The 280,180-nt window shown below is 38.1% G+C and overlaps 9 protein-coding genes across 21 annotated transcripts; 4 read left to right on the plus strand and 5 right to left on the minus strand.

Moving 5' to 3' along the window:
* Positions 1–4,131: 4,131 nt before the first annotated feature.
* wnt9b (wingless-type MMTV integration site family, member 9B) lies at positions 4,132–9,197 on the minus strand. Its single transcript, XM_038278255.1, has 4 exons — positions 8,979–9,197; positions 8,344–8,597; positions 6,869–7,134; positions 4,132–4,807 (listed from the first exon to the last, which is right to left on the minus strand). Exons 1-4 carry the CDS (start codon positions 9,062–9,064, stop codon positions 4,346–4,348), a joined length of 1,068 nt encoding a protein of 355 aa, XP_038134183.1. The 5' UTR covers positions 9,065–9,197; the 3' UTR covers positions 4,132–4,345.
* Positions 9,198–11,226: 2,029 nt separating this feature from the next.
* arf2a (ADP-ribosylation factor 2a) lies at positions 11,227–25,482 on the plus strand. Its single transcript, XM_038278256.1, has 5 exons — positions 11,227–11,335; positions 20,588–20,742; positions 20,835–20,945; positions 21,059–21,183; positions 23,485–25,482. The coding sequence occupies exons 2-5, from the start codon at positions 20,598–20,600 to the stop codon at positions 23,644–23,646; spliced, it is 543 nt and encodes a 180-aa protein (XP_038134184.1). The 5' UTR covers positions 11,227–11,335; positions 20,588–20,597; the 3' UTR covers positions 23,647–25,482.
* A 12,932-nt stretch (positions 25,483–38,414) lies between these two features.
* Positions 38,415–156,622, plus strand: si:ch211-278a6.1 (SRC kinase signaling inhibitor 1). 13 transcript variants are annotated; one of them, XM_038278264.1, is made up of 23 exons: positions 38,415–38,813; positions 105,328–105,357; positions 106,205–106,566; positions 114,307–114,333; positions 123,303–123,498; positions 124,119–124,130; positions 125,432–125,727; positions 128,164–128,939; positions 129,089–129,190; positions 129,601–129,728; positions 131,414–131,434; positions 132,059–132,222; positions 138,425–138,600; positions 139,429–139,559; positions 139,868–140,015; positions 140,553–140,859; positions 141,885–142,146; positions 142,256–142,395; positions 142,543–142,695; positions 143,129–143,254; positions 144,293–145,120; positions 147,711–147,845; positions 155,353–156,622. In XM_038278264.1, exons 1-23 carry the CDS (start codon positions 38,792–38,794, stop codon positions 155,815–155,817), a joined length of 5,007 nt encoding a protein of 1,668 aa, XP_038134192.1. In that variant the 5' UTR covers positions 38,415–38,791; the 3' UTR covers positions 155,818–156,622. The 13 variants fall into 13 exon arrangements, with proteins under 13 accessions (XP_038134192.1, XP_038134193.1, XP_038134185.1 ...); XM_038278257.1 differs by lacking the exon at positions 38,415–38,813 and adding an exon at positions 38,826–40,010; XM_038278258.1 differs by lacking the exon at positions 38,415–38,813 and adding an exon at positions 38,826–40,010 and having other exon boundaries at positions 132,062–132,222.
* Positions 156,623–160,565: 3,943 nt separating this feature from the next.
* Positions 160,566–179,534, minus strand: fmnl1a (formin-like 1a). Its single transcript, XM_038278271.1, has 25 exons — positions 178,957–179,534; positions 173,079–173,162; positions 172,169–172,255; positions 171,998–172,071; positions 170,316–170,399; positions 170,093–170,236; positions 169,735–169,843; positions 169,514–169,590; positions 169,341–169,434; positions 168,921–168,995; positions 168,683–168,793; positions 168,178–168,327; positions 167,959–168,060; positions 166,740–167,325; positions 166,531–166,655; positions 166,237–166,439; positions 165,904–166,138; positions 165,751–165,819; positions 165,591–165,671; positions 165,371–165,500; positions 165,122–165,285; positions 164,943–165,044; positions 164,625–164,723; positions 161,708–161,813; positions 160,566–161,612 (listed from the first exon to the last, which is right to left on the minus strand). Exons 1-25 carry the CDS (start codon positions 179,140–179,142, stop codon positions 161,548–161,550), a joined length of 3,342 nt encoding a protein of 1,113 aa, XP_038134199.1. The 5' UTR covers positions 179,143–179,534; the 3' UTR covers positions 160,566–161,547.
* A 2,697-nt stretch (positions 179,535–182,231) lies between these two features.
* On the plus strand, positions 182,232–190,426 carry mlx (MAX dimerization protein MLX). The gene is made up of 8 exons (XM_038278274.1): positions 182,232–182,347; positions 185,877–185,913; positions 186,057–186,146; positions 186,485–186,594; positions 186,691–186,793; positions 188,631–188,730; positions 188,890–189,091; positions 189,187–190,426. The coding sequence occupies exons 1-8, from the start codon at positions 182,309–182,311 to the stop codon at positions 189,241–189,243; spliced, it is 738 nt and encodes a 245-aa protein (XP_038134202.1). The 5' UTR covers positions 182,232–182,308; the 3' UTR covers positions 189,244–190,426.
* Positions 190,427–191,933: 1,507 nt separating this feature from the next.
* Positions 191,934–195,228, minus strand: LOC119778864 (PSMC3 interacting protein). The gene is made up of 8 exons (XM_038278276.1): positions 195,097–195,228; positions 194,679–194,779; positions 193,159–193,248; positions 192,952–193,063; positions 192,700–192,845; positions 192,554–192,607; positions 192,419–192,478; positions 191,934–192,336 (listed from the first exon to the last, which is right to left on the minus strand). The coding sequence occupies exons 1-8, from the start codon at positions 195,113–195,115 to the stop codon at positions 192,280–192,282; spliced, it is 639 nt and encodes a 212-aa protein (XP_038134204.1). The 5' UTR covers positions 195,116–195,228; the 3' UTR covers positions 191,934–192,279.
* A 508-nt stretch (positions 195,229–195,736) lies between these two features.
* Positions 195,737–211,755, minus strand: retreg3 (reticulophagy regulator family member 3). The gene is made up of 10 exons (XM_038278272.1): positions 211,616–211,755; positions 211,108–211,384; positions 204,246–204,352; positions 203,990–204,020; positions 203,772–203,898; positions 203,522–203,606; positions 202,877–203,014; positions 198,074–198,153; positions 197,644–197,776; positions 195,737–197,566 (listed from the first exon to the last, which is right to left on the minus strand). The coding sequence occupies exons 2-10, from the start codon at positions 211,353–211,355 to the stop codon at positions 197,022–197,024; spliced, it is 1,494 nt and encodes a 497-aa protein (XP_038134200.1). The 5' UTR covers positions 211,356–211,384; positions 211,616–211,755; the 3' UTR covers positions 195,737–197,021.
* An 878-nt stretch (positions 211,756–212,633) lies between these two features.
* tubg1 (tubulin, gamma 1) lies at positions 212,634–222,001 on the plus strand. Its single transcript, XM_038278273.1, has 11 exons — positions 212,634–212,827; positions 213,147–213,259; positions 216,895–217,062; positions 217,183–217,251; positions 218,230–218,309; positions 218,404–218,530; positions 219,404–219,490; positions 220,178–220,327; positions 220,421–220,573; positions 220,664–220,825; positions 221,289–222,001. The coding sequence occupies exons 1-11, from the start codon at positions 212,779–212,781 to the stop codon at positions 221,484–221,486; spliced, it is 1,356 nt and encodes a 451-aa protein (XP_038134201.1). The 5' UTR covers positions 212,634–212,778; the 3' UTR covers positions 221,487–222,001.
* Positions 222,002–223,010: 1,009 nt separating this feature from the next.
* On the minus strand, positions 223,011–266,056 carry plekhh3 (pleckstrin homology, MyTH4 and FERM domain containing H3). The gene is made up of 13 exons (XM_038278277.1): positions 265,471–266,056; positions 256,960–257,015; positions 242,282–242,376; positions 235,342–235,524; positions 233,642–233,799; positions 231,954–232,077; positions 231,568–231,865; positions 228,740–228,947; positions 228,468–228,595; positions 227,954–228,074; positions 227,099–227,587; positions 226,827–227,018; positions 223,011–224,813 (listed from the first exon to the last, which is right to left on the minus strand). Exons 1-13 carry the CDS (start codon positions 265,603–265,605, stop codon positions 224,646–224,648), a joined length of 2,355 nt encoding a protein of 784 aa, XP_038134205.1. The 5' UTR covers positions 265,606–266,056; the 3' UTR covers positions 223,011–224,645.
* Between the last annotated feature and the right edge of the window lie 14,124 nt (positions 266,057–280,180).

Genomic DNA, 280,180 nt, shown 5'->3' on the forward strand with positions numbered 1-280,180 from the left:
CTTAACATACCTGAGATATTAAATTCATTTTTAAGCAAAAAGTCAAAAGGTTCATGCAAAATATAGATGCTATCCTGGGTTGCTGTATAACCCGAATCATACATGAAGTTCAATATGAAGAAGACGATCTACTCTTTCAAAGAATCCTTGGGAAGAATCTGGTAATTGCAATGTGAGGGATTTAAAATGAAAATAGTGGTGCAACAGTAAAGCCTCTGGTTCGTTGGAGCATTTTTTTCTGTGGTGTTTTAAAAATGCTCATTTTAACAGGGCTAACAACTGATATTTTCTTAAGTATTTGGCCCAAACCTCCATTAGAGTCTAAGCAAGCCTCCATTTTCAGGCCTTCTATTTATGCTAATAATATTGATTATCTGATGATCAAATCATTTTAAAACCTTTATAATATCCTATGTTTAAGCGTCATCTAGTGCTACTAAAAGTAATAAAATAAACTAGAATTCAGTTTATCTAAATTCAAAGTGTCATGTGGTTCATAATATTTTTTTGGTTCCAACTGAAACAGCAATGCAAAAAAAAATAATAACCTGCAGGGCAAGCAAACAAAATAACTTATATAAATATTAGATTAGACTGTACAAAAACAGACATTTGATAAAGTAAACATTAAGAATAGAATAGAATTCAACTTTATTGTCATTACACTGTCATAAATGCAAACCAATGAAATGTAGTTTGCATCTGTCTAGAAGTGCTACACAGGATTTAAATATTTATCTAAAATATCAAAAAAGTTTTTAATTAAGGGAAATAAATACTAACCTAAAACCAAGTTGAAAACTACATTTTATTTTTATTTTTAGCTCTTGCAAATATGTTTTCTAAAAACAAGTTACTTTTAACCACTCACATGACTTCTGTCGCTGATGACACCACTGTAGGAAATCTTATAGCCAACGTCGTTACTAATAATAATCACTGACAGCTCAGTGATGGTTCTTCTACCATAGAAGATCTCGAGTAGTTTGAGTTTGGAAAAAGTGCCGCTCTGCTGGTGCAACAGGCACGGGGAGAGAGCAGGTCATCCAAAGAGCTACCGTAACATTTGAGTAAAACCTCGATCTGATTTTCAGAAGTAAGTCAGTAAATGAGGTCATCTGAGCTTTAGGATGTCTGAAAGGTTTTTCATGTCTGAAGTCGTTGTGCTTTCATCATTATCAGACAGTTCTTCAAAGATAAATTAGTCTTATTGTTTCCTCATTGGTTTCATATCTGGCTCCCAGAAGAACTTTTTCTATCTATAAGTAATGATTTTTACATTATAAAAGAAATTATGTAGAAATAAGCAAGACTTTAGTATGAAATAATGTATTTTTGGTTCATATATTTATATAGAAATCATAATACATGTAAAAAAAAATTCTTGGGGGAACGTTTAGTAGACCTGGGACACTAAGCAGGTGCCTTTTTCCCTTATGACTTGGGTTGGCCCTGTTTGGCAGACCCTTGAAGTTTGTGCTCGGGGCTCAGAGTTGCTCCACTGTGCAGCACATCGTTTAAATTGTAAAAATTAAGGGAAACCCATCCACTGACCCCAACCCCCTCACCAAAAAAAAAAAAAAAAAAAGACAATTAACATTTCAAATCACATAACCCATGAATAATATAATGGTAATATAATGGCAATAATGGTAAAACTCTATAAAGTTTACTGCTGAAATTTTTCAATTTGACTGTTTCCTGTGTAAACTCACCATGTAAAATAATAAATGCTTTTTATGACACTAAGTGATTATTGAACCAACCGATGCAAATCTTCTTTATTTATATGACATTATCAACATGGCATAACTTCTGTCTTTTGAATAATGATGTAATGGGATGTCTTTTTTCTTATTTTTCCCATCTAATGTTGATGTAAGGATATAAGTTGAACTGCAGATCTATGCATAAGATAGATAAGATAAGATAAAATAAGATAAGCGATTCTTTTTATATTCCCCATTTATGTGTTATCACAATAGGCTAAATCTCGTTTCTGAATGCAAAAGGTACATAATAGTTATAAACACCTTTAAAGGAAACAGAATAAAGTGAGTTTAATGTTAACAGAAATGTTTGATAAGTAGCTTTAAAGACTATAATACGGAAGTTGTCATTTTTTAAAAACCTTTTTGTAAAATGGCTAAAATGAGCGGCATCCTGTTATTTAAGATTTGTAATATTATCAGAAACGGAAAAAATGTAAAATATCAAAATATAGTTGTCACATGAGGAGAAGTTTACAGTAAAGATAACGTGTTTTACATCTATAGTAAGTTTTTAAAGGAAAAAAAAGTGAACATGTTTTCTAATTCAATTTACAAGTGGTCTCAAATTGATGTTTTAATAAAGACTAATGTGTGTAATCATCATGATTAGAGAGGAACAATCAAAAACACAAGCGCTTGCTATAAATACGCCAAACAATGGGGCCCTATGTACAGATGCACTCATAAAAACGGGTGGAAAGTTATGATTCAGGGATAATAAGATGTAAACTGTTCATGTTGTGTTTGTGGGGCGGTCTATTGTGTGTAATCTGGGGGTCAAAGGGTCATATTCCTTGTCATCGTCGTCATTAAGATTGTCATCGTAGTTGGTTTGCTGGCCAGAGGCAGAACACCTGTATGCATGTCCCCCATCCACCCACTCAACCCTTTGCTGTTTACTTTGTGGTTGAGGGTGATGCAGAGAGGCCGCAGTATTTTCAGATGAAAAGGAGGGCAGAGTGTCATTAGCAGGAAATGGTTTTGATGATGCAGAGCACCAAGTTTCAGGCAGGTGGATCAGACTGATTTCTTCTCTGCGTGTGTGAGAGTGTATGTCGCTTCCTGCTGCAACGAAGCAAAACATTACAAGTGCACAAGTCTTACAAATGTTTCTTTTTATTAATCTTGTTTTAAATAAAATGTGTAAAGCAACAAAGTTTCAAAACAAAAATAAGAAAAATGATTACACATAATTCCACATTCAGAAAAAAACAAAAAAAAACTTGCCCAGACATCTAGTATATGAAATTTCAACTAAATGCAGAGGGAAAGACGTGTATCTACAGAGAAGAAAACTCTGCATAGCTCATAAATCTTATTGATATTTGCCAAAAGTTGAAGTGAGGTAGAAAAATTACGATTCCGCATTGTCAGACGCCTGGAGCGCCGATGTGAGTTATATTCATAGCTCATCTGCAGTTCAGAGGCAAACCAATGAAGCATGAAATGGCCCAATAAAAGGAGACGCTTTGGGGTCCGGCGTGCACTTTCGACCTGCACACATGGACGTAGAGTTGGATGCAAAGAGAAAGGAGGGGGTAAACATGGTCATTTTCTTTAATTAGCAATTAGGGAAAATAGAGAGCATGACTGATTCACTTCAAAGGCATGCAGAACAATGATGGGGCTAATTTGGACTTTAAAGAGCAGATATTCTTTTGAGCTGATTTTACACTTGAAAGTATAGAAAAATTTAGATTTCTGCAAATACCAACAATAAAAAAAAAACTGGCATACTCCCAAATTAGGCAGGATTTCAAAGAGAGTGGTCAGCGTTCGTATCGGTGTGCTAATCTCCCTTTGTTCTGCACAGCACATGTAGAGATTTCCATAGACATTTCCATAAGAGCAACTGAAAACACCAAGCTTCTTTCTTTACACGATAACCTTGTTAACGCACTTAATAAGGTATATCGGCGGTTTTAGCCACTAGTAAAGCTTCCAGTAACTCCATCTGAGCATATTAGACCCAGGCATTAACAATTAATTGAAGCAAGAGCAGCTTAAGTGCTTTTACTCAGAACAGAACTTTTAAAGTTCTCTACAGCAGTCAGAGAGACAGGCAGGTAGATTCATCTCAACTCCTTTACAGCCTTACTGGCAACACTTGATTATAAGATTTAATGCAAAAAGCAGCAGTATACGAGGCAAAGAAAGTGGCACAATAAATAGTCAAATATGGGAGGACAAACACCACATGGAACAGACAGTGTCGGAGATCAGAGTTCATACTGCTGGGAAGATCCAGTCTGGGTCCCGTTTTTAAGGAGCTTGATTCCCTCTTTTGTAGAAAAGAGAGATTGCAGTGCATCCAGCTAAGGCGAAGTAGATTAGTTTGGGAATATCATCATCTACATCAAGCTGATGATTACGACAGAACCAGCAGTATCATTGTGGTACTTTAGTGTTTTTTTTTTATTCTCCCAAAATATCATGCATGTCCTAAATGATATTTGCATCATTTCTTTTTTGATGTGACATTCTGCAGCAGACTATGCCTGAAAGATCTAGGTTCAGTCCCTTTCAAGTTTTCTGCTGCTTTATCGAATCATTTTCTTTCCTTTTTTTCATATTTATGCGTTTTTGCATGTGTACACCTCCTCTTCCCTCACACACGTTTGACACTCCACATGGCAGCACCAGCGTACCTGGCAGTGGCATGAAAGGCTAGTGAGCCGCATGGCTGTGTTATAACCACGTCCGCAGCACAGACTCTGACAGCTGGTGTCTTTGGTGCACGACCGGCCTCCTGTGCCTGGAGAGTAGCGGGAGGGCCTGCAAAAGCTGGGGGAGTCCTCCAAGTAGACCAGGTCGGTGTTGCGGGGGCTCTGGCCGTGGCGTTTAGGGCCAGCCAGCTCAGTCTCTCCCGTGGCTGCGTTGGTGACACTCAGTACTCTCACAGCATTGTCATATCTGTACTTCAGCAGCCGCCCAGTGTCATGGAAAGGGGACAGCTGCTTCCAGCAAGTCCTTACTGCACACGAGCCGGAGACCCCGTGGCATTTGCAGGTTGTTTTCAGCCCACTCTTCACTGCCTGAGATAGGAGGAACACAAAGAAAAAAAAATCAGCTCTTTCAGCTTGATTCATTACCTGCCCTCTTATCTGTGGGGTCTATCTGACCAGAGAGAGACAGTTTCCTGCAGGGTGAGTAAAGGTTTTGTGGAGATGTGCCTGTCGGTTACCTTTAAAATTTTTTTGACATAATGGATTGAGGGGGACTGTTTAGCTTGTCGTATTTCATTCACTCCACATTTCTCATTTAGACAGCTCTTGAAATTTCTTTTCTCAATGTGTTGAAACTGGCTCTTTCTGTCTGCCTTCTGTCTCCTTTGCCCTGGGAAGCCTGAGGCAGAGGCGACAAGAAGAACAGACTGGAGAATCTCTCCGCCCAGTTTCTAGTACATGCATGCTCATTGAAAAAAATAAATTAAAATAGATCAGATATTTCTGTATAACAAAACAACAGAAAAGAGCCATTTATGAATGCTTTTGTTCCTTTAAACACTTCATTTTTTTTCTATGTGATAGACCAACGCAAAGCAGTGATCATGAAGTGGAAGAAAATTGATTCAAGGTTTTCGAAACATAAATCTGAAGAGTCTTCGTGTGTGCTTTTATCCAGCCTAACTGAGGCAATACTTTGTCAATTTTTACAGTTAAGCCCTTTGAGGTTTGCCTCTGAGAAGGTTCTGACAGCCTACACATCCACAGATGAGATGTTTGCTAACCCCTCTTTGTAAAATAGCTCAACCAAAGCCAGAATGGATGTAAATCATCAGGGGAAAAAAATCAGTTTCAAGCCTTGCCAAAAAAATTCCAGATTAGATCTGGTTTTCCTGCAACACAGCTTTCCATTGTGGTTAGGGGATGCTGTGGGACGCATGTAGTCCCCCAAAAATCCATTTTTAGTTTAATCAGAGCAGAGAACCTTCACTACATGTTTGCTATACCTTTCATGATGGGTGGCAGACTACAAATGGGGTTTCTGGTGGCTTTCTTTTAACAATAGCTTTCTTTTTTGGTTGTCTTCTCAACGGATTCTCCCACCTGAGCTGAGGCCGTCTGCAGCTCCTCCATAGTAACCTTGGGACTCTTTGGCTGGTTCTTTGTCAGCAATTTATAAATACGTCCTCATATTCATTTGCACATAACTTTAAGAAACATATAAAATGCTTCTTTCATTTCCCAATAATGCAGCTCTCGGTATTGGTAGATCACATTAAATTCCTAAAATAAACATTTTGTCACATTAGAACAAATAGGACAAAGACTTTGCTGTGCTTGATGGTCAGTGATGGGAGCATGATCAGTCAGGCTGAGAGGTGCTGTTGTTAAGAGGGGCCAGACACAGGTCATACTAAAAGAGCCAGAGGGCTCCACTGTTTGAAAACTTCTACTCAGGTCCTCCCTCTCTGCACAGGTATGAACCCCCGCAGGGGCCTTCAGAGCACCATTAATGTGAGCTAAGCAGAGCCACTTGTGTTTTTTTGTAAACGTGACTGCTGGTCTCTTTTAGCCTCATTGGTGTAAAACTTTTAACTCACTCAAGATGAGATAAGATAGAGTTCTTCCTGTTTTGCTTTTTGCTCTCCCAAAAGGCCTATCTTTTTTTTTTTTTTTTTTTGCGAGCCACAGGAGATGCACCCTGAGGCTCTCTATTTTCAGAGCTTCAGAGCGGTGGTTATGAACATTAGCTGGATTTATGAAGAGCACAGTGATCTCGAAAGAGGAAAAAAAAAAAAGTTGCTCGTATATTAAAAAGAGGCCACGGTGATAATCGCTCTCTCCGACATGAGACCTTTAATTTTCTGTTGGCCTGCACAGCATGCTTTATCATGCCTGAGAACACCTGGCTCCAATGATCCCACAGCCATGTTGTCTCCTTGCTGCACTGCCTCACCCACCGAGGCCAAAACATGGAGGCAAATCCAAGGAAAAAATAGAGGAAAGGGCGAAAAGAGTATTGTCTGGTTGGAATTTTGGAAACTGAATTTTTAATTGCATGTTTAATTGGCAAGTGATATTTCTGCCCAGCTTGTAAAAAACACTAAATAAAGGAATCATCTTTTGAAATCTTTTGATTTAAACACATACCCGCATCCCGACGTTGATGTTGTGGGCATCAACCTGCGCCCTCAGGTCTTTGCTGACCCTCTTTTGGCCAAGGAACTTCTTAAGGAACTTGGTGCTGTATTTCAGGTTGTCTCCGCAGACCCCCCACTGCCATGCTTCTCTGTGCTGGATCCCAGGGGAGTCATCACAAGTGCACCTCTCCATCCGGCCTGAGCTGCAAGCCTTGGCGAGCGCATGGGTCAAAGCAGCAGAGGACACCGCCAGCAGGAAGGCTGTCTCCTTAAATGCTGGATATGAAGGAAAAAAGTACATAAAAGTTAAATAACTCTATGCCAGTAGTATATAAAAAAATTGGCAGAGTTATTTCATGTCTGGGGTAGTTATCTAATCCAAAAACTGTATTTTCATTTCAGTAATTAAGCCATTAACCCAGTTTGTTTACAAAAATGTCCCTACGTTGTCATGGTTTGTAACTATCCCTGGAATCCTGCAAGTTTTTATGTGTCAAATCTCCTCTTCTGACCTCTTCTTGCGGCTCTGCACTGTTATTTTGCTTCCCTCAAAGTCGTCACCAGCGTATATTTTCATCCAATTAATTGTTATTTTGACTAGGAAGGATTTTCCCAGATGAAAGTGGGTAATCACACCACCCTTTTCCTCTGGGAATGAGATAAAAATAACCACAGGGCTCAAGCACTCTCTACGTCGTTTGCCACATTTCTTGGAGCTGTACTCCCTCATTACCTCAGTGCTGACCTGTTCATGTTCTCCCACACAGTGATAATCATATACATAAAGCCTGGACCATGCAGGATTTTGCTTGTGCAGCAAATCTACAACCCTTTTTTCAATTTAATCGATAAAGCTAAATGTTTGTCTCATTAATAGTTCCATTAAACCATGCAGAACGGACTTTCAAGAAAGTAAATTTAATATATTTTTCTGTGAGTCTGTAAGAAAAATGCCGTTTTTTGTTACCTGTATCTAAAAGTACAAATTTCTTGTCAATATGAAAAAAAACTTTGCAAATAAAAGCAATCTTACTTTTAACTAAGAATCAATAAAAGAGGAAACAAATGTGTTAACGCTGCTTTTAAGATGGATCACACTAAACTTCACAAGAATTCATGTTATATGCTTGTAAAAAGACTTCACATGGGGCTTGTGAGCACATGCATTGATAAAAACCATCAATTTAGATTTTATTAGAGTTGCCAGACATGCAAGTTTGATTATATGTTTTTGCATTGGTGCAGCAGGTGGTTAAAAAACATTGCTCATAGTATTTTTGAACACCTAATTCTGCAGACTAACTTTTTTTTTATGATCACAGTGATCCCCCTTATTTTTTATATTAATATTTACCTAAATTCACCTGCTTGAAATTGTAAAAATTGTAAAAAATACAATTGTTTATTGGTCAGATTCCAACAGTCTTTGCACACTTATCTTTTGGGTTAGTAAACCCAACAGGATTCACCAAAATGTGCGCTTACCTCTTTTCAGGAGGCTCCCCCGGCCATCCAAGGTGCAGTTCCAGCGCTCATTCCTGAACTGATAGCGACACTCCAGCTGACCCAGACGCACCGATTCCCGGAGTGTCTCGGCCAAACCGGGCTCCCTGCGGCACATCCTTTTCTGCCGCCGGGTCAGACTCATTTGCTCGCACTGTTTCAGATGGGCCTTCCCCGCTGGAGCGTCATTGGAAAATGGACCTGGTAAAAGCACCAATGGCTCCCGGCCTGTTAGGCTGTAGAAGTAAAAGAAAAAAAAATGAAAGAAAAGTATATAAGAGTCTAGCTAAATGTGGTTTTATTAAAATCTTAATAAAATAACCTCCCTATATAAATTTTATATGATTATTAAGTGATATTCTCCAAATGTTTGTAAATTACAATGTTGTTTTTTTTTTGTTCTGTTTTAAAAAGTCAAAAACTCCACAACAAAACATAATTAAGTTGAATAATAAATTCATTAATAAACTTCAGATAATTTAGACGTCAGTCATCATTTACGCATGCGTAATTTACTTGAAACGTTCAAATACAAAGCTATGATCCCGTCCAGTGACTCGGCATTGACACTAATTCACCATATGCAAAATTTCTAAATAAAAAATTCACCGTCTGACCCAAAGTAAGCCGCAGTGTTCGAGAGAAGGATGCAGAGTCCAACTGTTCGCAATAGGCAGGCGGTCCCTGGGAGCCTGGAGCGCATTGTGCCGGGTTGGCGCTGTTCCTCATTTCGGTGACTCTTCAATAGGGAAAGTTTGTGCCGTCTGCTCGGCGCTTCTCTTTACGGGGCCCAACATGCAGAACACTGACTGTCAAAGCGATGCGCATGGCACAGTGGGTCCGCTGGGAGGCAGGGCTGGAGGAGGAAGCATCATCCTGCCGCACCCTCCATAGAGTCCCACAGCATTGTTACTCAATGTTCCTCCCACACCAACACTAAACAGATGCGCACATTTTAATGCAAGACACACTTTTAAGAATAAAAACTATTTCTTATACTTCTTTTTCTTATTTCTCTTAGTTAAAAAAAAAAAACTTTATCTGTGCCGACTCAATTTCTTGGTCTAAATGTTGGCATGAAAATGCAAGTTTATTCTTGAATGATGTGAAAGATTTCATGTTATTATTACATAGCAAAACAGGGGGGAAATATAGAATTACTATTGGAATGTAATTATATCAAGATCAACTTTGTAACTTGAGATAAGAAAAAACGTAAATCATGATTAAGTGCACCAAACACTGCAAGGATTAAAACGATCCATGAAGAGTAATTACAGGAGTGCGTAAGGAAACTCCAACTTTTCAGCTGTGGATGTAGCCTCATCTAGTGGGCAAAATAAAGAAAACCTATCATCATTTTGATTTACTTTGAAACTATGGAAACCTTCTAAAAAGAGACTATGGATGGATGGTGATGTCTTAGATATTGTACAATCCTGCAAATTAAATTGTTTTCAACAATTAAAAAACATAGCTTTTTCAAATGTACCCGGTATATCTTTTTTATAAGGTGACATGAAAGGTGTGACAGTTACTATGACTAAACCAATATCTACTGGTTGAACAGTTGCTTCACATTGGGGGAAGATCACTTTATCTTAGATATGAAAAAGACAGCAAAGATAAGTACCCTATTAAGTAGACATAAAGAGACATACTTGGAGAAATGGGTTTAGTCTGATCACAATGGATTTTCACCTACTTTTGGAATCTAACTCCAAGACTTTTATGGAGGCTTTTTATGGAGACCACCTTTGATGTCCCTTATATACAGTACTTGAGTTCAGGGGGGGATGGCATCCCCCTTCTTAAAAAAAATCAGAAAAATCATCCCCTTTCTTAAATGACCATCCCCCATGACATTTTATTACTGAATGGGTTAAATTTCTAAACAGTAACGGCAATAATATTGCCCATTTAACATTTGGGGGGATTTTGGGCTTATGAGTAGCCTGAGCTAAATAAATAAAAATCAAAGAAGTGGCCTACCATGCTGATCCAAGTTGGAAATGTGTCCTCTGTATTTGTCCCTAACTATGTAGTGGCAGTGATAGCCATGCCATCCCAGGGACGGACTGCTGTTCTACTGTTAAGTGCCTTGGTCAAGGTCAATGACTGGGTTACCTGACATGTAACAACCATACCATGCATATTGCTTTAGGTTAATATACTATATTGATTAGGCTGTGTGTGCTTCCAAAAAAAAATAAAAAATCCACCATCCCCCTTCTTTTTTACAACTAGACTACTGCTTATATATAATATACAAAACTACAATTTACAGTAAGTAAGTGGGTAACGGTATACACGCTATATAGGTCATCAGTGCATTAACAGACCATGCAAGCTCAATGCAGAAAGGCTGGGTTTTATTTGAACCAAGGAACAAGCAACTCAGCTGACTTGCAACCTATAGCTGCAGGTTAACAGTATATTGCATTACTGAAGTTCAATAGTAGATAAATACATTATAAGTAAGCAGTTATTAGGGAATACTCCATAAATGCAATGTTGCTTTGATGTTATACAGTGTTTTCTTTGGTATATTTTTACTGACATTTAGACAGATTTGTTTGAGACATGATGGTAATCTGCTCAGAAATTAACTGAACACCAGAAGCCTATTTGCCTTTTATAAACAGGCGAGTACTAATATCTCCCACAATAAATATTTTTAATAAGCTGAAACAAATTGTAAGAAAATAATCAATAAAACGCGCTAAAATTAACTTAATAACAGAACTACTTTTCTCTGTACTATGACGACTGTAATGATTCTAACACTAAACGAAAGAGGTCGGCATGACTTCCGATAGACGCCTCTTGGTGGCGCTACAATAACAAATCAGATTTGCGTTTCCTGTTAAATATCACCAAAGAAGAAGAAGAAGCGGGGGAGGGTGACGAGGACCGGAAATCGCCATTTTCCCGTTCAGCAGTAACAGAGGAAAGATCGAGAAACGTCTACGAGGTAAAACCGTCTTCAAATATAGAAAATCTTAAGAAAACTGAACGATATTTAATCATTTTAAATTAAAGACACGTGACTTTGAACGTTTCTTTTTTTTTTTTTGCTAAACAGTTGTTTTTAAGATAGCGTATGCGGGCGCTTTGAGTTCGTTAGCTGTTTATTTAACTTCAGCAGAAGTAAATGGTTTGGTGTGTTTTCATTGGTGCATTTAATAATTCAATACAGACAGTTTTTTTCTAGTTTTCTTCGGTGTTGTAGCTTTTGGTAGTTTTTTTTTTAACCGTTTAGTCTTTAATTAGTTACCAGTTACTTATTAAGGTGAATTATTGTAGGCTAGCAAGCTAACTGGCGTTAGCTAACATATTAACCTAATTTGTCTTTGTTTTTGTGCAGCGTAACCATTAAAATATATTTCTTCAAAACGATTTTCCGCTGAATTAGAGTTTTAACTAGAGTTGCAAGTGGCTTACAACAGTACAAGGGTGTAATAACTGTAAAACAACTCAGCATTGTTCTGTTAAGCTAAGCTTGGGGCTCCGTGGCAGTTTTAGTCAGCTGATGAGGCTTTGCTAATAAATACGGGAAGGCAAATTGCTAGATGTTAATTTTCAATTACTGATATTATAATGAGGCTAGAAATCTAGGTCCTCCTATGTTTGAGTTTATGGTTTAAGCGATTTTGCTCTTACAGTTTAATCAGTGTAAAGTCTTTTTAAAGTCGTTTTAGATCGAGTAAAACTAAGGTGCTCAGAAAATAAAGCACAGAAATGCAGACAGGAATCAGGGATCATATATATATATATATATATATATATATATATATATATATATATATATATATATATATATATATATATATATATACACACACATATATATATATATATATATATATATATATGTGTATATATATATATATATATATGTGTGTATATATATATATATACACTATATTGCCAAAAGTATTTGCTCACCTGCCTTGACTCACATATGAGCTTAAGTGACATCCCGTTCCTAATCCATAGGGTTCAATATGACGTCGGTCCACCCTTTGCAGCTAGAACAGCTTCAACTCTTCTGGGAAGGCTGTCCACAAGGTTTAGGAGTGTGTTTATGGGAATTTTTGACCATTCTTCCAGAAGCGCATTTGTGAGGTCGCACACTGATGTTGGACGAGAAGGCCTGGCTCTCAGTCTCCGCTCTAATTCATCCCAAAGGTGTTCTATCGGGTTGAGGTCAGGACTCTGTGCAGGCCAGTCAAGTTCATCCACACCAGACTCTGTCATCCATGTCTTTATGGACCTTGCTTTGTGCACTGGTGCACAGTCATGTTGGAAGAGGAAGGGGCCAGCTCCAAACTGTTCCCACAAAGTTGGGAGCATGGAATTGTCCAAAATGTCTTGGTATGCTGAAGCATTCAGAGTTCCTTTCACTGGAACTAAGGGGCCAAGCCCAGCTCCTGAAAAACAACCCCACACCATAATCCCCCCTCCACCAAACTTTACACTTGGCACAATGCAGTCAGACAAGTACCGTTCTCCTGGCAACCGCCAAACCCAGACCCGTCCATCAGATTGCCAGATGGAGAAGCGCGATTCGTCACTCCAGAGAACGCGTCTCCACTGCTCTAGAGTCCAGTGGCGGCGTGCTTTACACCACCGCATCCGACGCTTTGCATTGCACTTGGTGATGTATGGCTTGGATGCAGCTGCTCGACCATGAAACCCATTCCATGAAGCTCTCTGCGCACTGTTATTGAGCTAATCTGAAGGCCACATGAAGTTTGGAGGTCTGTAGTGATTGACTCTGCAGAAAGTTGGCGACCTCTTCGCACTATGCGCTTCAGCATCCGCTGACCCCGCTCCGTCAGTTTACGTGGCCTACCACTTCGTGGCTGAGTTGCTGTCGTTCCCAAACACTTCCATTTTCTTATAATACAGCTGACAGTTGACTGTGGAATATTTAGGAGCGAGGAAATTTCACGACTGGATTTGTTGCACAGGTGGCATCCTATCACAGTTCCACGCTGGAATTCACTGAGCTCCTGAGAGCGACCCATTCTTTCACAAATGTTTGTAAAAACAGTCTGCATGCCTAGGTGCTTGAATTTATACACCTGTGGCCATGGAAGTGATTGGAACACCTGATTCCAATAATTTGGATGGGTGAGCAAATACTTTTGGCAATATAGTGTATGTGTGTATATATATATATATATATATATATATATATATATATGTGTGTGTATATATATATATATATGTGTGTGTATATATATATATATATATGTGTGTATATATATATATATATGTGTGTATATATATATATATATATATGTGTGTATATATATATATATATATATATATATATACATATGTGTGTGTGTGTATATATATATATATATGTGTGTAATTTTTTTTAAGCGGCTCTAATAATTTTCTATCTACAGAAAAGATATGTATGAATGCTAGCCTGTATATCCCTATGGGTAACTTGACCAGGAAAGCAGTAAATTATGTTAATCAAATATTTAATCCCATCTTGAAAGCAAAAATGCACCTTAACCTCAGCCCCACTACATCTTATCATATAAAAGGAAGGAAAGAAAGATGAGAAACCATGTCAAACATAGATTTTTTTTTTTCTTTTTAGCATTTTTGTTCATTCAGCCTACCTGTTTATTTCCCCCATCTTTTCTATTTTCAATCTCCCCTTTGATATTGGAAATGGGGGGTTCAACCTTTCTGTGTTTTACAGTGTAGAAAATAAATCCTCTGACCATGAACCTGTCCGGTTCAGCTTGAAGGACCAGCCTGTCTGGGAATCCTAAACCTCCTGGCTCCTATCTGGCTGCTGGCACGATTTGCGATTCTGTTGGTGGCACGCGTTAGGCACATGGGGCTGGTGGGTGGGCTCGCTGCCTGGAGGCATGCCCCCTTTGGATAATGATAGAGGAAACACTGTACCTAGATATGCACACCTTGACAAGCACACATACCTAAAATTGACAAAATATCACGTTTTCAAAATGCTGACTCGAGGTCAGGCTGTTTTTTAATGTAAATATCCAAAGTGGGAGGTAATCTTGTTTAAAATCACATAGGGCTGCAACTAACGATTATTTTAAAAATCGATGAATCGGACGATTATTTTTTCGATTAATCGATGAATCGGACAAAAATATTTTTTATATTAACCTCTTTATTCCAAAATAAACATTTTAGACAGAACAAACAAGCACACAAGTACAGGTTGCTCCTTAACTGTACTGGTGCAATATGAAAAATAAATGTTTGTGTTAAAACTACGCAAACTTACATGAGAAATGTGGCTGTACATCCACAAAATATAGGGTACTTTGTTTCATAAAGTGCAAAAAAAGACATTTTTGTTTTTAAAAGCCCCTAAGGGGTTCAAACAATAGCCCCCCCCCACCCCCCCCACCCCATTTCAACAAATGAGGTTTTTTTTATACTAGAAGAGTTCTGCCTTTTTAAGACAGGAAAGTATAGCAGTTAAAGTTGCTACTTGAGAAAATACTGAACCATAGAGATAAAAATAGCCCTGTGGTTCAATTGCGCCGTCAATCCCGGTGCATGCGCGCTTCATTTGCAGTCTGGACGCTGAGGCTCTGACTGCAGCGCTGAGAGGGACTCCTGCGGGAAAACGCGGTTGGGGTGGGGGAGGCGCCCCACGGCAGAGTAGGAATGATACATGCTTTCACTAAGAGTCTTCAAAAGCCGCCAGTGACACCGAAAAAAGTCGCCAGATTTGTCGCTAGTCGCCTTTTTGAAAAATAGTCGCTGGAGGGGTCTGAAAAGTCGCTGAGTAGGCAACACTGCACCTGCGGCGCTGACTCGCTCTGCCATATTTTTTTTTCTTCCTCTTTCAGTCATGACGGCGCGGCGGATGACGCATTAATCGCGCGACACAACTAATCGATGATGAAATTAGTTGCCAACGCTTTTAAAAGTCGATTTTTATCGATTCGTTGTTGCAGCCCTAAAATCACAGTTTCCAAGGCTGTCGCACACATTAATTTTCAGCCTCATCTCAGTGTAATATTGATAACTTTTAGCTTAACATCCCATTATGTGCCAGCGAGAGCTTTACAGTTATGTGATTAATTGTATAGGCCCTACTCCTGGTTAATTCGAGTGTTGCTGTGACTTTATCTGTGTTGTTTCAAGGCTTTCTAATTTTTGTCCTGAGTGCTAACTCATTTCATTGTCACCTACAGGTGCTGGTCATAAAATTAGAATATCATGAAAAAGTAGATTGATTTCAGTAATTCCATTTAAAAAGTGAAACTTGTATATTATATTCATACATTACATACAAACTCATATATTTCAGATGTTTATTTTGTTTAATTTTGATGATTACAAATGACAACAAATGAAAATCTCAAATTCATCATATCAGAAAATTAGAATATTACTGAAGATCAATAAAAACAAAGGATTTATAGAAATGTTGGCCAACTGAAAAGTATGAACATGAAAAGTATGAGCATGTACAGCACTCAGTATTTAGTTGGGCCTCCTTTGGCCTGTATTACTGCAGCAATGCGGCGTGGCATGGAGTCGATCAGTCTGTGGCACTGCTCAGGTGTTATGATAGCCCAGGTTGCTCTAATAGTGGCTTTTAGCTCTTCTGAATTGTTGGGTCTGGTGTATTGCATCTTCTTCTTCACAATACCCCATAGATTTTCTATGGGGTTAAGGTCAGGAGAGTTTGCTGGCCAATTAAGAACAGGGATACCATGGTCCTTCAACCAGGTACTGGTAGCTTTGGCACTGTGTGCAGGTGCCAAGTCCTGTTGGAAAATGAAATCTGCATCTCCAAAAAGTTGGTCAGCTGCAGGAAGCATGAAGTGCTCTAAAACTTCCTGGTATGTGGCTGCGTTGACCCTGGACCTCAGAAAACACAATGGACCAACACCAGCAGATGACATGGCACCCCAAACCATCACTGACTGTGGAAACTTTACACTGGACTTCAAGCAACGTGGATGAAGTGCCTCTCTTCTTTTCCTCCAGACTCTGGGACCTTGATTTCCAAAGGAAATGCAAAATTTACTTTCATCAGAGAACATGACTTTGGACCACTCACCAGCAGTCCAGTCCTGTTTCTCTTTAGACGCTTCTGACGCTGTCTGTGGTTCAAGAGTGGCTTGACACAAGGAATGCGACAGCAGAAACCCATGTCTTTCATACGTCTGTGTGTGGTGGTTCTTGAAGCACTCACTCCAGCTGCAGTCCACTCTTTGTGAATCTCCCCCACATTTTTGAAGGGGTTTTGTTTCACAATCCTCTCCAGGGTGCGGTTATCTCTCTTGCTTGTACACTTTTTTCGACCACATCTTTTCCTTCCCTTCGCCTCTCTATTAATGTGCTTGGACACTGAGCTCTGTGAACAGCCAGCCTCTTTAGCGATGACCTTTTGTGTCTTGCCCTCCTTGTGCAAGGTGTCGATGGTCGTCTTTTGGACAACTGTCAAGTCAGCAGTCTTCCCCATGATTGTGTAGCCTATAGAACTAGACTGAAAGACCATTTAAAGGCTTTTGCAGGTGGTTTGAGTTAATTAGCTGATGGCAGGGGCCATCAATTTTGAACCTTTTCACAATATTCTAATTTTCTGATATGATGAATTTGAGATTTTCATTTGTTGTCATTTGTAATCATCAAAATTAAACAAAATAAACATCTGAAATATATGAGTTTGTATGTAATGTATGAATATAATATACAAGTTTCACTTTTTAAATGGAATTACTGAAATCAATCTACTTTTTCATGATATTCTAATTTTATGACCAGCACCTGTAAAATTGAGCAAACCTCAGGGCACTCCCATTTTGATTATAGCGTTTTTTAAGTTAAGATGACTCTGGCCTTATCTTGTTTGCCTGTTGCTTCATAGAGCTTTCATTATTAGCAACTCGTTTGAAAACAGTGTCAGACTACTGTCAATAGACAACCGTTAGTCCTCTTGCTTTTGGTATGTAATCTACATTTGACCGCCAAATGAAACTCATAGTTCAGTGATTTACGTATATTGCTGAGGCTGACAGCCAACATCCTGACAAAAATTGCCACACCACTAACAAGGGTTCTTAGCTTCAGTTTTAAAACCATTAGTTTATTTTTCTGTTAAACATAAATTTTAACTAACGAGACAGTTTAAGCTATTGTTAATGGTCTCCTCGTTCCTCTGAAGCTGGAAGCTCACTGCTCACTCGAGGCTGTCTACATGTAACACTTGACATTTCTAAGGAATGTGCTTCCTTTTATCACGTGGTGCTCCTTTTTCGCTGTTGCTTCACCTGTACAGGCAGTGTAGCATGCAGGTGCACAAAACAGGCTTACACACGTTTTGCCTTAGTTGTCCTCAAAATTCATGTACATAACCTTCAAGTCATGGCAACACATTTGGCTGCAGAAAGGGGACAAAAATGTAAAAAAAAAAAGAGATCTTGCTGTTGTTGATGTAAATTAGCGCTTATTTAAAGCTTGAGTAAAAAGCTGAAACAAAACTGTTTATGAGTAAATATGCGATGATATGATCTGGGTTTTTGCTCTAAGTGTGGATAAGCTAATTATGTGAGAATTCAGTTCAAATCAATTCAAACAATACTTAATTGATCCCAAAGGGACATTAAATGATCCTAGAACAGACCGGACCTTCTTTGGGCCATTTAATGTCATTAATTTACCCTCAATGATGGCCTGGGAGATATGAAATTTCTAACAATAATCTTAAAGACCCTTAACTTCAATGGAATGTACCCACATTCCATTCTTTTATCCAGTCCATGTTGATAGATAAACTGTACTTGTATGCTGGTCTAGCTGTCAAATATGGATTGGCATTACCAATGATATATTTTTTTATTACATTTTTACATTTTGCTTTTAATTTTTGGACAGTATTTCAACTTTTGTTTTTGTAATTTGAGGTCAATTTCTTTTCTTTCTGCATTTTTCAAATTATGCACAAAACAGCAATTTTTTAATTAGCATTTTATTTATTGTTGCTTCTTTTTACTTTGTTTTCTGTTTTCTTGCTGAAATCCTGTTAAAGGTCTAATACGGACATCAAAATACATACTGTGGCTGTATTATTTTTATAAAGCTTTGAGCTAGTTAAAAAAAATGTTTTAAATTTGAAACCAAAATATTGTCATGTTAGTTTGAAGGAGTATATCATTGCAAACTATTGTTTTTGAAGGTAATTTAAACATGTTGTATATCGCGATTTTAGTTGTAATATATTGTGATATTAGATTGTCTTCATATCGCCCAGCCCTACTCAAGGGTATTATTTTTGATTGTTGGGCTGTGATGGCTGTGGTAAACAGTCACAGCCATACATCTAGCTAAGCAACCCTGTGAAGAAGTAATGGGTTCAATTTGCATGTTTTCTAAGCCATAACATGGTTGCTTGGGTTACTCTATAAAGGAACTCAATACTAATCCCTAGAAGCTAATCTGATAAACCAGACAAAATGGGAGATGAAATGTGTAATTTAGTCTGGCTCCAATTGAATGAGACATTGGAAGATTGTTGATGAGTATGGGCGCAACTGATGTGACGTAGTAAGCGCGACAGAAAGCTGGTGGGGAAGTGTAAACAAACAGCCTGTCAGTAAAACGGCGAATATGTCCTTCTTAAAATGAATGAACTCAGAGCCTCTTCCTGCTCACGTTTAAACGAAAACCCCAAGTATAATCCTTCCAAAACTGATTCCAAAGCTGAGTCAAATGAGAACTGTTAATTTGTTGTTGCCATCTTTCTTGTTGTGCTTTTTTCAGCGTCATGCAAAACCCCGCCTGCTTTGCATCTAGAAATTCAAAACACATCTCTGGGTTGTGATTGGCCAGCCAGTTCTAGGGCCTGGGACATTGATCGAGGCTAGATCAAACTCGCAGGCAAAAATGATTTTGGCCGCTGGCGGGTGGGGCTAGGGAGGAGCATGACAGAAAATGGATGGAGTATAGAGACTCTGAAACATGTCTTTAGCTGACAGAGCAACCCACTTAGAGAAGTAATTATACAAAAATTGTAAAACAAGAAATGTAAGCATTTTGTATTTCAAAAAAAAAAAAAAAAAAACTTTTTAAATGAAAAAAAAACATTTTCTTCTGTCATCCAGAACTTATCAAGTGGAAAAATGTTAATTTCACCTGGTTAAATTTAGAAAAAAAAAAGAATATTTTGCTATCCGATTATTAATCGATTAATTGAAAAAATTATTGACAGATTAATCAATTTGCAAAATAATTATTAGCTGCAGCCCTAATCACAACAAAATCCCCTGATATCATGCTAAGATTTTAAGCACATATTGACAAAACCCTATTAATATTTACTTCCATCTCCTTGCAGCTTGAGTTGAGGACTGGCTCTTTGGTTTTTGACAGCACTAGTGATGCAGCGTAGAACTTGGCGAAGCAGAGAACCGTTGTCAGCAATTTTGTCTTAGTAATGTATATATATTTGGTAAAAATCTTCTATTGTTCACAAGCACAATATTAATGTTGGTCATCTGCCCCATTTTTTATATCTGTGCATCCCTAAGGAAGCTTTAAAAGATGGTAACAGTAAAATGTCTTTGTACTCTGTGCTGAAGCGGCTTGTAAGTCATAACTGATGGATCTCTTATGTCACATTTTATTTTAATCTCAGACAAATGAAGCCCAAGTTAAATTTCCACTAGGTTTAAAGGGAAAATCTATTAAGGGTTTTTTCAGAGATGTATGTTTTCCTTTTTTGTGGGATTAGTGATCTTTATAATAAAGTAGACAGACAGACGGGCGGGGGGTTGGGAGAGACATGGAAGACACGCAGAAAAGGTCAGGATTTGAAACCTGGGGCATGTGGAGGACTGAGGCCTCCATATATGGGTCGCACATTCTACCCCTGCAGCACGGCCAAACCCTATAACTGTGTCTTTGTAGCTTTTTCAAGAAATGCTTTTAGAGTTAACATATTTTTGCTGCTATATTCAAAATGGTCTTTAAGGAAGTCAAGCAATGACCATGTGTTATACGTTTTCATTGCCGTGCAAAATAAAAACGGGAAACAAAACTTCTTTAAAAGTAAAACAGACGAATTTGGGTTACAGGAAGTGGTAAATAAGTTTGAACACTTAAAAATACAAAAGCTGTAGGTTTTAGTGGAGCCTCTGTTTTCTGTTCAGCACCAGCCTTTCGGGACTTTAACACCATTTCTTCTGCTTCCTTGCAGGTAAGCCAAGATGGGGAATTTTTCAAGCCTCTTTAAGGGACTGTTCGGGAAAAAAGAGATGCGGATTCTGATGGTAGGACTGGATGCTGCTGGTAAAACTACCATACTGTACAAGCTCAAACTGGGAGAAATTGTTACCACTATTCCTACCATTGGTGAGTCATCTCCTGCTTCATTATTATGTTTTTGTAACTTGATGCCTACACATGGCATTGGATTTGAACATAATTTTTTGTTTTGTTTGAAGGATTTAATGTGGAGACTGTAGAGTTTAAGAACATCAGTTTTACGGTTTGGGATGTTGGTGGTCAGGACAAGATCAGACCTCTTTGGAGGCATTATTTCCAGAACACACAGGGTAAGTGACACAATGTTTCCAATCTGTCAATCATGTCTTAATCCTCTAAATCTTCCTAACGTTCAGATGTCTTTATTTATCGGTCCTTTTGTTGTTGTTTTTTTTTTTTTCAGGTCTGATCTTCGTAGTGGACAGCAATGACAGGGAGCGAGTGGGGGAAGCAAAGGAAGAGCTAATGCGAATGCTGGCTGAAGATGAGCTGAGGGATGCAGTGCTGCTTGTGTTTGCTAATAAACAGGTACGTCTTTACAGTAATAGGGGTGTAAATCACATCCATCATGGCGTTTCGATTCAGTATCGATTTCCTGACCCAACGATTCGATTATTTTCGATACTTAAGAATACACCACGATTCGATTAATCGATTAATCGGTTAATTTTTTTTAAATTATTATTATTTTATTTTTTTACACCTTACAGGCTAAACAAAGTTTCAAGTTTGAAATAAATCAATGAAAGCTGTAATATCATTATGCATTTTCTTTAGAAACAACAGCAAATAACAGAAGTAGAAAAGTTGCATCAAAAAATACTGCAAAAATACTGCACAATATCAGTGTAATGAGTTCAATGCAATACCTCGGCTCCAGAGAAACTGTCCAACATATTTTTTTAGAATGTAATAAATATATTCAGGAAAGAGAGATGTTGTGTAGAGAGTTAGACAGGAATAAAAATAAACTAGATATAAGGGAATTGTTTCAAAGGTCATCTGGGGATGTAGTTTTTGGTAGTATTTTTAATTTTCTAAGAAGAACGGGTATTTTAGGGAGAATATAATAGTTTGTCTGGTCCATACTCCATTCTGGAAGGTGGCGGTAATGCACCTATAAGTTGTTTGCCAACCGCCATTAAAAAAAGAAGAAGAAGAAGGCTCCAGGGTGTTGACGTCACCGCCCCTTGAGAGACGCTCCGCTGCTCCTCTCCCAGATTGTAGCTGACCGCAAACAGTGCACCAGACAGGAGGCCGGCTTGTTTTGTTTTTATGACCGAAATTGCGGAAAACAGCTCGTGAAGTTTGACCCGCTAGAAGAGCGTGGTGCGCGAGAACGCTGGGAGCCTTTTTCCAGCTGAATCTCCGCTCTTTTTTCCCTCCGTCGTCGGACTAAACTCGCCCCCACTTCCTCATCGCCTCGGCCGTATCTAGACCCACAGCGTGTAGCACAGACCACGCTTCAATACTGAGCATAATTTAAAAATGTCTGTGTGAAGCTTGCTGCAACAAACTGCTGTAAGAGTATAACCAGGAAGCGCGGTAGGAGGGCAAAATAGGTTTAGCGGCACCGCAGCACGGGAGGGAGAATTACGCCCAGGAGCAAATGGATAAAAATAGACCGGAGGGAAAAAAAAACATTAATCGATTATCTTGCGGACGTGTCGATGCATCGGATCGTCGGCTTTTGGATCGATGCATCGATACAAAACGATTATTATTTACACCCCTAGTCTTTAACATGATCGTCCTTAAGGGGAAAATGGAACAGACGTGTTACAGCGAAGTTACATGTGCATTCTGCATTGTGTTTTAAACAGCGATATTATTCACGCTAGATGTGTAAAACACATGTTCAACAGCTGTATTACACGTGTTCATAGGCTACGCATTGCCTGATTTAGGTTGAGGTTCTACTTTCAGGCATGTATATCCTCTTGGTGGTAAGGAAACAACAGGAAAACGATATCCGATGTTAAAATTCCTCTTCCAAATACCTCATCATCCAGCAGAAGGGAAGCCAAGGTGCACATTCTAATTGGTGTTCTTTCCACAAAATACTGTAGTAAACATAAAGTTGTTAATTTCTCTATATTCAATCAGACGTTTTTTGTAGTTGTGACAAAATAGAATATGCGATGCAGGCAGCGAAGCGTCTGTGGAGGGGGGTGGGGACGTCTGGAGCCGAGGTATTGCATTGCACTTATTTCTGTGATTTTGAGCAGTATTTTTTGATGCAAGGCCTTTCAGAATCTATAATGCAGGGGTATTATTATTTTTCAGTGAATGAGGTTTTAATAGGAATAGGTGGAGTGCAACTTCTCTACTTCTGTTATTTGCTGTTGTTTCTAAAAATAAATGCATATCGATAATTCAGCTTTCATTGATTTATTTCAAATTTGAAACATTATCTAGCCTGTAAGGTGTGTAAAAAAAAATAAAAAATACTGAATCGAATCGCCATGATGGATGTGATTTACACCCCTATTGGTAATATGTACATAAGCAGGGCCGTTTATGGTCACATGCTGTAAACCCGTCTGGTGTATTTACGTCTTCAGAAGTTTGTTTTGATCACAGTTCATATCTGTATGAAGATACTCTTTGTTACAGAGTATTTATTTTTTGGTATTTATTGGTTTTACTGAAAACAGTAAAACTTATTATGCAGACCTTGGTTTAAATCCCCTTTGACTTTCAGGTAGTCACATGCTTCCAGTTCTGGCTGTTCATTTCAGGTTGCAGTGAATCTAATCCAGTGATGGAAGATTTGTCCCTGAACTCCTGTGAGAATCTGAATCTTTGTACATGTCATCCTTTTTCTAGGACCTGCCCAACGCCATGAATGCAGCTGAGATCACTGACAAGCTGAGCCTTCACTCCCTCCGTCATCGTAACTGGTACATCCAGGCCACATGCGCTACCAGTGGCGATGGGCTCTATGAGGGTCTGGACTGGCTTTCAAGCCAGCTAAGAAACGCAAAGTGATCAATTGCTCCACGTTCTCCATCCGTCGGCTCTATCTGCAGTGTTTATGGGAGGCTGCACTGGGCATGTACTTGTTAACTCTCATTTTTCTTCTGTTTCCTGACGTTTTTATTTTTGTTTTGGAGCTTTGGCCAGTGTGCCCCAACATCAGTGTACTGTATGTGTGTGTTTGTATAAATATTTTGGAATGAACGGATGTGTATGTGTGAGCTACGTGGGAGCAGTCCTGCTGTGCCTTGAACACAGTTGACTCTCAATCACCTTTCATTCCTCCAGTGCCAGCACACCCAAAGGCTGCGGGTACTTGCAAAGCGAAAAGCAATGCACGATGCTTAGTGCTCCGTCCTCGTAAAAGAATGTCTAAGAAAAAAAAAAACGGTAACAAATACATTTATTACACATCTGGCACACTAGAGCCTCTTAGTTTATGTACCTCACTAAGGTGCACTGTTTTGTCATCAGACAACCTGGATGATAAATGTGGTCTGCACAGTTTGAAGATTTAAAAGATCAATCTTAAAAAAGCAGCTTTGGTTTTATTTTAACTCAATATTTTGCAGGTTCCTAGTGACCAGAATGTAACTGGATCTAATGCCAATTTATGTGGGAAAGTCTGAATGGAGGAAATATTACATATAGCTTTGAACCTCATTTGTCTTTCAATTGGATCATACTTGTTGTCTCATGTGAAAGATCAAAAGGTCCGCTGTGCCTGGATCTGGTAACGGCAATAAATGTTGCAGCGCATGTTTACATATATAGAGGAGTGTTAACTATTGCATGGTTTGTATCCTTGAGGCCTGTGCGGCTTTGAGCTCCACAGAGCCAACTGCTATGTCAGCTTTCTCCCACTCTGGCTTTTTATTTAGAAGTAGGCTTAATTTGCTCTTGTAAGTACGGTAGTCTATTGGCTAGTGTCTGTTGTTTTTAACTATGCTATTATTATTATTATTATTACGTATGGCCTGTTTAATCTTAGTCGGAGCTGCTGGTTTCTGTCCTTTTGAGTAAAATCTTTTTGGACCAAATTGTTTGCAAATTGGATTTGTCTGCAAGTTGTTTGCAAGTTCCTTTTTTCATTATTGATGTGTTTGATGGTACATGTTGAATCGGAAGTGTATGAATCAGCCTTACAAATACATATTTAGCGCTTCTTGCTTCAGGGCAGAGTACTTCCTCTGTTTATTTACAAGAAATAGTTCACCCCATATTTTACAACCCCACCAGCTTGCACAATACAGACTTGTGTGATGACAGCTGTTTATCTCTCAGCCATGGCAGTGAACTCACATGCAGTAACACTCTCCATCGCTCTACACCAGCATATAGTCGAATGTGAAGGTTAGGAAGCCAGATTAGTCACATGTATTTGCCCCTCATGTATTCAGCTATGGGAAATAAAACCAACCTTGAACAGTACACACTGAGTGAGGATGACTGCACAGTTTTGTTACACTGACCTCAGAAGGGAGCTTTGGGTTCCCGTTTTTTGTTTTTCTATAACTGGACATTTAGATGTTTTGAGTTTTTTTTAGTTGTAATGAATTAAAAAAAAAAATCTTTGTACCTATGTCACAGGATATCTTACAATTCTTTAGTTCAAGTTGGAAAAATAGAAGGTAAGAAATTGAAATTATAATGAACTCTAATGAAAGTGTTTGAACTTGATGTATTTTGTCATCCTATTGGTCTTATGTGAAGCTTTAATTTGCAGTATCATTTATGTACATAAGACTCGTGTTCATATATTTCTTTCTCTCATTTTTATGCTTTTTTTAAAACAAACTTGTCCTGTAACACCGGATAAATGCACTATAATAAAGAGAATCTATTGTACACCTTGTTATGGTTTCCTTATTGATATTATAGAGTAATAGATGGGGAAAGATGTTCTTCTTACAAATATATAAAAATAAATGTAGGTTTTCTTCTGGTACCATTTGAATTAAAAACTTGTGCAGTTCCTCACTATTGCAGCTAGAGGGCAGGCTAATATTTACCCTGTGATGGGTATGTTTACACAGGTAATTCTATAACACTAAGAAGGTTTTTTTCAATCATACACAACATATTATCTGGAAATTAGAACCTTGTTAGGATACATTTCATATTTAATGATCCTATTTAGTAATCCTATCAATGGTTTGGACAGTTGAAGATCAGAAATCCAGCCACTTAGAATCATGTTTTCTGAGCCACTCTGCAGATCAGTCTATGCAGTGGTCTAAAATCAGAGGTTAAAGTGAGACTGGATCTCATCCAGTACACCTCACTTCACCCTCCGTTTCCGCATCCTCTGAAATTCAGGTGGCCCACTCTCCGTAGAGTTGTTACCTTGGCAACAGCACCCTATGTATTTATAGGGAGTAAGTGAGCAGATGTTAAGAGTATAAGGGAGCACTCATGGATCATGATGTGACGTTTTGTTTAGTTTAAAGTGCAAAGAGTGGAAACTGATGGAGATCATAAACTTTTAATTTGACATGGCTCCTTAATTAGACTAGTATGATCCCAACAGAAATAATTTCTTACCTCACATTAGCAGCTGGTGCCCTTCTAACTCCTGGTATCACAGGATATTTAATGACCTAATCCGTTTTTTTTTTTTTAAACTTGCTTGGTAATTGAAGCTGAGCTGAGGTGATTTTCCTCTGTCTCCTCAATGTGTCAGAGTATTTCATTTCTCTCTTACATTTGCCATTATCCCATTTTTTTCTGAGCCATTCTTCTCCTTTCTTTCTCTTTTACTCTTATCAAATGGGGTTGAAATGAGGTAAAATTATTAGAATAAGATGTATAGTCAAACAGCATTGCAATTGACCTTTACCGGGCGCTCTCCGCTTTCAATAAATCACATTCAAAAGTGAGACATCGTGCTCTTTAGCTGCACAGAATATTAACCCTTTGCTTGTGTATCAACTTCCTTTTCAGGATCTCTCTGTTATACATCTTCACCTCTCTGTGACCTCTGCATCTGATGTAATATTTAATTATGCAGGTCAAGAAATTAAAGTATACAGGGAAAAATGCATTTTTTTCGTTGTTGAAATCAATGAATTGCATTTAAAGAACAATTAAAAACATAAAATCTTGAGTTTTTATTTCTATTTTCTATATTTTACGATTACGATACAAATGATAAAAATCCTTATTTCAGGTTTTGTTGACAATTTGAAAATTACACCAGGCTAAAAACAGCTACAAGAAAGAGCTAAATAGGAGAATCTGGATGCAAATGTGTCACCTTGAGCTGTAGTCTATAGGCCCTCAGTGCTCAGATGAGGCTCATTTTGCAGGGATTTCTGCATCAGTGCAGCGTCGCTGTGATCAGCCTGCAGCTCTGCTGAGGTGTTAAAGAATCCCACTTCACTATTCTAGTGCTTATCTGCATTACTGGTGCTGATGTCTTCTATAATACTAAAGCTATTTATTTCATTTATTTATGAGTTAATATCTTTTTTTAGGACAAGCGTACCAACATTTAATAAATACTATTTCCAGATGGGTTTACGATTATATACAAAACACAATAAATAAAAATTAAGAATTGGTCATTTATGCCTGTATGACTGGTTCTTTATAATCCAAGGAGCTTAAATTATTTCCCTCTGGATTCATCAAGAGTTAGTGAAGCAGTAGTTTTAAAGGTCACTGAGCACCGCAGGAGCCTCACTATGGAAACCTTTCATTTATAGGTTTTAAAGAGTATTGAAATTGTAAAAAGTCACCATAATCAGTTCTTAAGAACATCATAGAAATCCATTAGGCTTCCTTAGATCTTAATTGTCTAATTATGCTGTATATCATCATTAGTGTCTTGTTTATCGGTTGTAATGACCTAGCTTTTTATTATTAATAATATGTTCAAACACAGTGCTGTGTGAATAGCCTGTTCCTTTAGCTGGACCTTTTGGGGCTTAACTCTCTACTTATCAGATGTTGGTGTCACAAATACATGTCTGGAGTATATTACTTTGTTTAATAAATTAACATAAAATTAGTTTTAACTTTTTTTAATGGGATGACTGAATTAAATGAACTGTTTGATGAAACAGTAATGAGACGCTTGACTCAATTATTAGATTTTACTTGTTATCAAGACATGAAATCTATATCTTTAGACCTTTTATGATGCCAGGAATTACATTTGTGTGATGCTTATAAGACGCAAACTGTTGTTTGACCATGTTAAAAATTATTAATGATTTTTTTTCTTTTTACTTCTTCTGAGATTTATTTTATTCTGGAATATTTCATAAAAAAAATATTTTCTTTTCCTTTTTGTTCATATCTGTGATCTAGAACCCTTTGATCTTCTGTACCTTATTTGGGGTTTTAATATTTTATATAAACCTGACAGATTCCAAAAACAAAACAGAAACCTGTAAAGCAGTAAATGTACCTCACAATTGATTATTGTAGTTAAAGTGGTGTAATTGACAGCAAACGATTCAGTCAGATTATCTTTTTTAAGACTCAGTCTATATGCATATTTTACTTTAATTTAAAATTGACAACTTTTACGAACAAATAATTTTTTGCATAATTTTAACAGCCTTTTTACTGACCTGAAAAAAAATCTATAAACTTCTTCCATCACCAGCCACCTCATCCCAAGGGAAACCTGCTCTGCAGCATTATTTTGCATTGATCCGATTTGATAAAAGGACACTGAAAACCATTTATAAAGGTCAGGAAAATAGTACATTTGTTTTAAACTGCATATATCTTTTCAACCTATGTTTTGATATTAAAGCTAAATCATTATTTTCACTATGGCTGCATGTACAACAGCATTGGTCACTCTTATTATTTTGGCACTAAGAAGTCACAGAAGGTGCACAGCAGTGAGCTTGCAGATCAGCCGGTATTTGAAATCCTCACTGTACAACCCACACACACATACAGTATATTAAGTAAACAGAGATGACCAATGACATAACTGCACGATTTAAAATACTGGTCATTTCTGGATTTTCACATTGCCATGGAGACACAACCTCACCAGTTTCATCAGCTTTGGATTAAAACTGAAGCTAATAGCCTCAGTTTCATGCAAGTAAACAAAAAAAGTTCGAAGAATTTACTTTAAAAAAAAGATTTGTTCGTCTTTGCTGACACAGCTGCTTCCATTTAATTTAATTTAAGGGCGAGTGTTTCTGCTTCTCATCAGACATAAAAAAACTTAAGTACATTTTAAATCTATTTGCTTCAATAAAAGCACTACTCTACTGATTATTTTGTCTTGATGAATTTATAAAGCTTCACATTTATTGTAGAAGTCTAAAATATTTAGAATTTATAATCTCACACATTGAAGTTTGCTGTTAATCTAGAGCACGCTTGTAATGCTTTTATTTATTACATACAAGGTGGTTATGTTTGTGTGTGTTTTTTCTTTTTGTCTGTGTGCTGGATAAATTGAAAAGTTAAGGATGGATTTTAATGAAATTTTTATCAGAGGTGTCCCTTATTTCAAGGAACATTCCATTAAATGTTGGTGATGATCTAGAATATAATCTGGATACAGGATAAAAAAAAAAAAGATTTACTAAAATTGTGTCATAGGGATATTTGCCGGAACAAGAGGTTCCCCACTAAACCAGAGGGTGGCAGAAGTGAATACTGACAGCCTCAGCATCGGACTCAAAAAGTCTCAAGAAAAAGGAGAAAAGCAGTTGGTTTGTTATCATAATCAATTGAAAACTTATGAATGGATTTTATGTTTTTTTTTTTCAGGGGTGTGCATATTGCCAAGAAACAGATCCTTTAATTTTGATGATGATCCAGATCATTTATGAGTTTTAGCTATAGGTGTAAGTCACAGTCAATGGTAAAATGTGCTGCTTGGACGAGGTTTGCGATCTCCAAGTGCTTTTCTTCTTCTGTTACTTTTTTCTGCCCCTACCATCCTCTTCAGTCTGCATATGGGTAAGATAATCTAGTTCCAGTTATCTTAATGTTTTATTCTATGGACAATTTTAAATGAACAGTTGTGATCTTGGTTACATTTCCTGATGTTTTAGGAAAAATCCCAGTTTGTTTCACCTAATTGGTGCATTTCCTCATCTGTCCCATTTTCAAGAGTAGGTAATGGATTTGGAAGCAAGAATCCATGGATTACAAATGAAAGATTTCAACAAAAAAATTAAATAAACACATAATACAGTTTGCTTTAATAGCAGAAAGTGCAATTTAATAATTTTTCACACTATTAAGCTGAATATATATTACAGGTTTTTTTCTCCAAAATATTATACAGTATCTGCTTAAAATAGAGGTGGTATTAAGAGGCAGTCTGTATGAGATCATGTTTCTGCAATAAAAGAAAAAAACCTTTCACTTTTTTTTATATCTCACCTTTCAGTCTGAATTGTTTAGGCAGCTGTGTTTGTATATATAAAAGCTCAAATGCACACCCAAAGCACTGGATTCCAGTTTTCTTACTTCCATAGGAAGGAAATAAGGAAAAGTAATAAAATGTGATTAAATAATTAAAAGTAAGTAAAACAATTTAATTGAATAGAAAGCTGTAAACATATTCTTATTATTTTATGAAGCTATGAAAATACAAATCCTTCCATTTTAGCTTCCCAAATTAGGAAAGTAATAAAGATGTAATTTTTTTTAATGACCAAAGTAAAATTCCTTGTTTTTCTACGTAAACTTGGCCTAAAGCTGATTCTGACTCTGATTCTTTATGTTTTTTCATTAGGCAGTTTCGTTAAAATGCTGTGCGTTTGTTTTTTTTGTTTCTATTTTTGCCCACAAAAAAAAAAGAAAATACGCTGTTTATGTTCATAAAGTACAGTATTCTGTATCTTGGGAGCTGGGACAAGCTGGGAGAGGAGACCAACGTGCATTTGAGACATTTTACAAAACTTTACGTTGTTAACTTAAAGAAATTTAGATTTCATATTTGTTTCATGTCATTCTTAAACCGCTTTTTAAATCTAATGTTGGGGTATTTCCGTATTCATGTTAATATTTATTTATTTATTTATTTATTTATTTTTTGTCATAGACCACAACTGGTTATTAACTGGTAAATGGCTGTGTAGCAAAGGGACAGGGAGACAACCTACCTAGTTAAATCAAAAACAAAATCTTGACAACAAAGGTGAGTTATATTGCATAATAATTAACAAAACCATATTTAATCATTGTACAGTTTTTGTAAACGTTACATCTCCAGTTCACTCTAAACTGTCTAAAAATGACTAAAAGTTTATTGACATTTGCAAAACAATCAAAACAAAAAAAGTTGCTAGAAATGTTTTTGGGACACATTACCCCTAATTTAATTTGGACTAACGATCTGTATTTATTTTGTTTTTTCGCCTATAGGCTGACACACACACTTCAAATGTATCTCTGTTCAATTTTTGGCTTTTGAAATTCACATCAACTTTGTTTTGTTCCAGTGGTGAACAGCCACATAGTAATACCTGCCTGGACCACACACTGCATAGCTGCTTTTAATTGCTCTGCCTCCAAAGCAGTTTTTAGTTTACTTTGAATTTAGCTTAGTGACTTTGAATTAATCAGTAACTTTTTCTTCAATGGAATGGGTGGTGAAAGTGAAAAGAACAGAAGACATGGCACTAAAGGTAACAAAATTGTTGAATGCATTAAATATTTTTGTAGTAATATGTAAACCTTCAGCAAACGATAATAAAATAGAAAAATTATTAAAACATTTTCACCAAACCAGCCTCTCATCCATACGAAGCCGGCGTTTCGGGGGTCTGTAAACGATCTTTTTTTTATTAAGCCTTCAGAGTGGGAAGATTTTGAAACGCCGTTTTCGCGTTTCCATCTTTAAGCTCCAACCGCATTTTTTTTCTTACACGCATGCGTCATAGCGTCGCCTCTAAACACGCATGCGCAACACAGTATCACAACAACAATGGCGCCGTACTGTGTTGAATGGTTGCTGGTTATGCTACTCACCCTGCTGTCGGGCTTAAAACAGAATCTTCTTCTTCTGGAATATCTCCAGGAAGAACAGAGCAATATTTACGACATAGTTCATCACCTCAGTTTGACTGAACCACGAAAATGGACCCGCAGGGCCATTTTCCGGTTTGGTTGTTGTTTAAATATTACTGCGCATGTCCAACATTTCGTTGCCTGTTTTCGCCTATTTTTGCTTTGGCACCATGGCGCCAGTTACAGGCCTGGCATACATTTTGCAGCGTTTTCATGCATTCGTGTGGTGGATCACATTTATTTTACGTCTCCGTCTTTACGACAAACGTTCTGGAAAATATTAGCGTTTCGTGTTCGTTTTGACTTCGTGTGGACGGGGCCTAAATTCTCCTTAGGTGTGAGTGTGTGCGTGAATGGTTGTTTGTCCTGTTGGTCTCAATTTTGCCCTGTGATAGACTGGTGATCTTTCCAGGGAGAACCTAGCTTGCCACCATATAGTTGACCTATGGGTTGCTATATGTCACTGTTCTTTGAAGGCTTCTGAGGTTTGCTAGACACAACCAGGCAGGCGTGTAACCTATCATCCTGAATGGAAAGGGTGTGGCACAATTACAAAGCAACATAAGAAAAGCGCTGCATACAAGAATCAGCCAAGACAGCTATTTCTCATGCCTTCCTTACATCCCTTATCAACATCCATTATCAAAAGAAACCCAGTTTTAAGTTTAGATCTTGGCATTCAGGAAACACATGGAGGATGATGCTATCTGGAGCTACAAGAAATTGAGTGAAATGTAATATATTTTTGATTTAGTACAGTCTATTCAGACTCTAGACTAAGACTTAGGGGTAAATCTGGGGTAAAACCTTGAAATGTATTTTCAAAGACACCCACTTTCCAATTTAATAGAACTTGAATTAATATGTATAGAATATTGGTTTTAATCCAAATAAATTCTGATTTATTGACAATTATGTGTTGGTATCTCTGTTAAAATCTTAATAAAATAAATCAAAGTTTGTGGTTACAAGATGTGCTGCTGTTTTTGATCGCCACCTGAATTGAAGGTTACCTTGACACACATGCAACTCTGCATTTTTGCCTGTCATTTCAGATGCAGCGTCTACATGATTGATCTGTTATGAGAGTCACCTTTGCTGTTTTTTATACAGCTTATGTTAAGATCACCTCTTAATGCTGGAAACCCTTCTTTCTATTAATATAGCCGCGACACACCGTCATTGCCAAACACACTAAACCCTTTTCATAACCTTAGACAGCCAAACTCCACTGAAGCGAGAGCGGATCTTTTGTGCCAGAGAAAGTGCTAAAAGATTTCTAGGTCAATGAGCTCGCGCTGCTGAGATGTGGAAGAGGAAGGAGGACAAGCAGGGCGAACTAGGTTTCTTCTTCTCTGTAGGGACAACCAAGAATTCCTTTCAGGAAAAAGAGACGCTGACAAAAAAAAGTGCTAGCTTATAATGAAAAATACATTTAATTTTAGACTGCATCCGTATAACTCCCCTTGCAATATGCTCCATTCTGGAGCCTAAAATAAAACTGCAGATTTTACTTTATGAGAAAACTGTTGCAAAGTAGGCTCATCAACTCACTAAAACTACTTACTCAGCAAGATGCATTTTAGCAATGAGCAACTTCCCACTGAGTAAAATACACAACCCTGCAAAGCACCAGCCTTACCAGGCACTGCTATTATATCTGTTGGTAATGAGGACAATAGGCTTTGTGTGAATTGAGGTGGCATATCATTTGTGATCCAGCAGCATGCTGTTTATTGCCAGAAATGGACAGCTGAAAATTTTATGTGAATCATCATTATTGTTTGAATGTGGGACACCCAGACAGGTATCTAAAAAATAAAACATGGACTGTGGATGTGGAGTAAATCTAACAAAGAAAAGTTGAAAATCACAGTGAGCACACATATGCCTATTATTATTAATTTGCTTTGCTTTTCCAGGTTTGTTGTCCTGTTTTCATATTTTTGGGAAAAGGTGAATGTGGAAGGTAGATAAGTTCTTGCTCTGAGCCATTGAACCATCTGAACTCTGTGTCACTATGTAAGTGACACAGAGTTTAATTATCTATTATTCATGGTTCTTCTCACAAAAGACACTTACAGGTCTTTGTCCATTTGTTTCCCCAACATTTGATCTTTTGAATTCTTGTGCCTCTTTTACCTCTTTATGCACCCGACAACATTTTCTGATTCCAAAATATTAGGAGATACAAGTTTATTTGTGTAGAATATTTGAGTGACAAGAAAATTTACAGGGTTCAACATGAGAGCACATTGCAAAGGTATAAGGTCAAGTCAAGAACGCCCACAGAGGACAATGTTCACCATGGAAGGGAATGTTAGAAGCCTCAGAACACAACTGTAACAACACAAAGGCCAGCCCGCCAAAGCTGGAGACTTAACAATACTGGAAAAATATCTGTGAGAAAGAAGCATCATATAACAATAAGATAGCAGGTTTGCACATTGGTTAATGACCTAAGAGCTGATCATACGACCATCCCTGAAAAATGTCCAGTGAACATCATAATGGCAGGTCTCCACCGATGACTCTCAATTAAGAACTGGTCGGCACCAGTCCCCGGCATGATCCACACCCTACAGGCTGAAGAAACTGATTTCTCTCCATGACCGTCTAGGGGGTAAATGACCTGGTAATGTCCTGATAATGGAAGACCCTCAGAAGGGCACAGTCCCAACCAGCTATTGGCCAATAACCTGTCTCCACTGGCATGGAAGCTCCTGTCAGGCATCATAATGGCAAAGATAAACTGGCAGCTGGATCAACACATGACAAAGCCACAGAAAGAGATTTGGAAAAACACCAACTACTGTTTGACAGAACTGTCATCTGTGACTGTAAAACCAGACAAACAAACCTGTCCACAGTCTGGGTTGATTACAGAAAGCCTGTGACTCAATGCCACACACATGGATCCTGGATTGCCTGAATCTGTACAAGTTCAACAGCACATGTCGCAAGCGTCCTCAGTGTTTGCGGAAGTAAACATGACTCGTAATACCGCAGCGTATATTGCGTTCTTTAAGTTCTTCTCCAACAGGAGCAGGCACATTACGAACGAAATCTTTTTAAGAAGATCAAAAAGAAAGAGAGCCAGGTTCCGGTAAGACCCTTCGAGTTTGATCTGAATCGAGCTATCTTTCCAAATATGAATTAGGTCAGCAACCTCACTTTCTCTCCATTGACTGCTCTCTGTGTTATCTTCCGCAATGGTTGTTAGTTTTTCCCGCCTCCGCTTAGTAGGACGCAGATTAGTAACGTTTAGTAACATTTGTCAAGTATCAATGACGTGTAGGTTGGATGAATGCGACCTGGCCGTACAGACACAGGTTGCATTTGAAAAGATCAGATACGTATCGGATTCAGGACCACATATCCAAGTGGCCTGGGTCGCATTTGAAAAAATCCGATCTGTGTCGTTCAGACTGTCATAAAAAGATCAGATACAGGTCACATATGGGCAAAAAAATCAGAATTGGGTCACTTCAGGCTGCAGTGTGAACATAGCCTAAGAGTTTTAAACTCATTGTAAACTCCATGGGGCTGTGAAAAAACACAATGGAGGCCAACTTTAAGCCACTTGCAAAAATCTCCATCAAATGTGGAATATACCAAGGAGATGCTCTATCCCCCCTGCTGTTCTGCATAGGCCTGAACCCCCTCTGCCCAAAAAAATCAACAAGACTGGGTATGGATATGACAGTCAAATAGCAACCACGAAGAAGCCTCAGCGAAATCAGCAACAGACAAATACCTGCAATGAATAAGGCAAGTTCTGAGGAGAAAGCTCAATGGTCAGAAAAAGGTCCAGGTAATCAACAGCTTTTCCTTTGCCAGTAACCAGAAACCCTGCAGGTGTAATAAGTTGGCCTAAGGAGGAAAATGCAGGTCACTGATGTTAAAAGATGAGAGCTACTCACCATGCATGGTAGAATTCCCCCCAAATATGTATCCACAGACTATACACTAAACCCCAAAAAAGGAGGCCTAGTGAGCATCGGAGCCAACAATGAAGAAACATCTAAGCTCCAAGAATACACTACGAAGATGGGCCCAAGGAATGAAGTGCTTTGTGAATTTCTTAGCAACTGGAAACTGGAAATTAAGGATCTGGAGGAACCATCAGGGGAGAAAAAACACTGCATGGGATGTACCACCGACAGATCTACATACCAGGCAAGATCCCAGGTGCAGGCTATGCAAATACATGGATACATGGAACATCATAACCAAGTGGCTGATATAGTGTACAGAAACATTTGCAGAATACAAACTGGAGACCCCAAGGTCAAAATAGGAACCACCTCCCAAGGTGGTGGAGAATGACAGAGATAAGATCCTGTGAAACTTCCAAGTACAAACAGACAAAATGGTTGATACCAACCAACTGATGTGATCATTAATTAGCAGCCAAGGACAGCCGATAGATGTGGTCATCCCAAATCATGGAAACATCAGGAAAAAAGAACATGAGAAACTGGAAAAATGCTAAGGTCTCAGAAAACAAATAGAAAGCAACTGAGAGGAGAAGGACACTCTAGTACCTGTGGTCATTAGGGCTGTTGTGTCATGTCTTTTGATTATGCTGATCATTTCATGTATTTACTGATGAGTAAAGACAAAGCTATCAGGTTGGACTGCTATGCTACAGTTATATGTTTTGAGCTGTTGTTGAAGCTTGGACAAGCTTTATTTCACTAAGGGGTTAAACACTGATAGAAATGCTCATTACATTTAATATACGGTAACAGTTATTCACAACATAAATATGGCATCCAACCTGGATTGGCATATAATATAAATCCACAACAGGGCACTGGAGCAGTCACCCCCAAACAAAAGAAGTGGGTCCAACAGAAACCTGGAGAAATATCAGATATCTCAGTCCAGAAATGTGCAGTTGTAGGGGCAGTGCTAGGAACCATTAAGCTCCCGTATGCATATATATATATATATATATATATATATATATATATATATATATATATATATATATATATATATATATATATATATATATATATATATATATATAGCAGCTTTTAGTTCTAATGCTCCAAAAATCTGGAATAAACTCCCTGAAAGCTGTAAAGGTTCTGAAACCCTCGGTTTTGACATCAAAAAAGCATTTGTTGACAATAGCCCTTTTCTGTCTAGTTATCTTTTATCTTTTCTTTTATTAATCATTTTTCTATCTTGACATCAATATAAATATTGTAATAATTGAACTTTATTGATCTCACATTAATTTACCTATACATTTAACCCATCCCGCTGGGTAGTAGTGGCCTGCCATCGTGGGGCGCCCGGGGAGCAGTGTGGAGCTTGCTCAGGGACCCAGAATGGCAGTCTGTGGGAGTGGGGCTTGAACTCAGAACCTCAGGATTACCCGGAGAGAACCCTCTCATATACGGGGAGATAATTTTTATATGCGGATCATTATTTTCTGTCATTTACAAATAAAAAATATTAAATGTCAACAAGAAAATTGGGATGAGTGTGATGCTGGTACTTGATTTATGCAAAAATGTAAAATTAAGGAATTCCCATTACTGACCAACGCAATATGGTTAAAAATCATCCAGCTGTCTCATAAAAGCTTTCCCAGTTAATAAATCTGCATAATTAAGCTTTTTTATTATTAGCTATAATTATCTTGTGATTGTAGGAAATAAAAAAGACTGCGTTGTCTTGAGGGTTTTAACACCATCTGGAAAAGTAAAGTGTTTGACTTACAAGTGCCTCAGATTTGCATTAGCATTACAAAGAAAACAATGCATGGAAAAATATTGGTATTTTCAGCCCTCTAGATCCAACATCTCTCCCCATCTGTCCGTCATCTGTCTAGCCAGCCAAATGATTTCTAGGCAGCATATTTAAAGCCTCACTGTTGTCGAAATAGCTGCTATGAAATTACCATGAATTATTGCTTTTGTATTGTTGATGTTAGCAATGGAAACTGGAAGCAAAGTGTTATGTAGAGACACCCTGTTGCTTGAGAAAAAAATCAGCTATTAATTGAAACAACATAGAAATGGGTTTAAAAAAAAACATTTTATTGTTAACTTTATTCAGAGTTTCGGTGCCTCTGGTTCCTTCTTAAATCAACCTGTTGAGTTTGTATGTTTTTAATCGTTTATATAATCATAAACCTATGCAGCACTGATGTTCCACCTCATCAAATAGCAGATAACTTCCTCTCCTTTATGACTGTGATTGTCGGTGGCATTTGGTGACGGTGAACACAGACTCTACCACAGTGATGCTGAGGCTACTCTCCTGTGGTGGATCTCTGGTTGCCATGACAATCAGCCTCAACCTCACCTTTGGGCCAGCAAAGCTTCATCATTAGCTGCTGTTATCACAACGGGAAATTTCTAATTTTCCTTTCCAATCCTTCTTCTCTCAGATCAGTAGCAGAGCACATGAAAGATTCAAACACTTCTCCCCACCATCACTATCCCTAGTTCTTCTACGGTGCGCCTTAAAGGACCTTTTTCCCCAAACTCCCCTATACCACTATATCATGAGATGTGCCTTAGGCGTGTAGCAATGCAGTGCAATGCCTGTGTCTTTAAGAGGAGAGAGAGAGTATTATGTCTAATAGGAGGAATGAAGAAAGGAAAATGCAAGTGAGAAAGAGTGGGCGAGGGAGAGTAAATCTATCATTGGGAACACATTTTTTTGGGTGTGTGTGCAGAGCATCCCTGGACCGGCATGCTCAGAGTACGCCCATCGCTTTCCTCACTCTCTCCATCTCCATCTCTCTCTCTCTCTCTCTCTCTCTCTCTCTCTCTCACACACACCGGCTCTCCCATCCTCACACACACACACACACACACAAACGTGTGCTCACAGTGACACACGCGCAGTGCTGTCAAAAGCGCTTCTGCTGGACCTTGGCCATCTCGTGAAGGAGGTTCCGGCGGAGGCAAGAGAAAGCCTAGAGTGAGACAAAGGAGAGGAGGACGGTAGAAGGCGAGGAACGAATAGGAGAGGAGAGGACCGGCTTGAGGAAGGAGAGACACAGCGCTTTGTGAAGAAGAGAAAGCGAGAAACGGGAGGAGGGAGGAGTGGAGAGGAGGAAAAAAAAAGAGGAGGGGGAACAGGAAACGCAATCACTTTCAGCTGCAGCCGTCCGTGTCGCAGCATGGGCAATGCACCATCCCAAGGCATGTTAAACCCTCTCTCTATGCATGTTTATGTTGCAGGTATTTTCTTTTGGGTTCCTGAATGGCATGCCATCAAACCAGCTGGCTCACCTCCTGCCTCACTCTGTGGAGGTTGGGGGCTGGGCTGAAGGAGCAGCATCCTAGAGGAGAGAGGATGCTGGTAGATGGCATCAGGTAGTAAGGTTTAGCAATAGGCTGGGAGGAATAAAGTGGCTCTATAAAGACCAGGTGGTCCAGAGAGAAAAAAAAGAAAAAGAAGAACACTGGGTGGGGGAACCATGTGTGAGAGCAGCAACAAATGGTGAAGAGCAGAAGTAGCACCATGAGAAGCAGGTGGTGTTTGTGGGCGTGATTGTGTGTAAGAAAGAAACAGGGACTAGTGACTGATTTTTTTTGTTTTTACGTGTAGAAAAGGGCAAAGTGTGTATGGTGGTGTGGTTTCAGCTGCTGCTGTCAAGCAAATGGAAAACCTCTGGGAATTTCAGTCATCCAATAGGCATGTGAAAACACAGAAAAGAAAGATAAAAAGTGTGAATTTCAAACAAGAGTTAGGTTTTCTCCCTTTATTAAAATGGAGTATAAATGGGTGATGATGATGGGAGGGCTATCCATCAGGCGATGCTCCAGCTTTTCCCTGGGGAATTGAATCTCACCTCTTATCTAAAACCCCATGTTTCTCTATTTATTCTCTTTGTAATCTGGAAACAGATTTTTTCTTGGAACTGCTTGCAGGAAGTTTTGCAACATTTAAAATCTGGTTGAAAATGAATTCCTGGAAAGAGTGAAGGAAAATCACTTAAACATGAATAAAATGACAATTATGGGGGAAGAGTAAATATGTTAAATTTAAGTAAGAATGTGGAACAGTAGGCTAAATTCATTGGAAAACACCTTCACCTAAGATATGATTAGAGGTAAAGTAAAGAGTTTTCCAGAGAGGGAGAGGCGGCATCACACGGCTCAGAGAATTCATCCACATTAATTTCCCTCTCTTACTTCTTGCCCTCCCCTTGCCTTTTTTCCTTCCTCCCCTCCGCTTTCATCCCTTACTTGTCTCTCACTAAGGGACAGTCTAGTAGCCGGTGGTGTTTAGAAGGGACGCGAGACACAAGAGAGAAGTCATGAAAGACGGGGAGAGAATGAAAGGAGGTTCAAAAGAACAGAAGATAAAAAAATGGTTTACTCGTAAATGGACGGGTAAGTTCTGATGCAGAGTCTCAGGTTAAGGCAGCACCTGATTATAGATTGATTGGGGCTCAGTAGTAGAAGAGTAATAACTTGTTTGCTTGTGGGATTTTTCTGTTTGCTATGAAATGAGCTTTTGTGGATATTTTTTTTTGTACCTGCAGCAGATGATCTGCTTCATAAATGACCTTTAGTCTCTCCCAGTTATGGAAGTTATTCTATCTGATTGTCCCATTTGTGAGTGAAAACTAAATTAGTTTGAGCCTCAGTTTAGCTGCAGACATGAAGCCTTTTGCAATATCCAGAGATATTTGGTGCGTGTGTTGGTCAGTTGTGGCTGTATATTTGAATCGTGTCACTAGTCATTGTCTGTCTCAGGAGGATTGACATGGATTAGTCTAAATATGCACCCGTTGCAGCCTTTTATTTTCCAACAATTTGGCTTCATGTTCTTCTCTGAAAAAACCACAGCTGCTCTGAATAATTTGCTGAAAAAAAAGAGATTTTTAAAATGGCTTTGACCTGCTATCATTACTGTTGCTGGCAATTCAAAGTACTAATTGAACATAATACTGCTAAGGACCAATCTAATTGCATTCAAGCCACCAACTAAGCAGTCATTTGTCAAACCACACTCGGCTTTCCCAAGATGGTGATTGAAGAAATGTTCTGTTTGCGTTTGTAAAACCTGACATTAACCACGTCCTGTAACTGAAGAAAGTAGCATCTAACAGAACCTTCTGTGTTTCAAATCTGAACCGTAGATAATTTGATTAAACAAAGTCGAGCTGTAAATGCAGAGCTGGCCTAGTGGAGAGTTAATCCTTATCAAAGCGCTCCCATTGTACAGAGACTTTAGATCCTGTTAGGTTCATGCATCCATGTTTTACCTAGCATGTTCAGCGGAGGTTTATGCCAGCACGCTTGTTTATCTATGTTCTGATCCTCTTAAGGAAGCAGAGCCAGATTCATGCCTTTCTAGTGGGTTTGCAGGGGTTACGATTCGGTCACCCTGCCTGCTAAAAAGATTCTACAGGGGTCCATAGAGAGGGGTGCATTGGCAATATTGCACATGGGTTACCTAAGACTTGCCTGACTTTACTGCAGACAACTTTTGCCACACTTGTTTGGCTGACTTTATAAAGGTGCGTTTTATCTTCCATGAAAATGTATATCAGTTTAACAGTTTTAGCCTGGATGAAAGGTAGGAACTAATGGAATATAATTGACCTGTGGTGTTTTGAAAGTAGCGACAGAGCTGCTCTGTTTGCAGTCTTTTCATTTCAGCTCAAAAAGCAAACACAGCTGGACCGCATTGTGTCATATAACCATCTCCCTTTCAGATATTTACCTTAGATACAAAGACGTGACCTTTATTGATTCATATCCTACTCTCGCCTTTGTTGAATTCTGTTTATGCTGGATCACACCCCATGCAATATGAGTTGAATTGTTTGTTCGTTACCAAACTGTTGGTTTAAGCATTTAAAGCAGCTTTTTTATTGACTGCAGCACAAATCCCATCTTGCTATGATGTTGAAGTCACAGATTTGTACACATCCACCTGCTTATTCCCCAGTACTGTGCCACACAAAGCCCCATGAATCCTGCCTGCCTGCGATTGGCTAATGATGATGCAATGTGTTACAGCTGAGGAGCTGCACGTTTTAAGGGCATTTCTGAAGTAATTGACCCTGCTGGGAATAGAGTGCGCACACTTCTTCTGATGTTAGAGTAAATAAGATACACATATGGTGAAAATGAAACACAGACAGTGTAGTTGTTATTTATTCTAAGCCTTTTCTAAAATAAAAAAGAGGAGTTATTAATGATGAGGAAATCTTAAAGCTTATATAGTTTTTTTCTTGGGCTCACCTCATTGAGCTCCATGCTACAGCCAGTTGTCATCGCTTCAGGGCATTGATCGAGGGACGTTTTCACCGCTTATAATTTTTTCATGCAGTATTGATTGGTATATCATTTTTAAAAAAAACTCTGTGTACTGTCTTGTACTCAGCAGGGAGACCCAACTAATTGAAACAAAGGATGCAAAAATCAAACATTAAAATCGTTATCAACGGTTTGTGCTTTCACTGGGGGGTGATGAGAGTCCTATGGCTGCAGTAGTAAGCAAAATCAGTCAGCTCTCTCAAGGTCATCAATGATTAAGTGGTTTTAATATAACATGCATTAACAAAATAATTTTCTCCAAACCAGAGCTTTGTTTATTGTAGTTTGATCATTTATGCATAACAATAACTCATCTACAGTTACAGCTTCATATTACGGTAAATTGGTGAGCTTTGAATTCTTTGAAGTCATTTTAATTCCAACAAATAATCAGTAAGTAAATGCAGTAGTTTATATATCTGTACATTTATTTGGATCTTTTCAGAGCAAAAGAATTGTGTGGTTGATAAAACTGGGAGTAATTAAACATCAGAGCTCATTGTTACACATGTTGACGTAGAGAAGGCAAAATGTTTTGAGATGTAAGCATTACTAGGGAAAAAAAAATATCTAAATTTGATTTTTTTTTCAAAGTGCTGCAGAAAATACCTAAAACAGACAAGGATTTAATTATTCTGCAATCTCTGTGTTTATTCAGTTTAAATGGGCAGAGTCACAACTGTCATGCTGCTATTTGAGAAAAGACATCCTCTGACATTTACATATTGGTCATCTGTAATTTGACATTTAATGAGTTCTTGTTTTTTTTATTAAAAGGGCATATATTTGAATATACAAAGAAAACAATAAAAAGAAAATATGCATGATATATATGGGGTTATTAAAAATAATATTTACGTTAACACATAGTGAAGCTTTATAGATTATTATAAGATTATTGTGTTAGAGGTGATTGTTGGAAAAATATTTGTAACTCAGAGATTATGTTTTCTAAAGTTGGAAAGAAAGAGCATTTCAGAAGTTTTAGGTGGACCTTTGCAAGTAAAGTATCCATATCCTTCCGTCAAACTGAGAGAAGTCCAGTTTTAGTGGACCTGAGATTCTCAAATTAGCTGTAGGGAAGAAGGAGGTCAAATGGACACGGAGGTGCAAGGCAATGACTGGGTCTGTAGGTGAGAAGTAGAATTTAGTAACCCAATCCGAGGTCCAACTGCAAGCCAGTGAAGCCGAATAACAGCCGGAGTGATGGGTTGCCAAGGTTTGGTGGGGGTGAGAAACCTGGCACCTGAGGTTTGGATCTACTGGAGCATTTCCAGAGATTTATTACGTAACCATAACAGACACTGCTGCAGTTTTCCAGATGAGAGGGCATGAAAAACGTTTTTTTTTTATATTTTTTTATTCTGAAAATTATGACTAAAGCCTTAAGAAGTATTTTTTCTAATGAAAAAAAAGTTTTTGATCCAATAACAACAACAATAATAATTAATAATAATAATAATAATTAATAATAATAAAAAAATTATTTTTCAAAAGTTGAAAGCGTATTAAAATTTATAGGTGGAAGCTTCGGGGATGTTTATGCATAACATTATTAAATATGGAAAACAAGTAAGAGAGAAAAGGCCTGTTGTTGACTCTAGGAAAGAAAGATTGAGGAATGGGAATGTTTTAACATTTTATCACAACACAAGATCTTAAAGAGTCTTGTCATTTAAAAGAACACACTGAATAACACTGGATGTAATTGTAAATAAGACTATAAATACTGACTTATCTCTGACTAATATATCAGCATTATTCTGTTTTACATGTCCCGTAACATCATCACCAGCTTTCAACTTCCTGAATATTTATCTACCAGATTTATTAGCCCGGATAAGCTTAATGTGTCTTGGGACATTTGCAGAACAGCTGATGCTACATTCTGTTCCTGCCAAAGCCAAGGAAGAAAAAAAAAAAGACTTTATATGACAGATTTCATCAAAACTTTTGGATTGGTATCTGTATATTAACATGAATAAAGGCACATTATTGTCCTCCAGCTGTTGTCCTCTGCAGGCATGGTGATGTCTGTAAACTAATCAGGTTAGATGGTTCTGCCCCATGTAGCTTTTTTTCTGTCACTGCCAATGTGGCTTTAACAGATTTATTATATTTTAAAATATATCATGTGCTTGTGGCATAGACAGTAGTGTAAGATTAAGACATATCAATACTTTATATGGGAATATTTAGTTTACTGCTCAAAGTTGCAGCAATCGGATGAAAAACATTTTTGTTTATAAAACTTAGCCTAAATTTTGAGGATGAACTGTTTTCTGTACCGAAGCTAAGTGGTTACTGAAATACTTTGTGGAGCAGTAAAAGAAAATCGACATGTTTTCAAGCAGAAATGTTTTTTTAATGATGAGAGAAGCTACTTTTGCATTTGTCATCTGTTTTAAACATTTAATGATAATGTATTCTACAAGTAATTAAAATATATTTAAGTGGTATTGCAATGCTGTGCCTGTGTTCTGCTCTGGGAAACTTGGCGCGGTGCAGATCAATCAGTTAAAATCGAGTCGATAACGAGTAGAATATTCAGATTTTGCTGGCAAAAAGTGATCATTTCATCTCATTGCTCAACTTTTCCACATCAATTTATGACCAGCTCTGTCCTCTTTGAGGTCTTTGAATAACTTCAGCTCTGCAGGAGCTAGAAGGAAAAAAACCATTGAGAATGACAGAAATCAGACGTAATAGTAAAATTCAGACTTTGCCACATGCAAGGCTGCATATTGTCTCCTCTCCTTCCATCATCCGCCCAGCCCGTGGCAATCAGCCCACTGATTGACAGCAACCACAGCATTCCTGTCATTATTCTAAAGCTGCCACTGACTTCTTACTCTTTTATTTTTCAGCCAGATTGCCGCAACTGAACGAAAATGTACATTCTCAATGCCACAATGTTGCAAAATAAGTCTTTTAAGTTTGTTTACAGGAAGTTTTTTTTCCCAAAAAGAAACGCTAGAGCCTTTTATCTTAGAAAAAGCAGGAACCAAACTAAACATAAAACCACAATCTCTAAGTGAGATACCAGTCTGTTAAGTAAAAGATGACTGTCCTTTGCCTCTTCCTTTGCTCTGTGTGTGAGTATGCACATTTAGTACAGATTTTTTCTGTAGGCATGCTTTTAACCTTTTAACTAATTGTGGGTTTTTGCAGCAGCTGGTTTGAGCCCGGAGATTTAATGCACATCTTCCCTTAGAGCGGGACAGTTTCTGAAGTCTTCTCTGCGTCATTTTGGTTCCTAACTATTTCTTTTTACACATGCAAACCCCACAAAAGACTAGAAAACTAAATGCAATCCCCAGTACAACATATAACAAATCTCATGCCATAATATTAAACACACTTGCAATTTAATGGATCTGCAGCAGCTTCTACATCTGTGTTTTGATTGGATTTGGAAGACATTTTTACGTGTATCTGCGGTACTCGGGATTGTTAATGTGATATATGATTATTGATTTTAGGCTTTTACTGTTTGATAGAACCTGTCGCTTTCATCTGTGGTACATTTTTCCATAAGTCAGCATAGGAACATTAGAAGCCGGTTTGAAAACGTGAAGCCAAACGATGAGGACATAAGTGGGCTGCAGCTAACCTTTGAATATATTCACTACCCTCTGACCTTTTCACATCTTGTCACATTGCAATCACAAGATGAACTGTATCTTATCAGGATTTTACATGATTGGTCAACAGAAACGAGTGCATAACTGCAACATTAACAATAAGGTTAAGATTATTTCATTATCGTCAGATAACATTTAAAGTCCTCTTTAGTTGATGCTTAATCTGACCCCCCTTTTGTTCTAATATAACCACATCTAGAGGCCTACATTCAGCCTGAACTCAACCAGATGGATTGATGGAGAGCATCTGTGAGCATTACTTTCCATTTTTCTCATTAGATTTTCTCTAATTAGTTATTGGTGAGGCTTTGATTGAGCCATTCTAGCACATGACTTATTTTATCTAGAACCTTTCCATTCATTCTGTTGTGTTTGCAGGGTGTTTGTTTTCTGGAAAGTGAACATCTGACCCAATCTCTTGTCTCAACAGCTTTTCCTCCAGTACTGCCCTGTTTTTAACTCTATCCAACTCCCCATCAACTATTGAATTCAGTTTTAAACATTATTGTTTGCACATCTTGGTTCTGAATGTTGCTGTGTGTTTACCAATGCCCTCTAACAACCTCTAAGGCTTTTTGGTGATGCTGCAGGCACTATTGAACATGTATGTATTTACACCTCCTTATCTGAGGCTTCTTTTCGGACGTTTCACGTAAGCCTAAGCTGGTGTTTTGTTGCACCTGAAATAGATCCCCTCATGGACTCTGTTCGTAGCATTCTGTGTAAATGGGGACATGTAGTGTCAGAATGGGATTGCAGATGTTTTACCCAAGAGCTTATGTTTTATTACAGCAGCAAATCTGTGTTTATTATTAAACATCCAAGATAAGTTGACGGGTTAAAAGTATTTAGGAAAGTTTAGCTGATTTTTTTCCAGATCTTTTTTGGATTTTGAAAGCAGGGAGAATTTAACTAAGCTTAAATTTCTCTTCCTCCAGGCTAAGCACTCATTTCTAGCATCTGTTATTTCACAGAGTGGGAGTGCTGGTGAACTGTGAAGCATTAAAAGCTTAAAAAAGGGAAAACAGCTTGAGCCAAAAAAAAAAAAAAAAAAAATCCCCAGAAGAAAAGGGGGGGAAAAAGTTGAACTTCTAAGATTGAGAGGAAATAAAGCAAAGTGTGAGCAGAAGTGGTAGAAGTCTTTGTTCCTCCCAGGGTGTTTCCTCCTACGTTGCTCTGCCTTTGCTTCTCATTTTCAATTTTAAAGATGCTCATGCAGGAATACAAAGCAGGGACTGCTGTGATGATTCTGGGCAGATTATCCTCCCTCTGCTTCTAAGTGAGTCCAAGAATCTCTCTCTTCATTCCGGTCCTGGTCTCGGCAGACCTCTTAACCATCTCCCTCATTGCTCTCCTTCTCTCCTTCCTGACTAAAAGATGATTTATCAAACTGTACCAAGAGGTTTGGTATCCCTTTGTTAACTGAAGGATGTAATATGCCTGTAAATCCATTGGGCTTGGCTCCATTTTGCCCTCATCAAAATTTAAGCGTTCATTATGCGTACTGTCAGCATCTCAATCTCTGAAGTCAGATGGCAGGTCACTATGTCCATATCGTTTTTTGCAAGTTCTCATGTAGATATGATTGCCCATATTTGCAGTGAGGCCATGGTCTACTGCAATTCTGTGGATCGCTTCTCATTTTCTTTCTCATTTTCCCACCAGGAGCTGCCTTATTCGCAAGAACACCAATTCCCACATTATCACTCGCTGATATACATGTAATAATGAGTTTAAACTGGCAGAGAGGCGGATGCACATTTAAACTATCCAGGAGTCGGGACAGGCTTTTAAAAGTGTGCATATTTAACTTTCTGTAGCTGTAATCATTACGGGTTTGAAGATTGCATGTGAGATTCATGCATGCAGCCAAACCTCACTGCCAGAAAGTATCAGAGCAGTGAAGATGAAAAGGTCAAACCTGTTTCACGGCAAAACAAACCTGTTACATTCTGCTTCACCTGATGCTACCGTACTGTGGTACGCTTGGTCTGAGAACAAATATATGCATTTATTCATACATAGATCAGCAACACAGAAAGTTGTTTTGAGGAAGGTGAAAGAAAATATCTACTTTTGAACCTAATGCTAGGGATTGCATGCAGCTTTGTTATTGTTGCTGATAATTGTAAGTCCCTTCCTGGTTATGATTCCAGTTGCAGAGATATGCCTTCAAATGTGTTGACCTTGTTCAATAACAGGCAGTCTATTGATGGAGGCACACAGAAGTAATCTCTGCAGGAGCTGGAGCTCATCCTGGATCATATAAGAAGGGTGGCTGAAGGTTGTCGGAGTTTCTGTCTTTTAAATATGTTTAATAGACATTCATTCTGGGGAAGTTTAATGCTGACTTTGTAACAACATAATTATAGAAAGATCTTAAATAATGTACTTTATACGTTCTGTATATTTGGTGCTGGTTTCTGCCTAGTTAAAAAAAATTCAGAGCATATTCACAGAGTCAGAAATTTGGTGTATTTCTAAAAGGTCTTCACTATTTTTGCTCAACATTCTGATAAATTTACATAATATAAACTGGCTAATACAATTAGATGTGGGAACGAAATCTACCTCATTTGCCAAAATAAGTTAAATTTATCTTGAATAGAAATGAAAATAAGCTACATGTACTTGATTCTAAGATACTGAAGTGGCTGATCTAATTGTTTAGTGATTACTGTCTAGTTAGATGTTGGTAAATATTTTAATTCTGTTACAATCTGTAGGATAGTTAAGGCAGTTTTGCTTTCTTTAATTATGCACGATTTATATCCCTCTGCTGCTTGCATGGCAATAATAAAAAGCATTATCATATGCATTCACCTCTGCTTATGAATATATTTACAAATCGACGTGTGCATGCCCCCAACTGTCAGGCACCTGATGAGAAGCTCCTCTGTTCTCGAAGCCCTTCATTCCTTCCCACAGTTACTAGGAAACCAGAGGCTAACTGAGTGTGCTGTTGAGGTGCAGAGAAACATCAGGACGAAAGCAAGAGGCAACAGGAATATAAGGAGTGAAGCTCTGGCATTAGATGTTAATAATTGTGTGATTTTGTATCAGAAATTTGCTGTACCTTTTGTTCTCATTACTTCGTTGAGGCCTGTGAACATTCTGCAGCTTTCCTTTTTATTACTTTCCTTAATTGATAGAATATTTGATTGCACATTAGTTCACTTCAACCACACTGATGACAGTCCGTTCTATTTGCTTTAATTCACCCCACAAACCCTCATAATGGTGTAATATCCGGCTCTTTGTTGTGATAAATGTGATACATCCACACCCCTAATGACCGCACTCACCATTTCTGATGTTCAGTTCTCTGCTTGCATGCATGCTAAATCACACAGCAATACATCAAACAACCGATCTTCTGTTTACTGGTTGCAGAAGTCCAGGCTGCTTATTCTGTGTTGCTGGAAATCAAGGTGTGTGTTTTATATACCGGGTATATATATATATATATATATATATAGAGGATGTATGTTTGGATTTGTTTTGTGCAGATTCTACAGCCTTCTCCTGTTTCTTTTGCTTCAACCAAAATCTCCAGCATCGTGGCTCTTTTTCAGAGCTCCTTTTGGTCTAGCAGATGAGCGCTTGCGTTGCCAGGAACTTGGAGCTGGCCGTGTGTCTAGTTATACAACTTTTTCTTCTGATCAAGATGCCAAGAGGCCATCATAGTTAAATATCAGCCCCACCTTCATGTTGGCTGTAGGAATTGTGCAAGAATGGCTGTTAGGGCTACAGAGAGAGAGAGAGAGAGAGAGAGAGAGAGAAGCTCCATGGTTTGTCATTGGGGCTCTTCCAATTTGGCCCACCTCTTCCTAGCGCCAAACAGATGCTCTAGAGATGGAGGAGTGAACACAGATGGGTTCCTGCTTGTCATTCAGACCAATCTGATGTTTGTTTATTGAGTTGAGTATTTTTCAAAATGTGATTTCTAAAATTCCCTGGAGGATTTTGCCGGATCGATGGTATCTGTAAGGTTTTTGAGGGCCTTTGTCTAAAGTATCTCTAAGGCATGTTTCTTCTACAGCATTTCTTACACACAATGTCTTTGCATGAGTCAGACATCTGCTTAATTGGTTCCTACAGTGAAACAACATAAATTATATTCATAACATGATAATGATTATTTTCCTCTTGGTTTTGTATTTCACAGATTACAGTAAAATATATTCTGTTTCTTGGTTGTGAAAAATGCAACACAACCCACTATTTAAAGTCCGGACGGACTTGGTTATTGTTTTGCATCTTTCATTTTGTCATTTCCAAATTGCACAAACACTTTCCTTTTCTCACCTTCTGTTAAATGTTAGGTGTGAAAAGAAGGAAAATAAACAGCATCTAAGCTGAAAAATAAGGACAGAAACACTCCTATATACAGCTGGGGTCATTGGCCTGTGAGCAGAGAATAAGTTACATCTATATGTTAGTTCACCGAACACAAGAAAACAACAATTGGTCTGTTTCTCACTTGAATGTAAACACATCTGACCAGGCAATGTGTTAGAGTGAACAGAGCCCCCCATTTCAGCACAGATTGACATGCTGCTGTAGCTCAGAGGGGTTTCTGTTCTGACGTATCATGGCTGTACTATTTCTGTTATAATGCAAACTTAGGGTGATGAAACATGCTTTTGCGGTTTTGCATCTTTATCAGCACTGACAAACAAACTGAGAGGTGGAGGAAGATGGAAAGGAGGATCTTGTTTTGAAGTTGATCCATTCTGCATTAGTATTCTGTTCTGGCTTGGTGTGTAAGCCTGTTAACCACAAACTGTAGTTGCAGAGCATGCAAATGGGGCTTTGTATGAGAAAGGTCTCACATTGTGCATGCAAACAAAGACTTTGTGTGAGATTTCTGTTTTTCTTTCCCTATTGGACTCTCTCAAGTTATTGTTTGCTAAAAGTGTAGATAATTAGTGTTGTATAATTCTGCTGGAGATGGGGCAATTAGACAATTCAATGACAAAATGTTTACCGCAGCCTGCACCATACATAGCCATTTATTGCTAAATCAATTATTAGGAAGGCTAGCTTAATTTTTTTTAAATAAATTTTCTCTACAAAAACTGAAATTAAATTCTTCTTTGAAAGCTTAAAAAGGTTTTTTCTGTTCGAGATCACCTAAAGTTTGTAGGATTTGCATAACTGCAATATATATATATATATATATATAAATATATATACAAGATCATAATTGCAAAGAGCTCCCTTGAGTTGATATTTAGCACACTACATAATGCTCTGACCTTGACTTTTAGAAAATGCATTACATTGAGCTTAATTATCATTAATTTCAAAGACTATACACTGAAATTTATCCAAAACTCATTTGTGTTATGATAAAATGTTTAAAATATTCAATAAAAACTTAATGCTCCCGAAAGTTCCCTGTTTTGCATTGCAAGCCTCAGACCTTTAGCACACTTCTTACACAGTGCTCTCTATTTCTAAATATTTAAAAATAGTCTGTCTATCTGAAACAGTAGACAAAGAGTGATAGAGACCTTTTGATAAGTTAAAAGTAATAATAAACTGTCTGTCATAAGATATTTACTATAAAACTGTTGGAAAGCCTGTTTATTTACCCTTCAATAGGGCCATCTTTGTAGGGAAATTGTATTTGTTGGTTGAACTGCAGAGTTGAATATATGGGTTGCACGCTTGAAAAACTTGCCAAAACCTTTCTTTCAATGCTAGATAGCTTTGGGTGGAGGCAGTGTGATGGTGTGGGGTGGAAAAAACAAGGGTTGCATTAATGGAGGGAAACCTAGTCCAGACATAATCAAGATGAGATTCTACATCTCTGTCATCAAAGATGGCAGGTAGGTGGGGTTTCCCAGAGATCACCTCTGGAATTATGATGTTGAATCAGTCCTGACCTCATTCTGGCTAAACGCTTGTGGGATAAACTTCAGTTTGCTGTTCCTTCCTTGTCGCCTGATTGGCAATGAATTCTGGTTGAGGAATGGGATGCCACCCCCCTGCAGTGTGTGACCAAACTGGTGACCAGCATGAAGAGGATGGTACTGATGTGGTTGTGTGCAATACTCTAATGCACTACTGACGCCTCTTAACAAGATTAATGTTCTTAGCGGTTGGAGAGAGGATTTGGCTTTTTCATGGGTGGAACCCACACAGCTTTGGTACCCAACCCACAAAAGCCCTTTTGTTACAAACGTTGCACAGTTTTTAGAGTGAATAAAAATGCTTCCCAACAGTAGAAGATTGATTGCCACAAAGCATAAGAGCCACACCTGACTGACCGCACTAAAAAAACAGGTGAAGCTGAGGAAGAGGGGTGGATATGCTATAATGATGGAAATGAAATAATAAATATGGGTTAATTGCAACTTACAGTAAAACATCATAACAGATTCAGCAAGGTGTGGTCAATAATTCAATATCAGTATATCAATATACTTTTATTCAATAGCAGTGATATGACATTTCTAATATTTCAATGTACTGTACATTACACTCTACAATAATAACATTTGTTACTGATTGAAATTTGGGGATTTATGTAGTTTTATCTAGCTTTATTTATTTTCAAACAAGTATTTCTAAAATAACAGTTTTCACAGGCATCTGTTTGGTTATTCTTGGCAGTATATGCTTTTTTTTGTTTATTTCAATATTGAAATTATATTGTATCAAATGAAATTGAGAATATTTGTGATATATATTTTGGTCATATTTTCCAGCCTTAGTTTTAGCAATGTTGCATTTCTTCCTTCCATGGTTTATCCTAAAGACAGAATCAAAAGTAGTTCCTAAACAGGCATCCTCTAAATGTGTGTCACATAGCACTATTACATTGAAGATGACATCCTTCATTTGAATCACTTATTTCTTGTAGTTTCCCCTTTAATAATGTTGCACATAAAAATCTACAAATCTCTAGTTTAAAATTTGGCTTTAAAAGTAAATAAATAAATAAGCGATTAATCCATTTCCCCTAATTCACTTGATTGATTTGACCTTTTTTCTTTTATTTGAGTTACTGTACATAAATACAGCAAAGTAGCAGTCACCAGAGACTGCCTGTTTGTACTTGACACTAGACCCTAATCACCAATCAATGCTATTGATCAGCCTGTTTGTCAATTGACTTGGAAATTCAGGATAAACACTTTAAACCAGGACAGACAGTAGACAGTTTCTTTACATTTCTTTTTTTTTTCTTTGGTCAGTGTGTGGTGTGGTTTAAAATCTCGCTCCCCCCTCTTTTGCTGTTTATGATAATGGCAGCCGGCTGTGTTTTGAATGATTCATGGCTGAATAATAATGAGACATGCTGCAGATGTCTCAGAGAAGCCAAGCTGAACCCTTTAGGTCTCACCGAGGGCTCAGGCATGCTGGTCACCTGTATTTACAGGTATCCATTTTTTCATTAAAAAAAGATGCATCAGCTCGTTAAGTCCCTGTTTGTGTCAGGGTTAGTTCAACCTTTACAGCATTATGGGTCGTCGTTATAACTAAATGCGTGCCAATGTGCTTAATTCAACACATACTGGAGAAAGAAAAAGTTAAAAGAACTTTATAATTGTAGAAGGTAGGAATACGAGACAACTAGTTATTACCACCAAGGAGCAGCACTGGCCTTCAGGACATGTCTTATTGGTCTCTTCATCTCATATCCTCCCTTGCTCTTTTTTTTCCTTGTTTCATCTTCACGGTTGGATATACCTGATGCTGCCTGGGCCTTGCATGAGTCAGTATCGATTTCTCTTCCCTTTGCTCTCTTGGTGGGTGTTTGAGACTCGGGTTCAGTGACATACGGAGCTTTGTTGTTGCCCTTTATTCTTTTGCACCATCCCCAGTCTGGTCCAGGCTATCATATCACAAAAATGTCCTTTCCTCTTCTTACCTGCATCATTATTAAACCCACAGCTCCTGTGAGACTTTCCACTCAGGCAGAACAACATAATTAGAAATAATTAGGTTATAAAGGTATTTAATTGATATCATGTTCAGAGCTGTTCATGTGCAATTTCTAGCTTTTAAGATGGAGACGTTTGCTGTCTAAAGTTTCTTCCACATCTTTTTCTATTTTAATGGGCATCATCCTTCTTTTATAAACATGCTTAAAATTTTAGGAATTAATTTTTGTAATTGTTATTTAGAGGTCCCAAAATTACTGCAGCTGCATTTATCAATGTTACACTGCAGATTACCAGTTAAATAACTGTAGAAGCCTTATCTGGAGATGGATAATCTGTGACACTAATGAAGCAATTTACATCATTTTTATAACAACCTCCTACCTTCTTTTTATAGCAGACTGAATCAAACATCTTTAACTTTTAAAAACTACAGCCTGACTTCTGAATTATCCAAGTCTGATTGCATGTATTGTCTGTTTGTGCTAAAAAGCTGCAAATAATCACAGCGCTGGAAAGCTAAAGGCCTTCTTTGAGGTAATTTGGTGGTAGTGTTGCCATGGCACCCTTTATCCACCAGGGAAAGTGTGATTGGTGTTTGCAGACTCTTATAGGCAAGTTGATTTCAAACTCACTGAGAGGGTCTGCTACTTACCATGCTCCTATTTTTTCTTGTGTTTTCCTTGAATTACAGCCACTGAGACCAAAATAATTTATTTTTGACTCTATAACTGAAGGTGGTTTTAAGTTTTTCCAGCATAAATTGAAAGGTAGATGTATTCCAAATACATTTTGGAATAGGCATTGCTTATTACATGAAGGGCTTTTATAATTCTTTCCTTGATTTGAATAGTAAAAAGTATATAACCTTACAGCATAGAATAAATAGAAATGAGCAAAAACATAGTTATTACCTAGTATTTCAGTATGTTTCATTTCATTATGAGCTCTCATTTGTATGCATAATAAAAAAAGGCAGATAAAAGCCACACAGTGCCTGTTTTTGCTTTGATTTATTTATTGCTGATTATTTTAGAGGTATAAGTCTCCATTTCTACCAAGACAAATGTGCAACAGAATCCCCTCTTTCACTATCTGCATCAAAGGATACTGGCTACCAGCAGAGCTAGGGTGTTCGTTTGGATAACATTTTCTGAGCGTTATGTAGCCTGTCAGAAACAAAACCAACATTTCTTACCTGCCAATGTAAAAGCTGTGTATAAAATTGTAGCTGTAGATAACCCATCATGTTTTCTAAGGGATGAAGAGCAGGAAAAGGGCAGCAAAGGTGTGGCTGTTTTAGGCTCTAAGCATTGTTAGTGGTTGTGTTGCCCAGATTTCATCAGTCCTCAGCTATTTAGCTCGGTGCCGCTTCAGCTAAGGGGCATGCTGCTTGTATAAAAGTTATAGCTCCTATTAGGAAAAGAAAAGCCTTAGCAAAACAGATTTTTTTGGGGAGAGGAATTTACTGGAGCAAACTTTTGAAATGCACTAATCCCCAGTATTAACAATAAAACAACTGACACAAATGACATGAAACATGCAGATGTCAGCTGAACATCTGGAGTTTCCCTCTTGGATCTATCAGCAGCTCTGCTGGTGATTTACACATGTATGGCTGCACCCTGCAGTATTTGGTGTTATCAGTATCACTACATGATCTCCATATAGATCATATTCTCAAAAACTGCTGCTATTGAACTCACAGCCTGGATTATAGTTCAAAATATGGTATTTGTTTCTCTGGGATTGTTCCTAAGCCAACATGATCAGTCCCTGGCAATATTTAGAGCATGTTTACCCTTCTCTGCATGTTTTTTAGTTGCATTTTTCAAACCCTAGTACTTTAGCGGTTCAACAAGTATCCAAATCATATGGTAAGGTCAAAAATACTGCACTCACTGTTTAGATGTAACACTGTGGCCACTGACAGGAGACTGTAACACCTGGTCACCATGCCAATTGTTTTTTAGGTGGGATATTTTAGGCAAGAGGTGACAAACTATCTCCTAAACATGTAAGTTAGAATCAGTGAAACTATCAAGCATGTGGATTACAATTAATTTGTTTAAGGATTCAGACGGTGACATTAAAATTTGCTGAAAATGGTGTTGATTCTAATAAATGTCAGATTATTATGTATGCAGTATAGTTCTTTGTTCATGTTGGTGCAAAGAAGCAGATAAGTGAGGTTGCCTTAGCTTAAACTCCACTGACGAAAACACCAACGCCTGAGGATTTTAAGTGGAAGTGAAATTAAGTTTTCTAGAAATGAAAGGCACTGTTCGCATACTTTTTCCTACCTGGGGATAAAAACACGACCTGCATGCAACAGGAAGTGCGAGAATTTGGGCAATGATGTGATGGGAAACCTTGGGATCGCACTGACACAAATGCCTCACCCTAGAGTTGTCGAGGATCATATCATATGGCACATTTTAAGGAGACATTAAGCACATCCAAGGACACCTCCAGACTGGACAAACTGGTAACGCGAGCCAGCTCTGTGATTGGCACAAAGCTGGACACTCTTGGGACGGTGGCAGAGACAAGGACACTTAAACTGCTGGAGCCTGATCAGTGGGAGATTGCTCCTTCCCAAATGCTGGTCTAACAGACTGCTGAACTCCTTTGCTCCTCAAGCCATCAAGCTGTACAACTCCTCCCTTGGAGGAAGGAGGAGGTGATAGGAAGAGGGACAAGGGTCAGCACCCCCCTTTTTGGACATCTTATGCAAAACTTTACCTGTTTTCACTCATGCAATATTCTTCTCTCTCACTGTGCAATAACACATGCCACCTACTGTGTAGCTTCTGTAATTTATTCTTATTTATATAGTCAGTATATCTCTGCAGTCTCTGCAAGTGCAATAATCCAAGTCAGCTACTTTGTATTCTTTCCTGTGCAGATACTTTTATATCTAAAATAAAAATATTCCAGGACATTACAACTTTTATGCTTTTTTGTACCATATACCCTCTTTTTATATTGTCTGTTGTATTTTTTTTTTATCTTTAATGGCATCTTGCTTTAATGCTTGTACTCTATATAAGCTACTGGAATCAGCATTTCCCTGAAGGACTAATCCAAAGGGACAAAAACAAGTTGAGTCTAAGTCCAGTATTTCCTTACTTTTGTGAACTCTTCCAGCACAATGATGCATCATGTCTTAGAGAAAAACTACTTCAGGAGAGGTTTGAAGAACTGAGCAATGAGTTAGAGGTGCTGACTGTCCCCCACCCTACATCTCGCAAGACCTAAAGGATCTGCCCCTACTCTGTTGGTGTCTGATCCTTCAGCACACCTTACAGTGCATGCCTTAAACAGTTTACAGCTGTTTTGGTAGCAAAACAGGGAGCATTAGATAATCAGGCCGGTGCTGATTATGTAAAGTGTAATCAGTGTAAGATGTTAGAGATGAAAGGTTGCATGATGTTGGTATCTTGGCCTTTATATAAGCATCTTTTTACTTTTTCCCTGGACAGTTATTTAGGCCATATCCCATTACATCTTCAAATTGAGAGTGAGTTGTCTTGGTTTACCTTTGCACCTTGAATTCGTTCAGAGTCATTTATCTGTATGTAACAATCATTATCCCAATCATCATATCACTTTTCCCTAAATGTCATATAATCACAGGAATTGTATGGAAAGCACAAAAGAGGCTATTTTGCTTTGAGGAGATGATGAAAATGCAGTTTGGTAGAACTGGACTCAAAATCCGGTTTAGGGGTTAAGTCTTTGTGTTATGTGTGTTTGCATATTATCCTCAGGGTTGAGAGGCATAATTGCCTGCCTTTCTGCAGATTTAATTTATGTGTAGTGTAAAATCACCACAGCCAGGAACGTTTCAGCACTTGTTCCTCCTTCGAGTTTATTGACTAGCTTGTGGAAATCTAATTTACCACCGACTAGTGCTCACGTTTCACGGCAGAGATGTGTTTGTTTTAAAACTGGCATGTTGGCCAATTCACTCTGGTCACATCTTATTTATTTTTAATCACTTCCACAAAGGCAAGTTTAAAGAATAAAAAGAGCAATTCAAACACCCTTAAGCTGGAGCAAAAGTAGGGTTATGGTTGCATTACAGCAGCATCACTCAGCTTTATCGATCTGCACGCAAACTTATTATAGCACAGGCAAGGATGTGCTATTATTATAAGCAATTCCTATCAAGGAGAAATTTGTTCTGCAGTGTATTTTCAACAGATATGATAGGTCTTTTCTTTTCAATGTGCTTCCATTTAAGATGTTGCCTTAGCAATGCAAGTAAAGCTCCTTAGCTGCATTGAGAGAAAACCCACTGCTATAGGTTTCTGCTGGTCAAAGACTAGTAAACTGCAAACTTTGTTTAATTGTGTGTACATGTAGGATGCAGTGACTCTGAGCCAGCAACTCAGTCTGCACCTTGGGCCGCCAGCACTGTCTGTGCAATCATGCTTCTATTGAAGCGCTCTTTCATCTTGGGCCTTTCAGAGAACCCTTTCAGACGCAGAAATAGAAAGATGGAAAGACGTCGATCAAGAGGGAGAAAAAGGAAGAGAGGAGAGCAGGAAAGTGCTTCTACAGCCTCGAGCGCCCGTCTCCAGTCGTCATTGTGAATAAGCCTGCTTGTGATGAGGAGCACAGATGCCGAAAGAATGTATAGCAGAAGACGTGAACAAGAGCGAGAGATGCTGTTATTTAGTGTCTTCGCCATGTTATCAGTCAGGCAGCATATTTAGGCCCTAACCGTATTCTATCTTCAGCCCCTCTTAAAAACATAATCACTGAGGCGTAAAGTTGCTGTGGGAGGAAAATAGTCTTGTCCTTTTTCAATTCAGTAGATAACATTTAAGTGTAGAGTACAGATGCATCATTCAGTTGGTCATTGGTTGTGCCGTGCAAAGCTGTGAGCAGAAGGCTGAGCGGACGGACACTGGAGTTCTATTGGGGTCTGAGGTGAAGAAATGTTTGGGCAGGACTGCCAGGTGTTCTTACCTGATGGGCGGCCAGTCGGCCAGGTGTGGGTGATGGGATGCAGAAATGGTGCTGCAGCAGGTAAGGCTGTTTAGCAGCAGGGATCTATTACACATGGATTTAGAGCCAGCAGTGAAAAGCTACACTTTAAAGTGTTCCTTAAAGGCTAAATGTGGAAGCTTTCTTCTCCCCGCTGGGTTGGAATTTTATTCGCTGTCAGAGTTAGAACGCGGAGCTCTAAAAAAGAAAACAATTTGTATTTGCTTTAAGCAAACCACCTTTTTCTAATTGGTATGAAGTTTGAACAATTTTTCCTGTTTAGTATTATGCTTTGCACAATGTTTATCTAAAGCAAACTATTTAAGAATTTTGTTTTCTGTCATAAATCATTTAGAGCTGTTTTGTATTCCAAGAAAAGCTTGAGAGAACATTCATCACAAATATGTAAAACACTTCTTTGTGTTTCCCCTGTAGATTTCTGGATCTGTTTGTGTTTTTTTATGAATGGATATTTGTTGTTCTTGTGTGTCTTTCAAACCTCATGCAGTTTTCTGTCTGAGATTTGGCTTTTATTTGATGTCAAATAGAAATAAATATGCCTAAGCTTTTGTAAAAATGGGAAATGCTGTAAATTATGAACATTATTAATCATTACAGAAGCAATGGGAATACATGTGTAACTTCCTATTTGCTTTCTCTGTCTTTTAAAATCACTGTCAGATTCAAACTAGAGTTGTCATTTAACTTTCTGACAAAAAAAAACAAACATTAAATTGTGTGTAAATAAAATGAGATGAATGATTTGCCTAATTTGTTATACATTATGCATTTCTGTATAATCTTTTGGAAATGTTCTGTTCACTGCACATGTTAAGTCAGGTTTTTTAAGACCAAAAGTATCACACTGATTATGCAGAGGTCTGAAAAACTCATGAATCAGAATTGATACACTTGGTTTTAAAGGGCTCTGAAATGGAGCAGTCTTTGAGGCCACAGTTGTTCCTCAGATCTTTTTTTGTTATATAATAAATAATAAATAATAATAAAATTACACTGAGTAACATTGAGAGATGAAGCTGATGCATTTATTTGTGCACTCTTAAAAATTGTATAGCTCATATTTTCGCCAGAAACAAAATTGTTGTCCATCTAGTTCTCCCTCCATCCATCCATCCATCCATCCATCCATCCATCCATCCATCCATCCATCCATCCATCCATCCATCCATCCATCCATCCATCCATCCATCCATCCATCCATCCATCCATCCATCCATCCGTAATTCCTGCTGACCCATGAATACTTAGGGGACTTTAACTCACAAAACATATTTTTTAAACCCGTTTGGTAATATTGGATACATGATTTCACACAGTTCTCAATTGGGCTGAAATGTCAATGTGATAAGATTTTATATCCAAAAGGTCAGCATTGTTGTAAAATCACATTGAACTGTGAAAAAACACTTTTTCTGACTTTCCTTTAACACAATTCTCCATCCCTCTGAGATTGATGAATACTTCAAGTTGACTGGTTGCAGGAGCAAATAATTCTGCACTCATGAATTTTTATGATGATGGGATACTGATGCAAGTTAAGATCAGCAGTTGTGCATCCACATCCAGTGAACATCTGTACGAATTGTTAAGGACAATACTCAGAATTTGCAGGAAAATATGATGGTAATGACTTTCACCTCAGTGACAATACAATCAAATATTGTTAATTACTGCTGGCACTGCATGCTTCCAATCAGGATAAATCCTCTGCAGCTAGAAGCTGTGATAGAGAAAATCCGAACGTGCATGAGTGCATATGTTTGTGTGTGCTCAACAGCTTTGCTTTTTTAATAGATGATGATCATGGCATTAATTATTAATAATGATTATGAATCCTAATGAGTGAATCTTTATGCAGAATATTGCCCTACTCCTCCAACAGCTTGTATGAGCAACCTAGGATGTTTTTGAACTAAATGAAGAATTCATTGTAACATAGATTTGTATTAGAGGATGCAGCTTGACGTTGAATTGCCCGTCACTTTGACAGCCTAGCATTCACAATGGGATAGAAAGAGATTTTGGAAGAATTAAGACAAATCAGTTATTATCTTGGTGGCAGCCTGAAAAACGTCCTTTTGTTTGGAAAATAAAGTGAAGAAGGGTGGCTCTAAATGGAAGTGTCCTAGCAAAGAAAGAGAATGGGAGACGGTAGGAGGATTGGCAGGGGTGTGCGTGTTTGAGATAAGCGACAGATAGATAGGAAGCCAGGCAGAAGTCCTCTCCCACACGTTGGAATCCCAGAGATGCCTCCCACAGAAACTGTGAAGCACGCTGCAGTTGCACTGTCACGCAAGGACATATGAAGGACGCAGGCAGAGGGAGACAAAGAGGATGGCTGTACCTGGCAAAACCCGTTCACACCTAGAGGAAGAAGAAAAGATAGATCTTTCTATTTATTGACTGAGGCTCTGGCTCGCCTTTTAAAAAAATACTGGCCATTTAAGGGAACAAATTAAACAGTAATACCTTCCTTTATTAAAAAGAATTAGGCAATATTACTTACACGAGCTTTTAAACGCTTTCTAGTTAACGCAATGAATGGGTACTGGGGCTGGTAATGATGTCGTTTTATGCGTCGCTGTATAAACAATATGGTGGAATTTAAGTGAACGAGAAAAGATCCAGAGAGCAGAATGGATCTGGGTTTATATGTTTGGCTTTTAACTGTTGTTGGGAATTAATAGGATCTTATCTGAATGATTCTCATATTAACAGGTAGAACTTTTTACAGCGTTTTATCAATATTCACGTTTGCAATGTACTCCTGTTTCTAATGCATGGTAAAGAGAAGGCATTCTGTGCCAAAATGTCATTTTATTTGATAAATACTGTAAGTGCATCATAAAGAAAAACATACATATTCATGGTTTTTCACATTTTGCAAATCATTTCCAAAGTCACTTCTACTTTTTTGGTTTCCATTGTTTTGGCATCAAGTTTAGTTTATGCCATTATGTTGTTACAATATTGCTATTATTTGAGAGTTTTACCTTTTTTCACACTGTATTTATTATGGGGAGTCCCACTTAACAGGGCAAAGTTTCTATTCCTCATCTTCTCCTTATTAGATGTCACATTGCTGACTTTAGAGGTTCAAGAGGTAAATCTAGACATCCCTTGTCTGAAAATCACCCTGAGATTCATTCTATTTATGAATGGCCACAGGGGACATATATTTCCTCCAACAGGTCTTGGTCTGCTGGATGTCCTCTCACTGGGACATGCTTGGAAAAGCTTCAAAGGGGGCCCTCCTAATGAGATGCTCCCGCTAACTCCGCTCAATAATTTCAAGGTAGAGGAGCTTTTGTTTTATTTACAGCTCCCCCCCAAAAGACCACTAGACTCAGCCATGTGCAAATCAGAATCCAGGCACCTTGTTGAGGATTTTTTTTGTAGTTTCTTCCGATTGGATTCTTTTTTTGTGTGCCAGGATCAGCTGGGCCAATTACTTATGGTCAAACATGAGCAATTAAAGCAACAATTTGCCCTCTATTGCATATCGCTGTCCATTCTGCCTTCAGTTTTAACCAAACATTAAGGCATCTCAATGCTGTCATTTTGAGAGAGACTAATTTTTGATTGGATGCAGAAGATAAGTAGCATCCCTGATTTGAAAATACATATAAAATGACATCATCTACTAAAATATTACATGGTAATAATTCATACAGACCTTTTGTTTTCTTCCATTGAAGGTTGGACTCTAAGAGTCTTGGGTTTTCATGGATTGAATCTTACTTTATTTAGAGAGGACCACTTTAGCTTAGGAACATTGGGGATGGAAGTATTATAAAAAGACTGTAATTTACAGAATAAATAGCAAGTAAAAATATACCTGTATGGGTACTGTAAATACAATATACAATGCCAAAAGTCTTAAAAGAGAAAGTCTAGTACATTTCTTTCAGTTTATTTCTTCAGAATCCCTTAAAAAATTGATTTTATGTGATAAGAATTAGAGAACTTGTCCAAAATAAAAAGATAGAAAAGTATTAGATACTGAATACTGGTGAATATTGGTGAGCAATCACCAATATTATTGAAGTAAGCAATGGATTGAAATTAAATTATATGAAGAAAGGGTTTTTTATAAAGGTTGTAGCATATTTAGCATAATTGGATAGAAAATAAATGCCTATAAATACTTTAAAAGAACAGAGAAATGTATCCTTGACACTATGTTGTCCTTTAAGCTTCAGTTTGGAGTTTCTTGCAGCTTGTTATTAAAATGCATTCCAGGCAAACCCTGCTTCTGTGTTAGACAGACATTTTTTATTGGTCAGATGGTCAGCCAAAGGAGAATCTAATAAGGTCAACATATGTACTGGGCTTGAGGTATTGTGAAGATAAAATGTTTTGGCCAAAAAGGAAAGAGTAAAAAAACAGGAAGAAATCTCTGTTCTTGTAGGGTTTATATGGGCCTTAAGTCTAATCTCAGGAGATTTCGAGATCCAAGGTAAAGTTTTATTCTGCAAGGCCGTTAAGAATATTAAACCTAAAAGCACCAAAAGCATATGCATCTTTTTTCTTTTATTTAAGAACTCTTTGTTTTAATAAGCAGTAGTATGCATCAGCTACAAAGTTAGACATGCAAGTCTAAAGGCAAAGAGTAACCTTTACATTTTACCATCTCAGATGTTGCTTGAGTCTTACTATCAGAAATTGCAGAAAAAAACACAAGTATTATTATAGAGTTATTGCTAAAAGCCTGCTGAAGACCCGGTGGTTATAGTGGTTAAGTAAAAGAAAGCTTTGTCTGTCATTATAGGTAATGTGGTGAGTCTTGTTTTTTCCTCTTCCATATCTGTGCTTTTTCTTCATCAGACCATCCTCCTTCCCCTACTGTGTTCCTGCTGAGCAGCTCTCCTTGCTCCTTCCTCCTTTCCTTGGTAACCGTATCTATGCAGCAAGGTGTGAGCGGGGCCATGGGGATTCTCTGATTGGCATTTTTGATCATGAATAGCGTTTGCCCGCAGTCTACAGAATCCTTTGGTTTCTGCTTGGCACATAGCAGCAAGCTAATACTCGGTGGCCTCTGTTCTGAGGGGATGTTCATGAATAAGTCTGCAACCAACCGCTGAGCTTGTTGCAGCTGGTTTACATTAAAGTCCATATTCTAGTATGTTATTTCTTTTTTTTTTATCCAGTACATCTGAAGATACTAGAGAATGATGGAAAAGATCAGTCATGTTGGTGAAGTGTTATTAGAGGGAGTATGTGGGTCAGGGCTTTGCGTGACCGATGGGTTGCCATTATCACCACCCAAATACACAAAAGACAGAGAGCTTGAAAGTGCTTGGAGGGTTAAAGGGAGGGGTTGGTTCTGAGGAAGAAGGGCAGAGTGCTTTTCTGCTGGTCTGTTCCTGACAAGGAGAGGAGACTGAACATTGATCCCATGGGTGTTCATTCCCTGATCCTTTGGACATACTTTAGAAGGACAGTGGTGAATGCTTACCCATGCAAAAAAAAAAACAATAACAAAATTAAAAGGCATTTTTGGATTTCATTGGCCCATGAGTATATACTGTATAAATATTTTTTTTTGTTATAATACTGCATTAACCTCACTTTACTCGTATTTTATAGTTCAGTGCACATGTGTCATATGATGTTAAGGTGACAGGGTCATATCCAGTTGTAGCCTTTCACGAGATGACAAGGGTCACAATCAAAGCTTGGACTGACATTTCTCATCGCTTAAAAAAAAAAAACTGATAGATCTCATATTTCCAATCTTTCTTTATCTTTTCTCTCTTTTTTCCACCTTATTAACATCATGGAGTTTTTTTTAACCTCATTTTCCCTTCGTATTGACAGTCGCCTCTATCTGCTGGCACCCACATTTGTTCTGCCAGTGACACTGATGTGTAATCAGGTAGAGAACAGACAAACAAAACAAATGCCTGGTCTTTCATCCGACCTACAAAAGTCAGAGCCGACCTGGTTTGGTGTTCCAGACTTATAAAAACAAGTATTAAAAAACCCCAGAAAATAGTGCATATATCATGTCACTGTGGGTAAAGTTGACCCAAAACTCTCATGCTATTGCTATGGTTTCTGCAGTAACCTGGGAATTTCATTTTCTTTTTATATTAAGTCATGTGAAGAAGTCTCGAGGTCAGCAGAATCCCACTGAGACCTGGAGCATTTATGAAGAAGGATGACGGATGCCGGCGTATAGGATTGATGGCCAAACAGATAGGAACCCATTAAATTTGACTCCATGGCATCCTAGACGGTCAAAGGAAAATAAACCTTGAAAGCTGACAGAGATTTGCTTTTAATTAGATTGCCTTTGTGATAGTAAGAAATGCAAACGTCATGTGCTTTACTAAATTACTTACTTGTCCTCAGTCTTTCCACTTTACAATCCTGGATTTTCTCCAGGTTTGGCATAATAAGCCAAAACAAAGTAGGGCGTAACTCTGGAAATGAAAGGAAAATGATGCACGGTTCAAAATCTGAAGTGTTGTGTGCATTTATAAGTTCTGCATCTTAGAACCACCTTTCGTCGGGGTATATATCTATTAGGTTTTTACAAATTTCAAGTATTTTATCTAGAAATAAAGCTCATACTAAGTCAGATAGGCTGCAGAGGGGTATTCAAACAACAGTTACAAAGTCATGGCACTGATCCTGATGTATATTTATGTTATAACATTGACCAGTCCATTCTATGATTAGGATCTAATGTAAACATTTCCATTGTAACTATATCAACATAGCTATGGTTTTCATTATAGAAATAGCACCGCTGCTCTAGTCTAATGTCTGTAAACAGTTTTTTTTTCCAACAGTGCCCTATTTTTAACTCTGTCCATCTTCCCATCAACTCTGATCCGCCTGTCACTGCGGAAGATCAGCATCCACTGCTGCATTTCACAGCAGGAGTGCAATGATCAATGATTGTGTGCAGTGTTGGGTTTCTGCTATGTGTATCGTTCTGTATGTTTGCGACATGTTTCTGTATGTTTCTGTAGATTGCGACAAACCTTAGCCTGAAAATGTAATTTCTTGTTATTACCATTTAAAATGATCCCAGACTGATCAACAATGAATAAAGTTGACCGTTGTCCTTTGAACATGTGATTCCTTTAACATGCAACCCCCAAAAAATTGCATAAGAAATGCAGCTCTGCTTCTGAAGTGAACAGATTCCAACGGTTTAGGATACATTTTCTTTTACATGACTACTTAGGTTACATGGAAAGGCTTTGGCTGAAAGTTGGATTTCAAGCAAAGGCTGGGAGTTCCTCTTGGCTCTGTCTGCTTTTAAATTGTAAAGTCCCACATCTCCCTCGAGGGAACCCAGGATTACCGGCCTGTTCTGCAGCTACCTGCGAACAGGGGAATTTTCTTTGGTTGCTCTGCAGGCTTCATTTTTGTGTCTCCTTCAGAGTAATTATAATATGTCATGACTATTGAAAGGAGAAAAATAAAAAACCTTGAAAGCTGACATCAACCTTTTTCTTTTAGCTTAGAAATGGGCTCTTGAAATCTGAAGTATCAAACATACACTATATTGCCAAAAGTATTTGCTCACCTGCCTTGACTCACATATGAGCTTAAGTGACATCCCGTTCCTAATCCATAGGGTTCAATATGACGTCGGTCCACCCTTTGCAGCTAGAACAGCTTCAACTCTTCTGGGAAGGCTGTCCACAAGGTTTAGGAGTGTGTTTATGGGAATTTTTGACCATTCTTCCAGAAGCGCATTTGTGAGGTCGCACACTGATGTTGGACGAGAAGGCCTGGCTCTCAGTCTCCGCTCTAATTCATCCCAAAGGTGTTCTATCGGGTTGAGGTCAGGACTCTGTGCAGGCCAGTCAAGTTCATCCACACCAGACTCTGTCATCCATGTCTTTATGGACCTTGCTTTGTGCACTGGTGCACAGTCATGTTGGAAGAGGAAGGGGCCAGCTCCAAACTGTTCCCACAAAGTTGGGAGCATGGAATTGTCCAAAATGTCTTGGTATGCTGAAACATTCAGAGTTCCTTTCACTGGAACTAAGGGGCCAAGCCCAGCTCCTGAAAAACAACCCCACACCATAATCCCCCCTCCACCAAACTTTACACTTGGCACAATGCAGTCAGACAAGTACCGTTCTCCTGGCAACCGCCAAACCCAGACCCGTCCATCAGATTGCCAGATGGAGAAGCGCGATTCGTCACTCCAGAGAACGCGTCTCCACTGCTCTAGAGTCCAGTGGCGGCGTGCTTTACACCACCGCATCCGACGCTTTGCATTGCACTTGGTGATGTATGGCTTGGATGCAGCTGCTCGACCATGGAAACCCATTCCATGAAGCTCTCTGCGCACTGTTCTTGAGCTAATCTGAAGGCCACATGAAGTTTGGAGGTCTGTAGTGATTGACTCTGCAGAAAGTTGGCGACCTCTTCGCACTATGCGTGTCAGCATCCGCTGACCCCGCTCCGTCAGTTTACGTGGCCTACCACTTCGTGGCTGAGTTGCTGTCGTTCTCAAACACTTCCATTTTCTTATAATACAGCTGACAGTTGACTGTGGAATATTTAGGAGCGAGGAAATTTCACGACTGGATTTGTTGCACAGGTGGCATCCTATCACAGTTCCACGCTGGAATTCACTGAGCTCCTGAGAGCGACCCATTCTTTCACAAATGTTTGTAAAAACAGTCTGCATGCCTAGGTGCTTGAATTTATACACCTGTGGCCATGGAAGTGATTGGAACACCTGATTCCAATAATTTGGATGGGTGAGCAAATACTTTTGGCAATATAGTGTAACTGTGAACTCAATAGTTCCTGTGAAAAGTACAAAACATTTCCTTGATGTTTTGTATGTGTGGTTTTTTAGAGCAGTTTCTATTTTTGGTGTATTTCTGTGTCCTTTTGCAAATAGAGTATGTTAAGAGGCTACTTTTCTTATATGCAGATTTCTTGGTTCACTGAATGAGATACTTTCTTCATCGCAGTGTTGAATATGGATGGAGTAATGTCTCACCTTTGACTCGGTTTTAACTTACCTCAGGGTTGTTATAGACACATTCTTTTTTTTTTTTTTTGAGTTTTTTGCGGCACTAGTGGCTCGTATTTCGACAGTGACAGGAAAGGGGGTATGAGAGAGGGGGAGAGACATGCGGCAAAGGACCACAGGTCGGATTTGAACCCTAGTCGGCAGTGTTGAGGTCTAAGGCCTCGTACATGCACGGCCATTAGAGACACATTCTTGATGGATAGCTACTAACAAAACGTTTTAGATTATACAAAACTGTATAGTGTAACCTCACAATCAGAGGTGCTCAAAGGTTGAACTAGCACACCATGCATGATGTCATATTATGTTGCAAAACTTCACTTTAAGGTCCCACCACAGAATCCTAGTTAGATTTAGTCTGGAATGCTTTTTGTGACAGTACTCTTGCACATGTACTGTATAAACTTTAATATTATCTGCTCAGTTGTTGCATGTCTATGGTTATTCTCCTGCTGAAATGTGAACCTCCTCTCTATTCTTGAGTTTCTGACTTTAGATCTTTATTTCTATGAACTCTGAGAAGTTTCCCTGATGCAGTTATAGAAAAAGCTTCCCCCAAATCATGATGCTGCCTCCACCATGTGTCACCTCTGTGATCAAATGGGCATTTTGACTACCCGATAGCAGGATCTGTTTAATCATCTCAGTTCCGCAACCAGAAATACGTCCGGGTCACCCTTGATGTTGCCTTATAAAAAATACCGAATACCTTAAGTATAATAAGCGTACTAAGCTGCATTCTTTAAAATAAAAATTATCTATATTTTTTTTTTACACCCATTCTGTTAAATCAGTGGTCTGTCACAGAGATGGGATCCTACCCTACTTCTGGCAGTGAATGTTTTTAGCTTAGAATCTTTTTAAATAAACGGAGCAACTTGGATTTTTATGTTTGCCTTTATTTTTATTTTCACTGTATGTATTGCATAATCTAATGATATACAACTAAAAAGCAGATAAAGAGGGTGTGATCGTACTTTGCTCGACTGCTCTGAGCATCTCCAATGACAATGTCAGGCAATCAAATTAACGGGGAGAATTTAAAATGCATTCAATTTCCTTACAACTAAGTCATTTTAAGATGTAGTATAGCATTCTTTGATTATTTAAGTACTGATGTTATTTATGGTAAATCTGGATGAATATCTGGATGTATATATGTGCAAATAATCTGATGGTACAGATTGGGAGGTAGCAATATAGGCATAACTGGCTACACACTGGGGTGTTTGCGTATGAGAGCCAGAGCAGCGCCCACAACTTTTAACATGCAAGCAAACAACCACATCGGCAAACAGCGGGGCTGCAGCTCGTTTTAAGAATCTATGTTTAGAGGCTATTGAAGTCATTGTGGATCATACACTTAGTACTTCATATTTCTCCACTGTCAGTCCTCACAAATATAAATTTCCCATAATTGTTTAGAGATGGACTCCTTTCTTAATAAGTGACCTTTTAAACACATTTAGATGTACTTTAATTTAGAAATATTAGGTGAAAATTAAGAAATTTAAGATATTCATTTAATGTCATACGGTGTACAGAGCTTTTAAATTCCCTGACTTGAAAAGGCACAATATGAATACACTATTTCAACCTCTTGGGCTTTCTTATGTTGTTCCAGTTCATTAAAATCACACTGGAGTTTGTGGTTGTCATTACACTTAATTGCCGCCATTTCTTTTCCAAACTCATTTTACTTTGGTCGCAGGAAGCACTTTGTTGCTATCATATGTTTCTTGATTTTGCCGTGTTAACAACAAATGTTGCCTTTTAAACTGACTCCTACTTAGATTATTTGTTGGTGGAAATGTTTGACACAGGGCCAGGAATGAAAAGCCCAAATTAATTTTCTGCAATAGCTCCCAGTAGACTCTTAGCTGCTCTGTTGAGCGGAGAAAAAAAACTCTAAGCGTCTCCTCAAAGCACATATCTGTCCTCAAAGCCAAAATGGGTAGAGAAATGCTTCCATATAACAGCACTCCAGTAGTGGTTTAGCTCAATGCTCTTCTTCTTTGTTATCCCTTTTTTACCATCAGTAGATATTTTCCCTTTACCCTCTCATCTTCTTCACATGATCAGACCCTGATCTTTGTTCATGTTGAGATTTGAATTTTTAGAGAAGAATCATCTAAAGGAACAATTCATAATCAATCTCACTTTTTCTTACAGATGTCTCTAACTGCAGCCAATTAATTTAGTCACTGGTAGAAGAATTTCTTTTTCTTGTGTCTGCTTTAATCGTTCCATCACATATGAATAAAATTTAAAAGGAATTGTCCCTTTTGATGTGTTAAATTTACTGATAAAGACAAAAATGATTAGGCTTTTATTTTTCTGTCTTTCACACTAAACCCTGTTTTTTTTTTCAAGGATGATACTTTTTGTATCTATAAATGCTGATGGAACAAGCCATTAAGCCTCTTCATCACCATCATAACAAAAAATTGTCTTATAATTTGCCACCCTTGAAATTTTAATCCTATAATTCAGGGTTAAAGGAGTGATGAATGTGTTTATGTGTAGTTTTTTGTCAGCAGAAAAGATGGATGGGGGAGAAATCCTCAATGCCAAACCTGAGCTGCACAATATGGGGAATGTTTTGAAGTCAAGGAGCTCACAAGGCGATGCATAAAAGCATTAATGTGGACTTGAGCCTTTCCTATCGCCTCACTCCTGTGAAGTTAAAAACCCTGTCGTCATAGCGGCAGCTTGATGTAGTGGTGTAGTGCTGAAGGTGATGGCTGCCAAAACGCAGGGCTGAATGTTAAAAGCTAAGGCTCCACAAATTAACAACTGAAAAGAGGGAGTGACAGAGTGTAGCCATGATGGAGCCCAAGTGCAGTACTGCGTAGCCGATACCCGATCGATATGTCACACAGTCCTGTCCAGCTTGCCGTGGAAAGGACCAGTCTCCTTCAGACCTGACTGACTTTTTGTTTCCTCCAGTGCTGAATCCTAATTCATCCACACTGCTAGAGGCCCAGGCTCATTTAAACAGTCATTAAAAAGCTCCTTAAAACATCACAGAACATTGTGCCCAGTTTTTTTGGTTTTTTTTATCGATTCGGGTTTGAACATGAGCATTTCAGTCCCTCATGAGGCACAATCTGCTTAATTGCTGAACATTATTGCCTGTTTCACATTTTAACCAACCATATTTGTGACAAAATACAGATAATTAAACTTTGCATGTAATCCTCCTAGGGAAACAATCTCATATGCGGCGTGTGAATAACACCCTGACAAGTTTTTTAAAGGATGAAAACTGCTCTGGTCACAGAAAGCTGGTGGTCATCGGGGAAGGAGGATTGATGGATAGACCTTCAGGGGACAACTTCACAGAACTGCTGAGCAAGTGCTGCAGCGTGATTAATGTAAAGCCCTCTCTATATTTGGAAGGCCGTGGGACAATTTTAGATTTCCTGTATGTGGAAATACAGTAGAGGATATAATTAAACCCTATGGTCCCTGTTTTTATTAAAAAACGTTTTATTTAAAATTTACAATACTAGGAAATTTCAAAGTTTTCTTTTAACAGTCAGTGTAACCGTTTGTTGTCTTCTTATAAGGAATCTAATCGATAATGAGGAGTTAATTCTCATCAGCACAGAGGAAATCTGGTCAAGATTTTACTCATGGTATGAGTGCCAATTTTTATTTTGGTTATTTATTCAATTGTGTTTTTTTTTTTTTGACAAAATGTAAGAATGAAAAAACTGTTGAAAAAAAACATGACATTTGGTCATAGTTATACACCAATAACCAAACATATTTATACATGCTCAATTGTAGTTAAATCACCCAGCCCAAAAAAATCTACTGCTGTTTTTTAAATTGGATATTCGGCCGATGTTTTTGGCCACATTTTTGAGGCTGATCTAAACTTGTATGCTTTCTGGCAGAGTTTAAGCTTAGCTCCCAGATTTTAAATAGAATTAAATGGGGCCATCCCTGACGCTCAATGTAACCTTGTTCGAAAGCAAGTTCTGATGTGTCAGAAAATAAATTAATAAATAAATAAACTAACAAACAAAACAAAAAAATGGCAAAAATTATTTCTAAACTGATAAAGACTAAATATGATATTACATAGATGCCTATTATAAGTATGCTATGAATGAAATGAATAAGAAACGAAAAAAGAGGAATTACAGGTTTTTGTTAGTCTGACGTTTGGTGTAATGTAAGGCAAAGGAAAAGCAAGTGTATTTATACTGCACAATTTAGTACAAGGACAATTCAAAGTGCTTTGCACGAATTGACCAATAAAATAGAAGGCAAATAAAACCAGAATAAAAGCTAGTAAAGATAAAAACATGATAAAATCAGGTAGTAAAGTGCATACACTAAAAAAAAGATCTAGAAATAAGTCAACATTTTTTGAATTAAGTGCATTAACGTGTACCCTTCATTTGAGCAGGTAAATAAGATGGTATGCCACTGGAATGAGTATTGCTACTCTTAAAATTAAGATAATTAGATAATATACACTCTAAATAAGACAATGTATTTTTTTTTTTTTTTTTACCTCATCAATTCAAGAAAAAAAATGCACTTATGTTAGGAAATAAGTGTTGTATTGCTTCATATCATCATTAGGAACATTGTATTCTATTTCGGTAGTAAACTCAACGTAAAACTCAGGTGTGCAACGTCATATCCAGGATCAACCGATATATAAATAGTGCAGGAATGGGTTTTCCATTTGCTTGTGTGATATTTGAACACTTGAATGTCTGTTTTTTTGTGGTGCGTTGTCCAAATTTCCCTCTGAGCATTTTTTAATCACACATCACTTTGATTCCCCTTCTGTTCTAACATTTACAGAAGCTAACATCCCAACACGGCTATGATATCTGAGTTAAATTCCTCTTGTGGCAAACTTTACTGATGGAGAAACTCACCCACACAATGACGAACACCGTCTGACACACATTAAACATCCAGTGAGGAATAAAGCTGAAACAACAAAAGGCTTCAAAGGCTGATTTCATCAGTGCCTTTCACTTCGTCTGACTCACTGATGTCTGACTGGGGTCATTTGTCACCAAGTGCTGCAGCACAGGCTTTGGGGATCCTGATCACATAAAACTGAGTTACAGCACCCAAAATACAATATATTGCAGCTCTGTGAGCCGGTGTATAGTTACCGATGTTCCTGAGAGTTGTTAAAGGATTGATGGTCGATAAGGCACCAAGATTGTGTCAGTAATGTGATGGAAAAGAATGTATATTTTTACAATATATAAAGAATGTTTGTGTTTTTGTTTCATCATATGTGACAAAAACCCATGAATAATGCTTTGAACCTTGATTTTCTTTTTTTTCTTTTTTTGGCACTCCATGGCAAGCTAAGGAAAAACCTTTTATTTCTTTTGATAAAAGATACAGTCATAAAGATATTGATAGCAGTGATTGTGTTTTTTTATGAGGTCAAAAATGTAATCTTTTTAATGCCCATCATTTGGTCCTGTGCAGACCGCTCGGCTCAGTGACTCACATTCATTGTGAACGCGTCGGAGAGATTACCTAAAAGACACTCAAGCGGCTGTAAATGAAGCAACCTCCAGCACTTGCTATCCATTACTGTTAGCATCATGATTAGCTTGCAGCCATTTGCTCAGGAAATCCATCCATCCCTCCTCTCGTTTGGCTTCACCCACTTTTCTCTTGCCCTTCTGTTGAGATCCTCTTCCATTTTGTCAATATCTGTGTTTTCTAAGAGCAGCTCTTATCAGCCTTTTCTTTTCCCTTGGACTTCAGCTTATCTTTTGCCCCATGGGTCTGGAAGTGTCCTGTGTGGCCAAGATCGGCTATAATGAGACGAGCACTTCTAGCTCCCTGCTCACCTCTCACAGAGATAGAAGTTTCATTTCTCCCACTACAGTTCTCTCTCTTTCACAGTCAGAAACATTTTAGATGCAGTGTCACAATCGAATCTACCCCAAAAGGTCAAACATGCATTCACTTTGCATCTGAAGCAGCCATTTCTGTTTCATGTCAAGATGCAGCACTTAATGTTGAAGGAAGCATTAGGGACTCAAGGCTGAGGGCAATTCAAAACCTGCAGTGTCACAGAGAGTATTACGGCATCTTTCTTCTGACTCCCTTCTTGGTTTCTTGTAGTTTTTTTAAATTATATTAAGCAAAATGTCTTCAGACTTTATGAATGTTTAAAGAAACCAATAATATATGATTTGATTAAAAAAAAGGAAATTCTTAGATTATTGGTACACCTCTAAATAATTCATGATTTTCTCTCTGTTGGCAGCAATAAGGTCCTTTTGCAGGCTTGCATCACTATTTTGAGGATTTTTCCTAGTTTATTTGTTGTTTTTGTGGTTGAAGGCCTCATTAGCACAAAGCCATTACTTTAATCTTTACCTCCTTCGAAAGATTCTTCATCATATAAAAGTATTTGCTCTAGCTGGGCAAGTCCTAAATGTTAATATTAGTAAACAGCAGAAATATGCTTTAAAGATTACCTTAAAAATACCTTAAAAGTAAAATCCATCAAGGATGCTTTTACTTTTAGGCCTAAATGTTAGAACCTATTCTTGTTCATTTATTTTTTAATGTGATCTGATAATAATAATAAACAGACAGCATAGAATTGTCAGATCTAACCGTAGTCTTATTTCCATCTATAGTCCTACAGGCAGTAGTTACACAGAATATGATTTAACATTACTCCTTTATGTAACATATTACAGTACAGGTTATAAAAATCTCATATCACTGATGTTAATAAAATTAATACAATATTACAGGCTAATTAGTGTGCAGTTGTGGTTCAACCATAGCAAGTTTTTCAAGTGAGCTTTAAAAGAATTATGATCAGTGTTCTCTTGGTTGCTGTGTTTCTTTTGACCATCAAATTGTGCAAATTGTAATAACAAAAATAGATTTACTGGAAACACTGAACTATCCAAAAAAACTCCTGTCTTTCAATACGCAGCAAATTATAGTATTTTGCAAAACTGAAATGGAAACATTTTTAACGCATCACAAGAGTCATGTGATGTGAAACTAGTTAACTGCCTTGTAAAAAGCCAAAGAGGAAGACCAGAAGTCATTGGAGGATGATGGTGGGGAATATTTGGATTGATGAGGAGACTAAGAATTTTATACATTTAATTTACCAACAATGAGCTCAATGAGCACTAGAGCCGTTGCTGAAAAATGGATTTAACCAATGTGTTTACATCCACAGCTGAAGTGTCTTTTTTCAAAAGTTACCGTGTGAACATTGGAATTCACTTGCAGTTTTAATTCTATGTCTTTAATTAAATTAACACAATTGCGAAAATTTGCATTTTCAAAATTAGCAGAATATCAACAAAGTTTTGTACACGTTTATAACAGAAATTTATCCATAGTCAGTGGAAGACTCTTCCACAAGCTTTGCTGTCTGACAGACAGGACCATCTGACTTAATGTGCTGCTCCAGTGTGCTATCATTGGGCCTCCTCTAGTAGTGGGTTGGGTGGTTCTTCATGAGCTGTTTGTACAGTTGATACATTTGTGGAAGATGCCAAAGGTCGTAGAATAGATCAATCAAATTTTATTTTTTATTTCTTTCTTTTTTATTTTTTATTTTTTTTACTAAATTAGTTTTGCTTCAAACAGGATTTTAAATGAACTATTAGCATAAAACATCCAGTTTATGCATCAGATGCCTCTGAAGGATGATGCAGCTCTCTGGTATTTAATGTATTTTGGCCATGACTTTTTCTATTTAAAATCTTCATTAAGCTACCTCCATTTTTACTCTGATTTCTCTAACCTCTGACTACAATCTATTTTAGCTTAGTGGGCTGAACTATCAGTGCAATAAGATCTTAAATTAAACAAGACTGTGGAAAGCTTTTTGGATTTTCCATATGTAACTCACTATCCCATTGGTGGAATTCTGCCCATCTGATCTCCATAGGAGGTCAGTCATAAATTCATAGTTGTGAACTGCATTTATGTTTATAAACTAGTTGAAAAAGGGACTAATATATAAAATATCCAACATGGAAAATAATCTAATTTTGAAATGGAAAATGTCTCAGCCAAATTCAGGGTGAATGACTGAATGTAGTGTAAAGTGCTTTGGTCAAGAACCCTGACTTGAAAATGCGCTATATAAGCACAGGCCATTTGCCATTTACTATGTTTTATAGTGTTGGGAATCCTGGGCCTTAGATTGACAAAGTGAGTTAAGTTAAGAGCATCCTGCCAAGGCAAATCAAATGTAATTTATTGATTTCTATGTTTATAAACAAAAAAAATAAATAAATCATGCATTTTTTGCATCTTTTTCAGGGCTAAGAAATACTAAATTGATTGCAATGAGACATTAAGGCTGTTGTGCTCATTTGGTGAAGCCTGCAAGTATATTGAGTTTAAATAAAATTTCCTTCAAGGAGCGGCAGCAAACACAAACAGGTTGATAAAGGATGCATTAGAGCACATTCTCAAAGCAACAGCAAACAAGTGGTGTGGGAGAAAACATGTCGAAAGAGTTGGACGGGAATGGAAAGATGTCAGGATGTGATAAATGATGTTTCAGGAGCGAGTAGAGACTTAGCAAGCAGGTAAAGGAAGACCAGTGGGACAGGAGGTGAGAGTTAAGAAGGGAGGTGAACAGGGCGGAGAACTGAATAAACATCAGGATGATTGACTGCGATGGAGGAAGGTGGAGACAGAGTCTGTTTTCCAGATGCCTCAGTTAAAAGATAAAGGGAAGAAAGGAGTGCTGTTTATCTCTGGGGAAATGATCAGAAGCAGAAGAGGGAGATGCTAGGACGGGTCAAATCGGGGGCAAGTAGAGTTCTGTGGTAAAACAAGCAGCAAAGTGCTGGGCAGGGTGGTAAAAGGCAGGGAATAAGGGGGGTGACATATTATGGCCTTTCTCCCGTCACCAATTATGGCCTGTAATGACCAAATCACTTATTTGCTGATAGGGTCTACCACTGGTAACTGAGCTAATAAATCTCACATGACTTATTGCAGCCACAGGCGCATGCAGAGGCAGTCCCACACGCTAACAGTTTACTCAAAAATAAGTTCACCAGCACCCTCTCTGTGGGAACTTTAAACAGACCTGGTGAGATGCTAATGCAATTAAACACGCCTCTTCTGTACACAATTGAGAATAATTAAAAGGTCAAAGAGGACACTGTAAGCCATTAATATCTCATCTGTATGTATTTGTTGTTGCTAAATTGCTTTGCGAGTAGAGTGCTTTTGCTAAAAGGTAGAGGATATGGTGTTTGTTGCATGTTATTCACTTGTCCTTGTAAGGAATTAACTCTCCATGTAAGCTTAACAACTTGTTTAGTCACATATTTAACGGAGACCTCATGAAAAAGCAGCTCTCGTATAGCACACATTGCCTCTTCTGACTCAGCTGATATGTTACAAATGAGCTAATATACGTATGTCAAGCCACCGTGTGCTATTGCGTGCGTATTCCTTGGGGAGCGGAGATTCGTGTTCAGAAGATGTCAAGCCCTATGTGGCCATTGTTAAAGCTTACAGTGCTCAGCAGGTGCAGCTCTGCACCCGTTGAGACATCTGCAGGTTTATCCTCTGCTCTTCAGACAGAGAGTGATGGGTGAGGCCTTTGTCTCTCAATCCATGATTCTTTTAAATATTCCTTTAAGATTTTTTAACTAATAGCTCAGTGGAATAATGTGAAAAAGTGGGTCTCTTGCCTTACATTTCTTAATAATTTGGAATAAGTCACAATTTTTGTTTGATTGTTTTAGCTTTGGTTATTTCAAAATACTCAAACTTTCTCCCACATTCAAAAGCTTGCATGTTAACTTCTCATTAGGCTTTTACATGTCTGCAGGTTTTGTTTTCTCTGTTTCAGTCCTAATGAACTGGAACCCTTTCAGGATATACTCTATCTATTGACTGTGGGTGATACCCATAAGCTCCCCTCAGCTGCCATAGGTAGTGGATTAGTGTACCTATTAAAGGGTTGTAATTTTCCTAATAGATTGTTGTAAAATGACTGCAATCAGATACAGTAGACTACTTCAGATACATAACAAATTAATGATTTTCTTAATTTGTTTATTATAGTTTAGACTGAACAAGAATGCTTGTTATTGGAATGAAAGGAAATGAGTTTTAAGTGGCTGCAATTTGGACCAAATTAGATTATTTATCAGCCACTTGTATCTTGGATTTCATTCTTTTGGTCATAATCAAGATTTCATTTTCAGCTATCTCATGCTGCTCCATCATTCCCTCCCATGTGAATAAGACCCCAAGATATGTAAACTCCTGCACTGGATTCAGCAGCTATATAAGGGATATAAGCAGCTAAAATGAGCTTCATCTGCAAGGTGCAGAGGTGGCGGGGCACACCCTTAGAGATAGGGCAAGGAGCTTGGTCATCTGTGAGAGGCTTGCAATGGAGCTGCTTTTCCTTCACATTGAGAGAAGTCAGCTCAGGGGTCTCTGACATCTTTTTCAGATGCCCCCTGGGCGCCTCCCTCAGGATATGTTCCAGGCACATTTCAATAGGAGATGAACCAGGGGACCCAGGAGACCATGGAGGACTATGGCTGTCTCCAATCGTCTGCCCTAATCACTAATTAGGGAACTATATAATGGTTACGTCATTTTAGACGAGTGTCTGAGTGTCTAATGGATGAAAAAGTAGTGGACTCAAAATTTCTTGCAATGCACCTTGAAAAGTAATGATCACTGATGGTAACTCGAGGAGCAGATATATCACAGATTGCTTCGCGAGAGCTCTCCTTGTAAAGCAGGCATCCCCAATGTCAGTCCTGGAGGGATGCTGTCCTGCAGTTATTAGAGGTTTCCCTGCTCCAGCACAGCTGATTTACAATGATAGTTGATTAACAGGTTTTTGCTGGACAGCAATCATCATAATCAGCTGTGCTAAAGCAGAGAAACCTCTAAAACCTGCAGGACAGTGGCCCTCGAGTACCGACTTTGGGGATGCCTGTTGTAAAGCATCATGGGATTTGTTGTAGCGACAACTAATGACAAAGATGGCGCTGACATAGTGCAGGGAGGCAGAGTTAAGTGACCAATGGGGGGGCTTCACACCCAATTTTTACAAAAGTCTTCTCAAAGACTCATGCAAAAATTCACAAAACAGATTTCCTTTTTTAAGAACATACTGATCGAAATTTTTATCTTTATCTTACATAATTCTTTTTCAACAAAATCAGTTAAAATTGTTTTACGAATACTGTTAAAGACTTAACATCTTTGAACTAACCAACCAATGAAACAGTCAATCGTTTAGTCAGTGAGTCAAGTGGCTGATATTTAATCTCTCTTTTATTTTTATAAAGCTTTTATAACCCATACTAACTGTTGTGAATTTGTAGGCAGTTTTAAATTATTTTAAGCAGAGAGGACATCATGCCACATTTGGTTGAGTTGACATTTTCTTGAGCATCTTTTATTAGGGATTATTTATAGCTGTTATTTCTAGACACTGCCTTCTTTCTGTGATTTTACATTTCACTGGCAACATCTCCGTGACAGACGGGGCCTAAAATAAGGAAGATAAATGTTTGTAAAACTCTCTCAACCTTTACAAAACTAAGGCAAATCTCTAAACGTCTTTGCAAATGCCTCCCTCTAAAGCCATATTCACAATCCTTTTTTTTTCACCTGATTCTGAGAATTGTTGTTTTGCATCTTTTTTGCATCCTTCTAGTGTCTGACTGGCCGCTCATTGGGCAGGGCTTATCAGGGAGAAAATAACACAATTCTTTTCACCAGCCAGTTTTTCAGTGAATCTATAATTTACTATAAAACTTTCCACACTTGGTCTCCAACTGACCTTTTTCTTGCTTTTTATGAGGGCCTCTAAGGAGTGGATCTCGGCTGAGTCCAACATGTTAATCAAACATTAGTGCTGTCTCACAGGAGCAGACCAGCGGCAACTCTCCCATAATCCACTTTTGGTTTTACTTACTGCCTCTGGTCAGTGTGATTTTTACAGTAGACTTTTCTCATGGATTTGAGCTCAGACCCACTGGTGTTAATTACAACAGGGTCTCTCTTTCCTCCCCAGACTGTGATTGGCGTTCTTTATTTGAGCAAAGAAGTGCCCTTGTGGCTGTGTACTATGTGTGTATTTGTGAGTGTGTTTGAATTGTGCATCACTTTGATTGCTACATCTTTTAATAAGAGAAGATGAAGATGCAGAGATTGATGAGTTTTGCTGCTCCTGTGGGCTTCAACAATCTCTTGTTATGATTTTGTCGACTGATTAAATCGAATTTGAAACCTCTTTCACAGAAATTGCAGGTGGAAGATAGGAAGGAGGTGGAGATGCAAAGTAGGGACAGATGGAGGTAAACGAGGAAGGAAAGAGTGTTAAAGAATGGAGGATAGGGAAAGCAGGGAGGGAGCGGAGGTGACCGAAGCAAAGGATTGGGCGGGACTTGCCAGGGGAGCATTTGTAAATCAGGACTCTGGCTCACTGACAGTGCAGAAATAAATACACACACAAACACACATTCCTGATCAGAGAATGGCCTCCGGCACAGAACCAGTGCATCCTGGTTCACATTTAGCGGCCAGCGGGTGGTGGCCTATCTAAAAGGTGTTTTAGGGCATGAGTGAGCCATGTTTTCTCCGCCTGCCCTGCTGGCTTGGCACAACCACTCAGATGGACATAATAAGAGGAATGGAAGAAGCAGCAAATAAGACAGACAACCCAGGACATGAAATCAGACAGGGTGAAAAGAGACAAGTTTTGAATTGGCAGCCTTACTTGCTTCATGTCTTTGTGTTTTTCCGGTACTCCTCCTCACTCCCACCTCTTTCTGAATCCCTTTGTCCCTCCCTGCCTTTGAATTTCCTTTTTTATACTCTATATTCTGCCTAAGACAGTGGCCCTGTCAGGTTGTCGACAGCACTGGATGGATAAGGATATGAGTAAATGGATGGGATGACTTGGGAAAGAAAAGGACAAAGAGCTATTGGGAGCGAGGATGGAGAATGATGGAAAACTCTCAGGTGGGAACTTAGAAAACTTTCCTCACTTCTTAAAGTCCTTTTTTGTTGTATTTTGTACCTTTCTCCTCCACACTCTTATTTAAGGGAATCCTTTCCTTCTCTGTGAATTAACTGGGATGCTTTAGGTGTTTAATCTTGATAACTCCTGGTGTTGTGGGGCTTTCGGGACGTGCGTCACTATGTGTTTGCGTTGGTTGTTGTCATGAGAGTCACGTAGCTCTGCTGTCTGCCTCTGCCTGCCTCCTGGATGTTCAAAGGCTATGGAGCTCGCTGGTTCCTCCAGGACTCATGCTGTTGCTGCTACCTCATACGCATCGAGCACAAACCCCACCATTGCTTCTTAGATACCGAGTGGGGAGGTTTAAGCCATTTGTATCCAGTGGGGATCAGTTCCTCTTGTTGCAGCTGTTGCTTCGTTTGCTGCTTTTAAGTTTCGTTTTTCCCTTGATGTTGAAGATTACTTTAAATTCTTCTCATTGAAGCTGTCAGCATGCCAATATTCAACCAGTCAGTCCATGTCACCACTCTATGCCTTATGTTCATTTGCCAGTCTCTCTGGTGTCTGCTCACATTCAGTGACAGTAGGGTCTGGGGATTCTAGCAGGAGGATGTTAGCAGGACAGCTGGGCCTGCTACTCTGGTTATTCCTCATAATTACATCCCCCCTAATGGCTTCAGTGACGAGGTCTGTTCATGTGTTGTAGGGTTACAAAGCCCAGAAGCGCTGACTGTCACTGAAAATAACAAGCGACTGCCACATTTTTTCTTCATTTTCAATAAACAGTCGTAAAATAACTGTGCAAACACGCAAAGAATGGCACCTTCTAAATTAGACACTGCATGATGACAGAAAGTAGTGTGCTGCACTTTTCAGTAAGCCAAAATAGTGGCCTCCACCTCTCCTTCCTTCTTTCTTGGTTTTGTTCGCACCACACAAAGTCACAGATTAGACGTGCATATCTGGGTGTGAGTGTCAGTGTGTGTTACACACACGAAGCATTACTTGTTTCAGCAATTGGCCTTTTTATGCTCTTTTGCATTGTTGCTTTATGTGAAGACACTTTCTCCACCCTGTTAATTAGTCAAGCGAACCCCCAGAGTTCAAACATTATTTATTCATTGAGCCCTCAGTTCGATCTCATCACTGAGTGGCGAGCTAATGGGTGTCTGCGTGCGTGCTTTTGTGTGCATTTAGGATCAGCGCCAAGGAGTTCAAGGAGTATTTCATGCACACACTCCCACACACACACCCACCAGGAGTTGACTTTTAACTTATCAGCAGCTTCAGAGATTAAAACAAAGCAAACTTCCCTTGAATAAATTACCTTTTGTGCCTCTTAATACACCTACAAAATGTTGTCTCCTTTGAAACAGTTTAAAGGATCTAGACAGCTGAATAACAGGTAGTAGGAGATCAAAAGTGGGCAGCTGACATTTTCTTATGTGCTGAGATTTCTTTTAACTGTACAGCAAAAGTTGGGCGTAATGCTTCAAAGTCAGGTGTGTATTTAAAGAGCTTGTGTTCTTATCTTTAACTACAGTCTGTTAGCTGCCAACCTTGAAATGAACAATCTTTTTTTAAAGGAAAAAAAATTACTTATTAGGGATGTGCAAAATTCTTCTACTGTATGTGTGCACTTGTTTTGTATTTAAGGGCGAATATTTATTCTATTCTTAGATGAGAATCAATTTATAGTTTTTAGGATTCTAAAAGGTTTATTCTTGGCTTGTTTTTCAATTTTCAGTGTTTATTCTCATCATTTTAACTATTATTTATTGTATGGTTGTTGGGAGATTGTCAAAGCCCGTGTTTTGCTTTTCTTGAGCTATTTTTTCCCTTTGTCTATAGTATCATTATTATTGCTTTTTGCACTCTGCCTTTCATTCAGTTCCTCCACTTCACAAGTTTTAAACTTTATTTTGTACCCATGCATTGCCCTTTTATCCTTTCTGACTATAAATCTATATTTTTTAACATTAAATAAACTGCTTTGAAGCCTACATTGCGTACCAGTTTATTGTTTGTTGTGGGCCTTTAAATGATGTAACTGAATCTAGTTATTTCAACGTTTTCCTTAGGAAGAGCACTGACTAAAAGGTGGAGGACAAAGAAAACCTTTCAAGTGCATATCTACTAACCAGGCTGAAGTGGCATAGTGGCGCAGTGGATGAACGCTGAGAGCGAAGCAAAATTTTTCACAAGTTAACAAATCTGAACTTCTCTGTTAATTTGCAACATGTTAACCAATCGGGGACTGGATGTAGTTGTGACGTGGAGTTAACTAGTGTAATGGAAGCTTTTTTTTCAGTTAAAGAATCACCAGAGCTGGTTGATGGGTCCCCCTGCATCAGAGCAGCTCTGGAGCAAATGGGGGTACTAGCCTGATCTGATGGCACTGATACCGTTGTTTGGCCTTTCATATCACCTATAGCACTGTGACTTTCTCAAAGTTGAAAAGGCAACAGGAATCAACCTTGTACCGTGTTCTGATGCTCCTCCTAAGTGATGACATAGTAACGTGAGTTGGTTGGAATGTCACTGTTTGGGAGTAGAGCAACCAACTCCAGGCGATCCATGTGGAGACAGGCGCTCATAAGTGATTTTATCCCTGATCTAACCAAAGCAACTAATTGAGCTAATGCTGTTTGATATTATTTATGAAGTTTTTATTTTTATTTTAAACAAATAATTATAAGTAGATCCAAAAATCGATGTTATAAATATTAATTTCTGCACATTTGACACAAAATGTACTATGACAGAAGACGCCATATAGAACCCACAAATAGTACAATTAGGAGTACAAGCAACCAAAATCATTAATCTTTTAAACTACTAACTTGTCAATGAAATTAATTTATTTTTTAATCCCTCCAAGTTTAGCCATAAACTGTTGAGGTGTTTACAAGCTTAGCTTTAGGATGCTCTGACACAACTTTGTCAGTAATGCTTCAATGTAAATTGTTGTTGAGCTCTGATATAAAAATAAATGGTATTTGCTTTTATACTTCTGACAAAAACCGGTACTGCTAGAATACGGTAGAAGGATCTACAAGGAAAATCTGTCTGCATTCAGTAAGTGGGGCTGTCTTTCATTTTAGGATACTTTCCCTTGGAGTGTAAACGTCAGAGACTAGAGGGAATCATCCACCAAGTCAGATATGACTGCTATATATATTTACCTACTGTACATAAATATGCCACTGCTGTATACTGTTGGTACAGTAAAATAAAGCCTGTGTATCTGGTTTTGTGGGGTTTTTTATCTTAACTTGCTATTTTTGAGAATTTTCAGTTTCAGTTTTCTATGATTGATGCCTGTGATTGTAGTTTTTTTTAAAGTGATTTTTCTTTAGCATTTTTTCGTATGTATCTTTTGCACCATTCTTGTCATTGGACCATCTTTTTTAGTTGCTGCTCATTTTCACCTGCCCCTCACTGTCCTTTGGTCAGTTTTTTTGTACCTATGTGTAAGGAATTAACATCATATGTTTAAAAAAACAGCCAAACTCTGTGCTATAACATTACCAGACAAATTTATCAGAATTAAAATTTTACATAAAAGATGGTAAGCAAATACAAAACATTTGCATAATACTACATATTCACATATGAAAGATTTATCCTGTGTTAGTTTACATGGTAAAAGGTGCCTTCCTGTAGACTGCATTATCTTAATCATTTAAAAAATGTGAAAGACTAAAATGTAGAGTTATCCAATCATCACAGTGCTTGCAGGAGCCAGTGTAATTAAAACATTTACCTTGGCCTAAATAGTTAGTCACATAGCTGGTTTCCACTTTAGATTCTTAACAATAGCTAATGGTTAACTCAGTGGTGCAGAGGATGAATGAGTACGCACTCATCCAAAGTACATTAACAGTGATTCACTTTAACAGTAGCAGCTCTGCTGGCCCCTGTCTTTCTCCAGGCATGGTTGAAATGATGCTTGGATTTTTTAGGAACCTTTCTTCTAAAAATCAAATTGAAGAAAACATGAAATCTAAGGGTGACACTGCTTGTGGAGAGGAATAGGAGAGGAGATGATGAAGGGTTTTTGGCAGGATTTCTGAGAGCTCCATCTTACCCTCAAAGTGAGGTTTCTCCTTGATATATTTTCCTTTTTCCTTGGCAGTCACGTTGACATGACACGAAGGCTCGACCTCTGGCTTTACAGTAGCTCTCTCTCTCTGCGGGGTTCTGCTCTCTCCACCAGTTTTCAGGTTATTTTTAGAATCTATCAGCAGTGGCAATTTTCTAGAGAAATTGTTTTACCTGCACTGCTGCTCTTCGATATACGTGTATGGATGATGCTCTTACAAATGGATGCACTACTCCCAATATCACATGAAGAACACTTTTAAGGAAGAGTGATAATTTAACACAACACAGCAGTGTTACTTCTTAAAAAAACAAGCGTCTCTTAACTTATCCAGACACAGGAAGCTTTTTTCTGTTATTCCTCAGAATGATCACGTATTGATGATGTTCAGGAAGAAACTATAATGACTTTTCCTGCCAGCCGAAGGTCATTTCCGGTCACTTAACCTGGATGTTCAAGGATTTCTGCTATAATTTGAGTATAAACAGGCTGAGTTCAAAAAAAGTGCCCAAATGTTAATCTTTGTAGTTCTGAGTTTGTTTAAAATGTGATCCATATTTGAATGGAAGAATTTAGATAACATGTTTGACTCATCATTTGCATTTGTGAGGAATCTGATAAGATTGCCTCAGTAATTAAAATTCTGATTGTTTTTTTAAAATCCTTATAATTAAAGAAAACTAGTCAAAATCCTTAAAGGCTAAAAATATGTCAAATTAATCTTCTTTTAATCCAGGAAAGGCATTCTTTGATGTGATAGTTTAACTGTCATCTTTTCTGTTCTTTTTTATGTGATTAATTTCCATGTGATGTTTTTTTTTCTAGATGTTTGACCACTACAGATAAAAACGTAATATTTTAAGAATTGCTGATGAAGATTCTCAGTCATCCAGGTCATAGTCATTCCGTAAAAGTTACAAAAAACAATCCACTGGTCTTGGAAACCAAGTCCAGTGGATTGTTTTTTTAAACTTTTGATAAGGATTACATGCTATTTCAAACAGTGAGCACACACTGAGGATAAAAATCTCAGAGTCTTTTCAAGGAATAAATTACTATTGGTTCAAACTGAGTTCATGTTTATTCTAGGCAGTTAGTTTGGGAATAGTGTTGTTAACATATTCCCTCTTGTCTTTTTTTTTTAAATCCAGTTTTGTATTATTTCTGGAATCAATGCTTAAATCCTGCTGTTATCAACACTAGGGCAGTTTGTTGGCAGCACAAACAACATACAAAAAAATATAATTAGGAATAAACTTTAAAGTTTAAATGATAGCTTATTTCATGACCTGTAGTTAAAGTGCATCAATTACGGTATTTGGATTCATTTTAGTGGCCACCTATAAGAAAACATGAAAGTGGATATAGTGAAAATATTGAACCTAATCTATTTCTAATGTGAATATCTAACTATTTATATCTGTTTTAGCAACTAAATTCTTTAGTCTTGGCCTTTCGGAAAAAGAAGAATATTAATTAAATGGGTATGAATAAAAGAAGTTGCATTTCATGCAGATGTAATAATTAAATGTAACAAGTAATAAAACAAAAGCATGGGAAATGTTTTATTAATATATTTTTCTAATGCTTCGATCAGACGCTCTGATAAATAACAAGATTTTTTAGTTTAATTGTATTTAATGCTTTATCTTTCTTTATTAATTGCAGAAAACTAACAATCATTTCATACCCTTTCTGGCCTCATTAGGTCAGGGTTTAATATGTATCACATATTACAAAATTTTCAAATAATTTTTGCTCAGATTCAATGCTGGAGACGTAGTAATAACAATAATAATTACAAAATTAGGGGAATGGTCAAGGTTGCAATAAAAAAATCAGAATATTGGTCAGTAGAAAAAGAAAAAAAACAAAAACACAACAACTTTTATAAACCATGAAAGGTTTACGTGAAAGTTGAAAACACAGCATAGAAAACCAGGATGTGGTCAGAGGATACAGTAAGTAAACTTATTAGACTCAGGACAAAAAAAAACCTATAGTAGCTTCATCTACAGCTGTACCAGTCAGATCATCCTGTGCTTATAATGGTCACAGGAACCATAAATATTTGATTACAGCTCTTTGAAAGGTGCTGTGGGTTAGCAGCTTGCAGGTGTATCCAGCCTCTGATTGAGCTATAACTCTAAGCCTCCTTTAGTCGTTCCCTGGGCTCAGCTACAGCTTTATGTCTGGATGATCACCCACCGTCTAGCAGAGCCAAATGCACTTGGGTTAGACTGGGGTCAGACGTAGGGTTTTTTAAACGATCTCTGCTGAGGATCAGAGCCAGACTGAATTTCTTAAACGTTAAATGGTTTGAGTATTTCAGTAACTGCTGCTGGGTGGGCGAATTCACAAGATCAGTACTGTAGCTGCTGAAAGGGCTATCTGTGGATGTAGACAGGGTGTTTCCAGGTAGATGCTATGATTTTAATGACAGTGGATGCAATTTTAACATTACATTACCGTAATTACATTTAGAGTGAAATAGGTAGAGCTTCTCTTCCAGTGTTTATAACTTAATGTTAATGAAATACAAGATTCCCTTTAACCGGTATTTTCTTATATAACATAATAACAATAAAAAAGGATTTCTAAATCTAAAAGTTTTTAGATGTTTATAATATTGGATGATCCTTTTAATCACTGCATCATTGAAGCATGGAATGATCGGTCTGCTGCTTTTTCTTAGACAGCCCTGGTCACTCTCATCTTCTTCCTGATGTTGCTTCATATATTTATGGACACTATTTTGAATCTATATGTTTTTAATCGTTTTGTTGAAGCATGGTTAAAAGTAATGTCTCGCTTTCATTTCTTAATTTTGATAGAATTTGAATTTATTCTTGATTTTGTCAGAATTAAGTTATTTCATTGACCATTGTTGTTTTTTTCTTTCAGTAAATGAGAGGTAGCAACAATAATGTCCACAGGTGTAAGTCAGGCACATTTTCTGGTCAATCAATAGGAGTGACACCAAGGTGTTAAATTAGGTATCGATCATTTTGGTAGTGTGGGAAGATGCCAAGTCCTGCTGGAGAAGGTCTACATATTGCTGGTTACCAGAGGGAAGCAGAGTGATCTAATTTCCTGATGCACTGCACTGCCTTTAAACCTCTTAAAACACAGTGGAGCAAAACCAGTTGATTTTATTGCTCCTCAAATCATCACTGACAGTGGAAGCTTTACACTGGATGTCTGTCCATTCTTTCTCCAAATGTTAGAACATTAATGCCCAAAAGGAAGAATATTTTCTTCTTTGCAAGATCTGAACTTGTCTCTGGATCATGTTTGTCTCAATACAAGAACTGTAACAGATGTAGTTTATGTACTGGATGGACGATCCTTAAGCACTGCAAGGTAAATCTACCCCAAAACCCTTTGACAGCTCTGGCTTTACTATTCTCCCAAGGCGGCCTCCTCTGGTGTAGCTTTACTTTCGTAGCACACTTCTTTCTTGGACTCAATTTATTATTTACAGTAATATGTTTGGATATAACACTCAAAACAGCTGATACTTTAACAATAACCCTTTGTGGCTGAGTCTCGCTTTAGACAGAATCATTTACTGCCTACTGGACAGTGGCCAACTACATAATGTCCTCTATATTTCTGAAGGTTATATTGGACTCAATTAATCAAAGCTGTCATTTCTGAGATATATATATGGTTGTTTATATTGTGTTTTAATTGTGTTGAAGGCAATTTCTATCAAGTAAATGCTTTAAATAAACAGTCATTCATTTATAACTCTGCTCCTTCTAGAAATTAATTTTTGAAATATTTAAGCGTCTCAGTGAAATTCTTACTATGATTAGCTGAGATACACCTGTATGTGCATTGATGATAAAATAGAAATCCAAAGTGTTCAATTTTCTGAAACCAGGACTTTTCAAAAAAAAAAATAAAAAATCATTGTCTTTTAAAAGACAGTGATAGAACTCCAGCAACTGCAATTACCCAACGACGGACAGCTCTTCTTAAATATTTATCCAAAGTCCATCTTGTCACATGCATCCATTTTCTGACACGCTTAATCCCAAGTTTGGTTGCGAGGGGATCTGGTGCCTATCTCCAGCTGTCAATGGGCAAGACAGGTCGCCAGTCCAGGGCAACACAGAGACAAACAGGAAAAATAATCATTCAGGCACACACTCACACCTAAGGAGAAATAAGCTAACAGCCATGTTATTGGATTGTGGGAGGAAGTCGGTGTACCCGGAGAAAACCCACGTATGCTCAGGGAGAACATGCAGAAAGACCCCAGACCGGGAATCGAACCCGGAAATATCTTGCTACCCACTGCGCCACTGAGCAGCCCCATCTTGTTACAATAAAAGCTATTCATTTTTTTAAACATATTTTCTCAGCGGTATAGAAAAATAAACATTCTCCTGCAATGGTTTGTTTACATCATTTCTGAACATCTTTGTTACAGTTTGATGTCCGGGATCACATACAGTAGCTGTTTGGGATCCATATTCCCTCATTGCCTTAAAAACAACCTAAAATTACTTAATGAGGGCTTGTTTGGGATTTTAGATGAGATAAATGCTGTGACGGCAATCAAAGTGACTTTTGATGGGAGCTGCCGACCTTTTAAAATGCATCGCGCCTATTATCGGGATATCCACCTGTTTTGTCTCTTTCTACATCCTCTGGGAGTTTTCGTGTGAGATTAATTTCCCGCCGTCAAGTTCTAGAATCCCACCTGTCAAACAGGCGCTACCCAGCCTATTTATAACCTGACGCCCTCTCGCAAACACTAATGAGTCTCTGGGAGACAAATGGATTCAGAGGAAACCTTGTAACCCCCCCCCCCCCCACCCCCCAAATCACTCATGCAGTCCTTCAGCCTCAGTGCCTCTTTCTTTTGTTTTATAAATTTTTTTTTCAACAACTTCGCTTTTCATACTGGCCTACTTTTAGACCAATCCTTATTAAGTTCTTAATTCTCTCTTCACACATCCCTGTAATAATCCCAGACTCCAGTTTGTCCACCTGTATACTCATCTCTGTATGTTTGTGTGCTTTTCAAATCGTTGCCTCTCTTTTTTTTTCTTTTCTCTCTCTCACTGTTTCAGCTAGTTGTAAGTCAAGGCTTGTGCTCGCTGGATTAGTGATGGGCCGCTCTGCCAAGTGCTCTGGGGCTCCGGAGCAGAACATTTAACAACTGTCAAATTCGAATGTCATTCACCCAACAGGTGGCGTGAAGAAAGGGAGGAACAATCACCAAGAAAGACATTTCCTGACGTCTCTATTTATATTAAACTCTTGTGTGTTCTAAGTATCTAAGCCCCTAAAAAGACATTCTGCTTGGGCTTCAAAAGCTTCGATATTCAGTCTGTGAGTGCATGAAGTAGCTTTCTGGTGGGTGTGATTTGAATAAGAATGCAAGTCGAGGACATTTCTAAAAATATAATGTGGCACTAAATCGTATCGAGTGGGAAAAAAGCAAACAAAAAGAACTTTAAGACGAAATTTAACATTTAATTTTTTATTTTTTTCCTGAATGAGAGATCAAAAACTCTGTGCTCTGAGTTGTTCCCGAATGCAGCATAAACAGCCAAATAAGTAAGAGCAACAATGCAGTAAATACGATCAATTAAGTAGGATTTACTCACCGTTTCTCAGTGTTTATGAGCCAAAACACACAAACATCTCCACAACTCCATGGAAGCCCATGGGAGGCTTATGCATCGTTTAATTTTATGTGAGCCAACATTCTGCCAATGGAGCCCATATACAGACAAGTGCATGACTGCTGTATTTTTTCTCCTTACAACTGTATGCTGTCGTTAGCTAGCATTTGTACAGACTGTACCCTAGGTGCCAGCTTAAAACAATGCATATGAAGGAGAAGGTAGGGTACTGGAACAGGGTTTATTTTTACTAAAACACGCTTCTGGTGGAGGCTGGAGTCACTGCATCAAGAACCACGACTGGGTGAAAAACCATGCATTCCTCATGAACCAGAGATTACTATAATACCTGGGGCAAAGGCAAAATTACCTGAAAAGATTTTTCTTTTTTATTCAAAGGTCTTTTTTAAATGAAATTCAATTTTCATTTGGAAATCAAGGTCCTTGAGATTGGAGTAAAACCCAAAACACTAATTGCTAGAAGCTGAGGGGGATGTTTCCAGTCAGTGATTATTTGGGGTGTAATGCACTTTTCTTGTTTTGGCCCACTGTCTTTTCTGAAGTAATGGCAGCCATCTACCAGGACATTTTAAAGCATTTCATGCCCTTCTGCTGGCAAACTTTATAAAGATCCTGATTTTGTATTTCTGTGTAGCATGGCACCTGCCCAGTCAGCCAAAGGCACTAAAACTTGTTCAAAGACCACTGAGTTATTGTGCCTGATGAACCGCAAAACTGGCCCGGCCTGAACCCCATCGAGAAACATAAAGGTTCTGCCAAGAAGAAGATTAGAAACAACACAACCAACAATGCAGATGACCTGAAGCCTGCTATGAAAGCAACCTGTGCTTCTATTATGTCTCAGCAGAACCACAGGCTGATCACCTCAAAGCAAAACTAATGAATAAATAATTAATGCATTGAGTGCAATGAACATACATTGCAAAACCCTTAAATATATGCTTAAAATATGTAATTTTTTTAATTTTATGAATTTTAATTATATGAACAACTACATTTAAATGTTCCGTTTAACTGTAAGCTTTTAGATTTAAAGAAATAAAGACGTAAAATATTTCACTTTCTAAAGTAATTAAAAAAAAATGAAGCCATGTGTTAATTTACAAGATATTTGTTCCACCTTAACCCTTTAAAGCCTGATTCAAGAATAAAACAAAACATAAAATTATTTTTTTTTTGGTTTGAATTACTTATTTGCCCTTTTAACTAAATATGGAAAAAGAAAAAAAGAGAAATACATTTTTGATATTAATAATCTATTACTATGCGATAAGTGATTATTTTTTGTGAAGTCTTCTACTGGCTGTTATCAGGTATATCTGATTGTGTACAATAGGATTTTGAGCAAAGTTTTTACCATTAAATTATGCAAAAGGTGTCAGATGCAAAACATTTCAGAAACCGTATGTATCAAATACGATACATTTGGCATTACAAGGGGGAATATTAAAAGTATATTTTTTTCTTTGGTACATTTATACTATTAATGCTTTTGGTCCAGAGCTGACTGTGTGTTACTCTGTAGGTGCAGCAGCATTGCATGCCTTGTTGGTTGTTGTTGATCAGTCTCTTCATGGGTTTGTATTTGTTGTTTCAGTTGTTGCAGTGGGTGCTGTGTTTGCGCTCTGAGTGACAGCTTGTTAACATCGAGCTCGTCATCTCCTCCTCTTCGTTATACCAGCTGAGAACCCCCCCCCCCCCCTTTCATATCACAGGAGAACCCCACACCATCTGCACTCCTGCCACACCCCTTCTTCCTCTCTATGCACGCTGAAATGAGGCGCCCTGAAGCACACGCAGAACCAAAGGGACCAAAGAAAGAAAAGCAAACACAGAGCAGGAGAAATACTAGAGAGGAATTTATGGTAGTATTCGCAAAAAATCAAGGGATATGTGAAGAATAAAAGGATCTTGAATGTGGATTGCATAAAGAGTACAAAGATATTGATCTGAGTAATTTTATTTTTCTTCAGCAAACTTATAGTGAAAACAGGAAGAGAAGTTTAATTTCACAAAATCAACACCTTCTTTCCTGGAAACATCTATCAGATGCTCATGAAACCAGCTAAAGCTTGTTGGGTGTTAAATTAAACATTTCCTTTTTTAGGGTATATTTGCTGTGGATGATTACAATTCCCTGCAGTAGCCTAAGGAAGGGTAACCTACATAGAATAGGGATATTTGAGCACCAGGGGGCTTCAGGTTATTAGCAGACAGGGTGTAGAAGATAGAGTAAGATCTGAGGCTGGTGTTGCAGTCCAGAGGGGATACTGTATCCTCTGTGGCTGACGAATTGAGCTGTTACACTTACTCCCCACAAGGGACTGCTGTGTGCCGTTTATCTCACTACACATATTGAGATCACACCAAGCAAGGTAAAAAGGCGAGATTCCTTCTCAAATAAGGCAGTTTTCCCTTTTGCTGCAAACTTATATCAACATGGCGTTGGTTATTTTACTGTCCTCAGATGCCATTTTAATACAAAGGATAAAGTCATATTTTGTGATGAAAGAAAGAGGTTAGCAACACATGACAACAACCCTCTGCTTTGATTTTTCCATTTATCTTTTCTTAAGCCGGTCGACAGCAAGGCATGCAGCTCGCAGCTTTGACAAATGATGATCTGCATCAAACCCAGATCTGTGGATGCTAAGTTGACACAACAACTTGTAATCTAAGATATCCTGCTTGTTCCACACCTGTCACTGACTCTGTCTCCCACCGAATGATGCTTTTGCATCCCTCATCTATATGCTTGTTGTTGAAGTTTGTCTATGGATGCACATTTGGAGGCTAGTGTTGGCTGCAAACAGCTTTGTTTAACAGCTGACTTGTTGCTAAGGCAACAAATCTGTGCTCAGGAGCATTGCCAGTCTTTGTTTAGATAATTGCCAGTTGTTTTGATTGATTTCTTTTTTTTTGTCGCAGTTTTTTTTAAGATACAATCGATTATACAATTTTAAAAATGTGGTTAGAACAGTCCAATTACACAATCAAGATAATTTCAATCAACATGGCTTCAGTCGTTCTTACAATCTGAGGAAATTTAGCACTTTTATGATAATGCATGGTGAGCTTTTCAGGTAAAAGGCTATAAATAAAAACCTGTCTTAAAAAACAGAAAAAATCTCAAGGCTATTTCTTATTCATAGGTTCTGTTAAATACAGCATTTAGTTTTTGCTGCTGTTGAATTTCCATCCTATCACATTGCCACCAGCTGAACCCTGCACTAAAAGCAGCTAAATAGGCAGCTGAATGGGAGGTCATTACCATCTACAGTCCGTTAAGTTGTGTTTAAATGGCAACTATCCAGCCCAGCATTTGAGTTTAATATTCGATTCTACACAATGGAATTCACAAATCATATTACTGCTGAATGAATCCAGCTAGTTGCTAGTCTCACTGTCACTGCTTGAACATTTGTTTCTGTTTCACTCCTGTTGCTGAATTTGTCCCATCCCTGACATTACCCATGTGTTCAGGCACCTCTCCATCACTGCTGCCTGCATCTGTTCTCATCTAATCAGCCTATGCAAGGATTTAATGAATCTCAGCAGGATATATAATTCACCAATTTGATTGAAAAGCATTGGCCAAGCCTGATTAATCTGACAATAAATGTGTGTATCTGAGATTACTAGTTAGGTTAGCCTGTTGCCTGTGCAGAGGTGAGATTGGCACCTAGGTGCTTCAGAGCAGGTCTGGGCTAAGAGAGGCAGCAATTAATTTGTATGTCTGAGTCAGCTCAGTAAATGTGCCCTAATATACAGGTAACCTTAACAGGCAAACAGCTCAGGTAGCAGCAGGGATGACAGGATTTAGTGCAAATTTGCCCATCATCATTAAACCTTAGGCTCACATCACAGAGTAGCAGCACAAATCGGGTTTACATTCCTCTAAAAAGATATTTTAATAATGGCAATCTTGTTAAGAGCATTACTTTGGTTCTGAAACGCCTTCATCGGTTCAAAAGCAAACAGAAAAATAGATTACCTTGCAGCCCCACTGCTTTTCTCTCTTTGAAAGCATTGACAGAAGTGGGTTTATAAGATAATGAATCTACAAAATTGCCAACCTTCGAGCATTTAAAGCAGTTAAAATTGAATTTTCTGCTTTTTACCCTCTGAGAAGCAGATTTAAAATTGTGTATGATACATGCTTTTTTAAGGTGTTGATAGATCACGTTGTCTATAAAAGGATATTTTACAGTCAGTCACCCAAAAGCTGTTTTTGCGTGACAGTCGCTAGTAGTCTTCTTGGTTTCTCTATGATTAGTGAACTTTTCTTTACATCCATATCTGAGAGTTGTAGCTGCAAACTCAGTGATTCTTACCTTCTTTTTTCGTGTTATTGACCACAGCACTATATATATAACATTTGCTGTGATTATTTTATTACAATAGTAAGCTACTTGATTTTGCAGTTATTATTTAGGGGAAAATCACATTTAAGTTTGACCTCAGAGCCTCATTTAGACCTGCTCTTCCTTATCATTTCCACAGAAAACAAGATTCTTGATTAAGAATAAATAGATTAAAAAATTTAGTTAATATTCTAAAATAAACTATAGGTCTAGCATGCTCTAATTCCCCATAGTTGTTATTTTTAAACAAGGAACAGCAGGTGGATGGTACAACTGGTGATATCGTTTCCCCGGCTGTAAAATCTTCCTTTTATGTTTCGTTTTGTTGCTTTTTCATCACCGGCTCAGCCGTGTTGTGTATGTTTGGCTCTCTCTAAATATCTGTCTCTGTAACTGTTTGATAGAAAACACTCTGGAGGAATCTGACAAGTCAACAATCCTAGTTTTGGAAACAAGTGACTCTGGTTGATTTGAAATAATTGAGTGTAAAGCTATCAAAATCCCTGCAGTCTGAAACCTGTTATTGTTGTTTCTTGTTATGCTGTAGTTTACTCAGCATAGAGGAGCTATAATAGAGCTGCACTTCTATAACACACCAAGAATGCAGCTGGAAGGAATTAAGACTGTAAATGCACTTAAATCAGATAAAGAGAAATTTTAGGGTTTTAAAACTTTAGTAATCTACAGCATTATGCCTTTTTCTCCCTAACTCTGTATTCAGATATTTTTTCATAAGTGAGATCAGCCAAAAGGAGATTTTAAACACCAGGATATTAAAAAAAATAATGCTATGCCTGAACTATTTAGATTCCTGTGTTAAACCTTGTTAATGTCACATTTTGTTGAGGCTGTTCTATGACTGCTTCGATATTTTATCTTTATTTTAGTTTAATACATCTTTAGAAACTGTACTTTAGGGATCAGGGATGCAAATATATATTTTTTGTAATTTTCAATGTTGTTTAGTAAAGGCGCAGCGCATAGACAAAGCATATCAGTAAAGGAATTTTTTTTTTACTTTAATCTTTCAAATGTCCAGTTTAAATTAATATTTCAGTCAGTTTGAAGCTGGAATGTACAGTAAATCAGGGATAAAAAGATATTATTATTAAAAATGAATTCCTAATCTAATATTCAGATTCAAATGATATCTGTTTTTTTATTAGTTATGTTAATGAATATTTTATTTGATTTTTTTAATGATCTCTTTAATGAATAATAAGGACTATTGTATGCTGCTGCATAAAGCCAACATCTTTTTAGTCGGAAAAACCTAACAAATGTAATGATTTCTACAGTGGCTAAATGGGATGTAGTCATATTCAGCTATTATTTCTTTAGTGTTTAACTGAGGAATCTGTGGGTATCGGTCAGTTCTGCATCTGATGGGTTTTAGAGGTTTATTTTGACATTGAAGTGCAGATCGATGAAGTACCTCTACACAGAGGAAAAGCTTACAGATCCCATGCTGCTGGCATTCATCCATCAGCTCTTACCTCTGTAACATCTGCTTGTCTCCATATGGTGCCGTGTCATAGGAATATATGAAGGTGTTCTCACCCTTTACAGTTCAGCCTATATCACAACTGGAAATGAAACTAGTGGGTGTATCATGCAGCTACCACCACCTGTTTCTCAATTCCTGTCATTATCTCTTGCATCTCTTCTCCAGTTGACTACACGCATCGCTAGATGACCCAAAACGCATTTTCGATTGCACCATAGCTCACCGTAATTGTAGGTGTGTTGGGTTTTGTTTAGAAACAGATTTGTAAATGGATGCCTATTAACTGTTGGCTGTCTAAATCATGTGTACACTGAGAAAAGAAAAACAGTGAGCAGGTTCGGTTTGATAGCAGAAAAAAAAGGCTGTGAATACAAGAGAGGTTAAAAGTTAAATTACATTTCTATTGCGTTTTAAAAATAAAGGAAAAGTTCAGGCGTCACCTTATGTGAAGCTATCTGTTTTATTCTATGCTGCCGTGTTTGAAGGCTTTTGATTGTCCTAGTTTGTAATTACATGGAGCAGCTTATGAAACCCATGCTGACCTTCTCCTGATTTCTAACTGGCAGCCTTTACTTTCCCCTGCTCTTAACTTCTGGTATAGCAGGAGGGAAAATTGCACATGTTCTTTTATTCTTATTACCCCATAGCTTTTCTATTTTAAGTGTAAATCAAACACAAGTGGCAGAAAAGAAAAAAAGTTCAAAAAGGAGGATTTTAAGATCAGTTCAGTTAAATAAAAAGGTCTGTAAACAACAGTTTTGGCTGCAAATGAAAAAAAGCCCCTTCCTGTCCTGAAAAAGTTGCAACATCACATGAAACTTGAGTACACAAAGTAAAACAAATGGACCCAACAGACCATCACCATATGAAGAAATTTATATGCTTTCTCGGACAAGCATAATCTGACCTGTAATGATCACAGTGAGGTGTGATTTAAACTGCTCAAACAATAAAGGAAACGCTCAATTAACACATCCTAGATTTGAAAGAATGTATTATTCTCTTTGAATACTTTGTTCTTTGTAAAGCTGAATATACTGACAACAAAAATCACACAATATTCAATGGGAATTAAATTTATTAAAAGTATTGTGGAGGATTTTTGCATTTCTTTTTCAAAGACCCTCTATCCACTTAAAGAAAATGCACATGTACAACCCTGTACCTCCTCCAGGGGGAAACAGCTAATATATGTTTGTGAGAGCATGAAAGAGCCCCTTTCTACACATTTTACTAGCAGTGATATAAAACGGATTTCTCCAAATAGCATGTCTAACTTTACATGTCAAGTAGAAACTTTGCAAAGCACGCATCAGTCGCAGGCCCGATCTGTGCTTTCAGTGTACGCCATCGTGTGAAAGAAACTCCCCAAAACACTCTTCTTTCTCTCCTGAGGCCTTTCTCTTCTTCTCATACCCTTTTTTAAGACGCTCAGCCATTTTCAAAGAACCGCTGTGAGAAAGGTGAGCTTTGCAGGCTGATCCAAGCTTGATGTAATGTCCTTAAAAGGTCAAAATGAGGTTTAGTATGGCGTATGGCCTCCACCTGCCTGGATGACCCTACAAAGCATCCAGCCTCTTGTCACTATGCTGACATTTACAGCAAACCTTCTTATGATCCACCAGGGATGAGTTGCACTACCTGAGCTACTTGTGTGGGTTGTAGAGTCTGTCTCATGCTACCACGAGTGTGAAAGTACTACCAACATTCAAAAGTTTTTAAAACATCAGCCAGAAAGGATAGGCACTGATAAGTGGTCTGTGGTCCCCATCTGCAGAACCAGTCCTTTATTGGGTGTGTCTTACTAATTGGCAATAATTTCCACCTGTTGTGTATTCCATTTGCACAACAGCATGGGAAATTGATCATCAATCAGTGTTGCGTTTTAAGTGGACAGTTTGATTCAACTGAAGTTATATTGTGTTGTTTATGTGTTCCCTTTATTTATTTGAGCTGTCTATTCTGGAAAAAAATCAAACAGACTTCAACAGTTCTGAATAGCTTTGCTAGGCTTGTGCAAAAGCAAACATCTTTAACAATGTTGTTTCAGTTAGAGAGCCATGCAGTTGTTGTACAGTACAAGCTTTGCTATCCATATGATCGGTATTTGTTCACTTGTAAGGATTAACCTATACTACTACAATACAGATATCCTCTGTTGCACCTCTTGAACTCTGCAAGAATAACCGCAGTTAGTTTTCTTAATGTTTTTCCTTTAGCTATAAAAGGTTACAAGGACGACCTGTAGTTTTGTTGCAGTAAAAGCAGAGGTGAACAGAAAGATAGATAATACTTTATTTTTCCCCACAGGGGAAATTGTGATGTCCAACACAGTTATACACATACTGAGGCTATGGTTTGTGACTCAGCTGCCATCACATCTATCGACCTAATGCAGCTATTCCACACACATAAGACAAGTTCCCAGGGACTGCTCATTTCATGAGAATACTTGTAATGTTTCTGATTTTTAGGTATATTTTGTGACCATAAGACGCTGCAACACAGATAGGATTGACAAAGATAAATAATGAGCTTTGGCTTGTCAAGAATTCATAACAATTTACAATAAACTATTAAAAATGCTTCACAATTGTTGGGAATCAGTATGTATCATCAACAAAAGCTGTTGATAGCTAGGAAATAGCTGCTTAAAAAAGAAGCAGAAGAAGAATGATGGTGCATTTGTCCATGGATGATACAAACTCGAGGCAGATGCTGATGGTGAAAGATGAGAAACATTTTCCTACTATGTGAGCATGACATCCCTACTCAGGATTAGCCCCTCATTCAGGGGAGGCATTCCCTCATGCTGAGACAAAACATAGCTTTAGGAACCCTTGACTGAGACACATACTGAAGGAATTTAAATAAATACATTAGCATTCGATTACAATGCCTAAGAATGAACTACGAATTGGTACTATGAACTGAATTATTTTGGATAAAGTAGTGGAACAGTTCAAAACGTTTGCCATGTCTTCTAGAATGGCTCAAGAGTTGCAACAACTGACTGAGAACAATTTTTTAATCCGTTATGAGGAACTTATTACTGTTTTACTAAGAATCCAACATTTTGCAATTCATGGTAATTTGTATTATCTGTGTGTAACAGTGGCCTTTTTAAAGTAGTTGTTAGAATTTAATCCATTCTTAGTGTTTCACTGATAACACTTTTAATGCATAGAACTGTTCTTTTGTAGCTTATATGATCCAAAGCAGTACCTGCTTCAGTCCAGTCTGTTGTTAGAAAGCTTTGTTCAGTCTTTTTTGCATTCTTCTAATAATGTTTTAAATGTCCCCAATAGAACACATAGTGATGAGTGCAAACAGATTCCAGTTTAACTCATTTCCTTTTGCCTTTAGCATTAACAGAAGGGCCTCAATTGCACTTTGCTGATTTTTCTATCCAATTGGGTATTCCCGCCTCAGTCTCTTTGCCCCGCATGCTGTCTCAGCCAGGAGTCCACAAGGAGCGGTTCATGCCTTGCAGCAAATCAGGTTTAGAGAGGAGTCACTTCTTCCTTCTTAGCTTTCTGCAAAAACGAACCTGAAGGGTATGATTCAAGTTTACCTAACCAACTTCATTAGGTTGCTCCTGTAACTGAACCAAATTCAAAATTAAAAACACTGTGCAAAATAAAGGACATATTTGATAAAAATTTTGTCTTTTATTTCACTATGTGACTTGCTTTACAGCATGTTAATTCCATATAAACTGCCTTTTAAGTTTTTTATAAAACAAAAACGGTAAATGAATACATTTTATGATGAGTATTGACGCTCATAAATCAATTCTTTAATTTATCTAGATCAAAGGGCAAATATCTCTAATTATTTGATGGATGTGAAGTTAGAGGATTTACATTATCTTTGATTATTGAAGAGATTGTAAAAAGTTTATATTTAGTTAAAAAAATGTTTATTGTTGATTTAACTTCATTTGTATTTTTTGACATAAGTGATCTTTTTTTTGTCTTCTCATTCTGTATTTGTGTAAATCAAATATAAAAAAAAATCTATAGTTTATTTAGGATCAAAAGTTACCAAAAACCTAATAACATATTTTAAACTTCTCTCTACTATCATAGCTTTTATAGTATATTAAATATTTATTTTGTATAATTAATCTTAGGAATCTCATTTGCTTGGCTCAAAAGAAGATAGCCTTGATAGAAACCTCCTAATTGCCTCTGCTGTAGGTTTAGGGCTTGCAGATTGTTAGAGCAGGAATGCCCAGTGAAGTTCTGCTGCACTTTATAACTTTTGATTTTCTCAGAGTTTCCAAGGATTTAGTTGTATTTATCAGCATACCAACTTAAGACAGCTGCTCTCTTTCTGCTAAAAAAAAACTAAACTTGTTTTCCACCTCATCTTGCAGCTTATCTAATTAATGCCCTCCCTGCCTGGTTCTTCTGTTTGGATTTACAGCCATGTTTTGGTGGTTTAATTTTGTGTCATGCTCTCTTCACTTTTGGGGTAATGGGTGGGGTGGTGCCCCCCCTGTGATGTTAAAACCTGGATAAAAATGTAACAAAACAAAAAAAGAAAGAAAATTGTGGCCCAGCTAGACTCCAGATTTGAAGCTGATCCTGAATCTGTAGGGAGAGCTAATGATTAGGGTGATGGCAAGGAGGCCTTCTGAAATCAAAATGTTAAGCCTGTCACCACTGATAAACATCAGAAGGGTTTTATTATTGTAATACTGATAATGAATTTTCCATTGATTTTTGAGAATGTTATAAAGAATTTCTGACATTGTAATGAATTTTAGATACAAAAACATGGCCGCATGTTTTTATTACTACTTTTAAAATGCTTCAATGATTCCTTGCTCAATTTCTATTAGAAGCAGACTTCTTGATTGCATGAAAATTATTTCAAACCTAAATCGAGCAGCTGTATGGATAAATTTGGGCTTTAGTATACCTTTAGTATACATTCCTTAGTTTAAACTTTCTCTGCAACTTAATCCTTGAGGTTTTGTTGTATTACCTGGTCATCGTGACGCTGCTTTTTAGGATATAGCAGGAAATTTGCGATGATACATTAAGTTAGGTGGATAAGGAATGCATGGATTTTATTTTTATTTGTTCATAAAAATATTTGGAAACCATTTATCCTTTCCATTTTTATTAACAATCCTGTGTTAGTCTTACAAAAAATACCTACCACAAAGCAGTGCAGTTTTTGGTTATAACATGACAAAACATGGAGCCGTTTATGAGAAATCAATACATAATAACAATGAAAAGGCTGAGCTGCAGAGAAAGTTACCCGGAGATCTCAAACAGTTGCCTTGCTTACAGGTATAAGAAATATGTTCCTTCTTTCTAACAATATTTAGACATTATCCCTTTAGGGGTGATCTGAATGTTTAAAAAAACCTGTGAAACTAGATTACACTACTGAAGCACTGTATCCAGAGCTGCAGCCTGAGGCTCTCTTGTCACACTCTGAGACATGAAGTCTTTTGACTCCACTTTGTTCTGACCCACTCGTATTACACCCTCAAAATATAAGGCTGCCGTTCCTGCTGCTTCCAAATCCATCAAAGCAGCCAAACCACTTTCTCTGATTCTCCATACTGTATGAGTCTGCATAAAATGAGAAGCAATTCCTTGAATTCTGACTTTAAAGTCCTGTTACCTGACAGCATTGAGATTGAGGTAGGAAAAAAAATGTTTTTTTTTCTTATTGAATTGGACTGTGCATGTTTATAGTTATTGTGGGTGGGCTGGTGAACAGTTCGTGTCACAAGCTGAAGCATAAATAACCAACTGAAGGCGGTGCAAACTGGTGACTTAAACAGTGAAAAGTTTAAGGGAGGGTAGTTTGGTGAAGAAAAATCTAAACAAGTGCAATAAAATCAGTGGCAACTTATTTGCTAATTAAATAGGTTTATAGGGGGGATGTTTTCAATCATTGTTCTGTAAACAGTCCTCTGTAAAAGTTTTCTTGTGCCTTTTAGAATCCATCTTTTGAAGATTGTAATTTTACACATTTTTCTTCTGTAATTTTTTAGTGCCCATTTCTACTTGCTCTTGTCAAAGCAGATAAAATCTCTTGACTGGGCCAGAGATCATTCCTTGATCTTTCAGTGCAGCTAAGCCTTACTGTCTGGAGTCGTCGTTCTTATCTGTTTAGATTGCCGGCTCCCTTTTCATTCTGTCACTAATTTATTCAGTGCATCAAGAAAGGGCTGCAACATTCCCTTATTCAATGAGTGTCCACATTAAGCAAGCTTTGGATCCAGACGTTTGAGCAGATGTTCCCATCTTTCAATAAAGTGTTTTGTTTTCTTTTCAAACCAAACTGCTTTACATTACAGTATGCCTTAAATTATCTCACCATTGTGTGGGCTCTCACACATTGTTTTGCCTGTCAGGGTTTATGACTCCCAGCTTATGTAGAAATATATTCATTGTGAATATTGAAATTACAAAAGCAATAACCATTTCCATTTGCTTTTCTTACATCCCATCCCACACAATGTTTACTTCTGCTGCTTTTAAGATATAGCTTTGCCATACAGTGTTGGAGTTTGTCTCCCAAGAGCGGAGTTTGAAAGGTTTTAGGGTTGAAAACCAAAACAATTTTCCTAAAGAAATACATCCTTTTATTAAAACAGAGTTGATTGTTTGTGCTTAGTGTTTGCAAAGTTATTGTTCCATCCTGTATTTTGGCACAAGAGCTTTTTTTGCACAGCTCTGTAATGAATGCTTTGCAAAAATATGAACAGGAATACTCTTCTGCTGTTACTGTTATTTCCCTGAGGCTTAGACAAACTCCTGCAGAGTAAAATGGAATAAAAAAACATAGTGGTCTGACTAACTTCCAGGGGTTCTCAATAATTGCATGTACAATATTGGCAGACTTGAACCTTAAACACAAACAAAACTCAAAATTTCAAACCAGTCACGTTAATCCTTGAATAAGACCTTACAGTATATATTATTCTGTTTTTTTTTTCATTGTCAGATTCTTGTTTTATTCTTCAGTCCCACAAATTGACATGAACATGATGAGTCACATTCTCACTTTGAAGATGGGAAGTTATTAATTAACAAAGGCAGAGTTGAATAAATCAGAGGCCATCTTCACAATCTGAGCTGACTAGTAAAACTGTTTGCCTCCTCAATGGTGAAAAATGCAGAGTTATAATATGGACCCAATATCAAAAAGCTCAGTAAGTGCTGGTGTCTCAACATGGGAGAAGTACACCTACCTCCAAATTGGGCAGAGTCTGGATGCTGGTTGTCAAGGGGCAATTTTGAGTCATCCAGGCTGCAAACCCAAAATGTGTCTTATGTCCTTTGAAAGGAAAGTTCGGCTTATATTTTAAAAATGATGTTAAGAAGTAAAAAGACTTAGACAAAATTTATTGTAATTTTGTATACACCGAGTGTATACAAAATTAAATTACTTTGCTTACAACTCATAACAGTGAAATTAACATTACCATTTAAAGTTCAGCAGTGATCATCATGTAAACACTATAGGAAAAACGAAATCCAGTTTAAATAATAATGGTGCAAAAGGGCATTAATATGGAAAGGTTCAATGCAGTGCAAAATAAATATGTTGCAAAATGCAGTACAAAAATTGAGTTGTGTCTTTTTTAAAAGGATTGTAAAAGTTTCTGCCACATCAGTTGTGCAAAATAATGTGATGCAGTCACAGTCCAGTTTAGAGTTTAGCTCTTCAAAAGAGCGAGGACTAAAATAAATCTAAATTTTTGGGGCTTTATAATCATAAAAATCAACTAATCAAAAGCAAAGATTCACTTACATTTATTACACAAAAACATTTCTCCAGACTGTACTATTAAATATGTAAACGGAGCTTTGGGCCAGGTTAAAATACATTATATTACTTTACAATCTCCACAGAAACTCTTCATCACTGCATGCACCGTATTATTGATAAGTCCTGAAAGGTTGAGTTTTTTCTTCCACAGCAAGGCTGAAACTGATAGTGCAGGTGCAGAGATCTCCTATTAAACAAACAAACTGGAACCCTATGTTATCATTGGTAATGTATTGCAGTGATGTTTTTTTCAAATTTCCTGCCCCACTATCCAGCAATGTTTGATCTAGTTGTAAGCTGGTATAAAGCGGAACTAAACCCTCTGCATATCTACAGAGGCAGAATCTGAGAGATGAAACCAAACAGTTCATAGTCCTTGCAGCATTTTGCCTTCTAAGCATTTTTATTGCCATGCTGCGGACGCTCAGGCACATTAACAGGCCATAACACACAGCCACATTTTTTCTCCGTGTTGTAATCAGACCCTTGAGTGAGGTCCTTGTTAGCTGATGCACAATAAGCTCCAGTCTAATGAAGTGTAAACCAGATAGGAGGGAACTCTAAGCGGGGGTTTAGATGAATATGACCGGCAGCCTTGCAGAGCAGAGGAGAACTCAATGCTAATTCTGTTAGCCAGGAGGTCATTCCATCCCGTCTCACTCCTGCTCAGTTTATCAGCACTTCATAATGTGAAGGATGTAAGGCCAGAGTGTTAAAAGTGAGGATCACCCTTAAGTGCGATAACTCCTGGAGCATGAATAAAGTGAGAAGTGGGTTCAAAATGAGTGCCCTGTTGGATTTCTGCATTACTAGAGTTATCACAGACCTGCCCTCCTTACAGCCTCCCGCTGTGTGACAGCTTATCCTCTGTGTGGAAAACTTCCTCCTTTCCTTGCTGTTCTTTCACAGTCTAATTGTACCCTCTGCCTGAAGAAGTCTCTCTGCTGCTCGCGCATTCAGCTCATCCTATTATTGCTGATGAGTATTTCATGTGCAGGTGGTCAGCTTTTTAACTGAATTTACACTTATAATTTAACCAGAACTACAGAATGGATTGTAATTTGGAGTTTGATTTTCCTGAAAAAAGTGTATATTCATGGTTCTTCAATTGCAGCAGGTTATTGGAAGACAGCATCCATATCCAACCATTGCATATGTGAAATTGTTTGCATCCATTATGATGCATATATAATGCATTACCCTCTTTTAATCCAGAAAAGGTGCTATCATGCCTTGATAGCTCTTTTCAGATTGTCATTTGAAATGAACCTGATGTGTTTGCTTGCACAATTGTGCACAAACACACAAATTAACCCTTCCCATGTTTCTCTTTTAGCCAACGCTGGGGCCTGTTATCCTAAGCAAGGTAACTCACCGGCGAATGGCTTCCTGCTCTTTTGTCCCATCCTCAGTTCATTGTTAGTCCAATCACATATTTTATGCGTAACCATCTCCTTCCGCCCGTCTTTGTTCTCTTCCTGTCTGCCTTCCACCTTTGGCTGTATAGTCTGTCAGATGGAGCCCTGATAAAAAGACCATGTGCTGACAGAGGGATGGGAGTCCTTAAAATGGACAGAAGGAACAGAGAGATAGCGAGAACATGTAAAGAAAGTGTCAGTGGGTGACAAGTGATGGATGGAATGACGGGCAGAAGTTGGTGAGGAACGTTAGACAGAGTAATGATAGAAATGATGTATCTGTTCCTGCGCGTTCCCACCTGACTTTCAATCAATTTAATATCAGAAAATGTCTCTTTGCCTGTTTCCTAAGTAAAAAATGAAAGCTACTTAAATACAAACAGGCATATCAGAACCGAATAACCTCCAAAACAGATCAGTTGGACTCCTTGCCTTTGATCTATTGCAAAAGCACTTCACTTTTCTCATTTTTCTTCCCCCTTAGAACTTGAAATCAACAATTCTGCAAGGAATTGCTCTGTCCTGGTGGCAAATTGGTGAACATCCCATCACATTTCTCTCTCTTTTTCTCTCTCCTGTCCCCCTGTGCCGTTTTCAACTCTGCTTCCCTCTGCTTCTCTTGTGTTACCTATATGTGCCTGCTCTGTGTATGTATTTCCCCACCCTAAATTATTTCCTGATGCGGACTTTGGTGGCAATTTTCTTCCTTTCCTTACATACACCCTCCTTCCTCCTCTCTCTTACCTTCTCTTCCCTTTTTTATCCCTTTTTCCTTCCTGCATCCTAATCACTTAGATCCTGAGCGTGGCGGCAGTCACTTGATCTCCACAGATGACTTGGAGTATCCACGAGAGTACAGGACGCTGGGGAACAGTGGCCGGCGCTTCTCCAATGTCGGCTTGGTGCACACGTCGGAGCACCGCCACACCGTCAGCGCGGCACAAAGCCTGGAGGCCCTGACTAACCTGCACAAGGCTGACATGGAAAGGAAGAGGGACGCCTTCATGGATCACCTGAAAAGTAAATACCAACAGCAGCAGCAGCAACAGCAGCAGCAGCTGCAGCATCCTCACCACAGCCCCCACCACAACCCCCCCTCACCCTCACCCTCCCATGCCAGCATGAGGGGCTCCTCAGAAAGATCTGCTCGAGAACAGGTAATGATGTGTTTTTATTGAAAAACTGCATTTTTTTCTAAGACCCTCAGATATTTTTTTATATTGTGATATAGAAGACATAGAAGTATTTATTGTAATGATTTTGGCAACACTTGTGTCAGCTTTATTTCTGTTAATGAATAAAGTCTAAGAATATCCCCTTCTTTAAAACACTAAACAGGCTTGAAGTGGGACGCTAAGCTTTTTTAGTAGACATGCCTGGTTTGAATACCAAGTGTCAGATCAGGATTCCGATTAACGCATTTTCAGATTAAGGGCTTTATTTATCAAGATCCAATTTTGCGTGCAGTAATTTGAACTCGCAAACTGGAATTTTGCGCGAGGGGCTGGACCATGGTTTGCGGGTGATTTAACAAGAGCGATTGCGTAACTGGTGGCACGTGCAAAACTGTTGGAGACGCCCTATTTAAATGATGGTTTTGCACGTTTTGTGGTTTGCGGCAAAGTAGTTTGTAGTTTGTACAAACTAGTGCATTAAGAAATTTAAATCTTACAGTGACCCCCCCCAAAAAAAAAAAAAAAAAAATATATATATATATATACAGTATATATATATATATATATATATATATATATATATATATATATATATATATATATATATATATATATGTAAAGAAAAAACTTTGGTAACCTTTATTCCCTAAGGTGGTATGTGGCTGAATTTCTACTTCACTGCAGTAAAAAAAAAAAAAAAAAAACTGGTGTTTTGTATTGGCCTGTAGTAAAATGCACATACCAAATGGCTCAAAAGAAGTGACTGTGGATGAGATTACTGCGCGTACGCATCCCCGCAGCATTGGCATGTTGCTCCATGCCATGTTTTGATGATCGTTTCCTCGTTCATTCCAAAAATATTCACACGGAGTGAAAAAATGTGTTCTCTGAGCCTCCTTGCTTCATTTCGATGTCTCCTTCTTGCGACAATAACCGCTGCCATGTGTGCGCAATTACGGATACAGACCATTTGCACCTTCTTTTGAAACGTCTTAAATATAGAGTCAGATACCGTTAGCAAAATTGCTTTCAGGTTTGACAAATCACTTTGCGAGTGCTAAATTTATATATTTACATGTTCTCCTCCCACAAGACGCACTTTTGCGTGTAAACGCCCCATATTGCATATTCATTGCAGAAAAGGCACTAAATGGATAAGAGACGCTATTTAGCATGTTTTAAAGACCAAATCAAATAGATCAGTTTGTACATTTTTTAGCGTGCGCAGTGAAATAGCTCACGTTTTTATACACGCAAACCTTTGATAGATCCGGCCCTAAGTGTATGAGATTCCCTTACTAAACAAATCTTCTTGTTTTTGTTTTTCTGAATCTGATTTGGTCTGCTACACTTTGGAGACCTCTGCTCACTGTCAGAGTAGAACGAGCTGCAAAGAATAAAACTGTAGCATAATTAAAAATACCTTTAGTTTAAAGTAGTGTTGTACCGATTCCGATACCAGTATCGGGCACGGCCCCGATCCAGCACTAAAATGGTGGTATCGGTATCAGCGAGTACCAACAAACACGACACCGATACCATTTTGAGAGCCAAAAGTTTATTCAACTATTGTCGCCCATTCCAGGTAGGCAATAAAAAGTTCTACTGGATTCACTTTGTATTAGTCCTTTTTCCTGCTTCACAGAGGTAGGCAGCAGCTTGACAAAGCCATGATGGCAATTATTTTACATCCAAGTAGTATGCAGTTCTTCATATACACACACACACATCAATTTTAAACAGACGGTATCAGGATGGTATCGGCTGATACTGCTCAGCCAGGTATCGGGGCCAAAAATTGGCATCGGCGCAACACTAGTTTAAAGCATACTCCTAAATGAACGCTTGACTTACTTTTCTGGAAATTAATTTTATCCTAACAATTAGTTTTCCACTTTGAAATCCAAAATACGGTGTGTTCCAACATGCCTTTCTAAGCAGCTGATGGTATGAAAAAACTACGTTAGAAAACCTTGCCATGATTCTCACCATAACAGATATTTCTTTTACTGTGACTTTCACAGAGTGACATAAATTGAGAATTGATAAAAACACAGATAGAAAGATTAAAATAAAATCCCTTTCTGAATAAGCTAAATCCCAGGGGAATTTTTCAATTTATGCACTTAGAAACCTATTTATAATCTAATCAGCCCTTTAGTCTATGTGCTTTTGTCTGTTCAAACTTGCTGAATATTCCATGCAACTGCAGTTGCATTATTTCTATTTTCTGCCTTAGAAAATACCCTAAAATACTGCATTGCTTGAAGTGAATGATTTGTTTCTCTTTCCATCTCAAACAGCTGTAAGAATTATTTGTAATTTAAAAACAATAGACCAATTGACATCCTTAGTACCTTTTTTTTTTTTTTTTTTTTACATAAAACAGCTTAAAAAATGCATTTGGGTTTCCCAAAATCAAATGTTCAAATTATTTTGTTTCCTGGTCTGTCAATCCTTCCTGGTGTGCTGCTGCAAAATTCAAGTTGGTTACCATTTCCACCTGGTCTAAATTTGCAAAAAAAATCATGATACACTGAATTGCTTTTTATTTTATAACATTCCGGAGTTTGTTATTGGAAAATTCTGATTTTGAAAAACTCATATTGAAATCAGGGACAAAAGAACCAAGATTGGGGGGGCTTCCCTGGTTTTATTTCTGGTAAAAGTCCTGCAAAGCACACAACAAATCCTTTAAAGGGTAGTTTATTTAGTTTCCTATGCACAGAGCGTACTGTGATCTGTGTCTAAGCGCTGCTGCTGGATGCAAATTTGGGAATATTGAAGCGCAATGACGTGACACAAAAGCACATGAGTGAAGAGGAGAGAGAATGAAAGGGATCGAGAGAGAGAGAGAGAGAGAGAGAGAGAGAGAGGGGAGGGTGAACGACAGGTGGAGTCCTGGTTGCCATGGGAACCACTACAGTATAAGTCACGAAGGGATATCACATTGCAAAGGTCAGTATGTGTGGAGAAGGAAGAATTGGACTATAATGAAGACAGAAGGGAAAGATAAGTGTAAGGACATCATGGAGAGCGGACAGATCCTAAAGTGACGGGGCATTTTTGCAGCACCAGGGAGGAAACGAAGGACTCCAGGATTCCTTGTCACCTCATTCATAGAAGGAAGCGCAGCTGTCCACTGACCAACTAACTAGCACCACAAGGACCCAGCAACCCATCTGTGAAGGAGTTAATCGGCTGATGTTGTAATGAATTAAATAAAAAGAGTTTCCGCCGCATGTGCAATTGTAGAGCGAGACAGTGAAAGAGAGGGACTGAGTGAGGAAGAGGGAGGTTTGTGAGAGAAGCAGAGGGGGGGAGAGACGGGTAAACAAAAAAAAAGAAAAAAGAAAAATGCGCTGTGGATTTTCTGCACCTGATGGACAGTCTGGAGTGACTGAAGTGTTGGACAGGCACAGGTGTTCTGCAGGTGAGATTTAACTTGGATCTTGAAGCTGCTGAGTAGATGCATGTGTTCGAGCGTGTGTGTGGGAAATGGATGTGCCAGCTGGGATTAGATTCCATGCCTGTTATGTTTGCTGTGGTTGTTGTAGTGACAGAGTGCATATGCCTCAGCAGGCACAAATCCACAGCAGACGAAAGCTGAGGGGGACGATAGTAAAAGCTGTGCACAGAGCTTTTTGTATTTCCCTTTGAGTGTTGGGTTTATTTTTAGTGCAGATTTTGTCCGCTTTTTTTCAATATATTGAGAATCTTCTGGTGTGTAGCAACAATACTAGACCAGATGAGGATTTTAGGGTGCATGAGTAGGAATGAGTAAGATAGAGGGGAGGGGTTGGGGGTGCAGAGAAGATGACGACATGAGAAAGAGTGGAGGAGGATGGGAGAGAGTATAGGGTCTGCTTTACATGCAGGTCAGGTAATGCAGCCCTCCACTCTTTGAGGCTACGTTTCTCCACTGGAGCCCACATGCTTGTGTCCATGGCAGCGCTTAATTGTGCAGATAATCTTTAAATTTTAGCAGTGAGATTTCCACTTGACCTCTGAGGTCCAAGTTTAATCTGACATCTCAAACACATCTCATTATCTATCTGCAAGAAGCATAAAATGATGCATTAAGATCTAAATTTGATCTGCTTACAGTTTCACCAGATATTATAACAAGCTGTTGAATGTACTCTTTGTACGGAAAATGTGCTTTGATTGCATAGGTGGTTGCCAGCATGTAAAAAGAACACCATAGGTGTAACATATCCAAATAAACCAGTTTGCTTTTGTACTATTTGCAGGTCAAAGTCCAAGCTGTTTTTCTGCTTCTGTGAGCAAAGAAACCAGTAAAAAGGATTAGATGTGTTTACCTTAGAACAAAAAATGAGCCTTATTAATGCAACAGACATTTACAAAACCACAAATCCTTCCTCCACCTTTAAAGCCGTTCCTCTCGGACTTATTTTGTAATGCAGGAAAAAAACAAAATCATTATTAATGTATAAACAAGTGAGCAGCATTTATTTACAACATTGAAGCAGTGCCCCTGAGCTGCCAGCAGATGTAGAGACTTTCAGTGGTAAAACTTTTCTGTTATGTTGAATATTACTGGATAGTCAAGGCCAGTTCACTTCCACTCTGGAGAGACCTTATGATTACTCGTCCATGACACTGACACACTTTACCAACGATCAGTTACCCTTAAACTAATCTCTCCTCAGAGGACATGCAATAATTAACATATTTATCTATCTAGTGGGTTTTTAAATACCTTATATAAATGTTAAATGTGTAAAAAATGCTTTAATAGAATGACTAACATTCTTTTTTTATTCGGCAACAACAACAAAATAACAAACCATCTTTCTCCATCTGTCAGGAATTAAGCTGTAGTTCACGGCGTCACATTAAAGCATTATTTAATTTTAGCTGTTGTTTTTCAGGAGTCATTTATATGCTAAATGAGAGCGGAAGCGTGGGTTGAATATTTTCTCCGTATCCTTTTCTTCTTTAGCATAATGAATCTAAGCCTACAGGTCCACATTACACTGACATTAAAATACGACATAAGGAGGAACCAACCGGCTTTCTCAATTAGCCAACCATTACACTAGGGCTCTCGTTTTCGTATGTTTTAAATAATATCTATAACAACATCTCTTTTTCAGTGATAGATTGTTTTGTTACTGTTACAGTGCCTCATGTCCTTGTAGTACTGTGGCATAATTATGAAATTATCTACCTTCTTTGCAGTAAACTTATCATTTCATAAACAGCTTATATTAATACAGCAAATTGATACTGAAGAAGCAGACAAAAGAAGCGGCACGGCAGATAAGCCTTAAAGCCAGAGATAAATTGTAGATTCTGTCACACAGAACATAAATGGAGCGGCTTCTCTTCGCATAAAACTTTTGTCATTCTTTGGATGCCATTGCATCACCTTTGCACAAATTTCCCTAATAGTATACACACTATGTTGACATTTTAAAACTAACACATTACTCAAAAGAGTGAGGCCACAGTGTCAGAAATGTATCTGGAGGGTAAAATCTAATTTTTGTGTTCAGAAGTAATTTTTAGCATTTTTGCAATATTTAATATCAAGCTGTTCTGTTCTATAACATGAAAACAATGGCTAAAAGAGATAAATAAGGAAAACGTCTTAGTACCACAATGTCGTCCTAAGCCGTTTTTGCAACAACACTGCAGCTAGAACCTCTTGGACATTAGTTTTTTAAAAAGGTTAGTGAGAATGCATGCATGGAAATATATCTCTTACTATGAGGCGCTAATATAAACCAATTATTTAATAATTTACTAAGTATTAAAAAGTCAACTTAAAAAGGTTAAACCTGTACTAAAACTAACCTAAGTGTGGAATAAGTGCACTCAAAACTTGTAATAAAATATCAAGGTTCAAACTGTAGAGGCAAGGATGCATTTTTGTCATGCCTCTAAGGGTAGGGTGCATGTATTAAAGGTATGTATGGGCATTTGTGGGTGGAGCTATAAGTGGGTGTTGGCATGTGTCTGGAGCAGAATGATTGTCTAATGAATATCACCTGGATCTGCTCTGGGGCTGTTTGTTTGTTTGATTCAGAGAGAGGCTAAGGCAGGGAGCCAATATTTCTGTTGACCGCAAGTTTAAAGCAAAATAAGTCTGCAAATCTACCTGTTGTACAATGCTTCATAGAAGAAGGGTACCATAAACATCCCTAACTGCAGTAAAGCTTTTTGTTTCCTCCTAGGATTCAGCGCGTCGAACAGATCCCTGCTCTCCTCTCAGTGACTAATTTTTGGATGATAGTCGCCTACACAAACGTCCATCAGTAAATTAGAGAGTTTAACTTATGCTCCATTCAGACACGTGTAGCAATGACTTCGAGTGACCTGGACAATCATGATCGGTCCAACAAATTATTATTGCATTGAATAGAATAGAACAGAATCCAACTTTATGGTCATTACACTGTCATTGTCATTTACTCTCTGCATTTATCCCATCCCCTTGGAGAGCAGTGGGCTGCCATCGTGCAGCACCCAGGGATCAGAGTGGGATTAAGGATGCTCAGTGACCCAGCGTGGCAGTCTGTGGGAGTGGGGCTTATACTCAGAACCTCAGGGACCCAAGTATGATGCCCTAACCACTAGGCCACCACTCCCCCAATTATCATGATAAGCCTCTACTTATCAAGTTTGCTTTGTGAGCTTCCTGCATTTCTATAATTCTACTCGCTAAAACTATACAAAAAATGTTTTGAAATATTGGTGCCATAAACATGAGAGTACGCAGGAGCTATTCCAACCTGGGTTTGCATGGAAGATTTAACCTTTGCATGAGGCTAATGTGGCAAGCTCTTCTTCAGACTTCTGCTGCTGTTTATAAAGATAGCCTAGGATTTAGTCAAGAGTACATTAAAGCTAATGGTTAGCAATGAAACCCACCATAATGTAGTCATAAATAAAAATGTGCCTGTAATTTTTTTTTTTTATTAATCCCGACTCAGGATAATGTGGGCTTTGCAGAAGAGGGGATGAATATTGCCTGCAGATAGAAATAAGAACGAAGGGTTAGAGCTGCAATTGAAATATGTAAACTCTGCTCTATCTTCTGTTAATATTGCATGTCGCTGTCATAAGATATTCCCGGACCAGCAGTGGCTCTGTCTGTTCTTAACTGTATGGTAATTATGGCTTATTTTATTTATTTAAGATATTGTTTCCTAAGGCTTCTTACGGTTGTAAATATTTTTTCTTTAATGTCCAAACAGCAGGAAGGACAAATGGGCAGATGTTTGCTACAGCACTCAGTGCTGCAAATTGGCAGGTCAGGCTTTGAGGTTGAGATGAAAAGAGAGCAGCAGGTGGAAGGAAACTGGAAGAAACAGAAGAGCAAGAAGGGAACAAAATTGTTTTTGTTGCAGTGGTGAAATCTGGGAGGGAAAAAGGACAGAAAACGCTGATGTTTCATTTGACTTTGTTTTTTCATTTATAACGACGCATTCTTGTTTCAGGTTTTTAGTAGCTGGTAAAACAGAGTCACGGTCACCATAATTGATCACTCAATGCTCGTGTTTTACATGAATGTTATGAATTAACCTGTCAGAAACAATGATTCTTGTTTAACACAAGCAGAAAGCAGCACGTACATGATAATTGTAATTTAGTTGCTTGTGTATCTTGTTTTATTTGCAATTATTCTTGAAGTAATTCTTATTTTCCTTTGTATCCCCCTTCTTCCTTTTTTTCCTTCATGAAATTCAACAGCAACAGCCCAACTACTGGAGCTTTAAGGTAGGTGCTGCTTGTCTAAGTGCGTTTGTCATTCCTCTGTCTGCTTTGTGTCTTTACGTCTGTGGCATCTTGTCCATGCCCCCCACTGCTCTTTCTTCCCCCTCTCCTTTCTCCTGTAACATCTTTTCACTGTCTGGACAGTGCTTGTGTGTGGTTGTGGCATGTTTGGTGGCAGATATGCCAAAAATAAAAACAGCTTAAACTTCTCCATATCCATTTAATTGGACCATTCTCCACGGACTTGTGACACCTCTGCTACTTGCTAAAAGTACGGGACCTCATAGTTATGTTATACTGGAAGAAACATAAAGGAGACTTTTTAATGTGCTTTAATGAAATGCTCTTGTATTTGGAGAGATATGTCCGTGTTAAATCGAAAAACGTTGATTTGGCTTATAAGAAGAAATCTAAAAAGTTTGGATTTTTGACCGATTGATTAATATGACCCTTTAGATCTGTTAACTTAAATTACAAACTAATCGCACAATAACTGTTTTTTGTTTGCATGACAAAAAAAGTACATATTGAGTTTAATTAACTTTTTGATCTGAAAACTCCTCTTCAAATAGTTTTTAAACACAAGCAGAAATATGACAATCTAAAGATATTTAGTTATATGGCAAAATGTAATGTCTTGATAATATCTGTTATTTATTTTATACTTAGTTGAATTGATTGGCTTCCACTGAACCTTAGGATTTAATCATAGTCCTCCACATGCTCCGGTTCTATTAAATGCTCTTTAGTTGTTTGACTGTCTGTTCACCTAAATCATGTGTCAGTTTAAAAAAAAATGCTGCAGAAAAGCTGGAGACATTATTAAAACCACCAACATTTCACTCATGCATTTAGACACCTTATATTTGCACATTCTCCTGCAAGGTTTTCTGTCTAATCAGTAAAGCTGTAGAAAACCACGTCCTACTTCAATATTCCACTAGCTCTAATCTAAGCTCAGCTTTCCACTTTTATGCTTAGTTAAGAGTCCAGGGAGATTAAACAAAGGCTAAACTTAATCACTGTAAGGTTCCTTGAAGAAAATCTAAAAAAAAAATCTCTTTTGGTTCATAAGCATAATATCACACAAAAATATTTAGAACAATCTAACTATTTATTTCGGAACATTCATTATATCCCGGCGGACGGGGGCAGGGAGCCAGCAGGGGGACAGAGCGACCGAACCCGACCTGGTGACAGTAGCCTGGACACCGGTGGCCTCGTGCTTCCCCCCGCCTGCCTTACCGGCCCCCAATCCCCATTCTACGACTGAGGATGTGCAGCTCATGGCTCTCTGCTGCGGCCAAGCAGTCGACACTTCAAACAGCTAAATTAGTGTCTTACATCTTCGTGACCGCTATTCATGTTCTTGGGCCAGTGAACCAGTGGGCTGGTCTGTATGTATATTTCAGGGTGTGACAAAAGTACAGGCCAGAACCAAATAAGGCAACATCCGAATTTACGTAAAGTCGGGGCTTCGATTTGATTCGCCTGTTTTATGGTGGAAGTTTGGAATTGTGAGATTTGCAGATAAAGCAGGTGTTGAAGGGTTTTGAACTTCTCTGTACGTCCATTTCAACCACTGATCTGTTGTTATTTATCTATGACAATGTAAACTCGGTTTTGCATTCTATGACCACTTTAATAATAATTGCTCTGAATGTAGATATAATGTAGTTTGTTTTTAGGTATTTCCTTATTAGATCAGATCACCATTTCAAGGTGTACAGAATCACAGCATGTTTGTCTTTCCCACCTCAAACACTGGCTAAAGATCTATGCATCATGTCATATTACTTAAGAAATGACAAATATTGAGACACAACATCTTTGATTTTGCAGTTGTCCAGGTCCTATATAACTAACTCTGTCTCGGAATCTCCATCATCATCTCGCCTCTTCTTTAAAAGGATATTTTTCTTCCGTTATTTTTACATGCTTCATCTACTTACAATTTACCGGGTTATGACAGAGTCATCACTTCCATGCATTTATGACTCCAGGTCGTCTGAAGAAAAATGACTCCATTATTATGAAGAGATTCTGTGTCCGGACGATTTGCTGCATTGCTAGAGTAGTTAAAGGGAATTAATTGAATTGGTGGGAGTAAAATGGATATGAAGTATGGGTGTTTTAATGAGTTGTTTTCTATAAATTTTCTAAAAGATGAAGAAAATGCTGACTAGTTAAAATAAAGTGCAGATAGATGCACCACAGATTAAACATTTTGGATGTTACTCTGACTTCTGTCGGCAGAGACTGAGACAAAGAGATAGAAGTTGACATTAGTCGCATAAGAGAATCAGAAACAACCTTTTAGTGTGATAGGAATTAACCAGTAAGGTGCGAACATGGTATTAAAGGTACATGAAGGAAACATAACTAGAGTTGGAGATAAACAGAAGCTTTTAATGACAAAAAAATATGATTAGTAGAAGAAATGAAAGAAAATGAATGTCATAAGAACAGCCAGCTTGTTGGGCCCTTGACTAGAGAAGACAGCACTGTATCTCCATAATCACACATTAACACAACAGGCGGTAATGAATCCTCTTTCTGTCTCTCCACAATTAGATTGAATCCAACATGATGACCTCTTGAGCATTATCAGCTGCACTTTGCATGTTCTGGATTTATAATAAACCATATATGCTGTACTGTGTGTAATATCCCTCAGTTCATATTGGGCTAAATGATTTATCTCGCAACATTTAAAATGATATGCTGGAAATATTAAAGCAAGGGGATTATAGTTTCCAGCAGCTGAATGTTTAATTTTTCAGGCAATCATGAGAGCATTGTGACTCTCAGCAAAGTCAGTCATCAGACGACAGCTGCACCGACGGCCAATTAGATTTCCAGGGTGCAACTCTGCTTACTATTTTTGCTCGATGCGTAGACTGAAAATCTGGCAGATGTATTAACATTTAATTGGCTGTAAAGATTACATCTTTAATACTGTGAAAATTATCAAAGAATTTATCTATGTCATGATTACTTTCACACTATTTTATTTGATCAGCAAATACATTTATAATCAGACCGATGACCTAAAAAATTTGTTTTTAATTAATTACTTTATCTGAATGGATAATTTTCTATTTAAGCCTATCTGTCTGTGTGTCAGAAAGTAAACAGCCCCTAAACCTGCTGTAATTACCGGTTGTTCCCTTTTATTAGGTTGAGGCAAGCAAGTATTTGATATGACTGTAAGGTTTACATCACTATGGAGGAATTTCGGCGCATATATGGATTTGGGTTTTCTTATATGAAAAGTCAGTTTAGGTGCATCCCACCACATAGCAATACGTCTGGGTTTTTTCTTGGCTCCTTTCTGGTTTTCTGTGAATTATTGTTCAGCTGCCAAACTAAGTGTACCGGAGACTGGATATCCTCCTGGATATTATTGTAGAGAGCTAAATTGATTATTAGCTGTAATAAAAACAGAAAACGTTTTATTACAACTAGTCCTGGTCCTGAAGCAAAGAAGCAGCCGCAGGCTATCAAACTATGACCACCATGTTTGACTCAGAATGATCTTCATCTGTAGGATATTTAATTAGATTTACATTGAATGTTATGGGAAATAAACATTCCAAAAAGTTAAATATTTGTCTCTTTAGTTTAGAGTTGTTGTTTTTTTAAATCATTAAGATGTTGTTGGCAAATTTATTTTTTTCCCCAGTTTCTCACATATAATTTTGAATCACGAAAGCTAGCCATAATGGAATAGAATTTACCTTTATTGCCATTCCACTGTAACAAGTATAAATCAATGAAATTAACTCTTTGGATTTAACCCATCCCCTCTGAGAGCATTGGGCTGCCATTGTGAGGTGCCTGGGGAGCAGTGTGGGGTTAAGGGTCTTTGCTCAGAGAGCCAGGGTGGCATTCTTTGGGAGTGGGGCTTGAACTCAGAATCTCTGGGACCCAAGCGCAATACCCTAACCACTAGGCCACCACTCCCCCAAGTTAGGCAGGTAAAAGTTTCATATGTTCTGCTACTAGACTTGTTTAATTAAGATTATTTAGTTTTTATAAGAATGATACTTCTTCATGTCTTCAAATGTTGGACTCTGTTTACCATGCTTCATTAAGGTTCATCACAAACCGTAGAGCCATGACACATCACTGTGACCTGTACTCTCAGGTGGGATGGCCTTCCCTCTCTACGAGAAGGAAGGGCCATTGGTAAACGTTTATTTAAAAGGCCCTTCTTGGATTACTGCCCTCTTATATTTGTACCTTACTTACACAGAATAGCATGGCTTCTTATGCCCTGAGATCCAACGATCAGCTGTTGCTCACTGTTCCTTTTGCCCGAACAGAACTGGGGAAGAAAGCCTTTAGCTATGCAGCTCCTTCTGAGTGGAATATTTTACAAAGAAACTGAAAGTTGACTGAGTTTTTATCTTTAAATGCTTTGAAGTTGAAAGAGAATTTGAAGCAGCCTCAGTGATCTGTAATTGTTTTACTTGATAGGTTTTTTATTTTTTATGTGCCTGTCATTTATTTTAATGTATCTATGTTTAATGTATCTTACGTAACTTTGCTGCCTCTTGGCCAGGACTCCCTTGAAAAAGAGGTTTTTAATCTCAATGGGATTTTTTCCTGGTTAAATAAAGGTTAAATACAATTTTAAAAACATTGTATGGTTAAATCCCAGTTAATATACAGCAAGCAGGAAAAATACATTTTCATTTGAGGCCAGGCGTGTTTGAGCTTTTACACCTTATGAATCATATCTTTTTTTTTATCTAATACTCACCTTATGATCTTAAATATTCAAATATGACAGAAAAGAAGCTAAAACAAAATAAATCTACTCTGGGAAAATACTTATATCATAAAGGTCAACTACATTTCTTTCTATCTTATGCTATGTCCTGGTTTTAGGTTTTTGACCTTAAAACCTTCTTCTGTGAGGGTATTAGTGTTTTATTTTGTTTGACAGCATGCATTCATACTAGTGTGTTCAAACACAAGAAACCAGATGACATGGTAGGAGGTTGCATAAGTTTAATGCAGTTTATAGCCTGAGGTCCGTTGTCAGGCTACCTTGTCCCACTTTCCACTCCTTACTTTTTCTTCTCATCCACGGTTTATAAAGACTATAGACTATTCAGTATCAACTGGGTGTCGTTGAAATGTTCATGATTGCTTATAAATAAAGGGTTTACTGAGTGAAAAGCAGCAGAACCAGTTCCTGGCTTTTCAGCAGGAGCAGATGCATAACCAGATGGTGTTTTCTCATGTCATTTTTAGAATACAGAATTACTGCAGAAAGATATGATCAAATCTCCTGTAAGTGGAAACAGAAGTATAGAAGTCAGTTTTTGGAACATGATGTAAAAAGTCAAGACTCAAATTATGATAGATTTGTAATTCAGCTGCACATTTTGAAGAGAATAAAGCATCCGTCTTTGCTTTTCCTGTACAGTTTATCAGAAAATAAAAGTTGAGGTTTGTAGCCTTTGTGGGCAGGAGGTACTTTGATGCTCATTGTTCACATTTTTACTTGTCTTGTAAAAGAAAAAAAAATCAAATGCTTTTCTCAGAGTGGCATAAAATTTCTAATATTCTCAATTTATATTCTTTTAATTCCCCTGTCTCTTACAATATCTTTGTCTTTAGGCACTCCATCTGATGATATTAAAATTCTACTCTAATCGAAGCTCCAGCGAATCAAATGTATTTATTACATTTCCCCTTTAATATTCGATGGTTTGATTATAAGGCCAGAATGTTGCACTCTGCAGTATCTGCTGAGCCTCTGGGAAGCTACTGGCTGTTGTTTTTTTCTGTGTGGTCACTGCTTAGATAAATTACCCTATTAGAAAACATGTTGGGGGTTATCTGTCAGCATCACACGCTTTCCGTTAGCGTTCTAAAACTTTCTGCCAACACTATCCCTAGATCCTCCACGAGTGGGTGTGGGACTGAATTATGTATAATAGTGTCAAAAGGATTTGGACGTTATATGATGAAAAGCCTACAGGCAGTTTACCTTGAAAACTTTTTGTACATGTTTTTATTTAAAACAATAGCGGTAAGCGTAAGGAAAAAAAAAGACAATAATTTGGAGTAAAGAAGAGTGATCAGGCATCCTCTATTGCAAAACATGTCTATTCAAACTGTTGTTATTGTCAAAAACATAACAATTGTAGAAGATTTCAAAGGTCATGCACTAACATATTGTTGTAGAACAAAAATCTGACATTATTTTCTACTACTATATATAATTTATTTATGCTTTTCAAAGCAGAAATATGAAATAAAACAATTTGTTCTATTTAGCTGCTTTATTCAGTATCTACCGGTTTATATTTCTTTAATCCGGGGGAATTTTTCACACATCGACAAATAAGGTGTCAAGTAACTTTTCATTGGGATAATTTTTTAAGACATTAAGATACAATGCTGTGTTGAAGTTTTTATAGCGGTCGGACACTGCTCAAGCCTCACATGAAAATACATGAGCTTAGAGGAAGCATATGTTTGCCACAAGCAACCAAATCTCCAAATGCCCAAATCTTTCTAATGCACTTATGTGAGTGCAAAAGCAAGAAATTTAAAAATATAAGCTCAGCTTCTGTTAGAGGTCCCTAGGTCAAGACTCAAACAGTGGGGCGATCGTTCTTTTGCCGTAGCTGCTCCCAGACTGTGGAACAAACTACCCCCTGACATCCGCACCACTACTGAAATTACTAAAGTAATTTCCCTTTGAGATTATTAAAGTATTTCTGATTTCTGATTCTGACCTCAGCCTTTTAAAAAAAGCTTAAAACACCCTTTTTAAAATTAGCATTTAATTCTGACTAGGATAATACTGTCTCTTAGATGTCCTCTTTCTGTGTGCTCCTTTCTATGCACCTCTGGAAGGCTTTTAATGTCCTGCAACGCTGCACCACTACGGCACTTTTAATTGTATCTGTATGTTTTGCATGTGTTATGTATTGTTTTATGGCTTTGTTTTAAAGCACTTTGGGTACCATTTGGCTATTGTAAAGGGCTATACAAATAAATTTCATTGATTGATATAAACAGGTAGTAAAGACTTTGCATTCAGAAAAGAAAATGTCAGTCAAAAGTGAGTGCTTCAGTGGAAAATAAACATCTCTTAAATTTGAAACAGAACTTTTTTTCTCTGTCTTCAATATGGCTTTTGCTTCATCTGATAGACTTTAACAACAGCCAAATAGATGCGCCGTCACTAACGATCAAGTGTTAAATACTCTATGTCACTCACTTCTTAACAAGGACCACTTTGGGTTCAGACAGTGCCACACTAAATGAGTGAGTCATTTACATTAATTTATTTTGGGGGTTTTCACAGTTAATCAGTTTTGTTATACACTTTATTTAGCATACAATGTAATTAGAAATTAAGAAAGTAATACTTTTTCCTTAACATGATTGAAATCTCACAGCTCCTGACTTATTTAAATCATTTTTTTGTTTTAATTGGGAAAAGTTCTTTCTTTCCTAATCTTACATATTTAGAATCTTTGAACTGAAGTAGCCAGAATACAAATAATGTCTTGAAGTAAAAGCATTGCTATCTTTTAAATGTATTTTTTTTTTCATGTTTTTGCAAGATCGCTCTAGGAATTGATGTCGCAGAGCTAAATAATAGCCCAAAAGATTTTCTTTCAAAAGCAGACCTTTATGACTGTTTACATAGGGTTCCAATTGGTACTTTTATATAAAACTTTATTGAAAATGATTTAGGGAGTAAAATGATATAGAATGGATAGAAAGAAAGAGGGAATAACAATGAAGGGGATGCTTCAAAAAAAGTTTGGTACTTGTTACTATCGTAACAAGTGCAACAAAAAAGAAGTCAAGACCCCCTTAGTATATTTACATTTTTCTAATTTATATTTAATAAATGCTTTTTAATGTGTTTAAAGAGAGAAGCCACTGACCACGGGTTAAGAAAATTTGAAATTATTTAGGTCAAAATGGCGAAATTCTGAACTAAATACCGAAATAACTATTTATATTTTGGTAAATCTTTCATACCACTTGAATTGGCCCACTTAAAGCTGTGATTTTGACCATAAAAGGTACCTAAACCCTCAATTACACAAAGAAAGTGATTTAACTCAACTTTGCTTTTTGTCTGTTTATTGCTGCATTTCTACAGGATGGAAACGGGTTATTTAAACTGTATCATGCTGCCGGTATAAAAGTGAATGGATTTAAAAAGTTGCCCTAATAAAGCCGCAGTAGGTTGATGCAGCAGCCGGACTTAGGCAGGGAGAAGATGAGGTGACAACCGTTGTGTTCATGCTTCAAAGAGAAGGAGACAGGCACAGCTACTAAACTGTGGGCTGAGGATGTGTCTGCTTGTTCCATGGAAACAATCAGCAGACAGCATTCAGGGAGCTCATTACAGCAGCCTCTGAGCTGGAGGAAACGCTGCAGCGGTGGGGAATCAGGGAGTTCAGTTCAGTGAGCTCAGCCTCAGCCGAGCTAACAGTCTTTTGGAGGGAGAGAGGGCTGGGTGTAAGCCAGCGGGATAAACCCACAGTGACAACCTGGGATATGCATGAGCTTCACCTCTCATCCCACAAGCACTCATTTAAAAGTTCATAGGTGTGCAGAGACAAGAACACATATGAGGGATGCATGGATGAATTTGAAGAGTATGAAGCATAAGTTTTGTCGGGTTGTAGCACAGTTTAATACTAATAAATCTGTGAGGAGAGCCTCTAGACTAATGCATTGTATTTTTTATTCTTCTTATGTCATAAGCTGTGATGCAACAAATTTGCAGTGAATAGCTGGTAGATAAAACCTTTTGTCAGGGTCTAAAAAATCTTGTTAGCTGGCTTATTGTTTTTTACCTCATTGTGTGTTCACCATCTCTTCCAGTTGGTCTTGTGGCATCAGCCATGTCTAATTCTTTTTTTCAGTCACGGTTTCACTTCTCAGTAAATTTACACATTGTTTTGTGTGTTCCGCAGAGCCGCAGTCCACGCCATTCCCAGTCTACCCAGTCCGGGCTCGCAGATCAGGCTGCCAAGCTTTCCTTTGCCTCCGCCGAATCCTTGGAGACCATGTCAGAAGCAGACATGCCTACCGGGTTTAACCGGATGAACCGATTCCGTCAGAGCCTGCCGCTGTCTCGTTCTGCCAGCCAGAATAAGCTACGATCTCCAGGTAATGATTTTGGAGATTCTGGCATGGCCTGTCGTAACGGGCTGGTTGCACTGGAGGGAGATTTAGCACCTTTCTCTTTATTTCATGTTTCTGTGAAACACTGTGCTGTCAGGTAGTGTTAGGAGGTGTTGTATTCTTAATTTATTGGCCATAAACTGCTTCCCCTGCTTAACTGCCCTTCTGCATTAAAAAAAAAACAATTAAATTATTAAATTAATTTTTTTCTGAATATATATGCATATATAAGTGTAAATTTTCCAGATACGTGCTGTAAAATAACAGACTGTGTGATCTAATGTTTGGAGTATTATTAAGATACCAAATGTTGTGATTAAGATAGAAGGAAAATCAAGTATTAGTCATGTTATATTGATGTTAGGTCAAAAAAGATTAATCATTCTGGACTGAGGTCATCATTTGTGCCAGTGAACAACAGGGAGTCCATGGTGTTAGCAATATGAATATAAAGTTAAGCAGAAATAGAAAAGCTGATCTTTTTCCTCTGTCTCTACTAATACCTGTCTTTTTTCTTTTCTCTATGACTTGTACCTATTCTTTTTTGCCCCCATTTGTAATTGTGTTTGACTTGTTGTTTTTTGTTTGTCCCTTCGTGTATGAAGATGAATTTTCAGGTTAGTCAGGCATCATACACCTCTTACAACATAATACCTATTTTTTTCCCCTTTTTTATTCTTTAAACAAGGTTCCCCTTTTGTTTTGCTGTTTACATAGAAAACACTCATGTAACAAATCAATTTAGCTGTTTTTACTATCAAAGCTGTTTATATATATATAATTTTTTTTTTACCTTATATAGTTTGACCTTTTTTGCATTTCGTCATGTTACATATTATTGGGATTTTATTAGTTGAACCAACACATAGTAGGGTATAAGTGTGAGTCAGCTTTTAATCTTACCTTGCAGTAGACCCTGAGGTTTTTTTAACGTCCTGAGGTCTACAATACTGTTCTTACACCTAAATTAGCATTATTGTTGTATTTTTCCATTATTATATTTCCATTTTAACCATTATCTCTAAAAGCTTGTCTTCCATTGGCCTTGATTTATCATCTTCCAAAAAGCTGTTACTAGCTTCCCTGATGCTGCTGGGTTTAGCATACCCACAGTGTGATGCTGACATCAACTTGCTTTTATTATGGGATGCTGTTTCAAGAGCGATATATAGTTTAGGTCTATTCTTCGGTTGTTTCAAATGTTTTCTACAAATTTCAGTTTAGGCCTCATCTGTTGCTTGACAAGAGTGCTTTCTTTCACACATTGTGGGTAGAAGTTGAAATAGAACTTCTAATGACTTTCTGTCATAAATTCTTCTTGGATTCTTACTGTAAAGGCAGATTTGTAGAGTAAGCCACCTAATCACCATTGTTTCCACCTGAACTGTGGATTACTGCTGTTTCTTTAGGGTAATCTTGCCACAGTGCTTTGATTTTATGAGGATAGAAAAAAACTGGGGATGTCTTTTATAACCAAACCCTGCTTTGAATTTATTCCCATGCTGCCGGTTATATAATGTTCTCTGAAAAACCACTGAGGTCTTCATAGAACAGCTGAATTTATACTTAGATTTAATTACACATAGTTGGACCCTATTTACCAATTAGGTTACTTCTAAAGGTGATCTTTCCCTTCTTTATTTATTTACTACAAATATAGAGCTACTTTGTGTTGGGTTTAAAAATAAAATCTCAATAATAGGTATTGAAATAATGGTTTTATTTTTAAATGAAAATGAAATTCAAGTTTTAATCACAAAAAAAGGCCCCTTATTTTTTTTTCTTTACCAGGGAGCATAATTTATGGATAACGACCAACAACACAGCTTGTGAAAAATGGCTCCTCTGGTTATTCTCCCATCTAATAAAGCCAAAAAACTTCTGACTCAACCACCTCTCCCCCACAACTCTCTCCTAGGCGTGCTTTTCCTGCAGTATGGAGATGAGACACGGAGGGTTCACATCACCCACGAGCTCAGCAGCATGGACACGCTGCACGCTCTCATTGTGCACATGTTCCCTCAGAAGTTGACAGCGGGAATGCTAAAGTCACCCAACACCGCAATACTGATCAAAGACGAGGCACGAAACGTCTTCTACGAGCTGGAGGACGTCAGGGACATTCAAGACCGTAGCATCATCAAGATTTTCCGCAAAGAGCCCATCTATGCTTCTTACCCTGCAGCTGCACACCTGGCTAATGGAGACCTGCGGGTAAGCAGAGCAGACCTGAGAGGTGGGAGGGTCAAGGTGTTTCAGATTTTTCTGTTATATTGCAAAGCTGGAGCCACAATAAGGCTCTTTATATTCAGACATTTTTTAAACAGCGTCTTTACAGACTTTTGCTGTGCATTGGGGGTTAGGGATGGAACATCTTTTCCCATTGGAAATGTATTATTTTTTTCATCTTCAAATATGCCATCTGTTGCTGTGCAGCAGGAGAGAACATCCTCCTCTGTAAAACGACCATATTTTCACATTTAAAACAATTTCTGCTTTAGTAAAGATAATGACAGCCGTAGGGAGAACTTTTTTAAAGTATTAGGGGTGCAAAACTCTGCTTACCATCTGCATTATTCACACCAAACTGGGAAAACAAGTGCTATAAAAAAATGTGGTGTTTTAACAGTCTTTGTGCTAAAATTATGCTCACATTCATCCTTCCAACTATTTGAAAAAAGACATTTTGGATATTTTTCTTTTTCTCAAGCAGGTCTAAGTTAACATTCTCTGAATATTATATTGGAAACATGAATCCAACAAAACAAAGATGTAACTGAGAGGCTTAGGCTACTTTTCACATCATTTTCTTTCTTTGTCCACTGAAGGTTTATAAATTAGAGCAGAAGAACAACAACAAAAAATGTCACAGAGGGATATTGAAAGAAGATAAAGTAAATGAATCCTCTTTAACTGAGAGGTGATGTAGAACCGTTGTCTCTCTCAAAGGTGAATGGGTCAGCATCTTTCTGTACATGTTTTCTATTTTGCTATAGATACAGAAATTACAGCTAGGTTTTTACATGTAGTGGTTAAATAGATACATTTTTTCTCACTGTCTGGTATTGAACAACACATTTTTTAATGATCTTTGATGACAAAAATATTTGTATTTGCCAGAACAGGGAAAGATTAATTGGAAAAAATTATACAATTTTCTGTTAAGGCTAAAAAACGTGTTAAATTAAAGTCTTCATGGTAAAATCAATGTGTGAAATCAGAAGAGTCTGTTTACATGTAAAGTTAGTTAGGCTATAACATTGTCAGTTGTATTGACTTTTCCTGTCCACACATGATTTAGAAGAACTGAAGCTGAAGTTTTAGGATGCTGTGATTAAGAAAAAAAAAACAGACAGGAGGAAACAAACTTGGGTTCAGATACAAATGATGCTGTTGTGTCGTTTAATACCAGATAGTAAGACAAATGATTGTGTCTATTTAACCACTACGTGTAAAAAATCTGTTTAGCGTGTAGTTACTATATCTATAATAGAGTGGGGGAACAAAGTGATGGAAGATGCTGACCCAATCAGCTTTGAAAGAGTCTATACTTCCGCATTAGATCCAGTTAAGGAAGATTCTTTTTTATTAAAGTTCTCATTTACATATTAACATCAGAATACTGTGTTTTCTACACAGTTCTACTCTTTCGTATTCCAGAAATCTAAAATATCTTAAGACTCCTTTATTCATCCAAATAGGGAAAGCCCAGATTATATTTTTATGACCTTCTAAGCCTCTGGAATCACAGCATTTAGATCAATAAAGGGGCACCTTTGGATCCATTTAAGAAAATAAACGTAAAGCTACTGCTTTCTGATGTGACATCTCGGTAAAATAATTCAATTCAGTTTATTTATATAGCGCCAGTTCACAACACATGTCATCTCAAGACACTTTTCACCAGATCATCCAGTCAAATTGATTCAAAGTTTTCTATCTAAGGAAAACCAGTTGATTGCATTGACTCATTAACTCAAATGCAATACCTCACACAAAGCATGCTTATAACGACAGTGGAGAGGAAAAACTCCCTTTTAACAGGAAGAAATCTCCAGCAGAACCAGGCTCAGTGTGAGCGGCCATCTGAGGCCGCCTGGGGTTCATGGAGACAGAAGCAGAGATACAAAAAACAGCTGCAAAAAAAGGCCCGGTCCAGGAAACACACAGCCCGGCAGACAAGCTCTGGGCCAGCTCCCATGTCAGAGGATGAAGAGAGCACATCCAGACAGTCACAGTCAGAGAAACAGGACTACACTGGAAAACAGGCAGATCTCCAAAATCTATAAACAAGGGTGTTGATGGTGAAGCACAGCTGATATTTCTCTCCAGGATGGTGTCAGTTCAAAAGCAACATTTAGAAAAATACTAGGAAGATGATTGTGGACTTTGTTGATCAATCGTTTTGTGGATGTGGATGCATCAGGCTTGGTTTAGTCATTTAAATGATGTTTTTATCCATATTTAGACATTAGCAGAAATCTTCGTTACATTTTTCTTTCAGACTAGATTTTGAATTGTTTTTCGTCTTTTTAACAAGTTGCCTTTCAGGAAATTCTTTGTATAATGCCAGCAGTAGGATAGTCTTTTTGGAGACTCATCCTTTTCTCCTGCTGGCGATCTTTCTAACAGCAATCTTGTTCCTTTCAGAGAGAAATGGTTTATTCATCTCGGGAATCATCCCCAACGCGCCGCCTCAACACCCTTCCTTCCTCTTCGGGATCGGCACCCTCTGGCTCTCCATCCCGCTCTCGCCTGTCGTACAGCGGGGGCCGAACTCCCTCCTTCTCTGGGAACCAACCCCAGCACGAACAGCCCAGACATTCCCATCACCCCCCAGGTGGCCACGGTGCTAACCTAGGTCTGTCTCCATCACCCAGTGCTATTTTGGAGCGTCGTGATGTCAAGCCGGATGAAGAAGTTTCTGCAAAAAAACTGGCTCTTATGAAAAATGAGGCACTATACGCAGATCCCTATAGTTTGATGAATGAAGGTCGTCTCAGCATCGCCTCCACCCAGTCTCTGGCTGCCATTGGAGACCCTTTCAACTATCCTGTTACCACTGGCCTATATCGGCGAGGGTCTGTACGCTCTCTTAGCACCTACTCTGCTGCTGCTCTTCAGGGAGACCTGGACGACTCATTCTACAAGCCTGGAGGCTCGCTGTATTCTGACACATACTCCTCTGCAACCCTCGGAATGGGATTTCGAATGCCGCCCTCATCACCACAAAAAATCCCTGACATTCAGCTTAGGGACAGAGACTCGTATTCTACTTCACCACGCCCCTCTCCTGTCAGGCAGAGTTTCCGGAAAGACTCTGCCTCTTCGTCTGTATTTGTGGACAGCCCGAAATCCAGGCCAAGCTCCAGTTCAGAGCCAGGCTTTGGTCCCGCTTTATCTGGACAGGATGGAGACACAAGCAGGTCAGTTCCAGCTAGTTTCATCTGGAAAGGCTCACTCAATGTCCTCTGACATAAAACACTCCCCAAATCAACCCTTTATAGAAGCATTGAGCACTGCAGTGTACTCTGCCTATGCTAGTAATCTTATTAGAACCTTATATATTTTTCAGGGACCACCGCCTAGAGCGTATGGAAGCCATGGAGAAGCAAATAGCCAGCCTGACTGGCCTCGTGCAGAGTGTACTGACCAGGGCACCAGACAGCGACAGCACGTAAGACCCTCCATTAGACCCCATTAACCCTCTAAAAGTCACAAATACAGCCTCAGCTTTGACACATAGGCTGGAGTATTGACAGGAACAGCGCCAGGCTATTATCAGAGCCATTACCAGCTCCACAGTAGTGAAGTATTGCACTGCCTTGTGCGAGCACAGCACTAGTAGAGACCACTATAACATCAGCTGCAGGCAGCTGTGCTATTGATATGCTGTCAGATTCACACAGTTTTCAGCTTCTCACATTTACTATGTCAAGCTATCTTCGTTTGTATAACCTATATACCAGCAGCTTATTTACTAGAAAAAAAAAGATAACCGACTTAATGCCAGTTTCATTGTATCCGGTAGTAGTGCTTTGAGCATTAGCTTTGTAATTGCCTTGCCCTGTGGCCGTTGATCCTCAGATGCGGCCTACTGCGTCTCTGCATGATGGCGGGCTGCCCTCCGGACCAAGGGACGGAGTTTTCACGCCCATTACCTTTCTCTTCCAGCGAGAAGACCGAAACTAACAGTGACGGCTCCGCCACTGGAAGTGAGTAGAGCAGAGTAATTGAGACCTGTGTACCGAAGTGTTACTAACACGCCTGTTTCGCATCCCTTCACTCATGTTCTTTCTAACTCTCCTCCCGATACATTCATAATCCACAAGTTTGCAGATCTCCGGGTCTATTTGTCCATGCTCCAGGATAGGCAAGATTTATATTATCTCTAATATATTAATTTACTGCTTTTTTGGTGTTATTCCTTTTTTTTAATTGATCTTATTAAGAGAAAAAGAAAATCTATGTGTTTCATTTAGTTTTTCTGGCAAAGCAATTTCCAAATAAAAGTGAGCATCTTAAGCCTGTTAAATGTAAACATAATTATGTAAAATGTAGGTGTAATATTATTTCATAAGTTTGCTAAAAGGGCTTACTGCTCAGGGTGGCATACCATCATAGGTTGGCAAGAGAGCTGTCTGTTGCACCTGAGCTAAAGAAAATCCAGGTTATACACTGCTTTATTTCTAATTAGTTTATAAAAATTGTAAATTTGTGACTTTTGTGACTTTAAAGTGGAGCTTTTCTGCGCTAAATAAAGGGATGTTCTGATGTTTTGCTAAGCAAAGAATGACAATCGCAAAATTAAACATCTTACTTTTGAATATAAACAATTCCTGATCAAACCTTAGCTAGAGTATTTTATACTAAACAGAATTTCTTATAAACCATAAAAATTACCACATTTAGGGGAATTTAGATCATTTCATTAATTCCATGCTTAGATCGTTCTAAGTGGAAACTTTAATATTTAGAAAAGTCAAACCTGGATGAATGCAGGGCTCTGTAGTTTTATCAACAACATAGTTCAATTCTCCATTTTAATTCTCATGGAGGCAGTTAGGCAGATAGTGTTAGAACCATCAGGTATTACCAATCACAATTAAAACTTTGCCCACAGGCTAGTTGAATTAATGCAGCTGCTTTAGAAATTAAATTATACCTGTTTTCTAAGAAACTAAACTGACCGCAAAGAGCTTAGAAAAAACAATAAAGATGGGAGCAAACTGTTAATTACTAGACTGCCTTAAAAACAACATTTTAAAAAAAATGAACAAAATTCTACTTATCTACACAAATTTGTTCTTGTGGTCTATGTTGACTTCACTAAAATAAACAATTACACATTGCGATATCCAGTCAGATGAAATTAGAAACACATTTTTAAGAAAAAAGCAATATAAAGAAGGGTGTTAGGAATTAGAAAAGCCATTTTTTTTTGTTAAAATGTGGTAAATAAAGAAGCAAACCTTCAAAACCTTAAACATAATCTTCTAAGTCAGGTTGGAAACCAGAGCTGTAAAGCATTTGGTTTACCTCTTCATTGTAAAATTCTTGTCTTAATTTACCTTCTTAATAAATATGAAATTATTTATATAATAGTATTAACTTAAAAATAATCTTGTAGCGTAGATCATATCAATTAATCCCCCCTTTTAAGCTGAGTTTAGGCTGGTTTAAACACAGATATTCTTTGTTCAGATCTTGAAGGACGCCTCTGAATCTTCTTCATAAATTGCTGCACTGCCAAAACACTGGGACACCTCCACAGTCCCAGTAGATATCTGTGGGTTTATCCCTCTTTAAATTTGGACTCTGAAGACTCTCCTCTCCTTTTTGTCTTTCTATCCCTCCTCATTAATTTCTTGGTAACTTGCTCACTCTTTCTATATTCCAGCTGGACGTCAGAAGAAGAAAGGTAGTTGACATCTCCTCCTCCTCTCATCCTTTTTTTATTTCCTCTGTCAGACATGCACCATAACTCTCTGCCCTCTGTATGGCTGTTGGTGTTGCTGGACAAACAACAGTCTCTGCTCTCTTGTTTTCCTCCTGGCTGTTTTTTTCTCCCCCAGACTCCTTTCCCTTTGTTTCTAAATCTGGAATTCTTTGCTTGGTTGTTTTTGAAATTTTCAGAAGTTTATTTTGTCACACACTAGACTCTCCTTTGCAAGTGTGTATGTGTGGTCAAATAAATTGCAGATTAATGGCCATACTCACAAAGCCCTGTGTTGAGCTAACAGCCCTCATATCCCTGTGTGTCTCAACTAAAGAGTTAGTGAACTTCTCCCCTGCTCACTAATAGCATGAGGTCACAACTTTCCCAAAATACAACTAGAGTTTTGTGAATATGGTGTTTTTTTTGTTGTGTTGCTTTTTTTACTCTTTATCAAAGCGTGCGTGTTCCCAGACTTATTATATATTTGTATTTATTTGGGCTCACAACGTGTGGCTCATTTTGTGTCTCAAATTTAACTGGATTGTAGCCTAACAAACTAACTTAATTGTGTCCCAATGATTCCCCAATATCCTCCTTTGTGACCAGCAGCCAATACACCATCAGCACCTTTAGCACTGATGCCACCACCGCCTTCTAACACAACCCCGGTTAACGGTGTTGGTCGCCTGCAGATGAAGCTCCATCTGCATGGCCTGCAGCAAAACGCCACCGACCTACGCAAACAGCTTGGTCAGCTTCGCAAGATACAGGTATCCACAACTTAAAAAAACTGATCTTTATTTTTGTTTACTTCTAAAGATTTGTACCTTCTAATTGCCTCCATCCCCTCTGTAAAACCTCATTTAGAAAGGTCATTTTCTTTAACACATGATCCGTTTAACCTCATAAAATGTAATTTCCAACAGTCATTCTTGAACACTTTCAGGTTCTGTTGGTGGAAGCATGGTGGTTACAGCATCATGCAGGATGGCAGCTTGCATCTGACTATTTAGGGCACTCAGAAAACAAGGAATTGATGTGGCCTGGCCAAATAAGATCACTTAACATTCTTTGGACACCATGCACCAGTCTTTATACAGATAAACTGAAATGAAAATAATGACTTACAGTGAGGACAATAAGTATTTGAAAGCTTGGAAATCATGGAGGGGTCTGAAATTGTTTGTGAGAGACATAATCCAGATCCAGAAATCATAATGTATGATTTTTTAACTATTTATTTTTAATGATACAACTGCAAATAAGTAGTTAAACACCTGAGAAATCAAAATTAAAATTTGGTACATTAGCCTTTGTTTGCATTTCCAGAGGTCAAACATGTCTAGTTTTTTTACCATGTTCGCACACACTACATGAGGGATTTTGGCCCATTCCTCCACAAAGATCTTCTCTAAATCAGTCAGGTTTCTGGGCTGTCGCTGAGAAACGTTGAGTTTGAGCTCCCTCCAAAGATTTTCTATTGGGTTTAGGTCTGGTGACTGGCTTGGCCACGCCAGAACCTTGATATGCTTCTACTAGAACCACTTCTTGGTTATCCTAGCTGTGTGCTTAGGTCATTGTCATGTTGGAAGACAAAGCCTCGACCCATCTTCAATGCTCTAACTGAGGGAAGGTGATCGTTCCCCAAAATCTAACGTTGTGTAACTAATGTAGTGTAATTACTAATACCACTCTCAGAGAGAGAAGCCATAAAAAATAAACTTGATTGTAGGACAGTTGTTTTATTTGCAGAGGACAGAGACGGTTCAGTAAATACAAAACCAGAACCGTAATATAAAGACTATAGATTATTGAATATATATTCCTGTGCAGAAAGATATTGTTAAAGATCACAATTATTCATCTGCAGCGAAAGTTAAAAACTGATGGGAAGGCTGCTGCAAGCTGCTTTAGTTGGTTTAAGCTTAACTTTTCATTCTTGTTCTTTAGCATTTAGAATCCTTGTTAGTTTGTTGTTCAAAGAAATTGCAGCTGACATTTGTAAACACAGCTCTTGGCATCTGCTGGCTGACGACATGTTACCGTTATTGGAACCAACAGCTGTGTGTACTCTGCTGTCTCTCTTTGGATAGATGAATCTATTCCACATATCTTTTTATGGACCACATTTCATTTACATAAGCACTGCTTTTTCTTGCATGCCCTGTAATCCTTGGGGATTAGAGAAGAAAAAAATCTCTTTTGTCACCTTCTTGAAAAATCAAATAAGCACAATCTAAAGCTCAAGGCTTAAATCATACAATCTTAAGCAAAAGACCTAACAGTGTTTTTCAGGGGCTGTTGGAAGCTACATTAGTTTAACTTTAATCAATCAGGTTTAAAAGGAAAGAAAGCATTTTTTTTAATAATTAATCATCTTTCAAAGTGACACAGAGTCATATTCAGTTTTGTGCACATTTCAAAGCACTACCAGTGTACATTTTTAAATTTCATCAGCTACAGTACGCACCTCTCCTAAGACAGTATTCTGATGATTGTGCACTATTTGCAGTCTGCTGAAAGGTTCTAATTAACAACTTTCCAATGAGGAAGAGGCCTGTGAAAGAGTATGCTCTAAAGATTATACACAGAAATTGGCAAAGCATTTTTGGCAAAGCAAATTTACATCCTAACCAGAACAAGTGCAGGACTCAAACATTCATTGCAGTGTAAATTGCTCCAGAATAGCCCAAAGGTGCACAATGACCTCACACTCAACGGATGTAGAATTTGATGTGTAGCCAAACAGAAATGTAAAACACAACTCACCTTCATATCATGGTGTAGCAAGTAGAGCCCCTGCTCACGCTTTCTGCACTCCTTTAACTGTCTTTACCTTTGAATTTTTTTTCTGTTTAAAATTGGTCCCAAACTATCACTATTGCTGTTTCCACATCATGTTTGCTCTGAGGTTATGTTTGATCTTGATAAGTTTTGAGAGTTTCTGCCATCAGAATTTTACCTGAATTGATTCAGTTTGTGCATGTTGAATGGCTTTTCTGTTGCTTTATTTTGTGGAAATTGGCTCTCGATGTGATTTGCTAGAGAACCAAAGCAATAGAAAGTTTTTTTGTTTTTTTTTTAACTTTAAGAGTGATAATTGCCAATTACTGTAAAGCGATTGTTCTTTAATTTGTTTGATTCGCTGCTCAATTTGTTAGCCCGCTTTATGCTGAAAATTAGTTTCAGCGTAAGGTGGGCTAACAGATCTTATTCTGAAAACTATTTAAGTAATTTTTCTTGGAACCTTCAAGCCAGCCAGTAAATATGGCCAAGGTGTGGCTGGTGAAATAAAAAATAAAGTGATGTAGTTAGTTAATTTAGATTTCACATAGAATAAACTACTCTTTCCTAAGAGCCAAGCTGTTTTGGGATTTATTTTTTCTCTTCATAAATTCTATAATTAATCTGCATTTTGTATTTAATCAGGATATCTTGTCTTTTATTACAATGTTTTCATTATCTGTAACATTTCCTCGTGATAAAAACAAAAATATAATAATATATCTCGATCACACTGTAATCCAGATGTTTCAACCATTTAAACATTTTAAATTTTGTTAATAGCATCTGAAAATAAAGGCAGAATTAAAATGCAGTTAGAGAGAGCCTGGGAAAAATGCAAGGACATTTAGTCCCTCTCTCAAAACCTAAACACACGTCTTTTGAGGAAAAATACAGATTTTTTTCAAAGGTTACAATCTCCTTTTTTTTTTTTCTTAATAAGACAGGATTCAGGAAAAAAAAAAAAATCATTTCAACAGTCAAACATGATGATGCTAATGAAATACTTTATGGCCATTTTGCATATAGACCATGACTTGCTGTGTTTGATAGACACCTAAATTCTTTTCTTTTAAAAACTGTAAAGGACAGAAACCACTAAGCATCATTTTGTGACCTTAAGATCAAAAACACCTCATCACCTTATCAAAGTCTACATTTAAATCCGATTATTATAATGTGGCGTGGCCTTAAACAAGCTGTTCCGTCAAGTAAAGCCTCTAATGTGGCTTTGTTAAAAGAAGCCTTTGAAGATAAGTGGACCAGAAATTCTCCACAGTGATTTTAAAAAGACTCAATGCAAGGTATTTTAAAGTTTTAATGCCTGTAGTTGCCAGCTAGGGTGGTAAAACCGGTTATTTCTCTGATATAACTATTTCCTTGACGGTTGGAAAGATAAAAAAGGAAACAGGAAGCCTAATCATGGGATATTGTTTTCTTTGGAAAAAATACATTTTAATGTATTTTATTTGTTTAGTTTTTTTTTTTTTTTTCAGTCTAAGATCATGCTCCTATAATAGGGTTCTTACCATGGCTTTTGTACCCATCTTCATCAGAGCACCAATGTCTATGCTGTTTCCGCAGTATGCAGGCGAGATTGTGCTTTTTTTAAATAAGCACTTCAATACTGCATCTATTGTAAATAACACATGTGAGTAGATGTCCTACATTGCACATTGGAATATTTTATATGGCTGTGGTAACAGTGCTACAGTAACTGAAAAATTGCAGCGAAGTTTGCATATCGTTTTTGAGGGATACAGGTATATGAGTTATATTGGTATCTTTGCAGAGGAAATAGGAATTAAAATAGGGAGAAGGGCAGTGAGAGAATAAAAGTGTTACGGAGGTGTTTTTCATTTAACCATGATCACAAGAGTTTTTTAAAAACTTGTTAAGCAGCCAAACCATCACAGACCATCACAGACGGGATGCTTGCATATTGGTAAGTTTATTGTTTTGTTACGTATCTGCCCAAGTACATCCTCTGCACCAGGGTTACCATTGTTGCCCTAGGCTCCGGCCTTCTGCGTTAATGTTGAATAAGGCATATGAATTATCCATAGAGTCAAAGAAAAGGATGAGCAGTTCAAATTTATAAATGAGGCAGCACACTGCAAGAACAAAAACATAAATGCATATTAAATATTTTTACTAAACAATTTACCTGAATCCAGCTGCAGTAGACAGGAGTGGGGAATACAGTGTTACTCTGCATGTTAGTGATGCTGTTGTCTTGCTCGAACAGAAGGCTGATAAATTATTAATTTTTCAAGACATAGCAGGTGATTTCAGCCCAGGGTGTCAGGTTACGTGGAGTTGTCCTGCAGTATGTTGCATTCAAAACACTGACAGGGAGCTTAGTTCATGCTCTATTGATTCTGTCATCTGTATCCTTTATTTTTTTCAGAGGTTCCTTACACTAAGTTAGCAAGCTCTATAAGCATTAATATCTTATGCATATTAAAAAGTCAAACATAGAGACACAGTAATTTGAAAAAGTAAGTGGGATAATCTTGAAAGTAAATGACTGTTCCTCCTATTACTGGTGATGCCCTCTGCTGCTAGACAATTTATAACTTTATGTGCAACAAAATCCCTTGCTCTGTGAGGCTTCAGAAGTTGTCTAAGACAATTAAAGAACAAACAAACTAATGAAGACAGAGGAACACAGCAGACAGATCACAGATAAAGCTGTGGAGGAATTTAAAGCTCAAGTGTTAAACAATATCCTAAATATCCATCCATTCTTTATCTGACACGCTTAATTCCAAGCGGGGTCGCGAGGGGTGCCATCTTCAGCTGTCTATGGGCGAGAGGCGGGGTCGCCTCTGGACGGGTCGCCAGTCCAACGCAGATATCCTAAATATATTTATTTATTTTTATTTACTAATTCATAAATTCTGAACATTCATATTGTACCATGAAAACACATGTCACCCACTTTACAAAGTTAATTTAAATAAATCATATAGAGACATTGGATAAAAGTTCTCTATCTCAGGAAACCCAGCAAATTGCATTGAGTCACTGTTGAGTCAGATAGCTCATAGCTCAAGAGGAAGACTCTGTTGTCGGGAAAACTCTTCATCAATAAATCTGGCCTTTGTAGAACATGGAAAAGAACATGGCGAAAAAAGAAAAAAAAATCCAGAAAGATTGGTGAGACAAAACAAAGAATGTGGCCTAAATAGAAAGTAGTACATTAAACGAAAAACAAGTGCTGCACATTATCCTGAAAGCACCACCCTCACACTGAAACATGGAGGTGGCAGCATTGGACTGTGGGATGACTGTTTTCCACAGAGACAGGAAAGATGGTCAGAACTGAAGGGCGAAAGATTCAGCTAAGTCTTTGGTGGTCCTGCAAGATAACTTTTTAAAACCTGCTAAATGTTTGCAGGGAAATAAGAAAAAAATATTTTACAACTTCCTAGTCAAAGTCATGACTAGATGCAACTGTAATTTTCAGACTTAAAGATTGGTGTTTACCAATTTAATTAAATCTGTAACCCTGCTGTGGTTTCGAGCTGTTAGAGACAAACCTGGTAGCCAGATTAATAATGTGTAGCTCTCAGGTTTAGTTCCACACATCATCTATGGCTATACACAATGGAAAATGAATCAGCAATACATACCCTTGTTGCTCTTGCTGCTCTGCTTTCAAAAATGAAATCATTGATTAAGACAAACAGATGCAATAGTAGCAGCTAAACGTGTGCCCTCTTCCACTTCCATGTTGATTTTTGTTGGCTCGGCAGCTCTTACTATACATTTGTTTCTGCTGTATGTCCTGCCTTGAAGCATCATACTGTAATGCGATTAGCCAACCCACTTTGGAGTCATGTTAAATAGTTAAAACAAGTGTGGGATAAGATGCATTCTTGTGTGTTTCAGAATGCACAAATACTGTGAGAATTCAGCTTGCAGGCAAGGTCAGTTAGAGACACAAGAAAGCAAGTTATTTAGGATTTTTCAGTATTAAAACTTTTAAAAAAGGAAAAATAAAAGGATGCTCTCTATCATATCATCTAATATCTCCTTATAATACTATACATTTTTTATTTTTACGTCAAAATTATTGCAGAGGCTTTGGATACTTCTAGAAGGTGTTGTGCCACAGACCTGAAGGGTTGTAAGGATTACCTGTGATCCTATTAAGTTGATTTTGAATGTTTGCGTGTGCAGATGGAGAACCAGGATTCAGTGCGAACTCTGCTGAAACGGACTGAGGCCGAGCTGAATGTGCGCGTCGCGGACGCCCTGAGGAAGCAGGAGGATCCTTTGCAGAGACAGCGCCTACTAGTGGAGGAGGAAAGACTCAAGTACCTCAATGAAGAAGAACTCATCATCCAGCAGCTTCAGTCAGTCACAGTATTTTTGAAACTATAAAATGAAACAGCTTTCTTTCTAAATCCAATAACTACAGATACATGTTGTTTTTTATGTTGAAATGATGTTTGTTTGCATGTTTTTTGAGGGCAGAAGTTAGTTTCTCTGCATTTACAAGGTATGTCAGAGGAATTAAAGGTTTTTGTTCTTCAGCTCAATGATTCATATAGTGACTCAGTGATAAGAGGAAATTTAACTGTAATTAAGTATGGCAATGAGCAAGATGCTTATTAAGATCTGAGATACATGGCTGTCCAGTAACTAATTAAAGTGCCTGCAAAGATGAGAACAGAGAGCTACCTTGAGATTTAATCATCAGATACTGCAACTTGCCTCAGTTTCATATGTGGAAATGTTAAGCTCCTTATTCTTAACATATTCCTGAATAATTGGTTGAACTCTTAGAGATCTTTGCAAATCAATGCTTGTTTTTCTTCCACACAAAATGCAGCCTCCTACGTTCTTTCAATAACTGCTCTTCAATGTAAGAATTGCTCTTTGGCTCTTTCGTTTCATGTAATCAGCATTCTAATTTTATACCAGCGTAAAGTTTGTCTTTCAGATTTTAAGAGTAATACAATAAAACATGCTTTTTTTGTTTAAAATGAAAAATGAAAGACAAATGGAACCGTAAAGAAACACAGCAAAGTAAAAAGTACAGTTTTGGCCATCCAGTGCGGCTGTTAATCAGCAGCAGTATAACTAGAACTAATAAAAGGGGAGAAGGCTATCGATTTGAATAAAACTTGTTAATAAAAGAAGTAACCCTGATGTTTAGCCTTCTGTTTGTTTCATCTCAGCGATCTGGAGAAATCAGTGGAGGAGATCCAGAAGGAATCGTCTGTCAACCACAAGCTGGTGACGGTGCAGGAGCTGGAGGAGAAGGCTGCAGTTCTAAGAAAGCTGGGAGAAACACTCACCGAGCTGAAAAGTGAGTCATGCTGGCACATCCCTCCGTCTGCACCACACAACACACAAAACACTGGTTTTGTATAGTAGACAGTTAATTTTCCACTAATTACTCACTGAGAGGCTGATTATCTTTTAGTCACCCGCAGCTAGTCCGCAGTATTTAATCACTCTCACATCGCTCGTTGTCTGAATGAACTTACTGACCATTTGCAGTAGCTCAAAAAATGCTCCATTTAATTAACACAAAAGACTTTCAGCATCCTTAGGAGGTGGTTGGTTGATAAAAGCATGGCTGCTTTGTGTCCCACCTCCGCTTTTCTCCTGCAGATCAATTCCCGAGCCTGCAGAGCAAGATGCGGGTGGTGCTGCGGGTGGAGGTCGAAGCTGTGAAATTCCTTAAAGAAGAGCCACACAGACTTGATGCCCTGTTAAAACGCTGCAAGTCTATAACCGACACCCTCGCCACAATGCGCAAGTATGGACACCAGCACATTTGGGGGCTTTAGACTCACGCTCGATGGAAGAGCAGCTTATACAGTGATGTTAAAAAGTGCTTTCCCTCTCTTTTAGATTTCTATAGGTTGACATTCAAATGTTTTAACGACACTTTTATCAGATATTGACATTTCTTTAATGATCTAAACCAGAATAAATATTTGAGAAGTCAAGTACTTTTCATGTCACCAAATGCAGATAGGGATGTTTTAAATGGGTTCCACTGATATTCATTTGTTTTGAAGCAGTATTGCTCCAAACACTGAAAGGAAAAAAAACAAAAAAACATTCTCTAATCACAAAGTCAACCTGATAATTTATTTAAAGCTATTTTCAGTCACATAAATATGCTTTGTGATTTAGTGAGTAGTGAAACTGGAGACTTTCTTATCAGGTTTAGTCCTAAAAAGCTTCATTATAGTCTTAATTATTCGGTTTTAATCTTTTTCCCTCTCAAAATTAGACGAGCGTTTCATAAACTCGGCCGATTAGTTTTTTTTCTTCTTTGTTTTTCCAGGCAAGCAAATGATGGGGTTTGGAAAAAGCAGGACAACTTTTCAAATCCCTCAGCAAAGCACAATGATGACTTACAAAAGTTTTCAGGCTTTGACATCCCCAGCAGCCCTCCATTAACCATCAATGATATTGGAGGAGGTAACAGCCTGTCTAACTGGAGTCCGCACTCCAGCCTCAGCCGTGGTCTCGGAAACCCGTCCGGTTCTCACAAGGACAATCATCCTCCTATTCCCCACAAAGGAAAAGCCCTTGAGGAACTGGAGCGCCGTGCTGCCGCTGACAAAGCTTTGTCAATGGAAGTCCGACTAGTAAGACTAATTTTTATTTAAAAAAAGAAATGCTTTAACCTACCTACCCCCACTATACTAGTAGTGCTACAATTAAGCTAATATACCCTAATAATTTTGACACAGAGACTACTATGCATATGGGGTCATAATAATACTCAACAACACAAAAGACAGCAACAGCTGAATTTAACTTTCCAATAAATAAATACATACATATCTGCACCTTAAAGCAAGGATAACATTCCAGGAGGGTAAAAAGCACCCACACCTCAAACTTCCTCATAAAAATAGGTTGATTAGGATATACCAAAGCCTTGAGTTGTTAGGGGTTAATTTGAATCCAAATATGTACTTTTCATGTTGTTAAAGAATAATTTTGCCGCATTCAGTGTTGATGAGGTTGAGAAGAAATATGAAAGACATGCTGTGACCCTTAGATCTTGGCATGTTATTTTCCTGTAGTTAAGGGCACCTAAACCTACTTGCAACTACACCCTTGGTTTATCATTTCACATTGATTAGTAGGACATCACAAATATTTAGGAATTTGATTCTTTTAGACTACACACGCTAAGATATGCTATGTGCCAGGTTAAAATATTGTACAATATTGAACAGAAAATACCTCTTATGCTGCAGATGATAATACTGATAATTTCGGAGTAAACCTAATCATTTTCAGCATTTTTTAAAAATCTTTTTTAAGTGACACGTAAAAAAAAAAAAAAAAGTTTTGGTTGAACAACTATTAGTACAAATTATGATATTTATTGAGACAGGTTTATTTGTTATCTTGGTTGCACATGCTTATATTTGCAATTTGATTGGAAAAACAATGATTCTGCAAAAAAACTAACAAAAAAACCCCCGAAAAATAACTCTTTGGCAAATACCAAGATTGCAGTAGCTGCAGAGTTGTCTTCACACTCAAATGAGCTTTACCCAATTCCTGGAATCCAGAAAGACTTGGAGAACTGATTGCCATCTGGCAGTCCTAATCTGATGTGACACCGCCATACTGGTTGCTATCCTTCACTTTGCAGGCAGCAGAGCGGGACTGGGAGGAAAAGCGTGCCAGTCTTACACAGTACAGTGCTCAGGACATCAACCGCTTGCTGGAGGAGACCCAAGCTGAACTGATGAAGGCTATTCCAGACCTGGACTTTGCTGCCAAGCAGATCAAGCCCTCCTCCAACACCCCATCGGCCCAGACCCCTCAGAGTGGGGCGACAACAACGGAGCACCGCTCTAGCAAGCCACAAAACAAGCTTTCAGCTAAAGAGGGGGGGTCCAGGCGTGGCTCTGGTAAGTCAGGAAGTCATAATCTTTGGTCACATTTAAACCATTCTGACCCATTTTTGTAAAACTTTCAGCATCTTGTTTTGTTTCTTTTATTTTTTTTATATTTTCCCAGATGAGTTGACAGTACCACGGTATCGCACAGAAAAACCCTCCAAGTCTCCTCCCCCTCCTCCACCTAGACGTAGTTTCCCTTCGTCTCCAGGTGTGACTTCTCGCAGTGGAGAGCCCTTAATTCCTGGAAAAAGCATAAAGGTGCCAAACGATCTACAAATCAGCAGAATCGTTCCTCAAAATGTTCTGCAAATTCATGAAAACTGGTGGTTTGTTGAATGTTTTGGGTGAACAAACCCTTTCCAGACATGTGGCTTTAGATCATGTTTAATCATTTTGTTTTCTTAGAAATCCGAATCCGAAGAGAATGACACCCAAAAGCCACACACGAAACTGAGGAGGACCATGTCTGAAAACCCTCGTCCTGCATCTACACCCCCCACGCTAGCCTCCGGAGAGAAGGAGCAAGGAGAGGAGGAAAAAATTGCTGCTGAACTTGAGGTAAATGAAACATGGACTGCACATCAATTGAGTTACATTATGATGGTAATAATGTTGGCCGACTGATGGCAAAAACTGCACTTTATAGTTATAAATGTTCCTTCCACAATGCGTCAGTGGATTCCAAGAGCACATACACACTCAAAGGGCGATACGCTCATCATCATTACCACATGTTCAAGCAGCAGGTGCCATATGCCCCCCTTGCCCCTGGCACCAAGAAAGCCCAAAGATCGCATAATGCTCAGTCGCACACACATAACCCAGAACTAACAGGTCGACAGATGGACCCTGAGAGCTGTGTGTTCTGTGTTTAAGATGGCCTGCCAGAAAATATGAAGCAACAAACTCTCAATAATAACTGAATTGGATTTGTCAGTGGCTGTTGTTTTGTTTCCTTGACATTTGCTTAACCTTCGTTTTGCCTCCCCAGCTGTTTGAGAGAGCCCCAGTCAGGCTCTCTCGCCCCACTTCGCTTTTTCTCCCTGCTAGCCCACACATCAGGAAAATCCCTTCCCCCTCCAGGCTACACCTGTCACCTCCTGAGGCCTCTTCTGAGGTAACACTCTGGCTGACCAGGAGCAGTCTGGATTGTTCCCTTGCGTCTCTTTTACTTCTTAACTACCTTCACTGTAACTACTTCTCTGTTTTTGACCGCATGGACTTTCAAAATGCTTGATTTAAGCCTCATGGCTACACAACTGCTGCCGACCTCTTTTTGACATTTATTTACTTGCAGATTTTATTATAGGGACAAAAAAGAAACATTTTGCAAAGGCATTCTTTCCATTAGAGGGATAACTTATTATTATGCATGACCGTTCACTAATGGTATTTACCAGGTTGTCCCATAGTTTATCTTAAGAAATCACATATTTGTGTTACAAAATAATACTGTATAACACCCAAACTAAGGTTAGTGGGCCTCATGCAAGAACGTGTTTGCAAGAACAGATTTGTTTGTAAGAGGGATTAAGAGAGGACCTTAAAGAACTTTAAATGGATGGGAGAGGCTGTTCAAAAAGTAGAAGAGAATGATTGCTTTATCTGTGCATCCAGCACAGATAGACAACATTTTGGTGCTTCCAGTTAATGTAGAACCAGTATTTTTTTAAAACAGGCACTTAAATAAAATAAAATGTATATTTTGATTGCATTTTTCACTTTGTATGCATAGCAAATACGATAAAAGAGATTATTTTATTCAGCTAAATGCAGAGGGAGTTCTTAGCAGCTGAATGGGCTGCATGACTTTCAAACACTTTGTATAAGAAAGGTGGGAAGAAAGTTAAAAATGTAATTATACACAAAGGGATGGAGTCTAAGTTTTCTGTTTACAGCAACCTTCTATATTTGCTATGATTGGATTTAGAGCAAACAAGCTTATTCTGTGTTTTACCTGTTTTTCCATGCATGCATAGGGTCTCAAACCTAATCACACATGTATGCTCCTAATCTATAAATACATACATGTGCATAAAAAATGTGCCTTTCCTTCATAACTTTCACGTTTGTACAGTTTGGATTACAGTTTTGCTAGAAGTTTAACTAGTTCATGTGTCTATATTTATGCAGAAAGTGCTTTTTTTATTTATAGGGAAGGAACTTTTCTGCGATCCCCCACATCCTGTTGACAGAGTGTTTGCCAGACTCACTCACTGCTGCAGAAAATCCTGTCAGAGATTTAGCAAATTACCCTGCACAAAATAATCCAACGCACAATTCCAGGGATCAACATATGGTCCAGAAAAAAGATATTTTAAGGGGAACGCCTACAGAAAGAAGTAAACCTGGTTCCCAACAGGACCAAGATATATACCTGCTTCTCACAGACCTGGAGATGAGATGGGTGTTACCTCACGAAGCTCAGGAACTGAAGAATATAGTACATAAAACTTTAAATATCTCAGCGCAGATTGAAGAGGTTTCTGTAGCAGAGCTGGATGAACGGCCTGTTCTAATGCATTTCAGAAAGGGAAATAGTCTTAAAGATACATACAGACTGCTTTATTCCCTTCTGGAGTCATCCAATCCAACCCCCCAAAGGAGATTAAGATCCTCCCATCAATCCCTACAGCAGCCCCCTTTCATGGAGGCTCTAAGGAAAGGGATTGAGACAGGGGAGGATGTGCTAACATTTCAACATGCAGATGAAGTTAGGATGGAGCCCTGTAATTGGGATTTATCCAGTCAAAGGAGAATCACCCAGGAGCTCCGACTGAGCACCTACCAAAGACTGGACAGTTTGGAGGAGACCATCCGAGAGCTGGAGAACACTGTAATAGAGATCAGTGGTCACTCTATGACAGAAGGGCTCTACACAGAGACAGAGGTGGCCCTCATGAGCGTTCCAGCCAAGCGGACTGGGAGTCTGAAGTCGGAGACCAAGAGGCCACCGGTTCCACCCAAACCGGCATCAATTCAGGTTCAATATTTGTTGCTGCTGCTGTATTAATCTCCCGCTCCTCAAGTAGCTTGCTCTATTTTTCCTTCTTCTCTGCAGATGAAAACTGGAACTTCCCTTTCAAGCCTCTGATGTCTGCTCCCTGAGCGTTTCTACATCCAATTTATATAAGATCAAATGCATATACAGGCGACAGACAACAGACTCCTTATCTTTTTCTATATTCTGTGCTTCAATCTGGAGCTGCTCTCCTTCTGAGCCCAGTTTCAGTGATTATTTCCTACCAATCTATTCCGACAGTCGCTCATTCCGTCTCCTGTTAAATATATGCAAAGATAATGGCTGAACAGTGTTATTTCTAAGATTTTTTTCAAATATATTTTTTGCTTATCAGCTCTCCATGAAATTAGCTTCCTCAGCCTCCAGGAAAACAGTTAACAATACCATCGTTTGAATTTTTAACCAACCTTTAGGGTATATTTTACATTTTACTAAATGCATTATTAAAGCATTCTACTACACATGCAATAAGATTGTTTTGTACTGTTACTTAGGGTTTTTCTTACTAGGGTTGTTTATTATTGTTATTGTGGAGAGGAGTCAGACTTTTTGGCGATGTAACAATCTACAGTGCTTCAGATATAATGAGAAGCCCCTTTTCATCTCACCTTTAGTTGACCGCAAAGCAACAAAAGCTTAGCAATTAGCAAAATGTTTAAAGCATTCCTAATCAGCTGTCTTCTTGTCGCGATGACATGACAGTTTGCGTAGTATTGACTCTGGCCTGGAATGCATCCTCCCACTGTAATACTTGACAGTCGCTGTCATACTGAGTTTCAGCCCTCTGATGTGGAGCCATGGAGCGTTCCTGTGGGAATGGCTGAGGATTACAGAGTCTTCACACATTATTTCATCACTCCAGCTTCAATCACCATCATTTCAACCGACCCTTCTTCCTACTATGGTCCAAAATGTGCTGCAAACTAAATTCAGACAAGAAGTCTCTTTTCTTGTCCAATTGTGGTTCACAGTCCCCCCAAAAACGACAAGGCTTTACAAAACAGATGGAAGATTTACTGGGTTTTTACATTAAACAATAAGTTTAATACGCTTATCTGTCGTTTGCTAATCTAGAGTCTTCATACCTCTTGATCCATTTTTTTTTATGTCAGAACAAAAACAAGAATATAGGCCTAGTTCAATAAAGTGAAAGGAATGTATGAATGTTTTTAACATTTCTACAAATTTGAACTTGAAAGGTGTGTCATGCATTTGTATTCCTCCTGTCTTTGGTACTGATATGCTTATATAAAATCCTTAAATAAAAACTGCTCTCCATTTCATTGCTGATTTGTAAAGGCCCCAGATGTTTAAGAACATTATCACAGGTCGGGGATAAGTTAAGGTACATAAAGCAGGGGTAAAACAAGGTACTCTTCACAGAAGCAACAGAAATTCAATTCAATTCAATTCAGTTTATTTATATAGCGCCAAATTCACAACACAGGTCATCTCAAGGCACTTTACAGTTCAACCAGATCATACAGTCAAAATCAGAAATGATCATACAGTCAGAAATGTTGATTTGTGGTCTAAACACATAATGGTGTCAAGAAAAACAAACTCTTTCTATGTCACTATGGTTGCCCAATTTCCAGAATAAAACATGGTGGTGAAAGCATCATAATGTGGAGCTGCTTTTTTCCAAACCAAAAAAGAAAATTAACTGACATGGACTGACTAAGCTCAGAAAATAAATCTGATCAAAGATGCATTTAATCAATTTTTCCAGCTTTATTTATTTTGCAGAAAGAGTAGGTTACATTTTAATTATCCTGATTTGCAAAGCTCGCAGACACACTCCATCAGGATTTGTTGCTCGCCTTCCACAGAAAGATTTTATGTAAGGTTTTATCAGCAGGGAGCTGAAAATAAATGGATGCCACACTTTTCAGATTCATATTTTTACGATATATTTGGAACATAATTTTCCTTCTAATTCAAAATGAATTTGAATTAGAAGTTCGTCAACTTCATGGAAGTTCACCTGAGTTCTAATTCAAAATGAATTAGAAGAATTAATCTGTTTTGCTGGGTTAGCAGTTGGCGGTTTTACAGTCAGGGTAATTTAAAAAGTTCAAGGTATTTGGTAGGCACTTTAATCTTTTTTTGGTTGACTTTATGTGCAGAAGAGCCACAGCTTGATGGAAATGTAGCTGAATGTGTATTTCCTTTTGTTTTTATTAGAGGCGGTGGATTGAGTAGCTCAGTGGGAAAGGTCATTAAGCTCAGTGGTTTGGGGCTCTTGCTGTGAAGCTATATCACGTAGTGTCTTTTTTAGTGCAACACCTCATTCTCTGTGGATGGAGGGTGAATTTTAGTCAGGTTCACACTTTTACTTTTATACCAGGTATCTTCTTATATCTATAAAAAAAAGCTTTGCATTCTTTTTAGACTGGCTTGTATTGTTTAGTTCACCTTTTATTATGTAAATCTTGATTTGTGGTAGAAGTTGAAGATACTCTAGAGGGAAAGTGAGCTGTAGATTGAGGGGCTCCATATTTAATCTATTCTCTGTTCTATTTTTTCCTCTCTGTTGTTTTTCTCTCAGGGAGGGAATAATCCCAGCATAGGAAAAGTTCATTCCTCAGCTGCCTCAAAACTGAAGCATCTGCAGCAGAACAGCACAGAGAAGACTAAAAGTGGCAAGAAGGAGGATTTACAGAAGGCACAGAGCCTCCAACAGGTAACAGTTTACAATTAGCTCTGATAAGAGTAAACAATGTGTGATCTGTCAAAGTCATCATCTGAGCTTCATCATAACAGCCTACAAGCATTTGTCATATGGATTACTTTCAAACTAAAAATTAGAATTAAAAGCCTTTTAAAGACAAATTTAAGGATGTTGGTATTAACTAGAACTTCTCTACACAACTTGATAAAGTCTTTTAAAGTTTTATTTTAAATAATTTGGGCATATATTTCTGAAAACCATTGCTTAATTTACTTTACAGGATTAAATATATCTTGTCCTAGTTTCTTAATAATCATTTCATCATCTCTACTTAACTGTTGCATGTCGCCGTGGCATCCTTCACCCTATAGAGGATATGACTTTATATGATAGTTTTTACGGGGATTAGATGATTTAAAAGCCACTTTTTGGTGAAATTGAATAAATGTTCAAGACTGCTGTACTGCCGATTATCTGACAGAGTTGCTGGATGAAATACATTATTATTTACATATTGGGATATATATATATATATATATATATATATATATATATATATATATATATATATATATATATATATATATTCAAATTTCTTAATGTCTGACTTTTTAATCAAAACTCAACGAATAGTTCTTATTATTAACAACAGAAACAGATTTTCAACCAAAACCCCAAAGAAAACACATATTATGAAAGTTGTACATTGTTTAACACATCAGTGAAACACATACAGTATCATTAAAAAAAGGATTTGCCTGCTAACAGATTTCTTTAATTTCCAAATGAAGCTTTCATTTATTAAAGGGAAAATCCATCAAAAGCAGCCCAGCCTTGTGTGAAAAATAAGTAATGAACTCCTAACTCTAATAATTGGCTGTCACCCTAAGTGGCATCGAGTTGCTATAAATGGCAATAAGTCATATGCATATCTGTGGATACATTTGGGTGACTGTTACTTCATTCTAATTAGGGGTACCATGAGCTGACTGTTTTAGGGCAAGTAAATGCAAGCACAAAAACTGCTAGCTAGACGTTTTGCTTACAGAGCAATAAAGAGCAGAGTTTATGGTTCTATAGATCGGGGCAGGTCATCCAGGTGTTGATGCAGCAAGGCAGCCCCAGACCATGACACTACCACTTGTCTACAGGTGTAATGTTCTCTTTCTGAAATTCGGTGTTAGTTTATGTGCAGATCTAGTTCCAAAGAGTTCTGCTTTTCCTTAGTTTATTGAGAATCATAAAGGGGTTTTGGTAAATGTGGTCCCGGAGTTGGAACCGTCCCATATATGTTCTGCTAGTCCACGTCCAGACTTTCTGTTGTTGTTCAGTCATGAACTTTGATCTTGACTGCGAAAAATAAACAGGTTTACAATGTCTCAGATGTCGTTCTGAAATATTAATCGGCTTCCTGGATTATTATTAAGGACAATTTTATCGGCCTATTAAGGTAGATCCAGGGTAGTTTCGAAGTCTTCTCTCTAATAAAATCATATCAAAACTGCATTTTGAGTTTACATGTTTAAATTTATTTCTATTAATGTTGTATTTAGGGATAAAATTGGATTAATTGTGAATAATGGATTATTGAAATAATCGTCAACTAATTCAGTAATCATCAATCATTAACTGGAGTATGGATTCTAAACCCAATTACAGCAGTATTTTTAACAAAATTGTTAAAGAATATATAAATATTTTTTTATTATTATTTAAGATTAAAAAACAAACCTTTCTCCTCTCACAATACGCTCTATCCAGAACTCCTCAAGTCAAAAAGTTTTAGTTTCCCCTGGTTTTATTCTGTATATAATCTTCTTTAAGAAACCTTTGGCTATCTGATTATTAATCACATAATTAAAAAAAAAATTGTCCAATTTATTATCAAAATAATCGATACTTGCAGCCTTAGATGTATTATGATATAAAAATTTTAAATAGGACCAAAATTAAAAAAGGAAACTATAACTGCAATTCTAGTACAGTCCAAAATCTGTCCTCGAGGGTGGTGTCCTATAGGTTATCAATATTTTTCAGCTTCATCACAGCTGATTCAGTGATTGTAGTTCAGAAAATCCCTGGTTATCAGCTGTCAATGGAAATCAACTAGTGTTGCGCCAATGCCATTTTTTTGGGCCCCCGATACCGATACCAGATACCTGGCTGTGCAGTATTGGCCGATACCGATACCGTACCAATACCATCTGTTTGAAATTGATGTGTATGTGTATATATGAAGAACTGCATACTACTTGGATGTAAAATACTTGCCATCATGGCTTTGTCAAGCTGCTGCCTACCTTTGAGAAGCAGAAAAAAGATTAATACAAAGTGAATCCAATAGAACTCCTGGAATGGGTGACAATAGTTGAATAAACTTTTGGCTCTCAAAATATTATGGATGCTTTATTTGTCGGCATCGCCGATGTCGATACCTCTATTTTAGTGCATCGTGCCCGGCCCAATACTGGTATCGGTATTGGTGCAACACTAAAACCAACTGTGCAGGAAAAGCTGTAAAACCTGCAGGATGGCGGCCCTCAAAGACCGACTTTGGACATGACTGTTCTAATAAAACATGACTTAGTACTTTATGGTGAAGCCAGTGTTTTTAGGTGCCGCAAAAACACTTTTTAACCAGCTTTGTTCACTTTTCTAGAGAGATTTGGACCCTCAGATCCGAACCTGCTATTTTATTACACACTTCTAGATATTCCTTCGTTTTTTTGGCTGTATTTTCTTGGACGTTGTTGTGATGGAATGCCATTCGTCAGAATTAATGCTGAGAGAAGAAGGTGCTTCCTAGTACTTTAAAAGTAGTTGACCACATATTGTCTTTATATAAAGAATAATTTTTTTTTCTCTCCTTTAAAGAACTTTTATTTTTCCCAACTGATCTCAGTAACTTTCTCTAAGTCATTTAGATGTTTTGGGAAACATATTAGACCAAGAACGCTATTTGGCAAAGAAATTCAAGATTTTCATAAAGTTTGTTCTGATCTAGTGTCTTTTCTTTGTCAACTGGTCCCCTTTGGTTGAAGAAAATAAAAAACATCCTTTACTCAAAGACACAAACATCTTAGGTACTTATTGAATGAGTTTCATAATCTGCCTTTCAACTTTAGCCAAATAACTAAAGACATTTTCTACAGTGCCACAGTTTCTACCACTGCTGGGCTGCTATGAAGGGGTGAAAACAATAAGAGTAGAAGAGGATTTTTTATACCCTTATAAAGCTCTTAATATTAATATGTTCCCCATACGTTGCTCAATAGTTGGCCCTACAGGGTTTTTCGTTTTCGTATTTAACTTGTTAGCATTTAAAGAGGTGATGTAAAGTAAAAGGCTGAACATAAGGATGCTAGATGGTCTCCAGAGGCAAGGAAATTAAACTGCTGAAGCATGTCGGTCGAGCAAAGCCAGGAGAAGATTCTTGCCAATGCACAGGGGCAAGAAAAGCTTAATGTCGATGTAATTTGAAAAATAACAGACGCAGTGAAGTGCACCTAAACCTTCATAACCTAGAGCACTTTCAGACTCATAGTAAGTTTTTTAGATTGCAGAGAAATGAGCGTGTTTGGCTGAGAAAGAGAGGGAGAGATTTGGGAGATGGCAAAGTAATGAGGCTTTGGTCTCCTCAGACTGAGGGAAGATTGGGAAGAACCGCTGTGGTGCCATTATAACCGCCACTCCAGTCCCTGGCAATCACAGATGATTTAATATGAAGAGGGCATCTCACTTTCTGTCATTAAATCTTTTTACGTTTTTCCCCCTTTATGTCATTTTCCCCTTTCTCTGCTTCCTGTACTCTGCAATTTATCCATGTCTCCCTTTTTTCCCCTTTTCACCACCCTTTGTTGGTTCTGTTCATTCCCTGAAATTTGAAGGCTGAGTAGATGCTTACAATGGTCAAATGAAAGGGAAATTAATCCCATTATTTCAGAATGACTCTGACGCTGCACAGTCTATTTTGTGCACAAACTGTTCAAAACAGCTATTCCTCCGGGTGTGTGAAAGCAATATCCTCAGAGGGCTTCAGACCCTCAAACAGTCAGAGGAGAAGAAATGGAGCTGCAGCAGTTTACATACAAGTAGGCAAGAAATACATTTTCAATAATAAAAGAAATAAGGAGAAAATTTATTTAAACCAGGGAAGGAAAAAAAATACACTGTGACGGACTATTAATTACTGATTTTTTTTTGTACTGAAACACAAAGCAGTCTGAGGATAAAGTAAGGATTGTTGCATTAAGGGAGCACAAAGCTTTGTTGAGGAAAATGATGCACCATATTTATTAAAGTACTGCAGCTGTATGAGGCTGTATTTTCATTTAAACCTGAATTATTTTCTTCTTCACTTTTTTCCTCTCTGTAGAGCAACCCTCTGAGGTAAATCTGTCTATCAAAATTTTAACTCAATAAAAAAAACATCTGTGCATGGACGAGTTGATTACTAGGAGCTGATGAAATGACGCACTACATGGTAAATGTCAAACTGGATTTCTATGGCAACAGTTTTTATTAAGCTTAGCTTGATTTCTTTATTTATCTATGATAGAAAGCAAAATATGAGAAAAAAGACAAAAAGTTATTTTAATTTTTAAAGGGTATCATTTTGCAGTAGTTCAAAATTTGCATTTTAAATGTTGTTTACAGTTAAAATTACAAATCAGTACCAACTAAAACAATTTCTAGTTGTATTACCTACAACAAATATGCTAAAATGTTTAGCCTCTTACACCCTAAGGGGGTATAAATAAATTTCTGCCTGACAAAAACACACAAAAGTAAATAACTTATAGCCTCAAAGCTATTAGATTTAAGAAGAAACTTTTGGTACGTCTTTAAAGGTAAGATGTCATAGAATGGTTTTCTGGTGTCAGCACCATTGTAGCTTTGACCCTGCCTGAAATATTAGGGACAAAATACAAAATATTTTGCATTTTTTGAACCTCGCCAAACTTTTCTTTGAAATAAACATTGCAAAACACTACCAAAATATTATTTATAGCACAAAAAAGTAGTACAGACTTTCAAATCTAAATGTTGTGTAAAAATATACCAAATTTGGACTCAATCAGATTAATCATATTTATTTTAGAATGGTATTAGTGAGAAATTTCTTAGGCGGAGAGGCCATTTTGGCACATTTATCCATAAATGTCACCAAACTGTGCCAAATATGTTTTTTACATCAATACTGGGGGTTTGGTAAACTACGAGGTCATGTAGCAGCTGGACCCGCCGGTGGGTCCGTAGGGTTCAAGGGGTTAAAAGCACCCTTTCTAATGGTTCCCAACACCGATTTGAAAAAAGCCTTTAAAATTACTGCTGTTGCATATATTGGTGTATAACAATTTTATCTAACGTAAGGAATGTGAACTATTTTTGTTATTCAAATTCACTCTTTTTAAAATTATCTGAGCTTTTAAGGATCATCAGTTAGTAGTCCATCCCTCCCTGCTTCCCTGGGATTTAATGCATGTGATGGAACACAAAGTACTCCTAAAAATGAAACTTAGGTAAATAAAGAAGATGGGAAAGTTGGTAAAAAAAAAAAAAAAAGGGTTTTCAGAGCTTTTTATTAGATAACTCCAAATATGTTGTTGGGAACACTAACAAAGACATTTTGAACCATGGGCTTAAAACAGGTTAGGCTAACATTTTGAATACACTTGTCCGTATCCGACATAAAGCAAAGGATGAATATGTAGATGTTGGAGGACCTGTGATGCTGTGGGCCGGAAAACTGCATTCAAGGTTTTATAAACACTTACAAATCCGGGACATTGAAATAAAAACCATGAAAGTCTACCTAAGAAAAATTAAAATAGATACTCAGTACATGATTTGCATGATGATGCAAAACGGCCAGATCCGTGTCGGCCATCTTAGTCCCCTGAACTAAATCAATTCAGAAAACTTGCAGCGTAAACTTCATAGGAGAGGGAATAACAGGATACTCAGGACTCTAGATTATCTAGAAATAATTTGCAAAGAGGAAAGATCTCTATGTTCTGAAGTACTTGATGCCGCAAGAACCAAATTTCTCTTAATTTTTTCCCCCCAACTGAATAAACACACTAAAATAATGGGAGAGTTTTAAGGTGGGATTATTTATCTAGAAAAAATAAGTTATTTTAAAAGGTTTAACATCCCAGGATGCAACATTAACTGAGGCTCTTTTCCCTTATAAGCTCCTTATATTTTTACTAAAGCATTTCAGACATGAGGACCAACCAAAGCTCCTTTTTCTCCATGTTGGCTTTTCCACAAATGAAGGGATCAATGCAAAGATCACTGTCATATGTTAAACCTTTCAAGTCTCCATTTGCAGCACTAAATCAGGTCAGCTGTAGGTGACGAGAAGAGGTGGAGATAGTGGTGTTATATTATTCTTGGGTGTGAATCTGTCAGTGTGTTTATAGTAGGGAAAACTCATAGACCAGAATAACAGTATGAGTCAGGTTTGAGAAGAGTGTTCCTAGCACACTGTACTGGAGTAAATGCAAACCTTTCAGCTATATATATTTCACACAACAAAAGTTTTTACATTTTCTTTCCCTTTGCTCTTTTCAAAAATGCCAAAACTTTCCTGACTAAACTTACTTTTTGTGTCCCAGTATATGTGTTCTGAAGAGTGTTTGTCTTGCTCCTACAGCATGCAAAGGGTGTCTGTCACATACATTCACATCAGAGCCTGAGAAACAGTCATCTTGAAAATGTTATTTCCCACAAGTTTCATTCTGTTGAAACAGTGCCATCTACTGGCTGAGTCTTCCATTATTAAAAGAAATAAAGGTGTGGCTCTGTATGTTCATCTTAGTATGTTGTTTTTTTTTTTCAACGAATGAACATCATAAAAAAATGTTATAGTAATAGTAGTCAACAGTGTAATATTCTGTCTGTCACTGTTGCACCTTATCAGTGGGATCAGTGGTTCTGTCATCATGTACAGATGCTAGCCTCTGTATTGGCTTTCATCACACATGCTGATATCAACCTAAATAACAATCTCCTGTGTTTGTCTCCTGTTCTCACTCCCCCTCCCCTCCACTGTATGTTTTCTTCTGATACTCCATCAATCCCCTTGTGTGAACCTGTGCTGCCCCTCACCTCCTGACTGGCATGTCTGCTGCACCTATAACCCAACAGCAGTGAGCGACCCGTCCCCGCCCAGCCTCTTCAGCTTCCTCCACCTCCTGTTCACGTGACTAAAGAGATGCACTCTTGTCTGCCTGCTTTACTTAACCAGCTCCTTTGACATCATTAGTATTCAATCCAAAATGATGCTTCTAGATGGGTGTGAATGTTTGTTTTTTTGTGCAAGCAAGCTTGCACAGGTGTGTTTGAATATGCCGACGGGATGATGCTGCAGGTAGCACTGCAGCCACAAACCATCTTAGGGATTTTCTTTACACCTTTTTCAATTTTTCATAATTTCAACCCCCTGAAAACCTCATCTCTTTGCGCTCCTCCTCCACCCCTTTCTGTCTTTTTGTCCCTGCTCTACTCCAAGGCCTTGGGGATCAACAAGGGAACCGCCGAACCATACCTGTCTGGACTGAAAGCAAGTATTTTTTTAGGCCGGATGCCTTCTCCTTCTGCAGCCTTTGCACCTGGCTTGAGAATGTCCCCCCACGAGGGGACCGCACCCTCCCTGACAGTCTCCTCCAGCCAAGCAAAAGCCCTACTGGCAAGCCTGTCAGCCTCTGGCCTGTGCACTGAAGCCCTGCTCCTGTCCTCCGCTCTGCGTCAACGCCGCCTTCTCCGGGAGCAGAAAGCATCATCCTCTCTTCCCAATAGCTTGTCCTCCACCCCCACATCCTCCTCTTCCCCCACAACCCCTACTCCATCCCTGTCTCCCTCCTCTCCCACACCGCTCGGTAACTTTACCTTCTCCTCTATGGTTGTCAAACCCACCAGAGGAAGATCTGACAGCCCCCAACTGCTCAGCAGCCGTAAGGATGGTGACAGCTCCTAATGTAAGGAGGAGGACATGGACAAATACAAATCCAAAATTATCTTTATATAGAAAAAAATCTTTTTTTCGAGATATTTTCTTTCAGGATTTCTTATATCCACTTTTTTTTCGTGCTGATGTAGAAAGCAACAGACTCTGAGTTCATCATAATTCTCTCAGTTTTCTTCTTGGACAATTGTCCTTCTCTCGTCTGGTTCCACGGTCTCCCACACAGTCCCACTGCCAGATTCCCAAACAGAATGCACACAAACATGCCAACCCTCCCTTTCCCACCAGCTGTCTGCTACAAGGTTAGTGTGGTCGAACACGTTCTCATTTCATGGGCTGTTTGTGGTATCGTTTTCATATCTAGACTGTGGTTATGAAAATAGAGTTGCAATAATAGCCGAGTGAGTCGGATAGTTCTATATGTTTAGGATGATGTTGCTCTTTCTTACCTGCCTAATCTGATAGAAAAGCTCTTCTCAGAAAATATTTACAAAAGCCAGATGAGATGAATGTGGTTTGAGCTGTTTGTACAAAAAGGACACTCTTTTCTTTTTTGCATCAGCCACATTTTTAAACTTCCAATCGGTGCTATATTTTCCCTTCATTTGTGCACAATAAGAGTTTACATGATTGTTCATCCCCTTTGCACATTACTCTGGGTTCTAATTTAATGTTGCATTTTAAACCTTTGTATGCATCTCTGTAAATGAAAACATTGCATCTGGTATTGCATTTATGGCATCTTTAAAGCGAAGGAAACAAGGATATTGCAGCATTATTCATGAAAGCACACTGCATTAAGCAGCCATGACACTAAGAAACTCTGTTTAATACAGAACATTTCTGCAAAATTACACTAAAAGAAAGAAAATTAGAAAAGGAGGTTGTGTATAACCCATGTGGATTTACTGTATGAGTGTTGTGACTTGTTGTTTATGACAATCAGGGTGTTTTCACCGTAGCATCTCGCAGGTCGCTCTGACATCCAAAACCCATCCCAAAGACTCAAGCACGCACCTGTAAAGCTAAGCTGTACAGCACTGACATAATGTGTGTGTTTTTATTTTATCTTTTAAATCCTATACGACCAGATATGTTATGATGCACCTGGGGTTGAAATGGACCACAGTGACTGGAATATTTCACCCATAAGAATCATATTAATGTTCCTTTAAAAAGCGCCCAGATTTTATCATAGTTTATATGTTTTCATTAACTCTAGTGAAAATTGTATATGTATTAAAAATAACTTTTCAATAGCACAGGTTTATATATCATATATTCCCCCTTATGAGGGAATCAGGGCATCATAAATATGTAGAGAAAGCACAGTTTCCCCCCTGAAAACAAAATAACAAGATACCCCTTAAATAACTTAATTATTACATAGGTTAGGAGGCAGTGCAATTTTCAAATATAAAAAATCGTGCAATGACAGAAAAGAAAAATGGAAATTTTCAACCTAGAACTAGCGTTAACTGTAAGTAAACAAGTATATTGAAATAAGCTAGAATGATACTGTAAGATAATTAATTCAGTCATTCAGTTAAAGTAGAGAAACGCATTAAAAGAGGATACACATTAACACAGTGTGAAAAAAATCTATTATTTCTGTTAATTTTGGCTTACAATGGTTGAAAAAAAAACAACAAAAATTTTTCTTTTTTATTTTAAAGATGTTTATGTTATGATCATTTTATAATCCTGCAGTCATGGGAAAAACTGCTGACACAAAATCTGGCTGTTCAGAGAGTGCCATTATTATGCACACAGTACTAATGGAAAATTGATTGGACGGAAAACCTGCTTTAAAACAAGTGTAGAGGCAAAGATGATTTATGAGCTATACAGATATTCACAAGACATATCTGGGATGAGTCAATCAAATCCAGATCCTCTAATCTGTGCCAAGGAGAACAATTGACCTGGCTGGGTTTTTTTTTTTTTTTGGTCCTAAGCTCTCTTTGTGTAAGTTAGTTCAGTGTGCAGTTGTCCAGTCCGAATCATCTGCTGTAGCAGAACATTTATGTGTGCCCTGAGTTATTTATTTCTTTTTTAGGTTTTGTTTAATTAGCTGTAAGCAATACACCAAGACTAACAGAATTATACATTTGAAATATATTACACACTTTTCTTAAATTTCATATTTCCGTGGAATTGCTGAACCATATTCACTTTTTCATGATATTATACATTTAGATGGGCCTGTTGGGCATTTGCACACCGATGTCAGAAATTTAAATCATGCTAACTGAAGGAAAGAGTCCTGATTGTAATTGGTCTGTCACAGTCTTACAGAAAACTGTTTACTTGGTGCAGTCATTAATCCATCATTACTTTAAATAAAGATTCAACATGTGAAATGTTTGCAAAAAAAAACAAAAACATATTAGTTCCACTAATGGTTACTCTGGCAACATATCTAATGCCAACAAGCTATTTTAAACTCAATCTAAGATTCTTTATTATTTGTAATTTCAACAATTATGTTTACTTATTTTGCTCTGGCTCAACATTTTTAAAAAATGTCACCTAATGAACTGGACTGACTTTGATGAGCACAAAACTAGATGTGACATGTTATTCAGAAGCCCTGGTGTTTCTTTGACAAATGTTTATTTACATCATATCACAGGGGTACAGTTTTTATTTATAGATCCTTGATAATGGACCGTTCTGGGGATGCAGGCCCTCTATGTTTGCCTGGAAGCTGCCTCATATGCTCACAAGGTTAAACGGAAAGTTACACTTCCCTGCTGTTCTCCAGAATGACTCAAAGTAACTGATTCTTTTTTGCTGTGAGATTAACACGTGTGCAAAGAGAGTAGGAGATGTAAGGAGCAAGGATTAGTTTGAAGGCTAGTTTAATAAGGCCAGCTTTGACTCGCCCCATCTCCATGGAGAGTGCTGGTGTGAAAGAATGAGTCTGACAGTTGGAGACAGTAATCTGCTGCTTGTTCCCCTTTGGTTTCACTTTGCCTTCTCTTTGTATGTGCGATCTGTTAAAGTCATTTAACTTGAGGTTAAGTTTACTTCTGTTGGTATTTAGCTCTGTACATGTGCAATGTGTATTTGGCATGCCCACTCTCCTACCAACGTATTGCTCTTTGCCTTTATCTTACTAATGCCTCTACGTCTTCAAGGACCTGCTACGGTTTTTCCTGGTGCCTGAATGATCTTGTCATTAAGTATTATATCAGCAGCACTGACAGAATAGCACTGTTAACCGCAAAAGGGATCTAGAAAATTTCTTTTTTTGTTTGTTGTTTTTATTTTATTTTTTTAAGAAAAGAATCACTTGAAGCACAGAGTTTCAGAATACAGACTAAAAAGCCCCTAAAGTCTTGACAGTGCAAATCTGCAAACTCACAGCCCCATACTTAATGCATTTTGGTCTGCAAGGCAGATTTAAGCTCTGGGTTAAAAACTGAGTCAAATGAAAGGAAAACCCTTAAAGCTGTAACTTTTCGAGGTAAATTTGCTGTTTTTGTATTTGGTGAGCAGCCAGAAGGAAGTAAGTGGTAGTTTAGCCCAAGCAGAATCAGAGAACCATGTTAAAATGTCTCCTGGACTTATTTTTTTTCTTAAATGGAAGTGTTAGTGGGCTGCAGTTCCAACACGCTTGGGGGGGCGGGGCTTCAAGCATGTTGAGCACTCTGGCAATCATAAAACCCCATGCACACTTGAAACTAAACATAGGAGAAATATACATATTTAAATATATCTAAGTGAGATGTTGTGTATGATATAATTGTGAAAAAAATGTGAATATATATATAAATATTTAGGTCTAGATTAAGTTCGATACTGTAAATTGTCCTCATCTCCTCTGATTTATATATTAGTGACCATTTTGTACAGATTTTTCTTTTTTAATTCATCCAGAGAGATATTACATTTCACACTGAGATTATTTATTCACATGCAGAGCATTTTTATATATTGTTTAAAATATATGTGTAGATAACTGTTAGGCTCTGTAATATACTTTGAAGTTGATTTTGAAATTGTAAAAGTTTCTTTTATGAACAATGAGTTAAACTTTCTGTAATTATGAGGATTTCAAAAGCTTTTCCCTGAAAATGCTCGTCCAGCTTGTCTGCACCTTTGCCTCCTAATGTTAACGTGTAGGAGGCTGGACCAGTGCCTGTTAGTAGGGGCTTATTTTGCTACTATCATTTCATTTAGGTGTGGGTCACTTTTCATGTGTTTTTCTTTTTTCCTCACCTTATTCTGCCATTCTGTGTTTGTGATCTACATAAATGGTGTTAGCGACACTGGAGATGGTCAGAAACACAGAAAATGTAGTACTTACTGTGACATGAGTCCAAAGGCTTCACAAACAAGCCTTGCTTTGATTAAAGGGAGTTATATGGCTTTATTTATATTTTTTCTCCTGGTTTTATTTGTTTGCATGTGACTTGAGATGGCAGGAATGTGGATAAAAAAGGTTCAGAAACTGTAAGTGTAGATCTTGTTGCTTATGTTGCTTCAGTTTGTGGCTTTAAGTAGCATTTAAGCTAAACTATCAAAATGGTAAAAGATGAACTCATTAGGGAATCATGCAAAGATGTATGAAGTCTGTGATTTTGCCATTGTAGTTTTTTTTTTTTTTTTTTCAGATTCTCTACCTACATTCTGTTGTATGTGTATGAGATTTTTACTTGAATGTGTGGATGTTCAAAAATCTTGGCATCAAAAATATATATAAAAAAGATAAAATTGACTTGTAAATAGGCTGAGTAATAGAGAGTTTACTGAATTATGTCCAAAAGAACATGTTTTATTAATAAACTATGATGATGGATACAAAGGTATATACAAAAACAATGCATGTATAGTCTCAAGCAAACGCACGGTGCAGTTTAGAAAAAAAAAAGTTACGTACATGTTTTTTCAAAGTTGTAAGAAAGAGTCGGAGGAGTGGTTTACAAACATGAACAATACGTTATTTCTGTGACACAGACATGTTCAGTCTTACTGTGGAGTTATGTGGTGATGACCATAGTGGCTAGGAGTGTTGAACGTCCAGGGATCAGAAGGCTTGAACGCACCCCAACGTGAGAAATCAGCAAAGTATGAATTTCCCATTTGTAGAGTAGTGTGACATAAGAATAAAAATAACTACAGATCAATTATATGAGATCAATAAAATTGAAATGCCTACTGATACTGGAGGTAATTTATCAGTGTGGATGCCATGATATTCTGTGAGAAATGTGTGTTGTTTTTTTCTGTGAGAAGACAGCAGGTCTGATCCTGCCTTCTTTTGTACATAATTTGCTGTGATTGTGTGTCTAATAAAGTGCAGCCCTCTTGTACAGTCTGATTTTGCTTTATTCCTTCTCTTTTTATGACTTTATCTCAAACACAATTCCAGCATCTTGTGTCATAAAGATAACAAATACAAAAAAAAACAAATGTTTACAAAAAGGTTTACATAAAAAATAAGATAATGTTTTGAGCAGTGTCACAAATTTTAAGCATACAGGTCCACTGAGATAAAAGTAAATGTTAAAAAAAAATGTAATTATCAGAGTGGATGAAGTTAAAGTTAAAAATGTTCTTCTCCTGTATTTACATAGCTAATTAACACTAAGAATACAGTTAATACAAAATGACTGATGCTGGTTCATGTTATACTGTATATACAATACACACTAAAGGCTTGTTAAAGTTGCTTTTATATTTGAGTTTACATAATGTATATTTATCAAAAACAAAAAATAAAGCATAATTTCCTCAGGTTTCTTGGCGCTGAGCCGGACGACGACCGTCTGTGCGTCTGTATGGTGTGCTTCTCAGATCTGATGGAATATGATACAAATCATGGTGTCATGAAGTCAGAACTTTACATACTGTTTGGCTCTAGACTCAAAACGAGTGTTTTTTGTTACTGTACCTGTAATAATATCCTCCAGAGCGCCATCTTTTCCCTCGCGCACCGGAGGTTTCACCTGCCTCTTCTTTAGCTCTGCTAGAAAATCCATCTTTGGCATCATTTGACCCTAGAAAACACAAATCATTAGTCAAATGTTTTTTTATTTTTTCGGCTGGATATGGTGTATTATTGGCATCTGTATCTTGTAAAATGACAATATCAATGAATATTAATGAAATTCAATTGTTCATTGTGAATACAGCTACCAAAATTAAAATTGGAAAGCTAGGTTGAGAAAAGTGAGCCCATTGAAAGGCTATTCCACAAATGTAAAATATATGCACTCAGTCCTTGATTGGGGCTTGTTTTTAATTAATCGCTGCACTGATGGGATTTAGAATGAAGGTGAACAGCTCGTGGTTCTGCCGAGGTGTTAAAGAAGCTCCGCTTGCTTTATTAATGGCCTTGAGCTTGTCTGCATTGCTGTTTCTGGTGTTTCCTCTACTTCTCAAAGACACTGTTATAATTAGAGCTACATTCGATTCAGTATTCTTTTAATACAATTTCTCAGTGGGGTTAAAGTTAAGGTAGTTTGCTGACAAATGGTGTGGAGTTCTGCTGAAAAAAATGCAAGAACATCAGAATCTCCAAAAAGCTTGATAGTAGGGTTTGATGCTGTATGTATCACTGTTTCTGGTAAAGAAACTGGATCAACACAAAAGACTGCATGTCTCTAAAAGATCAACTGACATGAAGATCCTAAACATGACTTCAAACAAACTGAATTTTGTGCTTTTCCACTCCTCCTCCAGACTCTGGAACCTTAATTTCCTAGTAAGACAGTTGTTTTCTGTTTTCTCAGGTTGCAATAGCTATAACCCATTTCATAGATTTGTTGTGAAGCTGTGGCTCTGGGCATAGCATCGGCGTCGCCAGACCCCATTTACTGGGGCACGTGCCCCAGTATAAATGAGCTGTGCCCCAGTATAAATCTCATGAATATTTGCAACAGTATTACATTTTTTTAATGCATCAATTTAGATATTTCCAACGGAAGGAGACGTATATTTCTACTCAAATGCGCAGCAAGTGTGTTGGTAACTCCAAATTGAGGATGTATTAGCGCCCCCACGTCACCGCATGTCACTGCATGAACTGCAGGTAAACTAACACGCCGCTCTCAACTGAGTTGGATGGGACACTGTGCAGCCACGACGCATTTTTAGTTCTGGTAATGTTTCTTACCTGTCAATTTTATTATTTTCCCAGTGAAACCACATGATTTATAGGCTACTAACTGAAAATTACTGTATTGGTTTGTAGATGGATAGCAGGAAATTCCTCACACGAAGCAGAGACAGGGAAGCAGTAAAACAAGATGAGAGAGAGGGAGGTAAGGTCCCGTAATGAATTAGTGATTTAATGTAACCAGTTACATTAGGAACGTTATAAGTAATATGATAGATATTTACATAATTATAAATTTGCGTTTTTTTTTATGTTTGCTGTAGAGAATGAGAATGCAGGTGCTGGAGTAGGAAAGGGAGGAGGAGGCGAGACTGACTGGCAAGAGACAGGTGAAAGACAGGAGAGACAGGACCATGAAGGTGATGAGGATGCAACAACCAGCTTCCACAAACAAGAAGGGGACATTAGTGACTTAGGGGGAAAGCATGATGGTCCTAAACAAGTGAAGTTGTCCCACTATCCCCTGGGGCAAATTTGGAGTAAAAAAACGTTCATTTAATTCAAAATGGTTTGAGCTTTTCCTGGTTAAAAAAGAAAGCCTTGTTATCAAGGATATGCAGTGTGTTTTCAACTTGCTTGATAACATCATATTCCCAACACTAAAGCAGGTCATCCAGATCTCCCTCACAATCCCAGTCTACAGATGGAGCTGTGAAAGGTCATTCAGTGTGTTGAGAAGGCTCCACACTTGGCCGAGGTGCACAATGGGACAAGATAGGCTCCATCATCTTGCTATTTTATCAGTTGAAAAGGAAGAACTTTCTAAGCTGAGTCACAAGTGATTGACCACTTTGCAAAAATGAAAAATAGGAGGTACACTTTAATGCTCAAAAAATAAAAGGAAAACTTAGTTCGGGTTGAGTTAAACTTTCCCCTGAACTAAAACTCGGAAACCTAGGAATTAATGATTACTTCAGAATGTGTATAAGGAAACTTTTTATTTTTAAAGTTGTTGATGTCTTATTTTTTATAGCTGCAATGTTGAAAATGTTCATGTTTGTTAAAACAAATATGCTCTTATACTCATTAATATCTCAACTGGTAATTTTGGTAGGAATGTATCAGGGTTGGGCAGTGTGCTTGTCTGTATTTATGTATGGAAGGAGGGGCATATGCACTAGGGGGCCAGTGCCCCAGTAAAGCTTTGTGCCTAGCAACGCCCCTGGGGCATAGTACATGCCTTGTAAATCCCCTGGATTTTGCTTCACACTATTCTCAGACTGCAGCTATTTATGTTGCAAACCAAGCACGTTTCTACCATACTGTCTTCTGTCACTTAACTTACCATTAATATGGTTATGTAGGGTGTCGGCATCGGTATGCTGGACAACTGTCAACTCAGCAGGTCTTAATGGTTGTTATGGCCACAGAAATGCTAATGCCATGCAATGACCATGTCCTTGGTCATTCATGCGAAAGACCAAGAGCTGAAATCATCTTTATTTAAAGGAGGACAGTTTTAAAATATGCTTCTTTAATATTAACAATGATGTCTTATGCTTGTATGTAAACGTGTAAACCAAGCTTCTCTAGTAACTGCTCTTGGCTGCCCCCTGCTGTTGCTGGGGTACTTAGCAAGTAACTTAGTTTGCCTATGTCTTGGACTGCATCCCTTAGGAAATATTCAGTTTAGGACCACCCATGCTACATGCCTCTAGTTAACAACAATTTGAAACAGAAATCTTCGTACCTTTTGTGATCCTCCCTTGTTTGGAGTTGTTGGTGTTTCCTTTTCCTCAGAACTCTCCTTTTCCATTTTCTTTTTCAGTTCAATTTCTTGCTGTGCTATCTGCATTAGGAATAAGAAAAAAAAATACTTGCATGAAAATAATCATTGCACAGGGGTTAAAAGTGAGCAACCTCAAAACAGCCATCACAGGTTCTAGTCCTGGTCCGTTTACCTGTGCCACTTATCTTCCCCCTCCCCTCTCTCAGCCCCATTTCCCATTAGATGACCTTTACATAAAAGCCAAAAGAGCTTAAATCGCTGCTTAAGTTGCAAACAAACCTTATACGCCTTTACGAAGCGACCAAACAGTGGGAAAAACATGGAAGGCTGTGTGGTTTTGGGATTCTCTCCAAAATACTCCACGACAGAAGCATACGCCTCCTGCAGGTAAAAGAAATGTGTGACGATATAATAAAAATAAGAGTTATGTGAGGGGTTGCTAGTGTCAAAATTCCAACCTGTGCTGTCTTGCTGTCTTTGATCAATGTCTCCAGGTGCTCACTGTTTGTTTTGATGAATTCCTTTAACACTGGGCTATCATCCTGCACCAGGAACTCTTTCTTGGTCATCTCCATACCTCGCTCCAATGAACGGATGTCCTGAAGAATACTGTCCAGGGATACTAAGAAAGAAAAATGACATTTAAAAACACCACCATACCAAAGAAACATTAATAACGAAATGTAAAAAAAAGTGTATCTATGTACCAAGAGCTGCTTTGTCTATAAAGTGTAGATCAGTGTGGAAGTTGACCAGGTCGGGGTATTTTTCAAGAATGATATTTGTGATGAAGTGCAGTAGTGTCTGAGACCGATCAGTGGATTTAGTCTCCAACAACTGAAGGTGAAAAAGTCAGGTTTAAGCTTTACTGTAAAAAAAAAAAAAAAAAGAGAAATCTGAAAGGCAAAAAAAAAAAAGGCTACTTACAAGGTCAAGACTCTGCAGCCTGAAACCATAGGCTGCACCTCTCTTACTGCTGTTCATGTAGTTACCAAAGGCAAGAACAATCTGCAAGAAAATGTTCAAAATAAATCATAAAATCTCTTATTTAGGAGTTATAACAGTGTTTGTATCTACTTTGACTTACTTCTAAAATCTTTTTCAGTTTAGCTGAAGACTTGATGGACATAGAAGCGGCAATGATGGAGTTCAGTTGCTGTGGATGAAGTGAAAACACTATAAATATACTTTGTTAATGCCTATACCAGCTCAGGCTTTAATGCCTCATCAATAAACTGACCGGCTGCAGGCGTTTGAAACTTTCTGGGAAGTTTCCCATGAAGGTAAGCGTGTTTATTCGCTGATTTAGACGAGCGATCTTCCCGAAACGTAAAATGAATTGATCTTCATTTGTCAGCTCGTCCAGAGGCCGACCTTCTTTCTCATAGTTTACAAGGAGTTTCATCTCAAAGTCAGATGGTATGAAGTGTTCAAGCAATTCCAGGAAGTCTATGGATAGAGACTTCTGGTCGTACCTGTACAACAGAAGGATTAGGATTAAAGGGAGTAGGAGTGGAAAGGGCAAGAAGATACTGCTGAACACCTCAGAAAGTATTGCAACATGAGGACATACGTCTCTATGGCAGTGCAGATAGCAGATGGACTCATTCCTCCCTTGCGAAGAGTAATGGCTAGATTCTTGGCCTTGTTTGCATCAATGAGGGATGTCTTGGTGGGAGCCTTTTGGGCAACCTTCTTCTTAACCTTGGATAGATCTGCTGGATTCCCCTGGGCCCTTGTTTTGAACTGTTCCTCAAACATCTCCATGTTGAGCTCCTTGTATGGACAGAGTGTGAGTCAGAGAAAATGAATAATTTCATTCCAAGATTCAATTATAATTTCAGTAATGCAAGATGCAAAGTCTCACCCCTAAGATCTGCTCATCATCTAGCTCATTGAATACTGTTCCTGAGACTTGGTTTGGTTTTAAAGCCTGCCAGTTCAGCAAAGGCATCCTGTACTTGGTCTGAATGGGTTTCTTACTCTTGAAACCTGAGTAAACATAAACAAAGTGGTCAAACAGAGATCAGGTATTGAGCTTAGGGAGACCTTTCCAGTTTGTCTCAATGTCCTCACCAGATTGGGCACCTGGTGCTCCAGGAGGTGGTGGGGGTCCCCCACCAGGTGGAGGAGGAGGAGGCGGAGGTCCCCCACCAGGCGGAGGAGGAGGAGGCGGAGGTCCCCCACCAGGCGGAGGAGGAGGAGGTGGGGGTCCACAACCAGCTGGAGAAGGTGTTGGACCTGCTCCGGGCGGTGGAGGAGGTGGAGGCGGAGGTGGAGGAACAGAACCTTCACCTGATGGCAGAGGAGGAGGAGGAGGTGGTGGAGGAGGAGCACCACCAGGAGTAGATGGGGGAGGCTCAGCGGGGAGGGTGGATGTTGAGGCTGGGATACTCGGTTGGGCGGATGAGGTTGGGCTTTGGACATACTCAACAACTTTCACAGGTACAACCTGGATGTCCAGACCTCCCGAGGCAGTACGTCCCAGTCGGATTACCCCTTTGTCCTGCAGCTCCTGGATCTTCTGCTCCAGCTCAGAAGTCGACTGACTGGCAGAGAGGCAGAGACGTTCCCGGTCCCTCTCCCTCTCCCTGTCCAGCTCCCGCTCGCGTTCTCTCTGCTGCAAAGAACTAACCTGGGTACAAGACTCCCGTAGGCTTTCCTAAAGGATGCAGACACAGATGCATCGATGTCACTGTTTACAAAAAGTTTATTTTATATTAAAGGTTTTTACTAAGAATATTTTCACCACTTCCGTGATTTCAAACTTGCTTGGGACATTAATTCATACACTTAATGTCTAATAAATTCTACTCTCTTACTTTTATCATGTAAAATATATCACTTGGTTTTTGTCAGGGAATTTTCTTGAAGGTAACTTTTCTAGATAGTTTACATTATGATAATATACCTGCATGATAGCAATTATATGTGAGAATCCCAATTATTATTAAACATGACATTCATAGAAACTTTGCCTTGTTAAACTTTGGTCTGGTAGACAAAATGTTATCCACATGGATTTGTAATTTGTATGGAAGCAGATATAAAATAAGTGGAGGTACAAACTATTTAGCATGATTTAAAACATCCTGACAAAACTACTGCATGTTTAAAATCTTAGTGACAAGTTCATTTAATATGCATATTACCTTTAGATGGAGTTAAAATAAAAATGCTGTAAAATGTTTCATTAATATTCAAATTATTTCACAATAGTTTAAAAATAAAATAAAATTAACCATAATCACTGAGTTTAGTTAGTTAGTTTGTTTGTTAGTTGGTTTGTTCTTACTTTGAGCAGCTCCGTTTCCTTGGTTGCCTGAATGAGCTGAGTCTCCAGCTCAGATATCCTCTCTGTGGTCTGAGCCTCAAGCTCATTAAGTCTGGAGTTTAGCTGCAACATAAGAAACATAATCCTACGTGAACATTACCACATTAACAAACCTTAATCAGTACAGCAGAGAGACTTTCATTACTGAGCTTATAATTATCTTAATATATCATAGTTTACATGTATATTGTGACTCTGCAGTTCATCCACATGCTCCAGCACTCCTCCCCTGTTCTCAGCATCCTCCAGCAGAGCTCCAACATCCAACACGTTGTCCAAATAGGCCTGGATCTGGACTTGCAGCTTCTCGCTTTCTGTGTGTTTTAGACTCTAATACACAGAAACAAAGTAAATTGACAAATTTAAAGGGATCAGATACAGAATAATCATAAAAGTTCTTAATATATGAATTTAATACACATGTAATGTATAAACATCATGTTTGTGCATTGAATATGTTCAGGTCATTACTATTTACAGATTTAATAACGACTTTCTAATAATGTTTTTTAATGGAAGCTACAGTTGCAGGCAGTAAAGACAAATAAAGAATCCCAGGATCACCTCTGAAGACTCATTAAATATTTTAATGCACCAATAATCTGACAACTAATACATTTCAGATAATCATGAATATTTTTTAAACTATAAACAAAGGTCCAGTTGTAGTTTTCCTAAAACTCACCTCCAGATACTTGTCTAATCCAAGGTGAGTGAATTCATACTGTAGATGGACTCTGAAGTTCATGTTCTCCACAGAATGGACCACGATGTTAATAAACTGCATGCAGGCCACCTGCAAACACATATTAGTTTTTCCTCATTTAGTTAAACGTTGTAAAGCTATAGATTTGCTAATGTATAAAATCAGTTATGTTTATCATCACAATGGAATAATTTCAAAACCTGAAATGAGATCCTACCATGAAGTCAATATTGTTATCATCATTGATGAAGTACTCCATTAGCTTCTCAAAACGGTTCTTCTCTTTGCTCACCTGAAGATAATAGAAACATCTTTAGAAAAGCAGTTAAGCAGTTGCCCACCTGGGGGCATACATTTCATTTTTAAGATTCCTGATCAGGTGGATTTATTGGATACATTATGCAACAAAAAAAGATGTTACATGGCTGCACTTCATCTGAGCCAGGCTTACACACACATGCATGACTCTCACAAGAGTTTTAAATGTGACATTGCATGTGAGAAGTAGAGTGTGTCACTAATGTGATGAGTCAAAAAAGTCAGCAAGTATGCAACCATTGGATTTCTAAAGAGCACATATCCCACAGCACTTGTTGTGTTTAAAGAATCCCCCCCATCCCATGCCCACTAATTTCACCTCCTTAAAGTGGTCAAAAGCGGAAAGAATGATGTCATGCCCTCCTCTGACGAGACAAACGGCGGCCAGCAACTCCAAGACCAGAGCTTTGGTCCTGTCACAGCAGGGGGAGAGGAGCACAGTCAGGTGTCTATACAGACTGAGTAGTGATGCTCAGCTCAAACCCAACTCACCTGGGATTCCTGCTGTTGAGGCTGAGGGTGATCTCGTTCACACAGCGCGGGTGAGTCATCACCAGGTTAAAACCAGACTGAAATGCAATAGGAAGAGATAATTCTGTAAACTTCACAAAATACTAAGTTTAGGCTTTGTCCTGAAATTTAAATAATGATCAGGAAGCTTATTATTTGCAAACAGGCTGCATATTTAAACTGATGTTTTTAAAATACTCTACCTGGTAGTTCATGATGGCTCTTAAGCACATAATGCACACATGTATATCATCTCTTTGCTGGGATGAATGGGACTTCTTATGCATCTTGTTTGCCAGAGTGGAGCTTATTCTGTAAAGGGACAACAAGTGTAATTGTATAAATAAAAAAAACAGATAGAGAAGAAATTTTATTTAAATTCAGATGTTTTTAGTTTTTTTCTGAGATTGTGACTTCTGCTTTGCAAGCTCTAATCTTCTACCTGTCTAAATAACCATGATGCACGTTCCTTTTTAAGAATAGTGCATGTTGTGGTGAGAAGTGCATAGAAAACCAGGTCCCTTCATATCTCGGTGATTATCTATGACTGCAGCTTCTTACCGTACAGTTAGGGCTCGGGCAGCTCTGCCCATCCCATGCGAGTGACTGCTGCTGGAGCTCTTGGTCAAATCTTCCATTGACCGCTCTGCCGGTTTGTGTCTGTCTGACAGGGTTCCACCATTTTCTATAGTCTCCAAATCAAATCTGCAAAAAGTTAAGATTCAGTCTTAGTGATAGCTATTGACACTGGAAGAGCACTAGTGAATATTCTGTTGGTACTCACGAGGTGTCACTTTGTGCATGGGTGAGATAGTCCACCAGAACATCCAAACCTTTGTTCTGGTCATTGAGAAATTCCTGAGCCCATCTGTAGAGAGAATGATAGATTCTATAATGATCTAGATAATCATAATTAAATATGAAATCTGACTGAATGTAATGTTACAAATCTTGACCATTTTTCCCCAGTAGCAGCACAGAAGCTATGATTTTTTATGACAAACAAAAATGTGTTTAGTTTGGGTAATTGTTTATGTTTATGCATTTAGCAGACGCTTTTATCCAAGTTACAATAAGGTCTCTAGAGGGAAATCTCTAGTCAGAATCAGTGGGGACAGCAAAGAGATATAGAGGGAAGTACAGAAAGAGTAGTAGAGGGGGATTGGATGAGAGTTGGGATATGAGACGCTCTTTGAAGAGGTTGATCTTTAAGAGTTCCATAAAGATAGAAAAGGACGCTGCTGTTTTTGTGCTTGGGAGGTCATTCAATTATCTTGGAACAACCCATGAAAACCGTCTGGATTGTCTTATAGGCACTGCTAGATGACAATCCATTGAGTGACAGAGTTTGTTAGACGGTTCAAGTAGAAGGAAGCCGTACACTTATTATGTGGAAAACCAAAATAAAGATTTCTAAGTGAACAGAACTTTCCATTTGATCTTTATGTTTGCCTTACAGTACGTAACATCAGCACTGAAGCACAGGTTGCTGCTATAGCATATTAGAAAATTGTCTTTGAATAAACCTGTTTTTTAAGGTGCTATATGCAAATGATTATTTCTGCTCTCCTAATTAAACTCCCGTGTTTTGTTGTAAATTTAATCATTGGTAGTTAGATAAACAAGGAATGACTGCCATAACTGGGCCGTTTTGCTTACTGTGCTCTCTGATGTGAGTCAGTATGATTTGACTGATGGGTCATTCTGATATAGATCATTAATCATAGATGACAACAGATACCACATACCTTAATAAAATCTATTTTAGTGTGAAACTGTAACTGGTGCAGGGCTAGGAAAGATTATTTGCATAGTTCTGTTCACATGCAAGATTATTTAAAGCATTTTAGAGGATAGTTAAGGAGCAGAAATAGAAGTATTACATCAAAAACATGAAACACATCAAAAGTACAACACTACAAATGTAGCCATCACCTGATACGATACAGATATAGGACGAATTAGTCATAATTGACTCCAAAGTTATAACCCTTTTTTTTTTGCATCTAGAAGTACAGAACAATATTATTTGACTCAATGCTCTGCAGGTCCAGCAGGTCCAGTTAGTAAATAGTTTAGCATTGCTAATGCTAAATACAGAATAATACAGCAGTAGGAATGAGAATGCTAGCAGATAGTGAAGCTTGTGTCTTTATTTAAATGACTTCTGATAAGAGCTGTACCTGAACAGCTGGTAGTACTACAATTACACTCGGTGTAGTATCACTATTGGTTCAAGCCAACACAAAAGAGTTTAGCCTGTTTCTCAGCATAGTTGTAAGGAATGTCAAACAAATAGTTTTATTCACATAGTCATATTTGCACCAAAGAAAAAGCCAATCAAAGACAGAGGAAAGGCTAAATCAGCTGCAAACATTTACAAAAAAAAGAATTCAGGTTTAAATTTTGAATCTGTATAGAAATGATATCAGGTCAAATAATGGCATAAAAATCACAAATACTGACCCAATGTGATTAGTACGAAGGGATATCTCCAAGGCTTTAAGGACCTGGGTTGCATCTAGAATTTTTTTCTTTGACTAAAAAAGGGAAACAAAAGGGATAATTTTCTAGTATCACTGCACATGCTAGAAGATGGATTAATCATAGCATTCAGGGGTCATGTGTTCCACTGACCCTGCGAGACACCCCTCCTTGATCTTGGTAGAAGCTCTTGATCTTGGACAAATAGGTAGACGGGGGGCTCTTCACTTGGAAACGCTCCTGATGACACACAGGCAGAGCAGAGTTAATGTGTGCATGTGACGCTTTACAATTTATTTAAAAAGCTGCGATGAGCAGAGCAGCTCAATCATCATATTTGTGCACCATTTGAATCTATTCCTGCAAGCGCCACTAACAACAAAACACTAACCACTGTTGGTTACCATAGCGACGCCTCTATCGGCTGCCACCACAGAAACTGAGGTGCAGGGTATACAATCTGCACACACCCTAGTGACCTTTTTCATTCCATTTTTACCAGAGGTGCCAAAGTATTAATGTTTACTCAAGTAGAAGCATAAATCCTACTGAGTAGCAACTTCAACTTTTTAATCAAATAAAAGTGTAAAAGTACCAGTTTTAATATAATTTAAAGTATAAAACAAAAGTAATGCAGGACAAAATGATAAAGACAGATGCTTTACTGCACTACCCTATTTTTCTACAATTCTGGATGATGATTTCCTTATACTTAACTTTCTTGGTGTTATAACTAATGGTAACAGTTTTAAATTTAACTTTGCTTCATCTTGATAACTATTTATTTTGGTATGTGGTGAACAAAACCTTGAGTCAACCTCAAAGAAATTGCCTGGATTAAATAAATTATTTTGATGTTTTTTTTTTAATTTAAGGAGTACTAGAAAGTAGAGATAATTGCAAAAAAAAAAATTAAGGAGTAGAGGTAAAAAGTTGTCTAAAAAATAATTACGAAGTATTTCTACTTTGGTACCTGACACCTCTGATGCAACAATAATCCTCATTGTTATGATGAATGTTGTAATTTTGGATGATAAGATGTTACCAGTAAATAAACTCTCACCTGATCACAAACTAATTCCCATTTCTTGTCGTTGTCATATTGACTGAGCAGCTTCAGTTTATCTGGCGGCAAATTCATGTAGCTCTGAAAGACAGAAAGAGAAAGAGAGGTGATTAAAAAAAGACATTTCGATAAAGAAATATACAAACTACTGCCTTACTTTTTGATATTGGTCTGCTTTTGCTTGTCTGGTTCATTTTTATTTAGTAAAGACATAAAAAAGATAAAAATTACCAAAATTAACATAGAGAGGGATGGAATCCTTTATTGAAAGGGGAAAAACTTAAATCTGGCTAAAACTAATAACTATATCCGCCATTTTAGCAGGCGATAAGTGCTGTTAAATGTTCGCCATAACTGAGAGACAGTCCTTACATTTCTGAGGAGGAATTCTGTCCCACATTTAATGCTGAAATTCTCTAATTCAGCCACATTGGAGGGCTTTGGTTTGTGATTGGCCATTTTAAAGTAATTCCAAAGCAAATATTTATAAAATATATCTGATCTATATCTTTAAGTTCTATCCGGGTTTGTTTAGGTTGGATAGTATGGAGGTGAGCCTGCTTTAAATCAATGTCCTACTTCATCAACCATGTTAGCTTCAGGCTAATTCATTCTCTCAGGTCAAAGAGCAGATTAGCTCCAGACTATCATACTACCACCACTATGTTTAGTCTGATTAAGATATCCTTGTTCTGAAATACCGAGCATTTTACCCCACATAAATCAGGAGACATCTTCCATAAAGCTAGACTTTTGACTTATTCATTCATGCAAGTTTTTTTCTAAATATCTCGGATATTGTTTTCTTTTTTCTTCTTGGTGTTCCTTTTGGTCAGTAAATGTTTTGAACTCTGCTGAACTTAACTCGAGACAAACAAGGCCTGCAGTTCTTAAAATGTTGAACAGAGTTCTTTTGTATAACTCTGGATGAGTCATTAAAATGCAGGAGTATTTTTGGTTGACATTTTTAAAGGAGCCTTCTAAAAATGCTTTGTAATCGTATGTCTGATTGAAAGCGGTCATTATTGTAGCATTTCATTCGTTTTTGGGTTGCTTTGGATCAGAGGGTGATGTGTTGCTTTTTAAATATCTTGGTCTAGTTCTTCCTATCAGACACATTCTATTTAATAAATCCATGTCAGTAAACAGGTATGGTTATGACAGCCAAAAACATGCATCTTTTTAAAAGGGCGGTTCTTTTATATAATAACCAATTTTTTCTTTTTTTTTTGAATATCTTTGATAATATGATCTAAAAATACTGAATAGTGACAAATATCTGTTTTAGACATCCTTTGTTTTTATTGCTTATGGAACATTACATCAGTCAGAAGTAGAGAAAGTAGGAGGATGTACCTGTTCAGAGCAAAAAAATGACTCAGTGTTTACATGAGCTGTTGATGGTTGTCAAGAGATACTCCACCCCTCCACCCCCAACCCCAATTTCTAATTGACTGCTGGTTTAACCTGATGAGACATTACAGAAACCTGTGTTTTTACATCTTAGTAATACAACCAGTCTATCTCACAAGGCTAAAAATCTATTGGATACCTAACAATAAAACTTCTGAGTGGTTGTGATCATTTCTACGTTGTAACACACCTTGAAATAAGCAGACTTTACAGACTCTACTTCTGCTTTTGGCTTGTTTTTCATCTCATAACTAACCATTAAATTACCCCTTTCTAACTTTTTGAGCTATGCATTTTTTTTTCAATTGCATTTGCTTAAATGCCAATAAAGAAGTTCTATTCAATTTGAGAACTTGACTGGTCAGATCTACAGGATGAAAACATTTGCTTGCCACATTTATTTGGAAAGTGTGCAAGATTTTTGGTGAAAAAAGCCAAAATAGATTACCTATGTTGCAATATTTTAATGGTCTTTTGGTCACCCTGGAATTGTTCAAAATTGTTGCTATTATGCTAACAAATCAAACAGAGCCTACCTTCATGCTTGTTAGTGAAAACACCTTTATTTTTTTCAGAATTAGCTATACACTGCAAAACAGATCTAGAAATAAGTAAAATATTTGAAATTAAGCATATTTAACCCTAATTTTATTAGGTAAATAAGATGATTTGCCAATGGAATGAGTATTTCCACTCTTAAATAAGATATTTAAATAATTTTTACTTGAAATAAGACAAGATAATTGTTTTTTTACTTACCGGTATTTTAAATTTAAATTGTCTTGTTCCGTTGGCAAAGAGTCTCACTTACCTCCTCAATTCAAGAAAAAAATGCACTTATTTAGATTTCAGTTTTTTGCAGTGTAAGTGATACAATGCTATCCGCTAAAGGCCTTTTATTCATACATTGATATGAATTGCATTGACAGATATAACAGAGAAGGTAATAAAAAAACAACATGCAGGTAAATCCATAAGTCTATAATACCTACAGGAAATAAGACACTACAGCTATTTTAAATGGTTAGGATTAAGGAATGTATAAACTCTACATAACAGGGATCAGCACTGAAAGCCCCCACCTCCACAGGTTTTTTAGTGTAGGTTGTTGAATTCAAATCAAAGGTTCAGTTCTATGTGTCAAAAAAGGGCAACTTTTGCGTAATTTCTTCCTCATTAAAGGATTAAGATATCAAGAAAAACAAGGACCAAAAATAAATGCTGTGGTTAATTCAGCATTAAAGAAGGGAACTTGTGATTAAATGATTACATTCTTGTACAAAATTACCATTTACACTATTTAAAGTCCTAACCTACAATACTGTAAAGTTAAGCTGACCTACAATGCAAAAATAGTTTACCGTCAAGACAAACAATTGCAGTCAGCACTGGGTGGGGTTTTCAGTTACCCTGTGCGCACCCAAACAGCAGCTTGGTGTTTCTTTTGCACATATTTAAAACAGAAGAGGTTCAAAACGGAAATGGCCCGTTGGCTTGTTGCAGAGGAGTCCCGCCTTACCCTTGAAAGGGGCAAGGGTGGAGCCCCTTTGGGGTTTTTGTGGTTGAAAATAAAAGACTGATGATAATGTAAGTCACATACTTTCTGATATAGAAGAAACGGGTCAAAATAAAGACAGAAAAGGTGCACTTCTCATTTCTTAGGGGAGTTAATGCTGAATTTTTGTCTTGTTTTTAGCTCGTCTTCAGCCTACAGTGGAAGTGTTCTGAGAAAAGAGGAAGTGAGGTCATGCATTCATATGAAAGGGCGTAACAGACACAAGGCAGCAGTGGTCATGTGGGTTCAGTAGGTGAGATAACTCAAATTTGTCACACACATATGTTATATTAAAACAGTTTCAAAGTTTGTGTTTCACTTATGAAGGGATGAAAACTATCTAAACCGAAAGTATTTCATTCAGAGTTAAGCCCAGAATTTTGGCCTCTCCACTCAGAGGTGAACCTACAGTAAGGCAGTCTTTGGATCACTGTCCTCCGTTACTAAAGTTTACTTGAACTTAAATTCCAAACTAATGGTTGGAAATCCCCCTTTGAGTCATTTGGCAGTGAGCAAAACTTTGGCACGCAAGGTCCTAAAGAACCAAAGAAACCCCAAACCATGACACTCCCATTACCGTGTTTGGCCATTAGTATAATGTTCTTTTCTAAAATGCTGTGTTAGTTTTAACAAGAGGCCTACAGAGTATTTTGCCAAAGGGTTAGAAATCAGCAGGATGTTATTTAGGAAAAATGTGACATTCTATTTTATAATTTCTAAGTTTTGTCTAGCTTTGGCTTGGCACTGTCTACTAGATTCCATACCCTCACAGTTTCTTCTTTCTAGTTCAAACCTGACCACTTAGGTTAACTGTGTGAGGTAAGTAAGGTCTGCCATCTTCTACTTGTTCTAGTTTCTCTTCTGTTGGAGTAATTTTAGAAGGCAAGCTGTGAATAACAGCATTCACTCTGGTTCACTGCCTCTTTCTCTCTCTTTTTTTTATATGAAATGTCATTTTGAAACTTTTAATTTTATTTACAGAGCTTATTTTTGTATCTTGATCTGAAACATTAAAATCTGACAAAAAAGCAGAAGGGAATCTGTAAGACGGGAAAAACTTTTTTCATGTGGCAGCCATCCAGCCTGAACTGACATCACCTCTACATGTACATTGCAGTCAAGAATCAGCCTAATGCCCTCATGTTGGTGCGTACGTCATACATATATAAAATACATTGATAGATGTTAATCAGAGGTCAAGTTAGAATAGAATACCTGATTTTCTGCCACTTTGACTGAACACAAACCATACACAGCAAATAATAAGTTATAACCAATTATTATCTTATAGAAACTTCTGTATGATGTAAATATACAGCTATCTTAAGAGGTTTAAAACAATCTTTATCTATCCATCTATCTGCTGCCTATAGTAGCCAACTCCTGCAGGACTATTCCAGCATTTGTTGCTTAGAGGTGGGGTGCATCCATGTTGTGACAGAACCGAACCGGAGGGTAATTAAAAACTAAAAGTTCACTAAACATTCTTTTTTTTTTCATGACTGAGAAAGGAAGTGAGAGTTCCCAGAGAGAAGCCAGATATCCACGTGGATAACTCCACGCAGGAAGACCACAGGCATCAACATCAGAACCTCCTTGTTGCAAGGCAGCAGCCTATCTACTTTAAGACAAAATAAGTCAATAGTTTAAATGTTTCAGACAAATATTCATCTTTTATTTACTCATTTTTAAAATGATACTAAGTTAGATGAAAGCCATGAACATTCTTTTCACAGCAAAAACAGGATATTTATTGTTGGGTTGCATAAGATTTATCATCAATCTGCAGTCATCTGGGCTCTAGTTAGACAAGTCATTGTAGTACTTTAGTAATCATGTTTGCTAATGTAATATTTCCCCTTTGTTGTCATGGTTTATATGAAATTGCATTTGCACAACAGCTAAGGGTTCTATTTTATTTTATTATTTTTTGTTTCGATGTTTGTTTGTTTGTTTTTTCTTTGTCATGGGGTTGCCATAGAACTAAATGTTTCATAGGTCTTTTAAGGACTTAAACTTACACTTAAAGTGATTATAAGCTCCATGGGGAACTTTTTGAATCTTCTTTTTGCCATACATTAGAAAGAAACCCTTTTTTTTAAACAGTTAAAATCAATTCCTATTTTTATACTGTTAACTCCTCACTAGTTTAAGTTAAGCAAACCATTGCTTCCTGCTCTAATGTTTACGTACATATCCTGTCACCCAGATGCACCAGAGTATGGGAGTTAATACTGTTTTTTTTCTTGTCCAGATCACATTTCTTTAATGAATTGCTTTGATGACATCAACATTTGCCAGATCAGCCCAAAACGATCTTTAACATATTTTTTAATCACCTTAACACATATTTCTACATTAAAACAAATGAGAAATTCCACAGGGGACTTTGTAATTTAAACTATAAGTATTTCTTGCAAAGTTTGGGGATTTTTATCCAGGTTTTAGGGACTGTCGAAAGAATGGTGAAACATTGCTTTCCGGTCCTGTGTGCTTTTTTATAAGTGTGTTGCTCAACTTCCCCTTCAGGCCAGTTACCCATGCAGAAACCAATCACCCATCTCCTAGTCTGGCATTTCAAAAATACATAGAAATACTGCCGAGCATTGGCTCAAAATGTCAAATTATAGATCATTTTCAAACATAACAATAAATGGCATTAGATTTTGCTACATAAAGTGAGAGAAATTATGGCAAAACACACCATAAGTATAGAAATCTTTGCAAACGTGAACAAATTACTATTACCTATTTACTTTAGGTCTTGGTTGATGTATTTTGCTATGTCTGTGTCTCTTGATCAATGGTTTATGAGCAAGACCTTCATCATTCCTAAAGCTTCACCAGCTGCATCTACAATCTGGTTTGTTTTCATATGCATTAAAGGTGTGGATCTCAGTTTCTTACCAGCACCACATTGAAGCGCTCCTCCAGCTCCTCTTCTGGAGGCATTGGAAGTTTGGGGGTAGAAGATTGCTTCTTCTGCAGATGCATTGTGGGGTCACTCATCGCTGAAACCACACCAAGTGAGTTCCTGTTCTCTCTGCCGTCGGCCGACTCAAGCTCCAAACCCCCTCCGGCCGCATTCCCCATCACTAATCTCCAAAAGTAATCCAGGAGGAAAGCTGTACACAAACCAATTCAGCCAAGAAATCAGTGTTGCACAGCAGAGTAACAAGAGGTGATCACTCCAAATGTTGAAAAAGAGAGTCCTGGGCCTTTCAAGGTGATGAACATCAAGTCTCTGGGTCACTGAAATCTTGTTTGTCCTGCTGTCACAAAAACTGCTGAAAAAATCAGGGTGGTCCTCATGTTTGCCCTCTGATTAACATATCTAGGTACAATGTAAAAACCCTTGTCAGTTTCTTCCAGAACAAGACTAGCCTGCGCCTCACTAACTACTATCTGAACTAGTTGAAAACTTTTCTGCCAAGTAAAACTCAAAGGCCTGTATGTGAGAGGAAGGAGAGGGAGTGTGAAACACTCTGTAACTAAGTCAGAAACCACAAAAGCACAAAAGCAGAAGAGTAACTTCCTGTGTGTGACAGCAACAGAACCTGGTGCTGAGCACAGGGTGGAAGATAAATGTAGCAACCGTTAGTAAAATGATTGAAATAGGTGGATGGTTAGAAAAAGAAAGTTAAACATGATAGAAATAAAGAAAAATATGAAGTTAGGTAAATGGAGTTATTTTATCTGTAATTGCACATGAATAACTTTAACACAGGGATAAAACAGTGGAAATACCTAGAGTAAATGATACAAATCTCTACACTAGAGCTTAGTATTACTCTGAAATAGTATTTCTATGATAGTATCACTGGGGGTTAGTTATTGCAAGTCAGGTAAAACAGGAGACTTTGGCAAATATTAGAAAACAGCGCCTCCGTGTGGTTAAAATCAATCTGATGATGCAAAATGTTATTTTTTTTCCTAATAAGTAAATATGTTAAGCATTTAATAACTAACTTTCCAATCATATAATGTTTAAAAGCCTTTGATGTGTCTTGAACATGAGCTAGGGGGTCAAAGACTATACGTTGTTATTGACTATATACAGGTGCTGGTCATAAAATTAGAATATCATGAAAAAGTAGATTGATTTCAGTAATTCCATTTAAAAAGTGAAACTTGTATATTATATTCATACATTACATACAAACTCATATATTTCAGATGTTTATTTTGTTTAATTTTGATGATTACAAATGACAACAAATGAAAATCTCAAATTCATCATATCAGAAAATTAGAATATTGTGAAAAGGTTCAAAATTGATGGCCCCTGGTGCCACACTCTAATCAGCTAATTAACTCAAACCACCTGCAAAAGCCTTTAAATGGTCTTTCAGTCTAGTTCTATAGGCTACACAATCATGGGGAAGACTGCTGACTTGACAGTTGTCCAAAAGACGACCATCGACACCTTGCACAAGGAGGGCAAGACACAAAAGGCCATCGCTAAAGAGGCTGGCTGTTCACAGAGCTCAGTGTCCAAGCACATTAATAGAGAGGCGAAGGGAAGGAAAAGATGTGGTCGAAAAAAGTGTACAAGCAAGAGAGATAACCGCACCCTGGAGAGGATTGTGAAACAAAACCCATTCAAAAATGTGGGGGAGATTCACAAAGAGTGGACTGCAGCTGGAGTGAGTGCTTCAAGAACCACCACACACAGACGTATGAAAGACATGGGTTTCTGCTGTCGCATTCCTTGTGTCAAGCCACTCTTGAACCACAGACAGCGTCAGAAGCGTCTTGCCTGGGCTAAAGAGAAACAGGACTGGACTGCTGGTGAGTGGTCCAAAGTCATGTTCTCTGATGAAAGTAAATTTTGCATTTCCTTTGGAAATCAAGGTCCCAGAGTCTGGAGGAAAAGAAGAGAGGCACTTCATCCACGTTGCTTGAAGTCCAGTGTAAAGTTTCCACAGTCAGTGATGGTTTGGGGTGCCATGTCATCTGCTGGTGTTGGTCCATTGTGTTTTCTGAGGTCCAGGGTCAACGCAGCCACATACCAGGAAGTTTTAGAGCACTTCATGCTTCCTGCAGCTGACCAACTTTTTGGAGATGCAGATTTCATTTTCCAACAGGACTTGGCACCTGCACACAGTGCCAAAGCTACCAGTACCTGGTTGAAGGACCATGGTATCCCTGTTCTTAATTGGCCAGCAAACTCTCCTGACCTTAACCCCATAGAAAATCTATGGGGTATTGTGAAGAAGAAGATGCAATACACCAGACCCAACAATTCAGAAGAGCTAAAAGCCACTATTAGAGCAACCTGGGCTATCATAACACCTGAGCAGTGCCACAGACTGATCGACTCCATGCCACGCCGCATTGCTGCAGTAATACAGGCCAAAGGAGGCCCAACTAAATACTGAGTGCTGTACATGCTCATACTTTTCATGTTCATACTTTTCAGTTGGCCAACATTTCTATAAATCCTTTGTTTTTATTGGTCTTCAGTAATATTCTAATTTTCTGATATGATGAATTTGAGATTTTCATTTGTTGTCATTTGTAATCATCAAAATTAAACAAAATAAACATCTGAAATATATGAGTTTGTATGTAATGTATGAATATAATATACAAGTTTCACTTTTTAAATGGAATTACTGAAATCAATCTACTTTTTCATGATATTCTAATTTTATGACCAGCAACTGTATAAATAAGAAGAGGCTTATTCCACGGGAAACTCCTTTATATTATATGGTCGCGGAATTATTCAGTAGATTAAATTTACGTCAAGTAAATGGGACAAGTGCGGTGAAACAGCGCCTCCATGTGGTAAAAGACAACCATCATATATAGACTGATGTGTTGCATTCAACGTCCTCTCGATAATTGGTCTTTAATATTCTTAACCTCAACTTCGAACGTTGCCATTTGTTTAGTTTTTTTTTATTAGACAAGAAAATACTTTATGTAAACAAATAACATAAAATATATTTACAAGGCTAATTTGACGGTTACTCTTTACTTTGAAACCCTCTACGACTCCCATTTGTTCCTCTGCGGTAAATGCTTGAGCTACTGCGTAGGCTTTGCCACAATGAACAGAATAATCTATTGCTTGGCAAAATAGCAAATATCAGACCCTTAATAAAGTTTTGTCCGCAGCAGAAGGACTTTATTCTTAATTTTGAAATGTAATTTCAAAATGAACAGACGTCTTGACTTATTCTTGAAGTTTTGTCCGAGGAGCACCTGAAGGCAACTGTGCTATTAGTTTATTTAGCGATAGCGTTCCAAAATGACGGATCCGACAACGTCTCCAGAAGATCAATGGAAAGTAAGCCACTTTTATAAACCACCTTTTAACTTGATGCATTTTGATTTTTTCTATTTATTTGGACCTCGGTAATGTCTGATAAGTCGTTTTTTTTCTCCTGTTTTGGAGAACTGAAGCATGAGCAGCGGTAGTTGTTGCCTCGCGGCTAATGTGATGTTAGCTTCATCACGTTCAGTGACGTTAGAGCAGATGGCTAGCATGCTAGCAAAGTAAACAAAGACGATTGAAAAGAAAAACAAAATTTTCCGCATCAAATATATGCATTTATGTGGAATATTTTATTCCACATTCAAAAAGAAAGTGATTAAACCAGTTACACTATCATCAGATTATAAAACAAGTGAGATTTACAGCCGAAATTTGTTCTTGTTGTGATACAATAATCTCACACTTAGCCTTTAAAATGTCATCAGATATCCTTATATCCAAGGGCGTAGGAATATGTTTACAATTGGGGGGGACACATGTCGGAAATCTGAGATTCGTAAATATTCAACAGAAACATATCTTAAGTACGCTACTTAAAAAAAGGCTATTTAATCTTTTACTTTATTCCTTTATAAATGTGTTTGCAAAAATAATGCATTTAAAATTAACATAATGCATTTGTTCATAAGATGTGAGCATATCACCAAACAAAATGACTGGAGTCTTTTATTAAGCAAAGGGAGATGTCTTTCAAGGGCTTCAGCCCTTGGCATATTTAGTGTCCGCATACACACTAGAAAATCAAAACAATTCAGTAGGCCACACAAGTGCAAAGTTTGATATGTTTTATTTTGTCAAACTTGCAATAATGGTCAAAAATGAATTTATATAGGTTGACTGACAGAGGGAGCTGACAGTGTGTTGAAGAATTATGGACAGGGCGCTTTGAAGCATCTGGTTCAAAAACGCATTATCAACCTTTGGTAGAAATCCATCCATCCTTCCATTTTCTGTACACCCTGTTCCTTAGTGGGGTCGGGAGGTGCTGGTGCGGGGTCCACCCTAGACAGGTGGCCAGTCTGTCCAGACCTTTGGTAGAAATGGCGCCTTTAATTCCAATTTGCAGTACAGAACAGAGAAAACTACAGAGTTGTCAATGTTGTGTTAATCTGTTTATAGTCTAAAATGAGGAGCCAGCAGTTTATTTGAGGAAATAAAGATGCAGAAGTTAATTAGTTGGTTAATTAGCGGTTGTGCAGCAGTCCACTGCACGACCAATGCGGCCGCCGCTGCTAAGAATTAGAATTAATTCTCCCTGTGGTTAACTAACGATCAGGAGCGCGGCAGGTATAACATCTGTCCATTTCGGCGAATCAAAACCATGCAAAAAATAAAAAATCCTCGTAAAACGCACGCCCAGACCGGGCTAATTTCAACACAAGTTGTGTTAGGTGACTGTTACTCACCCTGACGTTTCTCTTTTAAAAAAATATGAGTAAGTCCTGCTGCTGTTTCAGCCTTTTAGTTGGTGGTGGCATTGTACTGAAATGAGATATAAAAAAATATATATAAAAAAAACATTTTGGCTAGCGTGGCAAACGTCTAGAGAAAGTTAGCAGTTAAATATTGGATGAGTGATCAGCCCAAGACTACAGAAGAGGATTAGGGCCACTGGAAAAAAAAAAAGTTAAGTGATTTTTACATTTTATTTCAGTTTAATACGGGAAAAAGTCAGAATTCTGACTTTTATTTTCAGAATTAAGACTTTTTTTCCCCTCAGAATTCTGACTTTTTTTCTCAGAATTTTGGATCTTAATGTAGATGGGCACCATGAAGGCAGAGATGTGGAACACTCAGCTTCACTGACAAAGATGTGAGTTGTTTGAGAGAGCCAGTGACACATTGGTGGAAAATGACAGAATTAGGCAACTTTTGACGTGCCCGAGGGGTCCCCCCATTAATGGAGGAGCAGAAGGTCATTAAAACAAGAGATCTAGTCTCTAAAAGAGACATGGCTATGGCTTGATGCTAACTTGTTGTTAAACATACTTTTGTTATATTACATTTGTGTTGTGTTTTCCAAATAGTGTAGAAAATTAATGGTGGGTTTATAATGTTTACCTTTTATGAGCAGGACAGGAAGCAGAGAAGTGTAGCATTACCTCCAACTAGTTAAACTCATAATTATGAAGTTATTCAACAAATTCCTCAAGTAAAAAAGTGCAACTTTTATTTTTTATTTTTTTTTACCAGATTTGTTGATTAATTTCAAAATTATGTATTCCTTCCAAATTTCCAAATCTGAAGAATTTTTTAAACCAATATCTACATTATTTAACATTTAGTTTGTTTTAGCAGTACTTCCTGTTATATTTCTTTATACGTATATTTTACATTTTCTTGCACAAGCTCAAGCTCAGCAGATTTGAAATTGTGTGCTTGTGTAAACACAAGTAGTCAATCTTTACTCTAAACATATATTCTGGTTATTTTTTAGTTAGACCTTCTTGTTTATATATCTGTATAGTACCCCCGCCCCCCCACCACCACCACCAAAAAAAACTGTAAATTGATTAGAAACATTAATCATCTGTCAGATTTCTGAGAAAAAAGTCAGAATTCTGAGATTAAAGTCAGAAATCTGAGAAAAAAAGTCAGAATTCTGAGATTAAAGTCAGAATTCTGAGAAAAGTCAGAATTCTGACTTTTTCCCCCATGTTAAAAAAATTAAAAATCAGTTTACTTTTTTCAGTGGCCCTAATCCTCTTCCTACAAGACTAAGATGCCTAAACCAAAAAGATTCAGTTTCTATATATGAAAATGAACTGACAACAAGACGTTATAAATGAGCAATATTCATAGCAGCATTCCCGACAGACCATTTTACCTCATTCACAAGTTTCTGACTTTCTGTATGGCTGTTTCCCTCTGAGTGCTCAAACACTCAACAGTTCACAGAGGGGAGGGGGAGTACAGTGACGTAACGCTATGCTGCGCCTTCAAAATAAAAGCACGATATTTAAAAAAATTGTCAAAATCTAATATTTTCCGGTACAATTTTTGGGGGGGAAATATCCACCTTGCTTTTATATTGGGGGGGACATGTCCCCCCCGTCCCCCCCGCTTCCTACGCCGCTGCTTATATCCTTTACTTATCTGATATTTATTACAGCATTTTTTATGGAGCAAACGCGATGAAGGAAAAAAGTGTTTATTTTATCTTATATAATGAAGTTTGAGCCTTAAATTAAGACGTATACGTGTTTACTGACTTTATACTCCATCACTGCAAAATACACTCGATTTTAAAGGCACTCTAAAAGTAAACAGTGCTTTTTGGAACATAATTGATGGAAAATCTTTGCTAAAATAAACATGGTGCCGTGTTGGCCCCACGTGGATCAGGAAAATCTATTTGACACATCATTTATCTTTTGCTATATCTGTGCTCAGAAAATCAGGCCAGTGCTCAGTGGGGGTTTAGACCAGCTTGTTATTCTTTTGTCAACATAATTGGAGCAGCCCATATTTTTCCACAGTCAATCCAACCTCACAGTTTCTGTTCTCTTGCTTTTTTTGCTGCTTGGTGATGGCTGAGCAGACAGATGGGGCTTTCAGCGACAATGGCTTTGACACCAGTGAGTACTTCTTGGAGGCATATTTCATCTTTTTTCCAGATATTTTCTTTGCGATCTTCTTTATCTCTAAGTATAGGCGATAATAAACAAGTTTACTTGAATTTTTAGTATTTTAATGACTGTTGTTTTATTTTTTTGTACAGATTTCTTTGCTGAGACTGTCAGAAAAGGTAGCATTGTGTCCAGAGCAAACAGTATCGGCTCCACAAGTGCCTCTTCAGTACCAAATACAGGTATTGTCTTTCTTTTAGAGAAGATTTGTACTTTCTTGTCAGTATTTACAGATCTTGTATAGCATGTTAGATTATCTTTCAGTCACTGTAGACAACACTACTCAATTTGATTGTGCATTTTCTATAGTACTGTTTAAATTTTACTCCATTAAAACTAAAAAATGCTAAGATTTCTTTGAAATGGATAATCCTACATTGTTATCAGTGTTTCTGGGAGTGGGAATACATCCAAAAAATGCTTTCAGGAATAGCTTGAAGGAAATTATGTATCAACTATGTAAAACACGCTGCCGATTTAAATATTTATTCACAATATCAGTAAATTTGTTCCCAAACAGATGACGAAGACAGCGACTACAGGCACGAGCCATCGTATAAGGACTCGTACAAAGATCGACGGAGACAAGCACACACTCAAGCTGAGCAGAAACGCAGAGACGCAATCAAGGTGTCCTACTGCGATGCCAATTTTGTTATTCTGATCATCAAAAATGCAGCATGTTTTAGTGGTTCTTTAAATTTTTTTCTCTCATTCGAACTCCAGAAAGGCTATGACGACCTGCAAGTAATCGTTCCAACCTGCCAACAGCAGTCTGAGTTTTCTGTTGGAGCACAAAAAATGAGCAAGGCTACTATTCTTCAGAAAAGTAAGATTTAAACTACATGTCCTTTTACACAGTTTCAGAAATGCTTAAGAAAATGTTTTGCTTAAGCATCCTGAGAAATTTGTGTGTGAAAAATAGTTTGGTTTATGGTCAATATACCTTAAATTTCATTAAAATTTGGACCATACCCGTCACCCAGCTGTAGCAATCTAGAATTGCTAAAATAACAAACCAAACTCTGGTGCTGTCTTGCGCTGTTTGTATATTTAAAAATTATATTTTAAAAGTTGGGTGATAGTATATGCTTCGTTTTTCTTTTTTCATTATAAAAAACATCTCAAAATATTGCGATTTAAATTTTGAGTCAATTTTCTCCACCACTCAACCCAACACACAGGAACAAATTCTCTTTATTGTTCATTTTCACCATTAGCAAATGTTTTGCTGTTTGGTTTTAATTAAAAACTGCACAAAAATTTTTTATAAAGTAGGATATATGTTTTCGTTTTCTGCCAAACATTTTCCCAAACTTAACAGTTTAGAATCTCGTTGAAAATGTGTAATTTTACTGAAACCTTTCCAAATCTATAGTCTTATTACACATATGATGTATTTAGAATGTTACTTAGAATGGGAAAGAAAAATGATTCTCTGTCTTTGAAATGTAAGATAACATTAGGCTGCAATAAAGAAATAAATGTTTCACTCTAGCTGACATAGGCGTAACAAAATCTACTGATAAGCCATTTGACCAGCATGTTCAACACAGAAAGGTCATTGCTAAGGTAGTTTGCTCTTTAGAGTGCAGTATCAATGCATATTCGTGGAAAATTGTAGTGTAATAAAAAGGTTTGGTTGAACAAGGAACCCAAGCTACAGAAATTACAGCAGCCTTGAGGGGATTTTGAAGAAAATTCTGTTGAAGAGTTTGGATTCAGGGCTTCTTTCCACACATAGGTGCAGAGAGGACAGGAGCAGCCACAGTCAGGTTCTTTGTGAAGGGCTAATCGATGAAACAACATTAGACCCAACAATGTAGCCGTGCTGAAGGCTGCTCTCCGGGCTACCCATCCTTTTTTAACACCTCAGCAGATTCAGGCTGAGCTGCATTGATGCAGCGATTCATCTGGAAAAAAAGCCCCAATTATATGGTGTAAAACTGCACAGCATAGAGACATGTGTTTTTGTTATTTTTAGATGCCTTACATTATTATTTTAAACTCGTCAAATGATTGATCTTTCATGTTCTGAGAAACAAAAAATAAATAAATCGATATTAGCACTGAAACAGTTCCTCACGATGAATCGCTTTTTGAATAATCAACTAATTTAGAAATGAATTAATCGTTAACTGGAGTACAGAGACTCTAAAATATATCTTAAGCTGACAGAGGGACCCACCTAGAGCAGTAATTACACCAAGATTGTTAAAAAAAATGTACAAACACTCCTGAAATGGAAAAGTTTTAGGTTAACCTGGTTTAATTTCATAAAAATCCCTCTTTGACTATCCAGTTATTAATCGATTAATTGAAAAAGTAATCAACAAATCAATCGATTTGCAAAATGATCATTAGTTGCAGCCCTAATCTGAATTACAGAAATAAACCATCTTTTCAATGACGCTTTAAATAATAAATCATCATCCAAAGATTCTCCTGTATTTTAAGTTTAACTGGTAGAAAAACAGTTTCTTTCTTCGTTTACTTTTCTATCTGGTTTGGCTGCAGTCGCTTTGGATAAAAGCGTCTGCTAAATAAATAAACCCTGCAATCAGTAGTTAAAAATAGTAAAAGGAGAAGCAGCATGTGCAACACCTCCTAGTTATTTTCCTAGTGATGTAATCACTGACGAATACGTGTCTATTTTATGATTTCAGCGATCGACTACATCCATTTTCTTCATAAAGAAAAGAAGAAGCAAGAAGAGGAAGTTTCTCTGCTAAGAAAAGAAGTCATGGCACTGAAGATCATGAAAACGTTAGGAAATGAATCCCATCTCCCTTCTTTTTTTTATTTTTTTTTTAATAGACGTCCCTTAATCTGGATTAGGATTTGAAAACCATTAATGAAAATATATATTTTTTTTCCTTTTCAAACAGAAGCTACTTACTAAAATAAAAATGTTTTTCTTTTCAGGAACTATGAGCACATAGTTAAAGCCCACCAGAACAATCCGCAGCAGGGAGAGGATCAGGTTTCTGACCAGGTCAAGTTCAACATCTTTCAGAACATCATGGACTCGCTGTTTGTGTCCTTCAGTAACTCTGTCTCCATGAGCAGCTTCCAAGAACTGTCTGCGTGTGTTTTTAGCTGGATCGAGGAACACTGCAAGCCGCAGGTAGGCTCTGCTTTAAAACCAGAATATCAGATGTTAATCTGCAGAGTTGATTAACGATTGATTAATGATTGATTGTTTTCTTCTTGTCTTCTCAGACGCTGCGGGAATTTGTTGTTGGCGTGCTCCGGCAGCTCAATGGTCAGCTGTATTAGTAAAGGGAAAACCTCTGGCTAGCTTCCAGAAATGGACCTTTAACCTGCTCCTGACTCCCAGGAGTTGAATTTAAATAGCAATCACCTTCAGCCCATGCAACAGTGTTTACCCTCAGGTCGACTCATCAGATTCCCTGAATTACCTCCACAAACACTACGAGGATGAAATGCTGCCTTGGATTAAGACAGGAAATACTGCAGAAGAGCCACCTTTGAACCTCTTTACTGTTGGGGAAATTATGTCTCTGTTATATTTTAACTCATCTATGACATGCTGACGCAAGATTTTAAGCTAAATGTAGCGCGCAGATAGCATCTAGTTTTAATTGTTTCATATAGTAACTGTTCTCTTTATCATTTTGAAGAATTACAAGTTCCTTAAAAGAAACTGATAATATGGTAAAAAGGTTCCAATAAAATAATATATAAAACAAGGTGTTTGAAATGAAGCAGCAGAAAAGCAGTTGCTTCTCCAAGTTTGCCTCCAATTTCTGTTAATTTATTGATCTAAATTTAAAAGATCTTTGATTAAAAATCTTTTCATAGACTTAATATATTATAGTGTTTGTCTGCTGTGTCTTTTGATCAATACAGTAACGTGACGGAGATTTCATAGCTCTTCGCCGTTATTACCAATAACCATGTAGCTTTACTCTGAACAGGAGAGCTTTTCTTGCTTCAGTGCACAAACATCAACCCACTCCTGACCTTTTTTTGTATCATGAATGTTTCCAGTTCTAACTGCAGGATTACAAGCACTTCTATGTGTTTTCAGGAGCATACCATATGGTGCCTCAATTTCTAGCCTCGATGTTTGCTTTAAATGTTTTTACTGTGAATGAAGTGCTCTGTAATAGAGACTAAAGTAGAAAAAATAGTGTTGTAAATGTTAATTTGCTGTTCTTTTGCTCAGTGAAGTGAGTTTATATTGTCTCTTTTCAGGAAAGTGTTGGCTTTGACGAGCCTTTTTTTTATACAACATTAAAATAAGTTGTTATAATGCAAATATGGGAAATGTTTCCATAAGTTATAATGTTCAGTATATGTTTACTGGCACTACAGCTTTCATTTGCTATAAATCGGATCACCTTGAATGCTTCATCCCTGCTGTGACACTTCTGTGCTTATGAAAACATGATTTATAAAAGAATTGAATCATGAAATAAAAAATATTCAAAATTTTTGCTGTATTACTTTCAGTTACTTGAACATTTCAAACTAACCAGGTATGTTTATTAGATACTTAAACTCTAATACAAGTACCATGAGTTCTACTTTACGAAGTTGACTGTTCTCCATTTCATCCATCTTTTTTCTATCACCCATATCCCTGCTGGGGTCGCTGGTGCTCCAGCTGTCTACGGGCGAGAGGAAAGGTACACCCTGGGCCGGTCGCCAGTCTATCTCAGGGCAACAGAGAGGCAAACCGGACAATGATTCACACACATCTAGGGAGAATTTAGAGAAGCCGAGTAACCTACCGGTAACAGTCAAGTTTTTGGACACCGGAGAACCCATGCATGCACAGGGAGAACATGCAGAAAGACCCTGGAACAGGAATTGAACCCAGAACCTGCAACCATTGCACCACTGTGCAGCCCTCCTTCTATGTTCTCATGAAGTATAATTGCTGATTGTAATTTACAGTTGAATCTTAAAAACACAGTTGGCAGTTATTGACATGGTAGGTTGAACTTTATGTTGAGATTTATAAATATTGTGCTCTCATTTTCATTTGATGTTTATTTTTATTTTGGAACCAAGCAATCCTATTGCAGTTTCATGTGACCTAATTAGTGACGGAATGAATGCACCTGTGTCTGTTTAAATAAAAGGGCACCAGTCTGAAGGAAACTGGTTGATGTACAACAGTATCCCCTGTTGTCTGTGTGAGTTACTCTGCTAACATGCTAACACTTTATTTCGAGAAATTCACTCTGCATTTAACCCATTCCCTTGGGTAAAAGTGGGCTGCCACTGGGGGGAGCAGTGTGGGGTTAAGCGCTTTGCTCAATGACCCAGAGTGCAGGCTGTGAGGATCAAACCAGGTACTTGATACCTTCTCAGAGCACAAGCGCACTGCTCTAACCACTAGGCCATGGGTCTTCAACGTTTTTGAGGCCAAGGACCCCCTAACTGATGGCGAGATGGAGCGGGGACCCCCGAATTATATATATTGTATGAAATTGTTTTATATCAAACTGGTCCTATAGTCACTCTATTAGATATGGAGTCATGTAACGAAAGTAATTTCTCCCTGAGATTATTAAAGTATTTCTGATTCTGATTCCTGGTTAATGGGACAGGTGTTGTGAATGAAATGGTGCCCAGTTTGAAAGAGCCCCTGTGTGTCGCTAAATGTGAGCATTGATGACTGAAGGACATCTTTTGCTTCAATTTATGTTTCCTTAAGTGTGTTGAATTCATGTTAATGTGTATTTAAAGACATTTTAATTAGTGCAAAAAATTGCAGGAGGGAATACTAAAAAAAGTAATCAACCAAGACTTCCGCGACCCCCATGCAGTACCTCCGCGGACCCCCTGTTGAAGACCTCTGCACTAGGCCATCATTCCCCATGATGATGAAGTTTAATTTTAAGGAAGAAAAGTGCAAGTTCAAACTATAGAAAACAAACTCAGCTGTGAAATTAACATAAAAACTTTTATTTATACTTAAGTATTGTGATAGATGTGATCATGAACTTTAAATTAAATGGAAACATTCTGTTTATAAAATGGGGACAAATAAACAGTTCTAAACAGCTTAAATACGTACAAGAACTCTTAATATTTATATGTTGACATATTTACCGTGAACTCGGATGCTTTTATGGCTTTAAAAGAAAAAAAAAAAAAAACACTGTTGCCTCTTAGATCACAGGCCTGAAACATTTATATGGAGAGTTCAGCTAATACTGATGTACAAACATGCTGCAAACGGTTAAACGTATTTATTCAAAGAACGTTTCTAAATAAGGTTTCCTCTGAGGCTCTGATGTCTGATTCAGTCTTTCATGGGTTGTGTAGCGGTTTTCTTCAGGTGTTGGGAAAAACCACCTTACAGTCCTCATCCGTTTCCACTCCCACTTCTTCCTGCAGAACAATAACAGAACTATTGAAGGTCGACGGACATTTTTGGCAAAAAAAAATTGATTACTTTGTTTTCTCAGCTTACCAAGAACTCTTTTTTGCTTTTTGGATATCCCTCTAGGATGGCATTCATCATGTCTGAAGCCTGAGGTGACAAAAAAAACCTATTAAATTTATGCTTTTTGATTTTAAAAGGCTTTATTCTAAAAAAATGCATTACCAGTCTCTTCCTCTTTTTCCACTCTTTCACATAAACATCCCGCTCTTTATAAACCTGTGAATTAAAACAAGCATATCATTTTGTAAAAGAAATACAGAACAGCTACCAAAGTAAGAGATTAGCTGATGTTTTCTGAAGGTAAACACCTTCTCTTTTTCCTCTGGCGTGACGTGATTAGTAGCCGACTTTATTTTCTCCAGACGCGCTCTGTACCCGGAACACTCCGCTTTCAGCTCCTGGATTTCTGCCCTCATTTCCTCTGTTGTGAGGGAGCTGTTTAGCTCCTTCAGTTCTGTGATAACACAGGAGCAAACATATTCTCAAAAAAATGCATTTCGCTTACTGGATCAAACAGCATTATAAGATAAACATCAGGTTGAATCTGTTGAGTCGTCTACCTGTATCTAGCTGCTTGCAGCTCTGTGTTAAAGTCTGCACCTCCGCACTGAGCTCTGAAATTTGTTTATCCATGGCTTTAAGGTCTGCATCGTTCACATCTCTGAACTGAGACTGCAGGTGAGATCAGTAAAGGTGAGATTCAGATGGCAGAAGGTTGCACATCTTCAAACCCAAAGCAGTAAAACATTATATATTTATAGACTAACCTGATCTGCAAAGTAAATCTTTTGCTTGCCGTAGATTTTCTCCTTTATCTTTCCCTCCTGAGCCAGCAGTTCCATGGCTTTGACCACTGCCTGGTGGAGCAATTTATTCACAATCAGGTTACATAGAAAACACATTCAAAGAAATTGTACCTTTTGTCTACAACAGATTTACTGCCATCTGGACATTTCAAAAAATGCCTTATTAATCTCCTCCAAAACCCAATTTAAATCTAAAAAAAACAAAGGTATCCAAAGATAGTATCTGGTATGACATTAAAATAATCCAATCTTTGCCTATCTAAAGCTCAAAACACCAAAGCACTAACCTTTTCAAATTTATCAGATGTCATTCATTGGTGTTATTTTTGTTTGTTTTTTGTAAAAACCAATCATGCAAATAATACCAACATTTAAAGGGATAAAATCCAAGTGATTGAAAATGTAGACATTTTAAATCAGTTTCAAGCTGCTACAGTTTGCTTAAGATTTATGATTGTCTAATAGCAACAACTTTATTTGCATTTATTTTCTTAAACCGTACCGTATTTAATGAAAAAAGCCACAGAAAAATCTAATATTTTTGACTTAACTTTTATTAATGGAAACCTTTTTTTTTTGCATAAACGTTATAATCATATGGAAGAGGATTAGGGCCGCTGAAAAAAAAAAAAAAGTTAACAGATTTTTAAATTCTATTTCAGTTTAACACTGGGGGGAAAAAAACTCAGAATTCTGAGATTAAAGGAAGAATTCTGACTTTTTTCTTTGAATTCTGACTTATTTCTCAGACTTCTGGCTGAATTCTGACAGCTAACAAACATGTTAGCACCAAGCCGTAGCCATGTCTTTTTTAGAGACTAAGCTATCTCTCTTGTTTTAATCACCTTCTCTTCCATTAATGAAATGGCATCACCGGGGATGCCTTGAGCACGTAAAAAGTCACTTAATTCCATCATTTTCCACCAATGTGTTACTGGCCCTCTCAAACAACTCATATCTTTGTCAGTGAAGCTGAGTGCGCCACATCTCTTCCTTCATGGTGCCCATCTACACTAAGATCCAAAATTCTGAGATAAAAGTCAGAATTCTGAGAAAAAAAGTCAGAATTCTGAGAAAAAAAGTCAGAATTCTGAGAAAAAGGTCAGAATTCTGAGAAAAAGGTCAGAACTCTAAGATTAAAGTCAGAATTCTGAGACTATAGTCAAAATTCTAAGATTAAAGTCAGAATTCAGATTAAAAAAATTCAGAATTCTGAGAAAAAAAGTCATGATTCTAAGAAAAAGGTCAGAACTCTGAGAAAAAAAATCAGAATTCTGAGAAAAAGGTGAGAACTCTAAGATTAAAGTCAGAATTCTGAGACTAAAGTCAGAATTGTGACTTTTTTTCCCATATTAAACTGAAATAATGTTTAAAAATCAGTTCACTTTTTTCCTCCCCAGTGGCTTTAATCATCTTCCGTATAATCAGCATGATCCAAAATGATCCGAATAAGAAAAGAATGAATGAAGAGCAGATCTCACAGTTTTTCCCAACCCATGCTGCTTCTGTAAATTACAGAAGACATCCTGAGCGCTGTAAGGACGGTTCTTTTCATTTAGATAAGCCAGGATCACAGACGCTCCTGTGATGACAAAAGCAGAGAAAATTGATTTTAAGGCAATACCATCATAGTAGATTTACAGCACGTTTACTGTAGGAATTTTGCTCGACATCATTTCATTTCATATGACATGTATCTGTATATCAAAGACAATCATTAAACTCTGCTGTCTAGGTTAGCAAGAAGCGTATCCATGTTAGCTAGCATCGGTCTAATCCTAACTTTGCTGCGCTTTTAACTCTACTTCCTGTAAAATACCAACACGTTAAACTCCAAACACATAGCTGTCTTGAATTAAAATTAACTACGACCGAAAAACGTAGTTTATTCAACCTTACCGTTATCCTTTTTGCTCATTTTCGGGCTCACTTTAGCTTCCCAGCTTAAGTTTCGCGGAAAAACTGCGTCATAGAAAAGATTAACTATTTAAACAGATGTATCACTACAAACTTATTTTCAACTCAGTCCGCTGGTTTAAAATCTTCGGTTGAAAGACTGTGAATATACCGTGACATTATGATTGTGTACCAAACATGTTTTCCACCAAAATGTGTTACTTGTTGGGTCCGTCTTAGAATGTTAAGCGTTTAATAAGTAAAAAGAAAATAAAAAGTCGTGAGACATCTTGTCACAGGTGATCTCAAAGCTGATGTACTTTGACAACAGCGCCCCCTGGAGTAAAATAGTTTAATCCTATCAACGCTCCACACTTTTCTTTGATATTGCAGACATAAAGTGATATTATATTTAATAACAAAACATGAGAAAGATGTAATAAATATATATAAAAAAACATAAGACATTAGAAACTAATTACTTTTTACTGTCAGACAAAAATAAAACTACTAGTAGAAAATTTCTCCATCAGTAAATGTGTTTGTATGCATACATATGATCGTGTTTACCAGTGGATTTAAAACCATTTCCACCTTTATTGATATTCATTAGTATATTGTGTATAATAATCCAGAAGAGAAATGTATTTCCAAACATTTTATTCAATGTATGTTGCACTTCAAAGTATATCAAAACCAGATACAGAGAAAATACAATTCTATGCACATTAACTTAGCAGACTAGAGAACACTTAAAACTGAAGATTTACCTTCTCATAGAGCAGCTTGGAGAAACATTAAAACCCAAGTCTAACAAACCCCCAAAAATCCTCCTTGCTATCCATCAGTGCATTCATTTTCTACTTCAGTTACTTAAATTAGGATCCAGCTGTTTTTTGTTTGAAGCACAAAAAATGTTTCAGATAAGATTAATCTTTTAAAAATAAAAGAAACTGCTTTTTGTTTTAACTAATAAACAGCAATTAAGATTAAATAAATCCCTGTGAGTTTTTCAGATTTAAAGTGCCATATTTTCCCCAACACACAGATAAATCAGACAGATCTTTACGAATATCACTTTAAACCTCGATGTACCAAAGTTTTAAAAAATATGAGCTCAATCTTTATACAATTTTGATGTAAACATATTTCCAAATGAACACACAAGGACAAGATGTAATATATTACCCTTGCATGTTTAGAAGGGTTATTCAGAGGGGAAGGGAGATAAAAACAATTGGGGATTTAATCACGGATCTCTTTTGCATTTGAAAAAAAATCCTAGCTAATTAAAAAAAATACTTTTCTCTCTTTAAGACTTTAGTCTGGGATAAAAAAAAAAAACAAATAAAGATGTGTTCTACAGCATCAGTAGGAAAGCAAGAGTTTAAAAACCCAAGTAAAGCTCTGAAAACTTGCAGAAATCAGACAAATTCACCTCCTATAATAAAGTCCTGTTAAGAAGCTAAAATGAAATATCTTCTCTTAAAAGACAAAATAATGAAATAATCTTGAACATTGAATGTTTTCCAGAATATCAGTGTCAAACATGGCACAGCTCAAGCAACAGGAATGTCATATTTGGTCCTATGTTAAATAGCCCTGTTTGTCTTGAATTAAAAGTAGAAAAGATTTAATGGGCACTCCTGTACGTTTTTAAGAGTATAATTATTGACTTTGATATTGCTACTTTATCAAATGTCACACTGTGTTTTATTTTGTGGTTGTATTTCCTATTGCTCAGCCTACAAATTAAATAAGTTCTCGCTGATCAGAGTAGACCAGGAATGGTAAATAAAAATGGGAAAAATATATAATACTTCACAGTGAGAAATATTTGCCTACCAGAAGCAGGACAGCTGGAACTAAAGTTGTTTTCTATGCTGGTCAATTTTAGACTATCGCACACGCACAGCAGCACACGCTCTTCACTGTGGTTTACCAAGAAGGCTCGCTAAGAAATTAGAACCCTGACTCTCGCCTCGTCTTGCCCCCCCTCCTCCAAACGGATCCATCTGGTTCAGTTCAGACTGGTCCAGCATTTCAAAGTCTTCTGCGTCTAAGTCCGTGTCAAACTCAGAGCTGGACTGTTTGCGGTAGCTTCTGTGGGACACAGATCTAGGGTGGGCTTGTCTCCGCTGGGTGGGAGGAGGCCGAGGCTGCAACGCCCCGGCGATTGCTGCCTGGATCATGTTGCTGGCAATCGCTCCGGCCAACTCTCCACTGAAATCTGAGGCGGATGGGAGGCCGCTGAGGGAGAGTTCTGCATCCAGTTCCTCCTGGTCGGAGTCCAGATGTGCATCCACGTCTAACACTGAGGCGCGATGACTCCCCAGGCCAGACGGGCCCAGACTGGGAAGCCCAATGCTTGTGTCGTCATCATCATCCATTAAAGTGGCGTCAGGGTTTATGGACGGGAAGTCTGGGAGATCTTGAGCAAAAGATTCCTCAGCATCACTGTGTCTGTCAAGGTCTAAGAGAAAACGAGACCAAAAGAAATGAGAGGAAAGAAAATGGATTGACGAGATAGAATGAAAACTGAAAGCGTACCTTCAGAGCCCTCTGTGAGCGGCGTCTGACCCCGGGAAAGATTAAAGGTTCCATTGTCTGTATAGGACACCTCAGCATCAGAGTGCTCTGAATCAGTCAGTGCAAGTTCTTTGGCAGCATCAGCATCATCAAACTGGAGGAGACAGGAAAAGGAGATAAATACTTTTCAATGTGAATTACTTAGTTACAAGTAACAATCCTAATAAACTGTCACTTTCAATTCCTGTTTGTTATAAATACTTAACAGTATGTAGTTTAAACAGATAAAGAAGAAGGTAAAAACATGTTTTCTGCATTTTTCTTTTAACTATATTGATGTTAATCAAAAGCAAACAAATATCTGAGCACATAAAGCAGAAACTACGTATTTGTTCCTGTTCACTAGTTTCAATAGTAATACTGAGAAGGTCTGGAAGGCTAACAGATTTACTTTTGGACAAAATGCAGCCAGCTCCTCCTCACTGTCGCTTGCTTCGTCTGAGGCTGCACCACGTAAAGGTCTTCGCAGGACTGCAAACACAGCAGAAAGAGCAACTGATTATTCTCACTAAATCAATAGTGTAGAGTCACTGCAGAAAGTACATTTTTAGAATGTTAAGAAAATGTCATTTATGTTCTGTTTTAGATAAAATATCACACCTTTAGTTCAGAAAACAGGAGAAAACCAAGAATCATTTTTCTTTCACTTCATAAATTAGGCCTTACTTTCTGTAAATTCTTTCTCCTGCATATTTATCCCAAATATGCACATTTCCAAATGCATTGAACACATATATTTAACTGTTATAAAATGAAAATAAATCCATTCCTTGTACATCAACACAGGAAGACAGGAGAAAGCCTCATTCTTCAGAATGAAACATGTGGTTTGAACCACTAGATGGCACTGAAGCGTAAATTATGAATTTACAATATACTTCATTTTTGTCCTGATTACCAAGAGATTTTAATTCAACCCATCAATATTAACCTCCTGATCCATTGCAAGAGAGAATTGCAAAGTCCTAACACCATTTAAATGAATAGGGGAGTCCAGGAATATGGGCCGAGTGTGACCATGACAGGGCTGTATGGAAAATATCAACAATTATCCACCCATTTTTTAAGTCTGTGTGATTTTGCACATTCAGAAAGATGAATAATGATTAAAAAAAAAAGCTATAATGTATCATAATATATCAGAACAGGAAAAAAGGAAACTCTTCCCACTGGACAAAAGAAAACAAACATGTGCACAGTATTGGGTTGTGAGTGGAGATAATATTACCAGCGATGCAGAAGATGTGCTTCCCTTTGCTCACAAAATCACCGGCACGAATATAACGTCCATCACCTTTTGATAAACTGACGAATATTACAGGGAAAACTGACATATCGCCCAACCTTAATACAGTGTATTGCATAAAGTGTTGTAAAATGTTATTTTATGGAAACCACATTTGTTGGCATACCATTCCAAATAATATGCTTTACAGCTAGCGGTGTGGGGGAAAAAAAAAATAAAAAATTAGCAATATACCGTGATTTTCGGCTACCTGATATAATATCGCTCTTTTAGTTCCTAGTATCGATAAAAAAAATAAAAAAACAATGACAGAAAATGGGCTGCCTCTGCACTGCTAGTCTGGCAGATATAGCTGTCCTTTTGCGGCTCAGCGCCATATCTGTAGTTCAGGCAGTCACAGTGGAAGACGTGTACTGACTCACACCCCGAACATCATGGACACGAAAATAAATAAATTATCAGAATCTTCTGATGAACATACACAGCACACTGGCTTTTTTATTTCTACATTTAATTCTGATAGCTGGGAAAAACACCGCAATAGACAGTGATATAACAATATTGTGTGAATATCGTATTGTGACCCAAGTATAATGACAAGTATCGTGTTTCAACACCCATGCCAATAATCACCCCTATTTATAGCTGTGATGCCCCACCTTTTCAGATTAAAACTGCCTAATCATTTCCACAAAGACTTTCTGTGATGCATGTGAATGGAGTGGTGCGCAACGCAATTCCCGCTCAGGAGGATGTTGGCTCATCCTCTCCGCTGCTCAAAGGTTCGCCAGGAAGCTGCGCTCAAAATCCACTCTGCGCTCACCTTAATTTTTCTGCCACTCGGGCGAAACCGCTCCATGCTGACTCAAATTTTCAGGAGAAGGCATTTTCTAACATTTTTCCTTCATGTAATCATGCCAGGGCCCTGGGACACACGGCGTTTGATTTAATGATGTGACAGATAATGTGTATCGTCTTATTTAACTTGCTGTTAAATTATTGCAGTTTCCCAGCTCACTCCATTCATGTTGCCCCATGTTTGCTATTTAATTATCCATTTATTTTGCTAGACAACATTAAAAAAGGTTACTTCGGATCCCATTACAAATGAGACAACAGCGTATGATGCGTGCATGCGATCCATTTTCAAAGACAGGCTCTTACCACAATGATCACTTTATGTAAACCCACTCTGTATTGTTAAGTATAGTTAGTGTATGCTTTTATGATATTTTATCCCACTTTTTAATCACACAATATGCAATCCTCTTCTCGGTAAACTTGAAACAGACCATAACAGATTATAGGCACAGACTACAGCATAGGCATTGGCTAAGTTTTAAGTCAAACATGAATTTAAATTAAGACGGAGCGAAGCCTTTGAATTGAAAGCCGCTCTGCGCTCCAATGCTCCACCAACATGTTCTGGAGGGAACATTTTCCGGAACTGTTGAAACAGAGTCAGGGCTATAATATTAACCATGTCTTAATAAACTGAAGCATTAAGAGTTCTTTCCACTAAAACCGAGACTATGTTTCCCCTGCTGTCCTTAATGCTCAATTTAAATTTTTCCCCCTGAAAACTAACAATATTGCAAGGTTATTTACTTTGAAAATGTTGCCTTAATTTGACTCTAGTTAGAACAGCTTGTAGCTCCAAACAATAACAATGCTGTCATGTTCAGCATGCTTTGGTCCGGGAAACATGAAAGAAACACATGTAGTTTGAAGTGTTGTTGAACAAAAAGCCATTTAATATGTCAGTGAGGGCTTGGAGGTTAATGCGTGAATAAAAGAGTGAAACTGTTTTCTAGCATTTCATGACTACTGTTTTGGCAAACAGCTCAGCACAGAGGTATGCTTTGTTGCGAGGACAAAGCCAGTAAGGATGTTAAAAACTGCACAGAACTCTAAAATGTTGACAATCATGTTAGCACCCCTCCTCTCATTGCTCAATACACTTATAGCAGCGTGTTGTATTGCCTTGCAGAAAGGGGCAGATTACTGCATGCTGGGTAACCTCCTCAGCTTTGTAAAGTGTTGCGTTTTCAGGATTGTACACAAGCTTTGCACAGCTGTGCATCCAAACGACTGCTATACGAACCTTCCTATCAGACCTCAATAGGCTTCGCTCCATATATTAATGAGGGCTAACATTTCACTGTCAGTCCTCTGAGCGATGCTGCTGAAGCTGCAGTCCATCCCACTATATTGTTACTGACTGCTTTCACTTGTGTCTGCTGCAAAGTTGTGATAAACGTTGATGGAAAGTGACTTTGAATTGCATCCAACCCGCCTCTATTTTTTCCCACTGTAGTCACATTAAAAAAGATTTGTGACCTCATATAGAAGAGGTTCAAACAAGACTCCAATCTGAGAGTGGGGCCACTTCAGTGGAAAACTGCGTCTATTATATCGAGTTGAACTTATGACAAATAAAAGAGCCGTTAAGCAATGCTGTTCACCTTTTTGCTGATAAACCTGGACTAATCCAATAAAGTTGCAGCAAACCTTCACCTATGCCTAAAAAGATTTGTTCCACAGCAGATTTAAGTTTAAAGCCTCAATTTGATTTGACCAACATGTGTCTTTTTTGCAGAATTAACATCATAGTTTTAGAGCTCTGAAACACACACAGCCCTGATCTTACTGGTTCAACTAATGAAAGGAAACAGTAGGGGTGGAACGGTTAAAAAAATCCATGGTTTGGTTCGCGGTTCCGTGGTCACGGTTTTCAGTTCGGTTCGGTTCATGTTGATTGTTAGCCTGACATGTTGGTCATGTTGCTGTTAGCATAAACAAAACGTGTTGCACAATGCTTGCACACTGTTGCACTTTTATCCACAACTTTCTTTCCGCCGTCATCGTAGGTCACTCTAAATGCAAAGTGGTCCCATACAGCAGACCTATAAAGTGCTGCTGGTGCGTCTTCCAACTCCTGTTCTTTCCCACTCGCCATACCCACACAATTCTCCACAACAACTGATTTTTTTCTGCTACACCCGGCTACGCTGCTTCGCTGCTTCTTCTTGTTTAGTACTGGTGGTTGGCTTTGGTCGCAGTACCGCCACCTTCTGCTCTGGAGTGTAAACGCTTCGCCTATGAGAGTGAATAAAGTGAATGTGATCGGTCGTTTATCAAGGGGGCAGGATTGTTGTGGCGGAAGATTCGCAAGCATGTTTGATTGTGGCCAGTTTCTCGGAAGCATCTTGCTAACCAGTTAGCAACTTAGTGCTAGTAGGTTCCCAAAGGGAAATTACATTGGGACCAAGTAGCACTAAATTGGTGAAACTACACTGTAAAGGAACGCTATGGACAGCGGAAACATGCTAGAGGAGGAGAGTTTTGTGTCGGAGGTCATGGATGAGTCTCCTCCGTCATACATTTTTTATTTAGAGGAGGAAAGCGGGGACGAAGTTGTTGTGGAAGAGGACGCCAGGGCGGCAGAAGCTTGGTTTGGTGCAGAAGGCTTACAGCCGTACATGTTTGAGCCCTTGCCTCGCACAACGCTGCCAGTTCTGTTAGTTATACGCCTGCTGAAGACACTGACGTCCATCCCTGTGAACACTGGTACGGAACTCAATGGGAAAGGAAATTATCCTTATTTCTTATTTCAACCGTTGCGTGTATTAGCTATGAAATCTGAATCCAGATGCCATGACCGAAAGAATTTGATTGACAGATGACAGTTAATATATATGATACAAATTTAGGTGTACAAGCTGATGTATAATTAACTGGCCCAACCAAAACCCACAGATTTTAAAGACATATTTTTTTTTATAGAATTTTCTACATTTTGGAAAATATCGTCTGATAAAGAGTACATTTATATACATGTTTAAGCCAGAATGATTTGACATTTATTATATGATTTCCCTACAACTTTAAATAGCTTTATGGCTTTAAGGCTTTTAATTTATGAATAAAAATGCATGTTTAACTTACACTGATTATCAATGGGCTTTGACATCATATATCCACGAACACTGAAGTCCAGCCGCTGCAGGACTGGCTCCAGCCTGACATACAGATGCTGAAAGACCCGGTGATAGGCAGCCAGAGGGGCGAGTAGAGAGGCCAACACTAAAGCAGAAAGAAAAATGTCACCAGCAATTACAGGAGCGGATCTTTCTTTTCAGTTCATGTGACACAGAGTAATGTTCTGAGGATTTAAATTTAGATCTGAACAGATTTACTTTGCAGACTGTGTGGATAATCACATGCCTATTAGACTCTGTAAAGTGACAAACTGTTGTAGAGGGAGGTAAGGCATAACAAACAAGCTGTTACGGCTTGGTCCTCACTGCTGAGCTTTGCAGCACACCAGTAGAAGGTTTGGAGATTAGCCCACTCTTTGTCTGACCTCCTTAGCTTCCTACCTAGCTGGCTGCCCTCTCTTGCTCCCGTCTTGTATGTCTCATCCCAGCTTTAATCACCTCACAGACCGGGCCCTGGTACCAGGGGCCCCACAGATCTGATTTCATCACCCATGCATTTTTAATCACTCTTCAGGCTAAAATTACCTGCAAACACAGCCTTATAATAGAGCGTGGGTCTGTAGTCAGAACTGGTTAAGCTACTGGGACTCACATGCAAAGTAGAAGAGCACCAATCCAGGAATGTAGTATCCAATCATAGCCAAGCAGGAGAAAACTCCACAGATCAGGACACAGAACTGTCAGAAAAACAAGACATGTATTGTTTAAGGTCAGAGACCCAACAAAATGTTTACCACCAGAGATTTAAATTATCTGGATGGATAACTATTGAAAGAAACATGCCTGTAAAGGTGATAAAGAATTTATTTATGAAGTTATTGTAGATTCTGTGTGATTCTCACATTGCCAGGGTTTTGTCGTTTGTATTCCACCATGCTGGATGTGAAAATGGACGAACTGACCAAGACCTCTGCTAAGTGATGGCACAGTTCAGGCACACTGAGGATGCCGGGTTGCACCAGACCCCAGCTGGATAAACACAATGCTTTAAAATTAAGAGCTGAACGGATGCAGCGAAAAATAACAGTCCTAGAAATTAGCTGTGGAAAGTAAAACAAACCTCTCATTTTCTGTTTCTTCCAACTTTCTGACTGTGGGTAGAAAGAAAACATTTAAAAGTTATCTTAAATGTTTCATGTTAAAATTTGTATATGTCTATATGAATGAAATGTGATGCTAGCTAGACTCAAAACTGTGGAGTCTGTAAGAAAATGTTGTATTATTGTGAATAATAAAACGTATCCATAATATAAATGTACCCTTAAAGTCTGTTTAAATTGTGTAAACATATTTTGTATAAATAAAGATTCAAGCACCTCTAATTTCTGGCCAGATCTTATTCCTCCAGGTATCAGCAAATACAAGCACAGCCAGGCCTGTCGCCAGCAGGAACAGCAAACGCAGTGAAGTCAAAGCAAAGAACCTGCCGGGAAAATCAGACAGAAAATCCCAAACAAACAATTCAGAGAAGCCTGAATGTAGAAAGTTGCATAATTGAACAGCTATGTTCAGAGTTCACCGGACCACAAAACCCTTAAGGGTCGCCCTTCTGTTCCTTTGAATCACAAGAAATAAACTGTTTTAGACCTAGCCAAAAATATCATACTTTTATGTCCAAAAAAAAAAAATGGAAACAGAATCTATAATGAGGAAAATACATTTTAAGAGACAAGAGCTCACTGGACCAGAGAAGGATTGCCTGAGACTTTTCCCTAATATTGACCCTTCATGGCCGCGCTGCAAAAGCCAACAGATTGGGGGTTCAAAGTGCAGCATGGGGGCCATTTTCTACCCCTTAATCACAGTTAAAGAATGGGGTACATCTGATTGTCCAGCTAAAGTGGTAGATGGAAATAAATATTTTTGATCCATTTTCAGGAAACAGACTTTTATTTTTAACTTTCTCCAAAACTAAGTATTGACACTTCTTAAAGCTAATTTTTTATAGCTAGTTTTTTTAGTAGGGTTAAACATTATGGCCCAAACCTACTACCGTATTTTCACGACCATAAGGCGCACCGTACTAAAAGGCGCACTCTCAGTTATGTGTCCCATTTCTGTATTTAACACACACATAAGGCGCACCGGACTATAGGGCGCGTTTTTTATATACAGGTACATGTCCTCTACTACCTTTAAATACCTCTACTGCGTATTTAAAAATACAGCGGGGGCAAAACTGAGTATGACTGTGCTTTATTCATGTATTTATTACAAAGTATTAATCAAACCTGGCAGCTGGCCGTGAGACAGACACATCGCAGATGACACAGCGCTGTGGTCACTCCTAAATTAACTTAAAATCCTGAAACCTGCCGACAGAATATGTTCGCTTTTATTACCGGTATCCTGGTGCCTGCAGTTTAAATTATTTAGATGAAAAACACCTGCCAGCAGCCGCGGTGAACGAAAGGATTTCTACTGTCGGTGTACCGCTGGTATGTGGGGGTCTGAGCGCCTCCGACAGAAATAGATAATCTGGATGAACTGACTGCAATTATGAAGTTTTCAGGTGGACTTTCTCACTTAAAAACATATTAAAACTACTTTATTCCCACTGATCACAGCAAATATAGCTGCAAGATTAAGATTATTTAGATGAAAAAACACCTGCCAGCCACCGCGGTGAAGAGGAGGAGACGCGCCCAGAGGCTGCTGTTGAATTAAGTTTTCAGGTAGAAAAATAGAGCGGGAGCAATACTGAGTATGATTGTGCTTTATTCATGTATTTATTACAAAGTATTAATCAAACCCATCAAAGTCATCATCCTCTGTTTCTGAATTAAACAGCTGCACTAAATCAGACATGCCAATTTCCCCTTCTTCGCTGTCAGTCACTTTCCGTGCAGCGCAGCTCCTCAGAAATAATGCCGGCTTTTGCAAAAGCTTGAAGAACAGAGCCAGCAGACACGTTAGTCCAAGCATCTACAATCCATCCGCTAACGGTGGCGTAACTTGCCCGGCGCTGCCTTCCACTTATCCTGAAACTGTGGTCTCTGTCGGCCATCCATCGCTCCCACGCCGCTCGCAGCCTTACTTTGAACGGGCGCTTCACACCGATGTTGGAAGGTTGAAGTTCCTTTGTCAGACCCCCCGGGATAATGGCGAGCACAGCGTTCATTGATTCACCTTTTTTTTCACATCGGCTGTGAGATGGGCACGCAGCGATGGTGATGCGTGGAAAAAAACACCTGGTCTCCTCACATAGGCTACACCTCCCTCAGCCACGCTTTCATCATCTCCTCATCTATCCAGCCTTTTTCATTTAATATCATATGTCATCAGAGCGCTGTGTCTGTCTCGCTGGCAGCTCCCAGATCAGCTTCTCTGATTGGTTGATGCGGCGCGTCCAGCAGCAAAACTTCAATTTTTCCATCTCGAGCAGCAGCAGCGCGTTGGCGGTGCGTCAGATGCTTAAACGATCCCGACGTGCTGCACCTGCGGCTCAAAACGAGCTGCAGGACCTTTTGCTGCACCTATACGCGCGTCAACCATTGACTTTGCATGTAAACTCGCTGCTTCTGCTGCACCTGCTGGGTCCGGTTCACACCGATGTCGAGCGGTTGAACAGCGAGCACAGGGTTAATTTGTTTCCCCATGTTTTTCACATCAGCTGTGAGATGGGCACGCATGGAGTCACAGATTAATGGTGATGAGTGGAAAAAAAACAGCTGGTCTCCTTACATTCAGCCACTCTTTCATCATCTCCTCAATGAGGTGGTCTCAAAAGTCGCAGTTACAACACACATAGGGCGCACCGCACCATAGGGCGCACCGCACATTTTGAGGGGAAAAAAAGACCTTTAAGTGCGCCTTATAGTCGTGAAAATACGGTATATTATGATATATTTCTTAACCCTGTAATGCCAAATGTATCATATTTGATACATACGGTTTCTGAAATGTTTTGCGTCTAACACCTTTTGCATAATTTAATGGTAAAAATTTTGCTGCAAATCCTATTGTACACAATCAGATATACCTGATAACAGAGGGCAGAAGACTACACAAAAAATAATCTTGACTTATCGGATAGTAATAAATTATTAATATCAAAAATGTATTTCTGTTTTTTCTTTTTACATATTTTGTTAAAAGGCCAAATAAGGACTTCAAACAAAAACAAAAAAAGTAATTTTCTGTTTTGTTTTATTCTTGGATCAGGCTTTAAAGGGTTAATTTCAGTTTATACAATATAATTTTTATATTGATATAAGCGTTATAAAAGCATCCGAGGGATGGCCAAGAATGCCAATAACAGCTTCCTGTAAAAACTTATCACTATTATTTTGTTATGTTTATGAAATGCTTGCAATGCAACATTTTTAAAATATTTTCTTTAAGTAAAAACAAATTAAAGCCGGAACATCGCTCGGAGACAAATGTTTACACACAGACTGTAATATATATTAATATATCAGAAATTTAATTTTCCCATCATTGAATAAAATTGCAATATATATGCAAATTAAGTAACTGTCCATCCCTACTTTTAATCCACTTTAAAAGCCAGCATACAAATGTTGAGTGACTTTCATTGAAAAGTAGAGAGAGGCACACTCTTTTATGAAACCTGGCTCAATAAAGCAACATTAAACCATTTTCTGTTACTTATCCTGGAAATAAACACACTAAATAATAAAATCTAGACAAAGATACCCAATCAGAAATGTTTATGATGTTGTTTTTTCTCTTGTAAGGCAAAACAGAGAAACCCTTTTTTATGTTTGGCATCTATAATCATTTACAGATATCAGACAAATGTAATGTGATGTTGTTGTTTTGTTTTGTTACTCTGAGCCCAGTTTGTTACACATTTGGATTCAAGATGTATGGTTTCCACTAGAATTATAGAAAAAAATATATAAGTGCTTAAAGGCTCTTTGCATGGATGTGATAAAACCTTATAAATGTTTTTAGTACACTATTTAATTCAATGTTATATAAAGTTTACTCTCAATACTTCATAATACTCAGTTACCATTTGAAGTTGTAACTGAGTATGTCTTTGTCACCTGCGGATGGGTTTGGAGGCGGCTGTCATTAGTGGGAGGGAAAGTGGGACCTTTTTCTTCCGTGTTACCATCTATTAATTCTGTTTTTACTGTGTATTGTTTTTAGTTCCATAATAAAAAAAAAGAATGATATAACTTTTTTGCCTACAAGGGAAAAATAAATAAATAAATAAATAAATCAACAGCAATTTTGCAATTTGCATCTACAGCGCAATTATAACACAATTTAATTTACACATCTCAGGGATTGTTTTAAGCTTCATAGTGCTGCTTTGAGTAAAGATCATAAAAGTCGTTAACTGTTACACCAAAGAGTGCTGCAGGTTTTGGTCAGCCTTACAGTAAGTAGGGCTGCAACTAACGATTACTTTGCAAACCGATTTAAAAAAAATCGACATTCGCAGGTGAAGTTGGATTAGAATTTCGGTAGAATTTCCCCAGTGAGCTATTCATTTCTACATTGGGGTTTGTTGACAAGTTTTTTGCCTTTTTTTTTTCATAAAAAAAAAAATCATATCAATATTCAAAAATTAAACTTTTCTGAACTTTTGGGGACATTAAAAACTAAATGCTGTCATTGACATTTTTGTTTTGTCTTTTGTTGCATCAGCTAATTAATCTATCAGCACAACCTGTCATTTTATTAATCGATTAAATCCTTGAAGAAGATTTTTTAAGAAATTAAACCAGGGTAAAAACTAAAATGTTGCCACTTGAGTTCTTGATAGCGCATATTGGCAGACGAAAATGTTTTTTTTTTTTTTTTATAATTAATGCAAAACGTTTCTTATATATTTTTACAATTTGATACAACTATTTTATTTTTATTTTATTTAACCTTTATTTAACCAGGAAAGTCCCATTGAGTTAAAGTAACTCTTCTTCCAGGGAGTCCTGGCCAAGAAGGCGGCTTAAAAAGTTACATCAACATAAAACCACAGGAGACAAGACAACCACAGATACATATCATCTAGGCAAAATTAAACACAACACAACAAGATTGGGCATACACATACAACCAAAAAGCAAATAGAAAACAAGGCATCCAATCAAAAACAGTTGCATCTGTCAGTGAATGATGATTTTAACAGGTCTTTAAAAGAATTTATGGATGGAAGTACTTCAAGATTTAAAGTGGCTTGAAGTTCATTCCATGCTTTAGGTGCAAATGATGAAAATGCTGTTTTTCCTAGTTCAGTTCTTGTAAATGGAGTATGTAAAAGTATTTTTTCTGATGACCTAGTCCTGTAAGTACTATCTCGAATGGAAAGTAAATTACAAATGTATAAAGGTAGTTTACCCATAAGGGCTTTGGCAATAAAAGTCAGTACATGAATTTTTCTCCTCATGTAAAGAGAAGACCACTGTACAGTTTCATAGAGAGTGCAGTGGTGAGTCCTAGCTGATGCACCTGTGATAAAACGTAAGGCAGAGTGATACAGTACATCCAGTTTTTTAAGTAAGAATAAACTGGAGTGAATATACAGTGTATCCCCATAGTCAAGCACTGACAGGAATGTGCTCTGAACTAGCCTTTTCCTCACAAGATAGGGAAAGCACTTCCTCATTCTAAAGAAAAAACCCAACTTTGGTCTAAGTTTCTTACAGAGGCTCTCAATATGGACACCAAAGGACATCTTATCATCCAACCAGATGCCTAAATACTTGTAAGATGATACTCCTTCTATTTTAGTGCCATCTTGTGTTGAAACACTAATGTTAGGTGAGGATCGTGAATGTGTGAATGTCATTGTTTTAGTTTTTTTAGCGTTCAGTACCAACTTTAATTCAATAAGAAATGTTTGTACATGATTAAAAGCAGACTGCAATTGTGCAAATGCAGCATTCACTGATGAAGCTGTGGTGTACAAAATAGTGTCATCTGCATAAAGATGCACTTTTGCTGTCTTTAGGTCCTTACCCAAGTCATTTATATAAAGAGAAAATAAAATTGGACCCAAAACTGACCCTTGTGGGACCCCCATTGTAACTTCTAATGATGTTGAGGTATAGTTATCAATTACAATACACTGCGTTCTATCATTAAGGTAATTTGAAAACCACCGTAGTACAGTATCACTAAAGCCTATTCTTTGTAATCGCTTCAAAAGAAGATCATGGTCCACTGTATCAAACGCTTTAGAAAGATCAATGAATATTGCAGCACAAGACTTCTTATTATCTAAAGCATTCAAAATGTCATTTGTGACTGTGGTAACAGCTGTGACTGTACTATGACCTTGTCGAAAGCCAGACTGCAATGGGTTTAAAATTGAGTTCTCAGTTAAAAAAAGTTTGAGTTGCTCGTTTATAAGAGATTCAAACAGTTTGGCCAGCACAGACAATCTAGAGATTGGGCGATAATTGCTCTAAGTGGGTTCCTCTGTCAGTTAAAGGCATGTTTTTTCTCCATTTAACAATTAACTGATTACTAAATTAGTTGATGATTATTTAAATAATCATTTAATCCGATTAGTTGTTTCAGCCTAAAGATTAATTGAAAGAACTTTCTGGCTGCAGATATTTACATATGAAAAACAAATCAAGAATCTTGCAATAAGTATGACTTATTGATATTACACTCAAAACTAAAGCTGCCTTTCCATTGTAGTTTGTGTTCAATCAAAAATAAAACAGAAACGCCTTGAAAAATGGAATGACCAAATCTATTCAGCTCTGAAAGGCTGTACTCCAACACTACTGTGGCCAGTCATGCTTTCTTTGCATGTCCCATATCAGTGGGATTTGCAATTCAAGTATCAACCCTCCAAAGCAAATAAAAAACCTTCAATAAATCACATCTACTTATAATGGATTTATGTTTTGTTTTTTACTAATAACACACTTTGGAAGTTTATTGCATACTCTAAATACATACTAGTCTTCAATGCATTTCATCACAGTGAAGTTACAAACTCATAAGTCTCTGGATTTAATAAGTGAAACTCAGACTGGGAATTAACTTCATCTTGTGATACCTATGAGGAAAAAAATGTTAAGAAGATAATCCTACATTTAACCACGTTGGTGTGTCCATAAATAGAACAGCCGCTCTGCCTTTTACTTAAAATGACAGGTGAAATACTTGCACCACCTGTTTGCAGGCATGTCTGGAAATAGGTCTTAACCTAAAACTACACTAATAATTGAGATGAAAACTTACCAGAATACAATGTTGACAACAATGTAGAGAAGGACACTGTGGAAAGGTCGTTCCCACACCAGAACAGACTGTAGGTAGGTCAGGACGGGTTCGTAGGGCCCCAGCTTGGACAGAAGAGCCACTCTGACAGCCCGCACCTGGCTGTCTCTCTCACTGGAGCTCGGACGACTCCGCAGGCAGATACTAGACCCATCGGTGTAGGAACAACCTTCCATGGAGGCCTCACCCATTGCCCCCGTGTGCAACATCTCAGAGTCTCCCGTTGATAAAACAAAGCCTGTAAAATAAAGATTGAATAAAGGGAACTGGAACGAGGTAAACCGCTTTATGAGGCACGACAGCGCCTCGATCCGTTCACAGCACTGACGCTAACGGATGAGGCTAACACCGCGAGATAGACCAGCCGAAAAATCGTATTCACGGTATATAATTAGACCCCTTTCTATATGAAAAACGACCATATATGAAAAGACTAATTTCGCATTTTTCATAAGAAGCTGACACTTACTATTTAGCCATTTCTACCCAGAAATGTAGCACTCTCTTCAAAAATTGTCAATATGGCGTGTCCTGTTTTTCCAACTGCACAGCTCGCCAATCAGAATCCAGAGAAACAATTGCGTCATGTTGCGTTCAGGTAAAGTAGGATTATCTTATCTAGCTAAGACTCTTCAAAATAAGTTGTCAGATCCGGCCAACACCATTAGACAATACGGTTTAGATAAAATACACAAGTTATAGACTAGAGTAAAAATGTGTTTTCCTACAAATTGAAAAAGCTTATTGTTTACACCAAATCACAATAGACATAAATACTGACCTATATGCGTTTTTGTAGAATTTAACAAAAATAGGGCTACATTTCCCAGAATGTCTGTGAGAACCTAATATCAGTTGAAACGTCACACGTGATCCAGGTCTCACACTTATATAGAATAATAATATTTTAATGTTTATTTATTTAATTTCAGAGAATGATCAAATATGTTCAAAGTATGATTTTCTGTATAAATAAATAAAATAAAAATAATAGTGAAGAATACATGAGGGTCAAGAAAAAAAATCCAGTACTGCTTCCGTAAAGCGCCTTCAAATTAAAACACAGTGCAACTAAAATCCTAAGAAGTTGGGAGGATAGGTTCCCCACATTTTGTCGTGATAAACAAGCTACCAGTTTAGCTTTTAATAAATATGTTATAACACTAAAGGCATATTTTGGATATTTTTTAGGCAATATATCGTCCAGTGCAAAATACTGGAACACCCAAGTAAACTCGTCTTGTCAGCTCGAATAGTCCGCACCATTGCTAAGTCGGCGCACCAAAAGGTAGGCGGGCGGCTAAAAAACAAACAACAACAACAAAAAACATCTGGGTTTTACTCTTTACTATCCGTTTACCATCAGAATTTTTAAAATTATTTATCTCTGGTTCATATTTTAATATGAGCAACAATGATTCAAATTAATCGTTTAATCTCACTTGTCTATACTTATATTGAGGTCACGCCTCCTTGACCGGCGAGTGGAAAACGACCCAACCCAGCGCCAAGCGGGAACGAGCGGGCAGTTGATGGTGATCTGTCGAAAACAGAGACAATTACAGCTGCCGACATTGAAAAGAAATCGCTAGCCCTTCTGCTAGCTGTACAAGGAGCAACTGAAGACTGAACATGCCGCGGGAAATTATAACTCTTCAGCTTGGACAGTGCGGAAACCAAAGTATGTTACGGAAGGGAATGGCTAACTTGCTGGATAAACGCAGACTGTATGGCAGAAGAACATTCTCTACATTATACTCTGCTTGATCTATTAGATTGTGTGCTAAATTGAAGCTAGTTATACAGATAGCTAATTCAGCTATAACGTATTTTCTTTATTTACCTGCTCTTTTGTCTTAGCTTAATGGCTAACGGGCCAATGTGATGAGTTAGCCGCTACTGCTAAGTAGATAGCAAGTTATATTATGCTAGTGTTTTTTTGGTTTATTTAACACATCTGTTAATGTAAATCGCGTGTCGTCTGTCTTTTCTTTCTGCAGTCGGCTTTGAATTCTGGAAGCAGCTGTGTGCTGAGCATGGCATCAGTCCAGAGGGGATCGTAGAGGAGTTTGCAACTGAAGGGACGGACAGGAAGGATGTGTTCTTTTATCAGGTAAATGCATCATCAGCTGAAGTAAACAGAAAAATATAGATATATAGAGGTATAAACATGAACGATTCTTTATCTGAAAATTCAGTTTTATTCATTTTAGCAGTTGTTCACAAGAAACAACCCAGCCTTATGCTTTTCAATGAAGTAGAGTAGCATGGAGCTCATTTATTTTTGGTCACTAGGTTTAAAGCTTAAAACTCGCCTGTGATTTACAGCTGTTAAAAAAAAATCTGCACTTTCCAATATGCATCTGGGCTGAAGATATGAGATCATACGTTTTGTGATTGTGTGTGTATTTTGTTGACAAGTTTATTGCACAAGATACAATACATTTTGCTAGAATACCTAAAAACAAAACTAAGTGTTGTTATTACAAACCACAAAGCAATCATAACAAATCAGTATACCCACTAATACCCTTCCAGCATGGTGGTGGGAGCTCATTTTGAAATCTTTATAGTTTGCAGGTATTTTAATAATAATAAATGAACTTTCATTGATCTGACGTTGGACAAATGTACCTCTGCATTTAACCCATCTCCTTGGGTAGCAGCGGGCTGCCACGGTGGGACGCCTTTGGGAACAATTGAGGGTTAAGGTTCTTGCTCAGAGAGCCAGAGTGGGAGTGGGTTTGAAACTCACAACCTCGGGATTCCAATCTCTATGTTCTAACCACTAGGCCGCCACTTCCCCTTCATTTTCAAATAAACCGTGCATGATAAAGTATCTCCGCAATTTATGAGGCCATGTACGTAAGTTAGGGATTGCTTCAGTACTAAAGCATTCAATAATCCTGATAAAAGAAATAATTCTGTGGAAAACGACTGAATAGGAGAAGATTGTAGATAGAAAATGACCCAGTAAACTTTAAAATCTTCATCCCAAAGGAATGTTGGTATGAATCACTGATATCATAAGGAACAGAAGTTGGGTTTTTGTTGCTAAAGTGATTCTGGACTTTCCTTTGTTGCACTGCTACACTTTAGCTTGGCTAGAATAGAGATCTGCATTATGGAGGTGGCAAAAATGATTCCTGACTCCAAACCTCGGCTTGCATTTATGCTTAAATGGAAATTAAGTTAACAGATAACAGATAAAGAATTAAACATTCTGGTTGTTCGTATGTTTAAATTATTTAGATGATTAAATGTATATTTACCCTTTTTAGATACAATATAATGGTTCATAGGAAATTTGAAACAATCAGAAAGTGTAACTTAAACTTGCTGCTACAGGTGAAACTTGACAAACTGAAAAACAGTCTACAAATACTAAAATACAATCTGCAGTGAGCCTGGGCTGCTTTTACTTCTCTAGATCTACTCTGTTAGGAATACAGCTGACACTGAAACTAATTCTGAAACTTTATTCTCACATTTTCATGTATTTGACTATATTTTGTAAATGTAAGCTGATGTGTTACACAAGTGGGTGTGTTGCTCCGAAAGGCATTTATACCAAAATAAGCACACTCTTATCAACAAACAGCATCCATTTATCGATCTTTTGGAAATAAAGACTCCAATTATCTCGAAGAATCATGAAGAAATCGCATCTGTTTGATATTTGCTACAGATTTAGTACCAATCACTCCCACCTCCCCTGATGTAATTTATGTTAGCTGTTGTTTTTCCTCGATTCCACAGCTTTATTGTCCCAAAGAAAAAATAAATGCCATAGTTTTCAGGCCTTTGGGGAGTTTTCAGAAAATTTTCAAAGTTTGAAGCTTACCTGTTTGCAAACAGCGCTGCGTGCTTGTTTCCGCTGATGAAGTTTTCTGTAGGGATGTTAGATATTCCACCATATTCCGGAGGAAAATTAAGGCGTAACAAAGCCATACATTCCCAAAATAGGGCGTACAATTTCTAATGTTTTTAGTAAAGGACGTACTATAGTACGGCCATACTCATTGCTACATAAAAGCCTGTACACTGTTAGTTAAAGTCCTCTGTTTTACTCTTTTTTTTTTTTTTTTTTTTTTAGAAATATACAATTTCAATTCAGTTTATTTATATAGCGCCAATTCACAACACGTCATCTCAACGCACTTTACAGTTTACCAGATCATCCAGTCAAATTGATACAAAGTTTTCTATCTAAGGAAAACCAGTTGATTGCATCGATTCATTGACTCAAATACAATCCCTCACACTCAGCATGCTTGTAGCGACAGTGGAGAGGAAAAACTCCCTTTTAACAGGAAGAAACCTCCAGCAGAACCAGGCTCAGTGTGAGCGGCCATCTGCTGAGGCCGACTGGGGTTCAAGGAGACAGAAGCAGAGATATGAAAAGAAGCTGTAAAAGGAGGCCCGGTCCAGGAAACACACAGCCAGGCAGACGAGCTCCGCGCCAGCTCCCATGTTAGAGGATGAAGAGAGCAAATCCAGCCAGTTCCAGTCAGAGAAACAGGACTACGGTACACTGAAAAACAGACCGATCTCCAACATCTATAAACAAGGGTGTTGATGGCAGCAGCACAGCTGATGTTTCTTTCCAGGATGGAGTCACAGCCAAACAGGAACAGACCAGTTGAAGCTACTATGAGAAAAAGCAGAGAGAGCAGAACGTTAGAGATTGAACTAACAGATTCTGCAGAGTGGGAGAATAGAGATAGAATGATAAAATGGGGGTCCCTATGTCTTCCAGCAGTCTAAACCTATAGCAGCATAACTATAGAGATAGCTCAGGATAACCTGAGCCACTCTAACTATAAGCTTTATCAAAAAGGAAAGTTTTAAGCCTAGCTTTAAAAGTAGACAGGGTGTCTGCCTCACGGACTAAAATTGGTAGTTGGTTCCACAGGAGAGGAGCCTGATGAATAAAAGATCTGCCTCCCATTCTACCTTTAGAAATTCTAGGAACCACTAGTAAACCTGCAGATTGAGAGCGAAGTGCTCTGTTAGGAACATAAGGAACAATAATATCTCTTATATAAGATGGAGTTTGGCCATTTAAGGCTTTATATGTGAGAAGGAGGATTTTAAATTCTATTGTGGATTCTGGAATATGAATATTTCACTGTATCAGTGTTTTTTTTTTACACATTTAATTGCTGATAAAGAGGCTAATTTTAGTTACTTACCTTCAGTCCCCAAGGAAAGAGCAACATCCCTTGTAACTGGGATGAGGTATACAATTATTTAACCCAAACCCTGACTGGTGAGGCCCAATTTTTAAGTTATTTCCTCCTTCCTTAATTTCAGGGAGCTGGTGCCAAAATTTTATGAACTTTCAGCAATTTCCCTCATCATGTTTGCGTTAAAACCTGCATCTCCACAATGCAGATCATCATCTAATTTTCTCTGAATATTCTAACCCTACTTCCCATTCATGATAGTCCTTTAAACAGATTTGTAATTATTGTAGGTAAGGATGAGAAACTTGTCCTCATCGATTTTTCAATTTTTTTATTTTAATCAGGTTGCTTTACTGTATCCTGATCATTTTTTATTGATGAATTTTCCTTCCAAAAAGGATAAATGCGTCCTCGTTATCCTTGTGATTTTAGGTACACCACCACTACTTGCCACTAGATGGCATAACAGTCATATGTGATGTCATAAACTAACATATACTGCAGGGACACTGACTGCTTCATCAGCTTCTAATCCCTGGTTGTTAATCTAACTCCTCAGGCTGATGATGAGCACTACATCCCTCGTGCCGTTCTGCTGGACCTTGAACCCCGCGTGATCCATTCCATCCTCAGCTCCCCGTACGCAAACCTGTACAATCCAGAGAACATCTACCTGTCTGAGCACGGAGGGGGTGCTGGGAACAACTGGGCCAGCGGATATTCACAAGTTGGTTTTGAGAAATGATCAATATTTTAATCAGTTTATTAATTTTATAAAATTTTTATCAGTCTAGTTTAAATTAACTACATTTTCACATTTGTTTTTGTTTTTTCCTTCTTCTTCCAGGGCAAAAAAATCCAAGAAGAGATCTTTGATATCATTGACCGAGAGGCAGATGGTAGCGACAGTCTGGAGGCAAGTCTGACACGTTTAACTTTGTGACTTTTAGGTTAATATGGACATTTTAACACTGATTTTTAGAAGAAAACATTTTTTTTTGTGGTAATGGCACACAACATTTGAGAGCAGATTATTAAAAAAAACCTTTGAGAATTTGTCTTAAAGTACAAAGTAATCCTTTTGTCAAAGTAAGTTTTCTGGTTTATTTTTTTGTATCTGCTTTAAGTCTTGTTTTTCTCGTGGTTTTGTAGCTTTTGACAATTTTTTTTTTTTGTAGCAAAGCGGCTGATTTTTCTTATAATTTTTTTTTCTAACCTGCTGTCTACACCATTGAAATGTTTAGCTTTTGCTCTGCCCCAAGTCACTTTTCCATTACTGCAGTGAATAGGGACGTGGTCTACTCGGACAGGGTGCTGTGTCTCAGTCGTGGTGATACGCACGCAGAAACAAAAATGACTCTAATCGAAACAAAATGCTAAAATAGTGCCAGAGCCCTTCCTGTGAAAACCAGCAAATTCCCTGCCATCTCCGTTATTCTTAGCCTCTTTATTTATTTTTTTTTCGGTGAACGCAATACAGCCTCCAGCTTCTCATAAAATAACACTCACATTTCCCCTCAGAGGTCTGCAATTTGTGTAAGTCCTTCACATTATGAGCCCACGTTATTATTTAGCGTGCGCTCTGGGTAGGAAGGTGGGCCGAGCTGCTGTTGGCATGTGTGTGTTAGCAGGGTGTGGTGTGCAGTGTGTTTGGTGATAATAGTTGGGGTGAATGTTGAAGGCAGGTATTACAGGCTTGACTTCTGTGGGGGGGCAAAGGAGGAAGCCCATTTGCGAGGTGGGGCCCTGCTACCATTTATATAACTGCTTAGGAAGCGAGGCGTTTGCTCACCCACACACTTTTCTGTTCTGCACCACTGGAGTCTACTGTAAGTTTTACAAACATGCTGCTGCCTGAGGGGGGTTGGTAGTGAGTAACCCTTTGTCCTTGCAGGGATTTGTCCTCTGTCATTCCATTGCCGGGGGAACTGGGTCAGGACTGGGTTCGTACCTGCTGGAGAGACTCAACGACAGGTCCACAAACCCTCTTACAGCTAACTTCCAGCTACTTACTTTAGATTTGGATTAGGATCTGGTGTGTGTAAATAAAATATTTCCTGCTCCGCAGGTACCCAAAGAAGCTGGTACAGACCTACTCTGTTTTCCCAAACCAGGATGAGATGAGTGACGTGGTTGTTCAGCCGTACAACTCGCTGCTCACTCTGAAGAGGCTCACCCAGAATGCAGACTGCGTGGTGAGCAGAGCTCTGTCGATTATGATCTTTACACTCATGAGAAAATGTGCACACAAGGCATTTCTTTCCTGAAAAGTTGTTATTATTATTATTACACTGTTGCTTTGCTGCGTATAAAAGGTCTGGTAGAGGGCTTAAATGTGGTGCTTTTGCTCCATTTATAATGATCTGTACATGTTTAATCCATCATTTGTTTAGAGAATGCTCTTTTGCAAAGCATTAGTTATTTAGAAACGATTAAATAAAAAGAAACCCCTACAAAATCAACATTGTTCATGATGTTGATCAGCTCGCCCACCCGCCATCAGTAAGCTTTTACATCCCACTCTTAATTAGTGGCCAGCTTGACTTCTGAAGAAACCCAACATTCTTCTATTTTTCTCCCAGCCCTGCAGCTGTCTCCGTTTTTAATCTTCACAGTTCCTTTATGGAAGACAAACAGAAACTTCTCCATTGCTTGCAAACCAATATACAGATTGCATTGGCAGCATTCAGGCCTTGCAAATGCAACTTATTAAATTTGATTTCTAAATATCTAATAGTATTAGACACAGACGCACTGGCGATCTAATGGCATTTCCTCTTAAATACCTACTTCCTCCAGGGTCTTGCATAAGGACCTAATGTTGTTTTAATTAGCCTGAGAGCTAATATAATCTACCATTATAATCGGTCTCCCTGTTGCAGTTGAGCAGCGTATCATGTATGTTCCACTTTCCTAACAACGGCTCACTGTCAGCCTCTTAAGCGATTCCTTGGCTGCGTCAGTGCTGCAATACTTTCTCACTCCTAACAGTGTGGCAATAGATTGAGAAGTGCTTTAACTTGTTCTTTTCGGTTTGTCCTATAATTGCCATCTGTGTTGTCCATCAGGTTGTGCTGGATAACACCGCTCTGAACCGCATTGCTACAGACAGGCTGCACATCCAGAACCCCTCCTTCTCCCAGATTAATCAGCTGGTGAGTAAGATGTCGGTTTATATTTCATGCTCATCTATTTATCTCCAAGGGTGTATTTGAACATCGCACATTATTTTGAAACGGAAGAGCCACTGGGCATCAACTAAAATATCACAAACTGGTTTAACAGGTTGGTTGGAGCATAAACTTGATAGCTGCTTTTAAGAGCTTGTCACTTCCTTTAACACCTATTTACTGTCTCTGAAACTGTTGATAATGTGATTTGCTTTGACAAAAGAAAAGGTTTCACTGTGGGCATGGTGTCCTTTTGGGGTGTTTCTCAATGGAAGCAGACCCTAAGGTTTCTCGAGGTTGCTTCGAACAACATATTACCTCAAGCTTTTGGGATGTTTTAGATGTGTGTAATGTTTTCTTTGAAAGAAAAGGCCCTTTTGTCTTGCACTCCTGTTTATTCCAAACTTTCTGAAAGTAAAGATTTAGAACAATAGCTGCAATAAATGCTGCTGCCTCTGGTCTAGCTTTCTGACTACCCCTTTTCACACATTTTATGGATTACCTATACTGTACAGAGATATATATTAATATAATGCCAGATTGTTTTGGGATTCCTTTTAAATCCTGTCCATGATATGTCACCTTTCTGCGAACTGTGACAAGATGCAACAAGTTTGAGATCCTTAAAGCCAATCTAGATCTTCATTTATCAGCTTCTAATTTTCCATACAGGTTTCAACAATCATGTCTGCCAGCACAACTACGCTACGTTACCCGGGCTACATGAACAACGACCTGATCGGCCTGATTGCCTCACTAATTCCCACTCCTCGTCTCCATTTCCTCATGACTGGTTATACGCCCCTGACCACCGACCAGTCGGTGAGTTATTACTGATCCTTACTGGCTGAAATATGCAACATGAGATGCAAATGTGATGTTAGGGTTGCAGTCACTGATGATGCCACGTCTCAGGTTGCCAGCGTGAGGAAAACCACAGTGCTGGATGTGATGAGGAGGTTATTGCAACCCAAGAATGTGATGGTATCCACGGGAAGAGAGAGACAGCCCAATCACTGCTACATTGCTATCCTGAACATCATCCAGGGGGAAGTTGACCCCACACAGGTATGATGGCATACTGTGTGTGTGTGCAAAGTTAAATTCTATCTGAAATGATGAATGGTCATATTTAAACGATAAACATGTGCGCTATAGGTCCATAAAAGCCTTCAAAGGATCCGGGAGCGAAAACTGGCCAATTTTATTCCCTGGGGTCCAGCCAGCATCCAGGTGGCTTTATCCAGGAGGTCCCCGTACCTGGCCTCGGCTCACAGAGTGAGCGGCTTGATGATGGCCAACCACACAAGCATCTCTTCTGTAAGTTTTCTTCAAAATCTTCTTCCTCTCATCCAGTCTGATAGGAACTGTGTTAAAAAAAAAACACTTAAGTTTCTGTCATGCTTTAGTGGCGCAGTGGAGACCTTAGTCCTCTATGCAGCCGACCCGGGTTCGAATCTGACCTGTGGTCCTTTGCCGCATGTTTCTCCCCCTATCTCATACCCCCTTTCCTGTCAGTCCACTGTCAAAAAACCAGCCACTAGTGCTGTAAAAATTCAACAACAAAACAAACAACAAAACAAACCAAAGTTTGAAGCAGTTTAAAATCTTAAAAAAACACTGAAGCCATCACCTTTAGCTTCATTACAAGCTGGAACTATTATGTTCTCATTAGTGAGTTATTTTCTGTAAAGAAAAGAATAAAAAACAGTCAAAAGTAAAAAGTCTGATAAGGAATGTGAATCTTTCCCTGTTCTAATCCTAGTTTTGTCCTCTGTTTTAGCTCTTTGAGCGCACGTGCAGACAGTATGACAAACTAAGAAAGCGTGAGGCATTCCTGGAACAGTTTCGAAAAGAGGACATCTTCAAGGAAAACTTTGACGAGCTGGACAACTCCCGTGAGGTTGTGCAGCAGCTTGTGGACGAGTACACCGCGGCAACACGGCCTGACTACATCTCCTGGGGCACACAAGATCAGTGACCGTGGTCTGTGACTGGCCATAGCTGCTGTTCTGACATTTATTTATTAGCATGTAATGATAGTTTAAGAGGTGGTGATCAATGTTTATACCAACTCATTAACCAAAGTGTTTCCTGGACTGGCATTCTGTTCTGGAGAATCAGAATCCTTGGTGATCTACATGTTCCTGTAACAAATAGTTTCCAGAGTTATTGCAAGTAATCACTGACGGCATCAGTTAATGTTCATTTCTTTTGCTTCCAGTCCTTCAATGTTAAACAACCTGTTGCCTTTTTATCTATTTTTCTACAGAGTTCAGTAGTTTTTGTTGAATTTTCATTCTTGCCCACTACCCACAGATTTCAAAGGAAGATATTTAATGTAGGTTTTGCCAAACCTCACATTTCTGACTTAAAGGTACCAAAGGTACCTCTGTTTTAAAGACTAACTGGTTCTCTGTAGAGTCTGAGGTGTATTGTTCCTTATTACTGTTTGATGGACCTGTAAGATGAATAAAAATGTTTTCTATTACTGCACTTCTTTACTTCATCCTTATTTGGGTGGAAACATACATTTCCTGTTGTCATCTACGATATGATGCAATATCTCACCTGGAGCACCATGTAATCAGTTCGAGGAACAATTGATGTTCTTTTTCCAGGTGGATCATCAAAATAAGTGGTCCACCTAATTGTTAATCATCCTGTTATGTTTACGTAAGCATGTACTCATGTTCAGTCACCGGGGGTGAGTCTGACATGGTAGAAAAATTGCAAATCTTTCAGAAAATAAGCTTGTATGAGTGATGCAAATAGCAACTTTTAAACAGCGTGCACAAGGAGAAATGAGCTGTTACGTGCTCTCAGGAGCAGGTACAGGGTTGTGCATGTGCATTTTTTTTTCTTTTTTTAAGTTGGTCTTTTCAAAAATTCGTGAAAATCTTCCACTATACTTTTCAGGCTCATTACCTGTAAGGGCCAATTCTTGTTTAAGCAGGAATGAAATAAAGCGTACCTAGAGGGGCTGATCTTGGCTGGTCTTCTGGAGATAAATCATATCGTGTGCTCTGTGTTTAGATGGCTTGGTGGAAAGTAGGAAATCCAACACGTTGGATTGTCCTGGCCTGATACCATAACCCAGTGTTTTTCAACCCTGGTCCTCAAGGCACACTGCTCTGCATCTTTTGGATGTTTCTGAACTTCAGCACACCTGATTCAGATGATTGCAGTTCAGCAAAGCCTGATAATCTATCAATTGATAACAGGTGTGTGAAAGCTGGGAAACATCTAAAACATGCAGGGCAGTGTGCCTTGAGGACCAGGGTTGAAAAATACTGTCCTAACCTATCTGCTTTATGAAGATAACCTGCTTGGATCATTTTTTTTTTTTAAATCTGTATCTGTAGAGTTCTAAACCAAGACTCAACCTGCTTTTTTAAGATGATTACTGGTTGCAGACATCACTTTTCATTCAAATTAATCATTAAAACATACCTGGCTGCAGAGAAATGAGGAATTAAGAGCTTAAGGAACACTGACAATACAGTAAAATGGGTATTTGTTTTATTAATTACAGTATTTATAGTTTTTATTGCACTCCCAAGTTAGTTAAAAATAGTGCAATTAAATATACACATTACATAAAAAGGTACCATGCAGCTTACAGTCTAGCTTAATACTAAACAATGACATTTGCCTTTTTTTTCTTTACATAAACCTTGCATGGAGCTGCCTGCAGCTGCAGTGGAAAAAGCTAAAGACCTGCTTCTGCATCAGAAACAGGGCAATGACTTGTCAAGGCTTTTCATGGCATAGAAAGAAAGTGTTCAAAATGGTTATTTTCTAGTGTGTAGCAGATATCACTTTAGGATTATCCTTACAAAAAAATATACAATTGACTCTTGAATATTCATCTTGGAAGGCATGAGGATGTCCAAGTATGATTAAATTCGGTTTCTGTTTGTTGGCTTTTTCTCTAAAAGATAATAAAAGTTAGTCTTTGGTCCAAGTTTAGCTTTTCAAGGAAAATTAAAATAAGAAAAAAAGGGAAAAGGAGGTGGAGAAAATTAACAGCAGAACCAAACAAACCTATGGCCCTGGTCACTGAGAGCAAACTTAAAGATAAGTCTGGGTCTACATTTAAGACGGACAGTTTTTGTTTTTGAAAGTCTGCATAAATAATACAAAAGCTTCTGAATTAGAACTTTTTTTTTCTCGAAGGCTGGCGACCTGTGGGGCACAGAATGCTGTCTATGACGTAGCTTTGTGGCGTTCCTTCCATTAAATAAAGTAGCACCCGTTCTCTTCAGCAGAACAGTGCTGTATCGGGTCAGGTGTTAAGTCTTCTCCGAGTTAAAGGTCCAGAACCACAGTCGAGAAAAGCAGCACCACAAGGAGAGAGGAGTCAGAACATATGGTGGCAACGTGCTTAAATACTTGAAAATCCGTTGATTTTTTTTTTACGCACACAGCCGTGGATCCTGAATGCATCATCAATGAAATGGCTTTAGTGATCAGACTGACACCCTGGCAGGCAGTCATGGCAGCCAAAGTAAAATTAGCCACAGAGCTCCAACATCTGCTTCCAGTTCTAAGTTCACATGGCCTCGCCTGTATCAACACTTCAGGTAATTGAAGCTCAGTTGGGATCTTAAGAAAACCGATGAAGGAGCCAGGGAGAGTCAGGGTGTCAGTGAATGTTCCAAATAGTATTCCAGCAGTGCAAAAGGGACGTCTGCCTTCTAGGAAAAGACGGAGAGAGAAACTAGGGGAGAAGGTGTTTTTGCTTCAGAGATGGAGCTTTAATAGGTTCTTATGATTGCTGCAAGTCTTAATGTCTGAGGTGGTAGTACGAAACATCTCGTTGAGGGTGCGGTGAAGTTGGGTTTATTGCCATCTAGTGTAACAAAGATGGAGGGTGGGGAGGGGTTGAGGGTGTGAACGACACCTCATCAGTAACAGCGCTGGTTCTCTGTGTACTCTCGGGCCCCTTGCCTTTCCTTGCACTGTCCGAAGCTTGTCATTCTAAGATGGGTTTCTTTAACTGCAATACTCTGGGAAGGTTTATTTTCCTAGATGGGGAGGAAACAGCTCTCTTGTATTGGCTGCAGCTTCATTCCCAATTGAGAAGGCCAAGAATCTTCAGGGAAGAAGAATGGTGATGGTAGGCTAAGAGCTGCTATTAAACAGGGTGAGACGGCAGCTCCAGGAGTGTGGGTGTGGAGGCCATATGACGGAAACCCACGTCTGTGCTTTCTCTGAAGGTGATGGTGTCTGGGTCTTCCCCTTTACCTCGCTGGCGATGTATGGCACTGAAATAGGCGTTCATCAGCTGCATGATCTCAGTCAGCTGTGGTGAAAACAGAGAGAGAGAGAAGGGTCAAACTTGTGGCAGTCTCGGTATCCGTCTGGCACCGTCACATGAGGGTGGAGGAAGATTATGTCATCCAGAAGCAGATGATGCAAATATTTGGCAATTATTGAGGACATCTAGTTCACACCCCTTTATAGGAACATTCTGTGAATATAGTCAGTTTGAACTTTTCAAAAGCAGTCACCACCCTTTCATTTCTCTGCATTTTGCCAAATTACAATCGTAAACCTTATGCAAGTTTTTACTGAAAATCATTTTTACAATAACATTTTTATTTGAACTTTTAAAAATTAAAGAGCAGACTGACACCTCAGTAGTTCAAGACTGATGCATCTAAAAGCATGTAGCCTATTTTCCTGAATTTATTTCGGTGCAGGAATTCCAGCACTGTTATGCGGATGTGGCATCAAGCGCGTCCGTGTTAAATGGATCGGAGCTATCAAACAATCAAAGCATTATATTTGAGATGGATTTTTATGAATATTCAGAACTGACTGGCATCCATCTCAACTCTGACACCAATGGTGACCCCAGGTAAGGTGAAAAAGAAATCTTGTCAAGTATGAGTGAGAGCTACGAGAAACAAGAGTGCTGCAATTTGGTCACAGGTGCCAGTATCATTAGAAAAGGTATGGGGTATTGCTAGCTAATAAAAGAAGCCATTCAACCCCCATTCCAAAGGGGTGGACCCGTTTCAGTTTGCATGTTTTCTTAACAAAAACAAGGCTTTGTTGGGCTATGATATAAATCCTCAAACTCAACGCTATTCCTGACATTTTTAATTGAAAAAGATTCTTTGATGGGAAGCGTAACGTCTTCAAACTTGGAAACGAAGTCCAGTGGATTGTTTTTTTTTTTACTTTTTTGGAAGGACTATGAACTAGTTGACTGGGAATATTCATCAGCACATCATTAGAAAACTCTGTTATACCTCTTTAAGTATGTCTGTAATAGAACAACAAATAGCAAGTATAGTAAACAGGGTAGGAAAACAGTAATAAAGAGGCTAGGTGGTTCTAGGAACTATTAACTATGGGGGATAAATTAAAATGTATGCTACAATTTTGTTTTTTTTTTATTGACAAAATAAAAAAATACATACAATTTCACATTTCCACACCATATAAGTTTGTCTTTGTAACATGATAAAATGTGGATAACTTTGAGGAGTATGTGTGCTTTTACAAAGTACTAAATTGTTCATGAATCATAAGAGAAAACATAGAATTATATTTGACCCTCTGTTTACCTGACCGGAATAAACTTCAGGACACTTTTTCTTCTAATTCTTCCCTCAAAAGAACAGCTCTAAGTTAAACAGTCACCTGCTCATAAAATAACAATAATCCTTTTATTCGGTCGCTAAAGCTGCACTGATAATCAAATCTTTCTCTGCCCAGAGGTTCAGAGCCCTTCCTACTAATGTCAGACCACTATAAGGACTTCAGCTCACACAAGAAGAAGTCTTACTGGGCTGCACTTCAATTTGCCTGTGAGCCCAATAAATAAATAAAAGCCACTCTTGTGCCTCACTGGAGATCACAGAGGGATTTTTTGTTCCCTGTGGGAAGATGCAAGGAAGTCGGTCCAGTGAAAGGCAAGATTTGTTCTCAACAGGGGGAAGGGAGTGTCTGTCTGGAAGAGCATCTAAATTTCTGAGAAATGTTCAGCCTAATATTTTAATTTAACCACAGCAATAAAATTCAACTCCACGCCATTTAATACCAGGAAGTTTGACTTGTGGTGGTCGCAACTGGCTTGAAAGAGGTGACAGGTTGTGTGCTCTCCATTCAGACTAAATTAACTTTTTTTCTTTTTAGGTATAGCAAATAGCTGAAAGGAATCAGGGGGGTATGGTGAGAGGACAGTGTTCAACACTTCTCCTGTGCTGCAGGACACAGCGTCCTGATAAGGCTATTCGTCTCAACAAGCACTACCATGAAGATGGCTTGAGATTTTGCAGATCTGGGATGTGTGAGCCTTCTTTACCTTGCTGGTTTCAAATATGAGATCCCGATCTCCAGCTGTGATCTTGAAGGTGTTGCTGTCAGACATGCCGTAAGAGCAAATCTGGCCATAAGGGAAAGACTCCAAGGCCTCTGATTCTCCCTGTTTGTAGATGGACACGGATGTAGCAGCTACACCCAACCACAACTTCTGGGAAACATTCCCTGTTGAACTCTGCAAGCAGAAAGAGAGAAAAGATGAGAGAAGGCTCCAGGTAAGCTCAAGCTAAAGCACCGCCCCATCCAAATACTCACAATGTAGAAGTCCACCTCATAAAGAGTGCATCCAAAGCCTGACCACTGGCGTGCAATTGTGAGGTAGGCAGCCATACTTTCCCTGCTACTGTAGCCAGCTAGACCTTTCCAACGTTCCAAGATGGCTGTCGTTACAACCGCTGCTTCCTCCTTCAGCCGACTGCGCAGAAACTTATCGTTCTCCATCTTTTGTTTATGTGCGACCGTAGCCGAGTGGCTCCACAGCGTCCCGGCCAGGAGGCCTGCCGGGAACCGCTGCGTCACAGGACACTCCTGAGCCGCCACCTGGCAGGGGGGTGCCGCTTGCGGGGCTGACAGAGACATTAGGACGCGTGTTTCAAGCATGTGACCAGGGAATAGTTCGTCCAGAGGTGGGAAGGGGACATGTGTGCTGAAGTCACCCATGAGGCTCTGAAGCCTGAGGGCTGCCAGTGCAAGCAGGTCCTCCTCACAGGCTGGAAGCTGTCCACGCACCACCATCTCATGGCACTGCAGCACAAAGACCAGGAGAGACAAAAGGTCACGGCTGTTCCCAATAACCTGAATCCAATCGCATCTGGCCCACCCTGTTTTATTGCTCTATATAAATCTTTTATAGAAGTCCTCAGGAAAAATCCTGTACTGACACGACCTTTTGACCCTGCTTCAACTGAACCAACACTATTAGTCATACTTTTTATGTTTTCTGCATTCTCTTCAACAATCGCATTGTGTCAAATGGCTGTGAGTCAAGCTTGTTCCATAACTTTATTTAGAAAAGAAAGAAGGACTTGCTGCAGGGAAAAAAATGTGATCCCAATATAGGTCACTTATTAAAGCCAAAGTAGAAAGAGAAAACATTTTTTTCTGCATTACCTGCTCAAAGAGGAATAAATATTCTATGCTGTCCTCCGATATGCTGTCAGCGTCCAGCAGGCAGTAGAGCTTAAAACATATTTTCCACTGGGATTTAGACTCCGACTCTTTGGTGGTGAAGCTACAAATGGAAAGAAGGGTTTAATTTGTTAAATCAGTCTTTATCTTATTTAACATAAAACTCATGTTTAACTTATTCTGACTAAATTTGACCAATGTATAATATAAGATATATATATACACAAGCGTCTACAAAGGCCTGCCTTCAAAGCAGGCCGTCAGGCTTGGCCAACCAGAACCTAAAACATCCTTTCTGTTCTGGTTTTGGATGTGGCATTTCATTTTAAACTGACTATATGCCACAATGTCCAAACTTGTTAAGTATCCTAGAAGAGATGGGAAAAAAGAAAGTATCTATAATGCTGTTCTAATGTCACAAAAAGCTTAAATTTGTGACAGGTGTTTTGGCTCTGGCTGATATTAAAAAGGAAAAAGTAGGAATATGTTTTTATACCTGGTCAGGACATCAGCGATCAGAGAGTTCCCTGCAACCGGCTGCTCCCACAGTGCATTCTGCTCATACAGTGCAAATGTATTTTTACTATCTTGAAGGCCCAGTCTCTCTTGCATCCTTCGGACCACCTGGAGAATAAAGAGAAGAGACTGATTTTGGAAAGATGTTTATGGTAGTTGAAGCTTTTCTTTTCTGTGTAAAACACAAAGAATCTGAAAAGCCTGATAAAGCGTTAAATCGACCAAGATGACCATAAATAAATGGTCCCAAACCTCATTGGCTGTGGTGTGTGAGCTGATGTAGAGCTGGCAGGATCCGGGGCCAGGGTAGTGCACGGTGCACAGCATCTCCTGTCGGTTCATCAGCATCTGGATCTCCTCCCATGATGGCACACACTCCCGACATTTTGTCTTTTCCAAAGCCTCGCTGATGAATGATGCATAGTTATCCATCTCGGATTCAGGACTTTGGCTCTGAATTCTGTAGGGACCGTGAAAAGAATGAGAAAAAGTATCTGTTTGCAGTGCTATATAAACTGCAATCCATGATTCAGAGAGGATTGTCAATGCTGATGATATTAGCAGGCTCAGTTTGTGGACTTTAAACTCTTTCACAATGTTCCTTTGATTGAGCTCCATTCTTTACTTTCTCTTGGTCTGGAAATATAATAAAGTAAATGAGGCAGGAAATGAAAAATGTTCTCACTCTAACAGTTAAAGACCTAAATAAGTCAATGTCACCCAGTCCTTTAAATCAAAAAAACTTGTACGATATAGGAAGAGGCCTGAGCAGCAGTGACCTGCTGTTTCCTTACAGCAGAGTGATAAGGAGAGGTGGGTGAGACGAAAGGGGAAGAGGGCACGAACATCAAGTGGAGCCTGAGGTCTGACATACTTTGTGAGCAATAAAGGGCGTGAAATATATAGCAATGGAGTTATGAGTTCAGCGCTGTGTAAACAGAGAGGGAAGGGCACGGAAGAAAACAATAGTGATCAAATATTCATCTAAAAATCTAACCCATCAAAGAAAGTAGTTGCCAGACACAGAGAAGCACACTCATTTACTCCAGTGTCCTGCCCTCTCATAACTAGATGGCCACAGGGTGGGATTTGTCCCGCTGAAACATAATCAGGAATGTTCCACTGAGCCTCTGTGATCCTTCCTATACTCTCCTTTCCTCTCCTTGGCCCTCTTTGCTGCTTCCTGCTTTCTTGCCCCCTCTTGCTCTGCTTTCTTTCTCCTGGCCTATTCCCTCTGACAGCAGACATTCCCCACGGGTTTCTCAGGGCACCGGGGGAGTGAAGGAGGAGCGTTTTTTGGGCCGGGTGCCCAGCTCCACACTCAGCTCTTGCCCAGCTGCAGCCTCAGCGCAGATCCGCTGAGAGAGAAAGTGCGTGAGAGCGACAGTGAGACGTATCAAAACACAGAGCCAGCGAGTTCCACAGTGTTATTATAAATTGCCATTGCATGCAACTGTTCCATTAGCTAGAGGGCAATTCCCAGTGTAGAAACATAGATAGAAAACTGGCGGTTTGATGGCACGGTGTTGGAAAGTCGAGAGCAGGAGGCTCAGCACTGCTAACAACTTTGATAAGTAGGCTTGACAGAAGGGCTAATTCAGACCTGCAAATCCAGCCTTCGAACACCGTTTCTGTCCTCGGGAGCATGTTAACAATGTGGGAGCAGATCATGCTACTATACGTAAACTAGTGGTTAGCCATACTGGCGCCTGCTTTTTGTCCAACGTCTAGACTCCATGTTCTCCCTGCCACTATTGGTTCACCTTCATGTCCCAGTTAAACCTGTTCTACACCCCCACACTCCTCCCTGTCACTATTAACCAACTCTTGGCCTGATGTCCCATTTCACTCTGACTCAGCTCAGTCTAATGTAAAGGTTTGACAACTGCACGCTGATACTGCAAACTGTCAAAGGCAGTTGACATGCTCTTGTGCTTTCAATCGGTCTTCCAACGGCAAACTTTTCTAAAAAGATGAGTCAGACACACCAAAAAAAATAAATAAAATATGCATCATATATATATATATATTTATATATATGCACATATATACATAGTAAAATGTCCTGGCTTTGAGCTTGTAAACACAGGGAGAAGATAAAAGCTGGCGATTAAGGTTCATGGGACTTGTATTTACCACGAGTAATTCCTCTCTGAAAATGTCCTTTTCTAATATGTTCAGGTCAATCCATGGTAAGGTTTCAATGGGTTTCTGTTTTGGAAAAAATGCTGAAAATATTTCGCCATTAATTTAATTCCGTCCAAAGTCCTTCTAGTAAAATACCAGAGAAAGTGGCAGAGGGGATTGAGTGTTTTTCAATTTGTATGGACAGCATAAACTCTTGAGTAGTTTTGGAAGCCGGAGCTCATGACAGGCAGAGTTGGGAGAGTTCCCTTTGCGAGTTGGAAAATTTGAAACGAGTAAGGAAAACATTTTATGCCTTTAAAGACAAAAAAGAATGCATTCACCAAAATGTATTTTAGAGACGCATGTATGCCAATCAGAAGCGCTCATAGAAGTGAGCAAAGATAGATCACAAGAGTAAAGTGATGTCCCACCAAATGTGTTGCTGCACACTGCTGTTTAAGAGGCTGAAAGGATGCTACTGCTTCTTCACAAGAAGAAAAAAATCTGCCATTGAAAATATTTCTATTTAATAATGCTGTAAAATACTCCTTTTAAGTTAGCTCTATTTTGAAGCTTAGCTACATGGCTGTTGAGCAGGCGACTGCAGGCTTGCTAAACGAGCACAAAGCCTGACTAACAACCAGCTACTATCAACTGGTTATACTTGTTTTACTCAATAAATATCAGAACAGTCAAAAGGATAACACTTTGCACAATAAGCACTGAAATTTGTACACTTATTGCATGTTTATTTTAAATAGTACAGTATTTGTCATATTTCCTGGATCAGTTTTACATTTGTAGGATACATTTTTTTTGCCAATTTTTGATAATTAAATTAAATTATGTTATAAAATTTTCTTTAAATGTTTGGATCAATGCAATAAAGCTATGTATTTTACCATTAGAATATTATGCCAAGCAGGCAAAAAGCTTTTTCTGTAGATTCTCACCTCTTGAGGTGGAACCGCAGGTATTTGAGCACATTGGACCCCGGCAGGAAGGTGCAACTCATGCAGGTGAGAAGCTGCCAGTAACGGAGATGCGCGGCGGTGTTCGGGTAAGGCGTGTGGCTCGTCTGCTTCACGAGCTGGCAGTAGACCTCATCGCGGAGGGGCCGCAGGTCCAGGCAGGTCTGCAGCACGCCCTGGATGATGGGAACCGGCTCCCGTGCCGACTCCAGCTGCTGCAGGCAATTGAAGAGCTTCACAGCCTCCTCACGCACGGAACCGTAACCCTTCCCATTGTGGTCTGAAGAGAAAAGATACGGTACAGATACTAAAATAGAACTTCATATATAGCCTTTGTTATGTTTGGCATACAAATCTTGAGTACTCACATGTGTGCTCCAGATTGCCATAAGGGAAAGGGAGCAGAGGAGCATACAGGGGGTCCTGGGTGTATTTCAGGATGGCGTTGTGTTGGTAGATGTGTTCCACCACCTCCGGATTGAACTTATTCTCCTGTGCACATGCCAAAAGATGTATAATGTATATCAGATTCATTCTGTGTCCCTGAAATCAGACAGGAGGGTTGTCGGCATCTATGATTTAGCACTTGTTTTCGTCCGTCTGGGGTGACCAAGGTCGATCTGACCGAGGTCACAATTCGGCTCTGGCAGCTTTCAAAGCAACAGGAAGGTCAAGTGATGACCCAGCACACCACACTTGCATGACTGACACGTTATACTTCATCCGCCGGTGTCAATGGGTTGACTGTGCGTGCATTTCTGTCTTTCACTGTGTATGTGGATAGATGCCTTCCAGAAGTACAGATGGCTTCCACACTACTGCCCCCAAGCACCTGTTGCTCATTAGTAACGTTGCAACGGCTCTGGCTCTCTCCTGACTCTGCAACTCCTCCAATATCTCCCTCCCCTTCTTTCTCTCTAGGTCTGACTTGCTGTGAAATGATTGAGCTTTGCCCTCCCAAGTGTGGCAAAGTTAACTCAGTCTTTTGTTTGTATTGTGGGAATAAGATGCTGCTCTCTGGTTGTCCTCGGTGGGATACAGCAACTGTGTTTCTGTACATCAGCTGTAGTTCAGAAGAAATACATAAAATAATACTAGCTAGATCTAAAGCAAGATGGACTTTTTATGCACATGAAGGAAGAGCTTTGGGCTGGAACTAATTGGATATGAAAAACTTTAACACTAGATTTTTTTACATAATTGAAACAAGAGAGAAGTTCTGGAAAAAGTACGTTTTCCCTCTTAAATGCAAATGTATATCATCTTTTTACAGTTTTTTTTCCTCAATTACTACTCTGTTTTTTTTCAGCATGTGGCATTTTCCGGAGCCGTTTTTTGTTAATTATTCGATTTAATAACTTGGCTCACCATCGTTTGAATAATCCAATGATTACAAATAATCAGATTATCAGTTTCAGCCTTAGAAAAGCCCTTTAAAAGCAGGCCTTTTCTTTCTTCCAAATATTAGCTCGGCCCCTTCTCGTCGAGCGCACAGTGATAGACAGAGGCAAGTAGATGCAACACTTTATTCAAGATTAGAGACTCTCGTTGGGAGATTACGGAGACAGGAGGCCATGCAAAGGTCTGCTTATCTGAACCTAATGATTCTTGCCTTGCCCCTTTTCCACCTCCTTTGCCAAAACCTGCCCCCCTTTTTATTTTTTAAACACACGATGATGAACTAATGCAAGAAAAGTCTCTTGACTGCTCATTAGATTCCAAAACATTTTCAGCAGCTACTTGCAGATTATAAAATGCACTCTGCACAAGTTCAGGTTAAATCCCTGGAAACTCCTTTATCTTAAAAACCCTTTCTCCTTTTGGTATCCTGTAATGTTTGGTGACATAAACTGAGTTTGTTGAAAAGGTAAAAATGCATTTAGAGTAAACTTTGGACTCCGAACGAACTATGAACAGTGTGGCTGTCTGGTTTCCATGATAACACTGAAGGGTGAAAAATGAGCAGTCCAGTAGCTGTTTGTGTTTGGTGGCTCTTATCAAGAGTAGTTTGACAGGAATTGCATGCATGTTTATATTGTCTTTCATTGGGGCCCACCTCGATGTCTCGAATCAAAAGCTGTGTCGGCGTTTCCTCCGGGGATTTGGTATCAATGATTTTCTGGATAGCGCAGGCCCAGTGCACGGCTTCATTGAAGTGCTTGGTGTACAGCCGATAGCAGTGCTTCCGTCCATAAACAGTAATGCTCCAGTAACCTGAAAAAAAAAGGAGTAAATGAAATTAAGATCTTTAGTGTAACTTAAGTAAAAAGGAAGTAGTACTACACTGTGACACCTAGGCCACACTAAGGCAAAACAAGAACAGATATTCTGCTGCCAGCCTCAGAGAAAAAGCAATGCATCCCCTTTTAGGTCAGATTCTAGATAAAGCACCAACTGAGGCTACGTTCACACTGCAGGCCTTGATGCTCAATTCCGATTTTTTTGTGGAATCCGATTTTTTTGCGTTGCTGTTCACGTTTCCAATTATATGCGACTTGTTTGTGATCTCCTGTGTGAACTGCATTCATACAAGGCAAGTGTCCTACATGCGCAGTAAAGGGACGTAATGACATCACAAGCCAGCATGCTCTGTGTTTACGAAAGTAAACATGGATGGTAGTGCCGGAGCGCATCTAACGATCTTTCCCAACAATAAAAACACAATCTTTTCAAGATGGTTAAAAAGATCTGATTCATATCGGATTCAGGACCACATAGCCAAGTGGCCTGGGCCGCATCGCAAAAAATTGGATCTGTGGTCTTCAGACAGCCATGAAAAGGTTGCATATGGGCCAAAAAATCGGATTTGGGTCACTTCAGGCTGTAGAGTGAACGTAAGTGACAATGGCTTTATTTAAGGCTAAAAAATGTATTTCAGTTGAATGAATTGATGATGCAAGAAATCAAGTCCTCAAAGGGAACCGTAGTCTGAAAGTCTCGGAGGAAACACAACTCTATTCAGTGGTGGAATAGTCAGCGGTGCTAGTGAACAAACCGCTGTTGAAAACACTTCAGTCCAGAAAAGTCCCTGGGTGCGATGATCTAGCAAGAGTTATGTTTTGGCTTCGATTTATAGAACAGTTCATGATGTTTTAAGTGGTTTTGGTTTAGTCAGCAGCACACATTCTGCTTCACCGAGGAGCAGCCAGACAGACTTTGAGGGCAACAAGGGTAGGGTCATCTCTGTGTCACTATACTGAGACTTTTCCTCTGCAATCTTTAAATCTTTTGTTTCGCTCATCTAAAAAAAGGAAGGGATACACCAAAGGTTCTAATTCAGTTCTGAGTCATGTTTTTGAAGAAGAAAATTAAAATGGGACTTCCCAAAAGTACATATATGTGTCACACAAGGGAAGGAAAAGTGAATCACAAGACTTCCAAGAAAAAATAAAATAAATCTAAAGATTGGAAGTAGGGACTTCAAGTAGGGAAGGCCAAACCTTTGCGCTTTGAGTTTACCTTTGCTCATTTCTTTATGCTTTCCTTTTTTTCCCAGCTGTTATTTTCATTACACTGTCACAAGTACAGAGCAACAAAATTAACTCTTTGCATTTAACCCATCCACTTTAGGACCAGTGGGTTACCATTGTGCGGTGCCCGAGGAGCAGTGTGGGGTCAAGGGTCTTTTGCTTAGGGATCCAGAGAGGCAGTTTGTGGGAGTGGGGCTTAAACTCAGCACCTCAGGATTCCAAGCTCTATGCCCTAACCCCTAGGCAGCCACTCCCTTTCCAAGTAATAACATTTCACTGAGCTTACCTGCTTCTTTGTACGTCTGCTTGTCTGGCCAAATGACGGAGCAGAGGCTGGTGAGGACCAGAGTGCCCAGTCGCCGAGCGCCTTTCTCTGGCCCGGTGTAGTAGTCCAGGGAATCGTGGCTCAGCACAAACCAGTACCGACGGTGCTTTATCCAGCTGCTGCCAACCTCCCGTAACAGCCAACCTTTAAAAAAAAAAAAAAACATAAAATAAGGAAACACTAGCATTAATTGACAAAAAACAGAAAAACAATCAAAGGGAAAAGAGACAGGATCTGCTGACAGGACAATCAGTCCTAGTTGGGCCCAAGTTACAGTATTTTAACAATTTTCCTTAAAGGAATAGTACACCCAAAACATGATTAGCCTTCATTTTCTACTCACCCCCATGCTGAACAACACCCTAGAGTACTTTTTTGATATCTCAAATGCATCTGGAGATCTGGGAGGCTTCTTGCTGTCTGCTGACATTCAAATAATGGAGGTCTATGGTGCCTGAGACAGAAAGGTCCATAAAAGTCCACAAAAAACGTGTCAATATTCCTCCATACTGCTCGTCCAATGTATTCCAAGTGTCCTGAGTGGGGAGCATTCAGAATTTCCTCGAAACGAAGTCATTTAGAATGTTTTTAGAGCATAAACAGTAGTGTATAGGACTTCCTGAAAGCGCGCACATGCGCGTTCACGACGCTACGGAAGCCGGCAGACCAAACCAGCGCATTCAGCTCGGCAAAGAACTCATGCTCTTCCTCAACACTGAAGTCCTCAGACATTTTTCTTTCGTTGTTTCTTTCTTTGCACAGGTAAACAGCACATTTCTTCTTCTACGCTTGCATTATTGGCAGAGCAGACGCTGAATGCGCACTTTCATCTGGTTTGGTCTGCCGGCTTCCGTAGCGTCGTGAACGCGCATGTGCGCGCTTTCAGGAAATCCTTTACACTACTGTTTATGCTCTAAAAACATTCTAAATGACTTCGTTTCGAGTAAATTCTGGATGCTACCCACTCAGGACACTTGGAATACATTGGACGAGCAGTATGGAGGAATATTGACACGTTTTTTGTGGACTTTTATGGACCTTTCTGTCTCGGGCGCCATAGACCTCCATTATTTGAATGTCAGCAGACAGCAAGAAGCCTCCCAGATCTCCAGATGCATTTGAGATATCAAAAAAGTACTCCAGAGTGTTGTTCAGCATGGGAGAGAGTAGAAAATGAAGGCTAATCATGTTTTGGGTGTACTATTCCTTTAAGAGTGACAGAGAAAAATCAACAAAAATATGTCAACACTGCGATATTCTCCCAACAATCTGATTTTGTGACCAGATTTTCATGATCTACCCATGACTGCTTGAACCATAGTCCTCAAACTATTGTGCATCTTGTACTTAAGGTACTCGTGCTGTTTAAGAAGAACTCAGAATAGAGCTGGGCAAGAATTATTTACAAAGAAAATTCAAAGGAATTTCTGTTAACCTTTATAAGGTGCTATTAAAACAAATATGGTAGTGTTGTTTTATAGGGTGTTTTTAAAAGAGGAAGTGCGGTCAAGAAAATTTGGACTCCCAATGCAAACTGAAGTGGATGATGGTAAGCTTAAAATATTTATCTGTGATGTCAGAACTTCCCAGTTCATACAGGTTTCGGTTTCAGGGTAAAACAAAACAAAAATAGTTTGTGTTTTTCTTTTGCCAATAGATGTTTTTGGTAACCAGGTTTACTACAAGGGTCTAAACTAACAGCTTTGTCATGAAACAGGTTTTATATAGATTCGTTTGGATGATGATCCAATGTTTCTTGACATTACAATGTCTATCCTCATTTCAAAAAATTGACATCAAAGTCAATTTTTTTCTTGAATTGAGCAGGTAAGTGAGACACTTTGCAAATGAAATAAGACAATTTACATTTAAAATAAAATAAACTACTGCAGTCCCTTATTTTAAGTGCATTATATTCAAATGTCTTATTTTAAGGCTAAACATACTTACTCCACTGGCAGATCATCTTATATACGCGCTCAAATTAAGGGTAATTACACTTATTTTGAGAATTTTTTTACTCATTTTAAGATCACTTGGATCTACAGTATATCGCAACATAGATCACAGCATTATTCTTAGAAGAAAATAATGAAATAGATTCACTGAGTAGGTAACGATGAAGCTAGCGTACCCAAAAGAGGCTGTGGATCACTATTGTAATTTTGCATCTATGTAAGTGGATCCTAATCATTTAATTGATATGTCAATATTAAGTGTTTTATTGTCACATTGTTATTTTCAAAAAATGAATTCACAAATCGACTGTAGCGTGTGTTTGTCAATAACTGTAAAAAAAAGGAGGTCTTTTTAGATTTAAATTTGGAGGTCTGTGTTGGTGAAAGGCACCCAAATTTTATTCTGTGGATTCAAATTTGTTAGGATCATATAAAGGTTATGGCTTAGAGCAAACCTTAAAACTTTCCCAGAAAATGTTGGATATTAATAAAGCTTGAGGAAAATAATTTTAAAATCTGATAGGTTATGTTGATTGGCAGTTAACTGACTAGACTGTTTTGCCGTATAGTTTACCGTAACCCTCTAAGCAGAGCATAACCCGAGGCTGGGTTTATACACTGCAAAAGCCATCTAGAAATAAGTACAAAATTTCTTAAAATAAGTGTATTTACCCTTAATTTTAGTAGGTAAATAAGATGATTTGCCAATGAAATGAGCATTTCTACTCCTAAAATAAGATAATTAGATAATATTTACTTGAAATAAGACAAAGCAATTGTTTTTTTCTTATTTTAAATGTAAATTGTCTTGTTCCATTGGCCAGGTGTCTCACGTATCTCCTCAATTCAAGAAAAAATTAACTTAATTTAAGCAAAAATGATTCATATAGATTTCCATTTTATGCAGTGTAGAGTGCTCTATCTATGCATTTTAATGGAAAGTTGAGTGGAAGAAAAAAAGTGTAACAGAAAAAAAGGGTCCATGACAAGACATTTAACTTTTGAAGTGTCTGAAGTCACAGATATGTTTTATTTTTATCTTTTCAATAATATTCTAATTTACTGAGCTGCCACCCTTAATACTGATTTAAAATGTCCATCAGTAACGGGTTACGTAGAAACCTTAATAACTGCTCTAAAAAGTTTGAACAAGGGAATAAAAATACAAGCAGCTAATAGCATAAACATTAGGAGTTGCATGCAGCCAACATAAATGCCACTTTTGAGGCTGACAGAGTGAGGAACAGAGAGAGTGGAGCAGAATACAGAGAGGGAGACAAAGGGACTACAGCAGTCATGCTTGTAGACATGCATTTTGTACTTGCCAGTCCTGTCTCTACAATGCAATACTGTTCAGCTCCAAAAGCTCTGAGGGGTTTCTAAGACTGGAGCAGAACCGCTGTTCCCTAACGGTGAGCTTCCCCCCTTAGGCTGTCTGTGCAAATCACTCCTAATAACTATTTAATCTGAGAACAGATGAGGACGTTTGGCAGAGGCCCATTCAAACACTGCCTGTAGACAAATGGAGGACGGCTGAAGAGTTCTGGTAATGGTTGAGGTGGTGGTCAAAGTTTATACAAACAGCTGACAGAGGGAGCACAGAGAGCTGTCGTAGGCCACCTGGTGCAGTCCTAGGTGCCGTTTAGGAATGGCAGCAGAGCAAATGCATTGTGACTTTATGTGAGAGCACGTGGCGCGTGGAACCCATCTGTAGAGTACTTTTAAAAGGAACAATTAGGAAATAGACCGTCAGTCTCACAACCCTGTGAAAACTAATGACGTCACCATCAGCATCACAACTTCCTCCGCGGTTAGCAAGCTGGGTGCCACCTGTCAGCCTGCGTTCATTTGGCCGACATCTTTCTTCCTTCTCTACTCGTTCTCTTCCTATTTCCTTTCATCTTTCCGGTTTTCCCCGCTCTCTCTGATTTAATGTTGCCCCAGAGTGTTGTTTCCCTGGCAGTACAAAGATCCCACTGCTCTGCTGCTCCTCAAAAATGAAAATCAAGGGAGAAATGGGGGCTTGGAGGAGAGGGTCAACTATGATTTCTGTTCGCAGATTCCTCCATATAATGTAATTGGTGGATTTATCCTGTGTTAAGGCAATAAATATGGCTTGAATAAAACAAAAAGGATTTACTTTACACCGCATCAGATAAGGTCTGAATCAAATTCCAGCAAGAAATAGATAAATCATAATCATGAGCTAAAGCATGGCTGAGCTTGCCAACGGGCTGGATGAGGAACTGCGGAGACAGACGAGCCGCCCAGGCAAAAGCATGGAGACTGCTTTACTAACACGCCTCCATCAGAGACAGGATGTCCTACACATGTGCAGCTTTTAGGTAACTTTAACCGATGTGATAAGAAAAAATGAAAAAAGCAGAAAGGAAAAAGACAGAAAGAGCAGAAGAGTCCATAGACCCCCTGTGTATAAGCCTCTCAGGCTCTTCCATCTGGATCCCATCTCTGTAGCCTGCTAACGTTTCCCCTGGGGGCCGCGACTCGCCCTTAATTTGTTTCATTTGTGACCCTTGACCCCTTAGTGCCCTGCCCCCTCAAACATAGATTGAGAAAACAATCTATCTCTCTGTATTTCCTTTTTTTCCTGCAAGCCGCCTGCTGCTTTCAGAATACTGGATAGTTGTTCCCTGAACTTAACAATGCATAATGTTACAGTATAATACAGTCATGAAAAAAAGAATGCAGTATTTTATGAATAACTTGTTTGAGCAAGTCATTTACCAGAATACATTTAAGAAGAAAAAAAAAACCCCGATAGATTTGCTAACTTAGTTTATATTTGATTAAACGCAGGAAAACATGTTCCTTTTTTAAGTCCAGAGCGCCACACTGAGTTTTACCTAAAAAAACAAAATCCTCACAATAAAGCGGTGGCAAATATGTAAATTGCAGGTAGAACTCAACATTTTTTTTTTAATGCAAAATAAACTTGCATAACCTTCTCCTTTCGGATCAGGATAATCCAGACAGTTAAGCTGCAGTTTAATGGAGCATGCAAAGCCATGCATCATGTGAGGAGTAATTTTAACCGTAAATCAACAAAGGTATGTCAATAAACCAATGTCAACATCTCTTTCTGTCACCACTCCATGGGTTTAACAATTCATCCTCACACCATCAGTCTATATCTGCATTGGCTGTGCCCTATTTTAGATACTGGGGCAATGTTCGGCCCATGTCGCCTCAGGATGTCTAGCTGAAAAAAGAAAAGGAGAGAAACAAACATGTGCAGGAAGAGAAATGCACTAACGGAGGCATTCTTCAAAGTCACAGAGAAAAAGGAGAGGGATTATCAGACACCCTTAGGTATCCTGTGGAGAAGTATGTACCAGTGCAGTCTAGTAATTTCTGATCAAGACTGGTGGTGCAACAGCTAGAATACCAAATAAGGGCCGGGAAATACTTAAAACAGTATTTAAACTACTTTTTGAACTTTTTCCCCATTTTGTCAAGCTAAGGGTACAAGCTGATATTTTTTTTATGGACACTTTTACTGCAAAACCAACCTCAAGTAAAGCATGAAGAAAAAAGGGATGAAAGATTATCTCTATGAATAGAGAATCTTAAAAAACATCAATATTTAAGTCCTGGGACAAAAAACCCCAATAAGATTTGGATCTAGACCTTACCTCGGCTATTCTAAAACATAATTAGGTCTTGATCTAAACCAGGGGCACCAATGCGGTGCCTGTGGGCACCAGGGCACCCTGAAGTCTCTTTTAAAAATAGCACAACTCACCAGTGAGCTGTGTCTAAATTTTTCATTTTATTCTGTTGCTGCTCTTTTTTTTTTAACCACACTCGAATTCTTTATGATTTGAAGATGAAAATATGTAAAAAAAAATAAAGTTCCATTTATCATACATAAAGTTTAGGTGAACGACGACTCTTCCAGTTCAAAGGTCAGTATTGTTAGACCTACATATGAATCACTATCCATTAAGTTGCTCTTAGCTTCAAAAAGGTTGGTGACCTCTGATCTATGCCATCTTATTGTAGTTTGGCTGTATCTTTAGGGTGAATGTTCCACTGAAAGGTGAACTTCAGCATCAATTTAAATCTATTTTAGCATAAAACCTTTTTGGGTTTACAGTATTGTCCTGCAATTGGCTCCACTAACTTCCCCAATCCTCCATGTCCGGCTTTCCTGTCCCTGCAGAGGAGAAGAATACCCAAAGCATGACACTGAATCTACAGTGTCCTACTATGGTTATTAACACACTGTAGGTCAAACAGAAACTTCTTTATTCACTAATAAGGTGACTTACAAAGGCAATGGGTATAATGGAAAAGGGGATATTATCATGTACACATCAGATTTTCAAGATGTATATCCTAACAGATATAAAAAACAATATACCTTCTACTTCACAATCATGCAATTCTATGTTTTCCTTGTCAATAATCTGAATAAATTAGTGAGATGCATAAGGTTGCATAGAGGGAAGGGAAGACAGATATGCATGGCAACTGTGGTCAAAATTAGGCCATGTGACTGTGTCACTATTCCAAACAGGACACAACATATCTAAGCAACAACATTTTACTGCTACCCCTCAGGAGAGCTTCAAGAGAAACCATCTTTGCACAGAAATATCTCATGAGATCATAACACAAAAGCACTCGACCCGAAAGACAAGACCACAGATGTCTTTAGCTCTCCTTGATTGAAACCGTTTGTCTTGTATATTTAAAAGGAAACACATGACAAGTTCCTAGAAACATCAAGGGTTTCTTTTTAGTTTGTTCATCTATTAGTTCAAAAAGGAAAAGGATTCAGCTAGGATCAATATAACACAAAGCAGATAGCATCTGGGAATGATTATCATATTGATGCAACTTGAACATACTGCACATCTAATAAGAAGAGCTGAGTGTTTTAATCATGATTAGGGACTAAAGTGATGTTTCAGACTCACCTTTTACAACCAGGTCCGGGTCTTCATCCATCCCCATCCCTTTGTCTTCATCGTTTAGTTTCTTCATTTTTACAGGTGACTGAGAGACAGTGTGTCTGTGCAGAAGAACAGAGAGGACAGGTAAATTCCCCAGCTGCTTCTCAAATCAAATCTACCAATAAACCCGGACAGCTACAGTCACTGGCACAGAGAGATGATGCCACATCTAATCACTTCTAATCTCTGACAACTCGCAAGCCCCTTACATACTCCTGGTTTGGAAAGAAGTGCCACAAATATCAGCCGTCTAACCCCCCCCAACCCCATTTAGCAAGCAAATCTCTGGATGCACAGCAAGCTGCCATGGACAGCTCAAGTCTCTTTTATCACTTCGACTGGCGAGCCAAACAGGCGACTGAAAATAAACGTGACAGGGCGACGCCGGGCTGACTCACAGCCAGCCAGCTTGCGCCGGTCAGAGGAAGGCAAAAGGTTCAAGAGGTCATGTTTTAGATAGTTAAAAGCATAAACATCAAAAACATCTGTAAATCTGCTGAGCAGCGGCTGCTCTTTCTCTTGTTGATGTTTCGACCATCAAGCTTCTACGATTTTAAATGCAGGGCCTTCTTCTAGTCACACCTTGTGATGTCAGACCTGTTGGAATTTTCAGTTTTAAGCATTATATACATTTCAAGAGTACATTTTTCTGATCTTTCCTGTAGTTTTCATAACATCATGGAAAGTGGATGAGTAAATTTTTGCTAGTTGGATATTTTTAGTCAGTTTTTCAGTGGCACCTAATTCTGTAGTGTGGGAAAGAATGTTTTTTAATGATTTTTTGGAGGGGGATCTAGGAAAAAGTTTTTATACATAAAAAATATAGAATAGATGAGCACAATCCAAACTGGATTAGTATAAGAATCCTTCACATCCCAACCTCCACTAAATTACACAAAACTTCAAAGCAGGAATTTCCATGTTTTCTCATTTGCACTGAACACATCTAAAGAAGCTGAGGTTCAGTCAAAAGCAAAGCTCCATACTGGTTTGCTATTCAGAGCATGTTTGTCAAAAAACAAAACAAAATGAACAACGAGTCGGATGAAAAAAGGTATGTCTTTGTGCAATAAACAAAAAAACATCTTTGTTTAAATACTATCCATGAAAAGAGCTGATTTTTTCTTTACAATTAGGAATTTTTATCTTTTATAAACTCCATACTTGTCAACACTGCATAAAAAACCCTGTTGTTATCTCAGCGGTTTCATCTCTCCAAGTATATTTATCTAATAAGATGTTTATTCTCTCAATTTGCTGGGCAAAAATGTGAAATTCAGGACTTCCTGTCCTCCCCCTCCCCCTCTTCTGCAGCCTCCTGAGGTTACTGCTGAGACAAATAAATTGCACCCTTCCTCCCAGGGTTTTTGGCCTCCAGTCACCCAAGCCTTCATCAGCTGATTTATGTCATTATCGATCTGATAAGTGCAGAGGGTTCCTCCACACGGAAGGCGAAAAATCAATAAGTCCCAATATAACCTTATCCGCTTAGACTCATCTTACTGCAGAACTACATTACAGCGAACTTTGAGCTAAAATAAGTTTCAAGTTGCTTGAAGCAAATTCTCAAAGATGCATGGACATTTTGATCTTTTATTGCAGACGACTATTCTAAGGTAGAAAATGTTTTCTTTATGTGTAAAGAAATTGATATAAGGAATGACGCAAAGAGACTGACTGGGAATTTGGTCATCTCAGGTCATAGGTTTCACTGAGCCTGCTTGTTTGATGCAGTAGGTAGCTACCGGGTATACTTAAATGCTTTAAAATAAACACTGAAATATGACGACATCTCTTATTTTGGGTTGTTTATGAGCCCTGCTGCATAGCAGAAACACCCAGACAGCTCAAACTGGATGCAGACAGTATGTATAGAAGCCCTCCCTGCAGGGAGCTTGTGGTCTGGCATTTACAGTGCAGACGTTGAAGCAGAATTCCTTGACATATGTATGCTACTGTTACCACACCAAAAATATTAATTAAACATTTTGTTGCTGCGAAAACACCTCTGGAGAAGCAAATCTGATTGTCTTAAATAACTAATTAAAGCTACATTCAAAAAAGCAAAGCCTGAATGACTCAAGAATTTCAGCCAGAAGTGAGCACCTTTGAAACTAAAAAATTTTTTTTTGCAAAAAGCTTAAATGGAAAGACGCCCTCTGGGTTGGAGATGGGTCAGTCGCTCAAATGGAGAAGTCCTGGTATTTTCAGGAGTAATGAGAGAATAAGGTTGGAAATAATCTGATCAATCAGGGCTTTGTCTGGGGCTGACGCACCACTTTGAGAGAGTGAAAAAGGAAAAGCTCTTTGTCTATTAGTCCTGAGTATGGTCATAGCATTTTGGATAAGACTTGGCAACAGTGAGTTTCCTCTGTTTTATATCCAAATGGAAGCAGCTGGAATTTTTCAAAAATACTATTACCGGTACATCAAATTAGCTGTTTTATTTCGTTCGGCAGCAAATACAAAAACATAGGAGGCTTTTACAACAGGAAAAAGAAAATGTATCCAGCCCCAGTTTCAACCTTTAACAGCACCAATTGCCTAACCTTTAGGCTGAATGCTGTCAGTTACATCATCTGCTAAATCCTAACAAAGCCATGGCTAATGTCCAATATCCCTTTTGGAGACTGCTTGTTAATGTGGAAAATCAACTACATACCTTAAATAGCTGTTTTTGTTGTCAGAATTACTTTACAGGAGCTTTTTTAATGTTATTCTAACATAAATTAATTTATGATTGTTTCCTTACAAATTATGCTGACAGTGAGCCAATGAGACACACAACCTGCCTTAGCCAGCAAGTTATAACGGAAAACTCACATGTGTTTTAAAAAGAATGATGCTACATTGTAAATGCTTTAAGCTGTAGGTTATCTTATTGTTTAATTAAAAAAACTGCTTACAAAATAATTTAAAAGGTTTTTTGAGACTAATGAAAAGTGTAACAAAATATGCCGTGCCGTCAAGAGGTATTTGCGTATTTCTTCTGTTGAATATTTTTAGGCACACATGTTTATAACGGATCAAATCAATTTCATAATTTATATTTGTGTAAAAAATGTAAATTTGCTAAAACTTTTTAAAATCATGAATTAGCAGTGATTACATTATTTGTATTCAACTTTATCATGGTTCAATCAAGACTTGATTACTGATCTGCAAATATATGTCATAAACAGAATCCGTCTGGTATTTCAAATGAAGCTAAAAGATCTCAAGGCAACACATTCCCAAATAAGAAAAAAGGTCTAGAAAGTGTTAAAAAGCCATTTTTGAGACCTGAAGACCACAGCAAGCAACAATGAGGCCAAATGGGGAGTGTTGGCCTAGTGGGTTAGAGCAGTGCGCTTGTTCTCTGAGAGTGTTGCAAGTACAGGGTTAGAATGCCACTGCCTCTACTCTGGGTTCCTGAGCAATACCCTTGACCCCTGATTGCTCCCCGGGTGCTGCACAATGGCAGCCCACTGCTCCCCAAGGGGATGGGTTAAATGTAGAGATACTTTGCAGCTTCTTCTCCATTGTGACTCAATTAGAAATTCGGCCGATTAACGCTGGGCAATTAATTATATTGCAATATAACCACAATTTCTAAAATAACACAGGCCCTCAATTTTGGTCACATAGCATTTAACAAAATTAAAACATTGAACATCTCACTCCAGCCCTTTAGCTTGCAGTAATGTGTTGCCGCACAGAATTTAAGATAGAGTTGCAGCTAGCATGCAGACCCATGCATTAGGGTGGAAATTAACACTTTTTACACAGCATCAATAATAAAATCCTGGAACGATGAGTTTTGGACAAGCAAGTTTTCAGTATCATAAAAAAAATGAAACCCCAGAGTGAAAAACTGACATGCTTGTGCTAAGTGTGAAAGAAAATCCAAATGAAATCGTAATATTTGTTGAAAAAAAAAAGAAAAGTAATTTGCATCTTTCACAAAATCCTTCAGCCCTACTGCTGATAAGAGCATGTGTAAGATCCTCCACCATGAGATAGATGTGTTTTAGTCAATTATCAAAAACATTTCATGGTAGCTGCGGACATCAAGGGTAGCTGGCAAAACCAGTTATACCGTTAAGAGAGCAAAATCTGTTTCACATAAATCCAGGTTTGTATGGCTGGTGCTTTCTTTTGCCTAGAACTATTTCATCTAAGTCTGATAATTAGGCCTGAAATCCTGGAAGAAAAGGTCTGGAAAACAAGCAAAACATTAATTTGTAGGCAGTATTTGTTTATGTGAAAAAACAGCCTTAAAGCTAAAGCTGACTGTTTCATAACTGATGTGGTGGCTTTGCATCTCCACAGCTGTCTAACAGCCCCACAACCCCAATCTAACCTTCAAAACAGCCCCCGTTCAGTGCTACCACCCCCACATTCCCAGAAGCCCCAGCAGAGGCTGTGGTGATGGGGCCTTTAGCAGGCAACTTCCTGTGGAGTCCAGGAAACAATTTGATATGGGGATTAGGAAGCATTGAGAACAGAGTCACACATCGGACACCACTTCTCTCCCATCTCCTACTGACAACACCTCCCTCCAGGTATGAATAAACCAGCAAAAAACTGTTATTCTATTGTATCACTACACATCTGCTGAAATTTAACAAGTGTTAAAAAATTATGAAATATGTGTGTTTGGGATCAGCACTCTTGTACTTTCAGAGACGCCAACATGTTTGTTATTATCCTGCAGCAAGGAGCTGTGCAACAATGAAAACAGACATTAGTTTAAGAAAGTGAAATGGAAAATGCTGGCAGGCAAGATGGCGTAGATTAAATAAGACGAGTAAATACACTTCTGGCTGCTCCACCATTTTAATAACATAGGTCCACCAAAATGACTCACTTGTTTTTGTTTAAAAGTACAAAATAAAACAAGATCACTGAAACAACTACATCCTGAAGAACATTGCAGGTGTAACCAATTAAATATGGGAACTATCAGGTTAATCCGGTAAGGAAGGAAATAACATATCCATGGACAACTAATAGTCAACAAGTCCTATCAAGTCATAGAAGCAGGCAAACATATGCCCAACATGCATGCATAACCTTAAACATTACAACATTAAGACTTAAGATTATGAAGATTTTGTAGCTATCAGACATTACTTAAAAAATGTATCAAAACTCTTTCCAAATACCACTTCACTCACTCAATAACAAAAACTTAGGTTAATAGCTATGGTAATGGAGTTCGGAAACAAAATGGAAAACGTTGAAGTTTGGAAAAAATAAATGGATTCCTTAGTTGAACTAATGTCAGTGCTTAAAACACAATTACACACAGGAAACTTTCAAAGGAGGGAAAGTCATTGCAGGTGTTTTTTTTTTCTTATTGTAGTTGGAAAATTAAACAATTGTGTTAGTTTTTCATTTGGGAGATACCCATTACTCTAATGTGCTTTCATTTTCATAAAAGAAACTGGAATTTTGAAAAGTGGCATTGAATCTGTAAAATTGCTGTGAAATGATATTGACTCTGTTCCTTTCTCTATGGTTTAGATCCAGCCACTATGGATGTTTTACAAGTATGAAAAGTGTGTTTTAGGTAATGGCAAGGTTGGTTTACTTGTATAGCACAGTTTAGTACATGGGCAATTCAAAGTGGTTTGCAAGAATTAGAGAATAAGAAAGTAGAAAATAAAGAAAATAAAATCAGAGTAAAAGTGAATGAAGATAAAAACATGATAAAAGCAGGTAGTAAAGCATATAAAATAGTTAGACCACAACCTTAAACTGATAATACCTCAATTAAAAGTTTGACCTCAACAGTCAAAGGCAGTTCTAAACAAATTGTCTTTTTTATTATTTAAATTAAAAGAACTCAGGTTTTCAGCACTTTTCCAGTCTTCTGGGAGTTTGTTCCAGATCAGTGGAGCATGGGAACTAAACCCTGCTTCTCTATCTTTGGTTCTAGTTCTGGGTGGACAGAGTAGAAGACCTGATTGGTCTGGGAGGTTGATAAACTGACAACAGGTCTGTTATGTATTGAGGTGGTGATCCATTCAATGATTTATAGGATAACACAAGGATTTTAAAGTCTAATTTCTGAGTTACAGGAAGCCAGTGTAAGGACGTCAGAACCAGGCTGATGTGCTCTGCTTTCTTAGTTATAGTGAGAACACGGGTAGCAGAGTTTTGCTGCAGCTACCTATGAAGAAAATGTTGCAATAATCAATTCTACTAGAGACACATGTATGAATTGAGTTTTTCTAGATCCTGCATGGACATGAGTCCTTGAATCCTGGAAATGTACTTCAAATGATAAAAGTCAGTCTTGAACCCTCAGAGGCACATTAAGGTAGGTAATAAGTCAGAGTCCATCATGACACCAGTTGTAAACATTTAGAGGTTTGACTCAGGTCTGACTCAGACAGGGCTGCTCTCTGTCACCGGTCCAGCTCATAACCTTTATGGACAGGATTTTTTTAGGCACAGCTAGGGGTGAGAGGGGGTCTGGTTTGGGAACCAACAGATTTCTTCTTCTGGGGAAATGGTTGTGTTGGCTCCCTCCTGCCAAGACCTACCAGAAAAAGGTGGCGGGTCCCCTTCAGGTTTGGAGAGTTCCTTTCTCAAGTGGAGGAGTTGATCGGTATATGTTCCTACCTTCGCCTATTGTCATGAAATCTGGTTCATAACCGTAAGAACGAAATCCCGGATACATACAGCTGAAATGAGCACTCAGAGATCAGTCATCCGGGAGAGGCTCGAAGTAGAGCCGTTTCTTCTCGACATTGAGAGAAGTCATCTAAGGTGGCTCAGATATCTTTTTTGGGATATCCCATAGGCACCCCCTGGAGGGGTTCCAGCCATGTCCGAACAGGAGGAGGCGCAGGAGACGACCCAGGACACGCTGGAGGAACTATGTCTTTCGGCTGGCCTTGGAACACCATAGGCAGGAGGTATATGGGGAGAGGGAAGTCTAAGAGTTTCTGCTAAGACTGCCGCCCCCACGACCCAGTCCAGGATGAAGCGGAAGTTGATGAATAACAAACATTTAGAGGAGTATTTGTTGGTATACTTCTAACCATTGCCCTGCTTCATAAACTATTTAGCCAACTCTTGAGCTCAAGAACACAAACTGATGTGCTGACACTCTGCACTGCAATTGTGCTAGAGAGTAGAAATACTAGCTCCATCACAACAGCAGTTTGTTCAGATCCTAAAAAGAGCAAACTCCCTGGAAATCTTCAAACTAGCCAAATTTCCTTTATTTCTGGAATACTGCATTTGTGTCTTTCATATCTAAAAAAAAATATATCTTTGGCTCACTGCTCCACATTGTTTTTAACACAAATTTATGGAGATCATCGAGATTTCTTGTTGCAAATATGGAATGTCCTTTGTTCTTTTTGGTAATCTGTGTATTTCTGAATAATCCTATTAAAACTATGGATGCAGTTTCTGCCAAGCCTCTACATCATTAAAGTCATGAACACCATCCTTGACTAACACAATTGTTAGCTGTTGTCAGCTTTTTATATTTTTTTTCAAACCAAAACATGAGCCAGCAATATGATTTTCGGGAAATTCTTATGGGCTGTGGATTCTTGGTATAGTATATGACACTTAAATATTTTCTCTAATAGCTTACTGGAGTCTTAAAGTCTTAGAAAAAGCTTTGTAAACCTTCCCAGACTAACTAATGCCAGCTACTCAGCTTTTCCTGGATTTCTTTAGAATGGAGAATGATGCATTGCTTTTTGATGACATGTCAGACAGGTGCTATTTATGCGATTTCTTGATTCTACAGGTCTGATTGTAATTAGGCGTGGGTGTGGGCAGTGAAACTCAGCTCTATTTTTCAAACCACAGGGTTAATCAAGTTAACTAGTGATTAAATGTGGAGAATAATTATATTTTTTACAAAGTACCTGGTTGGATTACATAGCTTTTCTCCTTCTACTCATTTAAAATTGCCATAAATTAGCCAACACAGCATTGATGTGTTGGTAGTTCAGGTTGAGGTCAGGGTTACGGTTTCAGCAAACATCTTAGCATATGCTTGAACCTGAACACAGAGGTACTAAAAGCTGTGCTTGGATTAAGATATATCTTGAAAAAATGAAAATGCTGAAAAGCTTGAATAATCTGGTTTATATAAGAGATTACCAGAAAGCAATCTCAACTTGTTTATCCTGTAAGATGTAGAAGATCGTTTTTTTTTTTCCCAAAGACATACTGGAAATATCTGAACCAAGTACATTATAACGAGTGTTAAATCATTTTCATAGACTTCAGACATTGTAGTCAAAACCGCATAAATCCAGAACAAGACAGTGCTTTACCAGATTTGGAAAAGGTATTGACAAATAAACAGCATTCTGAAAAGCAGTTTGTAATTTTAGAAAACTATTCCAGTGTTGAATGAAAGATCAAAATCTATGAAATTGTCACCGTCATACCGTTCTGAACATGAGCCTTAAAAGTTCCTACTTCCCTCTGTGCGGTTATGAGGATGACGATGCGAAATTAGCAACAACAGTAGTTACAGATGTAGTTGAGAAAAATGGGTAATGATTTTCAAACAAGGACTTTGTTTCTTTTTAAAACAGCATAATTATCCAAAATGGGGAATTAAGATTAAATCAATCAACAACAGCCAAAACCAATAGTCTATAAGTGATTTAAGTAAAAACATACTGTCAGCACTGTATATTTAAAATGTGAAAATTTACAAGTATTTGGATAGGTTCAGATTCTCACAAAAACTTCCTGATACAGACCAGTCACTACATTTGCACCAAAAAGCCTTGAACTGAATCAATCACTGCAAACAGACTAACAACATACACTATATTGCCAAAAGTATTTGCTCACCCATCCAAATTATTGGAATCAGGTGTTCCAATCACTTCCATGGCCACAGGTGTATAAATTCAAGCACCTAGGCATGCAGACTGTTTTTACAAACATTTGTGAAAGAATGGGTCGCTCTCAGGAGCTCAGTGAATTCCAGCGTGGAACTGTGATAGGATGCCACCTGTGCAACAAATCCAGTCGTGAAATTTCCTCGCTCCTAAATATTCCACAGTCAACTGTCAGCTGTATTATAAGAAAATGGAAGTGTTTGGGAACGACAGCAACTCAGCCACGAAGAGGTAGGCCACGTAAACTGACGGAGCGGGGTCAGCGGATGCTGACGCGCATAGTGCGAAGAGGTCGCCAACTTTCTGCAGAGTCAATCACTACAGACCTCCAAACTTCATGTGGCCTTCAGATTAGCTCAAGAACAGTGCGCAGAGAGCTTCATGGAATGGGTTTCCATGGTCGAGCAGCTGCATCCAAGCCATACATCACCAAGTGCAATGCAAAGCGTCGGATGCGGTGGTGTAAAGCACGCCGCCACTGGACTCTAGAGCAGTGGAGACGCGTTCTCTGGAGTGACGAATCGCGCTTCTCCATCTGGCAATCTGATGGACGGGTCTGGGTTTGGCGGTTGCCAGGAGAACGGTACTTGTCTGACTGCATTGTGCCAAGTGTAAAGTTTGGTGGAGGGGGGATTATGGTGTGAGGTTGTTTTTCAGGAGCTGGGCTTGGCCCCTTAGTTCCAGTGAAAGGAACTCTGAATGCTTCAGCATACCAAGACATTTTGGACAATTCCATGCTCCCAACTTTGTGGGAACAGTTTGGAGCTGGCCCCTTCCTCTTCCAACATGACTGTGCACCAGTGCACAAAGCAAGGTCCATAAAGACATGGATGACAGAGTCTGGTGTGGATGAACTTGACTGGCCTGCACAGAGTCCTGACCTCAACCCGATAGAACAACTTTGGGATGAATTAGAGCGGAGACTGAGAGCCAGGCCTTCTCGTCCAACATCAGTGTGCGACCTCACAAATGCGCTTCTGGAAGAATGGTCAAAAATTCCCATAAACACACTCCTAAACCTTGTGGACAGCCTTCCCAGAAGAGTTGAAGCTGTTCTAGCTGCAAAGGGTGGACCGACGTCATATTGAACCCTATGGATTAGGAACGGGATGTCACTTAAGCTCATATGTGAGTCAAGGCAGGTGAGCAAATACTTTTGGCAATATAGTGTATTTCAAAACAGGTCATCACACCAAATGAGAAGATGACAAACAGGCTTTCCACAGCCAGGTCACTTTATGGTGACATTGATGATAGTAGTGACACACTTAAAATGTGGCAATATGAGCAAGCCAATGATTTGATCAGTTAGTGACCCACACTCTGAGGCTAACTTCAAATGTGATGAGCAATTGATTTCAGTCCAGGGTCTAATGACTGTGCAGATACAATTAGAGTTAGAGAGGTGCTCTCAGGCCTTAGTGGCCACAGGCAAAACATGTCTAAATATACAAAGCAGAGGATTTTCAAAGCAACAACTGATTATAGATAAGCCAAAGGAATGACTGCCAAAATAGCTATATGTCTTTGAATTTTGTAAAAAGAATTTTCTTACAAGCACAGAAATAAATATTTTGTTGGTGGTTTATAAAAAAATAAATAAAAAAAAGTTAGCAGATAATGGATTCAACCATTTTATGGTATGATCTGCTAGCTTTGTACATTTGGAGATTTAAATTTTTGCCTAAGTTAAAAAAAATAGTTCAAGTTTAGTTAAATTTGGGCGTGCTTTGGTGGCACCTGTGGTCCCTTCCCGCATGTCTCCCCCCTCTCTCATACCCCCTTTCCTGTCGGACTACTGTTCAAAACTCAAAAACTAAAAAAAAAAAAGTTTAGTTAGATTCAATGTTTTAAATAGAGTTTTTAATTCCTAAGTTATAAGTTAAAAATTTAATTGAATTCTGCCATTTTTTGTAAGGGTATGCTTTGATATAAACTTTTCAGTTGTAGGTCTGACTAGTTATTTTTATTTGAGGCTTTCAATTGCTTTTATTCCAAGATTGTCCTGCATTTAGTTTAATTTATCCCCCCATGCTGCATTCCTGTCCTTGCTAAAGAAAAGCAACCAATGCCATAAGGTTACAACAGTATCATACTAAATATGTGTGTTTATCATGATTTGAATTGGTAGGTTTTACAAACAGTATATGTTACATGTAGGCTTAGTTTTGGTATTATCTAACCAGAGGGCCTTACTCCACATGTTCGCCGCGGCCCATACCAATAGCTCTCCAGCTAAAAGATTTTCCCATCTAAGCTGTGGATCTCTGTAGCTCCTCCAGAGTTACCATTGCCCTCTAGACTTCTTCTCTGATTAATGTATTCTATACCTGGCCTGTTAGTTTAGCTGGCCATATGTTGGGAGGATCTGCAGTTGGGCAATACCCTTTCTGTTTCTCAGATAATTCACTGAGGAGGTTTTCTGACAGATTTCAAAAGCATATAAATCTATAACATTCCGTGATGGAGCTTGGGTTTAAACTTATCTATATTATCTTGATCTCAGGTGTTTTTTTGCTCTTTGATGCTGTTTGTTCACTTATGTCCTCTAATATAACTCTTTTAGACCTCAGATTTTATTTCTGAAACTAAAATCCAAAAGCAACAACTTTGTGTTGGTCAATCAAAGAAAACCCTAATAAATTGTAACCAATAAGATCAAATGAGAAAAAAACCTATCATGAATAAATTACTATATTATTCAATATCATCTATTTCTGTGTCCATTCTCTTTCTCTTCCCTCAGCAGAGCGGGGGCTGGTGAAATGAGCCTTTGCCTGAAACTGGGCTGGTGGGAAAATGGGAATGTGGTCATTAAGATTGGGCCTATATGATCTCCCAGCTAAAAATACACTGTTTACTTAAGACCACTGCCAAGAAATTCTGAACTACGCAGAAAGGGGAGAGGGTGGGAGGGGGAAAAAAAAGTAATGTTTTCAGACCGGAGGCAGAGGGGGTGTGTGACAGGAAGTCTGAGATTGTGAGTCAAGAAGTGTGTGCTGTCAGCAAGAAGTTTTATGATACAGAAAATAGACTTTTAGACTAAATACAGTCACTCTAATTGCAAATGTTCATGATGATATTATAAAAAGTCCGATTGTATATACTACATAACATAAACAGGACCAACAGGAAGTAAGATTAAAAACATACTGTTGTAACAGGCCCACACCTATGAACTTCATGCAAACACTTTTTAATGCAAAAAAAGACCACAAAACAAAGGCAATCTTTTTTCAGGTATCTGTTTTCATCAGGTTGCAATTAGTACTCTGCAACGGCCAAGTCATAAGAAGCACATTCAGAGCAAGGTAAGTGATTTGAGGAGTCAAGTAGTAAGGATGAAAGACAGATGTGAGAGAAAGTGAGGTTCTGAAATAGAGGATATGTGCTGGTTGCAATACTATCGCATTAGCTTGTTTGCACTTTAGAACAAAACAAAGGACAGAAAATCAGGTACAATTATTATTCCTAGTTATGCTTAAATGCAATCTGTTAGTTTCCTTAAACAATTTTCTTTCAACCTAATTTGGATTTTAAAATTTACTGCATCTGACTATATTTGAAAAATTTGAATTGATGAACAGAAGATTTGAATCTTAAACTGGATCCCACATTACTGGACTGGTTTTAATCTAGAATGCAAAGGTTTCACAAAAACTGGAGTGGGAAAGGATTTAACTGAACATACATGCATTGCACAAGAATGAAGGGGAATTTGAATCATTTAAATTTGGATAAGACTCTACTGGCTTTGGCATCACTGGATTACTTTGGTCTGGAATACCTGGAATGAACTTTTTTAGGGCAGTACTGATTTAAAAATAAGAATTGTTGGAGTATGAAAAATAATCTAAAAGGAATCTAGAAATAAAACATTAATTAATTAAAGGTACGCTCTTGTTCTTATTTTGATTTTGGATTATTTGTTTTGAAAATGTAAGAAAAACAGCTATTTGTATGTACAGTTCAGTTCTGATATTTCAACCTTGAAAGTTCCCCTGATTTGCTCTATAAAAGTTAACGCTCATATAACCTGCCTTGCCTGTTAAACAGGACATAAATAATTAATGTGGCACCAGTTGTTGTATTAAAAGGTGCCCAACTATACCAGCGTAACATGTCGCATTCTTAATACAGCTCAACTTCTGGGTGTGTCCTCCAATTGGTCAGGTAATGACCAAGTGAAACCTTCTGTAATCTCTCATCTCCAATAGGTGTGATGATTACATCTGAGCTTTTAACACACTCCCTTCAAAACCAGTTAATTACGCTTTCGCCCAAGGCTACTGTCACCACCCTAACAGTGACATGTACACGACCAAGCCACACCCCCACAGGGAGTGCTAATGGGACAGGACTGAGTCACCAAGACTTCACTTCTTCCTTTTACATTTTTTCCCCTTCAAATCTCCAGACACAGCATGTCCTGTGTAACTGCAGCTACATTTCTCTCACCAAGCCACTTCCGAAGACAGCCTGATTTTTGTTGGCGGTTACTGCAGACCCTTGTTGGTTAATTTGTGGAGTAATCTAGTTTGACTCATTGCCTATAAGTAAGCAGTAGCTGTTGTAGATGACAGATGGAGATAGGGTAAAGATGAGGACATGAGGAAAACTCAACTACATCACTGTCAGAAATCAGAGACAAAAATAATCTTCATCAACCCCTCCTTGAAATGCTCATTTCTTACCATTACAGAGTGCTGCCAAAAAATTGGTACCTCTTGAACTTTTCAAGTTTTGCCTTGAAACAATGGGAATCTAATATTTTAATATTCTGTCATATATTCTGGGATATTGAATGTCCACCAATATCTCTAAATACGTCTTAAATCTTTTACAGCTCTGCTGAATGATAAAAAAAAGCAACCCCACAGCATGATGCTGTCACCACCAGTTGGGATGGTGTTATATATATATATGCAGCGTTAACTTTTTACTTTGCATGTAGGCTAGAAAGTTTATCTGGGTCTCATCTCAACCTAGCATCCACTTCAGTTTTTCATGATGCTTGTGGTAAAATTGACTCTATGGCTTTCTTTCAACCCTGTTTTATTTTTATTTTCTGACATGTGAACTACAAATAATGCAGATTTTTATAGATATTCCTTCCTGAGCTGTGGATCTCTGCATATTAATTTACAGGGGTGTTAGAATATAGATGGTTGGATATTAATACATACCACTCTTCTGATGTTTATTGATTCCTTCCAACACACTTTAGAAGCATAAATGTGGAAAAAGTTGAAGGGGGGGTTAGCCATGTCAATGGCAATATATTATTTGTCAAAAGTTTTTCAATTCTTAAGATGATCGAAACCATTATCATATATTTTCAAAATGACAAAGAACCAGAGAATGTGCCTCAAATATATTCAACATGTTCTTCATGAGATGCTATAGAGCACTGGTCTTAAACTCATGCCCTTGAGGCCTGGTGTCCTGAATATTTAGATAAGTTGTTTGCCCAACACACCGAAATCAAACAGGTAAATCGCCTCACAAGAAAGAATTCAAGCTTTCCAGAAATCAGCAGATGTGTCAGTCGGGTTTGTTGAAGCAGACGCATCTAAAAGTTTGCCGGACACCTGCCCTCGAGGATTACTGTTTGAGACCAATGGTATAGAGGAAGTGAAAAATGAACTACTGACAAATGGGGCTGGCTCTGGATAAATGAAGAAATACCCTAGCAATCAGGGGAAGTATATAATTCAAAAGAGGAAACTATTACTACTTTGGAAGAAGTTGTTTCCCTTTTCTTACCCGTTAGTTCCATTGGCTGCACAAGTAGGCTGAGAAACTATCGCCTCAGTTGGAGTCTGTCAAAAGAAGACAGAGAGACAACATGTAAATAAATAATGCAAAAGCAGTCATATTCTGTCCTTAGAAATATTCACAGGTTGGAGGGATCCCCTCAGAGGCAATGCCAAGGCAACTCATGCAGATGTTCCTAGCAGTCTAAGCATGTAGCTGCACCGTCCCTGTAATCCTTGGCTTGCACTTGCAAGGGGTATGCTTATGAAGAGAAAGATGGCATGAAATACAGGCTAATTAAGTTTAGAAGCTAAGAACAGAGGGGTCTTTTGTGCTACAGCTGCCTGTGCCCAAATCTTCACACCCCAGAATTCTTTAATTCAGACCGGTCATTTCTGTCTGAACATTTGGCTAAAAATAAACTCTTTGAAGGTGCAGAACAGAAACAGTTGCCTTAATGTTTTGATTGTAAATACCCTTACGCTAGATCTATATAAACGGCACTAATTAAAATAACTAGTAGCCACATTAAAGCAAGGTACCTATTCATTCTAAGCTGTTCTAAGTAAGCTTAGACATATAATCATCATATGAAAAACAGTGTTCACACTGTCAGATATTGAAAAATAAACTTTGTTTGAAAAATGAAGCTCCTAGTTCTAATTCTCCTTCCCTAAGCAGAAGATTGAAGATGGGTTTTCTTTCACAGTGATTCAGCTCCTGGAGTTTCAACCTGACCTTGGAAAACCCCGTCAGAGATCAGAGCCTGCCAGTGTGCAGTTTGGACCGAGGCCCTGGTGTGCAAAGAAACGCAGTGTGTCCCCGCGGCCACACTTGTTGTCTCTGCAAACCAAAGCCTTGAGCCAGCTCCTGCGGTTGCCACAGCCCAACCCAGGCCTACCTGAAACATAATCTAGGTCAGCTCTGGGCCCCCTAACGGCTCACACACCACACTTTACTACTGGGCAAACTGTCCTAAGTTTAGCTATTTAACCACATAAACCTACTACTGCTTGTCCTGGGCACTTCAAAAATAACGAAGTAAATATATTCTGCAATTTTAAAGGCTTGTATTAAATTTGTGTATACTTTTAGGGCAGATGGATTCTGGGTTCAATGCTGAATAGGGTTTTAATAACTGCATTTCATTAATGTTTAACCCAAAGGAGGTGCCTAATTTCAAACCAGACAAGCAAGAGTAACTGAACACCATTAGTAACTTATGAATGGAAGATACTATTTAATTCTCTATCCCTTCTTGCTGCCATACAGTAAAACTAGTCAGCCAAGCCAACAGCCTCAGAGAACAAAACTCAATAAGGGGAACAAAAAAACAAACAAATCAAAATTAATAACATCAGGGACAGACAAAATGCAATTTCAGAATGTGGACAAATTAGGTCATCAATAATCTAGTGGCTAAGGACAGTAATGTTTGAGCCAGACTTTAGAAAAGAAATAGAAAATAAAGCTGCCCAACAGAGTTAATGTGTTGTGGAATGAAGAACAAAGATAGCGTGTGATGCTGAGGCTTTTTAAATGAAAAAAAAATTCCCTTTTGGACGGGCAGAGGATGAATCACTCCAGACTAGAGCAAAGCGTAAAGGAAAAGAGGGAATGATGCCCTGATGGGTTCCTTTCGTGGCTTACTTCCGCTCCTGCTTTCCACAGTCTACTCTCTTGCTCTCTTTCTCTTTCCCTTTAGCTCTCCTGGGAGGCTGAATAACCAGGAGGAAATGCTTGGGCTCTGCTTGTGTCGGCCTGAAGACCAGATGTGTGGCCTGGAGGTGGTGAGGCAGAGACGCAATGGAAACCAAACATAAACCAGCCTACCATGACACCTCTGAAGGCAGAGGGCAGTCCTGATGGCTAACGGGATTTAGTCTCTCCCTCTCCAATGCTGGTCTATACCAAGAGCAAGATGTGTAGTGGGGTTCCAATCCACACACCTATCTGCCAATGGCAACACACTGAGCAGTCATAGTTTATTGGTAGATGTGACTAAACTTGAAAAAGAACTGAGCAAAGAAGCTTCAAACATGGAAAGAAAGTGAATGATATAGAACACGTCCAAAACCTAGTGCAGAGCAGTCCAACAGCGGAAGCATTCAGCTCAGTGGGACTGTTTGGGCAGCTGCTGAGGAGTTGTTTCTTTGAATGAGGACTGTAAACAAGAAGAGGAAAGGCTGTGACATGGCCCTCTACTCTTGCGGACCAAAAACTTCTCATGCGTCAGCTCTGACTCATAGCTCCATTCCAGAAACTGAAGAAAATTGGCATCTAAGCCTTTGGTGTTGGGAATGCCAGTAAGGGTATTGAAAGTCTTTAGGGGAGAGACTCCATCAGCTTTGTAGGTTACTGTGGTAAATCCTGGAGGACGGCCTACGAAACTGCCTGTTTTAGTGTTGAGAAGGCTAAGAAGAAACAAACCCTAATGCTAAAAAAGGTGACAATAAACCCACCGGATAATGTAACCGCAACAGACCATCAACAGACATCAGACATCAGCAGACATCCGACATCAACAGACATCTGACTTTTGTTTCATTGATGTAGGAAGGCATAAATCCAAAGTTAAATGTGTACATAATTTGATCACTAGATGAGACAGTATACGTTTTGGCCATTTCAGAAAATTTCCCCCTATTAGCCCCACTGCTTTACTACATCAGGTTGACCACACATGTGCTCTTTTGTTGCAGAATTGGAACAACCACTAAAGATTTGTGACAGCATGTCAAACAACACCTCTTAATTTTACACTAATCTATAGAGATGAATGACACACCTTTAGACACATTAAAACTGAAAGTGAAGCCAACAGCCTCATATACCTTCTTATTAATTTGGCAAAGAACTATTGGGTGACTTGAGAGAACTTAAAATTTATCAACATTTCAAGCAGTCAAATAATTACTAATACTAAAGCAATTAGGATAATGGTGATAACAAATGTAACTGAAGAAGCAACAAAACACTAGATTCTGCACCACTGAACACTTTTTCACAAAGAGACCACGTTAAAAGTGGCACACTTGGAGCATAGAGTTTTTTCCCATGGTAAATCAGGGAACTAATATTACAGCAGCAAAAGCTTTGGATGACTGAGCTCCTTATGAGTAAATCTTGAGAAATCCCTTCTAGATCTACCCAAATCACTGTCAACACTAGTAAAAGACAATCAAGCTCAATAATGTCAAATAGCATACTGCCTTAGAGAAGATATCTAACTATTAGCAGAGCAGATCTGCACAAAGAGCTACAATGTTTACCGCAAACCAGTTACACAAAATCAAGAGGAAACAAGGTTTATTTAAATAAATCAAATTATCGAAAGTATCAAAAATTCAATAATGAGTAACTCTATTACAACTCAACATATTTATCAAAAGCTTTGCCTTCTGCAAGAAACTGTTCAATGCTTTTGATTGCTTGAATAAAGCCTTAGTTTAGTTTCTAAAACTGCCCTTTCCATTAGGATGTAATCTGATAAACTGAACAAGTCACAAGTCAGAATGCAAAGATAGAGCTCATGGAAGGGTCTGAAATTGGCATTATAGGTGCCTGTCCTCTTTGATAGGCATTATCTAAAAAAAAATATCCAGAGATCACAATGTATGATTTTTTAAAACTATTTATTTGTATGATAGAGCTGCAGATACGTATTTGAACACCTGAGAAAATCAGTTAATATTTGGTACAGTAGCCTTTGTTTAAAATTCCAGAGGTCACATTTTTCTGTGGATTTAAACCAGGCTTGCACACACTGCAGGAGGGATTTTGGCCCACTCCTCCAAAAAGATCTTCTCTAGATCTGTCAGGTTTCTGGGCTGTTGCTGAGGAACTCAAAGTTTGAGCTCCCTCCCTAGGTCTGGAGACTGGCTAGGCCACACCAGAACCTGGATATGCTTCTTGTGTTTAAGGTCATTGTCATGTTGGAAGATAAATCCTCGACCCATCTTCAATGCTCTAATTGAGGGAAGGTTGTTCCCAAAAATTTCACAATATGTGGCCCCGATAATCCTCTCCTCAGTACAGTGCATTCACCTTGTCCCATGTGCCGCCAAAGCATAATGCTACCACCCCCATGCTTCACAGTTGAGATGATGTTCCACTGTGGACCTTTTTTTCACCAAGCTGCTTGGCAATTTCCCCACAGCCCTTTTCAGCCTTGTGGACATGTACAATTTTGTCTCTAGTTTCTTTCGACAGCTCTTTGTTCTTGGCCATGTTAGTAGTTGGATTCTTACTGATTGTATGGGGTGGACAGGTGTCTTTATGCAGCTAGCAGCCTAAAACAGGTGCATCTAATTCAGGATAATAAATGGAGTGGAGGTGGACACTTTGATGGCACACTAACAGGTCTTTAAGGGTCAGATTTCTAGCTTATAGACAGGTGTTAAAATACTTATTTGTAGCTGTATAATACAAAAAAAAAGTTTAAGAAAATCATACATTATGATTTCTGGATTTTTTTAGATGCATGGAAATGCACCTAAGATGACATTTTCTGACCTCTCCATGATTTTTCCTCACTGTACATCATTAAGGTTAAAGTTTTAAGTAGCCGGCTAATAGAAAAATATATAAATGAACATTTCTGATCACAAACCCATTCCCGGGGCAGGGATGGTAATTGAGGATGTAACAAGAAAAAGTCAAGACAAAGGGTCTTTGTCACTATAGGGACATATCTTTTACCTGAAAAGAATAACAGATATACGAAAGTCTTCCGTCTTAATTTTTACTGAATGAAACTCAGAATAATCTGTCAACAGGATTTCATAAAATTCGATATGTTTTACATGCTTATTGAGGCACATTTATTAAATAATTTCTTCATATAACAGGATTACTGTGAAACCTTTACCATCAGAATGAAACAAAACTGCTGTGTAATTTGAAACCCAGCTTTTTTGACTGCTCATGTTTAATCAAAATGTAGAAGTTATTAATTTCATGGAACTATCCATTAATGGAGTATGTAAACTCTATTTTGAGGGTTGCACAAGTACAACAACATAAAGAAAGTATGCCTATTATTATACATGATATACTCAATTATCAGAGAACAAAAATGTGTTTAATATTACCTAATCAGTAAACGATCGCCTGAAAGTTAAAAGATATGGTGTTTATTCTTTATCTGTAATGACAAAGAACCAGGTTGTGGTGTCTGCACTACATTTAGCAAAATGTTTCTTTCTTATTAGACTCAAAAATCTGTTTAAGCCTACTCAGCTAATAGCTCCTGTTCTCAGCCACTCAGACTACAATCCAACAAACATTGAACCATTGCTCTTCTGAGGAGCAAAGGTTGCATTTAAATGGGAGAGGTGGGAAATAGAATGACAAAGTATCGGTGAGGATTGGCATCGGATCTCCACTGAGACACGCTGCAAAAAATTGGTATTGATTCGAGAAACGGGGCACAGTTGGGTTTCTTCTGGCTAAGGATCGGCCAGATGGCACAATATATGAAAGGAAAAATGGGCTACATGGCAACACCTTACCAAGCAACAGATGTTGCTCTTATCTATGGGTTGCTGGTGCAGTTAAGGCTTCTGCTGTGCCAATAATGGTGTAAACTTATCTGCCCAAAAACGTATTCATGCAAATATCTGTAGAGTGGTGCTGGTTGGTTGCAACCACACAAAGAGGTCAATAAACAGAAAAGCAGGATATGCAAGTTGTTAATCAAAGCAGTACTGAGGACTTGTCGTCACCAAATACAGTACTTACAGTATGTCCACAATGTAATTAAATATAGATTTAGAGAAATGATTTATCCTGTAGTGACATACAGTAATATATTTTTAAAACAGAGTGAAAAGAATAACAGAAATCCTGAAATTGAGGGTGGACTTTTCTAAAAAAAAATAAAAAATAAAAAATGACATAAAGAGATACATACAGAAAGAGCCAACCTCAGAAAGAGGCAACAATGCTCCTCACAAGTGGGCGGACAATGCTGAACTCTCTGTGCCTGATCAGATGACTAGCATTACAGAGAGGAGACAAGGCCGTAGTCTAACTTGCATCTGAGTGGATAGAAGCCAAGCACACAGGCTCAGTTCAACTCTGAGTTTTAGAGCTTGCATCAGAACATGTGCGTGTGGGATTGCTCAATGTTGCACAAGGCTTAGAGACCAGAGAGAGAAAACCTGAACATCAAACTGAGCAGCAGCAGTATGTTTTTATTTTTACTCCAACGCAGCATAATTAAGAATGCACCATGGGAGAACTGTCTATTACTGCATAATGAATAGCTAAGGTGAAGTTAGAACTCTATATTCTTGTGTCAGAGCAGTGTTACTAGTGGTGATGGTGTCATGTTGGCTGGATATCATAAAAAGCATGCTTGATTTTTAATGCAAATCATGTACATGTCAAACATTAAGTCTGGGTGAGAGAGAGCAGCAAATATAAAATTTAAGATATTTAACATATTTAAATAAAGTAATTACATTTGTTCTAAATAGGGCAGGAATGACATTAATTACATTTGCAATATAATCACAATTTAACAAAATGCTATTTTCAAATCGCAGAGACACTAACTTTTAGTAAGATTCCATCTAGCAAGAATAAAACACTAAATTTCTCCCTCCAGCCCTTTGGTTTGCAAAAACACAAAGTGAGTTTGCTGCCATGCAGAAAGGTTGAGAGAGTTGGAGTTAGCACCCAGATCCATACTTACAAAAGTAAGCACTTTAACAAAAAGGTCAGTCTTACAACACTGGACTCTGGACAAGCAAGCTTTAAATATCATGAAAAAACTAAAATCCTGGAGTGAAACATCTATAAGCTTGGGATTGGTGCAAATGAAATTTATATAAAAATCGCAATTTAAAAATTATCGCAATTTTATTTTTTGAAAAAATTGTTTTAGCCTTGTTCCAAATTTCACGTAGTCCTTATTTGTTTGCTTTTTCTGAAAAACAGAAGAGCAGCACTGATATCTACAGTTGATTAAATAGTTTTATGTAAACAATCATCTTGGGGAATTTTGATGTTAAAAAAGTAAACATAAAGGGTATATGTCATGCAACATCCAATTTTCTGAGCTTTTAATATGTTTTAATGCTAATGCTTTGACAAAACCATGCCAAAAATTTAATTTCACTTAACTGATGCCTCTCTGACTTTCCTGAAAAAATGATTGGCCATCCCCATTTTACATAGAGCTCAAAAGTTCAAAGTAACATAGTTGCTCTTTTAAGCACCTAATCTGCACAGTGACAGCAATGGATTATTTGTAGCTATTGTCAAAGTCTTAAATATTTGTTTTTGGCTGTAAGACAAATATTTGTTTATCCTTCCTAAAGAAGAATCTAATGCCCAGGGGTGGCATGATGCCATCTTGCAGCGGTTTTAGGGCAACATCATGAAAAAGGCGTCACCAGCATAGGCAGAGGAAGTGTCACAGTGAAAGTAAGACTCTCTCTTTTGGGTTGGAAGCACAAAAACCATGTCATTCATGCTACCAGTCTTCTTAATGCCAAAATAAGCCAATATCTAATCATATATATGCCTATAGTTGACTTTCAAAGGCTTAAAAAGGCATAATACAGAACCCTTAAGACAAAAGTAAAAAAAATCTTTTAAATAATGTGGTTTTCCATTTTTCTTTCTCATAATGTTATTGTTTCTTACCATTTTGCTCATTATTGACGTGGGATGGGACAGACTGATACTAACTAGGTAATTAGTCAGGCTATCTGCTCGTGTGACACCTGCAGTCAACTTTTCAACAAAGATTGCAACCGTGCTTGCCAATGGTCCTTCATAATTGGAGTGATTGATGGCATTTCTTTAGTTTCCACACAATAACTGAAGAATATATAAAATCACAATAAGAATTGCATTTGCAATGCATGAAGCATCACAATTGCAAAGGAGAAATAGGAAAATAAGGGTTTACCTTCAATTCTGATTGCAAAAAGTCAATATTATTGCATGTTTTCTAAGTCCTGCACAACCCTGAATCACACAGTGACAGCCTGTTTTTCATGACCACAAATGTTTCCAAACAGCTGACTTTGTCTTTGTTTAAAGAGTAAAGGGTCACCAGCCTCTTTCAGCCTGCTGACTAGCAGAGCACAGCAAACAGGTGGGGGAGGGGGGACATTTTTATTGTAAGCTCCAGCCTTTTTTTCTTGCAAGCATCCCACACAAGGCAAATCAAGACTCATGAATGGGTAGAGAGAAACCTTTGGCAGGTCTGGGGCCATAACTTGGGTACACCTTGATATTGATAACTCCCCATGAACATTTACACCCAAAAGCAATTCCGACTATCAAGCTTGTGATTAGCACTACTATTGTTATCATAGCATAAAAAAAAAAATCAAATTTACTTTTGAAAAATAATGAATTTGAAGCCAAATTTCTAATAATCTCCACATATTCTAATCGCAACAACACTGATCAACACAGTTAAAAATAACACTCGAATTGTTATCATTCATGCACATGATGCATTCAAACACAGCCAGTAGAGATTTCTTTTTTTTTTACCCGTCCAATTGGAGTCAAGTCCTCCTTGTTGCGCAACTCAAAGGACTCTTCCTCCTCTTTCTCCCCATAGTCCCGTCCCAGCAAACTGAAGCCCTGGCTGCAGCACAAAAACCAGCAAACTCCTTGCACAGGCATTCAAATGCGGTTAAGTGTGTCGTTTTCTGCCTTCCAGGTCGGTGGATTTAACGCTTACGCCGCAAGTGGCTCCAGAGGTTGCGTGAGAGAAGAAGACATGCGCTCCCCATAGAGATCCAGCGAGGAAGGTGAGGGGGGGCATAAAGCCTTTTCTCCCCCGCTTGGTTAACAGTATAAAACAAAATAAAAAAGAGAATATTTATAGTCTATATGCTGTAGCTGTCATAGTCCAACAGGGAAGTGATTCAAGGAAACCCTGTCACTTTCCAACTCCTTCCCAGCTGCTTTATTCAAGTCACTGGTCAAACTTTACAAATCCAAAGTGAAAGAAAACGATCAGTATCCTCCAACTCCGCTGCTGCAAGCTTTCCTCAGCATCTTCTACGCACATTTGTAAGATAGTGTGAAGGAGCACCTCTGTTCACCACTGGCTGACTTTAGAGTTTGAACAAATGCGTGCAGCAGCTGGGTCAGGATGGAGTGCAGACATCGGGCCACGCCCATTAATCAGCTCTTGCACGTGATTGGCTGCGCAGAGACACTCCCCATAAAACCCCGCCCATAAACACGCCCATTATGACTAGGAAACTTTTTTTTTTTAAACATTAGAAAAAAAATTTTTTGGGGATAATGTAAAAATCCTACCGTTTCTCTCAGCACACAGAGCTTCTGCTGTTTAAGGGAGTTAATTTTAATTATTATATTCCCTTTATTGGATCTTGTAAAATTCTTTTGGCTCAGCTATAAACAGATTTTGGGGGAACCTTTTTGTCAGGCACTTAATTATATTTTCTCAAACTTTTCACTGACATGTTTTTTTAAAATGTTTTTCACAGATTTAGACATACGGAAGACGTGACTTTTTTCTCAGAATTCTGACTTTAATCTCAGAATTCTGACTTTAATCTCAGAATTTGGATTTTTTTCAGAATTCTGACTTTTTTCTTAGAATTCTGACTTTAATTTCAGAAGTCTGACTTTTTCTAAGAATTCTGGCTTTAATCTCAGAATTCTTACTTTTTTCTCAGAATTCTGACTTAAATCCCAGAATTCTGACTTTAATCTCAATATTTGGATTTTTTTTTTTTTTTTCAGAATTCTGAATTTTTTCTCAGAATTCTGACTTTAATCTCAGAATTTGGATATTTTTTCTCAGAATTCCGACTTTTTCCCATATTAAACTGAAATATAAAGTATAAATCAGCTAACTTTTTTTTTTTTAGTGGCCCTAATCCTCTTCCGTAAAGACATGCCGTTGTGGGATGGTAAACACAGCCGGTGTCCCACTTGATTAATTAGAACTTTGTAATGATATAGGAACATTATTAGAAAAAACGTAAAGGGAGATTTCGCAAATCAATTAGTTGTCCTTTTAAGACTTTTTTTTTAAAGCATTTACCCTTATAGACTGACTTTGTTTTAAAAATAGTTCAAACACATACAAAATGATCTGCCTTAAAAAGGAACTGAAGATAAATTCACTAATAGAAAAATAGATATTTCTTCCTACATACATTATGTAGTGAATGTATTATCTAAAGAGCAGGCTTTTTAAAAGCGTATGTACAATATGAAGATTTTGCAGAACTATTGTAACATAATAGTCTTTTTGTAGCATTGTGTTCATTCTTACACCATTTTTTTTCTCAACTTTATGCATTTGGTAGACACTGAATTAGGTGGAGATGTATTGCTACTTTTTTGACTATCTATAGAGGTTTCATTGGCTGGAACACCATTCGGACAGCTTTGCAGACTGGTGCTGTTTTGATATGTTTCGATATGGATACTACACCCCTTTGATCATCCTGGTCATAGTCATTCTAAAAAAGTGGAAAGAAAACAAAAAAACCCAACAACTGAGCTTATTCAATTAAAAATGTCTGGATTAGCGTTGAATTTCAAGTTTTATAGAGTAGCCCAACAAAGCCTTGTTATGGCTTAGAAAACATGCAAATTGAACCGGAATTAAAAAGGCGTCCTGGATGGGAAGCTAACCATCTTCAAATTTGGAGAACAAAGCCCAGTGTTTCTTTTTTTTTTTTTTTTTACTCTTTTAACTTTTTTAGAATGACTGTGATCTAAATGACTGAGAATCTTCACCAGCATGTCGCAGGACTCAAATTGAAAGTATTAATAAATTCTATAGAAAACGAAAACAACAACAACTATTGACTTTATCTTCCATCTGTGAAATCTAGATTCAAGTTTAAAGGATGCATCTCCTAAATAGTTCACACAGATTCCGCTTCAGGAAGAAGATTAGATTAGATTAAACTTTATTGTCATTACACAGGTACAAGACAACAAAATGCATTTTAGGTCTAACCAGAAGTGCAATAGCAACAAGTGCAGGATAAATAATGGTTCCATAAGTACAGGACATGGGTTTCTACTGAATAAATATAGAGATGAATACCATTATAAACAGAATTTTACTGGTAGATTTGTCCTATGAATTGGTCCTTATATTTAAATATCTCATAATATTCTGGAAATAGCTCTTTAACCACGATAAGTTTACCAGAATTGTTTTAGTGTTCTTCCACTGAGGATACTCCAGCTGTTTTCTATCTGCTAAATCCCTTTCCAGGCCAGAACCTCCCTGTGCTCCCAGTACATCCCAGAACAATACACCAGGGGCCTTGGCTCCCACAAGACCTGGATGAATGAGATGCTTTATTTTAAGAGCTCATTCCATCAGTGTGCAGTTTTAAAGTAGGATTTTAGTTTTCTTTACAAGACCATTGTCTCTCTGCATTCACACCTTCCCCTTTTCCATTCTCTTTCTCTCTCCTGTAGATGACACATGATTCCCGATAAACGAACACGCACACACACCTACACACACTTTTATGTAAGACAACCTGATACACTGGTCTGTGTGAGGCAGTCATTAGTACGGTAGAGACTCTGATGGGGCCTCAGAGTGCAGGTTGGCTGTGAGCCTCCTGCAAAAGGGAGAGGAAGACGTTTATATCTAGAAAAACATAACTGACACAGCAACGCTTTGTGTTTGGATTTTCTTTTTTTAAGAAGCTAGCTGAGTTAATCTGTGCTTTTATACGTCCCCCCCCCACTTTTTTAACATCCTGTCCACTTTTTTTGCAACACAGAGTCTTGATGTCGGCTAACTTGGTTTCCATAAGACATGAATAGTAAAACCAAATGGCTCATGTAACTTTGATCAGAGACAGAGCAGCGTCCTGTTTGAGTTTCTGTCTCCAGGATTGTGTTTCACTGCAGCCCACATCCCAGTTGCATACATGTTGGTTAGAATTTATGTCAGCGGTAAGGGATGTGAAGTCTGGACTGCAAACAAAAAAGAAACAGATGATTATTGAATTGCCTTTGGTGGATGTCTTCCATAAAAATAAAAAAATAATTTTGCAAGCTTTTATTGTGATGACTGATCCTGAGAGGGAAGATTAACTTTCAGCTTTTAGAGTTCTTGCACATTCAATGAAAAAGGTTGAAAAAGCTCCTCTGTTTTTGCCTTCCATCTACTCTTTGCAAATTGGAAGCTTCATCTGACAGTTCAAAATTTGGGATTTAGGAGAGAAAGAGGATTTCCTCCCCATTGTGTTTTAGCATTGAACTTAAACCTCAGCCTGCTGTGGCCACGCCCCCTCTGTCACCAGTCCAGAATGCTTAGGTCCAATCAAAGTTTAGCTTATAGGTCTGCGAACAGAGGAGTGTTATTGGCCCATGTAATGGGATATGGTTGCTGTAAAGCTCTTTAACTACAGCACCACTTAACCTAAGAGCTTCATTGTAAAAATGCCAGCTGTGCAGGAGGATGGTTTGTGGGAGATAAGGCTTTTATAAGGAAACTGGGATAAAATAATTTTTTATTATTACAATTAATAAAAGGCTTTTGCATGTAAAGTGTATTTGAAAGGTATTCCTATTCTTTTTAAAACCATTATATTTTTTCAGGATGGAATCAAGAAACACTATTAGGATTAGGATTTTATTCCTCCCGATATACGTATGTCCATAATTGTGAATAAAAAGGAAGAAGATACATGGTTTACTTAATTTTCTTTCAAAGTTTTGGCATGCATTAGTTTTCAAGTATTCCGCTATCAGATATATACACCCAGCGATTCAATTATTTACTCATTCTTCTTCACGAAACCTATAGATTTGCTTTGATTATATTTTTGCACTGTAATACTGACTCGTTAGCATTATTGTCCTGCTTGTAGTTGAACCTCCAGCGCAGTCAAATGTCAGCCTTGTTCTGTATTTAGCTTATTCATCCATTCAACAACTCTGACTAGCTCCAGTTAGGAAAGTGTTGCCTCAGCGTCATGTTGTGATTATCAAGTTTACCATGAGGATATTGTATTTATGTGCATTTTTGATCAAATATTAAATTTTGGTATCTCTGGACATTGGCTCTTTCTTCCACCTGGGTGCCCCGTCGGACACTTTAAACAAAACTTTTTTATGGCATTTTTTCAAATGCTTGAAAACTGTAAAACAGCTAAATTAATCATAAGATTAAATCACAAACCAAGAGACTCTATCATACAACTGACATCTGAAGGCAGTTGGTTATAATATAATAAAATAGAAGAGAATATAAAGAGAATTGAATAGAAAATCCCTTTATTGTCCAACAATGGGGAAATTCTAGTGTTTACAGCAGCAAGAAGTCATTTATAGAAATAATGGTAACACAAATGTGGACCTTAGAAAAGTGTATAAGAATAACATAATAGTGAAGAGTTAAAAGATAAACAATAAAGTAAAGTGTTTTAACAACATAAAATAGTGCACCTGGAGAATAAATAACCTTTATACAGCTATGGACATTTTTACAGTAATGTATATTTAAAAATAGCAGCAAAATCAGAGATGTGCAAAATGACAGCAGCATGTTTTCTAACTGACTAAGGTAGAAACTGCAAAAATCAGCATGAATTTAACAACCTACTGAGGTTCTTGGAACAGTGGTGGTTATAGAGTCTTAAAGCTGCTGGGAGGAAGGATCTGTGATAACGCTCCCGGGTACAGTCAGGGTGCAGCAGTCTAACTAGGCCTGTAAGAATGAGCAAACTGAATAACAACATGTTTCAAATAAAGATTTCTATATATTTTTTATTGTTTTAGAGTAACGTAATGTGAACTGGTTCTTTTTTCCTTGTGTTGTAAAATATAAAGTCTCAGGCCTTCCTCTGTTGATCTGGAGAATCCTCATGGGTGAGCTGAAGGGTAGGAAGGTGTTGCTTAACTCAGCTTTGGGTACATGTCATGGGGAATAGTGGCTCTCACAGTCATATGAGTGGCAGACTGATTGATAAAGAACAGTTTTAGCCTTAGCTCCTATTGACTTAGCAACATCAGAGGTAACCCTTTGCCCTCCAGACTATAGTGGAATATATCTCATTGTGTCAATACAAAAACTGTCTGCAGAGCTTGTGCAGTGAATGAAATGTACTGCAGCCTTGCCTTTATGAGTTATATCCTATTCTTGAGGCATCTCTATAAGCAGGATCACATTGTGAGAGTTATTATTTACAGTATATTGCTCTGAATTTCAGCTTAGTCTGGTAAAGCTGTACTAAACGAAATTTCGTTTTGTATAAACTCTGTGTATGCAAAATGACAAAAAAAGTTGTCTAAGTCTAAATGCTCACTCAATATCCTTAAGCTGCGGTAGAACTTTCGGAAATGGACTGTTTAACACAAGCATAGAAAACATATCTGACATTTTTAAACTTCAAAAAAGTTTGTTGACAAATAATTTTTCTAAAATAATAATGATCTATTAAGTAGGGTTAGACTCCAGTTGAAAGTTCTGAACCTCAGTTTTCGCTCTCCTGGAAACGGGGAAGCAAACATTCCTTTGCACAGAATGAAAATAGGAGGACCAGTGCCAGATCCCTCATTATCTCTAACTGTCATCAAACGCAAAGTGAGGAGCAGTTTTCAAACCAGAATCAGGCAGACGGAAAGATAAGATTTATAAAGAGGCCCAGTCAGCCAGGGCTGATAAACAGCCAGTGGAGCTGAGACTACAGCTCTCAGAATAGACACAACAATCGACTGTGCAAATAAATAGCTGAGATATGCCCTCATATTGTCTGTTATTTTTACATCAAAGCCAAAGAACAAGAAATGTTCCCTTGTTGCCAGTTTTTTAAACACCTTCAAAGAAATCTATTTAGATACCACAATAGTATAACATTTTACACTATCAGGGCTTTTCAAATGATTAACTTACAGTCAGCACTGTTTCTGGCTCTGATACTGTAGCTTAAACTCTGAAAGTCAGAGCGAGGGGCAAGATAGCATATTGACAGTTAGAGGCCGGGCAGCGAGCCAGACTCCTTCAGCTATTTTTAGGCTGCTGACTGTGTAAAAGTACACTGAATACAAAATTGATGACATATTGCCAAAATGTGAACCTGTGGTGGATTAGCTGTTACTGTGTTTGCTTTAGCTTCTCACACATAAGCATACATGGGAGACGTGAGTATATATATGCAACCAGTGTAAAGAATGCAAACCTGATTGCAATGAAAGTGACTTGTGGTCACAAAGCAGATATCCTGGAAGTATTTATTGTACCAGGGTATATATTTTATAAGATGGGGGAAAACAAAAAAAATCCCATCTTCACATGTGGCTTGCTTTTGTATCCTGTGTCAAAATTTCAGCCTGGAGAGCATCTCTCACCTATAAAAACCAGTATAATCATTGGGCTAATTAAATATAGAAAAGTAGCCTGCTCTTTTAATTCTGTCAGTTTAGAGAACAACTGAGCCAACTTGTGTTCCTGTGTGCTAATATTTGTTTTTAATAACAAAAAGCAACCTTACGAGCTCCTCCTACCACCCACACTTTAGAAATACATTTTCTGTTCACATCCTTTCAAATAAGGAATCAAAGAATGGAAAAGTAGAGTTAAAATGCAACATAGACTAACTTCTGTGGACCAATTTTTAGGTTTAGGATCTTTTGCCGCACTTTAGTTTGTGTCGCTACAAGTGGAATTCGAATGCATTTCTCCAAACAGAGAAATTATTTGCTTACAGCTCCATGCTCCGCACCCTATTGGCTCATTTCTAAAGCTCTGTTAAACTGAGATCATTTCAGGGTATTTACTCAGTGAGGGGAAAATCCAGGATAAACAAATAATTGTTTCAGCTATATCACTGCTTCCCTAATGTTGCCGTTTCAGCTAAATACTGAGTATGTAAACTTTTTTTTTTTTACTTTGTTTCACTTAATCAGTTGATCAGACATTTATATGGAAATGAATAATTCAAATTCCATCAGTTCCTGTTTCCTTAGAACAGGATATACAGTGACACAGCTCGGTTTCTTTCAGCTAATCCTGTCAATATGTACAGTAAGAAAGGGAAGAAAGAGTAGATATCCATACTTCACTGTGAGACAACTATACAAGTTTTACATCATGGGGTCACTAAGCCTCCCCAGTAATTATAATAGTATCTACAGTGCAAGCCAACTAGGTATAGTCATCTGGGAGGCATACCAATATACCAACATGTAAATCTTTATAGTTGGCTGAGTTAAAGTCTAAATACTTTAACTAAATTCTTTAACTTAAAAAATGAAGTCTATGCTAAAATGTATTTATTCAGCAATAGAAATCTTAAACGGGTAATGTATTAAACAAAGGATGAATGCATGAAAATTATTCTACCTGCTATTAAGTATGGTGGGTTATCAGTTATGCTGTGGGCCAGTTTTTCTTTTAAAGGCCTAGTGAACCTTGTGTTTGGTTATCATGAAGTCTTTGAAATTCTAGGACATTTGAAGTGGGCTCCACCATAGAGCTGAAAGTGGGTTATCACTGGATATCAGTCCCCAGACCTTATTTCAATACAAGTAAGTGACTTTTAAAAACACATGCAAAAGTACAGGGGTTCCTTTTGTTTGTTTCTTTGAAGTGTGAGATTATACTATTACTAAAGCCACCAACAAAAACAGAAGAAATAAAAACTGAACTCTTGGTTTTCACACCTTTCAGAAATATATATTACCCTAAAGAAAAAGGGGCAGAATACATCAATTATACTTGATAAAATATATAACATATTTTTAGATAATTGTTTTTTCTGCTGACGACACTTTTCAGTGGTTCATTGTTGTTTTATAGTTTAAGATTATAAGTGTAATTTTCAAAATGTCTCTATACATCTTGATGTTTCTTTGCTATTGCACTTTCAGTTCTTTTAAGGCTCTATTATGTTAAATCAAATACATGCCCTAATAGAGTAAGTTTGCTATCGACGTTTTAAAAAAATTCAATTTCCAGCCCAAACTATATGTGTGTGTGTGGGAGCGAGGGAGAGATTGTGTGTATCGCCCTGTGTGTCTCATGTTTCCTTTAGGGGTTGATCCAGGCTGTTGCTAGGTGCTGTGACCTCCTAGAGCAACATTAAGAGAGGGTGAACCGCGCGAGAAGGAGTCAGGCTGTATTTTATTTCTGCACCTCCCCCCTTTCTCCAAACACACACTGTACACCACAAACTTCCCCTGAGCCTGGCCTGTGACTGGGCTTGTTCACTAATGGTTCATCACCAGGAACAATACTGACTGGTCGCAGCTAATGAGCTCCCATTCTCCCCTTTTTACTGATGAAATCAGAAGTGGCTCTGATTCTAATAGATAATGTATATATTTCCTACTCTCTGATAGCAAAAGTTTCAGATTTAAACAATTCATACATTAGATAACCTCAGCAGAATAATATCTCCCCTCCATTAGCAGCACATCAAATGCCCCAACCCCCTCCCCACCTGCAGTCTGCAAGTAGAGAGGGGCCAAGCTTTCAGGGGACACACTGTTCCTTTAACCAATTGCTACTTTACTGGAGCTCAACCAAAAAGAGTCAGGGGTGATATTGTTTGCATGACTCAAAGAGTTTTGTGCAAAACGAAGCACAGTAATTGCAAAAAAAATTTTTTTAAATATAAGGCAACAAACTCACAGAACTAAAAACTGATATTAAGACCTTCCTCTTTATCCAACTAGACCAACAGCATACTTTGTGAGTTGACAGAAACCTTTTTTTTGTCACATCGTCCCCCCAGCTGCAACTGTCACTGGCTGGATTCAGCAGCTCGCTTCAAACAAAGCTATAGGCAGGATAACAAAAGAGAGAAGACAGAGAGCAAACAACCTCTAAGGCAGACTAAACTGTGGCTTGTTTGCTGCCTGAAGAAAGCATATTCTAGTGGTGTGTATGTGTGTGGCTATAGATTTAAACAGCCATGTACTGGTACATAAAAGAGAAGAAAACAAAAGTGTCTTCTATGCATGTCCAGAAGACCCCAGCTGTTGTCAGCAGTCGCACTCTGTGCAGGTGTGTGAGCGGTTGTTTGTTGAGCTGTCGTCGTGAGACTGCTGCACACAAAAAAAAAAGTTTGAGAAGCCATAAAATGTATGATGTGCCTTTATCAAGTGCTGTCTGTGTGTAGAAGGAGGGTTTGGATAGAAGCTTTGCTTTAAGGCTGTTCTTTAACTATAGTAATTAGCCTTTTGGTGCTTAGAGACTAAGCACAAAGTGAACCTTTCTAGAAGTGGACGTACGTGTTCTGAATTACCCATGTGGCCTTATTGTATATTAAGTGCTGGCAGATGGAGACTAAACCAAAAAGAATGAAAAGAAATGGGTTTTACAAAACAGGATAAAAATATGCGACTCCCTTAAGAAGCGATATTGTGATATTATGTATTTGGCTTCAACTAGAAGAGAAGCCAAAATCTGTGAAGACATGGGCGGATAAAATCTCCTTTTCCATTCAAGTCTGTTTCTGCTCATATTGAAGGTCAAAGCTTTTTATGGGGCCAACAAAAGCATATCAATTTAACTTGACAAATTTTCTCTTTTCGCTTCTAAACTTTAAGTGACTAGATAAGATTGTTACTAATATTGCTCTCAGGTAGAGCTGAGCTATCTGCTTCAAAATGTTTCCCAGTTCTTTTTTAAACTCAACAAATGAAACCTGGCATACATGATGCTACTATTTATATACTCCTTATTGTTGTTTTTGTTTTTTAAAGATTTTTATTTAAGGTTAAAACCAACTTCCCAAGCTAGTACCCCAAATTAAATAGTGATTTGGCTAACTGTAGGTTCTGTAAAGAGCATTGATCTCCTAACGCTCCCAACAACGGTCAAAAGGTCAAGTTGACCGTTCTTGGAATAAATGTATCTTTCATGTTTATCAAAAATTTAATAAAAACCTTCCAATTGAAGGATAGCCTCAAATCTCTAGTTTTGATACTTTGAATTGTTTTAGATAAAAACTACGTTTAGCCTTACCGCTACTCCTAACCTCCTGGATTTAGTAAGATAATAAAGAAGAAAATATAACATGTAGCTATCTGCTTCAAAATGTTTCCCAGTTCTTTTTTAAACTCAACAAATGAAACCTGGCATACATGATGCTACTATCTATATACTCCTTATTGTTGTTTTTGTTTTTTAAAGATTTTTATTTAAGGTTAAAACCAACTTCCCAAGCTAGTACCCCAAATTAAATAGTGATTTGGCTAACTGTAGATTCTGTCAAGAGCATTGATCTCCTAACACTCCCAACAAAGGTCAAAAGTTCAAGTTAACCGTTCTTCTTGGAATAAATGTATCTTTCATGTTTATAAAAAATTTAATAAAAACCTTCCAATTGAAGGATAGCCTCAAATCTCTAGTTTTGATACTTTGAATTGTTTTAGATAAAAACTACGTTTAGCCTTACCGCTACTCCTAACCTCCTGAATTTAGAAAAATATTGAAAAAAAAGAAAATATAACAGCACAGTCCCTCAGATTTTAAGGTAAAAGTCACTGTTCCGGACCTGAGAATCCAATATGGATGCTTTAAATTTAAAAACCCAAACTCATATCTGCAGCAGCAGTAATGGTTTGTATCTAACTATCTTCCATACAATTTTGTCGTAAACAAATTGCTACGGTGTATCTAGTAAAACTAGATAGGGAAGGAAATTGATAGCTTTGAGCTTGTTTTCCTTCTGATATTGAGATTTGGGGTATATAATAAAAGAAAAACAATTGTTTTTTTCTAAATTTTGAACTGGAACACAGTTAAGTTTGGATGTGATGACTATGTTTAGAGATACAACAGACCACAGCACAAAACAGCCACAGCCTCTAGTTCATAGTTCACCTTTGTCTGCTTCAGTTTCTACTGGGAGTTCTCAATTTTGAACAACACTTCTCTTTTTGGAAACATTCTGCTGAAGCACAGATTGATGCATTTAATATTTACCTGTCAAATACTGTATACCAGCCTGAGTTCCACTAAAGGAAGCACTAATACTTAAGTTTGAGGGTCATCGGTCTCACACACTGAGTGTGTGTCTTATTCGGTTTGATCCTTAATTGTGCATCCTCTGCTAGGGCCCATTTTAAACTATTGCAGAGGGTCATGTTGGTAAATTGATGCCTGGCAGGAGGAAGGTCTAATAGGTATGTTTATGGCCGCTCCCATACAACTATACACAACTTCAGGTTCCCATAGGTGGTGACCAAAGCAAACACTTGTCTCATCAGCAACCCAGCAAGGACAATATCTTGCTGAATTCTGCAATTTCCGGTTCCGAATGACGCAGTCAGCATTAAATGCTATTCTTTTGTGCTTGACACATGAGAAACATGAAAAGAGTCAATGTTCAATATATAAACCTTCACAAATATCATTCATCTACTTGACAAGCAGCGCGCTGGTGCAAGATCAGTTAAATTTCTTCTCGGAACATAATTGTGTTTGCATGACGGTAAATTTAATATGAGAATAGGTTTCTGTTTGGGACATCATGGAATATGATCTGTGTTTTCATGCTTAACTACATGTTGTGATAAAAGCAGAATGGCACCCTTATGGAAAATACACACAGTTCTAGTTGGGAAAAAACAAAATGAGATCTGATATCTGCAAAAAAAAAAAAAAACGACAACAAAAATTCAGTGTGACAAACAAGGCAAATATTTGTGTTCACATGCTTGTTTAAGTTTGATCCATTAAACACGATAGTAAAATTGTGATTTCTTTTGCATGTTTTTGTTTGTTTTTCAACTATCATGCAAAATTTACACATTATGTGACAAATGGCAAAAAAAAAACGTTTTTATTGTGATTTTTTATCAATTAAAACCAATACCTAAATGTTAAGTGGAAGGAAAATAGCCAACAAAAGTTTAATCCGCTTTTGTTTTCAAATAAAGATTCTAGATATAGATTCATTTCATTAAATCTGACATCCCTAAATAGAATCCAGGAAGAGGAGCCTTCAGAAGTTTCCTAATTGAACACATCTATTTGTGTGTAACTGAATCTCAGAGATCAGTTAGAGAGCATTACTCAGCAAACAGCATCAACAAAGCCATGGTACACAGCAGACCGGTCAGGGATGAAGCTGGGGAAAGTTTAACAATAATAATTTAACTTTATTGATCTTTCACTGGAGAGAGAAAGACCTCTGCATTCAACCCATCCCCTTTGGGAAGCAATTCAATTCAGTTAATTTCTATAGCGCCAATTCACAACACGTCATCCCAAGGCACTTTGCATTTCACCAGATCATCCAGTCAAATTGATTCAAAGTTTTCTATCTAAGGAAAACCAGTTGATTGCATCCACTTGCATCACACTTGCATCACACTATGCATGCTTGTAGCAACAGTGGAGAGGAAAAACTCCCTTTTTAACAGGAAGAAACCTCCAGCAGTGGGCTGCCACTGTGCAATGCCCGGAGAGTAGTGTGGGGTGAAGGGTAATGCTCAGGAACTCAGAGTGGAGGCAATGGGGATTGAGCCGGATACTTGCAATCTTCTCAGAGCACAAGCACACTGCTCTAACCACTAGTCCAACACTCTTGTGCGGATATATATCTCTTTGGTTTCTCACAGAGGATGGTTTCATTTACTATCTAAAAACGGAAAGAAAATATTAACACTTCAGTTGAAAATCTGGCTTAAAGGCAAAATTTAGGATGGAGGAAATCTAACATAATATATTGTGTGCTTTGGCTGCCATCTAGTGGTGCAGTTTTAAAACGACTCCTCTGACGTTCTAAGTGTAGGTGAGCCTTTTCAGCAAAATGCAAATTTACTTTTAAAGCAAATGAAAAGAAATGATAGAAATTACTTGAGGATGATCTATATATGTATATAAATTACATGTTGTGCATTTATTATGGTTTCCCATTATGTAGGCAGCACAAATACACTTTAACTCCTCTTATCATACATATTAATTCCTGTCATAAATAACTACCCAAATAGATTAACAAGATAGTGTTCTGCTGTAAGTTTAAAGCTAAAAGGCATCAGCTTAATGTGATAAAGACTGCCTCTAACTGCTTTCGTTAATCAGCTTATTACATTAAACTGCATGCTTTTTGCAGCTGAATTAGGCTTCTCTATATTAGTCTCTATTGTCTCCACAAGGACAGATGCAAAGAGTAATTAACGAAGCAGAGGTGAATCCAGTTGATTACCACTTAGAACATTAAGATAAGTGCAGATGTTGAACGGCGCAGGTCTTGAACTACTATTAGTTAACCAGGGAACTACATATCCATAGGCCTTATTCCATCTAACTTGTATGTATGTATGTATGAGTCCCTATGAAGAAATGAGGAGATTCCAAATGCTGAAAATATGCTGGTGAAGATTCCCAGTCATCCAGGTCATAGTCATTCCAAAAAAGTAAAAAAACAATCCATTGGACTTTGTTTCCAAGTTTGATGTTTCGTTTCCCATTTTTTCAATTCAAAACGTCAGAATTAGTGTTGGGCTGCTATATAAAGCTTCAAACCCAAAGCTAATTATGTCATTTTGAATTGAAAAAGCTTCCTGGAAGCAAAACGTCTTCAAACTTGGAAACAAAGTCTGGTGCATTGCTTTTTAACTAATGCTGAAAAAGGTAGTAGATGGAAAAGAATTAACTTGTTTTTTTTTATTTGAAAGAAAAAAAAGAAAAGTGTAAAAAAAACAACTGTGTGGAAACACTGTGAGTGTATAACAAGAATGGTCCAGGCATGGCCGAATGGCACAGACATTTAGAGATTTTCCATCAGTGAGAGGACAAGGTGACCTTGGCTAAAAAGGTGTTTTAGAATGTGGCATACAAGTCATGATAAAGCTTCCAATTAGGCTTTTCATCTTAGTTTATAACAGTGTTCTGACAAACATTTAAATAATGTGTTTGATGGTTTATAAGTGTGTTCTAATTTCCAAACACAATATCATAGTAAACAACCTGGAACAATTATGTCATTGCCTGACAGAAGGAATAGTTCTTGAACTTTATCAGTTAAATAAATCCTACTGCAGAGCCTGGACAACAGGATATGCTGCTTTGGTTCCCCGCAGATTCGCTGCCCTACTTTACACTTTCTTCTGTACTCAATGGTGTTCGCCCTCTTTGCATTAACAATAAATCTATACTCTTGTGGTGTTTTATCGAAAAAGCCAGTGAAAGGGAGCTTACAGTACAAGCAGACAATCTGATTTGATTGAAAAACTCTGCAAATCCCTCCCTGGCCTAAGCATTCAATCTCACATT

Source organism: Cyprinodon tularosa, unplaced genomic scaffold (genome assembly GCF_016077235.1).
Source record: "Cyprinodon tularosa strain WSP-4 unplaced genomic scaffold, ASM1607723v1 ctg14, whole genome shotgun sequence".
NCBI classification, from domain to species: Eukaryota; Metazoa; Chordata; class Actinopteri; order Cyprinodontiformes; family Cyprinodontidae; genus Cyprinodon; species Cyprinodon tularosa.

Coding starts and splice junctions, on each gene's coding strand:
- wnt9b (XM_038278255.1), bottom strand. CDS start 9,064: ATGCGCTCCAGGCTCCCAGGGACCGCCTGCCTATTGCGAACAGTTGGA. Junction 7,135..8,343: donor GGGGAGCCTCCTGAAAAGAG/GTAAGCGCACAT, acceptor CTTCATATCCAG/CATTTAAGGAGACAGCCTTC. Junction 4,808..6,868: donor ACATCAACGTCGGGATGCGG/GTATGTGTTTAA, acceptor CTCCTATCTCAG/GCAGTGAAGAGTGGGCTGAA.
- arf2a (XM_038278256.1), top strand. CDS start 20,598: ATGGGGAATTTTTCAAGCCTCTTTAAGGGACTGTTCGGGAAAAAAGAG. Junction 20,743..20,834: donor TACCACTATTCCTACCATTG/GTGAGTCATCTC, acceptor TTTTGTTTGAAG/GATTTAATGTGGAGACTGTA. Junction 20,946..21,058: donor TTATTTCCAGAACACACAGG/GTAAGTGACACA, acceptor TTTTTTTTTCAG/GTCTGATCTTCGTAGTGGAC.
- si:ch211-278a6.1 (XM_038278257.1), top strand. CDS start 39,935: ATGAAAGACGGGGAGAGAATGAAAGGAGGTTCAAAAGAACAGAAGATA. Junction 142,696..143,128: donor AAATTGCTGCTGAACTTGAG/GTAAATGAAACA, acceptor TTGCCTCCCCAG/CTGTTTGAGAGAGCCCCAGT. Junction 143,255..144,292: donor CTCCTGAGGCCTCTTCTGAG/GTAACACTCTGG, acceptor TTTTATTTATAG/GGAAGGAACTTTTCTGCGAT.
- fmnl1a (XM_038278271.1), bottom strand. CDS start 179,142: ATGGGGAATGCGGCCGGAGGGGGTTTGGAGCTTGAGTCGGCCGACGGC. Junction 169,591..169,734: donor GAGCCATCATGAACTACCAG/GTAGAGTATTTT, acceptor ATTGCATTTCAG/TCTGGTTTTAACCTGGTGAT. Junction 165,045..165,121: donor AAGACAGCAAGACAGCACAG/GTTGGAATTTTG, acceptor TTTTACCTGCAG/GAGGCGTATGCTTCTGTCGT.
- mlx (XM_038278274.1), top strand. CDS start 182,309: ATGACGGATCCGACAACGTCTCCAGAAGATCAATGGAAA. Junction 182,348..185,876: donor CTCCAGAAGATCAATGGAAA/GTAAGCCACTTT, acceptor ATGGCTGAGCAG/ACAGATGGGGCTTTCAGCGA. Junction 186,147..186,484: donor CTCTTCAGTACCAAATACAG/GTATTGTCTTTC, acceptor GTTCCCAAACAG/ATGACGAAGACAGCGACTAC.
- LOC119778864 (XM_038278276.1), bottom strand. Junction 193,249..194,678: donor AGCATGGGTTGGGAAAAACT/GTGAGATCTGCT, acceptor TTGCTCCACCAG/GCAGTGGTCAAAGCCATGGA. Junction 192,608..192,699: donor CGCCAGAGGAAAAAGAGAAG/GTGTTTACCTTC, acceptor TTTAATTCACAG/GTTTATAAAGAGCGGGATGT.
- retreg3 (XM_038278272.1), bottom strand. CDS start 211,355: ATGTTGCACACGGGGGCAATGGGTGAGGCCTCCATGGAAGGTTGTTCC. Junction 204,353..211,107: donor GTTGTCAACATTGTATTCTG/GTAAGTTTTCAT, acceptor TTTTCCCGGCAG/GTTCTTTGCTTTGACTTCAC. Junction 198,154..202,876: donor AAAGCCCATTGATAATCAGT/GTAAGTTAAACA, acceptor CTGTGTTTGCAG/TCCTGCGAAGACCTTTACGT.
- tubg1 (XM_038278273.1), top strand. CDS start 212,779: ATGCCGCGGGAAATTATAACTCTTCAGCTTGGACAGTGCGGAAACCAA. Junction 217,252..218,229: donor ATGGTAGCGACAGTCTGGAG/GCAAGTCTGACA, acceptor TTGTCCTTGCAG/GGATTTGTCCTCTGTCATTC. Junction 219,491..220,177: donor TCTCCCAGATTAATCAGCTG/GTGAGTAAGATG, acceptor TTTTCCATACAG/GTTTCAACAATCATGTCTGC.
- plekhh3 (XM_038278277.1), bottom strand. CDS start 265,605: ATGCCTGTGCAAGGAGTTTGCTGGTTTTTGTGCTGCAGCCAGGGCTTC. Junction 242,377..256,959: donor GCAGCCAATGGAACTAACGG/GTAAGAAAAGGG, acceptor TCTTCTGCACAG/ACACACTGTCTCTCAGTCAC. Junction 233,800..235,341: donor GCAGACGTACAAAGAAGCAG/GTAAGCTCAGTG, acceptor TTTTTTTTTCAG/GTTACTGGAGCATTACTGTT.